The 259,738-nt window shown below is 38.8% G+C and overlaps 1 protein-coding gene across 1 annotated transcript; it reads left to right on the top strand.

The window, feature by feature from the left end:
- The first annotated feature begins 40,326 nt into the window (after positions 1-40,326).
- Positions 40,327-254,362, top strand: RTN1 (reticulon 1). Its single transcript, XM_063090009.1, has 9 exons — positions 40,327-40,700; positions 150,592-151,365; positions 156,985-157,734; positions 242,207-242,414; positions 245,015-245,153; positions 247,302-247,371; positions 247,968-248,014; positions 248,100-248,158; positions 253,636-254,362. The coding sequence occupies exons 1-9, from the start codon at positions 40,460-40,462 to the stop codon at positions 253,676-253,678; spliced, it is 2,331 nt and encodes a 776-aa protein (XP_062946079.1). The 5' UTR covers positions 40,327-40,459; the 3' UTR covers positions 253,679-254,362.
- The last annotated feature ends 5,376 nt before the right edge of the window (positions 254,363-259,738 follow it).

The following is a 259,738-nucleotide window of genomic DNA, read 5'->3' as shown; positions in this document are numbered from 1 at the left end:
CATAGGTGGCTGTGGGCTACGCGCCCCTTCCACCTCCTAAGGTTCGCTCCGGTCACCCTGACAGCCTCAATAAAGCCACGTCACTGTCTCTCATTATTATTATCATTCCCATTGCACCATTATGGGGGAGGTGGGGTGCTTGACTTCTACTTTGCTTCACTGGCATCTTCTTCCCGGTGCAGTGGAGGAGACAGGCAAAGGGATGTACGCCTGAAGGCCACCGGGTGACGGCTACTCACCTTATCTCGGAGGATGGACTCCGGGGCAATCCGAGACAGGTCAGAGTCCACTCCGACCTCTCAATCCCTGCCTTGCAGCAGCAAGCACAGCACGCTCTCTAGCCCCGGGCCTGGTGTGTACACACTGCCCGCTGCGGTTGCCTAGGAAACCCGCTCTCCGCCTCCGACGACCTCCGGCTGCGGAGGGGAACGAAGGGGGCGGGGCAAGCAGCGGCGCCGAGTCTGGCACGTGGCGGCAGCCTCCAGCCAATCAGCAGAGGCAGCGGTCCGCCCCGGAAGGCCCCGCTGGTGCTCCTGGGAAGCGGTGGGGGCTTCGCGCTAGGCTGGCTCTCCGCACCTGCGCGCGTCTCTTCACCCACCTTCCCCGGCTCGGAGGACTGGAGCGGAAGCAACGCGCGTGGGCGAGGTGGCCGGGACCTAGTGGTTGCCTCCTCCAGTCCCGGCTCTCTCCCGTTGAAAATCTTTGACCTTCGGGACCTGGAAGCCCGGAGCTCCGTTGGACTTGAACCCCAAACGCATGGCGTGTGATGTCACAAGGCGGCCCACCGGCCTGGACGGGCCCTGCCTGATTCCCCGGCGCGGCCTCCCTCCGGCGACCATCGCCTTCCAGAAATGCAGCGGACGCCGCCCGAAGCCTCTGTGCGCCCAGCGGCCGAGTGCAAGACGGGGCTGGCCGACGAACGGCCCGGGGCCCTGCAGAAGAGCGCTCCTGTGGTTCGCGGGCAGGCTTTTGAGTGCCTTTGAAGTAGTCCAGTATTTTCAGGAAGCACAAATCAAGCAGAATTTAAAGGGTCTGGAGAAGAGACAGACTTTTCAGAGTGGGCAGGCGGCCTGAGGATTGAATGAATTTAGAAGGCAAAGGACCCGCAGCTCTCATTTCATTCTCTAGATCTGCGCTGTCCACTGAGCGCCCGAAATGTGACTAGTCCGAATTGAGATGTGTTGTAAAATATACATCGTGTTTTGAAGGCTTGATATGAGAAAAGTAATGTAAACTATTTCGCTAATAAAGTTAACATTGATTACATGTTGAAATGGTAATATTTTTGAAACGTCGAGTTAAGTAAAATATATTATTTAAATTGTTTCTACTTTGAAAATGTAGCTATTAGAAAAATTTTTAATTGCGTATGTGACTTGTATTATGTTTCTTTTGGACAGTGCTGCTCTGTTTTTTGTGGTTCAATTGGTTTATGTAGAATATTTATGACGTTCAGCTCATGCAAAAGTCTGTGTAGTGCTCTTTTTCGTCACCAGATGGCCGCCTCATTCAACAGACTGTCGTTTAAACTGCTTTCTCAAGAAAAAGTTATTTTAGAAATATTTCCATTTATCTAACAATTATCAACAATTCCATGTATTGCTGGGATTCAATTAACTTTATTTGTAATCTTGACTGTTTGTAACATACATAAACATATAGAAAGAAGTAAGTTAGTTTTCCCTCTGCATTTTTATTTCACAGAAATTTATTTCCATTGGTCATTAATAGGTTAATTAAAATAAGGTAATTAAAATATTTGTGGCTTAGAGGGTTTTGAACCAATGTCAGAAAAATCTGATTCATAGTGTTTACTTTTACTGTTATCCTTTCTGAATATCTAGCTGAACAAGATGACCTGTCTTTGGGGAAATTTTTTTCTTAGAATGTAAAGATTAATTAGGAGATAATAGTTTAGATTTCTAAACTTTAAGATAAAGATATTGAATCAGAAATCAATTAGGTGAATTATCTACATCAAGTTTCTCATTTTGAGGGATGCAACTCTTTTGGATGAACATATAGAGATTATCAACATATATTGCTAGAAGTATGTTGTGATTTTCCCAAGCAGTAAAAGATTGGGAGCGAGCTAACACAGTTTTCTTTCTATTATATAAACAAATAATTTTAGGAATGTTATTTCTAGGAAAGCTCAAGGATTTGACCAGTCAGCAATTGAGTCAGAGTTCTTGTAGAGCTGTAGACTAATAACTCTTGGTGACTCGCCACATTAAAGCCTTTGCCACAGTAATTCTTAAAAGAATCGCCTACTCACATTTTCCGGATGTTATTTGAAACAGAAGATGCTTATAGTTAGGAATACAAGAAAGTGACCATTTTTGTCAATCTCCTTTTCTCACTTTAAGGTTGCTTTATAGTGTGGTTTTATGTGTCTCAAAAACAACAACAAAAAAATGGAAATTAAACCACCAAAAGTCAAGCAAACTTAGTAATCATTTAAAGTGAAATAAGACTTCATTTCATTCATCTCTGTTCACACTCCAAGACAAAGGCCAAACCATATTAATTTGAGTCTATGGGTAAATGTATCTTGAATTTAAAAACAATTGGGAAGATATATTATCACTAATTATAGAAAACTTATTTTATCACCTCCTGAATTAAAGAGTCACTTGTTTTAATGAAATAGGGGTGACTTTGCAGACTCAAATAAGAAAATCTTGAATCACATAATAATTTGTTAATTAAAACCTTTTGAATCAGTTGTTAATTTTATTTCTCAGAAAAGTCCTATCTTTACTGGTAGAGAACTGTGGAGATAACTAATTACAATTCTGCTTTGTAATTCCTTTAAGTTTAATTCCAGAGAACCAAGAGTCTGGAGATTATAAATGCTAATTTGATTTTTATATTCTTGTAGACATTTGATCCTTATGCAAATGAGTGCTTTTCAACTAATGATTTTATGGATTGTCTAAAAATTCACTATCATGTGTGAATTTGATATATAAAAAATCATAAATGCAGCACGACTGCAGGTTTATTTTGGAAGTGGAAAAAATAATTATGTGGTGCTTATAAAATCATCAATAGAGGCCCTTTTATTCTTGTCTTGCAATGAGTTTATATTAAGATCCAGTTGAAAAGAGTTGTTTTGAAGTAAAATTAATTTGTAAAATTCTGAAGTAATTTAAGTAGACCAACAGAATGCTACTTATGATGAGTTTATCCAAAAGTTAGTCTTTGTCCCTGATTTGTTGATATGTAATTAAGGGACAAGCTTTCCTTCAAAGGCAGCCAGCATGGACTTGTAAAAAGGTGCTTCCTCTATCTCAGACAACTTAGCTTCCTCATTTTACTATCCCGGTCATATTGGTATTTAGCTCTAAAGTAGCAATTTGAGGGACAGTGAATGTAAGCAGGGTGGTAGTCAATTCACTAGAGAGCTGACCATTTCTTTGTGTGGGAGAATTCTTTCCTCCCTTCCCCTTTTCCTTTCTGTTTTTTATTTAGAACTTAGGCTTAAAAAGTTGATTGTATTGCTCAGGTCAAAGCACATTATCATCATGGGTCCATACAAGTCCCTTCTCTTGTTTTATTTTATATCTAATTTTTTTCCATCCCCCACCATCATCCCAACCATAGGCACAAACCTGTTTCTCATAGACCTTTAATTGTACATTTATTTTAAAAAAATAGGCAGTGTTGTGTTGTGTGTCAGTATTTTTAATTTATGAAAATGGTATCGTGCGATAAGGTTTATTTTGATTCTTTTAAATTCAGTGCTGTTTTAAGATCTATGTTTCTATATATACATCTAGCTCATTATTTCTGTATTCTGTACACTATTCCATAATGTACATCAATCATGTTTTATCTATTTGTTTGTTTCCCGAATAATGGGAACCAAGGTTAATAAACAATATCACAATGAACAGTCTGTAATTGTTTTCCTAATGACAATTTCTCTGGGTTATATACAAGGAATAGAGTTATTGGGCAAAAGGCAAACACTTAGTTTCACTAAACGTTCCAGAATGGCTGTCCCGATTTCTCTCCTACAACAGTACTTGAGAATTCTTATTCCCCTTTTGGGGAAAATGTAATTGAAAACAAAATCTCATGTCAACCCAAAAACCCTCTCCCCAAGGGTAGAAGAAAAAGAAAACAGTTCTATTCTTGAATAAGCATTAAACCAGAATGTGATGCATATCACAAGCAATCCCCTAAGGAGATTGCAAGGACAAAAAGAAACCTTACCCTTTTCTATAGCCAACGGGAGAGGGGAGTGCACCCTTTCTGTACCAGGGAAAATTAATTTCTTTTCATTTTTGATTGGTATTTACCCTTACACCCCTATCTTTGCTAAATATTTACTTAATGTTTGCCTCCACCACTAGACTTTGAGCTCTGTGTGGGCAGAGATCACATCTCCCTCATTCACAGCAAGTGCTCAAGAAAGATTTTTTGAATGTATGAATACAAGCATTGTACTTAGTACGTTATGTAAATTATCTCATACTTTGATCATTTTGTTGTTCTGGGCCTCTGGAATGCCCATAGCATTCGGTCTCCATTTTCTTTAGGAAACCAAGAAGTAGCAGATAATTTTTCTCTCTGCCAACTTAGAGAAAATTCCGTTTCCTCCACTTTAAGCAAACTAAATGCTATAAGAAGACTGGGTTTTATACAACTCAAATTGGCAATGATGGTTTATTCTAAATATCCAATTCTTCTCTCTCTGGAAGACAGCAGGGCTCAGCTGGACAAAGCATTAGTGGGTAATCTGTATGAGGACAGTGTTTTGGGGGGCCAGAATTAGGGCAGATATTTACCTGAAGTATTTCAGAGTCAGAAAATTTGAAGCAGTAATTACAAATTAAAATTCACGGAGAAAGAGCTCACTGTTGTGCCTTAAGAATAAACATCATGTCCTAGAATTTGGAGTCAGATGGGGATGAAGGCTGGTAATGAAAGTCTAGTGCAATGCCGTTAATGTGTAAGGGTGAGTAACTCATCTCTGTCAGTAAAACAGGTGATGCCATATGCATATGTTAGAACAGCCTAAGGGACCAGACATAGACCATTCTCTACCCCAGCCCACATTTTCTTTGACAGTGTGGGGGCCAACAGAAAGACAATCCCTTCACTCGAATAATTGTGGGGGCCAAGGGGAAAATTTCTCCTTTGCCCCTGAAGGTTTACTAAAAATCAGCTGACAGAATTCAGGGTAATAGGAAGAAAAGGCATAATAAATTTTAACGTGCTATGGGGGAATGAGGATTTCAATTTTATTTTAACCTGTATAGCATGGGAGAATCACAGGAGAGTGATTGTCCAATAACCCAATGGGGTACAGAAGCTTATATACCAATCTTTGAAAGGGAGAGGGGAGATCGGGTACATGGGGGTCACAGGTGAAAGACAGAAAGCATGGCAGGCAAAGGCTGTCTTGTTCAGTGGATGAAAATATCTCAGGTAACCTTGAAGCTGCCCTCAGAAAGGCAAAGAAGGTGCCTAGAGAAGTCTAGCTGTTTGTTTTACAGATGCAAATTTCCTCTACAAAAGGCAGACTTCTAGCCTTCTGTTTTTGCACTCTCCCTGAATTAACTATTTTGAAATATGAAAAAGAAGTATATTTTGGGCTGAAATATTTTGCTTTCCTTCAACAAGAATGGTGAGGAGAATGGCTTCTGCAAATATTTATATAAGGACCTCTCACACCCTGCAATATTCTTGAAGTGAGAAGCTGGTTCCCAAGCTTACCTTTTTGTACCCTTCTTATTGTCTCTGAGAGCTAGCTGTGGTGTCAGTAGGAAAATAGTGCCTTTTCCATTGTGTACTCTAGGTCCCTGTCTCTGCTGGGGCTGGAGGTAAAGGGTGGGGCCAAATAAATGGGAATAAGTGGAAGCAGAATGCCGCAGGTGTAATTACCTCTGGATGGCTCTAGAAAGTAATCTTCAGGATTTTTTTTGGCAAAGGATTGAATGTTTAAAAGTTGTCAGATCATTAGCATCTGTTGAAAAGCAGACAGGATTAGACTTGTAGGAGATCTACTGGAGGAAAAAGGAGGAAAAGACAGGGAGAGTCTTCAGACCACAGTGCAGTTCTTATACCTGTGGAAGGAGAAAAGGAAGAAAGGATTAAATAGGAAGAACTTCAGGCTGTGGTTATACCACTTCAGTGGGGAGTTCTCAAGCCAAAGTCACCTGTTAGAGGAATCCTAAATCCAACTTGTATTGTCCTAGCCTGGTGCCCATTATCAGTCACTGAATGGTTTGTTCTGCTCTGACATATTGGATGCTACCCCAGAGATTTTTCCATGTGAGGACCAGAGCTAAGATTTTGGTGATGCTCACTGATTCACAGAAGCAATATATGTAGTAACTATGTTTTCTGTGCAATGCTTTGTTTTAATGGCAGGAATGAGTAAAATAATATGAAGTGGATGGATTAGAAGGTTGTCCTTAGGAAATGGAAAATGTAGCAACAGAAATATATATATAAATATATATATATATATTTGAACAGGTGCTTCTTGAAATTAAAAACAAAATTAAAGGCCATAATTAGAAAAAAAAAAGTTACTTGTAGAGGAAAAATACATTTTTGAGAGAGGCAGTAGTTGGGATAGATTGGGTCTGGTGTAGGGATAAAATGCACTATATCATGGAGTCCAACAGTTTAACAACATGATGGCATCTTGGGAGGGGACTGGGAGCATTATAGAGTTAGTGGTGATTATTTCAAAAGAGCATTTGGGAAATGAAAAACAGCATGTCTTAATCCATTTGGGCAGCTATAACAAAATACCATAGACTGGGTAGCTTATAAATAACAGAAATTTATTTCTCACAGCTCTGGAGGCTAGGAAGTCCAAGATCAGGGTGCCTAATGGTTGGGATCTAGTGAGGGCCCTCTCCTGGGTTGCAGACTGCCAAATTCTTACTGTGTCCTCACTGAGGGGAGGGATGAATGAACTCCCTTGGGACTCTTTTATGAGGGCACTAATCCCATTCATGAGGGCTCTGCCCTTATGATCTAATCACCTCCCCCAAAGCCCCACTTCCTAATCATCTAGGGGATTAGGATTTCAACATATGAATTTTGGGGAGACACAAATATTCTGACCATAGCATTCCATCCCTGGTCCCCCCGAGTTCATGTCCTTCTCACATGCAAAATACATTAATTCCATACCAATAACCCCCCAAATCTTAACTCACTCCAGCATCAACTCAAGTCTGAAGTCCAGAGTCCCATCTAAATATCATCTAAATTAGATATGGGTGAGGACGAAGGTATGATTCATCCTAAGGCAAATTTCTAGCTGTGAGCCCATGAAATCAAACAATTTATGTGCTTCCAAAATACAATGGTAGGACAGGCATAAGATAGACATTCCCATTCCAAAAGGGAGAAATAGAAAAAAAGAAAGAGGTAACAGGTCCCAAGTAAGTCTAAAACCCAACAGGGAAAACAACATTAAATCTTAAGGCTCAAGAATAATATTCTTTAACTTGCTGTCCCACCTTCTGGACACACTGGGGTGGCGGTTGGGCCCCCAACACTTTGGGTGGCCCAGCCTCTATGACTTTGCTGGGTGCAGTTCATGCTGTAGCTCTCATGGATTGGAGCTGCATGCCTGCAGCTATCCCAGGCTGGAGATGCACAGCACTGGTGGTACAAATCTGGGGCTTCAGGGGCAACCCTGCTCCTACATCTCCTCTAGTCATTGACCTATTGGGGCACTTTGTATATTTTCGAGGCCTTCAGTCTATGGCTCTTGAGAAGTAACCCATCCATTCATTAACTGTCAAATTGTATTCCCAGGGTAGCTCTGTGCACCTTTGTCAGGGAAAGGTGGCATCCTTAGTGAGGTTCTGGGGATTTGGGTGGGGGTAGAAAGGGCAGGGAATAATAGTAAGAGAAACATAAAGAATACTATTTGTCTAGAGCAGGGGTTGGCAAACTATGGCTCTCGGAACCAAACCAGCCTGCCTTCTGTTTTTGCAACATCAAGTTTCTGTTGGAATACAGCCACACCCACTTGTTTGCACAAAGTTGATAGCTGTGCAACAGAAACTGTATTGCCTGCAAAGCCTAATGTTTACTTTTTGGACCTTTACAGAAAGTTTGCAACTCTTGGTGTAGAGCAGCATAGAACATAGAAAACCAGTGGCCAATTTATGAGTTTTAGCCAGTGGTTCCATGGCTAAACGTTTAAAGGGTCTGCATTCACAGTGGTCCCTACAGTATTTTATTCAATCTGTTCAACAAATACTTGCGACTTACTATTTTAGATTATGGGAATACAGCAGTGAACAAACAAAAATCTCCTCTTTTTTGGAGACTTCTTTCTATTGAGGGATCTGACTTCAATTCCAAACACTTTTTTTCTAACCCTGTATCACTAGCTTCCAGATTAAAGGCCCTCAGAGAGTCTGCTTGGCTGAGGTTAAGTCACATGCTTGATCATGCTGGGTGAAGAGAGGAAAGATGTGGTGGAAAGAACCTTTAGGCTTCCCCTGTGCAAGAGCAGCAAAGGGGGCAGATAATTCCCCAAAGGAAATTGTGTTCTATCCTGGGTTGAATGGTGTCTCCCAAAAACTCATGTCCACCCATAACTTCAGAATGTTACCTCTTTTGGAAATAAGGTCTTTAAAGATGAAATTAGTTAAAATGAGGTGATACTAGATTAGGGTGGGCCACAAATTCAATGACTGGTGTCCTTATAAGAAGGTGATGTAAAGACACAGACACACAACAGGGAGAAGGTCACATGAAGACAAAGGCAGAGACTGGGCTGATGCAGCTGCAAGCCAAGCCACACCAAGGATTGCCAGCACCGCCAGAAGCTAGGAAAAGGCAAAGAAGGCTTCTTCCTGAGAGCCTTAGAGGGAGCAGGGCCCTGCTGACACCTTGATTCAGACTTCTAGCCTCCAGAACTGTGAGAGAATAAATTTCTGTTGTTTAAAGCCACCCCCTCATGGGAATTTGTTATACCAGCCCTAGGAAATTACTACAGGTACTGTCAGGAAGAGGAAAGTATTCTACACAAAGTTATATATGTGGGAAGTGATCCAGAGCAGGACTTGAGCAAGTAGCTAGAGATCAGATTAGAGGTGAGGGGCAGAGCTGAGAATTTGGAGTCAGGCAGAGACAAGAAGGCTGTAGCTCAGGTCAGAAACAGTGAGAAGGGTGTCAGCAACTGCCACAAACAGCCATTGGCAGGTGGGTGTGAAGAATTCAGGCTGAATAAGCAGAATAGAGGCAGGGCGCAGGTCAAAAAAAAAAAAAAAAAAAGGGTTCTTGAGTGGTACTACACATTTTCATGCCTTATCTCATTTACACCTAAAGTATATGTCATCATTCCCACTTTACAAACAGGGAAGCTGAGTAACTTGCACAAGGTCATGCCGATAGTGGCAGAGCCAGGGACCTGGCCTTCTATATCCAGAGCCAGACTCTCAATCAGAAAATGCCAAAAAACTTCTAATGAACAGGTCTTTTGCCACCTTCTGACCTCAGGACATTGTAAGGTCTCCCCTGTAAGACTCTCCTAATTTAATGAAAAGTAGCAACTGTTTAACAATTGTTGGTAAAAATCAAGTAATAGGAGTCATAGATTTTTAGCGTAAGGAAAGTTTGCAGAATTAAGATGCGGACAGTACCAGAGACTCTGTGGCATTAAAAATAACAACAACAACAACAAATTGATCCAGAGCAATTCCAATTTACGCCCTCCAAGTGAGGGCCCTGATAACCTGTAAGACCCCTTTGTGGAAACTAGAAAGGTCATCCCTTCTCAGAAGGTACAGCTTAAGGACAACACTCTGAGAGAAGGAAACAGAGACCCTTTCTCCTGGCAAATATCAGGATGTACAGAGAGGGGGTGGGTGGTACAGTTTAACTGTGCCCCTCTGCCAGTGCCCCTGTACAGTGGGCAGACTGCCCTCCATGGGCTTTAGCCTGTCCCGGGTAAGAGAGGAGGAGGTGACTACTGCTGACTGTCCCAGGGCTCATATGGGTTTCTGACAACCTAAGAAGACTTTGTATGGGAAAGCCCTTGGGTGATACAGTTTAGACCAGAGGTGACGCGAGAAATCACAGGGTTCCCTGCACTGGACTCTTTAGTCAGGATTTAAGAGGGAGTAAATTTTAGGAATCTGGCATCCCCAACAACAAAGCAGACCAGTGATGGAGACTTCTTTGGGCTCTAATGGTGCCTTTTGCACTTTCTCTTTCCATAAATGTAATAAGTTTTAATTCATGAATTTATATACCATATATGAGGGGTCTTCAAAAAGTTCATGGAAAGAATCATATTATCTTTCAACTCCGTGCTTCCACAAACTTTTCGAAGTACCTGCACATGTACTTTGATATGCATGCTATTCTTTAATAAAATAGTCCAAAGTAATTTGAACATTCTCCTACATTAGTCTAGAATTATTTTATCTCACTTCTAGCTTCTAACAGTTAAGTAGCTCCTGTCGCTTCACAGTTATGATCAGCAAGTAATAGAGCACACATAATCTGGAACCATTTTTAAAGTGATATGTGGATCTCAGATACTCTCTTGTTAGTCTGTGATGGCATTTACCCAGAGGGAATGAGATGGTGGTGGTCACAACAGCCATAGGGGTTGAAATCCCACTTCTAAGTTCCCCTTTCTATTCTTTTTAGGTTCCCGTTTCTATTCTTTAGCTGGCCAAACACCTCTGCCCACCTCTGGCATGAGGCAGGTTAAGTAGTATTAACACACACTCCCAACCTCCAACCCCACCCCATTGTCTTTCCTAGTCCCTATCCCGGCAGGTCCAGCCCATCCACTCTCTTACCACCACTGCCTGAGTTTGGCGTGCAACATCTTTTACCAGCAACCTCTAAACTAGTCTCCCAGCCACTAATCTCTTCCCATTAGCCTATCCTCCTCATTACCTCCAGAGCTATTGTCCTAAAAGCCAGATCAGATAAAGTCGTGCTTTAATATACCTCCATTGCATTGTTTACATGTTCATTCATTTGTGCATTCCTTCCTTCATTCATTCAACAAATATTTAGTGAACTTCTACTGTGTGCCAAGCACTCTTCTGGGGACTAGGGATACAGCAGTGAGCAAAACGGGCAAAAATATCTGCCTTTATGTAGCTTGCATCCTAATGGAGAGAAGATAATAAATAAATAAAATTTATAGCAGCAAGATAGCGGTAAGTGCTAAGAAGAAAAGTAAAACAGCAAAGGAAGATAGGAAGTGTGTGTGTGTGTGTGTGTGTGTGTGTGTGTGTGTGTGTGTGTGTGTGTGTGTGTGTGTGTGTGTAATTTTAAAGTGGATGTCCGGGGAGACCACAATTAGAAGATGATACTTGAGTAATGACTGGAAATAGGTAAGGCATAAGTCATAATGCTATCTGGGGAAAGAGCATACAGGAAGAAGAAAAAGCAAGTGCAAATGCTCTGTAACAGAAATGTGCTGGACATTTTCCAGGTACAGTAAAGACAGTGTAGCTGGAGCAGAGTAGCAAGTGGTCAAGTCATAGGATGGTGGGTCAAAGTAGAAATGGAAGGCCAGATCATGCAGGTCTTGTAGGCTATTATATGGCTCTTATACGGACATTAGCTTTTACTAATAAATGAGTGCAATATGGAGCTATTGGAGGATTTTGAGCATAGGAGTGACTTGATCTGACTTAGCTCTCAAACGATCACTCTGACTTCTGTGTGAACAGTCTTAAGTGGGGCAATGGCTGAAGCAGAGTAATAAGTAGGGTGACTGTATAATGTATAATTCAACTGGGACAGCTTTAAAAAAGAAGGAAAAGCATTAATTATGCCAGTACAAAAAGCAAAACCTAGGGCTGTTTACAGGAAAATCTAGATGTGTGGACATCCTAGTCGTTAGGCTATTGCAATACTCAAGACAAGAGTTCTTGGTGGCTTGGACCAAGATGGTAACAGTAGAGGGGGTGAGAGGTGGTTGAATTCTGTGTATATTTTGAAGATGATATCAGCAGGTTTATGAGGAATTTGATGTGAGATACGAAAAAAAGAGAGGATGGTTTCAAGGATTTGGCCTGAGCAATTGGAAAAAGAAGTTGGCATTTTCTGAAATGGGAAAGCTGTAAAGGAAGCAGATTTTAGGGGATAGGGGAAGGGAATATTAGAGCTTAGTCTTGGATATGTTAGGTTTGAGATACCAATTAGAAATGCAAGTAAAGATGCTAGGAAGTTGGACTTCTGAGTCTGGAGTTCAGGGGAGAGGTTCAGTTGGGGGCGGGGGGCCTCAGCCTAGGCCCACCTTGGGTTGGGAGCCCAGGGAGCTTCTAGTCCTTCTAGGTTTTATAGGTGTTCTTTGGCGGTATTAGACTGGTTAACATCAAAATTTTTCTCTGATCTATGGGTTTTTTGTTTTTTCTTTCAGTTCTGTGTTGGATTATTAGCTATCCCCACCGCTTAAACTCTACACTGGAACTAATTTGTTGTCTTTTGCTTACTTCTAAAATGTAGGAACTTCCTGTGGGAACCAGCACTTGAGTCCTGTGGTTGAGCTAAATTGCTGCTTTGCTGCCGATTCTCTGGGGAAGGCTTTTTCTGTAGCTCGGGTTTTTATTGTTGATCTTGTAAGCACTTCCAGTTCTTGTGAGGTCCCATACACCTGGGTTGTGTGGGAACACTGTTCTGGGCCTGTGCCTTTTCAGCAAACTGCACCCCCTGCAGTTCTATACTCCTGACCAGTCTCCACTGAGTGGGTCTGTGCTGATCAGAGGGCAGATCAGCTGTCCATGCTATGCCCTAGTGTTCCCCCAATTGGCTAGTCTCCCCCACCTCCCATACTCCAAACACTTCCCATGGGAATGGCTGTGCTCTGGTCCCTAGTGATGACTCACCAGCCTCTGAGTGGCTCATTTTTTTAGTTGTCTGTGGCCCTTCACTCCTATATGGGTACCCGGGGACCCTGTCAGTGATCTTGCTGGCCTGGGGGGCCACCAAGGTCCTCTTCTCCCCTGCAGCCTCGAAGTAAATTCATATGAAGGGCACAGCAGTGGCTTTTGCCAGCTCTTGCTCCGTGTACTCAACAGGGCCAGCCTTGAAGTGGCTGGGGCTTGACATGGTCAGAGCAGTCCTTTCTTTCTCTCACATTGCAGCTTCTGCCACCTTCATGAACTCTGTAGGTCTCTCCTCCTCTTTCCCTGAGCTCTAAGCCCCAGCTTGGCAGTTTGTTGCTTTTTAATAGTTGTAAATTGGTTGATTGTGGGAGAGAGTGATGCTGGGGACCGTCTACTCTGCCACTGTGACTGGAAGCCCCAAAGTTGTGATTTAACCAAATGCATGCAGCAAAGTGAAAGAGGGGCAGAAGTGTTGAGGGTGTATTCGTGGGAAGATCAATAGTAATTGACCTTGGAGTTTAAGCTGGAAAGGAATGTGACTTCATGAGGGAAGTAAAAGGGTAAGCCTGGGTTGATCACTGTATTATACATACCAGTGGGGGCACACAAGAAAAAAATCCCCAATTCTTAGCATTTCATAAAATCGAAGGCCAAATTACCTCTGTTGCTTTCTCATCCCCCACATTCCACTTTTCAGAAATTCCTCCATTTGCACTGAATTCATTATTTCCAGAACATTCCAAGGCCTTTCACCACTTTACCCTTGTGTATCCACTAGTTCCTAGGCCTCAATGCTATTTTCTCTTTTCTGCCTGCCTGTCCCTAGAACTCCTTTTCAACTGTCCCCTCCTTTTCAAAACCTTCTCTCAGTACCCCAGAAGAGTAAGCCTCTTTCCCTTCCCAACTTGCCCACCCAGATCTTGATTCATGTTTCCATAGAGCTTATAGGGTCAGTCACTCGAACCAGGCTGTGAGTTCTTTATAAGCCAGGCCTACATGTCATTCATCTTTGCATTTTCATGCCTACAGAAAAATAGAAACTCGAAAATAATGCCTGAATTAATGAATGAATAAGTGAATTGATACTATCAGGGAGAATCACCACCACCTCAGTCTAGACCAACACTTTGCAAACCTGTCTGATTATTAAAATCACTTGAAACTTGTAGAAATTTTAAAGATTCTAAGGATATATCCCAGAGACTATCATTTAGTAGATTTAGAGGGGGGTTCATAAGTGTATGTCTTTAAAAGTTCCCTAGATGCTTTTATTACAAAGTGCTTTTTGAGATACCCTGGCTAATTATCAAACTCTAACCAGAAGTTGATTCACTCTTTATCCTTTAATTTTCCTTAGAAAATTACAAGTATCCTTGATAAAAATGTTCACTTTCCCACTGTTTTTCCCCGCAAAACTGGTAAATTACTTGACAGTTAAGATGTTCTAATTGACAATATATTACTTTTAGGAGAAGATTCCTCTTGTGGCACAATTTTAAGTGATGTGACAAATTTCTGGAAGAAAAATTTTGGTGCCTGTTGTAAAGGGGCAAGCTTTCTTGATTTCTCTTTCTGCATGTTCACTATTGGAGAATAGAAGTGCTACTGATTTTTGTGTGTTGATTTTGTATCCTGCTACTGTGCTGAAATCATTTATCAACTCCAAGAGTTTTTTTTGTAGAGGATTTAGGCTGTTCAATATATAGGATCATGTCATCTGCAAACAGGGACACCTTGAATTCATCTTTTCCAATCTGGATGCCCTTTATTTCCTTCTCCTCTCTGATTGCTCTGGCTAGTACTTCCAACACTATGTTGAATAGGAGTGGTGAGAGTGGGCATCCTTGTCTAGTTCCTGTTCTTAAAGGAAAAGCTTTCAGCAAAGCTGATATTTTAATCTCTATTTATCTGTCTCATGTTTTATTCCCAGTTGGGTCCAAGTTTGGAGGTAAAGAAAGGAGGTATTATTTGCTTCCTAAAGCCCAACTCTGTAGTTTGGGTTAAGCAAATTTTTATATAATCCAAATGTTGAAATTTAAAAACCAGAATATTCCATTAGTCAGAATAAAGAACTCCCTTTCCATTTTGGGAAAGTGAAAGTTAGCTATACTGTTGCTACACACTTTGCTCTTAATCACATCTACACAATGATAACAATATCTATAGAAATTAGAACCAGCTTAGCCAGAAACACTTGCGAACTTTACAAACCATAGCTAATGCGTATATCAGTGCACTTGACAAGAGGTCTTAAGAGATGCAGCACAGTTATTAAATAGAGAGAGCTCTGACACAATTCCTAGTTGTGGCCAGACACATTTTGCTAGCTATGCCAGAATGATCATTACATGAGCCAATCTACAAATCCAGCACCTGAGAAGATTCAGAATTCAGTTTTACAAATACAAGATGAACTCCACCAAGAGCACTAGATCATAATTAACTTTAGATTACCCTCTTAAATTAGACCCACAACGTCAAAAATAAATCCGTTTTATGCTCTTGCTGATATTAGTAACATACAATAAAAACTAATACATATATAGTGTGAATGTCTTATATGTTCCACTTGTATTTATGTATTTATATATACACAGATGAATTTTAAGATAGTGTGTTTTGTATCAGAGTTATCAGAGTTTTAAAATTATTGTGCTTCAGAGACCTTGAGCATTCATTTAATTCATTTTTTGTCTTAAAACAGAATCGCACCTAGAATCATCCAAGATAATCTGAAAGACAGATAAATAATCTTCCACTATCACCTAAAAAAATCCCTACTGGAAGGACATTCACCCCCTACCTGACCTAAATCTGAAATGCTATAGTCTCTGCCTTCTTTGTCTTTTTTGATCTTCGGGAAAGATAGCTACTGATCTCCATATTATAAATTTATATTCTAGATCAGTGCAATTTAACAGAAATACAATGTGGACGATGTATGAATTTTATTTTTTTTATTTTTTATTTTTTATTTTTTTTTCAAGGGTAGCATTTTTTTTTTAATCTATTTATTTTTATTGAATCAAAATTGATTATACGTATTTGGGGTTCAACATTGAGATATGTTGATCAAATCAATATTACTAGTATATATATTGTTACAAATTGTAATTATTCTTTATGCCCCTTGCCAATCTTTTTTTTTTTTTAATTTTATTTTGTCGATATACATTGTAGCTGATTATTGCTCCCCATCTCCCTCCCTTCTCCCTCCCCCCCTCCCCCCCAACAATGTCCTTTCTGTTTGCTTGTTGTATCAACTTCAAATAATTGTGGTTGTTATATCTTCTTCCCCCCCCCCCCCGGTTTGTGTGTGTGTGTGTGTGTGTGTGTGTCTGAATTTATATATTAATTTTTAGCTCCCTCCAATAAGTGAGAACATGTGGTATTTCTCTTTCTGTGCCTGACTTGTTTCACTTAATATAATTCTCTCAAGGTCCATCCATGTTGTTGCAAATGGCAGTATTTCATTCGTTTTTATAGCTGAGTAGTATTCCATTGTGTAGATGTACCACATTTTCCGTATCCACTCATCTGATGATGGGCATTTGGGCTGGTTCCAACTCTTGGCTATTGTAAAGAGTGCTGCGATGAACATTGGGGAACAGGTATACCTTCGACTTGATGATTTCCATTCCTCTGGGTATATTCCCAACAGTGGGATGGCTGGGTCGTATGGTAGATCTATCTGCAATAGTTTGAGGAACCTCCATACCATTTTCCATAGAGGCTGCACCATTTTGCAGTCCCACCAACAATGTATGAGAGTTCCTTTTTCTCCGCAGCCTCGCCAGCATTTATCGTTCATAGTCTTTTGGATTTTAGCCATCCTAACTGGGGTTAGATGGTATCTCAATGTGGTTTTGATTTGCATTTCCCGGATGCTGAGTGATGTTGAGCATTTTTTCATATGTCTGTTGGCCATTTGTATATCTTCCTTAGAGAAATGCCTACTTAGCTCTTTTGCCCATTTTTTTTGCTCAGCATTGCTTTGGCTATGCGTGGTCTTTTATTGTTCCATATAAATGTCTGGATAGTTTTTTCCATTTCTGAGAAAAATGTCTTTGGAATTTTGATGGGGATTGCATTGAATTTGTATATCACTTTGGGTAGTATGGACATTTTCACTATGTTGATTCTTCCAATCCAAGAGCATGGGATATCTTTCCATCTTCTTGTATCCTCTCTAATTTCTCTCAGCAGTGGTTTGTAGTTCTCATTATAGAGATTTTTCACCTCCTTGGTTAACTCAATTCCTAAGTATTTTATTTTTTTGGTGGCTATTGTAAATGGGCAGGCTTTCTTGATTTCTCCTTCTGCATGTTCACTATTGGAGAAAAGAAATGCTACTGATTTTTGTGTGTTGATTTTGTATCCTGCTACTGTGCTGAAATCATTTATCAATTCCAACAGTTTTTTTGTAGAGGTTTTAGGCTGTTCGATATATAGGATCATGTCATCTGCAAACAGGGACAGTTTGACTTCATCTTTTCCAAACAGGATGCCCTTTATTTCCTTCTCTTCTCTGATTGCTCTGGCTAGTACTTCCAACACTATGTTGAATAGGAGTGGTGAGAGTGGGCATCCTTGTCTAGTTCCTGTTCTTAAAGGAAAAGCTTTCAGCTTTTCCCCATTCCGGATGATATTGGCAGTGGGTTTGGCATATATGGCTCTAATTATGTTGAGATACTTTCCCTCTATACCTAACTTATAGAGGGTCTTTGTCATGAATGAGTGCTGAACTTTATCAAATGCTTTTTCAGCATCTATAGAGATGATCATATGGTCCTTGTGTTTGAGTTTATTAATATGGTGTATCACATTTATTGATTTGCATATGTTGAACCAACCTTGCATCACTGGGATGAATCCCACTTGATCGTGATGAATAATTTTTCATATGTGTTGCTGTATTCTATTTGCTAGTATTTTAGTGAGGATTTTTGCATCTATATTCATCAAGGATATCGGCCTGTAGTTTTCTTTTTTGGTTATATCTTTACCTGGTTTTGGTATCAGGATGATGTTTGCTTCATAGAATGAGTTTGGGAGATTTGCGTCCGTTTCAATCTTTTGGAATAGTTTGTAAAGAATCGGTGTCAATTCCTGTTTGAATGTTTGGTAAAATTCTGCTGTGAATCCATCTGGTCCTGGGCTTTTCTTTGTTGGGAGCCTTCTGATAACAGCTTCAATCTCCTTTATTGTTATTGGTCTGTTCAAATTTTCTACGTCTTCACGGTTCAGTTTTGGGAGCTTGTGTGTGTCCAGAAATTTATCCATTTCCTCCAGATTTTCAAATTTGTTGGCGTATAGTTGTTTATAGTAGTCTCGAATGATTCCTTGTATTTCAGATGAATCAGTTGTAATATCGCCTTTTTCATTTCTAATTTTTGTTATTTGAGTCTTCTCTCTTCTTTTTTTTGTTAGCCATGCTAATGGTTTGTCAATTTTATTTATCTTTTCAAAAAACCAACTTTTTGATTCGTTGATCTTTTGAATTGTTTTTTGGTTTTCGATTTCATTCAGTTCTGCTCTGATCTTAATGATTTCTTTCCGTCTGCTAACTTTAGGTTTGGATTGTTCTTGTTTTTCTAGTTCTTTAAGGTGAAGTGTTAGGTTGTTCACTTGCCATCTTTCCATTCTTCTGAAGTGAGCGTTTAATGCGATAAATTTCCCCCTCAATACTACTTTTGCAGTATCCCACAGGTTTTGGTATGATGTATCATTGTTTTCATTAGTTTCAAGAAATTTTTTGATTTCCTGCTTGATTTCTTCTTGGACCCATATGTCATTAAGTAGAATGCTGTTTAATTTCCATGTGTTTGTATAGTTTCCAGAGTTTCGTTTGTTATTAATTTCTAGTTTTAATCCATTGTGGTCTGAGAAGATACATGGGATAATTCCAATTTTTTTGAATTTATTGAGACTTGATTTGTGACCTAATATGTGATCTATCCTGGAGAATGATCCATGTGCTGATGAGAAGAATGAATATTCTGAGGTTGTTGGGTGGAATGTTCTGTAGATATCTGCCAATTCCAATTGGTCTAGAGTCTTGTTTAGATCTTGTGTTTCTCTACTGATTCTTTGCCTAGATGATCTGTCTAATATTGACAGTGGGGTGTTCAGGTCCCCTGCTATTATGGTATTAGTGTCTATTTCCTTCTTTAGGTCTAATAGAGTTTGTTTTATAAATCTGGCTGCTCCAACATTGGGTGCGTACATATTTATGATTGTTATGTCTTCTTGATGGATCAGTCATTTTATCATTAAGTAGTGTCCCTCATTGTCTCTTTTTATGGTTTTTAGTTTAAAGTCTATTTTGTCAGATATAAGAATAGCTACTCCAGCTCGTTTTTCTTTTCTGTTTGCATGGTAAATCTTTTTCCATCCTTTCACTCTTAGTCTGTGTGAATCTTTATGGGTAAGGTGGGTCTCTTGTAGGCAGCATATAGTTGGGTCCTGCTTTTTGATCCAGTCAGCGAGTCTGTGTCTTTTGATTGGGGAATTTAAGCCTTTTACATTGAGTTGTTATTGAAAGGTGTTGGTTTATTCCTAGCATTCTATTGGTTGTTTGGTTGTCTTAGGTGTCTTTTGTTCCTTGCTTTCTGATTTACTGTTTGGTTTCTTTGTTTGTTGGTTCCTTAGGTTGTAGATAGTGTTTTTGTTTTCTTGTTTTCTCTTCATGGATGCCATTTTTATTGTACTAGTGGGTATTGATTTTTCTTGGGTTTTTATGGCAATGGTAGTTATTTTTCAGGAACCAAACCCAGTACTCCCTTGAGGATTTCTTGTAAGGGTGGTCGTGTGGTAGTGAACTCCCACAGTTTTTGTTTGTCTGAGAAATATACTATTTGCCCTTCATTTCGGAAGGATAGCCTTGCAGGGTAGAGTATTCTTGGCTGGCAATCTTTGTCTTTTAGTATTTTGAAAATATCATCCCATTCCTTTCTAGCTTTTAGGGTTTGTGATGAGAAGTCTGATGTTAGCCTGATTGGGGCTCCCTTATAGGTGATTTGACGCTTCTCTCTTGCAGCTTTTAAGATTCTCTCTTTGTGTCTGAGTTTTGCCAATTTGACTATGACATGTCTTGGAGAAGGCCTTTTTGGGTTGAATACGTTTGGAGATCGTTGAGCTTCCTGGATCTGAAGATCTGTGACTTTTCCTATACCTGGGAAGTTTTCTGCCACTATTTTGTTGAATATGGTTTCAATGGAATCTCCATTTTCCTCCCCTTCTGGAATACCCTTGACTCGGATATTCGAGCGCTTAAGGTTGTCTGATATCTCTCTCAGATTTTCTTCAATGTCCTTGATTCTTTTTTCTTTCTTTTTGTCTGCTTGTGTTATTTCAAACAGCCCATCTTCAAGTTCAGAGGTTCTCTCTTCAACTTCGAAAAGCCTGCTGGTTAAACTCTCCGTTGTGTTTTTTATTTCGCTGAATAACTTCTTCAGTTCAGCAAGTTCTGCTACACTTTTTTTCAGGACATTGATTTCCTTGTACATTTCCTCTTTCAGATCCTGTATACTTTTCCTCGTTTCTTCATGATGTCTAGCTGAGTTTTCTTGTATCTCATTCAGTTTCCTTAGAATTATCACTCGAAATTCCTTGTCAGTTATTTCAGTGGCTTCTTGTTCTATAGGATCTAGAGTTTGAAATTTATTAACTTTTGGTGGTGTACTTTCTTGATTTTTTGTATTTCTGGTATCTTTTTTTTGGTGTTTATTCATTGTGGCAGGGGGTTTCACAGACCACCGGTTTGAGACTAATGACTAACTAGGATGTTGCTGTGGTTGCCAATTTTGTATGGCTCCCTCCGTGACTGCTCAGTTGGCCTCTAGTGCCTTGTGTGTGTGGTTGCCTCGGGTCTTGGGCTTCTCCGGGGAGCCACCTTTCTGGTCAGCTTGGACTCTGCTGGGCTGGTGGATCACGTACCACAGGGTGTGTGATCTCTGTTGAGCTTTCACTTCCTGTGCAGGACTTCTCCCTGTTCCGTGTGCTCTGGCCCAGGCTGTTGCATCGTACAGTGGCGACCCCACCGGGTGTGTGGTTTCTGTCGAGTCTCCGCCTCCCAGGTTGCACATCTCCCCACTCTGTGCGCACTGTGCTGGGCTGGGGCGTGTCTTCTGTGCCCCTCTTCTATCAGCTGGGCCTTTAAGACCCTGCTCGGCACCACCTCGCCCAGGAAGTCTACCAGGTTTCTGCTAGGCACAGACAACCGGTCTCTCTGGGTGCCTTTGTAGCACTGTGTAGATCTTTCTCGGGTCTTGTTCACCTTTGTATCCCCCCGGCATAGAACGAATCTAGCGCCCACCTGCAGCCTGCTCTCCGGCAGGTTCAAGCGGACCTGGGAACTCTCCTACCACACTATTCCCAACCAGAAATTGGTTAGGCTTTTTTCTGAACTGGTGGCTGCAGAGATGGTATCTGCCTCCCAGTAACAGGAAGTTTACCGGGGGCCAGAGTCCAGGGTGTGGTGGAGTGACAGTCGGCCCGCCCGTACTTCCTTGCCCTCCCGACACTGGCCAGGGACACCCCCTGCCACCAGCCCTGCCAGAGAACCGCGGAGGGAGTGGGAGGGGAGGCCATCCCGAAGGCTCCGGAAAGCCCCGGGCCGGGCCAAGCAAGTGGGAGAGCTCAGTGATGACCGAGCCGGGCGGAGCTGCCTGCACCTGGGAAAATGGAGGCAGCCCCGGGGCGGTGAGTGGCCTGGTGATGCAGGTGGGAGCCAGGTGGGCGTAATACCCCTGAACAGAGCTGGGCCAGGGGTCACTCACAGGGTTGTGCCAGGTTGGGTGCTCACTCTCTGCCTCTGGTTTGCGCCTTCCCTGTTCTCGGCCGCTGCCGCCTTGGGCTGTTCAGTCGCGGCGCAGCTCGGGCGCTCCCAGGAATCTTCTTTAATGCCGGCCTGAAACCTCGAATCCTGAATAGGGCAGCTGGCCACCTTCAGCGCGGCCCCGGCCTCCGGGATCCTGGCTGCATCCACAGCAGCCCTGGCACCGTGTTCCCTGTTTCGAGACTCGCTTTTGCAGCTAAGAAACAGTTCTTTTCCTGCTCCGCACTTCAAAGCTGTTGCCTGTAAATGAGGCAGCCTCTCCTGCCGGGGGCAAAGTCTTTAATGTTAATTTAAAGTAGCCCCATGTCCATCTTAAAACTGTAGGGGGGACATTACAATATAAGAAAGGAAAATGGATAATGAGGGGAAACTAGCTGACTTTATTTCAAGAGTCTTTGAAAACAATAGATTTTCAAGGATATTGCCTTAAAAACACTTACCACTGTTTGGAAGTGAAATGAGACATTTCTAGGGTTATACCTACATTAATAGAATCAACCCATGGATTTGTCAGTTTCTTGTATTTAACATCCCAGAAACTAGAAACTAGAAACTGCCATGGTGACCTGAACTATGGCAGTAAGGATAACTGGAACTATGCTTGTGTAATATTCAGAGGGGTTTTGGCCACAGTAGAAAGATCTCCGCAATCTTGGTTTATAACTAGATCATCTGGTACAACTTTTCTTATTTCAGCTTCCTAATTTTGTGTTCATACATGCACACATTTAAATGCCTAGTTATTAAATTTGTGATGTCATGGGTGCAAGAAATGTTACCCTACTGAGTTGAGAGTTTCTCTGAATGTGGAGCTGTCTTCTGTAGAGAAAATGGGCTAAATGCAGGTAGACTGCACTCTCCTCTTTTTGACAGATTGCCTTGCTAGTGTTTAACGACTTGTTAGATATCTTTTTTCTTTCCTAAATATCTGTAAATATCAGAAGGCAAGGGCCTATATTTTATTGCTTTTGTGTTTTACAGATACAACTTTAGTAGTATATTTGAATAAAGAGATACTTGATATTTCTAATTAAACTTACTGCTCCTTTAAAGCTATGATATCTAAGGCAAATATCCAAGTGTTGCTATTACAGATAGTACAAAAAACTCAAAGTTGTACTCTTCCTGCTTCTCTTCAAAGCTGGTTTTGCCTACGCTCTCAAGATATATCCTAACAGTTGAAATCAAACTTCTCTCATTCTCCTTCCCTCAATCAATATTTTTAATTTCTGGTCCAACAAAAAGCATCACTGTACCTGGAAAATTATTAAATTGTGTGGAGACTTGAAGACTGGTGATAAATAAATGGGTTTCCAGCTCAGGCTTTATGGCACCTTAGAGTAACTTCAGTAATTTAAGTAGGTACAGTTAAATTTTCAAAATGAATTCTTTTTTTATTTGTTTTAATTTAGTAAGTGAAAGCATTAGTGCACAGTGGGCTTTTTGGTTTGTTTGAAAATGTGAGGGAGAGAAGACCCAACAAGGGGAAGCAAAATGTTGTACAATCAAATCAGTGGGAAGGAGTCACCTTACTGTTATCTTCTTCACTAGACTGGGTCACTCCCCAGGGACAGGGCCCCTCTCTCAGTCTCCTCCTCTCCTCAGGTCTCAGGAGTGCTCCTGCTACTGAGGGTTATTCAACAAGCCTGTGTTGTGAAATGACTGAGCAGTCATGACCCTTATTCATTACAGTGACCACTAGAAATAACCTCTGAAATACTGCCAATTACTTTTTACTAACCAAAGTTGGTTGAGTTAAAAAGATACTGAACAAAAGTGATGATTTAAAAGCTATTACTATTATAATTATTATTTAAAAGCCCCTCCCATATCAGATTCTTTTTAACAAGTTTATAATAATGGTTGCAATGATCATTTAGAACTATTTCAGCAGCCTGTTGATTGGGTTCAAAGGGGAGAGTAAATTTGATAAGATTTTAGCCCCTTCTAAAGTTGTAGCTCAGAGAATGGAAAAGGGAAAATAAATGAGATGATTGCATTTGGGTTCTTTGTGTTCTTTAGTTGTAGACATTTCTCCTTCCCCAGATGCACTTTACATCTTTAATTCTTCACTTATCACTTTTACTTCTTCCTAGCTCAACTGAAGTGATTATTTAATTCATCTATGATCCTTGTTTTTGAAAGCCTCAATTCTTTAGATTGTTGTTAAGAATTTTCTGACCAGGTGTTCCATTTAGTGAAATAAAAGCTAATTTCTTTTAGGCTGTTTTTCATATTCTTTGACATTGTCACTAATTCTCTTTGCATTGGTTATTTCTACCTTTAATTTAAATGAGTTGCTAAGCATTAGGAGTGTTATTTGAGCCATAAATACAGGGATTCAAGTGTCAGCTATGATATACCTTGATGAACAGCCATATGAGTGACTGATGGGTGTTTCAAATTACAAGTTTTTTTTGTAATAATAACATAAACTTTTATTTCCTAATTTGTAGAATGTCCCCATCTTTCCCAATTTTCTAAAATATAAAAGGATATTTACTAGGAGCTTTTAATTTAAATTTTCACCACAAAAATCTTTTCATTAGAAAAGCTATTCTCAAAGTTTTTGATATCCTTCATACTCTTAAAACTTAAAGAGGACCCCAAAGAGCCTTTGTTTACATGACTTATCAATTGATATTTATCGTATTAAAAGTTAAAATTCAGAAATTTGAAACAAACCTATTAATTATTTAAAAAGCAGTAAACTTATTACATGTAGACACAAATAACAAATATTTTTATAAAAAATAACTATAATTTCTGAAACAAAATGTTGGTGAGGAACATGACATAGTTTTACATTTTAAAAAAATTCTTTAATGTCTGAAGATAAAAGACATCTTGGATTCTCATATTGCTTTTGCAATCACCGTAAGTGAATCATCATGCAGTATATGCATGTATTGAAGCAACACACTGTACCTACAAATTGAACAAACAAATGTTAAAATTTAAAAAAATATTTTAAAAAGAAGTTTTCACTTGTGACCTTACTGCTTTAACTAGTTATCACAGTCGTATTACCTGATAGAGTCATTATGGTGCAGTAGAAGCAGTTCAAGGGTTTTGCGAATTTGGGCGCATGACGTCTCTCCTATAAAACGCAGCATCCTCATTTTTGACATGAGAATAAAAGAACCTGAATCGCATAATCGTAAGAATGAGAGAGAAAGAGTGTGTGTGTGTGAAGTCAGAGAACTCATAGCTGTGACTATAAGGGTTAAGCCCCCACCCTGAAGTTTCGCACAGATTTGGATGGACAGAGACTTTGAATTCCACCTGGAGATGGGTGGGGGCAGTGGTGAACTGCAGGAGTAGGGAGGCTTTGGCAAATCTCAGCTGCAGATGGCTGCAACGACCCTAGTGAGAAAACATCAGGCCAAATCCAAGCATGATGCAGCATCAGCGTCAGAGGAGCGAATAGATCAGAGCAACTAGGAGGAAGAGACACAGAAGCCAGAAACCAGGGTGAACACAGGAATGAAAGCCAAAGAGCAAGCTGCCAAGTTACAGAGGGCAGAATCAGATGAAGGCCAGGAACTAGGAACGGCTCTGGGCCTGGGGAGGGTGCAAAGGTTCCTGAGAGAGATACCTCAGGCCCTGGTTGAGCTGCATGGGAGATGAAATACCTCAAGGTGGCAGCCTGGGCCAGTCACATAGGCCCAGCCTGCTCTGAAAGACAATCTGCCCCATTGTGGCCACACAGAAGGGGGCAGGACGGGGGCTTTTACCATGCTTCTACTTGGGCACCAGATGGAACTGGCCTGGGCGAAGTGAATATCTGCCCCCTCAGCCCCTCTTACCTCTTTATCTTGTAACAGCAGTGCCCTTCCTGTGGAGAACTCATTCCGTAAAGAAAAACTTAGGCTGATCTCATCTAGGGTGACCAAGTTTTCTGGTTTGCTTAGAACTGAGAGGGTTCCCTGGGACATATGACTTTCAGTTTTAAAACTGGAAAAATCACAAGCAAACTGGGATGAGTTGGTCGCCCTGCCTCACACTGTAACCACCCCCCACCCTAGAGGAACATATGTATTACCCCAAGTTGGGCTGATGGAAGTCCTCCCCAAACATAATTCTTGGAGCTATCTGCAAAAACGGTTATATTACTTCTGGCTGGACTAAGTTGGTGGGATGGATGTTACGATTTGCCAATGGTCGTTCCACCCATTACAGGTAGAACATCTGTTGCAAAGATAAAGATAAATCTTGATCCCTGATGAACATCTTGACCTAGCTGAGTATGAAGCAAGCATACCAGGAAACTTTCAGTGATGTGAGCTTATAAATTTTCTCTTCTGCATAAGTTTGGATTTGGTTTCTGGCCTGGTTTAATACTTTGAAAAGAAGGCAGGTATAAGTTGTGGCATAAACTAACAGGCATTTTAGCTACCGGAAATCTCTCTCCCTTCATGAGACATTAGAGCCGTCTGGGTTAAAAGCTATAATATAGGACTGCCTAAACGGCAAACTCCTCTGCTCTGACCAATGTCATACAATTGTCTGTCTTATATTATCTTGATGTGTCTGTTAATATGGCTCTCTTTACTAGGTTAGCCTGATCCTTGAATTCTTCTTGTGGGCGTTGTCAGAGCCCTCTTTCTGCACTACCTGTCCTCAGTCTCCTCCCGCTCTGTCTCAGCTCTTCCAGCTGTCTGCCTTGCTCTAAATATCCAATCACATTTCCTCCAGCTGCCTGCTAGTATTAAATGCTCCCAGGTTGGCCAGTCTTTCTGGGTTCCTAGCTACAAACAGTTCTCTCCGCCCTACCTGACTACACCTTGACCATGGCTAGCTGTTCTCTGCTGTCCCTGCTTGGCCTAGCCTGCCCTGCCCTTGACACCAAGAGGGAATTAGAATCAATAAATAGAGATTTGGCTTAATCTTTTGGTGATTGGATGTTGTTCTTTGCTGCAATGGCATGTTTTTGTCATTACTGGAAACATGGCCCTTTTCCAAATCATGCTTTCAGGCTTTATGCTGCATTAGCGATCAAGAACTTTCTCTCACATATCATAGAACTTTGCCTGGGTGGTTGGGTGGGGTAGGGAATAGGGAGTGGTGAATTTGCAGAATAGGTTTGTAAAGATGCTGAGTCAGGGCTGAGTTAGGAAAGATGCTGCCACAACTATAGTTTTCAAATTTTAGTGCATAAAAGAGTAACTTGAGGTGCTTATTTAAATTGCATGTTTACCTCCAGTGAATCTGATTCAGTATGTCTGGAGTGGGGCTTTGGTATAAGCATGTGAAGCAAGAACCTCAAGTGGTTCTGATGTAGTTGGCCTCTAGACCATACTAGGAGAGAAACTCCTCCATGGCGTGTTCTGGTCATATACTTGAGGGAGAAAAGACCCAGAAGGTCTGGGTATGCTAGAATAAATGCAGGGTAGACCATCTTTTTGGTTTTCAAATGCTTTTGCGGCATTATGATGTTTGGCTTGTTTTCCTGAAGCAGTTTGGTAAGCCTGAAAGTCAGGATGGAGAAATATGACACTAACTACATATATATCCTTTGTCTTTCCCATAGTATTCCACAAACTCCAAAAGTGTTAGAAACTATCGGAACTCTGTAGCCTGCCCCAATCACGCACATCGTGAGATGTCTTGAGGGGTGATTATTCTGGAGAATTGACATTTAAGGTCTCATATTTGGATTGATTCAACTCAGCAAAGAGCCAGTATTGCTAGCAGCAATTTAGGGTTGTATGGGAGAGTGGGCCAGATCCCTGAAGTTGAGAGAAAATCATCCAGAATATGATTGCACTCCAATCCAACATGTATCAAAAGATGTTGTTCCTCAGTTGGGGCTCTGTCATAGACTGGTTGGGAGGCAGTCTCGGGGTACCTGGATCTGGGAAACATCCCAGCAGAAATGGGGCTTCTAGCATGAGGATGATTGCATCTATGGTACTACAATTGTACTGGAAGTCTTGATACTTCCAGCATATCTCAGGAAGGCTTTGCTTGGCTGCTGGTTTTTAGACAGAGTCCAGGAAACCTACAGGCCTTGCTAGGGGAACAAAATGCCAGCTTTGAGGCAGACTACAAATTCTGTGACCTACAAGAAAAAAGTGAGATATATGTTACACCCAGGGTGACAGTCTTTTGGTGAAATTACATATGTATCATTAGGAGCTAGTTCTCAAGGTTGGCCACCGATGGTTCCAATGCCAGGAGAAAATGGAGGCTGCTGCAGAGATTGACTCCTGGAGATGTCATTCACTTAGAATGCAATGGCCATGGAGTTCCATGGAATATTTTTAATATGATAACATTGAGAGAAACATTGGGTAGAAATAGATATGGTCAGTAGTTATCAGCCCAAATTTATAGTTCTTGAGGCTACTTAGGTTGGTAGAACTGCAGCGTGATAGATGCAGGTGCTGGCTGGCTCCATGTTGAGACTTACCCTTTGGTAGGTACCTCAAAGTCGACCAGACCTGATTTCTTCCATTCCCTCTCTCCAATTGGTGCTTGCAAATGGCACAGCGATTGGCTGCCCAAATGCAAAGAGAAGAAGAAGGCTGGAGTCAGCCCAGCCTAAGTGCATCAGTTTAAAATGGTCCCTAAGGAGGCCAAATCTGAGAATAATTATGCAGACTCCTGAGCTTGTATTTAAGGGGTGTTGAATCAGCTTCAATCAGTAGGCACAATGATCTAGACAGAATCAGAGCTATCTCCACTTAGGTGGCCCAAATGGACTGACTGTTCAGAACTTCCTGAAACTCATTATCTGGATGGCTTGCTTCCAGTCCAAATTGAGTGAGCTAAATGAAATGAGCAATCTAGGCCAAGACTAAGCTGTGGCTATAGTATTGCCACTGAAGCTTCCAGACCCATACACCACCCCTGGGGTATCCTTCAAAATTTGCCCCAATTTAGCTGTGGAGGATTCCCTGTAGCAGCCAAGCAGGAGAGTATATTTATTAGGAATATATTTAAACCACTGGAGAGGTGATTTATGAAGGAGCCCAAATTTCAAGTCCCTTGTGTTAAAGTCACTTGAAGTGCAGGCCAAAGATTTTAGCTAAAGCTAAGAGCCATGCCAAATAGTTGAACAAAGCCTTTTGTTTCTTTCAAATTTCTTTGGAAGGCTGAGGGGGAAAATTACAGGAGAATCAACAAAAGAAAGTGATACATCCTGGTCTTAAAATATTTGAGAATGCTGTGACCTCTCTCCTACATCACCTTGGGCAGGGGGTCAAGTTTCTCTGTGCAATTGAGGATTAATGGACAGAGATGACATGGACTGACAGTTTGGGAAGTTGATCTCAGAGTATGCAGTTGCCACAGCTGCACAAAAGCCTCCATCTCGTGGGAGATGGACATAGATAACAGAAAGCCAGAGAGTGGAGAGCTAGTGACTCAGGTTTATCTGGGAAGCAAGGAACAGAAGGAAGACTTGCAAGGTGAAAGGAAACTGAAGTGGAAGTAGGCAATGCCAAGTCACCAGAAGTGAAGCCATACCCGCCCCATTTTTGGAAGGAAAATATGGGTCAAAGTCAGGACTCATGTTATCACATGGCCCAGAAGTACTTGGTAGAAACCCTGGGCTGATATCTCAGAGCTTGCAAGGAGGAGCAGCATCCCTGGGAGGAGGTTGGCTGAGGATCCTGATGTGACCCTCCTTAGTCTAAAATATACCCGATGTGTCTTCTTGTGGAGCTCCTTGTACTTCATTGAGCCATCATGTATTAAGTGGTCTACTATATGCCAGTAACTTTTATAAAATGCTCATGCAAATTAGTGAGAAAAAGGACATCTGAGAACTCAATGATAACCTGTTTAACACAACATATTGGAAGAAGTTCATTTTTATAGGACCAAAATAACTCTTAGTCATCACAATGCTCTTTCACAACAGTGCTCCTGGCAGCAGGCCCAGCTGTTCTGCCCAGCACTGCTGTTTCTTACTATTTTGTAGCCACACTAGGGCATCATTGCCTGTGGCCATGTGTCCATTGATTTTTATGGTATTTCTTCAGCTTGCTATTACTTGGTTTTTTGGTTCATGACAGAGTAGCTACTTAAAATCCTGCAGCCGTTTGTGCTTTGTATGTATCCTGCTTAGGTGCAGTGTTAAACGCACTTTATTTCTAAGATAATTTAGTTCTCAGAAGCCCAGCTTTCTGCAACTGTGTAAAAATGCCTTCCATTAATGGTAGTCGGAAGGCTGGCATTGTCAGCTAGGCTTTACCTTCAGGATAATTTAGAGCCATTAATTGAGAGTTCCAAGTATGTATCAGGCATTGTGCCGAATACTTTATGTAATAATAATGGTATTTATTAAACACTTATTGTATGTAAGATACTGTGTTAAGTGCTTTACATGATCATTTCACTCAATCTTCACAAAAGTTCTGTGAAAAAATGCTATTATTTACTATTATTTCAATTTTGCAGATGTGAAAACTGAGGCACAGAGAGTAGTTTACCGAAGGTCTCACAACTATGTTGTCACAGAGCTGGTATCCAAATCCAAGAAGCCTAATTGCCCAGCTCATGCTCTTAATCCTAAATATATGACCCATCTCATGTAACCTTCAAAACAGTCTTATGAGGTCTGCATTATGAACATCCTTCAACAGGCTATATGAGTGTACTTCAAAAAGTTGGTGGACAAAAAGGATTAAAAGATAATACAAATCTTTCCGTAAAATTTTTGAAGTAACCTCATGTTATTATTATACATATTGTCAAAAACTGAGGCTTTGGAAGATTTAAGTTATTTGCCCACGTTGAGTAGGTTGGATAATCACAATCTGAACTCAGGAAGTCTGATGCCACAATTCTCTCCTGCTCTTTACTGCTATACTATTCTCTAGTAAGCGGTGTGACAACTTTTCGAATCCTGCCTGATTTCAGAATCCCTAACCACTCTAATACTGGTCCATGTGGAAAGTCAATGTCACATGCTTTTCTTTGCCAATTTGCTTTGGTGAATTATTTGTACTAAGATCTAGAAGTAGTGGGATAACTACCATGGTCACCTAAGCATTAAACTGCACTGGAGTCACTGAAACTTTTAGAAATAGAATATCTTAAAATGCTCTGTGTATGAAAGTTCAAGTTCATTATTCACTTCACTATTATTTCCTTCCATAGAGAGGATACTAGAATGCCTCTGATAAAGAGCAGTCAAAAAAGCTCTTTGATAATATTGGACTTCTCCATTTGAACAATTGGTGTCTAGCAGATCTGAATAAGAGCATACTGTAAAATTATAATGGAAGTCAACTGGAAAAAATAATACAAATTACAAATATTAGACTTACATGCAACCTTTCTTGTTCTCCTAAAACCCTGCCCTTGCCAACGTCATGCTTTGCTCATGACTCTTCCTTATACTTCACTGAAAAGTTACAGGCCATCTGATATGAACCTGCTTCACCTTCAGCTCAAACTTTTCCTCAGTCTTTATCTCCCTATGTTCTCTTTTCTTTCTATCGCTGAAAAAGGATTAAATTTTCTACATTCAGAATTTACTCCTTGCCCTCTGGTATGGGGTCCTATGTACCAGGTGTGAGAGACAAGATGGGGGTGGGTATTTTTGTAGTGTAAATGGGACCTGGCAAAATTCAAAGGGTTAGTGTGAGCTGTGGACCAGGAGGGAGAACAAAGTCATTATCAAAGGCAATTATCAAGTATCCACTGCAAGGAGAGCGTTCAAGGCCACAGGGAAGCAGTCAGGATCCAGGATCCAGCAGCAGCAGGAAGATGTCAGAAAGTGGAGTTCTGGTGGGTCCTGATGAAATGGTTTAGGACATAGGACAAAGGGAGTGAGTTGGAAGTTGCTTCTTTTTGGGCAAAGGGTATGACAGATGAGGAGGACCAGGTGCTGATTCCATCCTTATCCACTGGCTTCATCAATTATCTCCTTTCTTGAAGCTACAGTTCTTCCCTCACCATTACATCTCCCCCATCCCCTATACACTGTTCATCTCCCTTTCCAAAAAGCCACACTTTCCCCTATTCCCTTTACTTCTTCAAGCAAGTGTTACCTTTTCCCCTGTTCTCTCCCAGTGGCCAAATTCAATGGTTTTAATCAGTCATCACGCTCATCAGGCTTTGTGGCATTAGACATTATTGAACATGCCCACACTAAAACTCTTCCTTTGGTTGTGCTCTCCTCCTACGTCTCTGGCTGTTTTTTTCTTCTTCTCCTTCTTTGGGCTCTTAAATATGTATTTCCTAAGGATGTGCTCTTGGCCTGCTTCCCAGTTCTCTCTACTGTCTTCCCTGGCAGACTCATCCAATATTATGACTTGAAGTATTCTCTCTACCCAGGTGACCCCTAAGTTTGAGCTACCAGCTTTAACCTTGACTTCCTTGTCACATTTCTAGTGGCCAGCTAGTTACCTTCACCTAAGCATCTTATCTACACAGTAAATTCTGCATGGCCAAACACAAACTCATTATTTTTCTAAAACAAGTTTCTCTTCCTGTGTTTTTAAATTTGTGCTAATGACATTTATAAACTCTCAATCTTCCAAATTCTATACCTCTGGGTCAAATTTTATTCTTCCCACATTCAATCAAGTTCTGTTGGTTGACATATTCCTAATATTTGTTCCCACCCCTGTTTCTATTATTATTTCCTCTTTCTAAGTGCTCTTCATCAAAAATAACTTTATAGCCTGCTAGCAGGCCCTCCTACCATTAGTTTTTTTCCCACCAATTCTTTTCAATTGCTATCTTTTCCTGAATAACATCTGTTGTCTCTCATTGAAACTCTTCTCTACACACACACAGACATGCACGCACACATGCAAATTGGAACAGTCTAGGTACTTCACATGTGATCCCAACCAGTTTTTCCATTTTTATTTCCCACTTTATCCTTTGTTCTAGAAAAATGGACTTAATCACTTTTCTCTGTGTGCCCTATAACTTCTCTCTCCCATGCCCTTGCTGTTCATGTAGACCAGAAAGATCTCCATTCATCAGTTCTTCATGTAGAAATTCTGCATCATTCAAAACCTGCCTCAAGTACCTCTCTTCTCATGTAGCTTTTCTTGATCTCTCCAGATGGCAGTAATCTTTATATCTTCTGATCTGCTGTTGTACATTATCTGTGGCTTTTTCCTAGTGCTTAAGACTTTCTAATTTGGATTTTGATTATTTACATGTACATTTTATCTCCATGATTTGGTTGCAAACATCTTGAAAAATGGTTCAATGTTTGGTTCATCTTTACATTCCCAGAGTTCCTGGTACAAATATTTGAACAAATAGGACTCACCAAGTATTCCATACACTTCTTTATATTTCCCAGTATCCTTTGACATTACACTCAGGCATATGACTAATTCTGTCCAATAGTCTATCAGAACTGATGTGTAACACTTCCAGTTTGACGTATTTTGGAAGAGATGAGAATTCTCCAGTCTTTCTTCTCTTTTCCACTTCTGTGACAATGTACAAGGCTGTATCCCTGATTAACCACGTGGATCAAATCTCCTCCTGAACTGTACTAGGTGTGACTCTAAGTGAGAAATTCTGTTGTGTTAAGCCTCTGAAATTTCCATGTTAATATGTTACTGCTGCATAGCCTATCCTAGCCTAACAGAGCAGGTATTCAATACATTTATGAATTATAAAATGAGCTGTACTGAGTAAAAATAAAACTCTTTACACTAAAGACTTTTGTTTGGAAACTTCTACTATCTTCAGGACTTTTATTTAGGTTGCTTTTCCAGTTGTTATAGGCTTATCCTGATATATCATTGTCTCAACACTTGTACACAAATAGTGTCACTGTGGGATAGATGACTAACTATGGAATACATCTCATAAGTGCACATACGTCACAGAGTTTGTGTGCTTCTATCTGTTCTGTGACACCAGTGGTCAAATTATAATACATTAGTGCATATAGAATTATAAATACAACCTGATTCTGAGCTCTTTTATATCAGTATTTCCCTGAGCTCTCCTTGGCACTCTAAACTTAAGCTTCAGCCCAGAATTGTTTCAGGTCCCCACTTACAGTTCAGTCCTGCCTGGATGGAAAGGCAGCTTTATGGATAAAGAGCTCCAAGAAAAGAAAGAAAGAAACAATTCCTCCTTGGATCAGGCTAACTTTAAAGAAGCCCCAGGGACTTCCTAACATATGGGTATTTGTTAGGCCTGAAGATGAGGCCATGACACTTGACATAGACTACAGACTCTTGGAAGATGGTATGACAATTTTCCCCAGGAGAGGTTGGGGCCATATAAATAAGGCTCAAGCCTTTTAAATTGAAATTAACCCCAAAAAGTAAGAGCTTTTTACCACCAATCTGGGGTTTCAGTGATTGCAGTTTGAAGTTAGAAGAAAATGCTGGTTTTCAAGTCTAACGCTCTCTGAGCTGTCCGGGGTTCTGACTTCCACATAGAGCATTGCTGTCTTTCCTACCTTTGGTCTTGATGCTGGTGTTTTTGCTTTAAATTCTGAATACTTTGGATATAGTTCTGTGATCACTAATCTTGACTACCTTTGTGATTTACCTTGAGCTTTGCTGAGCCAGTCTTTTGCTAATGGCAAACTACATACAAACTGAAAAATTGATTATGCTGTTTTGCAACTTTAAAATTGGGGACCATTAGGCTTAGAATAGGAAGACTTAGACTTTAGTAACAGCTGTATTAGAAATGTGACTTTGAAGAAGTCCCCAAGTTTTTTCAGAACCTTGGTCTTCTCATCATCCCTAAGCAATAAAATGTGAAAAATATTTGCAACACAAATGACAAAAATATAAGACAAAAAGCATTTAAAAATACACGAGAAAAAATACGTGATTGGAAAAGTAAGCACAGGACATAAAAGGCAATTCACAAAATAAGAAAGACAAGTTACCAACATGACATATACAAATTAACTCAAAATAGATCTAATACCTAAATGTAAGACCTAAAACTGTAAAATTCTTAGAAAGGATAGGTGTAAATCCTTGTGAAAGAAAGGATAGGTGTAAATCCTTGTGACCTGAGATTAGGCAATGGTTTCTTAGATATGACACCAAACCTATGAGCAACAAAAGAGAAAAAGAATAAATTGGATTTCATAAAAAATCGAACACTTCTGTGTTGCAAGGGGCACCATTGAGAAAACGAAAAGACAATCCACACAATCGGAGAATAAAATGCAAATCCATATCTGATAAGGGACTGGTATCCAGAATATATATATATAAAACCTCTTACAACTCAGTAATATAATTAATTTATAAATGGGCAAATTATCTGAATAGACATTTCTCCAAAGAAAATAAACAAATGGCCAATAAGCACATGAAAAGATACTCAACAACAAAGAAATGCAAATCAAAACCACGATATGATACCACTTCACACCTTGTAAAAAAAGACAAATAATTACAAGCGTTGGCAAGGAGGCAAAGAAAATGAAAGCCTCATACACTACCAGTGGGATTTCTAAATGGTGCAGTTAAAATGCATCATTGGAAAACAATGAAAAATAGTCTGGAAGTTCCTCAAATGGTTAAACACAGAGTCTCTGCATGACCCAGTAATTCCAATCCTAGTTTTATACCCAAGAGAAATGAAAACAGGCCCACAATAAAACATGTATGCAAATATATGTTTGTTTATGTTGCTTATAACAGAATACCGGAAACTGAGTAATTTATTTAAAAAATGAAATTTATTTCTACAGTTTTGGAGGCTGGGAAGTCCATGGTCCAGGGGGCATATCTGGTGAGGGCCTTCTTCTGGATGGGAACTCTACATGGTCCTGTGGCAAGGCTGAGTATCATGTGATGAGAATGGGTGCAGCAAGAGAGCTAACCTCACTTGCTCTTTTATAAAGTCCAGAATTACACCCACTACACCATGAATGGATCAATCCATTCATGATGGCATAGTCCTCACAATCTAATCACCTCTTAGAGACCCCACCTTTCAAATAACATAATTGGATTTCCCATTAACACTGTTACAATGGAGATCAGGTTTCCAATATATGAACTTTTGGGGGACACATTTGACACATAGAAACAAACATTCATAGCAGCATTACATGTAATAGCCAAAAAGTGGAAACAACCTAAATGCCCATCAGATGAAGAACAAGTAAAGAAATTGTGTTATATCTATATAATGGAGTGTTACTCATCAATAAAAAGGAATGGAATACTGATACATGCTACAGTATGAATTAGCCTTAAAAACATTACAATAAGTGAAAGAAAGGAGTCACAAAAGGTCACATATTGTATGATTCCAGTTATATTAATGGAACAGAAGTTATATTAGTGATTGTCTAGGACTGATCTTGGGGTTGTGAGGGTGGGGAGTGACTGCTAATGTTAATGGGGTTTCTTTTTCGAGTGCTGAAAATATTTTAAAATTGATTGTGGTGATGGTTGCACAGCTCCGTGAATATACCAAAAACCACAGAATTATACATTTTAAATTGTATAGTATATGAGCTAAATCTCAATAAAAATGTTATTTAAAAAAGAAATACACATTACGAAGAAGCTTATGAAAAAGCTCCTAATTCATTGGTCATCAAATAAGTAAAAATTTAAAATACTTTGATATACCATATAGTTCATTAAACTGGGAATTTAAAGCATGTGTATGTGTGTGTATTAAATGAGATCTGTATGTGTATACACTTCATTGACTGCAAAGAACTATTAAAAGGCAATTTACCTCTATCACGCATATTTTGGTTTGCTTCTCAGTCTCAGAAGAGCTTAAAAGATGTGTTTATTGTGAGTCCAAAGCATGGAGAATTCAAGTTACGGATCTCCTCATTCATGTTTTTGCCCAAAGAAATAAAGAATCTTTTAAGTTTTTCTCAAATGTACAAATTAAGAAAAAGGAAACAAGATTCAATTAAAAGTGATCAACTCTCCTCTTCCCACCCCTCCTGGAGGACATTAGAGTCATCTATACTTTATTCCCGCAGATGGCAGATTAAGTAACAGCAGACACTCTCCATGGACAGAAGGTGCCTGATGTGCTCCAAGTGTGTTGTGTGGCATTTGTGAATGCTGTAGTGGTCTCTTGCAGAAAACACAGCTGTCTTGTGCACCAGGCTGCAGCCTCTAAGCATTAGTTTCTATCTAAATATTCTTTCACTGTAGTAGGAAATGGAGAACTCTTTCCATGTTAAATTTAAAAGCTTCCACACATTGTAGAAGTGAAAATCATGTTGTAAAATGATCTGTATGCTACATAGACAAATTAGGTCACAAACCAATCCCACATACGTGATTTCAGAGAAATCTGAGGCACCAGAGTTAGTCTCATCTTGAGTCAATAACTTCTCTTGCTAAGTCAATGAGAATGATTCCACAGTTGCATTCTCCTAAAAAGTAAAAAATAGGACCTTGGTATGGGTGCTGATAAGCTTAAAAAGCAAATATGCAGCAGGTCTTGCCTGCCCCCTTTACTTGCCTGAATATTGCTTATCCTTCTAGGCACTCTTTCCTACAAAATCTAAATATGGCCCAAGGCTCTTTCTCAACATAGCACTCCAAGCATTCATTATTAATCAGTCAATGAATCTTATTTGCCATTCCTGATACAGGCTATTCCAAACTGAAATATGTGTATGTATTTTTGACACAATTATTTAAAAGAACTTTTGAAGTATATTTATCTTTATATAAAGTTTAACTTTTTACAATACAGGAATTACAAATAGAAACAGCCCAATATTCACTCAATATAGGGAAACATTCTCCATTTAATTTGTTTTTAATGCCTGAAGTACTTACCATTGACTCTTTGGTTTGTACAAACATAAATACCCAGGCAGAGCTTTTAGCATTATAAGGCCTTTCCTGGAAATAATTTGGCATGTTTTATTATCATCTTAATTAATAATATACTTCCCATATGTCAACTCATTTAGTGCTCCTCTAAATCCTATGCAGAGGTACCATTTAAAATTCCAGGGTTCGGCTGAGGATCCTGAGATGCAGAGATATTAAATAACTTTAATACTGAGACTGGAAAGGATTTTTTATTGGTTAAAATTTGTTACTTGTGTTCTTCTTGCATATCCGCACATCCCCTTTTCTCATGATATAAGGTCTGGTCTAAGTTAAAAAGCTAGTGTCAAATAAATGCTCCTCACCAGATTTCTTCTTTTGATACAATGAACAAAACTTCTTTTCCAAAAAAAATAAATAAATAAAAGCGGAAGACAAAACCTGACAGTTCTTTTGTTTAAGCTCTTCTTGCTAAGAATTCTTTAAAAGTGCCAATGCTATATTCTTTCTTTCGAAAGCATTTTAGACCAATTCATAATTTAGAACAACTGTGCAAACCCAGGAATTCCATCACTGACTGTGTGTTATGCCCTTAAATCTTCAAATTAGTGAAGTTAGTCAGTTCAGAAGGGTGCAAATGTAAAATAAGTAATACTAGTAAACATTGGTCATTTCAAACCATAGCATAAACCTGAAAATTTCTTCCCTTATATAGATAATTTGCATACATCAAAAGGGGAAACAGTAAATATAGTTGTGAAAATTGCTAACACTGAAGCACTGTGTACACTTCTTTTCAACAGAGCAAAGTAGAATAATTTATCAAAATGTAATTGTCAATTTCCTCTAACAAGTAAAATCTAAATATACTTTACTGTTTCCTCCATCCATTCTCAATGAGAGTATTGATCAGTATTTGATAAAATATGGAAAATAACTAAAATCACATCCTCAAATCCCATATCTATTTAATAACAAGGAAGCTAAGAGACTTGCATAGGGAATCCAGTTTTTAAATGGTGACTTTCATTAGTGTTTCTCAGAGAAACAAAATAACATATTCTATATTATTTTGTATGTAACTCCCTTACCGTGACAATTCTCAAATATTCAGTGCCCATCAATAACTACTTAATGTTATATCGTTAAGTTTTCTGTGTTCTTGGCATGTTATCAATAATGAAACTGTGAGAAATGCCCATTTGGCATTTCTGATGCTTTAGGACATCCTAAACAATACATTTGAAAAAAGCTCACAAGTGCCCACTGATTAAATGACTATGGAAAGACAGCACTGCAATATAATCCTAAAGATTTCTTAGACAGATTCTTGTTTTCCCACAGAGAGATTTCAAAAACCGTGATGATTCATGATAATCAGGAATTTTGTTGTTGTTGGAGGGGATAATTTTTTATACCTTTATTGAAGTATAATTGACATACATTAAATTTCATGTATTTACAGTGAACAATTTGATGAGTTTTGAGTATGTATTTTTAATGAGCATGTCCATCACAGGAGATACTTTTTGCATATATCTATAAGGTAAAGTTTTCTAGGGGCATCTGGCATTAGGAGGCCGTATTTATTGTCTATTTAGTCAACACATTTTCTCTGATTTATTGTCATCTTTTGTACTAGCAGAACAGAAGATTGGGCAGAATCTGGGATTTTTGGTTTTGGCATTTTTGAGGAGCAACTGAATGGTGTTGAAGTTGGCCTGTGAATATACAAGTGGACAGGTATGAAATCCTCAGTATGCATATGGTGGTTCAGAGTCCCACACAGCCTCAAGGTGTGCTGTACCAACCATGTTTACCTTTTCTAAGAAGGAGCAGCAGATAAGCCTATTCCTCCTCCCTGCATGGTGTACTGAACCATCGTTTTTTCAAGGCACATCATTTTATAAACAATTTAGAACCAATAAAGCACGAGGCTTGTTTGAAAAGGTGGCTCTAAATATGGAAATAATACATTATAATGCAAGTCACTTCTCTCCTCTGAGTTTCAGTTTATCCGTTAAATATCTTCCATCTTATCAGAGAGAACCGTAAAGAGAAAAAGAAGCAACAATCTTCCTGGAATGTCCACCTTCTCAAATAAAATAGACTTTGCACAGGCAGCTTAGGATTTGTACGATTTTCTGAAAGGAGACCTAACTGCTTTTGTCCTGCCTATTGACATCCTATTTGCCCTCGGGGCTGGTCGGGATGAGGTCTGGTAAGCTTTTGTCGGAGGCTTTCCTGATAGCTCATTCCTGCACTCCAGGATTTTCAGCCCCATTCTGGAAACAACAGTTTAAAGATGCTGGTTTTAACCTCGGGGTTGCAGGTTCCCTTATCTCCGTCTGCAAAAACACCCAAATCCACCCCCACCCCGCTCAGACAGACCTATGTTCTCTCCACAGCTGTTACTGGTCACTTTCAGGACTGTGACCCTGAGGTCTCCAGCTTCCCTTCTTTGCCTCGTGTCCCAGGATGCCAGGCTCGGTTTAACTTCTTGAGTTGGGAGGGCGGCTTGCCTCATCGGTCATGCTGCAGCTGGGGGCTGCTTCTACCTGCTGATGCTCCACTCCCATTCCTCCCCAGACAAGGGCAAGATTCAAGTGGATTTGGCACGACCCCTCATCGGGGCCTGCCATTAGCAGGTCGGGGGCTGACGTGTGCCTAGGAGGCCTCGGACGAAGCAGGCCATTTTCACCTGCGTAATAACAGGCTTGGGAGTAGCGGAGCAGCAGCAGCAGCAGCAGCAGCAGCGACTGGAGTAGGGGGCGGAGCGCAGGCCGCGGCCGCGGCGGGGCCTGGAGGAGGAGGAGGGGGAGGAGGAGGAGCTGGAGCGGGAAGAGCGGCAGGCGGCGGCTCGGCCCGACTTGCAGCAGCGGCGGCGGCGGCGGCGGCGGCGCGGAGATACCGCAGCCTCCCCGAGCCTCGAGTCCCGCCTGGGACAGCAGCAGGCAGCGCCCGGCCACCTGGCCACCGCACCTCGGCCCCGCCAAGCCGCCGTCGCCGCGCCGGGGGCACCGCCAGCCATGGCCGCGCCGCTGGATCCGCAAGATGAGCTGCTGCCGCTGGCTAGCCCCGGGTCCCAGTGGTTCGGGGACCGGGGAGAGGGGGAGGACGAAGCGGTGACGCCGAATGGGGCCAAGCCGGCGCCTCCGGCGGGGGAGCCCGGCGGGGGGTTGGGCGCCGGGGCCGGGGCAGCGCCGCCGCGGGAACTGGGCTCGGGCCCCGCCCGGCCGCCGCCCGTTGCCGTGGAAACCGCCTCCACAGGTAAGGCGGGCGCGCGGGCGCCGCGGCCCCGCAAATGGCGTCGGGTCCCCGGGGTCCCCTGCTCCACAGCGCTGCTCTGCACCTTCCTCGAGCTCTCTACCTTGGGCACCATCCCCAGCCCCGCGTCGCCACCGGCGGCTGTAGATAGTGGCGGACTGGTAGACAACAGCAATTTTATTTTTCCAGAGGTTCGGAAGAAGGCAAACTGCTATTGATCCCTTCCTGTCATTGTCATTATCATTTCGGCTCTTAAAATCGTCCTGCTCGGCAGACCGTGCCATCCTGGCTGCTGGCGCGCCCGGGGACAAGTTTCTCCCGCTGTCAGGGGCCCGGGGCTGCAGGGCCGTCTGGCAGGTTGTGGCGGCGTGGGGCGTGTTTGCGCGCAGCGTGCGCGCCGCCCCTGGAGACGCTGACAGCGGAGTCCCGCAGGCCCGCGGCCCAGGACCCCGCTCGGTCCAGGGCAGAGATGTGGCTTTCGCTCCCCACGATCCTTCCTTCCACCCATCGCCACACCCCGCTGCCTCCCGGGTCCTCCTCTCACCCTCCGTCTCTCCACTCCCCGCGCAGAAAACAAACCCCGAGGAACGTGTGCCGAATTCAGAAGGGACCGCGTCGCCAGCGGGTTGTGGCAGCTCCCGCCCAGAACCTTTCTTTCCCAGCTACCCGGAGGCCCCCATCTTGCAGGGAGCATTGCAACTTGAAGCCCCGAAGTGCGGCGGGCCTGGCTGCGGGTTGGAGGGCTTGGGTGGTGGCGAGTGGCCGAGGCACAGTTTACCAGCAGTCTGGACCCGCGCGGGCATTTGGAGATGGCCCTGGGTCCGGCCTTCCTTCGCCCGACTCCCCCTGCGGAGTTAGAGCGCGCGGTCCCCGGCGAGAGCCCGGGGCCCTGGCGCATCCCGGCCGAAGGATGCAAGAGCGCGCTTTGGGGAGGGGCTGCCGGCCTGGCCAGCGCTGTTTCCGGGGAGAGGGGTAGGGGGTGCTGTGTTGTGCTATTCCGTGAGAAAGCTTCGCTATGGTGGAGTGGGAGTTGTGTGGTTCGGGCAACGTAGCTGTAGAAGGCCTGGGGTGGTGGGTGCTTCCAGAGGAGGAAGGTGGGCGGCACTGGCATGGGTACTGTTGGCAGCTGATTTAGGGGAACCCTTTCGTAATCCACCGCCTCTCTTAAGAGTTATGTAAAGTACCCGAAGTAGCCTTAGCTCTGCTCTAGTACAAAAGATATGAGCTGAGGAAAAGAGGTTTGGGGAATGCGTTGAATAAAACTAGTTAATATTCTGAAGGGAAGGGGAAAAGTGAGGATCATATACAAGCAAGGAAAAGAAAGAGTAAGAAAGAAAGAAAAGTGGAAAGAAAAAAAAAAAAAAAAAAGGAAAGAGACTAAAAAGCCCCAACCCCCATTTGTCATATGTTGTTATATTTCTTGGGGCAGGGGAGAGGATTTAAGTTTAAGAATGGCTGCCCAGCCTCTCTTCCAACTTCTGCATCTGAATGAAATTTTTAAAAAAAGAAAGAAAAAGAAAAAACTCTGTAATTGCAAAATTAGATGGCAAATGATAATAGATAAAGGGAGGTAGTTTTTGTCATTGTCATTCTTTGTTGAGGGTAGCTCAGTGCAGAACTTTTGTCCACTGTAATCAAAGTAAATTATTTCTTTATAAACATTGCCTGCCTCATTATTGTCACCAAGGTTAGGTGAACTAGGGAAAGGAAGCTAAGTGCCCTGTGTTTAGTAACATACTATCCACTAAAATGAGTTGCTATATAGAAAACGTTTAGAATGTACATTTATGGGATACAATGTGATGTTTTCATATACATCTGCGTTGTTGAATGATTAAATCAAGCTAATTAACAAATCTATTGCATCGCATACTGTGTTTTTGTAGTGAAAACGTTTATGATCTATTCTTTTAACAATTTTGAAATATACAATGCATTGTTATTGAATGGTGACTGTAGTAAATAACAATGCATTTGCCACTATTAACATTATTATTATTAAAAAGATATTTTGCTTTGCTGAATGTGTTAGGGATTTGCTATCCTAGGCAACAAGTGCACTAATAAAATCAAACATGATACTAAGTTTGGGTGGGAGGAGAATGAAGGAAGGTGGAAGGAATACATATTTTGCGTATTTATATGGGAATTTTTTAGTTTGTTATTGTTGCTTGAAGGAATTTCTTGTATAGTTGTTCATTGGTTAATGTTTTAAATTTGTATTTTCTTATTAAGTAGACTGGATGGGCTGCTATAAGAGACTCAGATGCCAAAAATGATATCTAAATAAATAACTAGATCTTGAAAAAATCCAAATAAAATCTGGGCCAGCTTTCTTGTTTGTTATTTTGGCAATTCCATTACTATAAGCTAAGTCTAGCAGGTGAATCCTTAACTGTTCCAGAGATGAAATCCAGAGGACTGCTTTCCTTCATTTTTTTTTTCACTTTTCTTTTTTCTGATTTATGAACAGAAATTTATTTTCTTATAGTACTGGAGAGTGGGAAGTCTACGATCAAGGTGCTGGCAGATTCAGTATCTGGTGAGGGCCTACTTCTTGGTTCTTAGATAGACGTCTTTTCATTGTGTCCTCTTATGACAGAAAGTTGCTTTATTTTTTTTAAAGCATGGTCCTCTCTGGGACTCCCCTCAAACTAAGAAGTAACTTAGACTTTGAGTGTAATACACTGCAAACAGATTTTGTTTCATTTTCAGATGGAATATTAAAATGTAAGACAGATATTGATGTTTTAAAAAGTATTTTTCTGAAAAACACCACCAATCATGCCATCTGGACAAATTCTGTTATTTATTTTTATAGATTGATGGTAATTAAAGTTTTCAAAGAAACATTTAAAAAAAACATCCCTCAGTAATGCCCTGGATAAATATGTGTTTAAACATTATTAAAGCTGCACTATAAAATTCTCTCAGTACTGTATTTTCAGTATTCTCGTTGTTTCTGTCCCTTTTGTGGCATAAAAATATTCTCAACAAGAAGTAACACTATCTTCTAAAGCCAAAATTTTTCATGTCTAAAATTGATAATGGGCATGTGAAATGATGTCTATTGCCAGAGGAACATTTAATATACCATGTGTAGGCTACAGCATGTTAAATTTGTTAATCATGAAACAGTGCCTTCATTTAATAACTTTATACAAAGGATGTTAAGAGCAACTGTTTTGTTTTTTCATAATCAGTTATTTTATTCCTGGAAACTATTCAAAAGGAGCATACAATAACACAAGAATAGAAGAATGTCTCTTTGTTTAAAGAAAGAATTTAGAATAGAACATTAGAACAAATGAAATGGTAAGAAGTTAACTCATTGCTCACTTTGGAAATTAACTCACTGACTACTTCATGCATGGAAGACAAAATGAAGAACAGAGTGGTGAATGATCAGGGTAAATCAGGACAATATAATTTGGCTTAAATTTTTAGATAATTGAAAAAAAAGAGAGAGAGAGAGAAAGAAACATTTTCCCAGTTTACTTTACTTGGACCATAGTGCTCATAAATTTGCAGTTTTTCAATGCTAAATATAATGCTCTATTGGAAAAACTATTCTCAATCTATCATGATTTAAATAACTTTCAGAATGTTTTATTTATTCTGTGTTAATTGTGTTTAATATAATAAATCTCCGAAAGTGTAACATATTATCAGTCATCTTCTAAAGGCCATTTGCAGGTTGGATTGACTGACTACATTTTTGGATGTGTTTGATACATTGTAGATACTTTTTATTTGGAGTCATTTTCAGTAACCCTCTTCAGAAGATGTAAATTTCAATTTCTGTTTTCTTTCATCTTTTGAGAAAGCTACAGTTCTACTGAAATGGTAAGGAATGGTGCATTTTGCTTTTACAATATTTTAAAGAACAAGTAAGATAAATAAAAAAGTTTGGAAACCAAATGCCATTTGTTTCTCTGGACACAGCCTTTGGATACAATGAATAACATTTCTGACAGTAAGTACAGTATATGTCCTTTAATTTAGGAAATTCAAATTAGGTTAAATTAAAATTTAGAAACACATACCTTGCCTATTTTACTGTCTTGCCTATTTTACTGTCTATCCTGGATAGCATGAATTGCAGAAAGTGTTTATTACCTGTAAAGTGAGAAACCATTGCAGTTCAATTCAACTTAGTAAACATTTATTGAATGCCTGCTTTGTGTGAGGACCTGTGCTAAATACAGGTCATAGTTTCCTAGAACATGTGCACCTTTGTGTTTCACATTAGTGTTCATTTTAGCCAAACAGTTCCTTTTGTGTCATTTTTCATTTCCTCATTCCCAAATCATTGCTGGAAGCTTGATAAGAAAGGTATTATAATAATCTAACCCCATGGGCACAGGGCATGAGTTAGTTTTCTGAAGTCAACACGGGATAAAGAAATATGAGCACAGTTGCTCAGACTATATAGCTATGGAAAATAAAATCTCTCTCTCTCTCTCTCTGTCTCTCTGTCTCTCTGTCTCTCTCTCTCTCTCTCTCTCTCTCTCTCTGTCTTTCTCTCTGACTCCCTCTCTCATTTGTCTCATTCTTTGTATCATCATAGAAATAAGTGTGGCCGAACATTACTCCACGATCTTTGGATTAGTTAGTCGTAATTTTATTAGAAAATTAGATTATTTCAGTGGTGAATAAGGGAGCTTTGAAAAAGAAAAAGACACTGGTAAATTTAGAGGGCAGTGAAAATAGATAAATCCACACAGTAATGCTCTCCACTAAAGTCATTGTAAAGAACATGGTCAAAAAATAAAAGACAAACAATCAGTTTTGTTTGTTTAAATAATACTTGAAATCAAAGAGATAAGTGAGAAGAGCGTGAACTAGAGAGGCCCACTGTTTGTGGAAGATGCTGTAGTGATAGTATATGAGAAAAGAGAGGCGAGAGCTTCTCAGTTCAAATTTGAACTGTGCGATTTAAAACGGACAGTGATTCTTAAGTTGGAAAATCAAAAACATGCAGAAAGATAGACTGGAAGTCCAGGATAAGTAAAGAGAAGGTAAAATCCTGTGTTACTGCTTTGATGAGATCTATTCTTCAGCCCCAACTATTGTATTGAATGAGTGCGCTGAGCATTCCCACTATAGTTGAGAATAACGCTTATGCTAGAAAAGTTGAAATGGGTAAGTGATTTTCAAAAAGGGGAAAAATGGTGGATTCCTAAAACTTATAAGCCAATATATTTAATGCAATTGCTAGTAGAATGAATTTATATGGCAAATATCTATAAATCCTTCAAAAAGAATGAATGTGTTGATCCCCAGAAATTCCCATTGGCTCCCTAAAAAATAATTTCCACATAACATAATTTTCTGTTTTTCAGATTCTGAATCACCAGCATATGTACAGCACTTACTATGCCCAGGAACTCTATAAAGTACTCAACTTACATAAAGATGTAGAAAGCATGCTCTTAAGTTTTGCAAATGGTACAACATTTCAGAAGATGATTGACATGCTAGAGGGTAGTGCTACTATGAAAAGAATCTTGATTTTAATGTTTACCCAGAGCAACAAGATAATTTGTATCATTAAAATCATTTTTGCCCCAATGTTAAAATTCCTTTTGGGGGCAGGAAATACATGCACATGGTATTAAAATTTTAAAGGTACAAGAGGGAGTCTTCTTCACACTTTGTCTTCCAACCAACCATTGCCCCTCTCCAGAGGCAACTATTGTTAATAGTTTTAGCAAGATAGCATTATTTAATCCATTCATGATTAAATTATTATTTGTTGAGCCTTTGCTATATGTCAGCCAGGAATTGTTCTAAGCATTGGGGATACAGTAGAGAAAAGGACAGACAGAAGTCTGTCTCGCATAAAGTGTATTTTTGTTTGTTTGTTTGAGGGGAAGAGGAAAGGAGAGGAGGAGACAGGGAACAAAAAATATATGTCAAGGGATAATAAGTACTATGGTGAAAGTTAAAACAGTAGTGTGAACTAGGGGGATAGTCAAAGAAGGCCTCTTTGGTAGGTGGCATTAAAACAGATACTTGAAAGGAGAGACAGAACAAGTCATGCAGATGCCTGGGAGAAGATCACTTTGGGCAGAGGCAACAGCCTGGGCAAAGGCCCTGGGTGTGAGTGTGCCTAGCACATTCAAGGAACAGCAGGAAGCACAGTGAGGTGGAGTAGGCAAGGAGAGAAAAATAGGAGATGAGCAGAGGGTAAAAGGTGAAGGATAATGAGTAGATTAGTTGTGTAGACCCTTGTAACAGCTTTTGATATTACACTGAGTATGATGAGACCCTCTGGGTGGGGAGGGGGTTAGTAGAAGATCATGTTTAGCATTAAAAGTTTTAAGTTAAGTTTAATGGATCACTCTGGTTACTGCGTCAAGGATCTAACAATGGGGGGTGGGCGTGGAGCAAGAATAACCAACTCATAGGCCATTGCAATAATCTGAGCAAGAGATCATGGTGGCTTGAACCACAGTGATAGCTTTGGAGAAGGTGAAAAGTGGTTGGATTCCAGGTACATTCTGAATGTAAAGCTAACAGTATATCCTAATGGATTGTGTATGGGGTATGAGAGAGAGGACTCAAGGATCACTCCATGATTTTTGGCCCCAGGAAACATAAGAGTGGAGTTACTATTAGCTGAGATTGGAAAGACTTTAGGAAAATCAGAATTTAGGGAAAAACTAGGAATATGGTTTTGCAAATGTTAGTTTTGAAATGCCCATTAGATGTTCAAGTGAAGATGTCAAGCAAGCAGTGTAGAGTAGTCTGGTCTGGGTATATACATTTGGGAGTTTAGCATAGAGATGGGGTCACCAAGGGAGTGAGTGTTGACAGTGAAGAGGCCAAGAGTCCTGGGACACTTGAATATTCAGAGGTCTGGCAAAAGAAACTGAGTAGAAGTAGCTAACAAAGTAGGAGAATTGAAAGAGTGTGGCTGCAGAAGGCAGGAGAAATATTCGGTCAAGAGGAATGGGATGATTGGCTCTGTCAAATGCTGCTTGCAGGTTGGGTAAGATGGGGACTAAAAATCAGCCATGGGATTTGACAGCGAGGAAGTCATTATGACTTTGATGAGACTGCATTTCACGAGTGATGGGGAAAAAACCTTGGTTGGAATGGATTTTATAGAAAATGGGAGGGGAGAAAATAAGAAATGGCATCTATAGACATGACTCTTGAATTTTGCTATAAAGGCAACTGAAAAAATGAGAGGTAACTATGGGGATGGGGATAAAGAGAAGAAAAAGTTTTATTTATTTATATTTTTACTGTGGGGATGTTAAAGTGTATTTGTAAGATGATGCTAATGATTCAGTAGGCAAGGAAAGATTGATGGTGCAGGAAAGATAGGGGACATTTCCTGCAACTATGTCCCTGAGTAGTAAATGGATCCAGTGTGCAGTAGAGGGTTGACGTTGCGTAGTTGTATGGACAGTTCATGGATATAACTAGAAGAAAGAGAACAGGGCACACGTGCAGGGAGAGGGTGGATGTGGGGCTGAAAACAGGTGGATGTTCTCTGGTGACTGCTTCTATTTTATCAGTGAAATAGGAAGCAAGCTGAACAGCACAGGGAGTGGAATTGTTGGAAGTTTGAGAAGAGGGGAAAAGGTATAAAATTGTCAAGAAAAATGGGAGAGTGAAAGGACTAGGGTAAAGTAGGAATTCTGAGCAGCCTCGGGGCTCACTTGGAGTTGGTGGTCATGAACTTAAAGTGAGACTAGTCACCATATGTTATCTTTTTTTTTCAGTCACATTCAGCTGCCTGAGTATTGGTTTGGAGTAGGTGGCTGGTTGGATTGGCTTTTGTTTTTGTTTTTGTTTTCTGGTGAGTATAGCAGGAAGAGAGGGGCAGTGGATTTGAGGACATATGCAAGGCAGTGTATACATGACAGGTCATGGAATCTGGTGAGGAGGGATGAAGCACAGTAAAAGGATGACAAACAGTGGATTGTACACTCTGGCAGGATTGCTGGAATAAGAGTACTACAGTAAGGGAGCTGAAAGGATAAGAGGTGGTGATTCAAGAGTTGGGGTGTTTGAGAGAGAGATTAGGAGGGCTACAGTTATGAGAGGCATGGGAGACTGAGGAGGAGTGGAGGACAAGGCCTTTAGAGGAGTACAGTCCAGAAGGATGGTGAAGGCAAGGGTGAAATAATCACATAAGTGATTACTGACATCATAAAGAACCATGACAGATACTGCAGAGTGACAGTGAGCCAGGTACTAATTGATATCTTTAGGAAAGAACATACTGGCCTGGGCTTCAAATCTGTGGGTTTTTAGGGGGAGGGAAGAACAGCGACCTGTAAAATTATAAATGCAAAATCCTGACTATAGGTTCTGCAAACTCTATTTAATATGTATTGAACGTAGGAGACACAACTTAAAATAGTTCATGGTGGGGATTGGGAACTTTGAGGGTTGTAATTAACTAAATATGAACAAGTGTTCTGGTGAAATTACTAAAATATCTATGTAATTTTAAGTAGTATTAATAGAAAGTCTCAGATATACATTATATGAGGTAATAGTTCCCCTAGATTCTGTTCTAGGCAGGCCAGATTTGGCATCTTATACTAAAGGGGTGTGACATGCTTTGGGAAACATTGATGTACTATAATAAGGTGAGTGGAGGGCACCTAGATTGGTGAGGCTTTTGGAAAAACATGCCATTTGATAAATAATTAAAAGGACTTAAGGATTTTTAGTCAGAAGAAAATAATTAAAGGAGATCTGAAAGTCAAATTTAAATACTAGAAGAACTTTCAGTAAGCAAAGAAAGAAGACTTGATCCACATGATTTCACAGGGCAGAATTGGGACTAGTAATTTGGACAAGCAGATTTCTGCTTAATGAAGGAGAATGTTCTAATACTTAGAACCAACCAGAAAAAAGATTTTGTCCCAGTTACTGATGTTCAAGCAGAAGCAAGGTTGCCGTTTTAATGAGGGAAACTTAGAAAGGAAAGTGTTAGTTATACCAAGATCTTTATACCTTCCTAAAGGAGAACAAGCACCCCTAACTTTACGTGTGGTTATTATGTTATTACACATATCTCAAAAGTGAGCAGCACAGTAATGAGCCCGGAAACAGTATCTATCACAAAACCCACAGGTAACCTCAAATTGGCTACTTATAATGCACTCTCTACAAAATCATGGCCTTCTTTAAATTTTTCTCTAGTTCTCCATTGTCAAGAAAACTTCATAAGGTAACATACTCACTTCTTAAGAACTACACAATTTTATCCAACTTTGGGTTAGTAACCTAAATATGAAACATGTCGTCTGCAAGTATCTCTTTTATTTATTCTTTTAACAGAACTATCTTCATTTTTTACTACTGGATCTTGTTCCATAAGTATTTAACATATTCTAAAATGTTTTGGGAATTCATTAAATAATTCCGTAGTGCTAAAAGCATCATATGATTCTCTCCTTATTTCTCTGCTTCACTATTTGAATATTTATGTCAGATTATTCATTGTAAAACCATGTTTTCTAGGTTGCCTAATGAATTACATTTTTAGCTGTAACTGTTCTGCATTATAATTTCCGTGTTCAATTTCCAAAAGGATTTTTTAAAATTCATCTACTGTATGAGATTATTATAGAACCAGTTACAGACCAAATTCTTGCTTTCTGAATGTGGAGAATTTGTTGAATATCTCACATCCTTCAAAATACCCAGAATTTTGTTTTATGCATAGCAAAGATTCATTTTTAAGGAATAACTCTTGGACAACAGAAAATTGTGTGTATTTGAGTTATTGCCGATCTAGTTGACAGGTATAAAAATAAAAGCCAATGTTATGTCTACCTTTGGCAAGAATTTTTCAACTGATCCTAAAAAATCAGGGCTTCTCAAAATGTGTTCCATAGACTACCTTCTCCAAGATCACATAGGGTGATCCATGGACCTCAATCCAGGGAAAAAAGCCTACCAAATACATGTTAAATCTTTAAGAAGCACCAAAATTTATTGAGTTGCCTCCTTATGCTTGGCATTTTGCTAGGAACTGTGGGGGAATAGAGGAGCATGAGCTATGTCCCCTTTCCTCATTTCCTCCTGTTCTTATTTATTACTGTCTAGTTGGAAGGTGTGGCTGACTCACACAAAACAAAGGTAAACAATTCAGGTCAGAGGGCAGCCTGGTGCTTGGATGGATGGTACAAGCTGTATGTGTGGCAGGGATTTTATGATTTTATGTGTTTCAAAGTACCTGGTCTCTTGGAAGAGGTGGAATGCAACTTGCATCTAAAGGATAGTTAGAATAGGAACAGGCAGAAGCGAGCAGAAAGGCAACAGAGGTGAGGGGAGAAACATGGATGATAACACGGGATGAGCAGTGACTGGGCTGGCTTAACCTGCCCCGCCAGGTGGGCAGAAGACAGGTTCTGGGACCTTGGAAGCTACTCACAGGACTCTAGTCTCCTTTTATGTGGATTCTGGGATCTTTGCATATTTATATGTGGGGCAAGTAATATTATAGAACTGTGTTAAGAAATATTAGTCTGACAGTGGCATGGAAGTTAACACCCCTCATTGGGGATAATCCTGAAAACTGTGTGTTTTGCTGAAAGAAGGCTGACCCCATAACATCAGTTTTAGGTCCTTAAATAAGTAACCATGGGAATAAACAGGGAGGTAAGAAAGATGAGCGGCTTCACAGGAACACTCCGTAGGTCTCTGTGACTGTCAGGTGGGATACGAATCAAAGATGACTCTACAGTCTTGTGTTCTATGGCTGGAAGAATGTTAGTGCTGTAGAAGGGGGCTGGGCACTGGTTAGGGAGGTGAGGATAATGAATTCATTTTTAGTCATATAGGACTTGAAATCATAACAAACCATTTGAATAGAAATCTCTGCTTGACAACTAGAGGCAAAGGAATGAACTTTGGAGATGAAAACAGGATTGTTGATATGAATTTAGAAAATTAGAAAAGAAGCCGTAGAATAAATTAGCTTTTTGAAAAAGGGATTATGTAGAATGGAGTGAACAGGCCAAGGACAGAACAAGAACTCCTTTCCTCTTACTAGTTGAGTGGCTTTCATTACTTAAGCTCCCTGAGCTTCAGATTCTACAGTATGGCATTAGGTCTTGTAGAATGCCCGGCAATCAAAGGGTACGTACTCTCATTATTATAGTGCCATTGGAAGCCAAGATGTCGTGGTATAGTATGAGCCTGACTGAGAAATCAGATTTACCTAGTTTTGGTTTGGGCACCTAATACCATGTCAATGTGGGCAAGTCATATGACTGCTTTATGTTTCAGTTTCTTATATAATATGAGCACAATACTGCATTCTGGTATCTTACAGGGCTGCTGTGATGATAAAATGAGATAACATGAGGAGGTACATGCAAATGGAAAATAGCTATAAATCCATAAGTTACTATTAATAGGAAGTCTGTTCAGCAGTGTCAGATGCAGGAGAACAAAGATCAAAAGTCAGGCTACCTCAGCCCTAGATGTTTTAATATAAAGTGCTTGCTGTGCTTAGCTGGACCTCAGCCAAACAGCAATGGGGAATGACAGGAAGGCAAGGAAGAATGGGGGAAAGGAGAAGTCGGTTCTGGCAATCCACACTGGAAGACATTTTGGCTTGGAGGAGTGCAGTAGGAGTGAAGACTGGCTCCATTTCCCATGTCCTAATGAATGATCTGTGACTGGAGCAGGGCTGAAGTGTGCCCCTGGGGGCAGCTGGACTGAGGGAGTACAGCAGATGGGATCTATTCTGATTCTCCTGCTCAGTGGAAGAGCAATAAGTGTAAGAAGCTTTCTCAGGTAGTTGTGGGAGTCAGTCTGGAAGAGACTGCTTCTCTTACTGGGGGGGGGGGGGCATCACAGTGAAAGCCAGCCCCTGCTACCCCCAGTGCAGGGCTAACTCAACTGGCGCTGTGGGCTGGTGGGAATCTGCAGGCTAGTCTTATAGCTCAGTAGATTAAAGTCTTACATAACTAGTCTAATTCTCTGGAAAGATGAAGTAGACATAACTTTCCCTATCTCTTCTGCTAAATACAACTAAAAACCTTGGGCATTATATATAAAATTAATATAAAAAGATTCTGAAAGGTAGAAAGAAGAAAGCAGACTTACTAGGGACCTTCAGACCTGAGGAAGGACATGGCAGTGAGTTCTCTGGGTTTCCTTGTTCCTCATATATCTCAGACTGGATATTGGAGAACTCAGCAACCAGGAAACATAAATGGGACAGACAAAAACAAACAAACAAACAACAAACAGACAAAAAACAGACACAAAAAAGCCTGGTCTCTCTAGCCAAAGGATCAGGAAAGGGTCAACCTAGCAAAACAGAAATAAACTGAGGTCCCACCCCCTCCCCACCACAAAAACCAAGTGAGGAACCTAGACTTCCACCTTTCTGAAGCTGTAAGCTGTAAGAGGCATCCACTAAGGCTTTGACATTTAATATCACCACAAGCTAGCATGGTGTCAGAAGAAGCCTAGGAGAGTCAGGAGTTTCACCATCGCCCAATGGTAATGGCTGAGTAAAGAACCTGGACTTCTATCTCCATCTGGCAGAAACAAGGCAGCACACTTCTTCCTCAAGTAGTATGGCATTTAAATAAGATCCATAGTCTCAGAACATAATACCCAAAATGCCCAGGTTTCAATTGAGAATCACTTGTCATGCCAAGAGCCAGAAAGATATGAACTTGAGTGACAAAAGAAAATCAACACCAAAATAATACAGATGTTAGAATGATTTGACAAGGATTTTAAAGCAGCCATCATAAAAACGCTTCAACAAGCAATAACAAATACACTTGAAACAAACAGTAAAATACAAAGTCCCAGCAAAGAAACAGAAAGTTTCACCAAAGAATTAAAAGCTATAAAAAAGAATTAAATGGAAATGTTAGAATTAACAAATATAATAACTGAAAGAATTTAAAAAAAAACACTCAGTAGATGAGCTCAACAGCAGAGGACAGAAGAGTTAGTGAACTTGAAGATGAACAATGGAAATGATCAATGTCAATAAGAGAGAAAAGAAACTGAAAATAAAAGTGGATAAATAATAAAATCCTTCTACTCTGCAGCACATGAATATTTATGTGACGTTTCCTTTTTCAAATGTTCATTGAGTGTTCATATTAACAGAGTAAATGAAAACAGACTGAAAAATGTTTGCTAAATGGATAAAATCTAAGCTGCATTGGTCTAGATATGGGCTTTGAGGAAAATAACTAAATAGTACTTTTTTAAGTCCTTGAGATATTTTCCACATTTACCTTATTCACTGATTTCTGACCCTGTACTTATATGCACACTAAATATATTCACACATAAGCTAAATTATTTATGTAACAACCACTTATTTAGCATTTACAATGTGTCCGGGGCATTTTACATTTAATCCTTGTAACCGTCCAATGAAGTAGGTATGGTTATTTATCCCATTTTATAGGTGAGGAAACTGAGATAGAGAGAGGTTAAATGACTTGCCTAACGTCACATAGCATCAAGATTTGAACCTCAGCAGTCTGGATCTACGGTCTGTACTCTTAATTACCTCACTCTATTGACTATTTTAGACTTTTCTTGTGCAACAACTATTTTTTGATTTGTACAGTAAAAGTTGCATATTAAATAAGGCATTAACCTGCATGAAAATGTTTCTGAACTAAAATGAATGTGAAACTGGGTAGGGGTACTGTGGCTAAAATTGGGGTTGATAGAACTTGAGAATTCTTAAGAACCTTGGACAAAAGCAACAGCCAATTAGTTACATTTTAAAATTAGAAATTTAATAGGGATATTTGCAAAATCCTGCCATAGGATCCCCAAACTAACTGCATCAATACAATAAGAGGACCATGGATAGTGGAACTGCAGCACAAATAGAGAAATTAATAGAGATTTTAGTTAACTGTAAGTTCGCTCTAAATTAGTGGGGTGAGGCAGCTGACCCAAGACAATGAACTGTTAGTCTTCTTAACTCAAGATGCCCAAAACAAGTGCAAGAGAGCCGTGCTTGGCTCTGGAAGGGCTGGAACATGCGCAGGTCTGGGTAGGGTCCTAGGTGTGCTGAGTGCCAGGGTAGAAAAGGGAATAGAAACCTTGACTCTGGTTGAAAGAGCTGAGGACTCATAACCTTCACAAAAGAAGATGGAATGGGTTACAATAGCTGTCTAAAAATACATGAAGGGTTGTCAAGTGGCATAGGGACTAGGCATGTTTGTGTGACTCTGGAGGCTACAGCTGCAGTCCATCAGAAGTTACAGGGAAAGGATTAGCGTTCAGTATTCATCAGAGCTGTGAAGTATGAAAAGAGCCGACTGCCTCATGTGGTAGTGAGTTTCTTGTCACCAGAGGAATGTAAGCAGATTGGGTTGGTCATTTCTATGACAAAGGGGTTATAATAGCAAAGATACATTGGATTAGTAATTTTTAAAAAAATCTTTTCAGGATCACATACCCTCACCGGAAAATCTGATGAAAGCTTTGGAATCTCTTCCCAGGAAAATACACTTACAAACACCACTTTGCACACAAATTCTGTGATTTTTCAGAGGACTTTCATGGATGGAAGAATGAAATAACTTTCTAACTCTTATAAATCAATAATTCCAGATACTCTCCTATAGAACACTGTTTACACAGGGGCAATAGTTTCATGGTTCAATAATATCTCACTGAATCATCCATTTATTTATTCAACAAATATTTGTTAAGCACTTACTATACACACACACACACATACAAACTAGGTATGAAGTTAAGTAGGTGACACTTAAACACATAATAAGAATATAAAAATAAATGCAGCAAAATAACAATATAGTCACAATATGAGAAAGGGCAGTCTAAATTAGGGAAAAGGTCTGTATTCCACCAATTACATTTTATTGATTTCAAGAATATACTATAATTGAATGTATGGCTCCCAAAGGGTTATAAGATATGCTTATTCCAAATTGTCTATGATGATCTAGGAGAAAGAGAAGGGACTTGGAGATGCCATACTGGATTCTAGTCCAGCTCTTCCCATGGCCAGTAGCTAGAAGGGCTAGAAGGGCTGTGATGTGTCTATGTGAATCTTCAGTGTCCAGATAAGTGATGTATCATTTGTCTATTCACTGCTTCTGTGTACACTATGTACACTTCTGTGTACACTGTGGTCACTGCTAAGTTTTTGGAACCAGTTGTTATATTAAGTTAGGCAACATCCCTTACTATTATTATCAGGAAATGCTTAGAGTGGGAGTAGGAGATGTTAATTCTCTCTCTAATAATCCCCATCAACCATCTAAAGCCACCCTAAATAAATACATATTCTTCGATGTGGACAATCAATATTTTCTTAGTTTTATGTAAAGCGTGCATATGATATTTTACAAAATCTGTACTACTTTTGTTTATGTATGAACATACTGTCGCTTAAAAACAGGTGCTTCCTGTGCAATTGCAGCTTCAAAATAAGTCAGCTGGCTTCTTCAACCAAACTGCAGCCCCTCAGTATCATTATATATAGAAATTTTGGTGTTCCAGTCACTGGTCATACTATTAATATGTTTAGCAAACCTTTTATTAGAGATAATACAAGGGTATATTGCAATCAGCATTTCTGAATTACCAGACTTAAACCTATGAAGTTTATTTTTTAAATGGAATCCATAGTGTTAGAGAAGTGTTTTTTATTTTATTTTATCAGAAGTGTGAGAAAGAACAAATGCCTAATATTGCTTCCCAGAAACTGTACACTCTTTTAAAACCAAGTAGTTCCTTTTTATAAATTGGATGTTTGTATATCAAGAGTCTCAGAAATAAGAATTGGTTTATTTCTATGAATAACATGAAGGAATTAAAAATACACATTTTCAAGAAGAGACGTGATATACTTTCTAGAGAAATAAGCCCCAGAAATAACCTGTCTTAGAAGTAAACATGCATTAGGAATAGAAAACCATTTGTGGTGGGCCATCGAGGCCATTTGTGTTACATTTTTTTTTTTTAAGTGTAGTAATGTGCTCTGTGCTCAGTACTTATTTAATCACTTATAATAACCCCCAGGAACACTGGTTCCTGAAAGGAATCTATCAATCTGTTCAAAACAGAAAATCTCTGCCATTGTGCCAGACAGGGGACATCATGGTCAACCTTTAACTATATTAAATAACACATAAAGATTGCTTCTTAACAGTAATGATTATGTTTCTACGGTAATCATTTGTGTGAAAATGTCTTTTGGATGTTGAATAATATGCTTCATTGTATAATCACATTATTATAAATGTTGGGAATTTCTGTTCGTAAAAGGGAAGGTTGGTGCATAGTTTGATCACAGGAGCCTGGAACTTTTTTTTTTTTTTTTTCTGTGAAGGACTCAGTACTACAAGGAAAAAAAAATGAGTAAGTAATTGTGTATAAGTAAAATGGAACTTAATTTAGTTGACTTTCCTAGTGAAATAGAAATGTTTGCAAGAAAAAACTTACCCATGACCCCACCCTCTTTGCACAACTCAGTGTCAACTTTGTATGGTGGTTCAAGGATTCAGGCAGCTAATATTTGTAAAGTGCTTAAAACAGTGCTTGAGACATTGTAAGGACTATATAAATATTTGCTGTTTTCGTTATTGTTATTAATTCCCTATCAATTTTTGTCCATTTTCATAATAATCACTAACATTTTAAAGTGCTTTGGAATGGATGTAGCACTGATGTCATGTATTGAGTGGTCCTCATCTTACAAATGTGGACTTTGAGCAAGACCAAAGACACATCTCTGATTCCCAAGTGTCCTGCTCTCTCTATTGTACCAAGCTGCCTTCCTGTCTTTGAAATACAACATAAGGAAAAATAGAACTGTCTTACAAGACATGGATTTCAGCTTTACTTTGCAAAGAGGGAAGGAAGTAACAGGGGGAGTCTCAGCTGGGGAGAAAGGAGGAAAGACCCAAGAGGAGAGGTGAAGGTGCAGAAGAGAGAGATGGCAATGGGTGGAGGGAGATGGGGTTGGAAGGAAAAGCTTGACCCTTTCTAATGGACACAAAAGGACAAAAGGGGAGGGCAGGTGGAGGAAGACATAGAAAAGGGGGAAAGAGAGTTAAGGATGAGAAAAGTGCACAGAGGGAGGGAAGCCCTTTGAGGAAGCAAAAGAATTTTAAAAAGGAATGATTTTGTAAAGAGGAAAGTAAGAAGGCTTTCCTAAATTCTATCATCTAAATAAAGTAAGTGAGAGTGGGAGTTCTCGGCTTTACTTCCCTCAGAATTGTAATCCACATGTTTACAATTGCTTAGATCCTTATACCTGAAGAGACTTTTCTAAATGGGGTGACTGCAGCAGGCCCCTGGGGCTCAGGGGTAGGAGCCGTTCTGGGGTTCTATGCAGGGCTGCCCAGAGCTTTCTCACCCCCAGGTTGAATGAAATCAAGCAGTCAGCTGAGTCAGAACTGTGGGCTGAAATGTTCCTTCCTCGGTCTGGGGAGTTTCCAAAAGACTCACATTAACTTTATCTAAATGAAGAAGAATTTAGCTCAGGGTTTTCCCTCAGATAGAAGAGATTATTTATATACTTTTTTTCCTTCTGCCCAACTAGCCCTGGGATATGCAAAAGCAGTGTTTGGATAGCAGTATCAGGGAGCTGATTGGTTTTTCTTTTACCATTCTCAAATATAAAAGTGTACTCTGTATCTTGATTGGGAAAAAAGGGAGTAGTTAAGGAAAAGAGAGAAAATAGGTATAAGTGAAAGAAGTTAGCATTTATTTAGCACCTAGAGCTAGGCAGGCAGGCACTGTGTTAAACACTTTATATACCTTCTTAGATTAGCTAAGATCCAGTGGCTTATTGGATTGATCAGATGGCCTATTGAATATGTAGTAGAGGACTGAACTGTCATTTGGTTAATGTGAGTAGGACTGACAATTAATATGCATAATTCTCTCTATTTGCTTCCAGCCAAGGCCATAAACTATACATAGAAAAGGAGTCTTGTGGTGAAGCCCCCCCTAGGTTTATCAGAATGGGGGACCAGATATTGGGTTCGAGTTCTAGCTGGTAACAAGCATGCATTTTCTGAAATGTTTATTTAAACTACGTTTCTCCTGGAGGGCCTAGCTAAAAGTCTTCACATGGGATTTGGAAACAAATTCAGTTCCTGGGCCCACTTCCTGACTGCTGGTCTGGGTAATCTTTGCCAGTTTCCCCATTTCTACTTGGCTCTGCCTGTATATGTTGCTGTCTCTTCATATAACAAGAAAAATCTGTGGATTCAGAGTTAGAGCTGTTCACAAAGCATGAAGTAGGGCATTGTTTTGTTTTTTAACTCTATATACACAGCACTTAGCATCATCCCTGGGCATATAAGTGTATAATAATGAATAATTAGTCCCTATGAGCACTACTTTATAAAATATTTTCGCCTACCAATAGCAATTTTAAAGTTCCTAATGGGTAATCAGTGTTTCCACTTTATTTATCAAAGACATTTTATCTGAGCATGCCCATAAATATAATAAATAAAAATTGTTTTTAAGTATTAAAATTACTTGTTAATTTATATTGTTGCTGTCTTGGTTTGCTCCTACAAGGCTCATATAAGTTTTAGCTAAAGGTGTTAAAACCCCAATATTAAAAATGTTTAAGTGTCATTTCAAAATCATTCACAGAACTTAATGCATAACAATTCTCTTCTTTTATTATAAAATTGTGAAATCCTGGCAAAAGGAATATAAGAATATTTAAAGTAATTGAGTTCAACTTCCCACTTAAAAAGTAAGCCACTTTTTAAACATCCCTGATAAATGATCATGCAGTCTCTGCTTGAGCCCTTCCAGTGATGGAGAATGCCCAAGGATTTGGGGTCCTTCCTTTCCTTTTCAATGGTGATTTGCATACATGCACTTGCTCATAATGTATCAAGTGAATGAATGTTTCTCCTTGTCTAGACTGAAAGTCCCTTGAACTAGAGGTTATGTCTCTAATAGTCTCTATAATCCCTAGCACAGGGTCAAGTATATAAGTGTCAGAATTTCCTAATTTGATGATTTATTTGTTTTTTTACTTTGGGTACGTAAAGTGGTCTTAATACCATATTGGGATTGTAGCACACTTTCAAAGGCTTTCAAAGTTCACAGAATCAATGGCTATTCAAAGACTTTAGGAGCAGGATTTGGATCTTTTATGTAAAATTCATGTGACCAATCTTAAATCAATTGCAGTGTAAATTCTTGCTCCTATTTATATGAATTATAAGAATAATCAGCAAAAAGTTTCATATGTCATACCACTTTAAATTTCTTTTTTTAATTGAAATATAATTGATTATATGTATTTGTGGGGTACAGAGTTGACTGTCGGTATTTGTGTACAATATGTAATGATCAAATCACTATAATTAGCATATTCATCATTGCAAAATATAATTGTTCTTTTTGTCCATTAACCAATTTCTCCCTAGCCCCCCTCGCACTCCCCCTTTCCCACCTCTAGTAATCGCAGTTCTGTTCTCTCCTTCTGAAAGTTCAACGTTTTATTGTGATCTTTCTTTTTCATTCGTTCATTCATTCTTTCTCCTTCTTCTTCCTTTGTTCCTTTTTTCTTCTTTTATTTCTTTTTCTTTCTTGACTTTGAATTTCTTTAAAAACTCTAGAGTGCTAACATAAAAAATAAAACAATTCTTGGCAGATTAAAACTATCTAATGATAAATGAATTCTGTTAATATTTTTAAAAATTAATTGGATGGATGTCCTTAATACTGTGTTCAATTATCCTGAAAATTTGCATAATAAAATGCATTCCTTTGTGCTGAGACTAGTTTGACACAATTGCCATTAACAGCTCCTCCTTCTTAGCACCTGGCAGCTCACCTGATGGCTTTGCCCTCAAAAAGGGGATGCTGCATTGAGGTGTGGACCATTACAAGTTAGGTACTCATTTTCTCTTAATCATAGGAGTAGTGGTGAGTTAATCTTTCATTAGTTTGTGGAGAGTAAGTCATTGTGGTCTTTTCAATTCAATTCTAGTCCTTTGGAATCTGAGCAGTTGCTTAAGGTGAAAGAGGCTCCGATGAAGTGGGGCTTAAAAGCAGGTTTAGGCCTGGTGAAAAAAAATTATTTCAGGTGCCCTTGCAAAGATGGCCTGTCTAAAAATCTTCACATGGGATTTGTAAACAAATTCAGGTCCTGGGCACACTTCCTGACTGCTGGTCTGGGTAATCTGTGCCAGTTTCCTCCATTTCTACTTGGCCCTGCCTGTATATGTTGCTGTCTCTTCATATAACAAGAAAAGTCTGTGGGTTCAGAGTTAGAGCTGTTCACAAAGCATGAAGTAGGACGTTCTCCATCACTGGAAGGGCTCAAGCAGAGACTGCATGATCATTTATCAGGGATGTTTAAAAAGTGGCTTACTTTTTAAGTGGGAAGTTGAACTCAATTACTTTAAATATTCTTATATTCCTTTTGCCAGGATTTCACAATTTTATAATAAAAGAAGAGAATTGTTATGCATTAAGTTCTGTGAATGACTTTAAAATGACACTTAAACATTTTTGATATTGGGGTTTTAACACTGTTAGCTAAAACTTATATGAGCCTTGTAGGAGCAAACCAAGACAGCAACAATATAAATTAACAAGTAATTTTAATACTTAAAAACAATTTTTATTTATTATATTTATGGGCATGCTCAGATAAAATGTCTTTGATAAATAAAGTGGAAACACTGATTACCCATTAGGAACTTTAAAATTGCTATTGGTGGGCGAAATATTTTATAAAGTAGTGCTCATAGGGAACAATACTAAAAAGATAGGGACTAATTATTCATTATTATAGACTTACATTCCCAGGCATTATGCTAAGTGTTGTGTATATGGAGTTAAAAAACAAAAACTCCTACCTGAAGAAACTTATAGTGTGATAAAGGAGATAAATAAAGCGACAACTATATTTTAATATGGAGAAATACGATAGAAGTATGTATGTAATGCTATGTCAAGCATCTCAACAGAAGGGCAAGTCATAAAAAGCTTTTTACTGAAAGTGGTTCTCGAACTGAGTTTTAAAAGATGAGAAATTAGCAACATAAGGCATAGGAAAGACTATTCAGAGAGAATAGCACTGTTTAAAACCATATTTATCCCTTTCTGGCTTTTCCATAGAAGAATTTTTTTTTCTCCTTCTCAGACTCTGGGTTTCTAGAATGACGATGATGGGGTACAGAGCGCTTTATTTGCATTTGTCTTTAAACCTCTAGATTATTCTTGATTCATAAGCAAAATCAGTCCCCTCAAAGTGGCTACTTCTCTGAGAGTGCATATGGCTTTCAGAATTGGATTGACCATGCATCTCAAACAAGTATGCAGACACCTGGCTAAGGACCAGGGCACTCAGAGTCAGACTAGACAAAGTTGATTTTCTCCAATACTAAGCCAATCAAAATAGTATTTTTTTTGCAAAAAAGTGAATGCTTTAAGGAGTGAAATCACATGTAGTTTTTAAATGTGAGTCTTTAAATAAGCTCCACAGGCAGGCCTTTGGGATACACACTTACTCTTCTTTTTCCATTACGTTAACTTAATTGTAAACTATTGAAAAACAGTGGGCAGAAAGATGTCTGTGTAAGGGCTCTGGGACGAGTACTGAGACCTCAGGAACAAGGTGACAGATGAGAGTGTGTGTGTGTGTGTTCATGTGTGTGGTGTGCACATGTGTGTGTGCATGCATACATGCATAAACAACTCTGATTGATGGATCATGGCAGCATACATGTGGGTGCTAGGATGGGAAGAGTGCTGTGGAAAAGAATGCTGGGATTAGTGAGTGACGCCTCCCATGTGTGAAAAATGAGAAGGGAGAGAAGCAGCAGTTGGGCCAGGACTTATCATCTCTGATTGTTCTGTTTCTTCTTCCTCACAAAAGCACCAGTGAACCTGTAGCCAGGAAGGGTTAAAGAAGATGTCATGGTTCTGGTCCTGGTTCTCCTCTTGCATCGTCTTCATTTTGTGACATCACTTCTCTTGTATCCCAACCTGGTTTGCATCCCATAATAACCCACCCCTGGCTAGTTGCTTGCAGACATCAGGGCTGTTATTACAGAGAGTTCTGTTTTCTGCAATTGTTTCAAGTTCAACGTTTTAAATGTAGAGACTTCGTCAACTGCATGCTTATAGTTCCAGTTATTGTTGTTTCTAATCTACTGTAGTGCAGATGTGTATGTTGCTGGAATTTGGGAGATTATTTCTTCTCTAGCATATCTATAGAATTGTCCATGGCAGCTGCCTGAAATAGCTTCTTTTTCTGGGCTTTGAACAATGTTGTGTGCTGGAAAATTGAGGCAGGGGGTGGAGGGAACTTCTAGGGAGAAGGTTCAATGAGTACAAATGAGTCAGGCTGTAAAGCTGGCATGATCAGATATTGACAAGCAGTTCTACATGTGACTAGGTCCTCCTGGGGAGAGGGAAGATGAGAATGCAATGGTGGACAGGCCATACTAAGAACTTTAGATTTTATTCTCTGTTGACAATGGAGAGTCATCTGAGGTGTTTTCATCCATACAGGAGCTTTCTCAGATTTTTGTTAAGAAAGCACTCGGGCAGTAAGGAAGGTTGGAGGGGAGCCTGGGGAGGCCTGGGAGGCTACTTCAGAGGCTTCCGCGTAGTCCAAATGAGACACGGTGAGGCCAGAACTGCAGCAGTGGACAGCAAGACGGCTGAGGGTTTTCACAAAATGCAGTGAACGGAACTCGGAGATGAAAAAGACGTAAGAAGTATTTCAGTTTCTGGCTCAGACGTGGGTGGATGGTGATGCTCTTAAGTGAGATGTGGATACAGGAAGAGAAAAATCAATGTAAAAATGCTTTCAAAGATAATAGCACTCCACTGCAAATGTAACGTATTAATATTAAAATCATATTTCACTGAACTTACCTTTTAGGTAATGGTCATCAATAGTATTGATTTTACGGATGTAGAGAATCCATTAAGAATAGCAAAGTTAATGCTTTTATATCACTGTACAAAAGATGCTATGAACCCTTTTCATTTTTAATTGATGCAGGGAATCTACAATGTCCAATTAATTTATAAGGTGATTAAAGTTTACTTTGGGCATAGATTTTACTTTGCTAGTGCTTTCTGATATGAAGAAATTTAACTAGTTCTATCGATTGCATATAGGTTGCACAATGGCATTCTTATAATTTCATCATTTATTGTCTATAAATATTAACTGAAATTTTTGTCTTAACTAGAGAGGAAAATAAAGTTTTCCAAAAGCTAATATGATGTATCAAAAAAAATTCTTGGTTATGTATTAACTCATTTGATTATTGAATAAGACAAGAGGATTTATTATTTCCCCCAAGTGGTTATCTTTTTTTAAATATTATTTTTCATTGTGGTAAAATGCACACAACGTAGTATTTACCATCTTAACCACTTTTAAGTGTGCAGTCTGTGGTGTTTGGTACATTCAGACTGTTATGCAGGCACCACCACCATCAATCTTCAGAACTCACTCTGTAACTGCTAAACACTAACTCTCCATCTCCCTCCCCCCAGCTCCTGACAACCCAGCCACCATTGTACTTTCTGTCTCTATGAATTTGACTACTCTAGGAGAACTGATTATTTTCTAAGCAAAAGAAAATAATATAGTTTCTCTAGAACCTCTTGTTGCTTCTCTTTGTTGGCTTGCATGTAGCCAACTACATTGTTAGGATTACCTTTCAAAGGTTTTAAAGCAGCACAGTGCATTGGGCTTGGTGCGGAAGTAGCACACTGGTGATCCTGGGACAAATCCATCAGATGTATCTCAGTCTTTCAGAGCTAAGGAGGAGTCAGCAGTCTCATGACAGCTGATGTTAAGTGAGAACAGTGTTTTGAGAATTGAGTATCTGGGGTAGCTTTGTCTGCCACCATTTTCTATTGTGCAAACTTGGGCAAATTGGAGAGTCTCAGTTTCTTCCTCAGTTAATCAGTATAACCTGTCCCATAGTGTTATTGTACGGCTTCAGTGAGTTACTATATATAAAAGTGCGTATTTAGAACAGAGCCTGGCATACCATAAGCCTTAAGTAATGTTAACTACTGTTATTCCTCAGGCGAGCTATTGCCCCTGATATCTCATATGACAGTCTGAGCTGACCAGGGAGCTGGCCAGGTTGAACCATGGCTGAACCATAGTTATAGATTATTTTAAGAACTTGTCAGTGTTTTAAAAAATCAGCTAGAACTAGAATGTGAAATATGGTCATAGTAAAGTTTCTGGGGTTCTACTTCAGGCCTAATGTGTTTTCTTAATTTTGATAATGGAAATATGAAGCATGGCCTTAATATGGTGACTCACAACCCTAAATACACTGTGCACTACCTAAAAAAAATTGTGAATTAAAGCATCAAGTGGTAGAGGGATTGCTTAGTTTCCTCCATATCACAACAGAATGTGGGCATGAGATAGATTGGGACCTCATATAGGAATTTTTTTTCCCTTTATGTTAGTTGGACCCTCACCCATGAAAAAATTGCTTGCTCTGGGCTGAAAACTCAAAAGGTCCCAGCCCACTCTGTCATAATTTCTTCCTATTCCATATTTACAGATTAAAACAGGGTTGTTCTCTCTTCAAGAATGGAGGTTTTGACCTTCACTTACTCCTAATCTTTTCTGACGGACATGGTAAGACAAGGAAGTATTATATCAGAAACTCTGTGTTCAGAAACTTGAGTTAACAACTCACCTGTGAAGACCCAATTCATTTTTTCATGTCTGGAGACTTTATTTTCCCTGAAGCCTTTGTCTTAATTCTCATTCTTGTATCTCTTGTGCCTAGAACAATGCTCAGCATGTAAGGGTGTTCAAAACATGTTTATTGAATGAATGAATGGATGGATGGATGAACGAATGAATCAGTGGCTAGTTTTCTTTCTCTCAGGTGAGATGCTGGAGAGACTACAGGAAGATGTTTAGAAGCAGAACATTTTAAGTCCCCCAAGTACTCCATATAATTCTTCCACATTCAGAAGGTATCACATGCTTCTTCACTGCATCTTGCCCACTTTTCTTTCTCAGTTTTCCATTTTAAAGTACTTTTTCTACTTAATAACCTCACAGTCTTCTTTTTCTTTTCATATGAATGGCGAGGCAACCATTATAATCTTGTTTTTGTCCTCCTTCCATCCCCAAAGTTGCGTTTATAAGACCTGTGTAATGTGCCTGTGAGAATACCAAGCTTTTCTCATTCTTTTGCCCAGGGAAGGACTCACTCCTCCATTGCTAAACCAGCCTGTCTTCTTGCAGAGACAGGGAGCAAGGGAGTCCCAAGAGGATGCTGAGATTCTCAAGGCAGGCTTTTTCATGGAGCAAATTAAGGACAAACAGAAGTAATTTTGGGATTTTGACCTAAATATTAACCCATTTATTTTCTTAAAATAAATCTCTTTTTTTTCTAGTGCCTTTAAAATATTTGTAAAAAAGCACTACACAATAATAGTTGCTTTCTAAACTGAAGGATTTGAAAACAAATGACACTAGTGACAAAACTCCAATGGCTATGTAATTTATGAACATTTTGTGAAGTTCATGTAACTATTTATAGGACATAGGCTCTATGAGTTTTGTGTTTCTGCCAGTGTCTTACTTTAGGGAAATTGTGTTCACATGTTCTCCCACTCTTTCACAAAATGCCCTTCTCAAAACACATGTGCCTTCCTTTTTCAATTTGTTTTAGCTTATCTCTCCAAGTGTGATAGTTACATTTGCTTAGCAGATGTTGGTAACAGGTATTTAAGCTGAATAACAATAATAGTTATAATTTATTAAACATCAACCATGTGTCAGGCTGATTCGGTGACTTATGTCATTTAATCTTTTTAAAATGCTGAGATGTAATTTGCATACAGAAAAATGAACAAATCTTATTTGTACAGTTTGGTGGATATACACTCATGTAACCATCACCCAGATCAAGGAAGAGAATTTTCATCACTAGGAAGGCTCTTTCATAGCATTTCTCCCTGTCAATACCCATTCCCCCAAAGCAGCCATTATTCTGGCTTCTATCACTACACCTAGTCTTGCCTGTTTTTGAGCATAATATGAAGAGAATAATTTTGTGTCTGGCTTCTTTTGCTCAATATGATGCTTTTGAGAATCACTCAGGTTATTCTGTGTATTGAGAGTTTGTTATTTTTTGTATTACTGTGTAATATTTACAGTACGAATATATCACAATTTGTTTATCCATTCTCTTCTTGATAGACATTTGAGTAATATTTTTGGCTGTTGTGAATAAAGCTATTATGAACATTCTTGAACATATTATTTTGTGGTTCTCCAGAAATATTTCTCTTGCTTATGTACCTAGTAGTATGACTTGAAGGGCATAGGGTAGGCCAATGTTTAGTTTTATCAGAAATTCCTAAACAGTTTTCCAAAGTAACTATACCATTTTGTATTCCTATCCACAATAATATATGAAAGTTTGAATTGTTCCCCATCCTCACTAGCACTTGTTACCAGACTCTTCCATGTCAGACATTCTAGTAGATGTGTAGGGAATCTCACGTGGAAATTGAGGCACAGAGGGGATAAGATTGTGCCCAAGATCATACAAGCGGAAAAAGATAGAGGTAGTCAAGCTAACTGGAAAGCCTGTGCTCTTAACCACTATGCACACTGAAGGTGGAGAGGAGAAATTGGTTTTCAGTTTATGGCTCTTCTGGTCTCTATTTTAAGTAAGACTCTCACAGCCACTTTCTGAATGGACAAATGTTATTCCCATTTTAACTGACGGGCAATGGTGACAGTGGTTAGGTGAGCTCACCAACATCCAACATTGCTGTCAATAAAGATCTGCTGAGTCCACGTCTACTCCCAGGATGGGTCATGCTGGAGTGGGACAGAGTCAGAAGCAGAACCATGTTGAATGAGGAGCAAAGCGTACAGTGGATTCCAAAGGCTGAAAGTGGGAGAATTTGAAAATGATTCTGGAAACCTATTTTGAAATGTTTGGGACAAGAAGAAAAAAAGAAAAATGTAAAAAGAAAATTTAATTACGGAACACCAAGAATTGAGATGGTCTTAGAACTGAGAGAAAAAGTTAGGTTTATGAGGCAGCAAAGAACCAATTTAAATGTTTTTTTTTTTTTTCCCCTGCATGTTTAACACCAAAAACAGGTTCTTAATTTCTCTTTGTATAAATGATAATTCTGCAAAGGAAACTCATTGTCTGAAATGGATGAGATACATTAGACAGAGAAAAAAACTGAGTTTTCCCTGTTGGTCAATCTGTTTCTTAAATATCTAACCTTAATTTATGGAAAAGATATCCTGCTTCAGAATTAGAATTGGTAAAGGTTTTGAATCACTTTTTGTCTATTTTGACTGATTTTTTATATGTAGATTGATACTTTGCAAAACCACAATAAATTTTGCTAATGGGCTGAACTTTTGCTTTTTCAAGCTTGTTTGAGAGGGTGCAAAGGATAACAACCAAAGAGTTAGCCTCGGTTCCTCAGGAGAGTGGGATTTGGGCTGGGGGAGGAAGATTATCAGTTCTTTATATTGTTCTGAGTTGTTTGACATGTTCCCATAAGCAGAAATTACTTTGAAATAACAATGATTATAGTAACAATAAATGAAAGTCATAATGTATTTTATGAGCTGAAGCTAAAGACAAGCTAATGAGTGTTTTGGACATTTTAAAAGGAAGAACAGAGTTTCTGTAATCAGAAAGTATTTTTGTTGTAATAGATGCACAGAGCTTTGACTTCTAGTGTAAACTGAGTAACATTTATATCAGCATATATTTGTTAGGATCATAAAGAAATAGTAGAAAGAAAAAAATATCTATTCAAATGAATTCACTTGAAAATCTAATTCTATTGATCATTTTCAGTCTTTCTGATTCATAATGAGGAATTTCAATTTAAGAAATCTGGAAGATTTTGACAGTAACATAGTCTGGAAAAAGCTTCTCTTTATTTTGGTCTGATGCTGTTTCCTTATTAAACTTTAGTGATGTATACTACACTAGAGTTGGCAGAAAGGGCTAAGTAAATAAAACTGGACCATTCTAGAGGGAAATAAAAATATTTGAGACGAGCAAAGACAGATTAATAGGAGATTTTCTAGGTCAGAAACACAACCATATTTTGATAATCTTAATCTCCTCTGTTAAATGTGTTTATCATGACCAAAATGTTATGTATGGTTTTCTTATACCCTCTCAACTTTCACATGGAGCTAGATCTTATGGTTTTGGTACCTGCAGTTATGTACCCTGAAGAACTTCAGTAGATGAAATAAATGAATATTTTGTTGTATATATATCCTTTAAGTTTATATACACACATATGTACACACATACCAAAAACATTTGGGATCACCTTGTACATACTCTTCAGTGACTTTTTCACGTTAGTGGATATTTTCAACATCTTCTAACATAATTAACTATTTTTAATCAACATATTTTAAAAGTCTGCCTAGCATTCCATTCTGTAGATATACTGTGATCATCAAGTTCCTATTATTGCACCTTTAAGTTTTTCCCATTCTTTTCCTATTAAAATACCCCCCGATACTGAACATCCTTGCATATGGATCTTTGTAAACTTTTCTGGTTAATTCCTTTGGATGAAGTCCTGGAAGGGGAAGTGTTGGGTCAAAAATGTGAATGTTTATTAGGCTTTTGATACAGATTGTCAAATTTCCTTTCAGAAAGGTTATATTTCCAACAGCGCTGTATGAGATTGCCTGTTTATTCTAAAAAAAATTGGCTGTCACCACTAAAATAATTTTTATCAATTTTATAGGCAAAAATATAATTTTTACTTAATTTTCTGATTACTAATGAAGCCAGATTTTTTTTGTTGTGTTTGTTGCCATCAAATTTACTTATGAATTCCTAGCTCAGATCATTTACTTGTATTTCTTTTTTTAAAATTTAATTTTATTTTGTCAATATACAATGTGGTTGATTATTGTGACCCATCACCGAAACCTCCCTTCCTCCTCCCTCTCCCCGCCTCCCTACCAACAACCTCCTTTCTGTTCACTTGTCCTGTCAACTTCAAGGAATTGTAATTGTTGTGTCTTCTTCCCTCCCCCCCCCAGTTTATTTGTGTATTTATTTATTTATTTTTAGCTCCCACAGATAAGTAAGAACATGTGATACTTCTCTTTCTGTGCCTGACTCGTTTCATTTGATGTAATTCTAGGTCCATCCATGTTGTTGCAAATGGCAGTATTTCATTCTTTTTTATAGCAGAGTAGTATTCCATTGTGCAGACGTACCACATTTTCTGTATCTACTCATCTGATGATGGACATTTGGGCTGGTTCCAACTCTTAGCTACTGTAAATAGTGCTGCAATGAACATTGGAGAACAGGTATACCTTCAACTTGATGATTTCCTTTCCTCTGGGTATATTCTCAGCAGTGGGATAGCTGGGTCATATGGTAGATCTATCTGCAATTGTTTGAGGAAACTCCATACCATTTTCCATAGAGGCTGCACTATTTTACAGTCCCACCAACAGTGTATGAGAGTCCCTTTTTCTCCGCAACCTCGCAAGCATTTATCATTCACAGTCTTTTGGATATTAGCCATCCTAACTGGGGTGAGATGGTATCTGAGTGTGGTTTTGATTTGCATTTCCCAAATGCTGAGTGATGTTGAGCATTTTTTCATGTGTCTGTTGGTCATTCGTATATCTTCCTTAGAGAAATGCCTATTTAGCTCTTTTGCCCATTTTTTAATTGGGGTACTTGTTTTTTTGTTGTAAAGTTGTTTGAGTTCCTTGTATATTCTGTATATTAGTCCTTTGTCAGGTGTACATTTTGCAAATATTTTCTCCCACTCTGTTAGTTGTCTTTTCACTCTGTTGATTGTTTCTTTTGCTGTGCAGAAGTTTTTAGTTTGATATAATCCCATCTGTTTATTTTTCTTTTGGTTGCCCATGCTTTAGGGGTCGTATTCATGAAGTCTGTGCCCAGTCCTATTTCCTGAAGTGTTTCTCCTATGTTTTCTTTAAGAAGTTTTATTGCTTCAGGGTGTATATTTAAATCCTTAATCCATTTTGAGTTGATTTTAGTATATGGTGAGAGGTATGGGTCTAGTTTCATTCTCCTGCATATGGATATCCAGTTTTCCCAGCACCATTTGCTGAAGAGGCAGTCCCTTCCCCAGTGTATAGGCTTGGTGCCTTTGTCAAAGATCAGATGGCTGTAGGTTTGTGGGTTGATTTCTGGATTCTCTATTCTATTCCATTGATCAGTGTGTCTGTTTTTATGCCAGTACCATGCTGTTTTGGTTATTATAGCTTTGTAGTACAGTTTAAATTCAGGTAGTGTTATGCCTCCAACTTTATTTATTTATTTATTTTTTGCTCAGAATTGCTTTGACTATGTGTGGTCTTTTGTTATTCCATATAAATGTCTGGAAAGTTTTTTTCCATTTCTGAGAAAAATGTCATTGGAATTTTGATGGGGATTGCATTGAATCTGTATATCACTTTGGGTAGTATAGACATTTTTACAATGTTGATTCTTCCAATCCAAGAGCATGGGATATCTTTCTATCTTCTTGTGTCCTCTTTAATTTCTCTCAGCAGTGGTTTGTAGTTCTCATTATAGAGATATTTCACATGCTTGGTTAACTCTATTCCTAAGTATTTTATTTTTTTTTTGGTGGCTATTGTAAATGGGCAGGCTTTCTTGATTTCTCTTTTGGCATGTTCACTATTGGAGAATAGAAATGCTACTGATTTTTGTGTGTTGATTTTGTACCCTGTGACTTTGCTGAAATCATTTATCAACTCCAAGAGTTTTTTTGTAGAGGCTTTAGGATGTTTGATATATAGGATCATGTCATCTGCAAATAGGGACTGTTTGACTTTATCTTTTCCAATCTGGATGTCCTTTATTTCCTTCTCTTCTCTGATTGCTCTGGCTAGTACTTCCAACACTATATTGAATAGGAGTGGTGAGAGTGGGCATTCTTGTCTAGTTCCTGTTCTTAAAGGAAAAGCTTTCAGCTTTTCCCCATTTAGGATGATATTGGCAGTGGGTTTATCATATATGGATTTAATTATGTTGAGATACATTCCATCTTTACCTAACTTGTAGAGGGTCTTTATCATGAATGAGTGTTGAATTTTATCAAATGCTTTTTCAGCATCTATAGAGATGATCATATGGTCCTTGTGTTTGATTTTATTGATACAGTGTATCACATTTATTTATTTGTGTATGTAGAATCAACCTTATGCCACTGGGATGAATCCCAGGGAATCATGATGTATAATTTTGCATATGTGTTGCTGTATTCTGTTAGCTAGTATTTTATTGAGGATTTTTGTGTCTATAATCACCAAGGATATGGGCCTGTAGTTTTCTTTTTTTGTTGTATCTTTACATGGTTTGGGGATCAGGGTGATGTTTGCTTCATAGAATGAGTTTGGGAGAATGGCCTCTGTTTCAATCTTTTGGAATAGTTTGTGGAGAATTGGTGTCAATTCCTCCTTGAATGTTTGCTAGAATTCTGCTGTGAATCCATCTGGTCCTGGGCTTTTCTTTGTTGGGAGCTTTCTGATAACAGCTTCAATCTCTTTTATTGTTATTGGTCTGTTCAGATTTTCTACATCATCTTGGCTCAGTTTTGGTAGTTTGTGTGTGTCCAGAAATTTATCCATTTCCTCCAGATTTTCAAATTTGTTGGCATATAGTTGTTTATAGTAGTCTGTAATGATTCCTTGTATTTCAGAGGTATCAGTTGTAATATCACCTTTTTCATTTCTAATTTTTGTTATTTGTGTCTTCTCCTTTTTTAGTTCGCCATGCTAATGGCTTGTCAATTTTATTTATCTTTTCAAAAAACCAACTTTTTGATTCATTGATCTTTTGTATCTTTTTGGGGGGTTTCAATTTCTTTAATTTCTGCTCTGATCTTAATGATTTCTTTCCGTCTGCTAACTTTGGGTATGGATTGTTCTTGTTTTTCTAGTTCTCTAGGGTGACGTATTAGGATGTTCACTTGCCATCTTTCCGTTCTTCTGAAATAAGCATTTAATGTGATAAATTTCGCCCTTAGTACTGTTTTTGCAGTATCCCACATGTTTTGGTATGATGTATCATTGTTTTCATTAGTTTCAAGAAATTTTTTGATTTCCTGTTTGATTTCTTCTTGTACCCATATGTTAGTAAGTAGAATGCTGTTTAATTTCCATGTGTTTGTATAGTTTCCAGAATTTTTTTCTTATTCATTTCTAATTTTAATCCATTGTGGTCTGAAAAAATACATGGGATAATTCCAATTTTTTTGAATTTGTTGAGACTTGATTTGTGACCTAACATGTGATCTATCCAGGAGGATGATCCATGTGCTGATGAGAAGAATGAATATTCTAAGGTTGTTGGATGGAATGTTCTGTAGATATCTGCCAAGTCCAATTGGTCTAGAGTGTTGTGTAGATCTCATGTTTCTTTGCTGATTCTTTGCCTAGATGAACTCTCCAATATTGATAGTGGGGTGTTCAGGTCCCCTGCTACAATTAGTATTAGTGTCTATTCCCTTCTTTAGGTCAAATAGAGTTCGCATTACAAATCTGGCTGCTTTGACATTGGGTGCATATACATTTATGATTGTTATGTCTTCTTGATGGATCAATCCTTTTATCATTATGTAGTGGCTCTTTTTATGGTTTTTAGTTTAAAGTCTATTTTATCAGATAAAAGAATAGCTACTCCATCTCGTTTTTCATTTCTGTTTGCATGGTAAATCTTTTTCTATCCTTTCACTCTTAGTCTATGTGAGTCTTTATAGGTGAAGTGGGTCTCTTGAAGGCAGCATATAGTTGAGTTGGGCCCTCCTTTTTAATCCAGTCAGTCAGTCTGTGTCTTTTGATTGGGGAATTTAATCCTTTTACATTAAGAGTTGTTATTGAAAAGTGTTGATTTACTCCTAGCATTTTATTGATTTTTGTTTGGTTGTCTTACGTGTCTTTTGTTCCTTTCTTTCTGATTTACTGTTTGTCTTCTGTATTTGTTGGTTTCTTGGGTTGTAGATAAACTTTTTTTTTTCTCTTCGTTGTTGGCATTTTTATTTTACTAGTGGGTTTTGATTTTTCTTGAGTTTTTATGGCAGTGGCAGTTATTTTTCAGGTACCAAACCCAGTACTCCCTTGAGAATTTCTTGTAAGGGTAGTTGTGTGGTAGTGAACTCCTGCAGTCTTTGTTTGTCTGAGAAATATACTATTTGCCCTTCATTTTGGAAGGATAGCTTTGTGGGGTACAGTATTCTTGGCTGGCAATCTCTGTCTTTTAGTATTTTGAATATATCATCCCATTCCTTTCTGGCTTCTAGGGTTTGTGATAAAAAGTCTGATGTTAGTCTGATTGGGGCTCCCTTAGAGGTGATTTGACACTTCTCTCTTGCAGCTTTTAAGATTCTTTGTTTGTCTTTGAGTTTTGCTGATTTGACTATAACATGTCTTGGAAAAGACCTTTTTGGGTTGAATACATTTGGGGATCTTTGAACTTCCTGCATCTGAAGATCTATGTCTTTTCCTATATCTGGGAAGTTTTCTGCCACTATTTTGTTGAATATGTTTTTTTTTTTTTTTTGAATATGTTTTCAATGCAATCTTCTTTTTCCTCTCCTTCTGGAATACTCATGACTTGGATATTTGAGTGCTTAAGGTTGTCTGATATCTCTCTTAGATTTTCTTCAATGATTTAAATTCTTTTTTCTTTTTTTTTGTCTGCCTGTGGTATTTCAAACAGCCCCTCTTCAAGGTCAGTAGTTCTCTCTTCTCCTTCTGCAAGCCTGCTGGTTAAACTCTCTGTTGTGCTTTTTATTTTGTTGAATGAATTCTTCAGCTTGGCAAGCTCTGCTATGTTTTTTTCAGGGCATTGATTTCCTTGTACATTTCTTCTTTCAGGTCCTGTAGACTTTTCCTCGTTTCATCATGTCTAGCTGAGTCTATCTCATTTAGTTTCCTTAGAATTATCACTCAAAATTCCTTGTCAGATATTTCAAGGGCTTCTTGTTCTATAGGATCTAGTGCTTGAGAGTTATTACCCTTTGGTGGTGTACTTTCTTGATTTTTCATATTTCTCTTATCTTTCCTTTGATGTTTAGTCATTGCGGCAGGGGATTTCATGGTCCACTGGTTCAACACTATTGTCCAGCTAGGATCCTGCCAGGGCTGCCAATTTGGCATGGCTACCTCAGTGTCTGCTCGGTTGCCTGCTCGCTCCTCAGGTGCATGGTCACCATGGGTCTTGGGCCTCTCTGGGGGGTGCCTCTCTGGTCAGTGCATACTTGGCCAGGCTGAGGATGGGTCTGGCAGTGGTGAGGCCTACCTGCTCGGTTGCATGCTGGCGCCACAGGGCGTGTGGTCTCTGTGGGTCTCAGGCCTCTCCATAGAGGTACTTCTCTGGTTGGTGTGCACTTGGCCGGGCTGAGGATGGGGTCATTTACTTGTATTTCTATTGGAGTATTTCTCTTGATAAATGTTCCTAATATTTGAAGGATTTGCTTTTTCTATCGATACATTTTCTGATATTTTTAAGTTTTCTATTTGATGTTTTTAATGGTGTTGGCATGTAGAATTATTGTGTCTGTGTGTGAGTTCAAATTTATTGTTGTTTTCCTTCCAATTTCTTCCTTTACTTTATGTTAAAAAAAGGTTCCCTCACTTTTAGGTTTAAAAAAATTATGATTATTTCTATTTTTTTAACATTTTGTTTTTTTGCATTTCACCATTTAATCAATTTTGTATTTGTTTTGGTTAATGAATGTAGAAATCCAAAATTATTTCCAAGTTAGCCAATCATCTCAGCATCATTTACTGATTATTATCATCCTTTGATTTGAATTACTACCTTTATAATCTATGAAATGCCTGTTCTGCTATGTCTAAGTGCCTACTCTGTTACATGGATCTGTTTATTACTATATCTATTCTATACTATTTTGATTATTGTAGCTTGATAGTATATTTTATAGGTGGTAGTGTTATTTCTCCCTCATTTTTGTTTTCTTTAACATATACTTGGCTGTTCTTAACCCCTTATTCTTCTATATAAACCTTAGCATTTTTAAATTAGGCTATGAATAATTGTCAGTAAAGATTTTGGTTGAAATTTCAGTGGCACAATATGCTCTCAATTTATCTCATTTTCATGTTTTTTTCAGAAGAGTTTGACAGCTTTCTTCATAAATGTTCTGTACATTTCTCCCTCTTCACTCCCCTCCTTTGCCTTTAGAATCTTTTGGATTAATTTGCCTAAGGCACTTCTATGATGTGTCAGACCCAGCTCAGTACTGGCTTTCTCGTTCTCCCTTGACTCATCTTTACCTGCCCAAATCTGGCTTCCAACCCCCCTTTCCCTGCTTATATCACACCACTCCCCAGCATGTGCCTTTTGCCCTAGGCATTCTGGACTCATTGCCTTTCCTCAGAAATGCATTTTAGCTTTCCTGCCCCACCCCTTTGTTCATATTTTCTTTGTCTGGGATATACTCCCTCTCGCTGTCACCAGTTTACCCTAATAGCAACAAGTTGTCCATAGATGAAAATGAGAAAATAAAACCTCTGGAAACAATGAGTTATGAAGAAGAGTTGTAAGACCTGACAAAATTAGCTTTGTAACCTGGGAAGTTCCTTAATGCCTCAGCACCTGAGAGCCCATATCTCTAAAATGCGGACAACCACAGGACCTACCTCATAGGATTGTCAAAATGATTCAGTGGGATGATGCATGTAAAGCACTTGACAGTGTACTTGGCACATAGTGAATGCTAAAAATGTGAACTGCTGTGGTGGGCAGAATAATGACTCCCTGAAGATGTTCACATCCTAATCCCTGGAACCTGTGAATAGGGTATCGTATGTGGCAAAGGGACTTGCAGATGTGACTTGGGAAGATTATTCTAGATTATCCAGGTGAGCCCATGTATCACAAGGGTCCTTATAAGAGGAAGGGAAGAGGGTCAGAGTGAGAGAACAAGATGTAATGATGGAAGTAGAGGTCAGAATGATGGGAGGAATGAATTGAGCCAAGGAGCTAGAAAAAGGCAAAGAAGTAATTGTCCTCTGGAACCTCCAGAAGGAATGCAGCACTGCTGACGCCTTGATTTTAGCCCAGTGAGACCCATGTTAGACTTTGGACCTACACAACTTTAAGATAATAAATTTCTGTTATTTTAAGCCACAACGTTTGTGGTAATTTGTTACAGCAGCATTAGGAAACTGATATACCTGCTGTCATTAATTTTATCACTATCATCATTATAGGTATTATGAAACCCAGAAAAGAGGAGCCTTAGGATATTAACACGGTCTTAACACAAAGAATTTTTATACAGAAGTGATTCTGTTTTGTCCAAGGGATAGCACCAAAGTCAATGGTTACAAGTTACAAGGAAGGACATTTTAAGCATATATGTGTGTGCGAATGTATATATACATATACGTGTGTGTGTGTGTATATATGTATTTAAAGCTATCTGAAAATAGAATAAAATAACGAATTATCAATATATCAGAGGAATTCAAACAGGCAATAAATGATGTCTTATGGGATAAACTTTGCATGCATTCTATAAAGAGACTAAATTTCAGTCTTTAGTTTGGTGAACTTCTCACCACCCTCTGGAACCTAACTTTAATGCCTCTCTTTTCATTGTATTTTTCATTCCCATGGCATTATGATCTCTCACATGATCTTTGCTTTATTCTCATTATTCTTAATCATCCCACTTCTATGATACTTATCACATATGTCCTTGCATTATATATTGAGATTCCAAGTCTCTTGAGGACCAAGGCAATGTCTTGTACTACTTAGTAACTTACCAATGGCTTAGCCTGGTTTCTTGAACTCACCAAGAATATGTTAAAGTAAGGAATAAATTCATCACAGTTCGAAGTGTAAAATATTGAAATTATTATGCATCTTTCCTCGAGTTAGTTCATAGAATTAGAGACTATTTCTGCAATTATTTAAATGTTGGTTCACAATTTTATTTTGATGAAGTTATGAAGCCCAGGATATGGCGTAATACCTGTTGAAAGGAATGACTATATCTCTGACTCACCTTGGACATAGAAATAATTGCTTGCTTCCTATTAGTGGATGCATTCCATTTATCTTTTATATGATTTGCATATAGTATTTTTTCAGTCAATATGGTCTCCTGGAAATCTGAGTTCTATTACTGACCAACGCCATCCATAGGCCCGTGCCAAAGGAAAGGAGATCTGAGTCCTGCTTTTAAGAGGATTCTGCATATCACGAATATCAAAAGACAAAGACCTTGAAAAATTTTTTTCTATATTGTAAAAATTATTTTTTTTTTCAAGTTTGGGAACTAGCTGAGCAAATGACAGGACTACTTGAGCCTATGGGCAAGGATGTTGAGGTGAGAGTACAAGACTCCACCAAGAGGAAGAAGAAAATTCCAGTCTCTGTCCCAGACATCAGAGGGTACCTGTGCATAGTGAGTTCCTCAGATAATTTTACTTCCATCCTCTGCTCTGCTCAGGCAGTAGAGTTTTGGGAGACTCCTGGGAGTACTGAGTCTGAAAAGTAAGGCCTCGGGGAGGCCCAGCTTCTATCCTGGCCTCAAATTTTCATGTTCTGCTTCAGTCTGGTGAATGGCACTGCTGTCCCAGCAAGAGTAACTCCTTAGCTCTGGCTTGTGGGCCCAGGAAGAAATGTGGGCTGGGCAGGAGCACAGCTTCATTGATCACTTTTATATATTATATATGTATTGTGGGCTTCCGTTTGTACTCTTGCTCTGGGACCTGCTCCTGACTACCAATTTCTAGTTTTTTTCTGGCCTTAAGCAAATAATGTTATGTATAAAGATGGAGATATTTTTATTTGGAAAGGATCACAGAAAGTATTTTTGTCTATTTTGATCACTATTAGATCCCAGTGCCTGGCACAGAGTAGATTGTCAACAAATTTTTGTTGAATAAATGAATGAAATTATTATTTTTCTTTTTTCAAAACAATTTTATTGAGGTATAATTGACATACAATAAACTATACATATTTAAAGGATACACTAAGACTTTATATGTGTACAGACCAGTGAATCCATCACCACAATAAAAAAATGAACAAACTCATCACCCAGAAAAGTTTCATTCGGTTCTTTTGTAATCTATCCCTCTTGCCTTGCACCCCCATCTGTTTTCTGTCACTATCCATTGGTTTGCATTTCTTGATTTTTATATAAATGGAATCATACAGTATGTGCTCCTTTTTGTGTCTGGCTTCTTTCTCTCGGCATAATTATTTTGATATTCATCCACGTTGTTGTATGTATCAATATTTCTTTCCTTTTTATTACTGAATTGTAATCCCTTGTATGGCTACAGCACAATTTATTTATCCATTCACCTGCTGATAGCCATTTGGATTGTTACAAATTTTTGGCTATTACTGTACAAACAAAGCTGCTATGAACATTATATACAGGTGTTTGGACATATGCTTTCATTTCTCTTGTATTAATACCTGCAAGTAGGGTGCCTGGATCATAAGGTAGGTGTACATTTAAACTTCCGAGAAACTGCCAAACTGTTTTCTAAAGTGATTGTCCAATTTTACATTCCCACTGGTATGTTAGAGTTCAGTTCTTCCGCATCCTTACCAAGATTTGTTATTGTCAGTCCTTCTGATTTTGGCCTAATAAGCATGTAGTAGAATTTCACTGTAGTTTTAACTTGAATTTTCCTAATGCCTGATGATGCTGAGTGTTTTTTGTTCTTATTTGCCAGCCATATATCTTCATTCATGAAGTTTCTGTTCAGATCTGTTGCCTATTTTATTATTAGATTTTTTTGTTTTCCTATAATTGAGTTTTGAAAGTTCTTTATATATTCTGCACACAAATTCTTCATCAGATATTTGATTTGTAAATATTTTCTCCCAGTCTGTGGCTTGTCTTTTCATTCTCAATAGTCTCTTTTAAAGAGCAGAATTTTTATTTTTCATCAAGTCCAGTTTATCAATTTGCTTTTTTATGGATTGTACTTTTGGTGTTGTATCTAAGAAATCTTTGCCTACCCCAAGGTGACAAAGACTTTCTTCTATGTTTTCTTCTAAAAGTTTTATAATTTCAGGTTTTACATATAACTCTATAATCTATTTTGAGTTAATTTTTGTATATGATGTGAGATAGGAATAGAAGTTCATCTTTTTTTCTTTTTCTTTTCTTTTGCATGTCGATATTCATTTTTTTCCAGTATCATTTCTTGAAAGACTATCCTTTCTCCACTGAATTACCTTTGTTAAAAATCAGTTGTTTATTTAGGTGTGAGTCCAGTTATGGAGTCTATTCTGTTTCACTGATCTGTCTATTGTTAAGCCAATACCACATTCTCTTGATAACTATATCTCTATATGCTTTGAAATTAGGTAGTGTTAGTCCTCCAACTTGGTTCTTCTTAATAAAGTGATTTTAAATCAAGTGAAAATTCTGAATTATTGATTATTTAGAAGAATCTTGCAATGTTTCAGAGATGGCATTTGCTTTGGGGAACTTTCTTATTACTTGTGCTCTGAATAAATAGAAGTTACCATTATCACTTCCTAGCCCTTGCACAGTCTCTAAAATCAGTATATAAATCATGTCATTAACTTTTTCGCTATTACTGAATATTTCCCTATAATTCAGTTTTTTACAATACTACCTTGGATATTTGTCAATCACCATGAGACAGTAAATGTTTATTATATTGTTTGTCATTCTTTCTGTCCCTCTTAGACATATCTCCCATATGAATCCATGTGGATATGAATGTCCCATTTTTGGATAAATCTGTGAGTTATGAGCTGTTTCTCTGGGTTTGTAAGCTCTGCTTCTTGAAAAATATTTGTTCAAGCTTCAGTTTGACAGTTACCTAGATGTGTCTTATATATCATTTATTTTTTCTCCTGAGGCCCCTCGTCATATTCTCTTCCAGACACGCTGGTGTACCTCAATTATTAAGATGCTTCCTGATGTGTAATCTTTTCAGAGTGCAGTCTTGGTTGGCTATGCATAGTTCTTTTCTTGACTTCCTACACTCTAAGGGAAATGAGGAGAAAAATGAGGAAGTGGATTCAATGACAATTTATGGGCTCTGGGAATTCATAGATAAATAAAGCACAAGCTTCAACCTGGAAGAACACATGAACTCCATGGGGAGGGAACAAATAATGATTATAATACAGGGCATTATGCGATGATAGAGGTGTTTGCAACATTCTGGAAGCAGTGAAGAGGGAGTTCCTATGACCAATCACTCAATGGTAAAACTTGAGAACCTGCCTAAAGCAGGTCATTGTAGGGACTGCACAGAATAGGGACACATTAAGGGTTTGTTAAAGTAACAACATCACTGCATATCTATTTCCATTTGCACAAGAGGTTAATGTAAATGGAAAAATGATCTCCTGCCCCCAATCTACATGAGGGGAGGAGGCCCTTGCAGAGCTGTTCTGTCACTGACTCGTGTAGTTGTGAGACACCTCCACAGTGCATTCTGGGAAATGTCCTCAAGCCATTTCCTCCAAAAATGGAATTAGGAAGATGCTGGTTTCTCTCTCTATAAATGACAAGGGAAATAAATAAATGGATTGTCCTCTGGATGTATCAGACCTCTGGCTTGGTCTGTGGCAGAAGAGCTGGTGGGTGTGAGTGAAGCCACTTCCTGAGGAACACTCCCTTGCATCCTGGCCCTTCATGAATGGGTAGGAGGGAGCCACTTGGGCTTGGACCACGGGTCCTGTGCCACAACCATATTCTAGGACTGCAAGGAGAGCAACAGAGATAATGAAAAAGATATGTAGGGAATTTTCTTTTTTCTTAAAATCTTGGAGGTTATGTAACCAAATTGTTCTTCCGTATGGGGGAGGGGCTTATTTGTTTATTACACTTTATGGCATTCCCATAGTTGGTAGGATTTGAAGATGATGTGTACTCTTTTACAAACGGCTTTCATCTTTTCTCATCCATATGTATTTAATTTTGACAGTATAGCATCTCAGGGATTTCATAGCCAAACCCAGAGTAGGGGGGGGGTAGTGCTTAATGACCTTGTGACCCTAGCTTTAGATTATAATGTTTCCTGTCTCTGTTCTTCAGGTGCTTAGCATGTATTGGCTCTCAGAAGCACATGGTCTTGAGACTAAGTCAGATTTAGCAGAGTGTACAGAGATCATCAGTGTGAACATAAGAAAATGTTGTCTTAAGATGCCTCGACTTGGGGTTCCAGCTGTGCCACAGAGGATGAGGGGGGAACAAGACAGAGTCTTGGCTGGTGTACTGGTCAGGGTTCTCCAGAGAGACAGAACAAATAAGATATATATATATGGAGAAAGATTTGTTACAAGAAAATAGCTCACATAATTACAGAGGCTGACAAGTCCCAAGATATGCGGGCCAAGTCAGCAAGCTGGAGACCTGGGAGAGTTGATTGATGGTGTAGCTTCACTCTGAAGACTGGCAGTCTTGAGATCCAAGAAGAACTGATGTTTTAGTTTGAGTCTGCAGACAGGAAAAAGCCAATGTCTCAGATTGAAGGCAGTCAGACAGATGGAATTCTCTCTTACTTGAGGGACAGTCAGCCTTTTCGTTCTACTCAGGCCTTCTACTAATTGGTAGGGTCCACGCACATTAGGGAGGGCAATCTGCTGTAGTCAGTCTGCTGATTCAAATGCTGATCTCATCCCCAGACACCCTCACATAAACAACTAAGTAATGTCTGAGCAAATATATCTGGGCACTGGTGGTCTAGTCAAGTTGACACATAAAATTAACCATGACAGGTGGGTTGAGGCAGTATAACCCTCAAGTGTGGATGAAGAGAATTGTTTTGCTCTAATGTCCAGAAGCTAGCAAAGTCATAATTTAACAATTTTTCTTTTGATTTATAACTGATTCCTTATCTTTTACCTTTAAATCCATACTTATTGGGAAACTGATCTAAGACATACTTGTATCTTTTTGTGAATTGGTCAAGGACACAGAGCTGAGAGTCCTGAGTGTTGCTTCTGTATCTTCCACTTTGATTAATAATAGTAATAATGATAATAATAGATAATAAGTACTTAGCCTTTATTACAAGCTAGGCACTCTTCTAAAGGCTTTATGTATGTTAACTCATTTGTTCATTACAGCCACCCTATGAGCTAGGTCTACTACACTCATTTTACAGCTCAGAATTATAAGGCACAGAAATGTTAAGTACTTTCTGAAGGTCACATTGCTAGTTAGGGACAGAGCTGTTATTCAAACACAAGTGATCTGGCTCTTAACTAGGAAGGGGCTCAGAGATAATCTAGTGCAATCCCCTGATTTTAAAGATGTAGAAAAGGAGACTTGGAGAGGGTAGATTATTTACTCAGGGTCATGCAACCTCAAAGAGGCAGAGCTGAGATTTGTCTTCAGGCACCTGTCACCCTATCTAGGTTCTTTCCCACAATACTACCCTGATTATAGTCACCTTTCTCTTGGGCTCTTCAGTCCTCATTCGGCACTTTCCCTTATTGCTGCCTTGGATGGAGAGCTCCCTAAGTTTCTTTGACTTTATGAAAGAATGCTAATGTTGCAGATTTGTGGGTAAGAGTGTCGGGTTGGTTTCATTGTGGCTTGCTGTTTGATGATCTTCTTACAGAATGCACTTAAGGAGTCAGCACAAAACATCTTTAATGTTGGCACTGAAAATGTATGGCCACTTTAAAATTCAGACTCATATCCGATGTATCTGAAATTGCTTTCTAACCAGCATTACCCACAACGATCCATAGTCTGTGGAAGGCCTTCCTATAGGTATTGAAACAGCTGCGTGCTGCTAGTGAGCACAGGGCTGAATGTTGGGGAGAGGACCACACAAGTATTCTGCAGCTAACCAGCCTGGGTGACCGTGTTCTAGTTAAATACATTTCAAAGTTTACTCTGTTGTTATAAGAGAATCACACAAGACTAAATATATGCCCCAAATATCTGCTATTAGTTTTCATAAAAAATCCTTCAAAAACCAATGCCCGAGCATACAGTTTGTGTGTCATGTTTTGACTAATAGAGGTGTTTTTCAAGTGCATACCTTAATTTCAGGGACGTGAAACTCTTCCAAACTCTTATCACATTTCGATTGCCCCCTCTTTTGTTAAGTAGCATATTTTGCCTTGTATTGTAGTTACCATGTGTATTTTTATTCTCTTTCTGCCAGATTAGAAGCTCTGTGAACAGAGCATGTCTTACTCACCTTTAAATCCCTCCCAACACATGGTGGTAGAAGGCACTCCAAAATGTTTGTTAATGAATGAGTGGTGGATTGATGTGTAGTTGCTAATCTCTTAGGTAGAAAGGATGGGAAATAAGAAGCTCATCTGGGGACTTAAAGGGGTTAAATATCCTAAAGCTCATCATTATCCAGCTGCTTTAATATTGAGCTATGAGATCAACCAGGGATATGGTGAAAGCCTGAGAGGTTGAATAATAAAACATCTGGCAGAAGTGAGGCCAGCAGAGATGAAGCACTTACACGGTTTTACTCCATGAAGCATAGAATTCTACCTTGCACCATTTTTAGGCCACCTTGCTTCCTTATTTGCTAGGACTATTGATTTTCACTGCCTTAAAAATTTATCTATGAGTCTGGGTCTCTTTAGAGTCAAGATTTTTATTCCAAAATCATGGTACTCCCCCCTTTCCCACTACTAGATTTTTGTAACCATCTACCTTTGTGCTATGGGGGAGAAAAATCACATCGTAAGTTGTAGTCCACAGTACATTTTACCCTGCAGCCTAGCAATGAGCAGCTGGCCAGGTGTTTAATGACAGGGACCCTTCTGTAGCTGCATCTGTCGTGGTCTATTGCCTGAGACAAAAATTGAGAAATAATTGGATCAGTGGCATCTGGTTTCAAGGCTGTTTATTGTTCTTGTGCCACTGGTATGCAAATAGACGTTCTGCTGCCTTCCCTCCAGGCCATATAATACCCGTTCATCCTCACCAATCTCTCCTTTCAGGCTTCTGTCATCTTCCCTCTGGTGCTCTAAGACAGTGTTTCCCACAATCCTCTTAAGGGGGGCTTTGTCCAGGCAGGTCAGAAATGAGCACGATCCCTGGCTTCTGTCCAGGGATTACAGCCAGTCCCAGTCTCTCTCCCTCTCTCCATTCTAACGATATACACTTAACCCAATACTTCATTATTGAGATCACAGGGTAGGCATGATCATTTTTGTTTAATTCTTTAGCTTTCCTTTAAGAACAAAAACCAAGGACAAATATTTGAACGTCTTCAAGAAATGTTTTCAATGATACACAGAAAAAATGTCAGTGTTGGGAGAGATGATTCTGAATTACCTCTTAAGAGGTAAGATGGCACTTGCTTAGCCACATTGCAGTGTGAGGTGAACAAAACCTAAACCTCCCCTGAACTCATTTCCTGGGAGATAAATAGGGTGGTAACTTATTTTAGTTCTACATGGCTCATTAAACACGGAAGTATCCTGTTCATCTTGCATGGGAGAACTTAAATTAGATACCACAGCAGAGCAGGAACAAACTGTACACAGTCTGTAACTTCTAGAAGTACATCTCACAGAAATACTTGAAATCAAAAGACTTGTCCAAATGCAGAGATAGCCAGAGTGAAAACAGGAAAGTTTGACTGAAGACAGTAGAGAGGAACACCCTGTAGCGTCAGGGCTATTAGAGGTCACTTGAGTTGACTGACCTGAGCCTTTTGTGGAAAGCAAGGTAGAAACTGGCTTGAGAAGGCTGAGCTAGCTATTTATGAAGGATGGGCTCTGACTGAGGTCATCTCCTGGGACTGGGCTGCCTGATTTATTTTCAGTTACAGCTGAATAGTCCTTGGAGCCGATGCAAAGAGTTATGGAGTCTATTGTTTTCTAAATAATGTTCCCACGACTAGTTGCTAGGATTGGGTATGCGCTGAGTGTGGGCTGATGAGTGACTGGGTGGGCAAAATAGAATGGTCTGCCCAGGTTGCCATGGCAGCCAAGCAGAGGGCAAGTCCAGTGAGAAAATGAACCCATGTGACGGCGAAGAAGAAAACTGCAATAAGAACCACGTGTGCTCATCCTTGCTGGCTCTAGTCTCGGTAGTTCCCCCAAACCTTCACCTGGCTGGATGCTTTTTGTCATCTGGATACCAGCTCAAATGCCAGCTCCTCAGGGGGGGCCCTCCCTGGCTACCTTCTCTAAATACCGTGCCCCAACCTCCCATCTCTCCCTGTCAGCCAAGTCTGTTCTATTTTCTTCTTTGCACTCATCACTGCTGGTATTGTGTTTTAGTTTACTCGTTTATTGTCTTCCCTACACTAGAATTTAATAACCATGAAGGCAGGGCCCTGTCCTTTCTCCATGGTCTCCTCAGAGCCTGGTATGGATCCTAGCACAGAGTAGGTGCTCACTAAACATTTGCTAGATGAAAAGCTGTGCACTATGTGGGGGAACACTATATTTTATTCATTGTTTAATTTTGAATTTCTGGCTCAGAAACATTTATGGAGCAAAAGTAGGCCACTATAAAGCAGGGAGCTTATCCCCGCAACCTTTGTCTTTCTCATGGCTTGTTCACAAGAGCCATTAGCCGACACAAATCAGGGGAAGGAACTCTGGATATTCCAGTGAGCTGCTCAAAATGACAGTTATATAGCCAGACTGGGAATGGAAATATGGCATTTTGAGTATGGAGGTGAAACAGACATAGCACACTGGAATATGGAAGAATAATCACTAGCTGTTATGAAGTGCTTACTATTGAGTATGTGCCAGGTACTGTGCTGAGTACTTTATATACGTTGTGCCATTTAGTCCCCACAACTATATCATGAGATAAATTCAATTATTATACCCATTTTACACATGAGGAAACTGAGGCACAGAGAGTTTAAATAACTTACCAAGATTACTTAGTTGTTTAGTGGTGGAGCCAGTATTCAAATGTACTTCATAGGATCATGTTGAGAACTAACTGAGATAATGAGTTAAAAGTGTTTAGTTTATGTTCAATAAATGCATTTTCTTTTTCTATCTTACTCATTCTCTCTCCTTGTTGGTGCTTTTCCGAAGTCCTGGTATTGTGGTTTCCTGCTTTCCCACGAACTTCTCTTTTTTTCTATCTGTTGGGGAAATGTGAGTATTCTGTGATATGCTTAGTAGTGCAAAATGTGCAGGTGCAAATAGAAAAGCCAATGCTAAAGACTGCAATGTATGAACTAGGATACTGGGAGTGGGTGTCATAAACTGTTAGGTGCTTGCCTCCACCATGCCTGGGCTGGGGGGCCTGTGATAAGGTTACTGGCTCCTAGTCTGAGTTCAGTTGATAAATACCATTGAGACCTTGCATATGCTTCTACAGGCCTCTGCTTTATCTTCTCTAAAACTGAGAGTAAGATGGGGCACTGAGGCAGGTAAATGCTAACATCCTTTGTAACTCTAAGAGCACACAGTGACACTATTCGTTGGCCATCTGTGCTTTGTGTGACCTCTCAGTTTGTGGCTTCATGGAGCTGGCATTGCAGCAGGGTGCAACTGGAGACCTGGATGTGGCACAGCTCCATTTTCTTCTCACACTGCTGGCTGTAGAGCATGTGGCTTCCCAACAGGAAGATACAACTTTGCAGAAACAGAAAACGAATTTTAACTATTTTATTATTGTTTTACAGCATCTTGCTCTGAGTTAGAGCATTTTTCTGGATACCCAGGACTTTTGACAGCAGGGGAGGGCAAGGGCTGGGAGGAGAAGAAGTGTTTGCCTGAAACATATTAGGGCTGGCAAGCAAGGGCCATATACCAGCGTAACCTGGAGGTCGGATTCAAGAGGGTTAGCTAAGGTTCTCAGCTGGGTGTGGAGAAATTTTTCTCCCTAGGGGACATTTGGCAATGTCTGGAGACATTTTTGATTGATATAACTCAGGGGTGTTATTGGCTTCTAGTGGGTAGAGGCTGGGGATGTTGCTAATCATCCTATAATACACAGGACAGCCCTTTACAATAAACAATTATCTGCCTAAAATGTTAATAGTGTCAAGGTTGAGAAACTCTGAACTAAGGCAGAAGGAACAGACAAAGAGTCACATCTAGAAAATTTGAGATCAGAGACCAGGAACCAGGCAAACATACTGAGCAATAGCAGGTCAGGTAGCCCAAGGTGGGAAATTGAGGCTGCAAAGTTTCAGGACACTAGCCAAGGATTAGGATTTAAGCCAGACATCTAGAAATAAGCACAGGCTACCCACAGCATATAACTTCTAATATTCCATCTGCTTTCTGAAACAGAAGCCTCTTTTTATTTTTTGAGGAGGTTCCTGATGCTAAGTTGCTGCTTGGGTTCAAATTTGGCATCAAGAAATGGGCATAGTTCTAACATCTGATCCTCACTACAGTGATTTGAGATAGATAGGTATGACCATTATTATTATTACCGTCTTATTGCTGAGCCCTCCAAAGCTGAGAGGGGTTAAATGATTGCCACCTACGAGTATTATATAGTAAGTGGCAGAGTCTTGCACTTATTGCACTCAACTGGGGTGGGGGAGCTTCAAAGTTGAATTGTGTGGCTGGAGCAGGGGAGGCAGAGAGTTAGATGGAGCAGTTCTCCAGAGCTCTTCCCATCAACACTGAAAGACAGGAAGGAAGTGGCCATAGAAGAGGTGTGTGGTTTATGCTCAGAGTTTAACACAGGAATTTTGGAGAATTTGGTCACTTTTTATTGAACCAGTCTCATTAATTAAATCAGGAATTTCACACATTGTGACATTACCTCTTTTTTTAATGGGATATTTTATTTTCCCAGTTTTATTGTGATATAATTGACAAATAAAATTGTATGTATTTAAAGTGTACAACATAATGCTTTGGTATACTTATATATTGTGAAATGATTACCACAATGAAGGTAGTTAACACATTCATCACCTCACATGGTTACCTTGTGTGCGTGTGCGTGCATGTGTGTGTGTGTGTGTGTGTGTGTGTGTGTTGAGAACATTTAAGATCTACTCTCTTAGCGAATTTGAAATATTCAATACAGTATTATTAACTAGAGTCGCCATGCTGTACCTGGGGAGGTCCTTCAAGGGAAGATCTAGAAGGCAGGTAGTATACTGAAGAGGCTGACCCAGGATCGTGGTTGGGAAGGGAGGAGTATGAAATCTGTATGGGACTGGAGAAGGGCTGAAGGAGGAACTGAGATGAGCATGGACAGCCCGCTGTGGGACACAGGAGTGTTCCTGTGAGGGAACAGAGAAGGTGGGTTTCCCTGGAGACCTTCTGTGGAAGTGCCTGGCTCAGTAGGTGTTGGTGATGGGCAGTGAGCTTGTGGTGAGTCGCCAGTGGGAGTTGAGGAGGAGACGGTGTAGATTACCATCTAAGTTTCTTAGTGTGAATGGAAAGAATGTAATAGAGAGACCATGGCAACTGTAGGGGCGTTCAGGATTCAGGAGGGGATTTTTAAAGTCAGTGGAGAGATTTAAGTATGAGAGGGAGAGGGGATGAACAATGGAGTGATATCTCCAAATAAGTGACCGAGGGAGGGCCGCTGTGGGCTTGGGGCGGGGTGAGACGTACACCCTGAATTGCAGGGGCCACAAACACTCCACTTCAGTTCATCCAGAGTTATCACCTTCAGAGTGTAAAACCCAAGAAGGAAAATTCTATTTCTGTTTCAAGTTATAGAATGGAGCTTTGCACAGTGCAGTGTGCAGGAGGCTAAAGAATAAACATTGGTGGGAGAGTCGGCAGTGCCATGACAGTAATCCGAAAGAAAAAATCTCTCTGAGAAGAACCATTTTTCAGAGTAAATATGAGCTGTCTTTTGCCAAGGGATTGCATCTCAGAAGTAATTTATTACATGCAGTGTTGAAATGAATGAATAATGCACAAAACTTCGCATCTTGAGCAGTGTAAAATAGCCTGAGCACACTGTTGTGAGCCATATATAATCTTGGCCTTAAATTTTACTGTTTCTGCTATTTTAACAAAGTAGCTGATTCTAACTATTGCAGAGGACAAATTCCAATCATACTATATGTGAGAAAATAAGGCAGAACATAGAACAGGGTAACTTTCAATTATCAGGATAAAATTATCCCAGAGGGAACTTGAATGTCCTAAGCTGTGAACATTCTGTATTTATTTCTTTGTTTGGGTCACCTATAGAGGCCTAAAATTATTAAGGTTGCTTTACATGAGTGAATGAATTTTCAGCATTTCTAATCAGGGCTTTCTCAAAGAGTATTTTGAAATAGGCACCAGTCTGGTTTGTTAAAACCATAGATGACCAAACATACTATCATTTGCCAAAATGAGTTAATGGATTAAAAAATGTAGAGTGAGTACCACTTGTAAGAAGTTCATTTAGCTTTTCCTTTCATAGTCTTCCTTTCCAGAGAAGCTGTTGACTTGATCTCTTTAGAGCCTGTGCTTTCAGACATAGAGAAGTCTCCAGGCCGCAGTGTGGTGAGGACCTTTGCTCCAGCCTAGGACAAGGTTTTCCGCAGCCCCTCACTGCCCATATGCAGCCAGCGAGCAGTCAGGTTTCCTGCTCACTTCACTACAGTGACTGTTGCTGATGCCCAACTTTCAGCCTCTGCCTCTGTTGTCTGCCTTGATATATATACAATAAGAGCCTTAGGTGATCATACTGGGTTTTATCCCCTGGGTGTCTAGCCCTGGGGTATCTGTATGAACCTTCAGCTAGTGTGTGTGCTCTGCCTTCTTTCCTTCACTTTCCCCTCTTCTTCCTTCCTGGAATGTGGACATGATGTCTCAGGGTACAGCAGCCATCCTGTGGTCATGAGGGAAAATCCATATGTTAGATAAGGCTTTGTGGAAAGAAAGAAGGAGTACCAGCCTGGGGCTGGCTATGTCTAGGCATCTTTTACTCAAGAAAATTAAGCTCTCTGAAGTTTTTCTGATAACATACAGTTGAACGCAATCCCAGCTGTTTCATCTCTCCATCAACTATTGCAGTGGTCTCCAAAACTTTCATGATCATGACGTTTATCAGTACAAAATTTTGAACACATAATATTGATATATATCCATTTCTATTTTTATTTATTTATAAATTTATCCACACATACTACTAATAAGAGGGTACTTCAAAAAGTTTGTGGACCAGTGATGACCACTGAGCTGCCACAGGAAGCTCTCCAGGCTCTCCCAAGCCTGGGTGGTGGAGGGCTGAGGGCCTCAGCCACGCCCCCCCGCCAAGCAGAATGAACCCGTGATGACCACCGAGCCACCACAGGAAGCACCCCAGGCTCTCCCGAGCTGGGGCAGTGGGGGGCCTCGGGCCTCAGGCATGCCTCCTCAACACCTGCAGCCAGCCTAGTGATGACCACCATGCCACAGCAAGAAGGGCCCCGGATTTGCAGTCTGGGATAGTGGGGGGCAAGGGCTTTTACCTCACCCCCTGACATCTGCACCCAGCCTGGCAATGACCAAGCCACCGCTGGAAGCCCCCCAGTCTCCCCTGTGGGAATGAGGAGGTGCCACAGGCCTCAATCCTATCCCTCCTCCTTCCTCCTTCTTCCATCACATTTCCTTTCCCTTTCCCCCCGCCCCCTCCTTTCCAACTGCTCTGCAACAATATCTTAGAATGTAAAAAAAAAAAATTAATAAAATTACATTTTCTTTAAAAAAATTGTTTGTGGAAAAATGGAATTAAAACATAATCTGAATTTTTCCATGAACTTTTTGAAGTACCCTTGGGTGTTAAACATAGAGAAAATAGGATAAGGTAAAAATAAAAAACATTTAAAAATAATTTTGTACTTTATTGTATTTATTACTGATATGAATTTTTTTTTTACTCTCAATACTTAGCAAAACAGAGCAATGTGAACGTGATTTAATATTCTTCCCAATTTTTTTTTCAAGTTTTTTGAAAATCTTAGCCTAACACTTTGTGATGGAATGATCTGAAGGTCTGTCCCAAGCTTAGTTTAGCTCTATGCTTGGTTTTATTGGCTGTCTAATCTGAAAAAGATATCTCACAAAGATACATATATCCAAAGAGAACAAGTAGATCATTGGTTGAACTTATTAAATTTAGATAGCCATTTTTCAACCGTTCATCAATAACGCAAAGGTTTTAGATTTAATTTGGCCTGTAAACCTTGATCTTTCCTGATGACTTTCCTTGCAAACTAATTGGGAGCAATGCTTTTTATACTTTCAACAATTGGTTTCAAAACCCACAGAAACTCTTCATATGAAAGATTTTTAGATGGATTGGCAAATTCAGTTTCCAATTTAATGTATGCAGATATGAGAGTTTTTATATATAATACACATCAATTTCTGCAAAAAATTACCTAATAATGGAATCATTTCCAATTATTTTCAGAATGCTTCTGTAGCTTGAGTCTCTTTTTAAAAGCCTTTACTTTCTCCCTCTTGGTTAGAATGCCACCTTTTCAATGAAGGGAGTATTTGCGTGTGTTTATTCTTGTTAAAATATCTACTCAGTACCATATTACAGAAGGCATTTGTTATCCCAGGAGAGGTCAGCAAATTTAGATTACTTGTCTTTTTATGTAAAAGAAAAATGGATAACTCAAAGTTCAGCAATTCTGTTTTCTTCGCAGTGAGATAACCAACAAACCTTGATGTGATGCAAAAGATTTTCTTGGCCACTTTCCATCTCACTGCAAATTCCTTAAAGATTCTACTATATTTCAATGTGTTGTTTTTGGAATTTTAAGTACAATAAGTTCTGTTATAAAGCTTGTTTGAAAATGCAAGTTCATTCCAATGCAATTGGTATATTAGGGAGCACTTTGAGCATAACGCAAATTTCATGTTTGCTTATGCACAATTTCATCCATGAGAAACACTTAAGTGAACCCAGGTAAATGCTGAAAACAGCTGACTTGAGCCACCTAAGAATACATAAGCACACACACCACTCAAACATCTACCAATTACTTCAATTTACCGTGTTATATTTGCATATGTTATGAGCCATACTAATTCACATCTGGTGTACTTTCCATCCAATTTTAGGTAACCTTCATTTCACAATAACCCACAGGCTGCAACACTTTTAACAGCTATTTCCATAAGCCTTCAGGCCTTTTTCAAGGTACGGTGCCATATTTATTATATAGTGATGTATTTCTTAACCATTTAACACATGTAAAACTGTGTTTCTGTTTTTATTACATTTCTGTCTTTTTAGGACAATGTCACTGATGAAGTTTTTTTAAGTGTTATGCTCCTTACTCCATTTTCCCCATAAGCCTGTGGTTTTTATTGCAATTTTGCATAGCATGGTGTGGTGATTTTTCTGAATGCATATGTCATGTTATAGCAGAACTGATGTGCATTGATGGCCTCCAGTGACAGTTTGCGTAAACCTGGCTTTAACTTCTTTGCTTGTGAATGATTCAGTGAATGGGCTTCACAGTGAGGTGTGATCGCTGCAATCTTCTTTCCTTTTCTCCTTACTAATTAAAGAAGTATTTGCAGTGATTCTGATTTAATTGATCTGGGAAGGGAACTGGCTAAGAGCATTTTTTGAACATGCCTAGTTAATTCTATGTGCAGTTAGGGTTGAGAATCATTGCTTTGGTCATTCACCAAAAGTAGCTCTTTGTGTATTATATCACTAAAACTGATATTAGCAAATACCATAAGCTGAGACACATTAAAACCTCAGTGCTTTCATCCAACTGTGTGGCAAACCTCCCACACGGTATTCTTTGTACTAATATGTATTTTTTTCAAATATGCAGCAGTATTTTAATGCATCTTCCAACAATATTTGTTGTACTGATGCACATATAAATTTCAGCAACACTGAAAAATCATAATGGTTGACTCTGCATATAGGATGCTCAGTTTTTAAATGCCTTGCCAATTGTGATGACTTGACACCAACATTAGCTAATATTTCAAGAATCAACATATACTTACAATGTGATTCATCTTTTCATTACTGGATATAGGTCCATATTTCAATTAACAGGAAAACTAATGCTTGTGGTCAGATCTGATTAAATTGTCATTGATTTTAACTTGTGATGTGTCTAGAGAAGAGATCAGACTAGAAGTGTCATTCCATTTTGGGGTCATTTGCTTGTGTTTGCATTTTTACTGCTATTGTCAATCTGTGGTTTCTTTGCAGGAATCTTTTTAAATTGTGTGCCCATTTTGCGAGGGTTAGATTAATAAAACTAGGCAATATAATCTGTAATTATTCCTGAGTGTGCATAGACTGCAGTGTCACAATATGCTAAAAGCTCACCAGTGACTGGGGAGCTTCGCACCCTTCCCTGGGGAATCCCACAAGCATTGTGCAACACATGAGCATCAGAAATACAGATCAAGTGAGGGAGTCCATGACAATCCATATAAATATTAGATATTAATATAGTTAAATTATTTTTTCAATGAAACTTAGGCTTATATAGAAGTTTCAGTATATTTCTTCCAGCACTACGGTGGATTGCTTGTGTGCCTCTCTTTGGAAATCACTGGGCTCTTGTAGTGAGATGCGAGGGTCTCTATCATCAGGCCTCTACCTACTATTCCAGCCATACTTGGGCCAATCGGGGTTCAAACCCAATGCTGCAGCTTCAGTGAGTCCTTTAATTCTCTGCACACACTGTGCTGTTTTGCTGCTGTGGCTGTGCTTTGCTTGCCCCCTTCTTCACCTGGATGACTCGTATAAATACTTAAGGATTCTGTTCAGATATCATCACCCCCCAGCAGCCCTCTGGAGTGTCCCTCCCCGCTGACTTCACAGTGTTCCCATACACCTTAAGCATATTTTTATTACTTCAGGTACAACATCTTTTTATAATTTTTAAAATTTACTTTGATTTCCCCCAAAAGACCATGAGCTCTTTGATGTGGGGCAATGAATGCCAAGAACTGTAGGTGTGAGATTTCACCCTGCTTGTGAGCTAACAAGTTAGCCTGCCACAGTTTTATGGATGCAGGCAGAAGACACGAGACAAACTTTATTACTCACAGCACAGCAGGCAGCATGAACTCCATGTTTGCATCAGTTCCCCTTAACCCCCAAATCCTACAGGGGTGATGCAGAGGCCCCCAGTGGATGCTGAACACACAGTGGGTTTGTGTCACAGGCAAGGAACCCAGGGCTTGGAAAAACTTACCATCTTCTAAGAGGCTGCTGGCAAACCTGACCAACCATTGCCTCAGCGGAAGACATCATATCCTGATTGTGAAACAATTCTGTCTTCTGCCAAGAGGGAGAAATTCTCTCTGTCTTCCAAGACTGTTTGCTATACAAACATTATCGAAAAGATAGTCTGAACAAAGCTGTCAATACTTCATCATAAGATGTGTAGAAATGCAAAAGACCAATGGAGAATCCCCTCCCAACATTAACCCTTTTTCTCTCTGGTAGCTAGCACAGGGCTGGGAACTTAGTGGGTACTCAGTAAATATTTGTTGAAGAATGATTGAAAGCAACTGGAAAATAAAAAAAAAACTTTTTTGAGAGGAAATTTAAAAATGCTTATATCAGGTTTTTCTTTCAAAATCCTTGAACAAAAACCACTTGATTTCAATATAAGAAAAACCCTGAAAATCAGCTTGAAACACTCTTACTACCTTATTAGGGCATCTGGGGGCTCTGTTGTGCCCTCTGCACTTAGGAAGTCCTCAGCCTTTATTCAGCTGCTTTGGGTCCCAAGGTAGGAGACGTTCACAGTGAAAACCTCTGAGCACACTTCTAGGCATCCTATGGATATGTCAAAGCTAAATATTAAATGTTGATGCTTACAGCAAGGAAGGACAATAGCAGATTCATTAATTAGGCTTCTGCTTACCCTTATATCCAACTAAGACATTAATTTGTATAATTATGGCCTTTTGCTTTGGGTCAGTGATATTAGCATAAGAAAGTATTTGCTGAATCTGACTCCCTGGTGTGAAATGTTGGGAAATTCCAACATACTTATAGAGATAGAGACACTTATTTATTATAAGAAAGAACCAATTAGTAATGTACTTTAGAGTATATTGAAGGAGCATACAGAAACTACTTTACTCTTACACCCCAACCCTTTCAGATCTGCTTTGTGGGACTGGTTCTTCCTTCTTTCTGGATGAATGCTAGAGTGGGTTCCATAACTTGTCTGCTTATTCTTGGAAAACAAAACATCCTCCAGCTACTTCAAGTAGCAAAAGCATAGTACCATGTCACCATTAAAATGTCATGTCTTTTGTAAACTTCATCCCAGTTTCGTTTAAAGTTAAAGCTTTCCCCTACCACAGCTCAGGGCTATTCCATGTGGGAGAATGCAGTAGAAAAGAGAAGCCAATCAGCTTATCCATTAATTCTTCCAGTCCTGCTGGCAGCATGTGATCTTACAGAGTTGAGGTGGAGTGGGGAGAGGAGAGGTCTGGAAAGGTTTCACTTGAATGGCACTGATGTAAAGGCTATTGACTTCCTCTGAGTGTGGCAGTTTTAAAGCTTTTATGAGGTTTTATGGATTCTTTGTAGATTGCTCCCATCTCTAAAGATCTCTAATCAGCAGCTGCTTTTCAGATGAGTCTCTAGCAGTGTTAGGCTGACCTGTGGTGCTAGATCTAAGACAACCCCTGGTCAGCTTTCATTCGGCCATAGTACGTAGAATGCACTTCTCAAACTCAGCTCTCTACTCTGCAGCCACAAACCACCTCACTGGCCAGCAGCCCACAGTGCTTCCAGGCACTAGAGCATCTGTCAAGCTTGGATAGGTTTTCCTGGAAGGCCCTCTAATTTGACTTGAAGTTATACCGACATCTTCCTTGACTGAGAAATTCCTTTCAGTTGTCAATTCTCTCAGCCTCTCCAACTTTAACACTTTTATCACTTTGTATGAGTTAGGGGCAAAGAGTTACAAAATTGGTATTCCTGTTTCCTTTGGAATATAGGAGTACTGGCCACCTATTCTTTTGTTCTCAGCCTTTTGGGGCCTCAACCAAATCTGAGATAAAGAATCCCATTTGAAAAATTCAGCTTTGAAAGGTAAAATATTAAAATATATTGCAATTTATGTTTAATTTATATTTTTCTGCTGGATTATAGCCAGACTTTTTACAAATAAAGATAAAAAAAAACCCCAAACCAATGATATCTCCATAGATTCAGATTGAGAAGAAACATATATTATAATGAGAAAAGAAAGAAATATAGTTTTATGGGCTGTGAGTAATAATTTTATCAAATCAAACATATATTGTTATTTATGTTTGTAATTCATATCATCCATAACAGACATCCTCTGGTCCCAATTTTATAAAAGTCCCTCAAGTAGGATTAAGTTCAATAAACAAAATGAAAGCCATTCTTTATCTTTGATTTATGCCTTTTTCTTTTTTGGGTCTTCTTTGATGTAATTTGGGAAAGTACCTAATAATGTAGAATTTATAATGTATCCTTTAATTGCAAAAATCAGGAGTTATCATCTAGGAAACCTAACTGATGAGAAAGACTTTCATGGAAGAAACTTTTTATCAGTATTTTTAGGCCAAACTTCTGTGGAACTATCGAAGACACTGTATAAAACTTCCAGGAAAAGATCTGTTTATGTGTATGATTGACTTGAGCATCTGTGGTTTTAGTTTTTAAGCTGTAACACGTTCCTAATGTTGCATTATTTGATATATATTAGGGCATTGGGGGGAAGACAGGTGGGCTGCCATGTCAGTGGTTCAGTCCCCAATCATGATGTTCACAGGCAGAGGCCTGGCCAGACATCGATTGTCAGGTGAGCCTGAATTCTATGCCAGAAACATTTGGAATTGGGGATAGAGCAGTGCTGAAGAAGTCCCTGCTCTTATGGAGTTAACCTTCTAGTGGGGATGGGAGTGTACAATAAACAGACAACGTCAGAGTGTGATAAGTATCAAAAAGAAAAAACAACCAGAATAAAGAGATAGAGACTAGGGCTTGGGGGTGCTATATTAGATAGGGGGATCAAGGAAGGCCTCCTGATGGAAGGGACCTTTGAATAGAGACAGGAAGGAAGGAAGGTGTTGAGCCACACCAATAATTTGGTGAAGAACATTTCAGGTAGCAGGAAGAAGTGCAAAGTCCTTGAGACAGAAATGTGCCTGGTGTGTTTGAAGATCACCTCATGCAAATAAATCCTTTGGCCTCCCTTTCTGAAGGCAGTACTTGTGATCTGTGACCTGCTTGGGGATGGGGCAGTCACTGAGAAAGTCACCGTTTGCAAAATCCTTTCTTTCACCTAAATGTCTTTGATTTCAACATTGAGCACTAAACTAAATAAGCTAATTCCTGCTTAAATACTAGTCACTTGCCAAATTAACCTTTCCTCATGATCAGGGACACTAGAACATCTTACACTGCCTTGCTACCTGAAAAACTACTAAATTTCTAGGAGGAAATTCATCTCTCATGCAATTTTGCCAGGGGCTGGCTTTCTAGTTCCTAATTGCTTTTTTAATAATTCTGATGACCTCTGCTTATACCAAACATTTATCAACATACTTTTTGAACCTGGGCCATGAACAATCTTTCACATCCTCAGTGAATTTCTCAGCCTCTAGGATTCAGTAAGCATATGAGCATTCTATAATTCTTTTAATATTAAATTACTTTAAAGCCGAGTATTTTTAAAATTATATTTTATATAGATTGGTGATATAAATATGAATATAGATTTATACTCAGGGTGGCAATTAAGGGTTTCTATCAGTAACTTCATGATGGAGAAACCTGGCAAACATTAACTACGTCAGGTGACTGAGAGTTAACATTGCCAGTGATGAATCATGCCAGTCCCGTGTACTCCTGATTGATATTATGAGAATGGCACTGTGTTCTATGGTATTCATCCCCCAAATTCATAACCCCAGTCCAATCATGAGAAAAACATGAGGCAAATCCTAATTGAGGGACATTCTGCAATATGCCTGACCAGTTCTCCTCAAAACTGTCAAGTCAAGAAGAAAAATAAGGAAAGTCTGAGAAACTGTCACAGCCGAGAGGAGCCTAAGGTAACATCATGACTAAATGTAATGTGGTATTCTGGGTGGATCCTGAAACAGAAAAAAGACATTGGGTAACAACTACAGAAATATGAGTAAAGTGTGGACTTCTGTTCATAATAATGTGTCAATATTGATTCATTAATTGTAACAAATGTACCATACTAATGTAAGATGTATTGGAGGAAACTGGATGTGGGGCCTATGGGAGCTCTTCGTATTATCTTCACAACTTTTCTGCAAACCCAAAACTGTTCTAAAATAAAAAGTTTAAATAAAAATACATAAATAAATGAATAACCCCTAAATGTAAAAATGAGTCTCTATCACATATAGACAATAAAACATGGGATAGTGGGGCCTCAGATTTCTGAATGTCCAAGGCAAAAGTCAAAACCACCGACCTGCTTACTGCCTCATTCACTATTTATTACTGCTTCTCCCGCGGGTCCCAGGAAGTGCAGCTCAGGAAAGGGAAGTGCCATTTAGAAAGGAAAGCAAAGTGTGATGTATCCAGGCAGAAAGAGCTGGAGGACATGTATAAGTGTGTCATGTAAATACTTTTATCTCTTAGCTTGTCTGAGACAGTAAATGATGTTGGTTTTCCAAGTAAGAAAATGCTGGGGGATCTTGATTCACCTGAATTATATGGGAGACCAGATCTTGCAAAGAAGGTTGTTTTTTAATGAATAATTCAGGCCGGAGTAGATTTGGGTGGCCTGAATTGTCTGGATAGTTGCCCTAATTCTTTGCTTTGACTGTGGAGACCTGGCCTTTGAGGAAAGTAGGCCATTCATTCCCCGAGATACTAGTTTCCTTCCTGAAAGATGAAAACTTACTTAAAGGTCTGGAAACTTTTCACATCTGGATTGAATTTTTAGCCTGTGGAAGCATTTACTCAGTTGTAAACTCCTTGAGAGAAGAGGCAAGTCATACACAGCTCAGCATCTTTACAGAACAGGTTCTCCCTATCTCTTCGACACATTATCTGGTGAGCCAGCCAGAGTCACAGCTCTAGAGACTCCGATCACAGGTATCCTCTCTCCAATTGTGTTTAGTCAAATAAGAATAGGAGGCATCTTGTCCTTGTGATTTCATTTAGATAGATAGCTATTTTCTGCATGGCCTGTGTGTTCATCCCAGAGCAGATGACATGTTTTCTTTATCGTTTTCAACAAAGGGATGGTGGATTGTTGTATAGACGCTTTTTTCTGAGCAGTGAAAGCTGAGAGAATTAAATGTCACCTATAAATTCCCTAATGTATTTCTCCTCTTTGTAAGGGTGATCTTTGGTAAAGAACTATTTACATTTTATTATTTATTTTAAACAGGCAAAATGATGGCACTTGGCGTAGATCTGGCTTGGCAAGGTTATGACATCATTCTGGTTAAAGGAAAAAGGGTTGTTAATACAATTAAAATTGGTCGTCATATCAGGAAGTAAGATTTTGGTTTAAGTTATGATCAGATTTTGGGAGAGCAAAACCTGCGAAGCTTCCGAAGTGGTAAAATTCTTAGTCCAGAGGCCTCCTGGTTTGCTGTGATTGCTTGGATATTGTAAATGGTACCTAAAGAAAATCTTAAGTGCTTAATATACAAATTTTAAATGCATTACTAAATTTCAAATGCTGCTTCACATGAAATCACATACAAGTAGTCTCTAAAAAGTTCGTGGAAGGATTCGTATTATCTTTCAAGTATGTTTTTCCATGAATTTCTTGAAGGATACTTGTAGAAACAATCAGTGTGAATAGTGTATTAACAACCAAAATTTGGATTAAGGGTTGTTTGTAACAAGTGCCAACTCAGATACTCTTATAGCTCAGATTCAGATGCACAATAGATTTAGATTACATCCACCAGTGTTTAACCACATATGAAAAGTCGTATTGCTCTCTACTAAAGCCTAGTACCATGCATTTTTCTAGCCCAGTACAGATTATGATTCAGGAGATCTTTGGCTTACCCTACAATTCTGCACTTCAAACAAGTTCCCTGGTGATGCTGATGCTGCTAGACCATGGACTACACTTTGAACAGCAATGTTCTAGCCCCTTCCTCTGAAAAAGTCACAATACTGTTTATCTAGGTTTTAATTAATCAATTCTCAAGTTTTTCATGACTTCATTTTTACTAGTAAGTGAATGTAGCCAAAAAGGAAAATTAGCTCTTTTTATGCAGATTTTATTCAAACTTTACTAGTTGTTTCAAAAACTTCAGTTGTCCACAAAGGGTCCAGGTGCCACTCACCAAATCGCATTCCTTGAGTGAGTTATGAGATATTTCCATACTTGAATGGGGAATGCTTCATAAGATGGGACAGCATGTTAATGGGTCTAGAAGTTTGCTAAATGCTGTTTGGCCCCAAAAGCATTTGATTGTGGGATACCTTTTTTCATGTGTTACCCGTGAATAACTGAGTTCTGCCATTGAACAGTATGGGAAGAACTGAAAATTGTGGAATTTTCTCTAATATCTAAGTATCGAAGACTTTAATTTATCATAATCTATCTTCTAATAATATTGTATTTCTTCATGTATAGTGTCATAACCTTATGAGTGCATTTCCAGTCCTCCTTCATGTCTTTTGTGCTTTTGATGAGTAAGAATACAGTCTTGCTATTGTTGCTTCAGCCAATTATCCTTTAAAATGGTTTTTTAGATCTTTTATATTTAGTCTCATTTTTACCATAGATCTAGTGGTCTGTATTCTGTATGTTGAGTTTGTATATGTCTGAATTATTATAATTTATCTTCTTCCTGAAGAGCTTTCTATAACTTTTCATTGCTTGTCTGCTGGTAATGAATTCTCCTAACTATAGTTTGTATTAAAAAGGCTTTATCTTGCCTTCATTTTTGAAAGATATTTTTGCTGAGTGTAGAATTTTGGATTGACATCTATTTTTTCTTCCAGTACTTTAAAGATGCTGCTCTATTTTCATCTGACTTATATAGTTTCTGGCAAGAAGTCTACTGTTATTCTTGTTTTCTCTGTCTGAAATAATTCTTTTTTCCCTCTGTTTTTAAGACTTTTTTTTATCTTTAGTACTCAGCAGTTTGACTGTGGTGTAACTAGGTGTATTGATTTTTTAAAAAATTATTTATTTTGTTCTGCTTAGAGTTTCCTGGAATTCTTAAATCTGTGATTTGTTGTCTTTAATAATTTTGAAAAATTCTCAGCCATTATTTTTTCAAATATTTTTCTGCCTTATACTCACTCTCTTTTCTTTCTGAGATTCTAATTATATGTATGTTAGTTATTTGATGGTGTCCCATAGATTTTGGATGCTCTGTTTTGTTTTTTTCTTGCACTTTTTTACTATATGTGTTTCATCTTGGATAAGCTCTGTCTACTTATCTTTTAATTCACTATTTTTTTCTTCAGTTGTGTCTAGTAAGCTGATGGGCTCACTGAAGGATTCTTTTTTTTTTTTTTTACATCTTTTAATTGATTTTTAGTATTTACATTAGAATAATGAAAATTTTTTCCATCTCTCTAGTGAAATTTTCTCTGTTCATTTTAAAAAATCTTTTCTACTAGATCTTTTATTATATTAATCACAATTATTTTAAAGTCTCTGCATAATATTTCTGACATCTGTGTCAGCTTTGAGTCTGGTTCTGTTGATTGCCCTATCTCTTGACAATGTTTTTTTAAAAAATATTTTAAATTGTGTTTTTTCCTGTACGTTTTGAATAAATGCCTAACATCATGTTTAAAAGAACATTGGAGAAAGAGACAAATAGCATTTGTGACAGAAATGAGTATGCTTCTTCTGTAAAGCTGTTAGTGTGGGGGGTTGAGTCAATTATTAGTGGATGAACTAATCTTGGGTTTTGTTGTTTTTACCTTCAGTAATTTACAAGCTTCAAATTCTCCTTTCAGTGGGTTGTTGTCACCTTCTGCTTACCGTGGTCATATCGTGCCAAAGGATTTTTCTGTTTTCCTGCCTCACTTTCAGCTTCTGGCAGGCCCTGCATACTGTGCCTCAGAGAGAGAGGGTCTCTTTCCTTTACCCTCCCCCACCAGTACAATTCTTTTGCTTATCATTTTGTGCAAGTCTTGTGGGGGTGGAGGTAGGGATTTTCCTGGTTTGGCTTTAGCTCTGGGCAGGTTCTCTGTGCCTAGAGCTTAAAGGAAAGTCTTTCTCCATGTCCCTGCCCCACAATCCCTTCGGCTGTCAAACTCTGCCTTGTACCTCTGGCAACTCTTGGGAAATATAGAGTTCTCTCCCCCAGCCACCCCCATCCCTTGCCCAGTGAGAGCATACCTGTGTTTTGTATTGATGCAGGATTCTGGTCCCAAAAGGTTTTCCTGCCCTTCCTCTGGGAGTAGAGGGCTCTTATCTCCATACTTCTTTCAAGTGCAGTAGATTTTTGCTTGAGTCCTGGTGGGGAGGTTTCTTATCCCCTTTCCCAGTGGTTTAAGGCATTTTCTTTCTAGAGAGAAGAATCTGTTAATTGGGCAATATTTTATGTCCTCCACTGGCAGACAATTCCTATCTGCATACCTCTGCCACCAACCATGGCTTTCTCTGGTCTCCTGCCCTTTTTCAAATCTTTCTAGTGAGCACCCACTGAGAAGAATGTGAACTCTCCATGTGTCTGGGGCTTCCAGTTATTCTAAAATTTTGCACTTGCCCACATTCAAATTTGTTAAAACTTTAGCTGATTTATTCTTTTATGGTGGCCATCTTTTCCTCCCATGTTCTGTCAAAGCTGAAAGAGCTCATGTAGGTTGCTTTAAAATTCATTTCCTTGGTTGCTTTATAACCTCAATGCTATAATGGTCTTGAGAAAAATGATAATTTTGTAGTTTATTCAAATTTGTCTCATTGTTAAAATTGGAATGATGTTCTCTATCTTAAGGGAAGGAGAAGCTTTCCACTTCTTAAGAAGCAGAATTCTGTCCTTCCTAGTAATTATGATGAGTGAAATTTGATGAGCGTGGCTTGCCAGCTCACTCTCATCCCATAAGGTGTTTTGTTTTTATTCACATGAGTGTACCACCCTTGCCCTCTTCTCTGAATGCCATTTTGAATGCCTTTTCTTTTATCTCAAATCATGGGGTAATACTCCAACTTGTATAAAGAAAATCATATGTTTAGAGTAATACTACATCTCTTCATGCAGCCAAATAATAATTCACTTGATCTCATTGAAGAGAAATGAATTAATGTAATTTTAGAAATATTCAGACACGTAAATTGCTTGAAAAATCTGGGAATTGTTTTTCAGGTGACTTTGACATATCACTGACTCATATTGGGGAGCTAAGAATCCTTTGCTGTTATCATTTTAATAATTTGAGACACCTTTTAAGTCATCAGTATTTGAAAACTTTTATCTGTAAATTTATTAACTTTAACACTGTGGTAGACAGAATAATGCCCCCACCAAAGATATCCATGTCCTACCCCTGAAACCTGTGAATAAGTTACTTCATATGACCAAAAGGACTTTAAAGATATGATTAAATTAAGGACATTAAAATGTAAAGATTATCCAGGTGGACCCAATAATATCACAAGAGTCCTTACAAGAGGGAGGCAGTAGTGTCAGAGTCAGGGAAGGAGATGTGATAATGGAAGCAGGGACCCTAATGAGAGAGAGGGATTAGAAGATGCTCTGATGCTGGCTTCCAAGATGGAGGGACGATGGGGCCACTAGCCTAGGAATGTAGGCAGCCACCTCTAGAAGGCAGAAAAGGCAAGGAAACTGATTCTGTCCTATGGCTTCCAGAAAGAACCCATTCCTGCTGACAGCTTGATTTTAGAACTTCTGACCCCTATAACTGTAAGGTAATAAATTTATGTTGATTAAGCCACTAAATTTATGGTAATTTGTTGTAGTAGCAATAGAAAATTAATATAAATTTTGAAAGGCTAAAATTCAATTTGCCTTCATAGTGTAAGAAAAGGAATTACACAGTGGATGTCACCATTTTAAAAAACTGTCAATCAAGTGAGCATTTAGTTGGTAATCCTGACATTGGCTCTTTATTTACATCACTTGTGCAGCTTCATGGATTTTGTTCATGATTTTAGCAGATATAAATTCATAATAAGTTATGCATTTCAACAGAAGAAGCAGAGGCATGATTTTTAGTGGCTTCTTATCCTGTGCAAATGGATATAACACCCTTTATTCGAGAGATATACCGGGTTGCCCAATTTTATTATGGATAGTAACAGATGACATCCTGTCCTCATACGAAGAATGTATTTTCTGTTTTTTTCTGGCTTAATATTTAGTTCGTTGTCTTTCACTGTAGACTTTGTGGCTGGGATGAGTTAATGCCCCTCTCAAAGCTGAGCCATTATTATTTATATCAGTAACAATTACACTAATAACTTTCCATTTATTATGAGCCATATAGTAGTTAAGTACTTAAATTTATCTCATACAATACTCATAACTTTTAGACAAAAGTATTCTTATCCCTATTATCCATGTAACTGAAGCTCAGAGAGCTGATATAAGTTGCCCAAATTCATGCAACTAATCATTGGAGAGCTACATTTAAACTCCAGAGACATATACCTCCAAATCTTGTGTTCTTCTTCACTATGAAACAGTACTCCTCAATAGTGTAAAAGGAATGGCACTAGGCAAAAATAATGAAACCAGAAGAATTTTATCTTTAATATGACTCCGGTGCTTCTACTTCTATGTAAGAAGGTAGTAAACTTAATGCCTTAAACCAAAGTGCTATGGTCTGAATGTTTGTCCCCTCCAAAGCTCATGTCGAAGCTTGATCCCCAGGGTAGCAGTGTTGAGAGGTGGGGCCTTTGGGAGGTGATTGGATCTTGAGGGTTTTGCTCTCACAAATGGATTAATCCATTCATGGATTAATGGATTGGTGGGTTAATGGATGAGTAGGTTATCATGCAAGGGGCACTGGTGGCTTTATAAAGAGTGAAATTGAGCACATTAACACATGCTCTTAAACCGCTTGCCATGTGATATCCTGTGCTGCGTTGGGAACCTGTAGAGAGTCCCCAGCAAGAAGGTGGCCTTTGTCGGATGCACCCATCAATCTTGGACTTCCCAGCCTTCAAAACTGTGAGATATAAATTTCGTTTCATTATAAATGACCCAGTTTCAGGTATTCTGTTATAGGAAAAAGAAAACTGACTGTTGCACAAGAATTACTCTAATAATGGAAATTTCAGACCCCGAGTCAGGGTAGCAGGGTGGTATTCAGTGGCATTCAGACATTTTGGTATATCTCCAGTGTCTTACCATGTAGGTAAGGTGCATTTTTGGCTATGCTAAGAAGCATCCCTGGAGAATTCCTCATACCAAGTAGTAGGTTCTGGTTACTGGTTACACAATATACTTTGAATATATAAAGAGAAAGATCTCGCTGTATAGCCTCACAGGACAGAAGACTGCTGGATATTTCACTATCTTTTCTGGATCAGAATCCACCAGTTCCCTACTGTGACTCATTTCAATGCTGATTTTTATTTTATTTTTAAATTTAAAAAATTTTTTGTTTGTTTTTTCTTTTTTATTTACTTTTTATTAATTGGCCTATGGTAGTCATATATATTTATGGAGTACAATGTGACATCTGGGTATATTTACACAATGTGCAATGATCATATCAGGGTATTTAGCATATCCATCACCTCAAACACTTGTCACCTCTTTGTATTGGGAACATTGAACATCCTCTCAACTACCTACCCGAAGTTATACAGTAATTTGTTGTTGACCGTATTCTCCCTATATTGCTATAGAACACCAGATCTCATTCATCCTGTCTCCTGCAATTTTGTGTCCATTGACCACCCTCTCCCCATCCTCGCTCTCCCATCCCCTTACCAGACTCTAGTAACTACTATTCTACTCTCTACTTCTACGAGATCAACTTTTTTATCATTACTGATTTTTAGATGTCATAGGAGGTTGTATTACCAATACAATTTGCCCGCTGGAATTAGGAAACCCAAAACGGTGTCCTTTGTGGACAAAGGAATTTTTCCCACAGTACATCACTATCTCATACTCTCTGGGCTTATACAAGTTCCTCAGAAAATGGTGGAGAGTGACAGTGACGAAGATTTATTGTGCATTTGGCAATAGTTTGTTACATAGAATAAGAAGTTTAAACTGCTTCATAGACAATAAGTAAATCTTCAAATCCTCTTTTGAAGCCAAAAGCTTGTATTAGTCCAAACAACGATGAGAAATGTTCAGAGAATTCAAGTGACTCCTTTAGAATTTGAAGAAGTTATTCATAGATTGCAATAATTTGTACTGAGTTCATATAAAACCTTAACACACCTGATACTTTATTCATTAACTCAACAAACATTTATTGGACCCCTCCATTGCACAAGACACTATTATAGGCACTGTGGATATGAAGATAGACAGAATAAAATTACTGCCCCCAAGGAGCCCACAGAATAGTGAGTGAAAGAGGTCAGTAAGTTAACAGGTAGAAATAATGAGATGGATGTAAGCAGCGATGGATTCCTTTGGAGAGAATTAGAAGGAGTCACTAATACTGTTTACAGAGGCTGGGGAAAACTTTCTTCACCATGGAGGTGAAACCTGAGCTGAATTTTAAGGAATGAGTAAGAGTTCATTAGACTAGGTGAGACAAACAATTCCAGGCTGAGGTAGGAGTTTATGTAAAGCCAGGGAAGTGTGAGACAGCATAGAATGTCCGTGCAACTACAAGCACTGATGTAATAGAGTATAGAGTGTTACAGGAAGTGCTAAGTAAACAAGCGCCCGTATATGATTAAAAAGCCTGATATGTCCCGTCAAGAAGTAGAGGAATTTTCCCGCAGGCAATGGGATCATTGAAGGTTTTAAATAACAGAAAAACAAATAAACAAGAAGATATGAGCAGTGCTATATTGATACAGTGTTGCCTATTATACCAGACTAAATATATCATAGGGGCAGGGACCTTGTCTCATTCTTCTTTATCTGCCCTAGTACTTCCCACAGTTCCTGGGACATAGCAGGTGATTAATATATAATTTTTGGATTGATGTAGATTATTTTAGTGATCATATTTATTATAAAGCCAATTCTTGTCTTTTTCTCATCCCCAAAACATTATATTCTTGAGTAGAGCTCCCACTGGGGCATTGGAATGAGAACAAATTCATCTTTTGTGACCTGAATCAGCAACAATTCCATGCATATACATCTAAATCTGTCTGTCCAGGTACTGCACATGTATCAGATATCAGCACCATGGTTTGGCCGTTTATCTTTTTGTGAACACCTTAGTGGATATTTGTTTTAAAACTCTAGAAGTGAATGCAGCTTCCTGGGCATTGGGAACTTGTTCACAATAAACTATGTAGATGAACACTAACAGATAAGACAGATACATTTTATGTATTAGAAAAGGTTCTCAATTCTGGCTGGCATTGCCGTTGTGCACAACATTTACCATTAACCTAGTTATTTTTAAATGGCTTCAAAAAACAAAGCATCTTCCTATTAACTGGCCTTACAGAGTGATTGTGCACATTTGTTATGCTACTATTTTAAAAATTCTTTAATGTCATCAAGTGAAAACAATTTGGGCTGATTCCAGTTTGTTCTACCAAAGATTAAAATTAGTCACAGAATATTGAAATTAGCCAGAGTTTGAAATTTAGCTGGTATGCACACAAACATACACACAATATGGAATTATTTTCATGCAGAACAAAGCAGATGGGATTGAGATTCTGTTAAATTGAGTTAGATATTAAATAGGTATAAAAGAACAAAAAGAAATGATTTGATAGATCACAGGAGTTAGATCATAGGTGCATAGATTATTACACACATAAGGAACAATCTACGTTAAAGGTCAGGGTGCAGAAGCTGCTAGTTTTCCTCCAATATCCATGCTTTTCTTCTCCCATACTGGAAGATTTCTTAGCTGGACATATGGCTGCCCAGATAAAGACAACATATCTCAGCCTCCCTTGTAGTTCAATATGGCCATACAACCATCCTCTGATCAGTAGATTATGACTACAAGTGACATGTGTTACTTCTGAATTGTGCCCTTAAAACAAAAAAGGTGTGTCCTTTCTGTTCTCTTTTTTTCCTTCCTAATGAGGAGCAAGCCAAGAATAAGGACTTGGTGATGAACCCCCTTCCACCACACAGATGACAACCCATTCTAGGTGTGTCAGGGCAACAAGATAGAAAGAAACTGGGTTCCAGCACCATGGAGCTGAAATATTGGCCGTGGAACAAGTCATTGTTATTTTGAATGTTTATTACAGTTACTAAAACTTTATTTTAATCCAGTTGGGAAGCAGGAGGAAGTTGTGTCAGTCAAGTGTCCTTGTGTTGCAAATGATAGAAACTCAACTCAGAACGGTCAAAACAATAAGGAAGTCTATTGGCTGATGAAACTGGAAAGTTGAGAGGTAGACAGGCTTCAGGGGTGATTAGATCCAGTGGCTTTCAATCCCTTCAGGTGTGTAATGCTTTTTGTCCGTAATTCTTTCCAACAAGATACTGCTAGAAACTCCTGGGACTTCATACATTTTTGTTAGCATTTGGGTGGACAGAAAGCTTCTTGTTCCTCAATCATCAAGCAGAAAAAGTGAGTTTCATTTTGATTGGAACAATTTTAGGTCACATGTCTATATCTGAGTTATCACTATGGCCAAGATAATGTCATATACATACTGACTTATCCTTGGCTTATCACTAATTGTGGTAAAGGGGATGGTACCATCCTGATTGGCTTAAGCCAGTCAGCATCCCTGGTACTGGAGGTGGGGTCAGTGTAACTCAAGATTCACGTCTGCTGCTGCATGGGCATGGAGTGTAACTAATGCTGGGGAGGCATCTAGACAATGTCCATGACTCAAGGGGAGCAGATCTAGGAGAGAGAGCAGCTTACATGGCGCAGGAGTGAAGCACACACAATGTGGTGTAGGAGCAATGTGTCTAGGGTCATGTGGGGCTGCTACTGAAAATGTTTGAAAGTCATAATCAAGATTTTGTATATATGATTTTTGGGAATTTGGCTGAGGCTAGAGCAGGCCTTGATGAAGGTGATTTTTAATAGTGTAAATTAGTATAATAACCCCTAAAAGAGTCTAAGGGAATGTGTGTCTTGGTAGCTTTTTGTTCTCATTACTGTGTGTGTGTGTGTGTGTGTGTGTGTGTGTGTGTGTGTGTGTAAAATCCTGAGAGGGTGTGTGTGTGTGTGTGTGTGTGTGTGTGTGTGTGTGTAAAATCCTGAGAAGGTAATAGAATTTTTTTGAATTCCCTCATAAAAGGCCCTGGGCACAGGGAATGAAATATACATGATTAACCCCCTCCCTCCCATACACATACTTAATTATAGTCTAGTCTTTTACTACTAGATTTCTAAGATTATGAAGTGGTTGTTTTTGTTGTTATTGTGGCTCTTGTTTTGGTTTTGCCTTGGAATGGAGCCTGGTGCTTCTGTACTTAAGAGAAAAAGGGATGCGTTTAGAGTTTAGCCCCACCTTTGACCCTAAGGACAGCTGAAAGTAAAGGTGGAGAACATCATTTACATATCTTTAATCATCTGTTTGTGCCTGACATAGAGCCCTGCTTCTGTCACCGAGCAGGGTAAATAACACTGAGCAGGGTAATCAGTTTCTGTAGGAAAAAATCTTAGTTTTGTCTAGAACAAGGTAAAATGCTACATATTGGGTTTAAAATGTCCTCTACTAAAGGCAGCTGTGTTAATGCTAAGTTTTTGCTTCTCAGTAGAATTACTATGATGTGTGTTCTTCAGATTTTGCCAGATTCAATAATTTGTTCCTAGGATTATTATAGTTTGACCTTGGGGCCAGAGGGAATCAATTGCTTGAAACAGTATTTTTAGAGCATTTAAAAAAATAACAAGCTAAGTTTGTCACATGATTTCAGGGAAGTTTTTATTGTCTTATTTACCTTGCTGTTGGCACATGAAATAATACAGATCATTTCAATCCAGCGTGACACAGATTGAAAAAGAAGATTTTGTGTTTATTCTGGGAGCCACAAAAGAAAATATTCTTTTAACAATTCTCTTCACTGATAGAAAAATATTACTAAAACTCCCAGGAAATCTGGAACGTATTGTTGACCGTATCTTGCTTTCTGATAGTACTTTCTAAAGCACTATGTTTTTAAAATCTGCTTTTGTGGTTTTTGAGGTTATAATCTTCACCTTTAAGTATGGAGGTGTTAAAAATCCGTTTGACTTGACATTTCTGATGAAATTGGAATGACAGTAAATACAAAGAAAGCATGAAATGGAGGATTTTGACCTTTTCAGAATTGAGCCATAAAGAGTATTGTTGGTCCTGATTTAAATTCCTGGTGATATTAAGGCAGCTGTTATCTTGTCGTTTTTTAATGTGCACTTTTATTTTATTTTATTTTATTATTGTTACTTTTTTGTGGCTGGCCAGTACAAGGATCTGAAACCTTGACCTTGGTGTTATCCACACCATGCTCTAACCAACAGAGCTAACTGGTCATTTTTTATAAACAACTGAAGCTTACACAGTTGAATGTGTCTGGTTTGCTATTTGGCTTTCTCATTTACTTACACACACATACATCCATGAGGTCTGTAACCTCAGAACCTTCTGTGTGTGTGTCTTTTCTCTCAGGCTGAATTGATATTCTCTTATGTTTTCACTATTGATGAATAAAACTTACTTAGAGGTACTTTTGGGAGGACAATCCCTGATATGTATTACCTTAAATCTACTTCCAGGGTAAGAGGGCAGAATGAAGCCAAATCACAGAATCTTCCCCTACCAAAGCCAATGCATGCCCAAAGCAGGGTAAATTTTTAAACCAGCAAAAAATATGCCTGCAGCCATCGAATAATGGCAGAGGTACAGCCTCATGCTATGTAACAACAGGGAAAGAAAGAGTCACAAGACCCCAGAAATCTTCATGACTCCTAATTGCATTCCCTTATATCCTTCTCCTTGAGGTAGTTGGTGGAGTGGGGAGGGAAATGTAAGTAGACAAAATCCTAAGAAGTCTCCCCATTACTCCTTAATTTAGATAGAGGCAATCTGTTGGGTGTGCAGGCCGTCTTGGGGAAGGATTTGGAAAGCTCTCCCTATGCCCTCAGTGTCTCACCAGAGGAAGAAAATGCATTCAGACTAACCTTTATAAAACTGACCAGGTGGAAAGAAAGCAAGAAGGAATAGAAAGTGACTGTAATTATCCAGAGTGAATTATCTCCAGCACTAATTAGTGATTTAGCGATCTGGAGGACAAAGGATAGATTAAAGTAAATGAGGGAGTCAAGGGTCCAGTAGGTTCATGGAAAGTCCACTTGTTAGACCAGATAGTAGGATAATGAGGTGGCCAAATGCATATCTTTGGCCTCTGCTGGCTGGAAAGAGAGTGGGAGCCACTACTGGACAAAGGCAGAAGAATCAGAGACAGTAGAGACCTTGGTCTTTCTAACTGCAGCTTCCTTGGCTTTGCTGGAATTGGGAAAATGAGGCTAACATCCCTTGGCAGGGGGCAAATTAGATGGTGTACACCCAGATGCAGGATCTTTTTTTATCTGGAGCACAGATGGGAGAGCAGCAACCAAGTCTGCTAGCCATAGCTGACTGTAGTCCCAGCTGAACTCACCCCTGGATAGAACCTGAAATTCTCAAGCCTCAGAATGAAAGAAGAGGAAGAGGTGTCAGATCATATGGAGGAGAGCCAAGGAGTAATTATGTGTTCTTGACAGAGCTGTTCAGGTTAACCATGAGCAAGGAAAAGAAAACATATTGAAACTAGGAAAGAGTAAAGGAGCAAAAAAGAAAAAGGAGAGGAGAACAGAATGCTAAGAAGAGATGAAAAATTTATTTTGGAAGAAAACTAGCTATGAAATGGATGTATATTACCTCGATGGTTACTTTTTACTATGAAAAACTTTAAAAAGACATGAAGAAGGGAAAACAAAGACAAGATGCTAAAACTATAGAATCAGATAAAAAAGGAAATATCAGAGCCAGGGAATGAATTAAGAGCCAAAACAATATTATCACCCAAGTGAAAAATTAGAAATAGGAATAAGGGGACAGACATGGAGAAAATTTGAAATAATAACTTAGAAGAGAGGTTTGAAATAATCGGTGAATGTAAAAGGAAAATATAGTGAGTTAAACATTAGGAGATAATAGATTTGGAACACAAAGATGATATAGCAAAAGAAAACTTGGTACACTGAAGTGGAAAATAGAACAAATGGTACAGAAAAAATATTACAAGAAATTAAAAAAAAAAAATACTGAAATAAGTGATTTTCCAGATCAAGAGTATACGATGTTCCAGAAAAATTTGATGCAAAAGCTTCAATGCCAAGACACATTATCTGGTTAAGCTTTGAAGCTAGAGAATGAATTCTTCAGGCACCTTTCACACACAAAAAACAAATCACCTGTAAGAAGGAAAAATCAGGCTCGCCTCAGAATTTTACAAGGCAGTGATCAAAGCCAAAAGACAATAGGGCAAAATGTACAAAAATTATGAAGTAAAAGAGTGACTCAAGAATTTCATATTATCATTAGTTTTTAATTTAAATATTTAAAATGGCAAAAATGAACACAAACCTCCATTACTACCATTCGGAAATAACCATTATTGCTGTGTTGTCAAATTTCCCACCATGTTTTTTCCTAGGTGTGCGTGTGTGATACATAATGAAAGACTACATTGTTACCATTTTAAAAGGTCCAAGATTCCAGAAGTGTTAAAATCTCCCAGGACACACATCTAGATGCTATTACAAGTTTAGTATGTATATCGTTACAATCTTCATTTTTATGCTTTTATATGATATGCAACTATAAATATCATACAAAAGTTTTGTGTTTTCTTTAATCTATTAAATGGTATCATTCTGTATGCATTATTTTGCAACCTGCTTTATTTTTTTAATAAAAAGTTTTAGATCTGTTCTCACTGATACTTATCAATGTTCTTTATCTTTTTTAACTTATGTATTTTACTACATTGTATATAGATATTTAGATTGTTTCTAATTTTGTTAGTTTCACAAATAAAGCTGTAATGGACATCTTTAGGTGTCTGCTTGTGCATAAATATAAATGTTCCTCTAAGGTAAATGTTAGATATAGAATTTTTGAATTGCAGGATTTGTGCTTTTTTTTTTTTTTTTTAGTCCCAAGCATGTTATACCTAGCCAAATTGTTGCTGATATCTAAGGACAACAGAATATTTTCAAACATGCAAGATCCCCAAGCATATAGTTAGAAACATGCATTTCAACCAGGCTTTCAAACTTGTTTGCGTAAAAGTTTACAAAGTGTTCTTTAATAATTCATTTTGCTTTCCTTTGTCACATTTTCTTTAAAAATGAAGAAGCATATGATCATTTTAATAAATGCCAAATAGGCATCTGATTAAAATTCAATCCTGGAAAAAAAAGAAAAAAGTAACTTTTAGCAAAATAGAAATGGCTAAATATTCTCTTAACATTAGTCTAAAAATACCCATAAAATATACAACATTAAATGTTTTCCCATTAAAATAATTAACAAATGCAATTTATTCTTATTATTTAGCATTTTCCTATTCTGGAAAATGCGTTTAGACCAAAGAAAGAAATAAACAGTGCTAGAAAGGGGGAGGCAAAGTACAGTGTATCAAGAAAACCTGAGAGAATGAAACTAAAAAAAACTTTCAAAATGGAAAAAGAACATGGGAAGGTGGCTGGTTGCATAATTAAGTTAAAGACATAAATAATAGAAAATATGAAGGGAGAAGAGATCTCATTTATAATAATAATCAAATAGTAAAAATATGTAGGTAAATTAACAGTAATACATAATATACAAAAAGCTTTTGTAAAAGTAAAAACCTACCAAAGGACATAAAAGCAAATATATATATTTGTACCTTATTCTTGACTAGGAAAACGTTAAAGATGTTAGTTTTCTTTAAATTGATCTCCAAATAAATAGCAACTAGAAATCAAGGTATCTTTTTGGGAACCTGACCAATTGACAATCAATTTCATCTGGAAAAATAAACTGATAAGAACAGCCGAAGATTCAGAGAGAGGGGAATGAGAACTAGTCAAGATAAGAAAATATATTACAAAGCTATAATTACTAAAGCTGCTTAGAGCTGAAAAAGAAAGATTAGTTGAAAAGAATAGAGAGTCTTATAAATTCAAATTCATATAAATGCTTGGTATTAAAAAATGAAGGATTTCAAATTAGTATTAAAAAGATATGACAAATGGCCAGTTGACTGAACTGACCAAAAGAAAGAACAAAATCTTTAAAAATAAACTGAACAAAGAATATGAACAGGAATTACATAGGAAAATAAATACAAATGGCAAACATGAAAAACAAACAAATATTATGATGATCTCATTCATAATCAAAGAAATGCCAAATAAGATGAAATGTTACCTTTTTCATATCAGATGGCAACATTTCCAGTGTTCTCTAATTCTCGGTGTTGGGCAGGGTAAATGCACAGGAATTCTCATGCTATTGGCAGGAGTGCAAATTGGTGCATTTTTTTCCTAAGGGAAAATTTAGTAGTGTTTCTCAAAAGAAAAAAAAAAAAAAGCACATTCTCTTTAGCAGTCCCATTGCTGGAAATGTACCTTATTTATAAACTTACAGAATGCCAACTTATGTATACAAGGATAGTTATTGAAGTAGTGTTATAAAATTCTGAGAAAAAGTTAAATGTCCACTGGTAGGAGTCTGGTTAAAAAATTAAAGTACATTAATGTAATGGAATATGTATGACTCATTACAGAGCATGCAGCAGATCTAAAATTGCACGTGTGAACGAGCTCTAAGATATATTTAGTGGAAAAAAAGGTCATATATAGCATAATCCCTTTGTATAAATGATGAGTAAGAGGTTTAGACACAGGTACAGGGACAGAGAAAGGTATAGAGACCAATTTAGGCTAATGTGTACATCAAAGAATTTCTTGATGACACACAAGAATGAACAATGGGGTCAGAAGGGGAAGGAAGCATCTTTCTTTTCATCCTTTATGCCTTTTGTCTTATTTGCATTTTTAACCTTTTGTATGTGTAAGGGTTATATGAATCATCCAGTCTACATGGGACCCCAGATGCACCAGCCGTGTCACCAGCCTCTTCCTCACCTCCCATCCCTGTAGTTCTTGCCACTTTTGCCACAAGGTCCCCAACTATTTTCTCCCTATTGGAGAAGGACATTTCTACCACGTGCATGGCTTTTTCTTTGGTTCTGACTTCACACTGGCAGGTAAAAGCTGCACAGAAGAAAGATAGAGAAGTTGAGTCCTGTGCTTCTGCTACTAATACCAGTAGTCACTGCCATCCACTAAGTGCTGATGGGGGAGAAGGGGTCGGCCCTGTGCTGGCACTTCTGTCATCTCAGTTACTCCTCACACGGACCTATGAGACTGGTGCTATTTTCACGACCATTATAGAGATGTGGTTGCTGTCCAGGACCCTAGTCTAATACAAGGCAGGTCAAAGTCTCAAACTCTGGTATGCCTGACTGCAGCTGCAGAGCTTTTGACAACTGTTATGCCTCTGTAGCACTCGCATAGGACAGCTCAGCTCCATGGTGAGTCTAATAAGGTTTCCTAGGCCAAAGCAAATCATCATTTACGACTACTTCTTCCAAATACTGACTGAAAATGGTCTTGGTGGAATGCACCCCCTCTATAGGCTGAGGACCATCAGAACTTAATGTTCATTTCTCTTCAGTAGCACATGTACAGCAGGAGTTCCTCATGTACTTCTCTGTCCCTTGATTGCTTTTCCCAAATAATTTCTGGTTGCTCAATTTTATCATAATTAGGATTATTTTGGGTACTTCAAAGGTGTATTTTTGGTATTACTCACTTTGTTGCAGTTCAGTTACTAAGTTCTGACATGACGACTCTGAGCAAAACACAGTCACAGGGGAGTTGCTATTTTTTCTCACAATGGTTATGTTGCTCAGACAGCAAAGGTGAAATCATTGGCCCCAAGTTTATACTGATAATGAGGGTTAGCCTACATATTCATCAGACTCTTTGAATAGAAACTAAAGCTGAATTTTCCACTATACATTTTTGCCTTTTTGTCTTTTTTCTTCTGTCCCCTCCTTCCTCTTTATTCTATACTCCTTACCCTTTCTCATAACTCTTCCTGCCTTTCCCCAAAATCCAAAATCTGAAAAGGACCTTGCCAAGGCAGGTTGTAATCTTCTCTACTAATATTAATAATAATAATGGCTATAGCTTATTGGGTGTCCATGAGCCAGGCATTGTTGTAGGTACTGTATATTCAGTATCACTTATTTCTTTGCATAAAAGAAAGATAGAAAAGCTCAGACCTGCACTTCTGCTAGTAGTAATGCTAATATTGACTGCCCTTTACTGAGTTATGTGAGATGGTTCTAGTCATTCCAATTTACAAATGAGTAAAGGCTCTAAGATGTTGTCCCCAAAGTCACATAATAGTAAACCAGTGCCACTTGAATTTAAACCTAGGTCTGTCTGACTGCAAAACCTCTGCTTTTTCAGTGGACTTGTGTTTGATACAGGATTTCAACTGGACCATCTCAGACAGACAGGTAGGGTTAGTAACATCAGCAAGGTGCTGGTCCCTTTTTCTACTCTATATCACCTGTGGTCCTCATTAGAACATTGATTTCTGTGGGATACTGATGGGCTTTTCTACCTTCTAAGCGATGAGGTAAAGAGCTTCTTTTTATGCCCTCCTGTTTTCTGATTGGAAGGGAAAATTTCTATAGCTTTGTGGGAAAAAAGAGAAGGCACAAGGAAGACTTTTGGGGAAAAGAAGAAAGAAATGCCTCCACGAATGGCCCAAACCTCCCTGAGATATACTCTCTCTGAAAAGAGAACATTGAGGGTTCTAATCCTGGAGTCAGAGTCAAGTAACAACACCATATTAACCTTCACGGATGAGTGGGCGATGTGTCATATTTCGGATGGAGCAGGGGCTATACAGCTACGCAAGCCTAGTGTACCCAGGCTCTTGAGGAATGCAATTCCAGCTATACCACTTAAGAGCTTTATGACTTCAAGCAAGTTACCTTACCATTTGCAGTCTCAGTTTCTTTATATTTATAATAGGAATAACAAGAGTTATAGCACAGAGGAGGCGGTGGGGACTAAACAACAGAGTATGCAAAGTTTCTTCAAATAAAGATATTTGCCATTTGATATGCAAGCCAGATTAATTCTGGGAGAAATGTTAATTTGCTTAAATAAGTTTCCTAACAGATGGGAAAGAGACAAATGTAGTTAGGTAGAGACAAAGTACCAGATGAGAAAATTTATGTTGGCATTCAGATCTGAATAGTTTCAGGTTTGTTATAATTTTTCTTATGGGTTTTAGCAATTACTTATATCATTAGGCACTAAAATTAACTCACATAATGCAAAATGAGACTTTTTTAAGAAGAAAAAAATGAAATCAATGTTGCAGAAAGAATTCAGATGAAACAGCTTTAGCATTGTTGAGTTTCATGAATTAGATTATCATGTATGTTTGGAAAACATATTATTTTGTGAATGGAAAAAGTGTCCAAGGCAATACCTGCAGCATTAGGATCAGTAAAAACTCAGCTGTTTGGAACATAAGCCAGGATCCTGACAGTTGTAAGACACACACCCCTCTCTGTTTGAAGCAGTTACTGCCAGGATTCATCCAGTGAGGTAGATTCTGGATCAATCTTTGCAGTGCTGTAGGACTTATGAAAACGGGTCAAACTGGAAATAAAAGGTGATAATCAAAAATAGATCAAAAGCTATCAAGGAGTTTAGGAAGACTTTCTGTTATTAAAATATATTGATTCAAAATGGAACCATACGGCTTAACAAATAGATTCTAGAAACTCACTAGTTTCCCTTCTTATTTTCCATCCTGTCTTCCTTGAAGTGGATGCCCTGGTAGTTATGGAAGCAAAAGTATCATTAATTAATTACTCCTCGCTACCAAGAGTCACTTAATTATAGCAGGAATATGAATTTGCATGTGGCATATAGTTTCCTTCTACTAAAATAATCAAAGAGAGAATAACATTTTTCACAAAGTGAATTTTCAGTCTGAAAAAGAAACACTGCTAAATTGCCCTTCCCAAAGACTATACTAACACATACTTCCAGAGTATACTCCAACAGTATTAGAGTAATATTTTCCCAACAATACACAAAACCCAAATACAGCAAAGATCTACAGATTTGACCACATTCAACCCAAAACTTCTGTATGGCAAAAGATACCATAATTAAAGTTGAAAAAAGTGGTAATGGAGAAGACTTTTTAAAACATAACAAAAATAATATTACTAATTATAATACATAATGAGTTCCAACAAAGTAATATAAGAAAGATAAATGACCACATAGAAAATGTACAAAGGAAATGATAAACAGCGAAGAAGTATTTATAAAGATCCACGCCCCTGCCTTGACACCAGGAAAGTGCACTTTCAAACCATGAAATACCATTTTATGGCCCTCAGATTGGAAAATTTTAAGATTATAAGATTTCATTACCTAATTATTTTTGTTTGTCTATACTACACTTTTAATTCCTAGAGGTCTATATTGCGTTTTGCTAGCTGGTGAGGAAAATACCTTCACTGACTGTTTTTTCTTGTGCGATGCTTCAAGGAACAACATCCTCGACATCCTTGGGGATGGCCCTCAGTGCTTGATACCCCTGTGCTGTTTAGGTGCCCCTGGCCCCACTCACTTCCCCCTTTTCTACAGGGAAAAGCTGAGGGTTTGGCCTTACTGTTTCCATTGCATCTCTGAGTCCAGAGGCTGCTCCTTCTCTGCTCTCCACAAGAAATCCCAACACACAGAGCAGTTTGTGAGTTTAATCTCTGCTGAAAATCAGAGGATCTGAGGCGGAGGAATCATATTCCACAACACAAAGCTCTGACCACCTCACCTACTCTTCCTTTCTCCCCCTTTTCCACCTTCCCAGCCATTTCATCCTCCTCCTCTTCCAAAATTCAGCTGCTGTCTGTCATTCCTTCATGTGCCCAGCCTTGTGGGGCATTACGTGTAATCCAGGCCCCACTCTGACTGCTTCTCCTATGGGTGTGGCCCCGTATAGGCAGCTTTCTTACCTGGCTACCTCTCCACTCCCCACCTCACCCAAAATTTCCGTGCTTATATTTTTCTCCATTTTATTGCATGTACAATATAAACTTGAAGATGTTTGTGTCTGACTGATCAAAAAACCATATACACAGGCATGTAAGGGAGTAGCACAGTGTAAATGAAGATCAAGAGGAAGATCTGGATTAGAAACTTAGCTCCGCCACTAACTGTGTCCTTGCTCAACTTTCTTTCCTTTTTTTTTTTTGGATCAGCATTTTTGTTCTTTTATTTGTAATTTGTTAAAGAATGACCAAGATTTATAAAATCGGCAAAAAGCAGGCAAACTTGTGAGTATAGAAATCCAAGATAATTAATGTAAAAATGTGTTGAAACAATAAGAGAATTCAGCAAGAAGCAATGCCAGTGTGTAAAAATCAATAGCTTTTCTCTCCATGTGAATACCTGCACCACCAGACTTGGCCTGCTTTAGAACCCCCATGCCGGGCTTTGGAGATGTCAGGATGGGGCTCAGGGCTGGGTGGGTTGGAAAACTTTCTGAAACTCTCTCTGTCTTGACTCCTTTATCTGGAAACTCAGATCAACAGCGCCTTTCTTGTGAGATGGTTTGGGAAGTAAACAGGATGAAATATGCAAAGTGTGCAGAATGCTTGGCCCAGTGTGGGGAGTCACAGTAGTCATCCACAGAATGATCCCTCAACATAGACTGCAGGGTCGCCTTTGCCCTAAGTATCCCCAGATCCCCCTTGTAGCACTTACATTAATCATTCTCCTCAAGAAAAAAGGGAAACTCGTCACTGAGACAGGAAGAAGAATCACGTTGACACGTGACTGCTACTACTTGGTAACTTATACTTCTGTAGCAGCTTCCTAAAAAGGTGTTGGTGAAGTGCATTATTTATAGGAAAAGGGCAGCTTTAAATCAGGGACTAGTCCAGAAAGCCAAAACATTATAGCCTCTTAGAAAATCATTACCGAGTATTATTCTACCTTATCCATTTGATTACACTTTGGCTCTTTATTGGCTCTCAATAATTAATTTAGGTAAGAGACTTGGGACAAAAAGCCAACAACTTCTTTCCATTCCTGCAACTGTGTGCTGTGAAGTTTTATCGGTGCTTTAAAATGTTTCTAGCTTTGTAGAAACATTTTAAATTGCAGGGGAAAAGTGCACTGTCTAGACTGATTATTTAATTATTTATTTAAATAAATAAGTTATTTAATCTTTAACTTTAATTTTTGCTCCCAGCTACTTTTCATTGTAAAAGAAAAGTCCAAAACCAGAGGATTAAAATGCAAATCTACTTTCTCCTTCCCTGACAGATTTTGTTGAATAGTGTTGCTGGGTGGCTATTTCCAATAACAATATTTTCACGACCCTCATTTCTTTCCTGTGGGTCTGTTACACTCCTTTTTCCTATGTCTAAGTCCATTCAGGCATCTATAACAAAATACCATAAACTGCGTAGCTTATAAACAATAGAAAATGATATCTCACAATTCCCGAGACTGGGAGGTCCAAGATCAAGGCAGATTAGGTATTTGTTTTGGTGAGGGCCTGTTTCCTGGTTCATATGGTGACTTCTCGATGTGTCCTCACATGGTAGAAGAGTCTAGCTAGCTCTCTGCAGTCTCTTTTATAAGGGCATTAATCCCATTCATGAGGGCTCTGCTCTCCTGATCTAATCACCTAGTCCCATCACCTTGGGGGTTAGAATTTCAATATATGAATTTGGGGGGGGGCAGGGACACAAACATTTAGACCATAGCGTCATATCTTCACAAAGTGTTTATCTTTCATTCCAGGTATATTTTAAAAACTATCTGTTATTATATATCTTTAGGAAATTCTTATCTAACCTACTCACTTCAACATTTTTACAACTTTAATAAATCACTTACCCAAGGAACTCAATGTACAAGAAAATTTTAAGTTGTAAAAGTGTTGTGAACCAAGTCAGAATGTGGGGCTGGTTGTAAAATAACATTGAGTAGAAAAAACAGAAACTCAAAATTATATCCCAATTAGAGCTAAGTAAAGCATCAGTATGTACAGCAACAACAATCGGAACAGAACAGTAGCAGGAACATAAACAATGATTAACATTTTGGAGATTTTTGTTTCTATAAAGATTTGAAAGTCTGTAATAAGTTATTTTTTTAAAAAAGAAAATGGACCAAGAGTTCTGCTCTGATCTTCCATTCAGTGAACAAATAGAAGGGAGGCAGCCACGTGATGGGAAGAATGGGCTCTGGCATCAGGGAGACCTGGGTTCAGATCCCAGCCTCCATCCTGTCCATGTGACCTCGGTCCAGACACTTCTGTTTCCTAATGTGCAAAATGTGGGTAAGACGCCAGCTCCACAGGGTCATTGGGGCACTAAATGAAATGGCAGAAGTAAAAGATCTGTTCATTATTATGATGTAATTAGCATGTACTATTACATACTAGTAAACCTGCCTTCCATGCAGTTACTATGCCCTGGAGGAACGGGAAATGGTAATATAAGGAAAAGGGAGCCGGAATCAGAATTTGAGAGGCTTTCACTCTACTTCCAAGACAAGTGCCTCCACCCCTAACTTCGTATCTATTGCTGTTACAACATGTAGGTTCAGTGAATAAATATTTGTGGAACTAATGATATTGCAACACCTTCCTGTATCTACCTTGCTCTTTATGATAAAACTGGATCCACTGCTACCAAGCAAGTTTATGTTGTGGCAATCCACAGTCTCTTCAGTCCTTTATTTGTGAGAAGCAACAAGAAGAAACAAATAGAAATAGTTTGCCCTTAAACGGGGAAAAAAAAAAAAAATTGAAGTGTGTGAGATCTGAGATCTGCTGTGAATCTTGACTCTCACTTTTCATAGCTTCTGCATTCACTGAAAATGGTTCTGCTTCATACTTTCTGTTGACTTTGATAACCAGCAGTTTTGATTTCCTTCTGGGTGGTTGGCACCATTAGATAATGCTTCCTTCTGTTAAGTGGTTTTTCTTCCCCCTTAGCTTTCTCTCAGCTTCATGACAATTGGATATAAATCCAAGATGATGTTAAGTTTTGTTAATATTGGCCATATATTCTCTTTCATTAGTTTGGATTTCTTTGTTTTTATGGCTATTTATACACTAAGAAAATTAGGTTTCCATACAAGCAATGTGTCTTCTGAGAACCCTCTCCAGACCTCAGGAAGGAATTTGGCACTCCCTCTTTCCCTTTTGTGTTACCCAAAAGACCTCTTTCATGGCACAAATCACAGTGTCTTCTAACTGTCTATCAGTCCAGCTTCCCACCAGCCTGGGATTTCCTTGAGGACAAAGACCTGCCTTTTCCTCTTTCATCCTCAGTGCTTATGCAGTGTCTGGCACACAGTGAGAATGAAGGATCAAGGCCAGAATATGCAGGAAAATACCAATTAGTGCAGAGTTATCTATGCATTTTTCTTTCAAGTTCTGATATAACTTAAGTGTAGGAAGAAAAACTCGGTGGTTCTGGGTTTAAATTTCTGCCCTGCTATTGACTAGTGATGCAATTCTTGCTAGCTCACTTAACATCTTTGTCTAATGGTCTCCTCTGAGACTGCAGGGTGAAGGTAGGTGGAAGAAGAAAAGCAATGAGGTTAGTTATGAGCAACAATTAAAGAACTGAGCAACATATAGACAGTTTAAATGTGTATGCACAGAGCCGGCCCAGGTTCTCTAAAAAAGGTTGGGGAAATTCTCATAATCACTAAGCGGCCTGGTAAGAATGTGCGAAAACCCCATGCAACTGCTCAGAAATGGAATGTAATGTATCAGAAGAGTATGATTTTCCTTATATATTAGAAATAGCTTTTCATTCTCTATTGTTTAGAATAAAAATGTTAGGAATCAGTGTCTCCTTTGCTGGCTCCAGCTCCTTAGTCTACCCCTGAAAGGTGGTTTCTTGGGATTCCTTCTTCCTCCCCTCAGCATTTCCCCATCACCTCGTTCACAGCTGTGGTTCCACCTACCAACATTACACTGAAGTTTCCCATATTTGTTTCTCTAGTCCAATGGGCAGCTCCACTCTTAAGCAGCTCAAATGCAATGGACCTCAAATAGAATTTACTCGCCATGTTCCCAAACCCCTGTCTTTGTATAAAGAAAGTTACGTTACCATTCACCCTATTGGCCATACCCAGGGATCACTCCAGACACCTCTCTCATCCTCAGCTTTCACACCCAATGGGTATAAATTTCTTTAACATCTCCCAGATCTATTTCTTTCCATCTCCACTGCTATTGTCCTAGTTCTGGTCCTTATAACTGGGATTCAGAGCCCAGCATTAAAACTTCAGCTGAACTTAAGAAGTCATCAAAGACTTCTGTTTTGTTCCAGAAGGAGATTGTTTGAAAGGAGACCCACTAAGATAATGGCCAAAGGGAAGAAAGAGCCAGCAGTAGGCATCAGTCGTAATAGAATGGCATTTAGAAAACAAAGCCACAGGGTTGTCACAAATGTAAAAGGAGATATTGCTAAAATGGTATTTGGGCTCACTGTTACAGCTCTAGTAAGTATAGTGTGGTCTATTTCAAATTGGTGAATTACTATTACTGGGAGAAGAGAAAGTACTGAGGGGTGAAAAGTCTGTGGGACAAGATGAAAGATATAAACCAGCAAACACGAAAAGTGAACAGACTCGCAAGGATTTTAGAGTGTGCTTCTAACCCACGAGAAGCTGACGAACCACCACGCCTGCAATGATGATGTGCAGCGTTTGCTCTCCTCCAGTCACGCAGTATCAGACAAAGCAGTGAGCAAGGTGGAGTCTGCATGCTCTTCTGCTACGTGGGCAGAACCCCCTTACTGAGCTTTCATGCCTGAAGGACCAGGTTTGCCCGGGCTGACATGTTCAGCCTTCCTGGGTGAAGGGCATGTCACCCCATGATGAACTTACTGTAGCCCATTGGCAATGGCAGGTGGATTATTCTTAGTGCAGGAGGTACATATAACCCCATAAATAATTTAGGATATCTTGGGTGTTTCAGAGTGCCAATTAGGCCTTTCCCTCTGAGTTCTGAACCGGTCCAGTTGGATTTGAGCCTACATTGCTGCTTTCTTTCTGGTAAGCTTGGGTTGGAGGGCACAGCCTGGATTTGTGGTGGTAAATGGGCTTCTTACTCCTCCTCTTGAAATGAATTCTCTGGCCAGTCCCAGCAGAGCCTCCTAATGGATGAAGGGAAGGAGTGGTGTGCAGTTCCAAAGGAGTGTCAGAGAGGGTGAGAGGCAGGCCACGGGGAGGGCAGACTGAAGCTCCTCAGCCCAGCCAGCAGGGAAAGAAAAGCTCAGCCTCTTCTCCTAGGCCAGAGTAAACGAGGGGGAGACAAAGGCTAACGTCCCCCTCCCCCCCACCCCTCCTCACACTTCCAAGATGAAGGAAATTCCTGTTTTATGGACCTTGTCAGAAACAAGGAGAGGAGAGAACTATGGCTAGCAACATCCTGATGTGTTTCCATGAGTGTGGACACAAGGTATTTATTCTCTTTTATTTATTTATTATTTTTTTAAATTTTAATTTAACAATATACAATGTAGTTTATTTTCATGTTCCTTTATCAATTCCTCCTTTTCCTCCCTCCCTCTTCCCCCTCCCCCCCAAGGGTATTTATTCTCAAAGACACAATAATCTTTTGACTGAAGAATAAAAAGGAAAGTGATAGAAATGGCCTAAACTCGATTATAATATGGCATCTTATTAAATCAGATTTATTTTATTTTTATATTATTGGATATTACTTATATTGATTGATCTCTGCTATTCCCAATTTAAAACTTCTTGTTCCTGGTTGTGAGAGGAACAGTTTAGACTTCAAATGGTCTCTCTTCTTTATTTCAGCTATTAGAGACAACTTGTTGTTCTATGAATGAGTGGTCTTTTTAATAAACCTGACTACCAGCCCATAATTTTTATTCCCTATCTGTAGAATGTATTCAAATATACATTGAAATAGAGAAACTTGGTATTTGTCATATAAAATACACAGTTCAAAGTGTCTTATTTTTGGTCTGCAGATGCACATCTTGTATTTCAATTCAATTTTTATAACTGTGTGATCCTAATCTCATTGTGCCTCAATTTTCTCATCCATAAAATGGCAATAATGAGCTCCTACCTCATGGGATTGTTATACAGACTGAGTTGATACCAGTAGAGGACTTAGAACAGTGTTTGGCACAGTAAGCAGTTCATAAGTATTAGCTATCATCACCATCATTATCTAGTGAAGAAAGCCTCCAAGAGAGATGCATAATGTTTGAAATGCTGGGAAAGGATTTGTCTATGTTAGAATAATTCTAGCTATTAAAAAGTGCAGTGCAATAAAACAAAGCAAAAATTTATAATTGCTCAAACACAGTAGAGGTGTTTTTCTCACTCACGTAAGGTCTAAAATGTGTGTTCTAAAATGTGTGTGTGTGCAGGCAGCTACCCTCAAATGGTGATTCAAGGACCGAGGCTCCTACCATCCTTAATATGAGGTTTGCACAGTTACATGGGACAGAGACATTCAGCCAGTAGACAGAAGATGAGAAATGACTGATGTACTCTTCTCTTAGCCACCTCATCCTAGTGGTGACACACATCACTTCTGCCAGAACTAGTCACATGCCCCACCTAGGAAGGGAGCTGGGAAAGGTAGTCGCTGGCTATACAACTACATCCAGCAACACCTTACAATATGGAAGGGTAGCCTGAATAGATGGACAGCAAGCCGTCTCTGCCATAGATTTGAAGGTGGTTTATGTTATAGAAGTGGTTACTTGTCTGTCTTTGCCTCTTTAATTAAGAGAAAAAGATGGTACTTTGATTATCAAGAAAATATCTCAGAGCAGTGACTTCCGATAATGTGGTCTCCATGTGGAGATGTTTGCAGATGCTTTGTAAGTTGACTCTTGGCTGATTTTATCAGAACACTCCTCAAATCTCAACTATGGTGCTGGTGAACTACCATGACCAGATTTATCCATGTTGATCGTGGTTTATTCAGAAAGGTATGTTAAGAGTACAAATATAAATATGAGATTCCAAATGGAAATTACTTGACTTTCATTGACTTCACAGGTTTTTGTTAGAGGCCTTTGGGGAAAAAACACAAAGAATTGGTCTGTTATGAACTGACATTGATCAGAGTAGAGCGAGACTGCCAAATAGCTTTTCTCAGTCATATTTTTGGCCTGAATTATTTGCCTAATTACTTCAGCTCTCAATTTTGCCCATGTTGACACAGCTAAAACAGCAGGCCACACAACTAAAACTGCAGAGGTTGAAAGAAACCAACCCTTCAGAGCCTAATTATAATAATCTGTAGAGTGTTTTATGAATTATAAATCACTTTTGCACACTTTTAAATTCAGAGTTGATTCCACACTCTACCAAGTGCGATGCAGAATGTTTTGGGGGGGGAAAATCCAGCAATTTTAAAAGACAATTTAGTAAGAAACTCACCTTTTTTGCCATAGAAAATTAAAGAGCTGTGCCATCAATAACTCAGCAGTTGCATTATCTATAAATGTTGCTGCTTATGTATTTAAAACATCTCATTCATTTAAGTGGAACTGGCAGTTCACTATAGATACTCTTTTACCATAGTGTGGATACATCCCAAGATTTGTAAATTTGACATCTATTTAGCAAGCATGGATACAGGATTATCCTAATATTTCAATAATAGAGAAATAACAGTAAACTCTTTTTTACTCAGACAAAAGGGAGGAAAGCAGACATGTATAAATGAAATGTTCAGATAAGCTAAAATTGTCATTTCAGTCACTACATTCTATCATCCTATCGTGGTATCCCTTTCTAAAAGTGCCAAAGGTGAAGAGCCAGAGGATGGGCTGAATATTCATTTCTTTTCCGATCTCTTGTCTTTTTCCTTCATCTTCTCTAGGGTAAGATAATTAATGAGCTGGTCAAAAGCAGGATAGAAGGGAGAAGAAAGACAGTAAGTGAAAAGCCAAGATAAATCAGCCCTTGTGTAATTGAGAAATGACCGCGCACTGACACACTTTTAACTGTATGTTCTTGACCCCATTAAATCTTAGACATAGAGGTGTGAGTTGGTAACTCAGGTGGGGACAGTCTTCAGGAGACTCTTGGTGGAAAAACTACATATGATACTCAATTATGAAAATACAGCTTCCACAAGATATTTAAAGGCTTAATTCAAAAATGCGAATATTCATAATCTGTAAATGAATGTTATTGGTTTCAAGTGGGCTCTCTTTTTTGTGTTGATTTATTTATCAGAAATTAGCTTTTGCCATCAGAATATACATAATAGATATGTGATACTTCCTCATTTATTCTTGAAACCAAAATAGTAAATTACATGATATAGTATTATTTTTATTTTTTTAAATTAGACTTAATAGGATAGTGTTTTCACCATAATAAGAAATAAATGATGAGAACAGTTTTTCTAATATAACTAACTAGGCATGATAATAGTTTATAGCTAATGATATCCTTTGAAATGTCTCCTAGATTTAGACTTTACTGTCTTGGGGGTCTTACAGGAGAAGCCACTTTAAATAAAACGCTTAAGGAAATGATAATGCATTTAAGGGCTAATTTATGAAATACTTTAAGGTAAGGAATTATATCCTTATTTAACAGATTTGCCATTATATTAGTTTATAGCAAACCATCTGAAATTAATTGCTCTGTAATTTTGCTATAACATTATTCATTAGAGACAGAATGCAATATAAGTTGGGCATAACTTGAACCTCATCTACGGGAGTGCAATGAATGAAGCACAGAAGAGCTCCATTACCAGGCTAGGCCATTATCCTGGAGTTTATTCACAGGGACCCCAGAGATATAGCCACAGGGTTTCATATGTGTTACATCATTTAATTTTTTCTATAAGCCCCCAATTCCCGTTTCTAAAATGGCAAAAATAGAGTTCTTTTATTGACTAATAAGGATATTATTAATGGATTGGCCAAGTTGTTTGAGAACCATAGATGCTAAATAATGAAGGACAAGGACTGTGTCTGAGCCTCATTCATCTTGGGGGCTGAATATTTCCCACAGTCCAGGCGCTCCCTAGAGCAGAGAGTACCCTAAAAGATACACAGTCATCTCTATAGATGTAAACTGTTATTTTGACCTTCTTTTGCTTCTTCCTTAGCACTCAAATTACCTAATAGAGAGCTGAGCACACTGGAGACAGTTAAATATACTTATACCGAGTATGTTGGTAAAGGAAAGTGACTAGAAGTGAAACAAACAAAAAATCTACAAGGGATAACATAACTCATTCAGATTTAAAATCATCTCAGGATCTTTCTAACAGATGTATAAGTAACAGGTTGATTTACACAGTTTAATTTTTAAAAAGCCAATTGCATGATATAAAAACAAACAGATTTTTTTAATGTTCTGTAGACAAAACACCAGTTGACTGACTAAAAATTTTATTTTTCAGTAGCATGTTTTCTCAGCCTTCAGATATAAAAAGTAATTTTGGTGCTGTTGTCTTCAAATGTTCTATTTGTTCAGCTTTTATGAATTTTTTTTTACTATTTTATTCTCAGAAGTAATTACAAGAGGCAATAGGAATAAACAATGAATAGTATAATGGAGTCTAAAATAAAATGGGTTTTTGACAATTTAAATGTAGACATTCCTTCCTACTGTGCAGCTAATTGTCTCATAATTTTAAAAAGCACAGTGCAAGATGACATGAATCCATACATGAGTAATTCTGGGAATGTCTTGTCATATCCACAAGAAGCATAATTGGAATTGCATATAAGCCTTTTATTTACTGATAAAGGATAATTGAATGTGAAGAACTTCAGATAAGACTCCACCATATGGGAGAAGTTACCCCATTACACGGTTTATTTAAAATTTATGGTGGGTATATTTGCAGTGAAAGAATGTCTTTATGACCTCCAGCAGCCATTTGGCATTTTATTATGAAGGATTTTCATAGCTAAAGTATTCAGTTACTAATATGCTTCACATATAGGATGTGGGTGTTTAATAAATACTGTTTGATGATAAGGCTTAAATTAGGCGTGACATTTTATGAATGCTTATGATTCACATACCTCCATGGCGCTCACAGATGCATTTGGGCTTTGATTTTGTAAAAGTTAAGGAGTCAGCTTGGCACCTTCCAAAGCAATGCTTGCACTTCTTTCTTGCACATAATTTAGACTGATGGGTTTACCAGCAACTCTTGCTTATTCTCAGTCAACCCACTTGGTGAGAAGTCTGCTGGTGACCCCTGTTGAGGCCTGAGGTTTTGATTGATTCCACAGCCACAGGTGGCTCACTGCTCTCACCCAACTATTTTCACAAATATGGAACCAAAATGTCAGCTGGGGAATGAGAATGTTAAGGGGTCATCACAAATCCATCACAGCTATTAGAGAAATATTCAAAATACAGATTGTATTGATGATGGATGACTTCAGTATAGGAAGGAAAGCTCATGTCATTATACAATTCTTAAATAAAATATTCAAGGCTAGCAAAGCCTTCAGGGAAATGAGACTGGTTTGAAAATTTAAGTCTTTATTTTCATTTTTGAATACCTGTAGTTGTTCTTATCGATATTAATTACAATAAATTTCTGGGTTATGAAAATAAACAATGCAAAGACACATACAGTATACACATACCTAGCTACATACCTAAAGGTTGGCCATACCATTGAGGTTCTCAATGATAAATGATAAATTCTGGAAAAGAACTACAGAAATGAGTAGAGTTCTAAGAATATTGAACTTGCCTATTACACATCTGATGCATTCCAAAGCCCATATTTCTAAAAAAAATGAAATCATGCATTAATCTCTGAAATACCAGTTCTATGTTATTTTCAGCTTTTGGTTTGTTAATTTATTTTGTGTTCCTATATGTAGCGTCAATCACACCAGAGTCTTCTTTTTGTTAAGACGCAGACTTTCCCATGGCTTTGCTCATTACTTGTTCTCTTCCTGGGAAGGGTGGGTCTCCTTATCTCCTCCTTTTGCCATTCTGCCCATCCACAGAAACTCTGACTCCTCTGGGAAACTCCTCTGTGTCCCACAAGTCAGAAAGGATGCTCCCTTCCCTCTATTCCCACAGCCCTTTCTCCTCCCTGAATTTTCTGTTTATTAACTTTCATCACAGCTGTTGCCAATGTCCTGTAAACTCCTGGAGGGCAGCAGACTGTATTTCACTCACCTTGGAATCATGAGAAGTGTTTACTAATGCAATGTCCTTTGCAGATGGGCTCCCAGTGACCATATGATGATTTCAAGTGGATTTTATCTCTGACCCAGCCAAAATGCATGGAGGCTACTGATGTTGTAGAGATTATGTACACTATTGTATGATAAAGGCAAAGTGAAATAACCCTATTTATCTCTCAATTCTGTTTCAGTTTAATCTTAATGCAAAACAAAATCTGCATGGCAGATCTTCTAACACTGCATTTCAGCATCTACTTTCTTAGCTTCTTCCTCAGTTTTTTCCACAGCTTCTTCCTCTGTGGCCCCAGTTCTGCAAGGAGCAGGGCTTGCTCCTTCAGAATTCCCAGCACAGTTCTCATCAATTATTCTGGAATTCTAGAGCCAAAATAATTAATTGCTGGAGAAAGTGTCCACAAAAAATGTATTTCACTTATAATGAGGCTTAGTAGTGATTTTTTTCATATTCATGTTCGTATTATACAGCAAGTGCTTTAAGGCCTGAGCCAAATGCTTGCTATGCGTTAATACTGACTTTATTCAGGCACCAGATCAAAAAGTATCTTTCCTAAAGTGCATATACTAACAGTATTTTGAAAAACACCCTGATGGAAATTGCCATGCAAAATGGCATGACCTCATGTAGAAGATTTCCTGGCTATCACTGTTTTCATTTAACATTTGCTAGATACCCTAGAGAGAACTTGCATTCTTTTTAGTAATGAACACTTACAGAAAATCAAACAGTATATATAACATAATGGTTAAGAGCATCTGCGTTAGAATTTAATGACCTAGCCTCAAATTCTTCTTCAGCTACTTAGTGGATGACTAACTCATCCCAGTTTGTCCAGACACTCCCAGTTTTGGCACTGAAATTCCTACATCATGGAAAACCTCTTGGTCCTGGGAAAACTGAGATGATCGGTCACCCTAAATATGTACTACCTTGTTCAAGTCACCTACTTTCTTTAATTCTCAGTTTTCTTGTCTGTAAAATGGGAATCATAATAGTGCCTACCTCACAGGATTGTTATAGAGCTTAAATGAGTTAATGCATATACAACTATTAGCAGAGTGTTTAGCACAAAGGAAAGTTAAATAAATCCAGCTATTGTCATTCTATTATTAGCTGGTATGATTTTTTTTAAACAAACACCTGGATTTAAGTGAACGGGGGAACAGAAACATAATACCATGTTAGTAACAACACTCCAGACCTTAATACACTCATCACATGGCTAAACTCCCCTCCTTTCATCCCCGAGTCATTGATAGGCTAGAAACTGGGGTGTGGAGTGAGGGTGTTGGGAATGTTTGGTCCTTTAAACAGAATCCAGGGCTCTGTGGCAACAACAGACCAAATCAATAACTATGATGCATACAACATACTAGGAGTAGGGCCACTCCTCACTTACCTGTAGTCATCTGGCCCAAGCAAGGCAGGACAGATGATCCAAATCCTAATTTCAGTCACTGGACCATTACCACATTTTTAGAAGAGGTGTCTTGAAAGATAGAACTGCTACGAGGTTCTATCTTTGTGTTGCCAAAGAAAGTCTGTAGCAAGATAAAGTCATTAGTAGGGGAATTTTTTCAAGCATTTGGCAAGTTCTACTTTGTAAACTTATTCAATAAAATGACAGGAGCCAAGGGCATCTCCCTCCACTCAGAAGCAGGCAAGAGGGTGTGCCAAGGGTCCTGGAGAGTAGCTGAAGGTGGCCCCCTCCACCCAGAAGCAGGCAAGACAGCATGCCTGGAGTCCTGGGAAGGAGTTGAGGGCATCACCCCCTGCCTGGAAGCAAGCAAAAGAGCATGCTGAAAACACCACTTCTGTGCAGGTAGCCCACCATAACCACTGCCACAGCCATGGCTGCTACAAAAGCGGCTCAGTGCTGCAGCAATAGCCACAGCCACCATGCAGGCAGCCTGCCAGACACTTGACTGCATTGACGTAAGGAAAGTCACCAGTGGAGACCAGAGAAAGAAGAGGATGTCTCTCTCATCAAAGCCCACTCCAGAGTAATAGAAGAAGCAAGTGCTCTATCCAATGACCAGACATCAATGTACAGATACTAGAAACATGAAAACCCAAGAAAATATGACACCACCAAAAGAATACAGTAATTTTCAAAGACCAGACCCCATAGAGTAGGAAAACCTTGAAATGAATGAAAAGGAATTCTGAGCAACTGTCTTAAGGAAACTCACTGAGGTAGGAGAAGACTCAGTTAGACAACATAATGAAATGAGAAAAAAAATCCAGGACATGAAGGAGGAAATTTGCAAAAAGATTAATACCTTAAAAAAATGTAGCAGAACTCATGGAACTGAAAGATTCACTCAATGAAATAAAAAGCACAGTGGAGAGTTTAGCAGCAGTCTAGAGAAAGCAGAAGAAAGAATTTCTGGTCTCGAAGATAGTCTTTTCGAAATAACCCAGGTAGACAAAAGAAGGAAAAAAGAATTTAGAAAAATGAAGAAAATCTAAGAGAACTAGCAGACAACCTTAAGTGCACAAACATTCAAGTAGTGGGTGTTCCAGAAAGGGAGAAGAAAGGAAAAGGCATGGAAAACTTATTCAATGAAATAGTGATGGAAGACTTCTCAGGTATAAGGAAAGACATGGACTGTTAGATTCAGGAGACCCAAAGATCCCTAAACAGATTCAACCCAAAGAGATCTTCTCCAAGACTCATTATAGTCAAATTAGCAAAGTGCAAACACAAAGAGAGAATCATAAAAGAAGCAAGAGGAAAGTGTCAAATCACCTGTAAGGGAGCCCCTATCAGACTAACAGCAGACTTCTTAATGAGAGCTCTACAGACCAGAAGGAAATGGATAATATATTCAAAATACTAAAAGAAAAAAACTGCCAGCCAAGAATACTATACCCAGCAAGGCTATTCTTCAGAACTGAGGGAAAAATAGAGTATTTTTCAGACAAATGAAAACTGTGGGATCTCACCACCACACAACCAGCCCTACAAGAAATTCTCAAGAAAGTTGTGCATCTAGAATCCAAAAAACAATAATCACTACCACAAATACACAAAAAATGACAATACCCACTAGTAGAGCAAAAATGCAAATGAGAAAGAGAAACTAAATCTCACCACTACAAAAAACCATAATGACAGTGTAATAATGCCCCTGCTTTATTTCTGATTTTAGTAATTTCAGTCTTCTCTCTTTTTTTCTTGGTCAGTCTAGATAAAGGTTTGCAAATTTTGTTGATCTTTTTAAAGAGTCAACTTTTGGTTTTGTTGATTTTCTCTATTGTCTTTTAATTCCCTGTTTCATATATTTCTGTTGTAATCTTTGTTATTTCCTACTTATATTTACTTTCAGTTTAGTTTGCTCTTCTTTTTCTATTTTCTTCAGTAGACGTTTACATTACTGAGTTGAGATTTTTCTTATTTTTAATATAGGTGTTTATAAGCATAAATTTTCCTCTAAGCACTGCATGAGCCCTGCATCCTATAAATTTTGATATGTTTCACTTTGATTTTTATCTCAAAGTACTGTCTAATTTCTCTGTGATTTCTTTTTTTACACATTGTTTATTTAGGGAAATGTTTAATTTCCCCACATTTGTGAATTTTCTAAATTTTCTTCTGTAATTGTGGTCAGAGAACATATTTTGTATGATGTTAGTCTTTTTAAATGTATTAAGCCTTGTTTTTTGTGGCCAAAAATAAATACATAAATAAATAAATAATAAAACCATGAAGAAAAGAGAAATGTATGTTTAATTTAAATATATATGCAGCCAGGGGGGCCCGAATACTTTAGCCATACCCCCCCCTGACATCTGCATCTAACCCAACAATGATCCAGCTGCTGCCAGAAACTTCCCAGGCTCTCGAGCTGGGGCATGGGCGTGGTGCCAAGGGCCTCAGCCATGTCCCCCCAGTGCTCGTATCCAACCCAGTGATGACAACTGAGCTGCAGCCACATGAACTAGAATTGGGGGGCATTGTGGGCCTCAGCCATGCCTCCCCCACTCTCTGCAACCAGGCCAGTGAAGAAGCCAGCTGTGGGCCATACCCTCCCTCCCTCTTCCCTATCCCCTCCCCCCACTCCCTTTCCCTCCCATTTCTTTCTCCCCTTCCCCCCAACTGCTCTACAACATTTTAGAATGCTACAAAAAATAATAAATTAATTTTTAAAAAATCTATTACCTAAAAACATAAATATATATGCAACCTTTCATTTCAAGAAAAAAATAAAAATAAAATAAAATAAAATGTATTGAACTCTTATTAAGTGCTAAGTACTGTGCTAGGGATACAGAGATAGGACCATTCTTGCCCTCAGTATCTCCCAGTCTACTGTGACTACAGTGCAAGATAGACAACTGTTCAATAAAGTTTGTCACTCACTGGTTAACTGATGATGTAGCTTTTCATATAAGGCAATGACCATGGCATAATCAGAGAGATCAAATACTCCAGTAATGGGCCTGTCCCAGGGATTTTATACAGGTATATAGTATTTGCAAACTGGCCCATACATAGCAGGGGTATGAAGAACAAAGCAACCAAAACATAAGGAGAGAGAAAGAACTAAAGAAAGGCACTATAGGGAAATTAAAGAGTTGCATATTGCCTCTTTTCATCCTGTAGGTCTCAGCAGTTAAGCCCCCTTAGAGAGGCCTGAGCATCTCACCTAAAGTAACCCACCCCTTCCCACTGATAACCTTTTATTCTTTCTCTTATCCACTTGTTTATTTCCTTCAGAGCACCTATTATAATTGTCAATTGTTTTATCTGTGTGTTGTATTGTTTATGGTGTAGGCTAAGCTGCCATAACAAAGAAATACCAAAATAGAGTGACTCAAGCAAGTTAGAAGTTTGTCTCTTAGTCTGTAGGTAGGTGAGTAGTCAGGTAAGCTCTGTCCCACGAGCTCATCCAGGGCTCCAGATTTCTTCTGTCTCATTGCTTATCACCCCCTTGGGTGTTGCCTTCATCTGCCTTGTTAAATCTGGTTCAGCATGACCATGTCCAGGGTCTAGCTCATGGGAAGGGCTAAGAAAGAGTGGAGGGCAACCAGTTTTTTCTTTAAGGATGTGATCCAGAAGCAGCACACACCATTTATGTTCAGATCTCGGTCATGTGTCCACACCTAGGGGGAGGTTGGGAAGTGTAGTCTTTAGCTGGGCAGCTACATGCTCAAATTCCTTGGCAGGGATGGGGGGGCTATTGCAAGGAGAAGAAGGGCAGAATGAAGACTGGGGGACAATTAGCAGTCTCTGTCATGCCTGCACAGTTGTGTTTTGTTTGTTTGCTGTATGTTTCTGTCCTTCATAGGGTCAGAGACTGTATATCTGTCTCATTTACTGTTATAAGAAACCAGGATAAATACCAACACATAGTAGGCAATTAGTGCCTACTGACATATTGGAAGAATGAAGTTAAATAATTAAACACTGAAAACCATCAAGTTTACTATATCGCTATTAGGTTTAGCTTGTCTTCATAATTCTTATGGTGTTACCAAATACCTATTTCACAGTCTTCTCTTATTTACTGATTGGCATGACTGAGACTTCAAGCACCTAGCATGATGACTGGAACATCCCGAGTGATCAATGAATGCTGTTTCCTTCCATTTCTTCTAGCCAAGAAGAAAAGATTCATATTTAGGATATAAAAATATGTTAAGAAATAATATTGAAACTATTATCTTGCCATTTGGAGAAAAATTCTGAGGCATTTACAGTTGAAGAATTCCCTCAACCTATCCTTTTCAAAAATCAGATCTCTCTGGGTCACCTGACAAACAATGACTGGCAGCTGACAGGCATCTGAATAGCTCTGTTTTAACCCTTGGTTTCTTCCCAAAACATAAGAGCATCTGGAATCCAAAAAACATTAATCACTACCACAAATACACAAAAAAGGACAAAGCCCACTGGTAGAACAAAAACAAAAAAATAATAATAGTAATATGTTAAATAATATATGTGAGTATGGAGCAAAAATAATAAGAACAAAGATAAAACAGAACATTTACATCGACTCTGGACTGTTTCTAAACACTTAGGAAAAATTGATTCTCCATTTTCTTTCTAACTGCTCTTTTCAAGAAGCATTTATTTTGAAAACCACTTTGTGCTGAGGGACATGAAATTCCAGCTAATTGTTAACCAGATTTTTAAAAAGTGGAATTGACCTTTGTGGTTCACTCTGTTCACTCTGTCTTCAGCTAGAACAAAGCACAATCTTTAGGAGTCAAGATTAGATCAGAGGCCGGAGATAATGTCCTGCAGATTATTTTTAGGAGTTTTTAAAAAAAACATGAGAATTTAATGCTCATACTGAATTATTGACATAGTAATTGGTTTCTGGTTCCTTTCCAGAACACATTTGGTTTTGGCTTCTGCTCACATTTTATGAAAAGTTATAGAACAAAGAAATGCAGTATTCTTTGCAAGTTATATATTCATGGTTTTACCCAGACCATTTAAACTATTCTCATACTAGCTAGTTTATGACATCTATTTTGTCCTCATACATGACAGATTCATTTCAGACTACTCAAAAAGGATGATTGTGAGATGGTGTCCAAAGTTTTGAGGTAATATATAGAAATTCAAATATCTGAATTTGTTTGGCTGAACATCAAAGCATCAACATTTCCAAAACTTGGAAATTCATTACCTAAACTTTTGCCTATATAAATTCTCCACATCCTTCAAGATTGAGCTCAAAGCTCTCCAATTCTGTGCAACTTTCCTAACCAGACACTTCTGCAGTAAAAGGACTTTCATTTGAACAGATCTTCTCCAGTTTCTTTGAAAGTTGTCCTATTTGTGGAGCCTAGAGCTCCAGGCTATACTTAAATGCAAGTCATGGTGGATGTTCACTAGTTTTTTATAGCATCTACTTGAATCACTCTTTTTCTTAGCTTCTGTACTGTTGAATCCTGCTGCAGCTGTGCTATGTTTTCTCCTAGTTTTTCCAGTTTGACATATAGGTTTGACACAAAGAGTATTTTACTAGGCCATTTTAAAATATATGTAGTAAAGTAAAAAGACACTTTAAAATATTAACATCTTTGAGCCTCAAGGGTCTCATTAAAAACTTATGTACTCCGAGGATGTTCATTGCTGCATTATTTATAATAGCAAAAGAATTGGTAACAGCATAGATGTCCAACAGAAAGGGGATGCTTAAATGAATTTTACAATATGCATTTTATGGAAAACTGACTTTTAAAAATATAAGGTACACCTCTACATAAATAATTGGAAGTATGACTCTGGCATAGTATTGGAGGTAAAAAGCAAAATTTAAAGATAATGATCCCATTCATATAGGAAATAATAAAATGTCTACAACTTCCCAGATAGTATCTGTTTTATTTCTGAGGAATGGGGGTAAGTATAGGGACTTTTACTTTTTTACTTCTATTTTAAAAACAATTACACTAATAATTCATAATTTTAAAAAACCCACAAATTCATTTGGCCTGGCCCCCAAACCTGAACGCTACCATTATGAGAAGTTATTATTAAACTAATCGTTCAAGTCACTTCTATGCTCCAAAGCAATCACTTTCTAATACCTTCATACTGGCTTTATAATCCTAGCCGCTCCTGTGGCCTGGGTTTCCATTGCTTCCCAAGCTCTCCTGTTGGAGTCAGGGATTCCTTCCTACCCATATCTTTGCCTTCACCTTTTCTAAGTTCTGCCCCTAAAATGACTTCCTGCTGCTTCCCTCTGCCTGTCTAAAATCATACGTATTTTTAAAGCCCCAGTGCTAGTCTCATTTTCCTCACAATAGCAACCCTTCTCCAAATTCCTAAAACACAATGTATTTTTATTGATCATTATGTAGGTAGGTTACAGTAGGAGAATGCAATATTTTAATTACCCCTTAAATGTGCAGTTAATTGGAATTTTGCATTAATGTCAGAAATTGTGCCTGTATTAAATTTATTGTTTTTAAGTGATTACCCCCTTTTTCCCCCTGGGGATAAAAGAAAAGAAAATAGGAAGAAAAAAAATCTTGATGTAGTGTCTTGACTGAGTACTCAGAGCCACTTGGATTAATGTTCCCAAACTCTGTCACATCAATGGCTATGGCTGAGTTATTGTCCTGCTTTAAACACACAGTTTACAGTTTACCTCAGCCCATAGATCAGATAGCTTGGAAGAGCAAAACAAATGCAGTGTTGATAAAGGGCATTAATCTTTCTTGTAACTTTCCTTGATTAGTATGGCTGCCTCTGGAGCTCATTTTCTGTATACCGAGTAGAATGAATTTGCTACCTATATTTTGATCTTGAGTGCATGTAAGTGAGTGTGTGTGTGTGTGTGTGTTGCTTAAAGGCAAAGGGTTTGCCTTTGAGTCTACCAAGTGATGTGTCCTGAATTCCAGGTTCATGCTAATTTGTCCCAAGATGTCATTCATCTGTTTGTATTTTAATATCCTGCATTCCAACATGAGGTTACATTTGAAATTAGGAATGCTCAAAACACATAATTAAATTTCAAATATTTCGTGAATAGCAGATCATGAGATACAGTGAGTTAGATCTGGAAAACTTGAGGACAAAGGCATATACTGTATAATGGCAAAATGGTAGCTAACAATAATTACATTCCAGAATAAAAGCATTCTTCTTTACACAGGTACCTCAGAAAGGTATTCAGCCCATGAGTTTTTGAAATTCACTTTGGTGTACTCTCAGAAAAACATAAGTCCTATGTACACACTTTCTTGCCACAACCACTTATATGAGGATGCTTCAAAAAGTTCATGGAAAAATAGAATTAAAAGATAAAACAAATCTTTACCTGAACTTTTTGAGGTACCCTAAATAACAAAATGTCTATATCTCCCCAAATAGTGTCTGTTATTTTTGAGGAATGGGGGTAGGGATAGGACTTTCACTTTTTAACTTATGTACTTCTATTTTTTTAAAAAAAATTATAGTGATTTTCTGTAATTAAAAGACTCCACAAATTCATCTGACATAACCCCAAACCCGAATACAACCATTGTGGGAAGCTATTTATATAAACAATTTATGTAAAAAATGAACATTGATCAGCTATTGAGCCCACTTTTTGCAGAATTTTGCAGAGATGATTTCTTCTTTATTGTCTCATTATCTGTGATGTGACTCCAAACTCAAATTCATCTAACTTTCCTTAAGAAGCCTGCCACAGACCATTTAGTCTCCTTTAATTCTCATAATGATTTCAAGAATAGTGCTAATAGCATCAGCTTTGGAGTCAGATAGGCCTAAATCCGAGTTCTGATTCTACCATTTCTGGCAGTGTTCCTAATAGCAAATTTCTTAACCTCTCTGTTTCAGTTTTCAGTTTCTTCATCAAAAGCATGGATGTAGTTATGAAAAAAAAAGGGCGGGGGAGGGCAATAGACTGTTTAACAGTGAAATGAGATAATCCACTTAATTGTCTCATTTAGCACACAGTAAACATGTGTTTCAAATGTCAACTGTTGTTATCTTCCTTCTGGAAATAAGGAAACTAGGGTTTCCTGAGAGTTCAATGACTTATTGAAGGCAATTTGTTGGGAATGTCCAACCCAAGTCCTCTGATGCCTATGATTTTTCTGCAACAGAGTGCCACACCCAAAGCACACTACACCACACCCCACACTATGTCCTGCTGCACCGTACCACCTGCCTTGTCATATGCCACAACACAGCACAGTGCAGCGCACACACCACATACACGTCGTGCCATACTGCAGCATGCCATACCATGCTAATACCACATCATGCCACATTGCCTGCCATGTCACCTCTCTAACAGCATTATCCCCCAGTCATCATCCTCATTTGTCCTTTCTAGGTGCCTCCCAAAGCATGCCACTTTTTATGACATTGTTTTCAATCATAGAGACCCATGTTCAATTCCCAACACTGCCCAAAATTCAAGGCTTTCAGTAGAGGATGGATGCCTCTGGCACAGGTCTGTGTCCACCAGAGGAAGGGCACTTTTTTTGTGAAGACATGGTATAGGCTGGTGGCAGCCCTACAAGAGATGGCCCTGTGTTGTGTGGCCTTAGATTTGCCTTTATAAAACACATTCCAATGAGAGATCCTAACTCCAGGGAAAGTCTTCCTTCCACTTCTGTTACTCTCTATCCTGTCTCATCCCCCATAATAACTAGTTTCTGGTGTATTCTCTCAGTGTTTCTTTACACAGATACAAACATATATTCTTATTTCTCCTTTTCTTATATGAGAGTTAGCTGGGTTTTTTTTTATTGAAATGTAATTGACTATACGTATTTGTGGGGTACAGAGCTGAATATCTATACCTGTGTATGATGTGTGATGATTGAATCAAGGTAATTAGCATATGCATCATCACAAAATATAATCATTCCTTGTGTCCATTAAGCCATTTCTCCTTTACCCCTCCGTCCCCTTTCCCACCTCCAGTCACCACAGTTCTGTTCTCATTCTGAAAGTTTAATGTATTATTGTCTGTCTTTCTTTCTTTTCTTTCTTTTCCTTCCTTCCTTCTTTCCTTTCTTTCTTTATCTCTTTCCTTTCTTTGCTCCCACTTATTAAGTGAGTACATGTGGTGTTTCTTTTTCTGTGTCTGGCCTTAAAATTATTATTATTGAAGCATAATTGATTGTACATATCTGTGGGGTACAGCATTGAATATTGATACCTGTATGCATTATGTGATCCTCAAATCAGGATAATTAGTATATTCAACATTATACAATGTAATCATTTTTTGTGGCCCTTTATCAATTTTTTGCTAATCCCTCCTCCCTTTCTCACCTCTGACAGCCTCAGTTCTGTTCTCTTCTTCCGAAAGTGCAATGAATTATTGTGATTGTTGTATCTTTCTTTCTTTTTTTATTTACTTGTTTATTTTTTTACCTCCCACTTATGAGTGAGGACATGCGGTATTTCTCTTTCTGTGCCTAGCTTATTTCACTTAACATAATCTTCTCTAAGTTCATTTGTACTGCTGTGAATGGCAGAATTTCATTCTTTTTCATGGCAGAGTAGTATTCCACTGTGTATATATCCTACATTTTCCTTATCCAGTTGTTCATTGATGGGCATTTAGGTTGGTTCTAAGAGAGTCAGCGTTCTATATATCTCTCTCTATGTAACTATTTCTATATCTATACAACTTAAATTTATCTGGAAATCTTTGCATATCAGTACATGGAGATTGTCTTCATTCTTTTATACAGCTATGCAATATTCTATGTGTAGAAATATGTAGTTTGTTTAGCCAGGTCTTGATGATGGATATTTGAGTCAATTCCATTTTTTTCTTCACACTATGCTTCAATGAATAACTTTGTGCATATTAATTGTGTACATACGCAATTATCTCTGTAGAATAATTCCTGTAAGTAAGATTGCTGATTCCAAGAGCATATGCATTTGTAGTTTGAGTAGGAATAGCCAAATTGCCTTCCATAAGGGTGATACCATCTTACATTCTTCTCAACCTCCTCCTGCTATGAGAATGCCTATTTCCCCCCAACCTCACCAAAGAATGTATTGCCAAACATTTAAAAATTTTCCTCAGTCTAATAAGGGAGAAATATCTTTTTAGGGTCTTTTTAATTTGCATTTTTATGTTCCAGGATTTTTTATATTGCTTTCTCTATGTTTATTTATGTCCTCTGTACATTTTTAAAAAAATGAGTTGATTTCTTTTTTCTTCTTGATTTCTAAGCGCTCTTTATATATTAGGGAGATTAGCACTTTATGTGCTGTATTTTTTAAAAAATTATTTGTTGAGGTGTTTGTTTCTGCTAATAGATAGTGAAGACAAACTGGGACTTAAAGCATGGAAGCAACAGTGAGGTATATTTAAGTTCAATTTTAAAAATAATAATGAGCTCTTAATATATAACAGGCATGATTCTTAGTGCTTTGATTCCATTTTATCATTTAGTCTTCACAACAATTTTATGAGGTGGCAATTATTATTAACAGATTAAAATGAAGCACAAAGATATTAGTTAATCTGCCCAAGGTCATACAGCTAGTAAATGGTGGAGCCAGTATTCAAAGCCATATATTTGATCCCAGGGCCTAACTATATAGGCCCTTAACTATAACACTTTTTAATAATTGGTTGTGCATACCAAGCAGTAATGGTTGGGACATGGCTGGTCCTAAATGTTGTAGGTGAGAATCTGGGATCAGAAGAGGGTTGCATTAGATGACCTCAAAGAACCCTTCTGATCTTTACTTTTTTCTGATAATGCCATGCCTGACCAGAAAGATGAATCAGATACATGATGTGCCATATGGAACCTTCCTGCTCCTGTAATGATTCTCCAGCAGACACTGCTACCCATCCAGCATCACTGCCACTGCAGCCAGGGGGACCCGAACTTCCAGTTATAAGCAATGACTTCGTAGTAACTTTTTGTGACACACTAGTTTCTTAAGTCTACATATATAAGGGTACCTCAATAAGTTCATGGAAAAATGGAATTAAAAAATAATACAAATCTTTCCATGAACTTTTGAAGTACCCTCTTATATGGGAATGTCCTTCATTTTGATGCCTTACACATAGTAAGTGTTCAGTAAATCTTTTTGACTAACTTAATACATGATTAATGGTAAAGGTTATTCTAAAAGCTCTTGAATGTGACTCAATAAGGAAATAACATAGAGGTAATTTTCCAGTAGGTAATAGCTGAACACATACTGTATGCAAAGCACAGTGCCAGGGATGCAGGGATTTGAAGTATAAGATATGGTTCTCAACAAGCACACAGATAATGATAACTGACAAAAAACGCAGCAAAGCCAACAAGTGCCACATGAAAGGTCATGGCCTTGGAGTGGAGTAGAGAAAGAACGTATCGAGGAGTGGGGTAGTAGGGGAAAACTTCCTAGAGGAGGTGGGACTTCATGGAGACTTCATTTGGATTTAGGAAGGAGCAAATTAGGCTTTCAGTAGAGGGGAAGGGCTTGAGCAAAGGCACTGAAGTAGAAAATCTCATGGTATGTTTGTGAGCTTCAGCAAGTGTGTTTCGTGAGCAGTCTCAGAAATAAAACTATAATGGTAGGCTGGGACCCCATTGGAGAGGATCCTGAATTCTAAGTCAAGGGATGGGCAAACATGCCGCCAAAGCCTTTGGAATAGGAAACTGACATGGTAAAAGTGGTGTTTTAGAGAGATGAACATGTCAGCCATGTGCAGGGGTGTACAGAGTGAGGGAAGAGGTGAGGCTGGGAGCTGGAGAACACTCAGGAAACTCTCACAATAATCCCAGCAAAAGGTGATAAGGATCTAGCTGGGGAGGTAACCATGGAGTGGGAAGGAAGAGAGAAAAGTCATGTAAAAAGAATTATGGGTAATTCTGCTATCTGATATTCTAGAATAGGCAAAACTGCAGAGACAGTAAGATCAGTGGTTGCCAGGGGTTGGGGAGAGCACAATGAGTTTTTAGGGCACTGAAAATACTCTGAATGATACTATAATGGTGGATACATGTCATTACACCTTTGTTCAAACCCATAGAATGTAAGATAATAACAGTGAACCCTAATGTAAACTATGGACATTGGTTGATAAGGTGCCATTGTAGGTTCACCAATTGTAATAAATGTACCACTCCGGATGTTGATAATGGGGAGGCTATGCATGCGTCTGGTCAGCTCAGGCTGCTATAACAACATACCATAAACTGTGTGCTTATAAACAGCAGACATTAATTTCTCACAGTTCTGGAGGCTGAGAAGTCCAAGATCAAGGCACTGACAGATTCAGTGTCTGGTGAGGACCTACTTTCTTGTTTGTAAATGGCACTTTCTCTCTGTATCCTCACATGGTGGAAGGGGTGAATGAGCTCCCCTGTACCTCATTCATAAAGGCACCAATACCATTCATGAGGGTTTCTTCCTCATTATCTAATCACCCTCCAAAGGTCCCACCTCCAAATACCTTGGGTGTTAGGGTTTCAACACATGAATTTGTGAGGACACAAATATTCAAACCATAGCAGTGTGTGTGGTGGCAGGGAGTATTTGGGAAATCTCTGATACCTTCCTTTCAATTTTGCTCTGAATCTAAATCTGCTCTAAAAAAATAGTGTCTTTTTTAAAAAAAGAGTTATGGGAATTAGCAAGATAATTCTATGTAGGGGGAGGGAGCAAAGGAACTATTAAAGTGCAAATAAATTTATAGTGCAAATCTTTTTTGCTACTATTCATTGAGGAAATGTGACCAAGAACAATTAGTTTTCTCTTTTGAAATCAGAGACCAAAATTTTATTACCAAATGGTAAATAGAAGGATGTTTGGAAATAGCCCTTATTTTTGTTCCAAAGGTAATTCTTTGCATGGTGGTTGTAGCTTAGAGCTTTCTCTGTATTGAAAGTATTAAGAGTAGAATGCATCTAAATTAGGTGGGTGAATTGGAAGATGGTGATGATTGCATAACTCCCTGAATATACAAAAATGCTGGATTGCATGCTTTAAACGACTGAATTTTATGGTATGTGAATTATATCAATAAAGCTGTTATTTAAGAAAAGCAATGAAAAGTCTAGGATTTTAAGGACCTTAAGATCTAAGTAAATTATAAACAAATATTTGCTCTTCACTCCCCACAAAAAGATTGTCCCCTGAAGAAAGTGATAGAATCACATTTTCATCTTTAGACAGTGGGCCAAAAAAATCCCATACTTCCAAGTTGATCAGAACTGCTCTCACTTCATCTCAGTGCTCTGCAGCTTTATGCTTTCCAAGGCACTGCTGAGAACTCCAAATCTGTCTGGTAGGCCAGGTTTTTTCCTCTAACAGAATTTTTTGCTAAAGTGAAAACTCCCCAGGCGGTGCAAACCCTGGCTCTTCACAGGAAAAACTTGCTGAATAATTTTTTATGAAACATTAATTTTGTAATTCCAAAAGCTAAATTATTCTGGCAGACAAGGTTTCCACAAGGCAGCAAGTTGGGGAAAGAAAAAGTAATTATTTATATTCTTAACCCCCCAAGCATGTCATCAGCTTCTGCTTAGAATCTTTTGCTAGAGAAAGTAGGTTCATTATTTTTACTCTATTAGCTAATCAATAGATACAGCTAGTAAAGAATGGGCGTACCTGGATTTCTTAGCACCCACTTGTCATGTTAAATCACAGGCCTCTTGATTTCAGGAGAGTGTTTCCTAGGTGACACAGAGGCTCCTGGAGTCTTCCTGGCATCTCCATCCCTTGTAGAGGACTCTGTTGTCACAGCTTCCATACTGTGGGCCTGCTGACTTCCTATCACTCAGAAAAGATGAGTGGGAGCTTCAGGGAAGTGCCTTACAGCCTAACCTGCATGCAGGCTGCTGCTGTCCATCACCGGGCAGCCTCAAGGCAACGGAGGCTGGGAAAGGTGAAGGCAGATTAATTTCCTGGTATTGATTCTGGCCTTTAGTTCTTGAGTTTTAATATGTACCTCTCTCCCGACTGTCATTACAACAATAATTGATGCTTTTTGTTTTTGTAATTCCAAAACAAGAAGGGTAAGCCAGATGTTTCTCTAATAGAGCATTTCTACCTCTGTGCTCAGAAAACCTTTTGGTATCATCAGCATTTCTTTTCTGGCATTCTTTGTTTCTTTTTAAGAGCACCAAGGGCCGAGCCCGTGGCGCACTCGGGAGAGTGCAGCGCTGGGGGCGCGGCGACGCTCCTGCTTTGGGTTCGGATCCTATATAGGAATGGCCGGTGCACTCACTGGCTGAGTGCTGGTCACGAAAAAGACAAAAAAAAAAAAAAAAAAAGAGCACCAAGAGGGGACTTAGGGAATTATAGAGGTATCCTCTTAAACCTTACGCCCCTTATTTCAACCCTAATGTGTCTGAATGGGCTCTACCCATGAGGAAGAAAGCTCATCTGTGGACACTGAACCCTCTCCTTCCTTTGCTGTCTATTGTCTTGGTAAATTTCAACTTTTTGTGCTCAGGTTAGTCATCATCATGTTCATGGCAGGATCTATGTCAGGTGCATTACTAGAAAGTACTTAATGAACAACCACCTGCTCATGGAGCTATGCAGACAGCCATGGCTTTGTACTCTGGGAACTTTAGCATCTAGGCAGACTCCAGAGAGCAACATGAGTGTGGATTGGCTATATTAAACTCATTTTTGCCAAAACTACTCTGATAGCATGTCACTAGAGATAAAGGAATAAACTAATGGGCAGATGGTAATATGTTGCAAATGACTAGTGTCCTCACTGCAAAATAGAGCTAATAATAAAATCAACAGCTCTCATTTATTGAGTGTGTACTATGTGCCAGGCAAAGACCTAAATGTATTATCTTATTTAATTTTCCTAATAGCCCAAAAAGGTGGGAACTATTATTCCCCCTATTTTAAAGATGAATAAACCGACGCTCTAAGAGGCTAACTTGCCCATGGTCTCGCAAATGATAGTTAGTGGTAGAGCCAGAATACAAACTGCCTAAGCTGTAGGCCACCAGCTTAATGAGCTCCATTCTGTGAGGTGAGTCCGTATTAAGAACTAGAATTTTAGGACTGAAGATTCCCTTGGGAAAAGTAAAACCATCCTTAGCAAGTCATCTCTGTTATCCCATTCCTTAGTATTTCTAGAGAATTAAAAATAAAATAGAATAAAATAAAGAAAACACCTGCCCTTTTATGAGATTACTGAATTTTTCTGCCTCATGATTAATATTTCTAATTTATGACATTGGCTGATACAAAAACCTGATTTTATCAGTAAATACTGTGATTTAATGGCAATAGCTTCAGCTCATTTTCATCCTGCTTCTACTTAGCTTTTGGCTAGAAATAGTGACTTACGGATCCTTCAGTTTTTCCTAAAAATTTACATGTAAATTGAAATTTTGAAAGTCAATATGATTTTAAATGCATCCAGGTAACTGAATTTGCTGTGTTCTCCCCATGCGGTCATCTCCTGAGAGCGTATCTGTGGGTCCACATGTTGACTCTCGATGTATATCTGCCTCTGCATGAATCAGACTTCTCGATGGCCCGGGAAACACTAGACAGAATGAGAAAATCAGATATTCCAAGAAATCCTTTTGTATTTCTTTAAAAAGCAGTAATTTTTAGTCTAGACAAGGAAAGCACTTTTATTTAGTGGATTTGTATTTAACAATATAGCAATATTGGATCCTGCCCAGGGCAACTGGCTTGTGCTGTCTGCCTCAGCTCCCACATCTGCCAGCTCTGCAGGAAGCGCTGACAAAAATTAATTGGCCTTCCTGGGACTTAAGACTCAGTTCCACTTCTTAGTTCCCACAATCCCACGGGACTCTGCTCTCACATAATTCACTGTCTAGAAGGACTTTCTGTTTATAAGAGCTCTATCTGGTAGGCACCATAGAATGTATATATATATATATTTTTCAAATTCAGTAAGTTAGAACTTTGAGAATCTTTCAGGGTATTTAGCCCAATTTAAGAAAATGGGACATGACCATATTTAAGGTTTTTTTTTATTATTTAATATTTTTATGATGATTCTAACATGGTCTCATCTAAACTGTGTGGAAAAAACTTAAAAAATAAAATGTGTGATTTACACAAATGACTTTGTTCCTCTTCCTCTAGTTGGCAGAGTATGTGTAGAGTGTGGCAAAGGGGTCATTCCACTTTCATGCTGGGCTCTCTGAGCAAGACAGCGCTTGATAGAAAAAGAATTTCAAGGGTGAGAGTTCTTCCTGATTGTTGATTCTATCTGTAGTTTCTCAAATACTGCAATCTAGATTCTGTACCCTCAATTGTGACCATATATCTGGGAAGCCCCTGCTCTCTGAGGTATCACCTTGGGGAAAATTATACTGATTCTGTTTTACAAGAAAAAAAGAAGTAAAGGAAGTCTGTGAGACTACAGTGGAAGCCAGTCAACGCAAACATCATGGAAAGTTGAAAAGGACTTCTGTGGTTGTCCCATCCAACTTTCCACAAAGTGCTAGGTCCTGCCTAGAAAGATGGTGAGGCTCTCTTTCTTGTTTGAGATGCAGATCTATTCTTGTTAGATAACTCAAATTCTTAGACTGTTTTTCACATGACAGATTAAAAATATCCTCTTTGTAACTTGCATTAATTAGTGCTAATTTGTTCTCAGTAGCTGCATAGAATAAGTCCACTCATTGATTGATTGTCCCTTCATTTATATACTCGTTTTGTATTGGATGCCTACTATGTACAATATAGTGTGCCAGACATGAGCCTCAAACTCCAGGAGCTTATAGGTTAGGAGGAGATAACATGGACATATGTATATAAGTCGTACATCATACACGCCACATGAGCAGTATAAATTCAGTGCTGTAAGGAGGGAGAACAATAGGACTGAAAACTGTCGGGTTTTAAATCCTGGCTCTGCCACTTAGTGCCTTTGAGATCTTGGTGAGTTTTTTAACCTCTCTGTTCCTCAGATTCCTCATTTGTAAAATGAGGCTAATAATAGTACTGACCTTTTAGGACTGCTTTGATGATTAAATGAGTCAACATTAATGAAAAGCTTGGAACTATGTCTGATGCATAGCAACTGCTCAAATGTTAGCTACTGATACTTTTATTTTTCTGCTGCTACTTTAGTTATTTTTATATGAGTTGGCACCCTAGTCTGGAATATTCTTCTCTGTGTCTTGTTTTTATATTGTACATGCTGTGCGTGTGTTTGTGTATGTAGATGTGTATGTGATGAGTTTGTGTGCATATGTTGAGAATGTGGGATTTAATTTACAAAATTTTTGTAAGAGATAGGTAAAATCCCACTGCCCCCCCCCCCCCCCCGGCAGCATTTCAGAGCGGAGGAAAACAATGGAGGGCTGCTTTTCTGCTCACTATTAATGAATTATTTGGCTGGTTTATTAGAGAATGAAGGCCAGGTGAAAACATTCCATGGATTCAAACTTGAAAACTTGTTTTGCCCTTGGCACCACCAGTGGAAGGAAGGAATTCCCAGTGGATCACTTTGAATATCACTGGAAGGCAAAGAATGGGCAGTAGAGGAGTGAAAGATGAGGGAGACAAAATCAGGGGAGAACTGAAGAAATAAGATAGCGCACCATTAAGGTGATAGCACTTGGGGATGAGGCCCAAAACTAGGAGTACCTTTCTCTGAGGATCTGAAAAAAGAGAATGGCTGGAGCAGGAGTCCATGAAAGGGGTGACAGAAAATTTCTGTGGCCTCTCCCAGTTCTGTGAGTGTCCAAGAGCAGTTATCCCCCAGTCAGCTATCCTATTGCTGCGTTTACAAGCCCAAATTAGCCTACATTTTTTTACCTCCCCTTATAAGAGCCATGAATACTGTATATACAAAGAGGGTTTCTTTTGAAAAATACTGGGTCAGATCAAGTCACTGGGTGTTGAGGTAGTAGATGTTGAAAATCCATATTCTAGTCCTCTGGGATCTGTTCCCAACTCCCCTGGGCCTGGCCACGTCTGGGGTCTGCTGCCAGGAAAATACTAGTGCCCTAGACTATCAGGAAGAAAAGCAAAATTAACATGCCTGTGCTTCAGGGGAGGTGTCTCCACAGGCAGGGGTGGATGCTGGGTTCGGCAGGAGAGAGACCTTAAGCCAGATGCCCACTCACTGTCTGCTGCTGTTTTGATTCATAGGTGTGGCAGATGTCTCTGGCGCCATGGATCACACCTTCTCAGCAACACCAAGAGATAGGGAAAGAACGTGTTACACATCTCTGATTTCTGACATCTGTTACCCACCTCGGGAGGATTCTACATATTTCACTGGAATTCTTCAGAAGGAAAATGGCCACATCACCACCTCAGAGAGCCCTGAGGAGTTGGGTAGCCCTGGACACTCCTTACCAAATGTGCCTGCAATGGAGCCTCGTGGCTTATTTAGTTCTGATTCTGGAATAGAGATGACCCCTGCAGAATCCATTGAAGTCAACAAGATCTTAGCAGACCCCCTGGACCAGATGAAAGCAGAAGCCTATAAATACATTGACATAACCAGGCCAGAGGAGATGAACCATCAGGAACAACGTCACCCCAGGTTGGAAGATAAAGACTTGGACTGTAAGAATAAGGACATTGAAATCTCAGCAAAACCTCAAGGGGTCCCTGAACCTGACAAACCAGTTCCTGTGGAGGGAAACATCATCAAGGACCATTTATCTGAAGAGTCCACATTTGCTCCTTACATAGATGATCTCTCTGCAGAACAGCACAGCCCTCCTCTGATCAGTGCCCCTGTCAAAATCACGCTGACGGAGATTGAGCCTTCTGTTGAAACTGCTACCCAAGAGAAGACCCCCGAGAAGCAAGACATCTGTCTGAAGCCAAGTCCTGACACTGTCCCCACAGTCACCGTCTCAGAGCCTGAAGATGACAGCCCCGAATCTGTTACCCCTCCATCTTCTGGAACAGGTAAAGGCACTGCATTTCCTGCCTTGGGAAAACCCAGCATATGGAATCTGAATTCCTCAAACACTTATTAAGGAATGAAGATGTGCATTCAAAATACTTTATATATATATAGTCCCCTTAAATATTATTTAGCTTAACTGATTTAATTAACATGCAACTTTTTCAGTCTTGTGCCCTTTGTACAAAGATTGAGATCCAGGATTTCCCTTAAAGCCCTATCAGATTTGCTTTGTAAAATGTTTCTTGCTTCATTTGAGGGGGGAGGTATGGATGACATGCTGGAAACGTTTGCCTGACTGTTCACAGCACAGAGAGAGGGGCTGCCTGCTTCTAGGTTAGCTTTCCTCCCAGATATCCAGTTCTCCTGGAGGCATCTGGGAGAGCACTTTGGCTGATCTCCCCACACCAGCCGGGCCACCTTGGTCAGGGCATTAAACATTCTTGGCCCTGGCTCTAAGTCTGTACAATGAAGGGGAAGGGAGAAGGTGGGCTTCAGAATCTTCTAGGGGTGGCATAGGCAGAGAGAGGAAACCTGAACAAGGGGCACCCTTCCCTTCCCCAATCTCTGCACTGTTATTTTTATCTCTTTAGTTTATTGAAGTTCAGCATACAGTTTATTGTAGATCGGCATATAATTTTATTTTTGAAACTAAAAGATGTATTTGGTTAGAATTTTAAAAGTTTAGAGTTCATTAGTCTGTGATCTTTTTCAATTTGAACATTCTCCTACTCTGATTCAAAGCAAGATGTTAAACCACGCTTGGGCATATTCTCTCAAACACAAAGGGGGCCTCCCATGCCCTGGGTGAAAAGCCAGGTGGTAGCAGGAGCTTCATCACCCCACCCTGTCTCACCCTATCTCATGAGGAAGAAGCAGAGACAATATGTCCCTCATCTTCTCTCTAATGCCCAGGAGACATTGGGAGGAAGAGGACAGTGAGAGGTCCTTGAAGCTTCCCCTGCTTCTGGTGAAAGAGCTTCCACTGAACTTTTAAAAAGGACCTGAATCCTCAAGAGAAGTGATGGCTCTGAACCCTGATGCTGCAGTACAGGCCCAAGCGTTAGGACAGAGCAGACCCAATAAAGTCTCTCCTATTCTGTTTCCCTTAAGATTTTAGCATCAGTTATTTCCCTTCCCTGAAGTTGCCTCAGACTCATTCAGCTATAGAGCCCCAGGGGTCTTAAAGATCCACTGTACCAAGTCCCTGATTTTCAGATTCACTCATTTACTCAACAAATGCTTTTTTACACACTTTCTTTTGGTCAGTACTCTGTGAGGCACTGGTGATGCAGAAATTTAAAAAACAAAAACAAACAAATGAACAAAACAAACATCAGTCCCTGCCCTCCAGTGGGCCAGACAAGTGAGGAAACAGTCCCACTCCAGTGTGATTTGTGTTCTGAGAAAAGGAACCATAGAGTGCTGAGGAGCATCGGAGTCCAAGAGCTCCCCGGTAGAACTGAGACCAGAGGGGATTCTGATAGGAGCAGAAGGAAATAAAGAGGTGAAGGGGAGGGGTGGATTTCCAGTCGTCCCAGGAGGTGCAAGGACATGGAGGTGAGGGCACAGTGAACGTCACATAAGATGTGAAGTGAGAGTTAGGTAGTGATGACAAATAAAGACACTGAGGCTCCAGGTGGATTAGATGTGACCTGCCCCAGCTTGCAACATGAGGTAGGGACATACCTGTATCTCAAAGCCTCCTTTACTCTTTCCAGCAGTGTGCAGGAGAACCCTTCCATTATTCCATAGCATAAAGATACTTGATGCTGTACCCTTTTTTGTCACCCCCAAATCTTCCCCTTCCCCACAACCTTTAATCTACTTTTTGTCTCTATGGATTTGCTTTTTCTGGACATTTTATATCAATGGAATCATATAATATGTGGTCCTTTGTGCCTGGCTTATTTACTTAGCATAGTGTTTTCAAGGTTTAGACATGTTGTATCATGTGTTAGTATTCCTTTTTATAGCCAAATAATATTCCTTTGTAAGAATATACCACATTTTATTTCTCCATTCATCAGCTGATGGACATTGGATTGTTTCCACCTATTTTTTTTTTTTTTTTGCTATAATGAGTATTGATTTTATGAACATTCATGTATAAGATTTTGTGTGGATATATGTTTTCATTCCTTTTAGGTAGATAGATACCAAGAAGTGGAATAGCTGGGTCATATGGTTACTCTATGTTTAAACATTTGAGGAACTGCCAGACTTTTTCCAAAACAATTACACCATTTTTCATTCCCACGAGCAGTGAATGAGGGTTCCAATTTCTCCACATCCTTGTCAACACTTATTACTATCTGGCTTTTTGATTCTAGTCATCCTAGTCAGGGGGAAGTGTTATTGTGGTTTTGATTTGTATTTTTCTGATGAATAATGATTTTGAGCATATTTTCACTTGATTTTTGGCCATTGGTAAATCGTCTTTGGATAACTGTCTATTCATGTCTTTTGCCCATTTTTTAAGTTGGGTTATTTGTTTTTTTATTATTGAGTTGTAATAGTTTTTTACATGTTCTAGATACAGCCTCCTTATCAAGTTATATGATTTGCAAATATTTTCTCCTATTCTGTGCATTGTGCTTGTACTTTCTTGGTAGTGTCCTCTGAAGCAAAAAGTGTTTAATTTTGATGAAATCCTATTTGTCAATTTTTCTTTTGTTGCCTCTGTTTTTGGTGTCATCTCTAAGAAACCGTTATCTAATCCAAGGTCATGGAGATTCATTCCTATGTTTTCTTCTAGAGTTTATGGTTTTAAGCTGTTGATTGACCCACTTGAAGTAAATTTTTTATATGACATGAGGTAGGGGTCCAACTTCATACTTCTGTACGTGGTTATCCAGTTCAGTTTTTTTTCTTCTTCTTATCCTCCAAAATATAATTTGCCCATCTAATTCCCCACCTTGTTTTTAAACAATTGTAGCATGAAATACACGAAAAACACATGAAACAGCAAGATGTGTCCAAATTCAAGCCAAGTCATTTCTAGCTATTTAGGATCTGGGCAGGAAACAAGTGACACACTCAAAGGTTGTAACTGAAGAGAGTATAAAGAAGGGGCTATTTACAGTTATGTAAATGTGGTTAAGAGAACCAGCAAAGATGGTGAAGCCTGAACGTTCGGAGCCATTACCACCCCTGGACCTAAAGGAGCAAGGAGAGGGAACAGTGTTTCTGAAGCCTGCCAAGAGCTAGAGCTTCAGAAATAGCAGCAGGTATAACTATCTCAACATCTCCCTCCTCCCAGCCCTTCAGTGCTTCCTATTGGCCAAAAACAACCAGAAACCAGAGGGGAAGGGATGCTGGATAATGCCTTCTATGTAGGTCAGAGCATACATAGAACAGGGCACTGAAAAATGGGGGCAGATGGATCCAAGGGGGCAAAGAGAGAAAAACCAGTACAGTGACCTTGGCCAAGCCACTTAACCTACTATCACTGGACTCTAAGCTTCATATGTAAAGTGCCTGGCACCTAGCAGTTGCTCCACAAACGGAACTATGACTACGCTGCTACTGATAGTGCTCTGGAGGTGTAGTCCATTCCTTAATCTCCACCAGCTTCTGCTCCTTAACTACTTCTTCCTTGCTGTAGCCTACCATCCAGGAGTAAGCTGATATAACTTTTATATCTTCACACTGGTTAAAATCATATCCAAGAACTATATACACAACTTAATAAGGAACTGACTGCTATAAAAATAGAGTTTGGGATCATATAATAAATTTTTTAAACACAAATCATGTGAGAGATAATAAAGTGGTTGTTAAGTTAATAAAAACAAACAAACCCCATAGATCATATCTTCTCTGCTCAAAACCTTCCAATGACTTGTCATTTCATTCAGGATAAAAGCCCCATGAGCTCCTACATGATCTGACCCACCCCTCTCCACAAGTCTCTGACCTCTTCTCTTACTCTTCCCTGTATTCACTTCACTTAGACATAATGACCTCCTTGCAATACCTAGAAAGCATTGCTGCTCCCACCACTGGGTCTTTGCATTATCTGCACCCTCTGCTTCGCATTCTTTTCCTCCAGATATCTTCATGAATAACTTTCTCACCTCCTTCATGTTTTAAATATAGATTACCTTTTAAGTGAGTCCTGTCCTGACTCCTGTACTCAAAATTGTGAGCTCCTTCCCACCCTGTCTCAACACTAACGATTCCCTCACCCTACTTTACTTTTACCCATAGCACTTAACATCTTCTAACAAACTGTAGACTTTACTTATTTATAATGTGAGGGCACTTCAAAAAGTTCACGCAAAAATATAATTAAAAGATAATATGAATCTTTCCGTGAACTTTTTGAGGTACCCTCATATATATTTTTTATGTATTGTGTTCTTTTCCCACTAGACTATAAGCAGGGATTTTGTTACCTGTTTCCTTCACTGATATATGCAAGTGCCTATAAGAGTGCCTAAACACATAGTAGATTCTCAATAAATAACAGAAGGGGGAATGATGTATGGATAAAGAATAAAATCAATTCTTATTTAAAGAGAATTAGGAAAATCTAAAATGTTTTATCTGTTGGGGTTCTCTCACAATCCTAAAACAACAAATGACCTAGCCATAGATAGTCCACTCCTCTCACTCCCCAGTGACCTCAAAGCTTTGGAGAAATGACAACGAATTTTGCTCACAAAAGCACCAGAGATAACTGTCTAAGATATTCTGAAATAAGGCTTTGCTGTATGGCAAGGGAGAACCAAGCCCCTAAACAGTGTTGTCATGGTGATCCCAGGCCTCTCATCTAAGAAAGAAAGTTCAGCAAGATTGCCAGTGTGGCCTTCAGGCCATCTGGATAAACATGAGGCAGAAGGCAGGATGTACTCAGGGCCTGAGGGTGACTCGTTTTGTTCTTCCCAAGAGGAGGTGAAGAGAGGAAAAGGAACGGCAGTTCTTTGGAAGCCTTGTGAGATTGTGCGTTATGTATGTGCACAGACTGCTTGGTGGAACTGGCAAAAACTCTCCCTTACATTGCTCCACCTAGTTGCATTTTCCACTAAAAAAGAGTGAACATACCGATTCTTATGGGAAATGTAAAGCTCAGAAGTCACGTTGTATCCAAGGCTCCAAATGACCTATCTTTGTTTTATTAAAAGAGAAAAGACGAAGAGCAGTGGACAGGGAATAATGGACGATTTTTAGATTTGTGGGTGTTGATGGGCCCAATTAGCGAGTTATATACATCAGATCATCTGAGGAAATCTGTGAAACTGAAAAACTTCCCTGAGAGAATGAATCAGAAATTAAAACCTCTAGAATTTTTGCCTCATTGAAACAGAAAAACCATCTGAGGTTCTGTTGCTAAGAAATTGCTGGGTCATTTTTAAAATTAGCTGGATGAAGATAGATAGGTGTGCAAAACACTGATTAATTGGGCCATAGCAGTAATTAGCCTTTTCTTTCAGGTGGCCTGTCTTTCCAGCATAGCCCTGGAAACAGACTATTTTTGTGCTAATGAGATGTGTGTTTCTCAAGCAACAACAGAACATCTCCCCTAACGGAATTTTGTTTTATTTCTTCCTCTTTCTGTCCATCTGTCTGTCTCTGTGTGTGCCTCTCTGGCTCTTCTTCGTTCTGTGGGACGACAGAACCATCTGCTGCAGAATCCCAGGGGAAATGCAGCATCTCTGAGGATGAGCTGATCACCGCCATCAAAGAAGCAAAGGGCTTATCGTATGAAACCTCGGAGAGCCCACGGCCGGCGGCCCAGGCGGCCGACAGACCCGAGGCCAAGGCCCGCTGTGGGCTGCCGACCCTCCCCAGTCCCCTGGACCATGAGGCCAGCAGCGCGGAGTCGGGGGACTCCGAGATCGAGCTGGTGTCGGAGGAGCCGATGGCCGCCGAGGACGCGCTGCCCTCGGGCTACGCGAGCTTCGGCCACGTGGGCGGCCCCCCGCCTTCGCCCGCCTCGCCGTGCGTCCAGTACAGCATCCTGCGGGAGGAGCGCGAGGCCGAGCTGGACAGCGAGCTTATCATCGAGTCGTGCGACGCCTCCTCCGCCTCGGAGGAGAGCCCCAAGCGGGAGCACGACTCGCCCCCAATGAAGCCGAGCGCCCTGGACGCCATCCGGGAGGAGACGGGCGCCCGGGCCGAGGAGCGCGCGCCCTGCCGGCGGGGCCTGGCCGAGCCGGGTCGCTTCCGGCAGGAGCCCCCGGCCGCCCCCCGCGCCGGCCCCCAGCCGCTCTGTGGAGACGGAGCCCTGGCGCCCCAGGAGCCCGCCTCGCATGGGAAACCTGTGGAAGCTGCAAGCTGCGACCGAGGTCCCGAGGCCACAGAGCGCCCTGGGCCGCGAGCTCCAGGCGCCGCGCCCCCGCTGCTGTTTCTCAATAAGCAGAAAGGTAACGTGAAGGCTGCTCTGATGGAAGCAGGGTCGTCCAGTTAGTGCTGTCCCCTCGCTCCGAGGTATTCGGTACACGGGCGGTTCTGGCGCAGCCCTGGAGTCATCCCCATGCTGCTCAGACAACAGACTGGAGAACAATTCTAAGGGGGATGGGAGGAGATGAGAGAATTCAGACTCGCAGCTGGGAGGGCTGTCGGCGGCCCAAACCACGTGCTCTGGGCAGCGAGGCGCTGGCTGAACCCCAGCGTCCCCAACAATGAGCACTTTTGTGTACACTCCACCATCTCCTGAATGGAGTTCATGTGGCCCTCCTTTCATTCCAGAGCTGGGTACCCTCCCCTGGAAAGCGATGCTTTTCTTGTTACTGTCCAGCTCGCTTCCAGTTTCCCACCCCCTCGGTGATGGGGAGTGGCTACCCTCCCTCCAGGTGCTGGAACCCACCATGAGCACGGTCCATTTTGCCAGCCAAACGAGTTTCTTAAATGGGCCTAGTGGAGCTCAGCTCCGACCTTCCTCTTACCCAAGGAGCAAGGAATTTGGATTTTGATAAGGTTTTTGTGTCCCAGCTAATTAGGAAATACAGGAACCGAAGTTGGTTTTAGAGTTTCTCTTGTCTCTAAGCAAGAGCTAAGGACTTAATTTTTAAAGTCGATTATAACTTAGAATGATTTTAATTTCGTCATTATGTTGTCTCTATGAAAAATCTTGAGGTGAGGTCTTCAAATGCAAGAAAAATGGAAGTCATTTTTCTATTATCCAGGCACTATTTGAGGGCACTTCAAAAAGTCTGTGGAAAAATAGAATTAAAAGGTAATCGAATCTTTCCATCAACTTTTTTTTTTTTTTTTTTTTTTTGTCTTTTTCGTGACCGGCACTCAGCCAGTGAGTGCACCGGCCAGTCCTATATAGGATCTGAACCCGGCAGGAGCGTAGCTGCACTCCCAGCGCCACACTCTCCCGAGTGCGTCACGGGCTCGGCCCTTTCCATCAACTTTTTGAAGTACACTTGTGTGCGTAGAGGAGATTCTTACTCCCAAGTCATCTACCATACCTGACTGCAGTTGCATTATGGAATTCAGGAAAGGAATCAGAGTCATAGGAGTAAAGGAGGCCCTGTTCATTCTATTTTTGTTAATGCATTACATAGTGTGGAGATAGAGGACATATTTTACCCAGCTCCTGGGAACACCCAGGTAGAACTTTAAACATACCCTGAAAGCACAACTTTATTCAAGATCCCCTCTAGCCCATTCCTTCTGCTTTTTGTTTCTCTAGAAATGTTTTACCTTTGGGGGATAAATGATTTCAAGGGTACACCCTCTTTCTGGTGTCTATGCTATATTCAGTGATGTTTGCTGCAGTTAAAGTGCTTCATGTACAAATAGAGGACAAAAACTTTCTCATTTATAGATTGGAAGCTAACTTCCAAATTCTTTAAAATTAACATATTGGAATGGGGGAACCTAGAGGACTGAAATAAAAAGGCAAACTTGCTGCATAGCTGTTGGTGGCTTGAAGATGTGGCATCATGGAGGGGCTGATATAATTGATTCTTGATTTCCAAAAAAACTCTCCAGAGAGTTTAAAGTGTATTCAGTGTGTGTGACAGGGAGGATATTTGAAGACTAATTTAACATCGGGAACGTGTATTTGTTAGGTGAATGTTAAAACTGTTTTGTATTTTGCAAACATTCTGAATATGGTGGGAAAGGGTCCTGCACCTTGCAGGAGCCATGGGAAACAGCATTAACATCATCAACCTTCATTCCCCTGAGGCCCGCGCTGCAGTCAAGCTTGACTTTACTGGGCGAGTGTTCATATCAGTGTACCGTAACAGCTATGTGTCTCTATTTTATCCCCTAACTAATGCTTCTGAGATAGTTACCATAGCACAGTGCTGTTCAAATATGTGTATTCTCAAAAGTAAACACATCTGAGGGCTAAAGAGAAAAGGGAATTTTGTAGGCCCATTTCCCTCCCTAGTAAATTTGAGAGACAAGTACAACAGCTGGGACTGACTGACCAGACATCTAATGAAGAGCTGAGGGGATGCAAAACTGCATCTGTGAATGCAAAACCTTCAGAGCATCTTTTATGCCCAATTCGGTGTCATTTGAATCTCTGTACAAGTTGCCCCATATGGTTTGGACCCTCTGCTGCCAGGTTTAGAAGTTAGAGAGGAGAGAGTGGCAGTCTTTTCAAAAGACTAAGGCCTGCTGGGGTGAGTAACCTCTGCCCTCCTCTGCACCAAGAGGTCCTTTGAAACTCAGTCTCCCACTGAAACTCACTCCTCAGCTGCACTATCTATGAAGAGAGTCTAGAAGGCCATTCTGGGGCAGCCACACAATGGGGGTCCTGGACGGATGACTCAGTGCTGCCAGCAGATTATTTGAGCTCTGAGGTTTCTTCTGGTCTCACCTGCTCCATCTCAGCAGGTAAGAAAGGGTCAGTGATGCCCAGCCTGCCCCAGGCTGTTCTTAATTACTGTCAGTGGACAGTAGGTTTGTGCTCATGCCAAGCGTGACTCTCCCCAGCAGTGAAGTCAAGTCACCTTCTGTGGTTTCCTGCTCCTGTCCGCTGAAGCCTCAGGCGGTATAAATACATTCAAGTTTATGCTTTCACATGTATGCTCATTCCACTGGCTTTAAAGCCATCTTGCTTATGCTGGGCTAAATTTCAGAAGAGTCCAGAAATATTTAGAATAAGGTTTGGCAGATATCCGATGACATCATAGCATGTACTACCAAGGAGCATTAGGCTTACTGGTATATGTGCCCTGACAAGGTCTATTTTGGGAGCTTTCTTGCCTTTTGGAGACCTCTGTTGTTGCACCAGAGACAAAATGCAGTTTTTTCTTCATGTTTCAGTTTTCATCCTGTACACCCCTGAGCTCCTGCTACCCGGTATTTCTGCTCCCCCACACCTTCTAGGACAGCCTGTTGTGAACATTAGACTCTGAAGGGGTAGATACTTTTTCATTTCTACAAGGTTGGCCCTAACTGTTAGGAATGTCTCAGCGAAAATCCCATTAAAAAATTCTCAATAAAACACAAGTACCTAATATGACTCATCAGGATGGGTTGTGATATTTAACAAAGCTATTTGATTATAGAATCTTTTTTATTAGAGTGTGCCTCAGAGCTCACCTTGCAGGGGACAGCTTTGGAAAATAGTGATCTTTTTGCCTTCATGTTCATTTCCTGCATTCTGATTACTTTATTGTGCAGCTCAACTGTATGGTGCTTGGGCCAGCCCCATGGATATCATGTGGGAGGCTGTTAGAAATGGAGACTCTCAGACTCCTTCCAAGACCTACTGAATCAGAATCTGCATGTTAACAAGATCTCCTTCTGATTCCTGTGCATGTGCGCTCACGTTAAAGCTCAAGCGGATGTGTTTGAGGTTATGGAGTCAGCTTTCACATTCATACCTGAAACCACTCTGCTAAAGGTCACCAGCGACTCCCTTCTTGCCAAACAAATGGTCGCTTTTCAGTCTTATCTTTCTTGTTCACTGTGGTAATTTACTATTATACTGCTGTTCAGTGCTTAAAACATTAGAAAGAAAGTAATGTATGTTCACGATAATAAATTCAGACAGTACAAAATAGTTCGCAATGAAAAGCTAAAGTTCCCTTTCTCTACCCTCCCATTCCTAATTCTCAGAGATAACCACAGGCTTTTGTTTGGTTTCGTTTTTATTGTTATTCTCATTCCTTTCAGGAATTTTCTGTAAATATTTGGACATATGTAATTTTTATTGCACAAGTGATATCATACTGAACACACTGTTTTGTAACTTATTTCATTTAACAGGAAAATCGGGGACGATGTCAGCTCACGTGGAGATGATTCATTCCTCAGAACTTTTTCTTCCCTGATGGCACTGAAGTTTCTCCTTCCTTGTTCTCTTATGCTCTGACCTCTTTCCCAGTTCCCTTTGCCGCCTCCCTTACCATTCCTGTGTTTTGACCCTGAGCTCCGTCCTTGTCTTTCTTCCTCCTTCATCTACTTGCTATCAGGGCTGCTCTCAAAGGAAGCAGTTTTTAGCCACTTCCTTAAATGTGGCACCTCCCGGATATCTCATTTCGGAGAAGTCCCCTCTTCTGAGCTCTAAGCCCTTTTCCCCATAGACCTCCCAAATTCAATATGTCCATGTTACTTGTCATAGGCTGTTCTTTTCTCTCTTCCCTTCCTGAGCAAATGGAGTGATGTCATTCAAGTGTCCCTTTGGTGTGAACCATCAAATCAGGTCTGAATCTGAGTGAAGCTTCATTAGCCCGAAACAAAGTTAAAATATTTGGTGCCAACTGATTATAAACACTTCAATGGAAGTCTTGCAGTAGTGTTTGGTTATAAAAATTATCATTCAAATGATCCAGAATATGCTTAATATTTGAAAAATTATTATCAAAATAAAAATAGAAAATGTGAAAATTCTCTTTGTGAGAACCCTCAAGGATGCCAATCCAGTGACCAAGTCTGAGAAATATTGCTTTAAGCCAGTGGTTCCCTAAATGTTGCCTGGGCACCAGGTACCTCAGAATCTCCTGGAGTGCTTGTTAAAAATTCAGGTTCCCACTCTACCCCCACCCCAAAACTATAGAATGAGAGTGGGCCGGTGTATAAATCTGCACTTTTAATAAGCACACTGAGGCTTGAGAATTTCTGTTGTAAGCAGATGAGCTAAGTAGCCCAGACCTGTAGTGAAAAAATAGCACCTTGGTGAGCATACCTTAGGTATATCATGTTTTTTAATTAGAGAAACCAAGGGGGAGCTTGATGTTTCCATCTCTTCTGGTTAGAGAGGTGCCTATCCCGTGCCTTGGGAGGCAGGCCTCTGCAGCCTCCTCACTGTGGCCACCTCTCTAAATGTGGCAGGGAAAAGCCTATCTCTTCTTTGGGAGAGTGATTTGCAGGAAGACTGCCAGGTGGAGGTCTTCTTAAATAGAATAGATTCTTATCTGCCTAGCATTTATGATGTTTGTTATTACTTTTCATTCCTGTACTCGATACTGCTTGTGTCCTAAAATATTTGGGGGAGAGTCAAAATAAGTGTGATCTATTTACTTTTCTTCCTGTAATTCTAACAAAAGTCATTATAATCTAGTCCTATGTTTACTTGCTTCCTTGAGACTGAATTCATAAATCAGGCTGTAAAGATTCTTAGAAACTCTCTTCCTTTCATGGTACAGATTTCTGAATCAGCCTGAGGACTCATGCCCTTATGCTATAGATTTCCACAAGATGGACCAGGAGCTGCTGGATAAACTCTGGCTCCTGTGTTGGTGTATGCCATGGAGACATCGAGTTTTCCACCTTAGACCATGCAAAGCAACTAAGCAACTTTTGTGAGACTTCACTCAGTGAAAGAAGGTGCTCTCCTGGTCTAGGCATCCCTGGAATGAGGCTGCCAGTAGCCAGCTCAGTTCACTGGCTTTTCCTTCTGAAGCAGTCACAAGGTTAGAATTGTTCCAATTGCATATTGACCTATGCTTTTTTTAATGGTGGCTTCAGGACACTGGGAGGTTTCCTTCTCAGCCTTGGATAGAGTTGCTCCAAGAGTTGCTCCAAATCTTGGTGGGCCCCAGCACTTGTTATTTCTAGGGAGAGAGATTCTTGACACTTCACCTCGAGGGTGTGTATAAAGATCTGAAATGGTTATTGTACCTCTGTAATATTTTGATGCCAATTCCTTGGGACACAGTAAACACTCTCTAATAAATTTGGCTGGAGCACGGAGTGGGGCATAGATTAGCTCCTAAGATGGATTCAAGTCAATCTTGAACTTGCCTGTAGAGAGAGATTGACAGATGGCAAACATTTTGGTGCCTCCAAGAAGTAACCTTATTTAGATAGTGATTGTGATTCTTTATCCGTTCCCTTTATCCCTTACATAAATCACCCTCGCTTATAATAACAGGGCTTGGAGAATGTACTTCATGTACTTCTAATTCTCAGAGCTAAGACAGGCTCCAGGGGAATCTCTACCCCTTTCAGATGGTACCCTTACTTTCCTTTAAAATCTGGATGGGACACTTACAGATATGATCTCTGCACTTCTAGATTCTATCTGTGTGATCCCACAAAACACTCCTGCAATACAGACAACGTAAATTTCACTCAAAGTTATGCCAGCCCTGCCTAAGCAAGACCTTACCTATTCATCCATTCATCTTTCCTTTGATTCAACCAATATGGCGTACTGTTTGCCTGATATAGTGGTGACCAAGGCAGATGTGAATCCATCCCTTGTGAAATTTACATTTGGATGCAGCAGGGGACAGACATTAAAGGAAGGGAATGAGGAATTTCCTTCTTTAAGTAGCTCCCCAGTGAATTGTAGGCACATCAGAATTTGAGAATTACTGTTCTAGGGACTGTGTCAAGACTGACCTCTCAAAGTCCTCAGAGTAATCTTTGGTGGGTTTTTCTTCTAGTGCTCCAACTTTGCCCAGGGCGTAAGCCAGACTCTTGAAAGTTGGGTTTTCTGTTTAGGCTTAGATGTTAGTTAAAACAGTTCATGTGTGGGGTTTAGAATGAAATGTACACTGTCCTGAGACTTGCACCTGTGCGTGGGAGAAGGGGGCGGCAGATCACAGAAGCACGCCCTAGCCTTGGAGGATGCTACCTAACATCTCACCCCACAGTGCCTCCAGAGCAAAGGCCCTGAAAGGATGTGGTGGGGACACAGAGGTGCTAACCATTCACTGCCTTAGTAGTTTGGGGCTTCCAGTGTCAGAAGAGTCCTCTGGGTGGCCTCTGTCTATAGCTTGGAAAACTCATGGGAGAGGGAGAAGGCCTGAGGGTGGCATTGAGCCATAGACTTCCTGTCACAAATAGGGAGAAGCAAGCATGATTTTATTACACAAGATCAAAAATTTCACTACTACTTATAAATAATTCAGCTCAAAGTTGCGTGTCCTGGTAAATATAGCATTCTGGCTTAACTCTTCCCTTCTGGCAGGCACCTCATTTCTTTACAATTCTTGGCTAAACACTGAAATCTTGGAGGGTTTATCATACATAAAGCACTTGCAATAGCAGAATATGTCTTCCAAAGCCTAATTCTTTTACTTCCAAATTTATTCTTGTTTACCTCTCCCAACATCTCTGGGAGATTTGTTTGATTTTACATCTAAAAATGCAGAGGAAATCAAGTAAACCAGAAAAGTGGCTGTTGTATTGATTATCTCCCTTCACGTTAATGTCTATTGCCATCCAGTGGTTGTGATGAAAATATTCAAACTCTACTTTTTCACCTCATCTCAAACCACCAGGATTTGAAATTTACAATTAGATCTCTTAGATTATAATGTAAGAAAATATGTCTTTAAATGATTTTACAGTGTTCACATGGCTGACTGTTTATGTGGTGCTTGATCATTTAAATCATCATTCACATTTTTCTTGGGACAAGCACAAAGACAGAGTTTCAAAAAGTATTTCTAAATGAGTAACTTAGTTGTTATCCAAATTAATAGTAAGCTAGACCATTGGGACTCTACCAAAACATAAAATATAATACCATGTAGAATTTATGAACTATAGTATCCTATTGGAGTTTTTTGCTTGTTTGTTTGTTTAATTTATATTGAATCAAAATTGATTATACATATTTTGGGGGTTCAACATTGAGATATGTTGATCAAATCAACATTCCTAGTGTATATATTGCTACAAATTGTAATTATTCTTTATGCCCCTTGTCCATTCTCTCCCCACCCCCCTCTCTCTCCCCACTTCCCCCTCTAATTACCCTAGATTTCTTCCCTCCTTCTGAAAGAATAATGGTTACTCTGTTGATTTGTTGCCTAGATGATCTGTCCAATGCTGAGAGGTGTGGTCAGGTCCCGTGATATTATCGGGAGCTAATTGGAGTTTTCGGATCAGCACCTCATTTCAAATTGAGGTCAAGGGTTGAGGTACAGTCAAGGTCTAGGCGATCTCACAGGGATAGAAGAACCAGCATTTGAAATAAGATCTCCTGATTGTTATCCAGTGCTCTTTTTCAACTCAATTGATTTCCAGGTAGTTGACTTGTTTGTAAGCAAACCTGAATGCTTTTCTATGGCAAGTTGCTTCAGAATTTAGAGATTTAAGATTTAATACCATGAATGTATATTGATGTAGGGAGTTTTGTAACAGTACAGAATATATGCAGCTAGTTCAGGTGTTAGCATGGTTAGTCAGCTGGAAATTCAGGCCAATCACCTGGGAAGGATTTAATTTTTTCTCATTTAGCCCAGCCAATTAATAGCTGAATCCATTTTACATAGAATCATAGTTTTCTCAAATGTTGTAAATAAAGAAAATCATAAATAGATTGGTTCTAGATAATTTTGTTATAAGTAAAATAGTCTCGTTGTCAATTTGTTCCTTTTATTTTCTTTTCCTCTCTTTGTTGAGGTCCACATTCTCAGGCCCTTTCTTATTCCTTGGAAAACAGAATCCTGAAATTTTGGGTAGATTTTATATATTCCACTATGATGTGCTATAATTCTAAAGCCAAAAATCTTGGCTTCGACCTTGATTTATAAAGTCTCTCATGATTTACATTCTGGTTCCTGTAGAGACCACATCTTCCTCTGCTAGCCTAGTGCCCCTGAGCTCTTTCTGCTTCCTTTTCAAAACCCACATTCCCTGTATCATGTTTCCTTGGGGTCCTTCACGCTGTCCATTTTTTAGAGTGCACTCTACAGGTTTCCTTGGATAAGCCTTGATGGGGAAGGCTCTGAGCCCAACCTTAGAGCCCGAGGGCAAAGTCCTCTGTGAAAGAGACACCTTTCTGGTTTTAGCCTTACTGTTCATCTGTCAGATCTGGACTGGTTTGCCTCTAGGGTGAGACATAAAATCATTCACATGAACTGTAAGTTTGATCTTTCCTGCTGTAGATAATATTTGCCCCTATAATTTATATGATGCCCATTTTGTAATGGGTAAAGATGAGTGACTTTCCTCCAAATTGATACTTGCTCTTCCATAGTAGGATGGAGTCATTGCTGAAGAGGCTGCTCAGTCAGGGACGGCGTTTCCCAGCTCTCCATGCATCTAGGTGAAGCTTTGAGCCTAATTTGTATCAATCAGTAGAATGTGAGTGGTAGTGATGTGGGTCACATCTGGGGCAAGGTGGGTGAGAAGCAGTTGTGCCTTTTCCTCTGTCAAGGCTCTAGACCTAGAGGATGGCAAAAGGGAAGGAAATGGGGTCCCTGAATGACTACCTGGTAGAAAGCTGCCTGCTGATGAACACTCACACTGATCTGTTAAGTTAGCCAAAATAAATTTCTCCCATGTTAAGCCATTGATATTTTGGTGTTATTTGTTCCTGTAGCCAGCATCATACTGACTGACAGGATAACCATCATATGAGGTTGAGTAAGATCTGTAGTTGGCACTTATACTGGAGCATACATCCCATAGTGGCATAACTTAATAGGTCTTACTTTTATTTTTCTATACCTCTCTCCTTTTTACTCTCCTTTGCTGATCAAACCAGCCCTGCTGCTAGAATTACTATTATGGTAATTCTGAGTAAATTTTAAAGATAATCCTGTCCTCAAGACATTTTACTGATACTTTCTGAAATAGCCTGAATTTTCTGAAATGTTGTCAAAAGAACTGTACAAATCCCTTGATAACCACAATGTGAGTAGCTGGTGCCCTCTGGAGATGTGCAAAGTAAAAAGCAGCCCTGGTGACTAAAAAGCCCACCAGAGAAGAGGCACAAAATGTTGCCGTGAGGGAGACCCCTAGGAGAACTGGAGAAGCCCCTCTGTCTAGGGCTAGCCCAAGACAAAATTGGGAAATAAGCACAGTATCTTGGGGTCCCCTGCCTCCCATCACCAATGTATCCCCAGCCTCCATGTTGTCCCTTAGCTACTCAAGGCCCCTGCTTTGGAGCACAGTGCCCCTGAGCTCTCCCTGCTTCCCTTTCGAAACACACATTCTCTGTATCCTGTTTCCTTAGGGTCCTTCATGCTCTCCATACTTTAGAGTGCACTGTACAGGTTTCCTTGGATAAGCCAGTTCTTTTTTATGTGTAGTTAGCTAGTGTATGATTCTTCCTGTATGACAAACAGGCTCTGAACTTAGATGAAGTCCTCAGATCTCCAGAAGTCTGAAGGAGTGAGGGTAAGGTTGGCCCACTGCTTTACACAAAACTTTGCTCAGTCCAAGACCCCATTCTCAGCATTAAGTGTTTTGAAACTTATCTGAATCTGTCCTGAACCAGAATGTCCAGTTATTAATTTACACTGCCAATGAACGAAGGGAACTCCATCCTCATCGGGAGATCAGCTCATTGTTGCCTGGTGAACATAGAATTGGAGCAGGCAGAGTGGATTGTTCTCATCAGAAATTTCTGTCATGCTTTGGTGGCCTGTGAACTATTCTTCTCATAGGACTGGGGTCATCAACTACACAATCAGAGCAGCTGCTCCCTGAGTCCATGCCTTAGGTCCTTTCCCCCACCGGTGGTCCCTTGTCTAGATTCCTTTCCTCTAGACTCTGTCAACTCAAACTCCTTTTGGTTATGCACTCCCTTCTTCACTGGTATAAAGAACTGGGATTTGGGTCATACCTCCACATCTTATTACTAGCTGTATGACTTGGGACAAGTTAACCTGCATGTGATTCAATCTTTTGTCTGTTCAAAGAGGATAATGGTACCTACATTGCAGGAATTTTGTGAAGATTAATTGAGACAATTTAGGGTAAGTGCTTACCCTCTCATTTTATTACTATTTAAATGTTTATGTTAATAACAATTACACAATGAGGCAAGGCTTGGAAGAATCTAGTCTAGCTATTCATTCCCTCTGCAGCATATTATTTTACAAAATTTCAATTAATAAGTTTCTAGGTTTTCTTTATATGTCACAGTTTGGCTGCTTTCCAATAATTTATAGGAAGTTGACTTGATCTCACTTATAAGCTCTTTCACAAGCATATTGTGGGATAGGTTGCCTCTGGGAGGTTTCCTAAAGCCATTGACTGAATTTGTCATTTTCTGTTGAGTGTTGTTTTCAGTATATAGATGCTTAGGCCCTATATCCTCAAATATAATCTCTGGGCATAACATCTGTATATCAGTATTTTTTAGTATCCTCCGGGTGATTGAAAACATCCAACAAGGGTTTGTGACCACTGAGTTAACCCCATCTGTTTTGTATGGGTTCTTGTTGTCTTCAGTCCCGTTTGTTGTCCCTCCCCAGGCTCAGGTATTTCATACTCTTTGACTATGTTAGTCAGGTCATACTGCAGTAACAAATCCTAAAATCTTAATGGCTTAGCTCAACAAACATTTATTTCTAGCTTGCACAAACTCCAGTGCTAGTTGGTGGCGGCTCTCCTGTATCCAGTTACAAGGGATCCAAGCTCCCTCCCTCCTATGCCACTGAATATGCACATATGGCTTCTTAGATTGCCATGCTAGGGGAATAGTAGGCATTCACTAGCTCTTAGAAGCCTCCTCCTGGAAATGACACATGCCACTATTGCTTATGGTCCTTTGGCCAGGATTAGTAGCACGATTCTACCCATCATGATTCTTGGGACACACAAAATTTGATGATCATCAGGTCTTTACTCTTTCACAAGGATCTCTTCTTTTAGGCCTTTATATCACCCTTATTGTTACTGACAGGTCAGGCTCGGCTTGCCCTCTCACCTTAAACAAATGACCTGAAAGTCCAAAAGTTGATGCAAGGATTGGGAGGTTTATTCAGATTACCGGTACTCAACTAAATGTCTAACCAAGGAAACAAACAAAGAGAAAAGAGGAACAGTGGGGTCCAGTTTAGCCGAGTACTAGTCAGTGGGGCCAACCTATTCCATTAACAGTAATTGATAAAAGCAGTTCTCCCCACTGTTTTCAGCATAAAGAATAAAAGTATCGACTAGATTTAAATCAGAAAAACAAAGCATAGCCAGGAGCCCTCCAGGGTGCACCTATACAGACGTGGACACAATCCAACCAAACAGAAGAGAGCTCAGAAAATCAGAGAAAAGTAAAGAGAACAAAGCATTGCCTCGTCAGAATTTAGGCCAGGGACTCCAGGCGCGATCTACCAGCAGCAGAGACATGGGAGCAAAATAGTCCCAGTGGCCACTTGCCTCTTGCAACTAGAGTCCTCTCCGGAGCCCAAAGCTTTCCAGTTTTTGCCAGTGATTAAATTAGGCTCTCGATTCCAAAGTCATAGAAATGAACAGTGTACCCAACAGTAAAGCAAGCAATGCTTTATTAAAAGAGGAGGTAGACTTATGCATAAAGGGGGTAGCGACAGTAAAGCTAGCCCCCCAGGGGAGCTGTTCAGGGTCTTTTATAGGGAAAGGAGTTAAGGGGTGGCAGGCCAGCGTCACTGGAGGTGGTCCGTTCTGTTCTTCCTGGTTGCTTCATGGGTGCATGCTCAGTAGGCACGTTCATCATTGTCACCCTAGGAAGGTCATTGTAGCAGTCTCTTTGATGTGTTGCGCACAGGTGGGAATTCCTAAAGGGGTCTTAAAGTTAATCTGTAACTTTTACAATTATAGTAAACAAGGCTTAGGGAGGGGTTTTGCAACTCTGTAAATGTCTGTTTCCTCTCTTATCTCAGTCTGTTTTGTCTGGGCAGCCCATGGGGTAATCATTTGCCCTGAGGGGTCTCATGACTGTGGAGTGGAAAACTAACAAAAGTATCCTCTGCAGGGAAAATGGAGTCAGTTTGGTTCACAGACCTAGCCTTACTCTCTTTCATTATCACCCCCCAAATATATGATATGTGCATTTCTTTATTTCTTTATTGCCTGACTCTCCTAACCAGACTTTAAGTTCTTTGACATCACAGCCTTTTGTTCACTGCTGTATATCTAGTGCCTACAATGATGCCTAGTAGGTAGTGAGGACTCAATAAACATTTGATGAATACATGAATGATGACTCCAGACACTGCCAAAGTATATTATAGGTTTTTTTTGTATGTCAGCATGTTTTATAGCTTGTGCTCTTTTCTAAAATCTCATTTAAATGTTATTGAGTCCAGGAAAAGGTTAAAGAATAGGCCAATTATGAAGAGAACATTGTGTGTGGATCTCCTACTGTTACTCATGAAGAGCATTTACCTCTTGATTGTGCACTCCTGGAGTGATCAGCCCAGGAAAGGGCAAGTGTGGTCAGCAGAGGAAGATGTTTTCTGAAGTTCAGCTGACATAGTCAACAATAGATTTGAGTTGACAAAGCAGAAGATGACATCACTGTAGGCCTGTGTTCAGCTTTTCCTTTGCTGAGCTGAGCCTATCAAATTTGCACAAGACAAGTCTATTGAAACTTTATAACTCAGTATAAAATGGAAAGCTTTCTGCAGTGAATTCTTCTTATTTTGAATATAGCAGAACCCAATTAAAAACAGGTTTTGTTATTAGGTTGGTGTAGAGATAGGCAGTATTATGTAGTGATTGTCAGAGCTCTGGAATAAGAAGACTTGAGTTTGAACCTGGGCCCACAACCTACCTACTGGCCTAAAACTTCCCAGGCCTCATCTGTACAATGTAGCTAATAATTCTTACTCCCTAGAATTGTAATGAGACTTAAATTGAATGATGTTTTTAAGGTGCTTCAGTTGATAGAACTGGCATGTTGTAAATGACAGCAATTGTTATCACATTCTATAATTGGATTGTGCTTTCTGTACTAGATAAGGCTATATACCCAGCTTACAGTCAGTAATCGGGGTTACTCAAGACCACAGGAGAGTGGAGGCAGCACGGATGGCTGTCCTCAGTGGATCAGCCCCCTGGCCAGGTGCTTCCAGGCCTGGCTCTGTGATGGGCCATGGCAGCCCTGCCCTGCACCAGAGCTTGGTCAGCAGCCACTCTCCTTTGGTACACTCAGTGTGTCTGTTCCTCAGGATGGGGACGATCTGAGTGGGCTGCTTCATCAACATCTGGTGTGGAGCTCGCCTGCCACAGCCCACCTCAGGGACATTTTACCCTCATGCTCAACATTTAGCTCAAACCCCCAACTCTGGTCTTGTCTTTTATGGGCAGGCTAAGGATTGATTTCTCCCAACACAGAAGAATTCCCAGGGCAGTAGAAAGTTTAGCAAAAAGAGCCATCAGGACCACTTCCCTTTAAAAAGGACTGAATTCATGCCAAGCTTGGAGTGTCACAGACTCCTCTCCCCTGTTTCTCAAAGCGAAACTTTATACACAAAGAAGATTCATCGCTGTGATTCTTTTTTATAGACAGCTACCCTATGAGCAATCAGATTCTTTAGGAATATTTGAAGTAATATTTGGGGGTAAGGTTTAGTTACGTTCTCACAGTGATAAACATGCAATTGTCCCTTTAGAGCGGATAAACAAATCTTTGAGGGTTTATCTGTTTCTTACATAAAATGCTTCAGATGACCACTGTTTCTCTCAAAAAGCTCTCCCAATTCTATCCTATACCTTCAGTTACCCTAGGTGGGAAGTAAGCTTTGGTATGCTTCCAGTTCAGGGCAGTCTTCTGTCTGCCTGGACTCCTACAGGCAGGCAGACTGGCATCAGGCAGGGGGAAGGATTGATGCAGAATTTCTCTCTTCATATAGGGAGGTTTCTTTTAACAATTTGCTTGTTTGGTGTGTTTTGCTTCATCTTTTTTGATCACCACTTACATAATATCAAAAATAGTTGTGCATCAACTCACTCCAAAAATCCATACAAGGTATTTCACAAGCATTGACAAAGAATTATCATCCATAAAATAGTAGGTATTTTAATCATCCTTTAAAGAAGATGAGGTAAGGGTTGGCCCTTTAAATGCTTAACTCTTATCTGTGATTTAAAATGAGTACTCATGGTTCTATTTTTTTTCAAGATATGTTAAAGATTATTATGCAAAATTGCATACATAAAGTAGAAAGAATAGTATAATGACCTTCCATATATAGATCACCCAAATTTAACAGTTATTATCATCTTGTATTTGTTTTGTCTTTTGGGGAAAGCATTTTAGAATTAAGTCACAGCCACCCAGATATTTCACCCCAAATGCTTCAGTGTATATCTCTAAAAATATGAACATTTTCTTACATAACTACAGGACCATTATTACATCTAGTAAGAGAAACACCTTAACATCATCTAATGCCCAGTTCATATTCAAATTCTTCCAAAAATCCTCCAAATGTTTGTTTTGTTTCCTTCAGTTGGTCAGTTTTAATTAGCCAGTGAGCAAATATCTCCTAACTTCTATTTTTCTTCTACATCAACTATAATAAGAACATGGAGCAGTAGAAAGGTTTCTCAGTCTATGTTATATGATGATCAGAAGTATTTTTTTATTTTCAATATTTTATTATGGAATTTCTCAAGTATACAGAATAGTTTATAGTATTCTTCAGTGCATGCCTGTTTACATGGTTCTACATTTTAATTCTCTTCCTGACTTCTTGGTGACTGGGACTTGATAGTCTCTACATCTCAGATTCAGTGAGAAAGTAAATTAGTATTCTGTGGCTCTTTTTAAGTGGAAGCCCTAAATAATATGTGCAAAGCAGATGGATAATATGACTATTACTTTGCACGGTTTATAAATCTTGAGAGTATCTTCTCCTCCAACTGGGTAGCTTACGCCAGCCTATAAATATTATTGAGCCTGACTTTCAGTTGACAGTACTTTTTTAGGGCATCCCCAGAGAGCCAGGTGCTGCCCCGTTGCCAGTGGAATCACCACTGTGGGTTAAATGAGAAAATGATGAGCCACTGAGTCTAATACTGAAGCAGTTGGAACCGGCAATGTGTTTACACCTTATGCAATGTCAGTTGTATTTCAACATTATCCAAAAATATCATGCAAAGGTATCGGGAAAGGAGAAAAACAAATCTGGTCTTTAAAGTGTCTGTCTGAGGGTTGCTGCTGTTGCTATGGAAATCAGAGAAGCAGATTTTCACGGCTTTACCACACTGAGTTTATTTTTGAACTGATTTCTGAGACTGGGGGCTTTTCCCCCCACTTCCTGTTCTGGGTGGGTTTTGTCAGACATAACCTTGCCTGAACAACATTAACATATCACTGTGTGAAAGCGCATTAGGTCCTAATGCTTCGAGTTGTTTTTAGCAGAATGGTTTAATAATGCAGAATTCATTTTTCCTCTGCATGTTTTTAAATAGACCGGCTCCCATCATCAGCGTTCACATAGAGCTCATCTTGGAGCATAAGGAAATGTTAGTTTAATATTTTAGTGCCATCTGCTGTAAGTTTCATGGCATTCTACCCCATCTGGCTTACTTGCAGCAATTTTTTTTTTTTTTTTGCTAGTCTTAGTAGAATGCAGCAAATCTTTTTCCAAGTCTTGCATACTGATTGGCCCTGTTTTTTCCTACTGATCACTGGATGAGGCTGTTTTGTCAGAGTAATATGTTCCCTTGGCTCTGTGTTCACTTCCTGAAGACTTATATTTCAGCTTAGTGGGGTGTGTGTGTATGTGTGTGATAATTACCAAGCAGTTAACTCACTCCTAGACCTCTCTCTCTGCTTTATCTCAAATGGCAGTCTGAGTCTGAGTGAGTGAACATTTGTAAATTCAGCAACATTACTGTGTAAATAATTATTGAGAACCTACTGAACACCAGTCTCTTTCGTAGGCACTGGAGGAGAGTGTGGAGAACTAAGCAGACTCCCTAATCTTGTGAAGTCCCGTTAGTGGAGGAGACTAATAGTGTACAAATAAACACACATTATGTAGTATCGGATATTGGTAAGTTCTGTGAATTCAAAAAATAAAGCAGGTGAAGGATGGTTATTTTAAATTGGATGGTCAAAGAAAGCCTGATAGATGATAGAATTAGAATATTGGAACGGACATCTCGGACATGTTAAGGTTGCTAACAAGGACAATAAATGTGCTCTCCAACTCTGTGCCTTGAGGCTCTTGTTAAAGAGAGACTCATTTTGTTGTAGTTAATTAATTACATTAACCAGAAATATTATACAGATGAAAAATAAATCTTTTCTTTGAACACCATCAAAGAGTTTCTGCTGTCACTTTGGAACTGGATGGACCTTCGGCTTGCCTCAGCTTGACACTTCAGTTCAGCACATAGTTAGAGCACCAATATGTGTCTAATTCTTTGCTGGGTTCACTGGGGTGTACCAAAGAACTTGTTTTCCAGGAGTTGCTTTTAACTGAATGCTTCACCAACCCTCAGCCTATCAAGGAGATAGGATAAATGCATGTGGAACATTTAAATAGTAACAGCAGGTATTGTTATGATTAACTCTCACTAAGAATGCTGTCAGTCTTAAGTGCTCAGATTGCAGATGAGTGAGAAGTATTAAGGTGTTTCTCTTTACCTACCCTCTTTAAGGAACAGTTTGAGTGAGCTGAACATTGAGCACCATGGCGAATACAAATATTTCTGTCGGTAGAAACAAAAAAGATTCTGAAGTCAGGAAATTAAAAGCATGCATGACCCATGTGTATTCTTCAGTGTGTCTGCATCTGTGTGTGTTTGCTCACATGTGCACATGTGCACATGCCCATTCATTCATTCAAGAATCAAGTTACTGCGCTGTGGCTGAGGAAGCTGTGATGAATAAGACACAGTCCTTGTTCACAGGACATTTGTGAGGACATACATATAAACAAATTAGTGCAATAAAGTATTAGAGAAGCAATGAAAGCAATAAGTATCCCAGCCCTGGCTATATTATTGATTTACATTGCGACAGTTGAGATGTATGATATTCTGATCTTTCTGTGCCTATTTTCCCATATCTTCAAAAAATCTGTGATAAGGTGAAATGTGAGCAGAATAATGATTCCTATCCCTTTCTTACCTTAGGGAAAAAGGTTGGATTGCCCTGAAGTAATAATGATATCTATTTTGCTTACTGGGAAGTGAGACACATAAAAAGAATCATTGCTTTAATAGCTTGAGTACCACTATCAGATGCTGTAGAGATAGTACACCAGTGGGAAAGAAGCAAATGGTTAAGAATGCATTTTTCTCCCTGTTTTCCTGTTTATACAATGTACTTGGAGTTCCTGGATAACTTTAGAGACTCATTAGCCCTCTGTACAATTAAATGTAAATGCTCTCCTTAGTTGAAGCTGATCACAGGGTAACTGCAAAGTTGTAGGGTAGGGTAGGGGATGGTAACTGTACTCACTCCTAAGTATGCTTAGACTCCCCTGCCCCTGTTCCTGGGAGCCTCTGGTAGCCTGCATGGGAACATTGGTAAAACTGAGTTTCTGAACAGGGGAGACTGTTTAATGTCTTATTTCTCCTCTACTCTCAGGAGTGCTTTTAATAAGATGCTTCTGGCACAAAGGATAGACTTAAGTCCATCATATTTCCCTTACTGTATATAAAATTTTCATCCAGTAGAGTACCACTTTTCAGAAAAGTATTTGTTGGGCTAACTAAAAGCTGTAAAAGCTGCTTTTTGCCGAGTGTTTACATTGATGATCCAGCTCTCTGATGACCCACTTCTCCCTTCCCCCAACCCAATATGTTCAGTTGGCATCAAAATGGCACGTCTGTGGTCTGTGGTGCAGCCTTTGTGAGAGGTGGATTTTCCTCCTGATCACAGTGCTGGGTAAAATCATCATCATCAGCAGCAGCAAGTTAAACTCTAGGACCAGCACTGGCTCTCCCGCTATGTTCTCACACCATTTCCATATCCTTCCCTCTTCTCCTTTCTCTCAGTGGCTGGCTGTTTGATTGTTTCTCCAATTACCTTTATTTCTGTACTGCACAGGATAATGCAGAATTCAGAAAGGAAGAACCCGGCTATCATTTCGTTCTATTGCAAGGACACCCTGTCAATGGAAACATGGATTAGCATGTGGGTTCTAGTGACCCCAGGCCTTTGAAACTCTGACAGCTCACTCTTTGAGGTGCTAGCAGGTTTTCAAGGCTCTGAGCATTTTTATTTCTCTTCTCCTGATTGTGCCTACAGCTCTTTCTTTCCACCCTCACAAAGACATGAGGAAGAGTTTGCCAAGAGGGAACGTTGTTAAATATTGGATGGGATTTTTGAGTAATGTTGCATAATCTTCTCAGTAGACCTCTGAATCTATCAGAGATTTGACTATTCTGCAGGATTTTCCTAAAGGGCTTAGAATTCAGGAATTCTTATACTGGGATCATGAGTTCCTGGAAGGCCCAAAATTGTGCAAAAAATTTGCAAGAGCATTTTGCCAGGCAAGGATCCATAGTTTTCATCAGATTCTCTTTGGGATCTATGAAAAAAGAAAAGTTTTAAATTTAAAAAAAGAGAGAGAAAACACTGAACTAGATAATTTCACTGTAGCTCCATGCTATTGAAAACCTGAATCTGTGATTTCCTGCACTATTATTCTCCTTCCCCTCAGAGGGGAGAAGAGTACAATATAATCTTCTGTTTTTCTAGGAGCTTCAAACTTTACGAAATCAAATCCCTGATGACAAGGTCCCAGCCTATATCACTAGTGGTTTCAGTACACTACCAAGCAGTGTGCCATTTTAAATAATGGTCTCATGAGTGTTGGTTAACAACAGAAATTTTAGTTAAATCATTACACACAGGTGGTTGGCTGATTTACTTGTACAACTAATATTCATTGTTGTATCTCATATGTCAGGCACTGTTTGAGGCACTTGAGATACTTCAGTGGACAAAACAAAGGTTTCTGCCCTCATGGAATTTATGTTCTTATAAGGGGGGAGAAAGACAAAAAACTATAAACATAATATATATGTAAATTTTCTAATATGCTAGAAAGTGATATGACTCTGGAGATAAAAAAAAAAAAGGAGAGAAGGTTAAAGGGATCAGGAATGTGGTTGGAGGGAGGGCAGGTCACAGTATCAAATAGGGTGGTCAGGGGAGAGCAGATTGGTTGAAAAGGTGAGAGTGGAACACAGATTTAAGAAGGGAAGAATTTAGGCAAGCAGATATCTGGTGAAAGAGTGGTGCAGGCAGAAGGAACAGCTGCAGCAAGGCACTACAACAAAGGTTGTCTGATGTGTTCAGGGAACCGCAAGGAGACTCAGGTGGCTCAGGGGGAGAGTCACAGGAAAGGAGATCAGCAAGGAAAGAAGGAGACAAACCACAGGGTCTCAGGGTCTCCAGGACCATCATAAGCTCTTGACTCTTACTGTGCATTGTTGCTTTGCCCCCCACAGATTTGTCACCCCGCTTCCCCTGGGTGACAGAGCCATAAAGGATTACTCAAAGCCCATCTCTTCTGAGCAATGAGAGGTCCTGAAGTGGTTAACTTCCCTTGGGAATGCTCAAGCAAGAGGCATCCCATCCTTGGGAAATTAACCCCGAATTGGGGCTCTCTTCCTGCATTTATTCTCCAGATCAGGAAGTTATAGGAAGAGAACATAGGTGGGGTTATAGTTTAACAATATAGGCTGGTAACTTTCAGTGAAACAAGCCAGATGACATTCCAGTAAGGCAATTAAGTGGTCCTATCAACAAAAGCTTGATCTTAGCAAGCATTCCTTCTCCATCCAGCAATTTCTCAGTATCTTTGCATAACAATCGGTAACTAGTCTGTCCTTGAGCCAGCAACCTTGATGTGCCACAAATCTTTATCTTACAACAGAGACTTTATAGCCTGAGGAAAATTTCCAGTCCTCTGCAAGATCAATATTTGAAACTGCAAGGCTTTGGAAACCCAGGCCTTGTGAAGTACATTTGCTTTAAGAATCCTCTACAGTGCATGTAGTGGGAACCCCCTGCAGGGATCTAAGTAGAGGAGTGACATGATCTGAGGCACTCGAGTTCACTGTATAGTGAGTAGACTGTAGCAGGACAAGGGCAGAGGTAGGGAGACCTATTAGGAGGCTCCTGCTTGAACCCAGGTGGGAGATGATGGTGGGACAGGGTGGTAGTGGAGGTGGTGAAAAATGGTCAGATTTTGGAAACATTTTGAAGGTAGAACCAACAAGATTTTCTGACTAACTGCATGTGCAGCAGAAGAGACAGAGATGAGTCCATTGTTTTCAGTTTGGACAGCTCTGAAGATGATAGTTAAAGCATTGAAATGGAATGAAATCACAAGGGAGTGAGTGTAGATAGAGTAGGAAAGAGAACCAAGGATTGGTAGTGATGAAATTTTATACATCAAAACGTGTTAAAATGAACTTAAAAATTTTAGCCCAATACAGATGCCTCAGATGAGTAGCTCAGGAAAATATTTATCTTCAGTTATTTACAATAGGTACAGATCATCAATAGGTTTTGGAGAGGAAGCAACCTTACCATGCTATAAAATGTAGACATGGAGTCCTTTCTTCTTGCACATGCTCTCCTGGGCAATGCAGTGCTCTGGGGAAAAAGGCTCTGATTTTCTTACTAATTAATTAATGCTTTATCAAAAAGCATTATTTATAACTTCCATTATTAATTATTTTCTAAAATACATTAATGTTTTTATCTATCTTAGCAAAACTGTTAAAATAAATTGTATGGTTAGTGAGAGAAGGTTTTCTAGAACTTTAGGATCTCAATTCTGAATGTAATTTTTTTTTTTTTAAAAAGGAGACTTTTATTTTTACCTGAAAGCAATATTGGAGAACATTTGGTCAAATTCCATAATTTTACAGGTGGGGTAATTGAGGCACAGATGACCATGTAAGAATCTGGAACAGTGATTAGCCTGTTGGTATTTGTTTTCTGAGATATATGTATCTTTATTGAGATACATTCAAGTACCACAAAATTCACCTTTTTAAAGTGTTCAATTCAGTGATTTTAGTACCTTTGCAGAGTTGTGCAATCATCACCACTATCTAACTTAGGATCATTTTCATCACCCCAAAAAGAAATCCCATGCCCATTAGCATTCATTCCCCGTTCTTTCTCCTTCTTTCTCAGCCTGTAGCAACCACTAATCTTCTAATCTATATCTATTCTATATATTTGCCTATCACAGACACATTTTACATTTCATGTAAGTATCTAGCTTCTTTTTCTTTGCATAACGTTTTCAAGGTTCATCCATATTGTAGCAAGTATTAGTATTTCATTTCTTTTTATGGCCAAATAATATGTATGTATTACACCCCATTTTATTTATCCATTCATCAGTTGATGGACACTTGAGTTGTTTTCATTTTTTGAGTATTATAAATAATGCTGCTATAAACATTCATGTGCAGGTTTTTGTGAGGACTCATGCTTTTAATTCTTGTGGGTATACACCTAAGAGTGAACTTGCTGGTTATGAGGTAACTCTATGTTTAACATTTTCAGGAACTACCAAACTGTTTTCCAGAACTGCTGCACCATTTTACAATTCTAATACCGGTATATGAAGATTCCAGTTTCTCCACATCCTTCCAAATACTTTTTCATTTTAGCCATTCTAGTAGTTTTGACTTGTGTTTTCCTGATGATTAATGGTGTTGAGCATCTTTTCATGTGCTTATTAGCTATTTGTATATCTTGTTTGTAGAAATGTTTATTCAGATCACCTTGTCCATTATTAAGCTGGGTTGATTGTCTTTTTACTGTTGAGTTGTAAGTGTTCTTTATGTGTTCTGGATACATGTTCCTTATCAGATATATGACTTGCAAATGTTTCGTTTTTTTAAATTAGATTATGTTTTCACTTTCTTGATCACGTCCTTTGAGACACAAAGGTTTTTAATTTTGACGAAATCCAGTTTATCTATTTTTCATTCATTGCTTGTCTTTGGGTGTTATATCTAAGAAACCATTGACTAATGTAGGGTATCAAAGATTCATTCCTATGTTTTCTTTTAAGAGTTTTATAGTTTTAGCTCTTACATCTAGGTCTTTGATCCATTTTGAGTTAATTTTGTATATGGCATGAGATAGGAGTCCAACTTCATTCTTTTGCATGTGGATATTCAGTTGTCCCACCACTATATGTTAAAAAAGACTATTCTTTTCCTATTGAATTGTCTTGTCACCCTGGTCAAAAATCAACTGACCATAAATGTAAAGGTTTATTTCTAGACTCTCAATTCTATTCTATAGATTTATATGTCTAGCCTTATACTAGTACCATACAATCTTGATTACTATAGCTTTGTAGTAATTGACATCTGGAAGTGTGTGTCCTCCAACTTTATTCTTCTTTTTGGGGATTTTTTGGCTATTCTGGGCCCCTTACATTTCCAAATGAATTTTAGGATCAGCTTGTTAATTCTGAAAAGCAGCTAGCTTGGATCTTGATAGGGATTGCATTGAATCTGTAGTTTGGGGAGTGTTGCTGTCTTAACAATGTTTAATCTCTCAATTCATGAACATGGGATATTTTTCCATACATTTAGGTTCTAGTTAATTTTTTTCAATAATTTTTGTATTTGTCATTGTACAAACCTTACTCTTCTTATATTAAATTTATTCCTGATTATTTTATTCTTTTTGATGCTGTCACACCACCCCCTGTTTTTAAAAATACAGTTTTATTGGAATCCAGCCACACTCATTTGCTTATGTATTGCCTTTAGCTGCTTTTGTGCTATAAGGGCAGAGTTGAGTAGTTGCAATGAGACTATATGGCCCACAGAGCCTAAATATTTTTACAGTCTGGCCCTTTACAGAAAGAATTTGCTGATCTCTGTTTTAGAACATAATTTGCAGAAAGTGCTTATTCTGTTCTTTTTCTCTCTCAGAGATGCTGTGTGGTAAGATAGAAGAGGAATTAAAGTTATTTTATTTGATGTTGAGAGGTACATATAAGATTAGACAGGATAAGTTTTGGAGTTAGTGAGGCCCAGTTTCAAATCCTGGACCATCGTTTTCTGTCTATTTGACCTCTCTGAAATTCTGTTTCTCCTTGAAATTTTAGTTTCCTTTTCTTATGAGGAAAGAAAGTGACTAGCTTATGTCATGTGTAAAAGCCAATGGCAAAACTGGCCCAGAACTCAAAACTTCTACCTTTGTGTCCATTGTTATTTCCACTACTTGGAGGTTAAATCTCTGACCAAGAGATACCGTCTAAAAGTTACTCTTTCCCCATCCCTCACACTAAATTCTTAACAACTGCTTGTTACATGTGCCTTTATTATTTATTATACCATTTGCTTCTTTTTCATAAAAATTTAAGTGCAGAAAAATATGTTGGTTACTCAGTATCAGGGGATACTGGAACAAGTTTTGTCCTGTTTTCTTTTTCCCATAAGAAAAAGATAAGTTATCTCCATTTCTTACCAAAGATGTTCAGGTTTGGTTCATAAACTTGCAGGACACATTTACAGTAGCAATGATGAGACAGGAAGATGCAGCAATTTGAGCCACCAGCAGTATGTCTCCAGCAGCATCTCTTTTGTTGATGTAGATGACAACAGGCTTCCAACTGGAACAGATTCAAATAGGTTTCCTCTTGTTTCATATTTGACTCTACTCCAGGAGAATGGTGGATAGACCAAAAAGAATCAAAATTTGACTCAGCAACTCCAGTTGTATAGGTAGAATGCAGACTTCCAATTATAACTAAAAGTTCAGAAGTGCTTACAGCAAGTTAGAGGCCTTATCAGTCACTTTTTTTTTTTAGCTTGACTCTTAATACTTTACCAAAAATTAGATATTGTCATATGTTAATAAAATTGCAGGCTATTGTGACTATGCATTTTTTCCAATGGGACATAATACTAGGAAAGATCAAGTGTTGAGATGATGTTGCCTGTTTCTAGAAATCTAGGAACTTTTGTTTATTTTTAACCCGGCCAATCAAAAAGCTCAAAATCAGAGAATTTCTGGGTTGGAAGGAACCATTATTGAAAGACCTTATGAAAATTATTAGTGACAGAGAACTCACCACTTTCCAGACTGACTTTCCATCCTTGTTCAATTCTGACTATAAGAAATTTATCTCATATATTAATGCTACTTATCTGCCTCCTATATCATGTAGATTCATAAGATAAAAAGATAACTGTCATGCTAACCTTGAATCTTCACTTTTCCAGACCCTGAATTACCATAGCTATCAACCAACACAGAGTGGTTTCAAGTCTATATGCCATTTATCCCTTTTTGTATGCTCTCTAGTTCCTCTAAGCCCCTTTTCTAAGTGTTTTGCCTCCCAGAAGAATGTCTTTCTGAGGAATAGTGCATTTTACAGCAAGACCATGATTTCCTCACTATGAACACCCTATTTCTACCAATTCTACCTATGGGCACATCACCTGTTTGTCAACCACGTCGCACTGATGAGCTTACATCATCTAATACCCACAAGTCTTTACTTATTTGTGCTGGTAATAAGCTGTATTTCTTATGTCACATATTATTATGGTTGGCACTTAGGGTGAAAGTACTAGACTTTGCATTTGATCTCTATTAAACTTTTTTTTTTTTTTTTTTTTTTTTTGCATCTGGCTAGTACAGGGATTGATCCCTGGATTTTGATGTTATCAGCACCATGCTCTAACCAACTGAGCTAACTGGCCAGCCCTATTTCTATTAAACTTTATCTTCTTAGACTCTCCCCTTTTTTCTAGTCTGTCAAGATGCAGGAGGATCCTGTCACTCAATGCACTTGCTGTCCCTGCCAACTTTGCAATTATCTGTAAGTATGATCACTTGCTTTCTACATATCATTGATGAAAGGGTTGAGAGCTCAAATCCTGTGATAGGCTATTAGAAGCTTCTCTCCAGACTTAAATTCAGTTCTGTAAACATATATTCAGCTTGTACTTCGTAACAGATTGCACTCAGAGTTAGAAATTCGGTGATGAACAAGATAGTAATCTCAAGCACAGCATCACTCTAGAGGGAGAAAGATACCCAAACAAACAGACATAGCATAAAATAATAAGTGCTGTAACAGGAGTGTGATCAAGAACACAGAAGAGGGACGAGTAATTACATGGGAGGAAGTGTGAGAAGAGCAGGAGGAGAATCTGATTGCCATAATCTAATTAGCATTTATTTATAGGAAAACAAAATGTTGTTTTCCTGATAGTTCTTCCTTTGAGGAACAAGTGGATCAAAACTTGAGACTCTACCACAGTGAATAATGTTAGCCAATCAAACCTAAACTAGGGAGTATCCAGTGGCTACTTCACAGTGTTATAGCAGTCTCATTCCTTCAGAAAGGGCAGTTCCATTAAAATTTTTTCTGGATATTATGCTTTCTTGTTCTTTTTCCAAACTTTGGGAGTGATAAGGAAGCTCTTACTAAATAATATTCCTTGGGTTGAGAGTTTAGGGGCCAAGAATAGGAAATCCTGAAAACTTGTTTCTTGATGACTTATCCTTGTTGACCTTGCTATCTGCTTTGTGAGGGATTCATTCATCTTGGAGGAATAACTCTTGTGCAGATGAGCTCTTCCAACAGCTCAGTTACAGCAGCTTTCAGCTTCTTCAACCAGTATGTGGGACCTGGGAGTCACAGTGGACTCCACATCTTGGTAGAAATTTAGAAATTTGTTGCTGACAATGAAGGGATTTGTCACCAGACCTGCTAGCCCTGCCTTCAGGGTCAGCTTGTGCTGCTGTAGTGCATGGCATTTTTCCATTTAGCATCTCTGCAAAGACAGTCCATTCAGCAAAGGATTTTCTCCTATAAAAAATGAAAACAAAAAATAATTAAAGCAGTTTCTTCTCATGACAGAGACTTGACAATATAAAAATACCTGCTTATTTATTAAGCGATGCTGCTGTCCTTTTAAGCAGCGTCTTGGCCCTGGAAATGATGAATGATTTGGGCAGTAAGCCATCTGAAGACACTAAGGTAATATGCTGTGGGCCAAGTCATTCATTTAGTTGGGAATGTCCATGCCATTTAGCAATGATCCTGCAGCTTTTAAAAGCAAAGTCATTCTACCCGCTGCCTCAGCATAGAGGCACATGACCTTGTCTGCTGCCAGGCAGGTAAATGCAGGTATTAAATTGCCGTTGACAGCAGAAAAGTTTAAAACTTAGCTGAATTGTTGGAAACTCAGCTGTATACTTGTCTGATTTTAACCTAGTCAACCTGCTAAAAATGTCTAAATCTCCAGGGAAGCCAAGAATGTAATGAGGCGCTCCAAAGTGTAAAATTTTCAAAACTATGTATCTTATATATATATACACACAAGATTTGGAGCCAAATTGACATATCATTTGAGTATTTTTCTATGGACTCTACAGCCTATAATCTATAAAGTGCTGGGATTTTTCTGATATACATATTTATGTATATCATGTGTGTATGTATATGTGTGTATATATATATTATATGTATAGATATATAATACCAATATATATCAAAACAGTGCTGATATAATCAAAGGTAGATTTAGGGATCAATAGTTAAAGTCAGATAATATCCCCCAGAAGGAATAAATAAGGGATTATCTTTAATTTATATGGATATAGATGGTAAATATTTTTGTTACCCAGTAAGTGACACCCAGCTAGTGAATTATTCAGATTTTTCTAGTTTATAGCAAATAAGCCCTAGATCTCAGTGGCTTACAACAAGAATAGTTTTTCTCGTGAACATTACATCAGGGTTTGGCTCTGTGAAGTCTCCTGGGCTCTGCTCAGCTTGGCTCAGCTCCACACGTGTTTTTATTTTGGAGCCCAGGATAAAAGAGCAGCCCCTACATAGGACATGCTGTTTTCCTGATGCAAGGGTGGAGTGAAAGGGCCCCAGCCACACCACACAGTTACATTTAAGTTTCTGTTCACATGTAGTACATGTGATGTTCCCTTATGTCCCATTAGCAAAAGCAAGTGACATAGGCAAGCCCATAGTCAAAGGATGGCTAAGCAGGGTGAAGGAAGGGAGGAAGCATAACTATCACGCTGACTGTGATAGAGTGTGTAATTGTTTGTTCACATTGCTGTAAAAAATTATGTTCTCTGTTGAAAATGACCTAACTGAAAATAAAACCCTTTTGTTCAACGTACATTGAGGAGATTTGTGAGGCTTTAATTTATATGGTATTATACTTGAAACCTTAAAGAAACAACGTTATTGTAATCAGATTCTTCTGATCCGCTCAGCAAAACGTGTAGATTATTTAGGTTCCGCCACGGTTACTGGGATTTGTCATCTTGTTACAAAGCAGAGTCCTTCTGAGGAGCATCTAGGGAAAAACTAGGACAACCATCTGTGAACCATTCCAAGATATAAAATGCAGTTTAAGTAAAGAACCAAGCTGGATAATGTCAGTGCAGCCCAAAATGGGTAAAAATGGAAATAACCCAAGAAACCATTTGATATAGCATTATTGGAATAATGGCTATATCACTGAGTAATGTTGACATTAGGGTTAAGTACTTTCTCGAAATGTGTAATTTGGGAATTAATAAGTTTAAGTTATCATTAATCGAAGTATCTTTCTGACCATGATGAATGTTATCCAGGAAATGCAGAAATGTCCCATTTCAGACTAAACTTTTTTTTTTTTTTTGTCTTTTTGTGACCGGTAAGGGGATCGCAACCCTTGCCTTGGTGACGCCCGCACCGTGCTCAGCCAGTGAGCGCACTGGCCATCCCTATATAGGATCCCAACCCGCGGCGGGAGCGCCGGTGTGCTCTCAAGCTCTGCACTGCGCCACGGGGCCGGCCCTCAGACTAAACTTTGATCTTGCAGAGAAGTCAGTTGCAGGTCACTGCAACAAATAAATGCATCAATAATATAGTTATTTCAAATGAAAGATTTAATTCAAGATCTGAGAAAATATATTGCCAATCAGAGTATTCTGTATTAATTAAGACATTTTTAATATGCTATTGCTATGTCAAGGTGATCAGTCAAAAGAGATTAATCTGATCTTGTCAAGAGACACTTTCTTATCAACAGTGGTAAAGGTCAATTAAGCCTAACGGTGTATAAAGAAGAATAAAAAATGGATTTGATTATGTCTATAACTGAAGAAGCTAAATCTTCTTTTAATCTAGAAGCTCAATTTCTGCTTAGGCACACAGATAAAATGTTTGGCTGTGGGTATGTGGCAGTAGTTTTTTGTTGATGGTGGGTGGAAGAGGTGCAGAGATACAAGTTAATCATATGCTTTATTAGGATGATATGTATCATTATCAGTCAGTGAAAGACCCTTCTCTTATCTTACGTTATTTTATTTCACTCCTTCTTACTTTACTCACTCCCTTTCCCCATCCCTTTGAAGCAACCCACTCTAATGGGATATCTCCAATATGTCTTTGGATTTGTGTGTATACACTATATGTTTGGTGTAAATGTTTTCAATTTTAAAAGGTGATGTTGTGCTGCAATTCTCATTTTGTTTCTCACATTTTCTACTTCAACTATGTTACTAAGACAGTGATATATTTGCATCTAGTTCATTGCTTTCAACTACTACATAGTATTTCATTGTGTGTTTCCATCAGACTTCACTTCCCCGTTCCCTGGTCCCCAGTGGTGGCTTCTAGCTCCCCAGTACCATCCAACACTGTCATGAATATCCTACATATATCTTCTTATAAACCTATGGAAGAATTTCTATAATCTGTATGTCATAAAATGGGTTTGCTACCTCATCAGGTATTTGCATTTATGATTTAATTAAATACTTCCAGATTTTTCTACAGATTGCCTGATTCAGTTTATATTCTGACCAGCAAAATGTGGAAAGGTTTTATTCTTTCTTTCCCTCCCACTCCTTGCCATTCTCGTCAGCACTTGGTATTATCTGAATTTCTAATTTTGGTCAATCTGACAGAAGTAAAGCAATCTCTCTCTCTCTCTCTTTCTGTCTTTCTCTCTCGTCAGTTGCTCCTAAATAACACTGGAATTTTTATTGGAATTGCATTGAATTTATTTATTTACCTGGAGAGAATTGTCATTGTTACAATGTTAAGTTTCTCATTTATGCATGAAGTATATATCTCCATGTGAGTCTTTTTTTTTTCCTCATTCAATAGAGTTTGAAATTTTTTTACATGAATATCCTGTGCCTTTTAGGTTAATTCCAATAGTTTCCATTGCTGTTGTAAATGTAAGATATTCTTGTTGCTTATTGCTGGTATGGAGGAATGCCGTGTGTGTGTGTGTTTGTGTGTGTGTGTGTGTGTGTGTGGCATTTTAATATCTGTTGGTTAGCTAATATTTATTTATAACTTTGCTATTCATGTCAATATTAATTACTAAGACTTATAGAACATTTGCTCCATACCAGACCCTGGCCAAGAACTTTACATATATTAACTCATTTAATCCTTACAACACCTTTGACATATAGACTAAGAGTTGTCATTCTCATTTTAATGATGAGAAAACTGAGGCACTGACAAGTGAAGTAGCATTCCTAACATCACACTAGTAAATGATGAAGCTGCTATTTGAATCCAGATATCCTGGCTCTGGAACTTGTGTTTCTACATACCATGCTTTACTGCCTCTCATAAATGAATGGAACCTGTAATCATTTTTTCTTGGTACTGCCCTCATCTCATTTTGGAACAGAGGTACTACTTACAGAATAAATAGACATGGGTAGCTTTCCCTCTTTGTTTGTTTCTGGAATGACTGTATAAAATAGGCAACATCTGGTCTGAAAGTATGATAGAACTAGAATGTAAAACTATCAATCCATGGGTTTCTTTTGTGGAGGAAGCCTTTGAATGCCATTTCTATTTCTTTGAAGTTTATTGTTTATAGTGTAAGATTTCAATTCCTTTTTGTACTAATTTTGATGTTTTATATGTTTCTCAAAATATGCCCATTTTATCCTAGTTTTCAAATTATTGGTGTATAGTTGCTCATGGTATTCCTTTGTAATCTTTGTTGTATCTGTAGCTATTTCCTCTTTGTCCTGCTGCATTTTGTAGATTTGCTTCTTCTCCTTTTCTTGATCAGTTGTCTGTCTTATTAATCTTTTTGGAGATAGAAGTTTTGGTTTTTAATCTTCCCCGTTTTTGTTGTTGTCTTCTCTATTTCATTGATTTCTTCTCGTGCTGACATTTCTTTCTTGTTTCTCTAGATTGACTCTGTTGCTCTTCTAACACTTGAGTTGAAAATATAGCTCCTTTGCTTGTACTTTATCATTTTCGGACAAATGCATTTAAAACTCTCACAAATTTTGCTGTGTTTTTTCACTGTCATTCAGATCTAGGTTTTTATAATTTCTCTTGTGATTTTTAATTTTTTTTACATTTGAGTTAGTTGACTATAATAATGCTGATTGGGATTTCTTAAGGTTTTGATTGTGCCCTAGCAAGTGGTCGATTTTTTGTGAATGTTTCATCTGTCCTGAAAGAAAATAACACACGCATACTCTGTTGGGTATAAAGTTATTTATTAGGTGGAGCTTATTAATTATGATATTTAAATCTTGTATAACTTTTCTAATGTTTGTGTGTTTGATTTATGCATTTCTGTGCATGGTTTGTTAAACTTTTCAATTTCAATTTTTGATTAATCTATTTCTCCCCGTAGTTTGATTAGCTGTGCTTTACATATTTTGAGATTCTAGCTATGGCCCTTCATGGTGAGTCTAGGGAGCAGAAAGCCCCTGGTGTTATGATCCAAACTTGACTTTCCCTTCTCCCCACCACCTCACTACCTACCACCCTCACCCCATCACTCAACCATGGCACCACCATGTGCCCCTGCCTCTGGGAGCCTCTCTCTTTTCACCCTAAAGGAGGAGTGAATGCTCTGGTGCCACCCCGAGAAGCTGGTATTGCTGTTTTTCTGCCTCCAGTGACTACTTCAGGGCAGTAGAGGAAAAGAAAGCCAGGAGGCTCCATGCCAGCCATTCCCCTGTCTGTGGGTGTCCACCCTTTCGCTCTGGACTGCTGTTTGCTGTTCACACCGGAACCCAACCACTCTCCCCTGAAGGGTTTCCCAGATTATACATGAGTTTCTGAGATCCATCAGCCTCCTTTTCCTTTCTGTGGCATCCCCAGGGTTGGATTTGGAGGAGGGAACAAGCAGCTGGTGTAAGTTCACAATCATGTCAGGCTACTTTGAGTTGTACAACCAGTCATTTGCACATCCCAACTATAAATTGATCAATAGTGTTGGAAGCTTAGCAATCAGTTTTGAATAGCATAGAAGGAATAAGATTATAATAGAAAAGTTTTTTTAACCTGAAGCTTTGAGGTTACAAGACACCATAGAGCATTTTCTTAGTTTTGTAAGTGATGTACTTTAATGTTTTGTACCATGTGAATTTTAAGTTTCAGAAGCCTGCAATTAGTGTGTATTGAAAAAGTTATTTAATTATCTGTTGTCATATGAAATATATTGTGACAAGACTCTGGCTCTCAAGAGAAGGGAGTTATGTATACGTAAGTACATACATACATTCTTCCTTCTGTTCTTATGGTGTTTTTCAATTATTTATGCTCGTTGGGAGCAACTTCCCCTTCCTCGCACCTGTCTAGAACTCTTATTCTCCTTATTTTCACATAGGTGATCTGCTTCTTTTAATTGTTATACTCACGTTCCTTTCACTACGAGTTGACTATGACCAATATTTTATTGAGGTAAAAAAAAAATGCTGATTTCAAAAACAAAATAGTGAATAGCCAACTGAGAAATAAGAGCTGAGTAACAGAACACCTGGCTATAGAAGAAGACAGAGAAGACACTATGCTGAAAGGAGGTGGTACAATATTTAGAATTAAAGTAAGGTTTCAGAACCCAAATGGACCATTTTCTTTGAGATGCATCTCCTTTATATCAAATCAAGGTGTGGACAAAAGTGAAGAGAACTGAAAAAGTCAGTCTGGTTCTGAGCAGATTTTGAGTCAGGAGAAATCATCTTTGGAGGCATTGCCATGAACCAGGCTGACTTCTTTTTTTGGCTAAGCTCACTCACCTGCTATGAAATAGACAAGCCATTGTTAGATTCTCAGGGATTCTTTTGTTATGTACGTTTTTCTATGCTAGTGTTGCCTGAAAGCATTATAGGCAAAAGTAGGCCACAGGGAGAAAAATGACTTTTTTTTTTTGGAGAGCAGCATTTGTATTGAATTGGACATGAAGTCCAGAATTATAACATACTTTGTACAGAAAAGTAAAAACCAGGAGCTATATTCGATTAAATGAACATAAAAATGTTCACTAATATTCCAGTAAATACTGCAAAAGGTAAGTTGTACAAAAACTGATCTTTTTTTTTTAACTATACTGTCTTAATTTGGGCTACTGTAACCAAGTATCATGGACTAGGTGGCTTAAACAACAGAAATTTATGTCTCACAGCTCTGGAGGCTGAGAAGTCCGAGGTTAAGAGCAGAGAGAGAGAAAGCAAGTTCTGATGTGTCTTTTAGAAGGGCCCGAATCCCTTTCATGAGGCCCCCACCCTCCTGACCTAATTACATCCTGATGGAGTTTGGATGTGTTGTCCCCCGAAGAACTCATGTGGAAATTTGATCTCTAATGTGGCAGTGTTGGAAGCTGTTTGAGTCATGGGGGCAGATCCCTCATGAATGGATTAATGCTCTCCCTAGCTGGCGGGAGTAATGAGTGAGTTCTCGCTCTTTTAGTTCCTGCGAGAACTGATTGTTTATAGGACCCTGGCGCCTCCCCTCCTTCCCTCCCTCCCTCCCTCTACCCGCTCTCTTACTCTCACCATGTGATCTGCTTGTACCTGCCAGCTGCCTGCCACTTTTCACCATGAGTAGAAGCAGCCTGAGGCCCACACCAGATGCAGCTGTCCCAGAATCGTATACCAAATAAACCTCTCTTCTTTATAAATTACCCAGTCTCAGGTAAAAATGGACTAATACATATCCCAAAGGCCCACTTCTTCATATCATCACAATGGGGGTTAAGATTTCAACATATGAATTTTTGAGGGGAAACAAATATTCCATCAAAAGCAAATACCTAATTATTAAGGGGGGTTGCTCATTATTTCTTAGTGGTCTTCCGCTTCCACTCCTGTGCTCTACAGGATGTTCTCCACATGGTGCCTTCAAAAATGGGATTCAGACAACATCAGCAACAAGTTAAAAACCAGTCATTGTCTTCCCATTGCTCTCAGAACAAAATCTGAGCCTCCTTACGGTGGCCCTGCTTTACTCTCTGACCTCATTTCCTACCACTTTCCTCCTCATACGCCGTTTTCCAACCACGCTGACCGTCTTCATGTTTCTCTCACACACCATGTTTGTCCTGCCCCCGGGCATTTGCACTAGCTGTTCTCTTTGCCCTCATTCAATCCTTCCCTGGTCTTTTTATGGCTGCCTCTGTCTCGGTATTCTGTCCTCAGCCTACATGTCACCTCCTCAGACTTGACTAAAGAATGGCAAAGGCTGTCACTTTACTAATGTTTTTCTTTTCCCCACAAAAATTTTGTGTGAGAATAAAGGTGGGAAGCCAGTGGGGTTCTAGTTAGATAGTCCATGTAAGTTCTGCTTCTCCTTGTTAAAGAGGTATTTGGACATTGTATGCAGGACACTCTAATTTTTAAGTAGTGGCAGAATCTTATGATATTAAAGAATCCTTAAATCTTAATGCTGATAAAAAAATTTCAAAAATCACTGTCGGCCTTCTTTGCTTTAAAAATGAAAGAAATGGACACAAAGTTGTTAAGTGACCTGCCCAATATTACAATTAATTTAGAGCAGAGCCAGGAGCAGATATGTATTAATAAAACCATGCTTCATATTCAGAGGCTTGTGGGGCTTTTAGTTCAAGATGACAAAGCAAGCTATTGCATCTACCTTTCCTCCCTCCCATTTTCCCATTGAGATGACAGAAAATAGTTTTCAGATAAATTTATGTAAATACTGGAGCAGATGAAGTAGTGAAGTCAATGGATAAAAAGTTTAAAAGAATCTGAAAAATGAAAAGCAGATTGGACTGGATTGGCAGAAAAAAATGCAGGGGAAACCATAGTCCAAGGCACAGCTGCTGGTACAGTTCATCCCAAGAGAGCCCAGAGAGGCTCCCAGCTTAGCAAAGACTACGGGCAAAGTGGGCTGGGGACCGCTCCATGTGCACTGGTAAAAGTGAGCTGAGGGGGCTCACTCTCACCTCTAAGTATGACTGGCAATGCAGCCTGAGCCCTTTGGCCGAAGCCAGAGAAGTCTTTCAGAACTCCACAAATCCCTTTGTTGTCAGCAACAAATTTCTACATTTCTACCAAAGTGTGGAGTCCACTGTGACTCCCAGGTCCCAAATACTGGCTGAAGAAGCCAAAAGTTGCTATAACTGAGCTGTTGGAGGAGCTTATCTGGACAAGAGTTATTCCTCTGAGATGAATGAGTCCCTCACGAAGCAGAGATTCGGGTCAATAAGGATAGGTCATCAGAAACAAGTTTTCAGGATTTCCTGTTCTTGGCACTTAGTAAGGGATTTTCGGTTTTAGGTAAACAGAGCGGAGTCTAAGGAAACGCTTGACCTACACAAGAAATGTGGGAGGGAAGAGAAAAAATGGAATAGGCACTTCTCACCAGGAAAAGAATCTTCTAAACACTTCCATTCCCAAAGTACAGCCCTCTTTACTCTAATAATTTAGAGTCCTGTTCCCTGTATGCATACCAAATAGCTGTTCTTCTCAACCTGTGGAGCTAAAAAAAAAATACTGATGGCTCCACCCCTGATTTAATTGGCCTAGGGTGGGTTCTGGGCATCTGCATTGTTAAAAAATATACTGATGATGCTATGATGTAATCAAGGTTGAAAACTACTTTGTTACTGGAGAAGATTACCTGTTACAAAAACATACCTATAAAACACCTATAAAAACATACCTAAAATAGTATACAAGCTATCTTATCAATGGTATCCTTCATTCATATGTAAGAATCACCATTCAAGATTACCAGATTTTGGTAAATTTTATTTCATGTAAATTACACTCCAATAAAGCTGATTTTTAAAAAAAGAAAAGAGAAGAAATCACCACATTTTGAGTTAAACCAACAATACAAAAGAAAAACAAGATGGAGAACAACTAATTTTAAAAGGACAAGTGAATAATTGGCCAAAAGGAAATAGAAGTCAGTTGGAGAAAATGAGCAGAAGGAGAATTTTTTTAAAGCTATAATTAGTATCCTCATGTGAAAAAGAAAGGTGTTTCAACTACGAAATGAAAACAGGCTGCTGTGAATGAGGGTCAAAAGAGAATGTGTTCCTAGAAATTATAAATATGATTTTTTAAAATCCCATGGATTGGACTGAATAATAGAATGATAAGATAAAGCTAGAGACCAAGCTGATGATCGGAATTTAAAATTGAGAAACTCTCCCAGAAGGGTAAAAGACTTAAAATACGAAAAATGACAAAAATGGTAGGAGGCATGGAGGGTACACTGGAGGTCCATCATCTAATCATAGTTTGTGAGTCATATATGTAAAGAAGTGATAGTAACCAAAATACTCATAATAACAGAAAATGCACTTGAGCTTTAGCAAGACATGAGTCTTTGGGCTGAAAATATCTATCAAGTGTTGAGGTAGATGGAAGGGGACACACAGCCAGACGTGATGTGGTGAAATTTCAGAACTGTAAGGATGAAGATATTTTTAAAGCTTCCAGAGTGGGGAGAATAAAGTACAGTGAAGAACGAAAAGATGAGAATCTCAGGTATTGTATTTCTCATCAGCAGCACTGTACAGAAGACAGCACAAACCACGATTTCAGATTTATGTGGAGAAATGATTTTGAACCTAGACTTCTATACCCACCCAAACTGTTATTCAGATGAAAGAGCAAAATCAAGATATTTTCTGACATGCTGACTGAAACTTTAGCCACTCGAATATCCCATGTGGGAAAAAAAAAAAACTCATGAAGATAATCTCAGCAGAAGTAAATTGAAGGAACAGGATGGAATAAAATATAAGAAAGTGGTAGTTGACTATGATGTATGAAAAGCAAAGAAAGTTGAAAAGAAGTTACTAGAGAATTTATTGTATCTTAATGATTAAGGCTTTTTTCTGTTGAGTGGTGATGGGGGGCTGTAGTGATATGAGATTATACCTCCCTTTTTTTGAGCCTAAACGTACCACTTATATTCTGTAGTAAGTAATATTTAAGTAATATTGAAATATCTATAATACTGTAATTCTATAAATGATATAAATACCATAAATTTTAGAATCGCCCTATGGATAAAGTAGAGAAGTCCTAATTATAGCTATTGAAAAGAATGTAAATTTTATAAATGTTGGCACTAAAAATAATATGAAAAATCAGTAACTGGGAAAAAAAATGGTAGTGAAAGTGCACTAAAGTTTTAATTTTTATATAGCAGGTACTACTTAAAACTAATAAATCTAGAAATGGGGGCAAAATAGATAGTTTAAATATATCATAGTAACCACCGTTAAGTGAAAAACAGAAACTAAGGAAGAAGAGTGGGGTGAAGTGAGGGAGATTTTTTAAAAAATGCCTTATTCTAATTAAAACTCACAATCTTTCTCAGCTGTATGATTACAGCATTGCAAACTAAATGTGCACTGTATATATTTTGCTTGATGATTATAAAACTTTAAATGCAGAAGCTCTCTGAGCCTGTGAAAGTCAATCACTAAAATTATTACTTTTAATAAACTAACTCAAAGCACAATCCTTGATAATAAGAATCACTCAAAGGCTACCAAAACACTAGAGTACTCTTCATAGTGAAGGGAGTTGGCTTTGGCAAGAATAGAAAACCAAAGAAGAGCAAATTAGGTGGGTCATCAGTTTTCTTTCACAGCAGACAAAAGCCAAAAACACTTTTCTGACTAATAAGGGCAACTACCTGAAACCAAAGAGATTAAGAAAATAAGGGAGTAATTCTAATGCAGGAGAAAGGAGCCCTTCAATGGGCCTGCTATTGAGCTAGGGTATCTAACCTTTCAGGAAGTGGAAATGAACAAACAGATTTGTAACTTGGTTCACCTGGTTTGAGGAACAAAGAAAGTTTTCAGAAGTTGTGGTAAATAGCCATCATTTGTGACATTTAATTCTACAACGAATGTGTCTTTGGAAAGCATATTGTAAAGTGTTTTGGGACTGGCCAGAGAATACTAAGCTTCCTTCAATTTTCTAAAACAAAGTTAAAATTAAAAAAAAAGAAGTCTTAGTCTTAAATGCAAATGTTTACTAAATTGTTAAAGATTTATATTGAATCCATATCATTTTGAATCTGCAAAATATATTTTTCATGTCATACATTTTTTTATTTCCCCTATCCTTGGATGATTTGGAAATATTTAGATCAGAAAATAAGTCATAGTGTTAATTCATTAATACATTTATTCAGTGAAAAAGAGTTAAAGGTGGATGCCAATGAGTGATTTTCAGTAGAAATAGAGCATGAGATTGAGTTTGGAATAAACCTCAATATAGAACTAAAAGAGTGTCTTAGTAAGGGAGAATGGGGTTGGCAAATTCATACATCAACCACAGAGTGAATGCCACCAAATATTTTGTGTCAGTTGACTTTTTAATATTAACCAAGAACCAAAATGTCACTCCCCTAGTTATAAATCAAGTTACTACTTCTTTCTCTTGGCTGAACCCTTAAATGCTGAATAACCCTACAGGTAAGATTTCTGTCAGGCAAAGCAGTGCAGTGTGGATTAGAAATCAGTTTCTGGAGTGGACTACAGTGGGACTAAATATATTCCCTATAATCAGTCACTTTAATCATAGGACTATCAGGGAACTGAGAAAGTATTCATTTATATCACCCAAAGGATTTTATGGACTGCTGAACCATGTGCCCTATAAGTACATTTGATCTTACTCCATAGAATTGTGTTTCTGTCTTATGAAGTATCAAATACTACTCATTGGAAATTCTGAGTTACTTTTATACTTGTAAAGCTTCATCATTCTGCTGGTGTAGCTAAAACATTTGTTTGCTTCAGTTGGTTCAACACACATTTATTAAGTGCCTACTTTTGCCAGAAGTTGAGGATACAAAGGTGATTATGAGCCAGTCCCTGTGCTCTAGTAGTTCAGAGGAGACAGAAGTGTAAATAATCCATCAAGTGAAGGTGAAGGAAATCTCTCTATGGGAGCAAAGATAGTCTGTATACCCAGCAGCCAGCACAATGCATGGATGCTTAGTAAGTTTTGGTTGAATAAGTAAAATATCGTGAGAATATATACAAGAAGTAGTGATGCCACGAAGGAAGGAATCTTGAGCTAACTCTTGAAATATGTATGGCTTGCTTAGAGATGAAGCGGGTGAGGTGGTTTCAGTTGAAGATAAGACTATTCATAAAGTCCCAAAAGAGTGAGGTAGCACATGGGCTCAGGGAACTAAGATAGTACCATTTTCCTGGAAGGTAAGATGTGAGTGGTGAAGCCATGGGAGATGAAGCTGGGGAGAAGGGAAGGAACCAGATCAGGTAGAACATGCTAAGGAGTCTTCTAGCTTCTTTAAGAGGAGTGTCATGCTCAGATTTACATTTAGGAAGATTCCTCCTTGTGAAGGATAGATTGGCAACCAAGAGGATAGTTAGAAGATCATAACAAGAATCTAGTGAGTGGTGATTAGTGTTTAAACTAAAGGAGTAGCAGCTGAGAGGATGAATGTATGAGAGATTTGGGAAGTTGAAATCAAGGTGTAGGGGTGGGCACAAAAGGGACAGCGAGAAAGAACAAGGAATCTGGGATGATCCTTTGTTCTGATTTGATTGGCTGTATGAGAGGGAGGGCTACTTAGCAGAACACAGTCTGAGGAGAAGATGATGTAGGAAAGATGAGTTTACAGATGCCGATGAGATGTTCAGGAAGATATGAGCAGTTTGTGACCTGAGTCTGGAATTCAAGAGTTAAATCCAGGCTGGAAATACAGAGTTAGTGGTGCCCAGGTCTGGTGGTAGCCATTAGCATGGGTGAGAGAGCCCGGGGAAAGAATACGAGAGTGAGTGACCCAGCGTCATTACTGCCCAATGCCTCCTGTAGTGTATGGTTATCATTTGGTGATGGGATTGATATGACACTTACGGTTGCTAATCATTATTGGAACTAGAAAAAGCTGTTGGAAGAAAGTAGGATGGAGAAAATTTTGGTATTATCAAATTACCATTTTGAGGGTTTAGGATTTTTTTTTTTATTAGGGGATAGTAACTCATACAGGGGAAAAAAAAAAAAACCAAGAACCAAGTAAATTAAAGGCAAAGTACATAACTGATTTTTGTTACAGAAAATATCTGTTCATATGGCCAAATTAAGAATTGTTCCTAGATGATAATGCTCAATAAGTATTTGATAGATGGGTGCATGTAGAATTCTAAATTGTGTTTAATAAATATGCAGATAATAAAATAGATTTTATTTTTATTTTATGGGCACATGTGGTGAAAGGAAAGATAGGCAGAGAAAAAAGGATAAAAATGAGAAAGACAGTGATGAATATACACATAGTATTAATACAGAAATGTATAAAGGGCAAAATAGCTGTCTTGCACAATGCGGCCACCGAAGGGTAACCACCGCCAAAATTTCAGCATATCTTTTTGTACATATTTTTACGTACTTGTTATCATGTTGGATATATACATTTATATACTTCTTTTTTTACTCAACATCATATGAAAAACATTTTCCTAAGTTATCAAAAACTCTTCATAAATATGGTTTTAATGACGGCATAAAGATGTCCATCACTTTCCGATTATTTACTTACAAATTATTGTTCAGTATATAGGTTTTAGCTTTTTTTATATTAAATACATTCCATTGAGTATCTTTGTTTATAAGGCTTTGTGTCTATTTCAAATCGTTTTCTTAGGAGAGATTCCTTGAAATGGAATTACCATACTAAAAAGTATGAACATTTTAAGGCCCCTAATGCAAAATTGGTTTTTAGAAAGACGATACCAATTTATATGTCCATCAGCTTTATATGACAACGCCGAGAGACTCTAAGTACGAAGCAGGTCATAAAGCCTGTATTTTGGTTCATTAGGAAATTGGGAATTGGCATTAATTTTGTATTTTATTGTTCAATGAATACAATGATTAGTTTAAATTAATGTAGAGGTGGCCATATCATAAACAATGACTACAACATCTTTTCTTATTTAACCTTTATGCAAAAGAACCTTAAAGTGGAGTTCAAAGCATGATGTATTTCTGTATGTTGTATGTGGTTTCCCTGGGAAATGCTTCTTTAACTGGTATGGAAGAGGAAAGGGTTTGTTATCTTGTTTTTAGCACGATTAACCAGTATTTAGCAGCAATTAGCTATTTTGGAGGGAGTTTATGACTTCTTTTCCAAAACAAACAGAAAGTGTCCCATTTATTCTAGAGCAAAGAGCTTTGAGGAGGCAGCAGCCAAGCACTATATTACTAACCTGATTGTTCCAGGAGGAGTGTTGCTTGGCTACCATGGTGACAAGTACCATGGAAATAGACACACTTTGCCAGATGTATTGTAAATGCTTTTGGGTATGAGGGCAGGCAGCAGTTGCAGCAAAATGCCATTGCTGCTACATTGTAGAGGTTGTACAACATATCAAGCCTTATTTAGATTCTGTTCATAGGTTTGACATTGATTATAAAGAAAGGTTCTATTTATTTTTTAAAAAAATAACAAAAACAACCTCTAACCTAGGTTGGATAATTTTATCTAGGATAAAATTAGATAATTAGAACAATTAGAACAATAGAAAATAAAATTAGAACAATTTCAAAGATTCACAGTCATATTAAGCAGGCCTAGGTCTGTGTGGAAGCTCTAGAAAATTATATATTCCAGAGAACTGTGAACTCTGAGGTGTCTGTGGCAGCAACAGGTACTAGGCAGAGTGTGAGTAATTTAAATCCATAATTAATCCCCAGACTTTACTTTAGCTAAGCAGTTCAGCTTCTCCTCATCAGTCAAATCAGTGTTAATTTTCACAGTGACAATGTGCAATTATTGAATGATTACTAATGTTAATACTTATTTTGTGCACCTTTTCACTGCTCAACCCTCTTTAACAACTGTAAAAGATATATGTGACTGGTAATAAGTACACTCGTTCCATAACAGGGAAATTAAGGCACAGAGAAAAAATAAAGACCTCATGGTCTCGCTGGAAATCGAGATCCCCAACCTTATTTTACAAATATTGATAAAATAGCAAAGATGAAACCTAAGTCAAAGTTTGTCATCAATGGTTCTATTTAATAGATAATGCAGTTTAACAGAGAGGGCAGTACTGTTGTTTAATTTTGGAGCACCTATGCAATTCGTGGCACTTAAGAGGGAAATCCAGAATACTTCTCCAACTCCTGTCCAAGCCACCCTAACAATTACAATAAAACATGACAATACTCGACACAATCAAGTTGCCCTTTTTCTACTAGATTCCTGTCTGTTCCCAGTCTTTTTCAAATACTGTTATTCCTCACAATCCAATCTCTCACTTTGCAAACCCCAGTAGCCAGCAGGATTCAGATGCTATCTCTTGCTTTTTAAATTCACCATTGAACTCAAGAAGCAAATAGATTTAGATACTAAGACCTTGCACCTATGTCTATGTCTCTTAAACTTATGTGCAGAAGAATTACCTGGAGAGCCTCTTAAAAATGCAGATTCCCATCTCTCCATTCTGACTTAGTAAGCCTGGGGTAAGGCCCAGAAGCTGCATTTTTAACAAGCTCCTCTGATGCTTCTAGAGCAGGTGGTTTGTGGGCCATACTCTGAGAAACCCAAGGAGCATCACGTCCATCTGTTAGTCACTTCCACACCTGTGGTCCTAAGCATAATGGGGACAGTAGGGCTGAAGAGAAGGCAGTAATGTGAGTGAAGGCCTGTACCTCTGTGCCTGGGAGCCCAGCAAAGAGCTTTCAGCTTCTGAGGTCCAAGCACATACTGTGGCCCAGACTTGACCTCTCTACATGGCAAAAAGCAACACACCTTTAGTATTCACAAAGAATGAGGCACAAGGTAGGAAAACAGGGATGCACCAGTCTTCAGTCTGAATATATTGGCCCCTGACTCAGTGAGAATTATCTGTAATTGTCAAAGTGTTTAAGTCAATTTTCTTCTCTCAGATAGTGAAAATCAGAACATACATTAATCAAAGACCATCCCCACTCTTTGGGAGAATGAAAAGTTTTATAACTTGTTGATGGCTTCTTGCTTGCTGTTAGGAAGGCCAGGCCAGAGGAGCTAAAATAATTGAGCTGGGCTACACTGACATTAGCGTTCAATCTTTAAGTGAAACTTTGGAGAAAATACCCCTTTTCACATTCTTCATGGACTCCTACCATTGCTGCCTTGGCTCTGGCAGACTTCCAAATCCTCCCAGAGCCCAAAGCAGGACTTGTCTCCTGGGCTTGATTTACAGGGCTTATATGATGTTCTTGTTCCCTTCTTTGCTATTTAAGCAAATCTCTCTATCTCAGGACACAGCATGGTAGTCATTGTTGTAAATAGCTTTGACTAATTTATCCTTTCTAAAATGCTTAGAATAGCATTTAGATGCCAAGATACTTGGAGTGGGAAAAGAATGTTATTTTTGTAAGAAATACTATTTTAGAGAATTGTTATAACATTAAAAGACAAAAATGGGCCATATGTTTGCTTGGAAATTTCCTTACAAGGCTAAATCCATGTGACTGCCATCCATGAGTAGGGTAGTCACTTTCCCACTTTCTCTTAAATGAGGTCAGGATTGCAAAGTAATGGCCACTTCTCAAAACTAGAAGGAAGGTAAGCGGAGCAAAGTACTTTGAATTGACTCAACAGAGAGCCAACATAGGTGTCATCTTTTTCCATTTACCTGTACAAGTCAGCTCATATCTTCTTTGACAGAGTAATCATGTCTGTTCCTTGTGGACAGGGCCAGGTTTTTTGTTTGTTAGTTTTATTTAGTGATTAAAAATCTTCAGTATCACTGCCTGGCAGAAGACAGGAGCATGCATGGGGGGTCCTAGGCAGGAGCTGTGGGCAGTACTCCACCACCTAGCAAAAAGCAGGAGCATGCCAAAAACACCCATTTGGCATGGGTAGTCCACTACAGCCACTTGCGCTGCAAGGGTAGCTCGCTGTCACAGTAGCAAGTGGCCTCCCACCCAGTTGGCTGCATTGACACAAGGAGAGTCACTTGCAAAGACTGGAAAAAGAAGAGAAGATCTCTCTCCTCAAAGCCCACTCCAGAGTAATAGAAGACACAACTGCTCTACCAAATAACCTGACATCAATGTAGACATACTAGAAATATGACAAACTAAGAAAATATGACACCACCAAAAGAATACAGTAATTCTCAAATGCCAGAACCTTGACAGCAGAAAAACTTTGAAATGACTGAAAAGGAATTCCAAGCAATAATCTGAAGGAAACTCAATGAGATACAAGAAGACTCAGACTACCTAATGAAATGAGAAAAAAAAATTCAGGTTATGAAAGAGGAAATTTACAGAGAGATTAATACCTGTAAAAAGAATGTAGCAGAACCCATGGAACTGAAAGATTCATTCAACAAAATAACACAACTGAAAGCTTAAGCAGCAGGCTAGAGCAAGCAGAAGAAAGAATTTCTGATTTCAAAGGTAGTCTTTTTGAAATAACTCCGCTGGGGAAAAAAAGGGAAAAAAGAATTTTGAAAGATGGGGAAAATCTAAGAGAGCTAGCAGACAACCTTAAGAACACAAAAATTCAAATCATAGGTGTTCCAGAGGAAAGGAGAAATGAAATGGCATTCAATGAAATAATAATGGAAGACTTCCCAGGTATAGGGAGAGACACAGACCTTCAGATCTAGAAGGCTCAAAGATCTCCAAACAGATTCAAACCAAAAAGATCCTCTCCAACACACTATAGTCAAACTGGCAAAGCTCAATGACAAAGAGAGAAACCTAAAATCAGTAAGAGAAAAGTATCAAGTCACCTATAAGGGAGCCCCTACCAGATTAACAGCAGACTTCTCAACAGAAACTCTATAGGCCAGAAGAAAATGGGATGATATATTCAAAATACTAAAAGAGAAAGACTGCTGGCCAAGAATACTATATCTAGCAAGGCTATCCTTCAGAAATGAGGAAGACATAGTGTATTTTCTAAACCAACAAAAATTGTGAGAGTTCACCACCACATGGCCAGCCCTACAAGAAATCATCAATGGAGTCCTTCATTTGAAATCCAAAAAATGATAATCATTACCATGAATACATTAGAAAGAACAAAACCTGCTGGTAGAAGAAAAATGCAAATAAGAAAGAAAAAGAAACCAAATCTTACCACCTCAGAAAACCAACAAACATCAAAGGCAAACAATAAAAGGGGAAGAAAGGAACAAAAGATATTTAAAACATACAAATGAAAATCAGTGAAGTTCCAGGAGTAAGACAATACCATTCAACAACAACCCTAAATGTAAATGGGTTAACTCCCGATTCAAAAGACAAACACTGACTGATTAGATTAGAAAGCTAGGACCAACTATATGCTGTCTTCAGGAAACTCTTCTCACCTGCAAAGACACACACAGACTAATAGTGAAGGGATTGAGAAAGATATACCACGTGAATGGAAACCCAAAACAAGCAAGAGTAGCTGTTCTTATATTGGATAAAATAGACTTTAAGCCAAAAACCATAAAAAGAGACAAAGACCATTATATAGTGATAAATGGATCTATCCAGCAAGAAGACATAACAATCATAAATATATATACACCCAACACCAGAACACCCAGTTGTATGAAACAAACACTATTAGGCCTTAAGAAAGACACAGACTCCAATATGATAATAGTAGGGGACTTGAACTCCCCCTCTCAGCATTGGACAGATCATCTAGGCAACAAATCAGTAGAGAAACACAGAATTTAAAGTACACTGTAGACCTATTGACTTTGGCATTTATCTACGGAACATATCATCCAAAAACTATAGAATACACATTCTTCTCATGAGTACATGGAACATTCTACAGGATAGACCACATGTTAGGTCACAAATCAAGACTCAACAAATTTAAAAATTTGAAATCATTGCAAGCATCTTCTCAGACCACAATGGGTTAAAACTAGAAATCAATAATAAGTGAAACTCTGGAAACATACAAATACATGGAAATTAGACAACATGCTCCTGAATGACCTATGCATGCAAGAAGAAATTAAACAGGAAATCAAAAAATTTCTTGAATCCAACAAAAATAAAGACATGACATACCAAAACTTGTGGGATACTGCAAAAGCAGTACTAAGAGGGAAGTGTATAGCAATAAATGCTTATATTAAAAGAATAGGAAGATTGCAAATAAACAACCTAAAGTTCACTTCAAAGAACTAGAAAAACAAGAACAATCTGATCCCAAAATTAGTAGACAGAAAGAAATAATTAAGATCAGAACAGAACTAAATGAAATAGAGACCAAAAAAATGATACAAAGGATCAATGAAACAAAAAGTTGTTTTCTTGAGAAGATAAACAAAATAGACAAGCCATTAGCTAAGCTAACTAAAAAAAAAAAGAAGACCTAGATAACAAAAATTGGGAATGAAAAAGGAGACATTACAACCAATGCCACAGAAATACAAAGAATCATTACAGACTATTTATAAACAACTATATGACAACAAATTTGAAAACTTGAAGGAAATGGATGAATTTGGGGGCATATACAAACTACCAAGACTGAACCAAGGAGAAATAGAAAACCTGAACAGACCAATAACAAGCAGTGAGATTGAAGCAATAATCAGCAGTTTCCCAACAAAAATAACCCCAGGACCAGATGACTTTACTTCTGAATCCTACCAAACCTTTAATAAGGAATTAATACTAATTCTCTTCAAACTATTCCAAAAAATTGAGAAAAGGCCATTCTCCCAAACTCATTCTATGAGGCTAGCATTACCCTGATACCAAAACCAGACAAAGATACAACAAGAAAATAAAAGTTCAGGCCAATGTCTTTGATGAACACAGATGGAAAAATCCTCAAAAACTATTAGGAAACAATTCAGGAGCACATTAAAAAAATTATACACCACAATCAAGTGGGATTCATCCCAGGGATGCAAGGATGATTCGACATATAGCGCAGTCAATAAATGTGATACACCACATTAACAAAATCAGGGACCAAAACCATATGATTATTTCAATGGCCACAGAAAAAGCATTTGACAAAATTCAGTATCCCTTCATGATAAAGTCTCTCAGCAAATTAGGTGTAGAAGGAAAGTACCTCAATACAATACAAGCCATATACAACAAACCCACAACGAATATCATCCTGAATGGGGAAAAGCTTTCAAGAACAGGAACAAGACAAGAATGCCCAGTCTTACCACTCCTATTTAACATAGTATTGGAAGTACTAGCCAGAGCAATCAGACAAGAGAAAGAAAGAGCACCCAGACTGGAAAAGATGAAGTCAAACTCTTCCTGTTTGCAGATGACATGAACCTATATATAGAAAAACCTATAGACTTTACCAAAAAACTCTTAGAGCTGATAAATAATTTCAGTAAAGTTGCAGGATACAAAATCAACATGCAAAAATCAGTAATGTTTTTATACTCCAACAATGAATTAGCAGAAAACAAATCAAGAAAGCAAGCCCATTTACAATAGTCAGCATAAATAAGTAAGTAAGTAAGTAAGTAAGTAAGTAAGTAAGTAAGTAAGTAAATAAGTAAGTAAATAGATAAATAAATAAAATAGTTGGGAATCAATCTAACCAAGGACATGAAAAATCTATAATGAGCACTACAAATCACTATTGCGAGAAATTAAAGAGGACACAAGAAGATGGAAAGACATTCCTTGCTTTTGGATTGGAAGAATTAACAGTGTGAAAGTGTTCATACTACCCAAAGCAATCTGCAGATTCAATGCAATTCCCATCAAAATACCAATGACATTTCCTCACAGAAATTTTAAAAAATCCTAACATTCATATGGGACCACCAAAGACCCCAAATAGCCAAAGCGATCCTGAGCAGAAGATAATAAATAAATAAATAAAGCCAGAGACATTACACTACCTAACTTCAAATTATGCTATAAAGCTGTAGTAACCAAAACAGCATGGTACTTGCATAAAAATACACTCAGACCAATGGGACAGAATAGAGAACTCAGAAATCAACCCACATGCTTACAGCCAACTTACATTTGACAAGGGCAACAGGAGCGTACATTGGAGTAGGACTGCCTCTTCAATAAATCGTGCTGGGAAAACTAGACATCCATATGCAAAAGAATGAAACTAGACCTGTACATCTCACCATATTCCAAAATCAACTCAAAATGGATTAAAGACATATATAAAACCTGAAACTATAAAACTACTAAAAGAAAATATAGGGAAAACACTTCAGGAAGTAGGACTGGGCAAAGACTTTATTAACAAGACCCTAAAAGCACTGGCAACAAAAGAAAAAATAAACAAATGAGATTATGTCAAACTAAAAAGCTTCAGCAGAACAAAATAATAGAGTGAAAAGACAACCTACAGAATGGGAGAAAATATTCTCAAACTATGCATCCAACAAAGGATTAATATCCAGAATATATAAGGAACTCAAACAACTTAGCAGTAAAAAAACCCAAGTAATCCAATTAAAAAAATGGGCAAAAGTGCTAAATAGGAATTTCTCAAAGGAATTTATAAAAATGGACAAGAGACACATGAAAAAATGCTCATCAGTCAGCATTAGGGAAATTCAAATCAAAACCACATTGAGTTATCATCTCACGCCAGTTACATTGGCCATCATCAAAAAGGCAGAGAATAACAAATGTTGGTGAGGATGCAGAGAAAGAGAAACCCTCCTAAGTTGTTTGTGGGACTGTACATTTGCGCAGCCATTATGGAAAACAGTATGGAGTTTCCTTGAACAACTACAGCTAGAACTACCATATGATCCTGGAATTCTGCTACTGGGTATATACTCAAAGGGATGGAAATCATCATGTGGAAAGGATACCTGTACTCCCATGTTTCTTGCTGCTTGCCTTTGGTAAGTAGGGTGAGATATGTTCTCCCACTGCTTGGAAAGGCCCCATATTGGTAGCTCTCTGGCCAAGTTAGATGACATGGCCAATAGGCCCCATATTGGTAGCTCTCTGGCCAAGTTAGATGACATGGCCAATAGGGCTGTGGTGGAGGTATAACTTTGTTTTAGAATATTTATTCATTTCTATTTATCGCCTGTGGACTTCCAAGACATATAGGAAATAGAGCTGTTGAAAATAGAAACAAAGAGAAGGATGGTGAGAGATGGGTGTGGTTACACAGGGCAACACAAGGGATTTTTGTGGTGATGGAACTGTTTAGTGTCTACAGGAGCCCATACAGGTGATAAAATCATAGAGAACTTAAAACACACACACACACAAGTACAAGTAAAATGAGGGATATCTGAATAAGACTGGGAGATTGAACCAATGTCCATACCCGGGCTATGATATTGATATTACAGTTTTGCAGAATATGACCATTGGAAGTGTAGTGGACTGAATTATGTCCCCCCAAAACTCACTGAAGCTTGAATTGTGTCCCCCAAGTTTATGTATTAGAATCTTAACCCCACTGTGACTGTTAAGAGGGTGGGAAATCCTATTATGGTAATTGAAAGGTGGAACCTTGAAGAGATGATTAAATTGTAGGACCATGCAGTTAGTGAATAGATTAAAAATGATGGTCAGGGGTGTGGTTCTGAGGGCTTTAAAAGAATAGGAGAGTCTTTTTTTCTTGCTCTCTCTGCTTCCACCATCTTGCAATGTGGAATCCCTGGGTCACTGTCACCACCACCAGATGGACCTTGGACTTCCCAGCCTTAGAAACTGTAAGCGATAAATTTTGTTTTTCTTTATAATTACCCAGTTCCCTGTATTTTGTTATAAGCAACACAAAACGGACTAATAGAAGAGGAAACTGCTCAAAGTGTACAGGAAATCTCTTTGTATTATTTCTTACAAATACAAGTGAATCTATATGTATCTCAAAAAAGTTCAATTTAAAAAATGAAAGTTAAAAAAGAAAGAAAGAAACAGGAAACCAAAGCCTTAAAGTAAAAAGGGAAAAGTAAATGTGCTATGATGAATGTTAGGATAGTTCCTCTGACTAATATTAAATTTTGCTTTGAGCTTCCTGATTGAGCAAAATGTCAAAGCAAAAAAGAAATGTTTTGTATTCGTTCATTCAACAAATCATTTATTAATTCAGTAAATAATGAATACAACAAATAACTGTCATTATCTAATAAAACATAGTTATTTGAGAAAGGCAACACCTTCCTTGATATTAATTTAGGAAATAATTTGCCACGTGTCGTGTCCTTTGTGTGGATTATATGAAATTCAAAGCACCATAGTAGAAAGATAATTCTCCTTGGAATATAATAATGTTTTAAAGTAATATCCTTTGAGGTCCTGCACTCACTCTGTTCAGGCTAAGGGAAATTAGCAACACTTTACTGGCTACTGTGGCTACTGTGGAATGGCCTTTTATGCTGAGATGCACTGTCTAATTTTGCCTCAGCTGCTATTTATTGAACACCATGAATGCTGGCCTATTTACATATGTGTGGTGAGCAGTATCTCCTTTTTCCTGGTGATAAACCTGGGCTCAGAGAAGTCAGTGGCTAAAGAAGTAAGGTCAGTAAGTGGCAGAGCCAGGGCTTCCCTGCTCATTGCTGCCCTTAGCAACCATACTAGATTCCCATCCCAAAGCCCAGACAGAAAGCAAGGCTGGCTTTAGAGCCTTCCAGCATTTGTGCTTCCAACTAATCATTTCCTAATCACTGCAGCATTGGGTTGTATAGTGTCCCTTTCAGGAAAGAGAAAAGCAGGAACTAGATAGTTGAAATATAATATCTAAGCTTCCTCGTTTTCATTTGGGGACAGTAGTCTGTGATTAAACAAATCATGAAACACACAATACCCTCTCTTCACGTTGAATTCTGAGCCCAGGTCCGGCTCCAGCTCCATAGAGTAAACACACTGGAGAGGCTTAGAGTTGTTCCTTACCTCGGCACTGGTCTTTTCAGGTTCAGAAACTTTAGACCCTTTGTTTGCCCAGGTCCTGGCTTCTCTGATACAGATGGGGGGTAGTTGTTAGGAAATGTCAATAGGCAGTAAAATACCCTAGGTCATAGCTGGAGCTCTGAATCCAGGCAAACCTGCGTCTGAATCCTGACTCTGCACTAAGGGTTTTGGGGAGTATAGTCAAGTGACCCAGTCTGAGCCTCAGTTCTCCCCTTAGTAAATGGGAGTAATTAGCAGCCCTTCCTTATAACTCTGTTGTGAGGATTAAATAAGATAATCCACGTGAAACACTTAGCCCAGTGCCTGTCACTTGGTGTATGTTAATAAATGTGTGCTATTGGTATTGCTCTTGTTTTTTTTTAGTGTGGAATGTTTTTCTCTGCTCTTTGACTTATGTATAAGTTATGAGTAATTTTCATTCCATGTTATCTGACAGTTGGAAAAGGAGGAATGAGGGGGGCATTTTTTCGGAAACTTCTGATGATTGGTCCTTAACTAACAGAGGTTAAAAATAGGAAGTAAGAATCCTCCTCCACAGATACGGTAAAACTTTAATATAGGATGTTCGAAAAGGGAAGATGTTGACTTGACAGTTTCTCCTTTTCTTTTCAGAAGTGTGACTTTTTGATGTGTGTCTTTGGAAGACACACATGTCTCAGAAACCTTGAGTAACAACACTTTCTCCTTCCCATGTGCATTTCCATAGGTATCCACATGCAGACTGGGCCAGTATATACTGCAGTAGAGTGCACCACGTAGAAAGTGATAAGATGGAGTAATGAATACTCGTACGGTACCACTGAGGACACTGCTGTTAGCTAGGTGTGGTAACTGAATGAGAAAGTCCTCAAAGAAATAGTGTACATGCATAAATTTCCCAATTTGCCTGTATTTTCATGGAAATTGCTTAAGGCTTGGTTAATAACCACGTTGATATTATAGGAGCATTCCAAGGAAACCACTTTTTGATTGTAGTAAACACCTTTTGAAATAGCTCAAAATACACATGCAAAAATATACTAACCATTATGACAATTGGATGTCATCTACCTTCTCTGAGCATAGTCAGTTAGCACATAAACACTAACTTAGCCTATACAGAACATAGTGTTCATCTTCAAGATAATGAACAGGCTCAAAGACCGCTGTATCCTCCGGAGGTACTGAAACATACAGTTGAAGCAGATTGGTCAAAACATGTGCCAGAGCTCTTTTCACTTCAAGTTTAACATCAGATGTGTGTTTTGCTGAATACTTTTAGGTCAGTGTTTCCTACTTTTAAAACTTTTTTAAGCCGTCTTCACCTAGAATTAGGTTAAATTAAAGGAAAAATAATATATTTGGAGTGGATGTCTATCTTTATACCACAAGAGTAAATCTGTATGTGCTATCTTTTTTTTTTTTTATTGAGATGATCATATGGTTTTTATTTTTCAGTCTGTCAGTACAGTGATTACAATTATTGATTTTGGAGTTATTATTATTATCATTATTATTATTATCTGTATTTGTGTTTTATCAATATACAATGTAGTTGATTTTCATGTGGAATCTTTAAAAAAAAAAGTGGTTGTCATAGAAATAGAGGGTAGAACAATGGTTACCAGAGGCTGGGAGGGGAGGGGTTTGTGGGAGGAGAAATGGTAGACTAACAGGTACAAAACTATGCTATCTACTCTAATTGATTCATTGTGCAGTATATGCATGTATTGAAACAGCACATTGTACCCCACAAATATGTACAAGTAAATGTTAAAAAATTTTTTTAATTTTTAAAAAATATAAAAGAGTAAATATATACTGAGAACACTGATGCTTGAATCAAGAAGTGACCAGAACTCTATTGTTGAAATCAACAGACTTATGGAGTACACTTACCAGTTTAGATCTCCAGTTAATGAATTTCTAAAGAATTCCTACAGGGCTACTGGACAATAACAGAGTCTTTGTAAGCATCTTTTTAGACTCATCTCACATGAACTTTTAGCATTGCTATAACTATAGCCATTATTATGAAAGGAAGAATACCTTTCTGTTACTGGCAGACCAGGTTCAGATTGCCCTTTGCACTAAACAAAATACTTGAAAGTCCAAAAGTTGGTGCAAGGATTGGAAGCTTTATTCAGATAACCGCTGCTCAACTAAATGTCTAACCAAGTAAGCAAACAAAGAGAAAAGAGGAACAGTGGGGTTTACTTTATCCTAGTCCCGGTTGGTGGGGCCAACCTCTTTCTCATTCTTATTCCACTGACATGGTAATTGATAAAAATGGTTCCCCCACTGTTATCAGAGAAACAAAGCATTTCTGGAAGTCCTCCAGAGTGCACCTATACAGAACAGCAGAAGAGGGCTCAGAAAATCAGAAACAAAGCATAGCTGGAAGCCCTCCAGGGTGCATCTGTGTAGTAGTGGGTGCAATCCAACCAAACAGCAGGAGAGGGCTCAGAAAATCAGATAAAGGTAAAGAGAATTTTAGTGATTTACAGACTTTCAGTCATTGCGGTCACTGCATGGCATGGGAATGAATCCCCACCACTCTCATGGATCCCCTATCAGGGGAAACTGCTCAAGCAAGATCTTCATGGTGTAGGTCTGGCCTTCTCACCTCTGCTAGTTACCCGTCAGGGCAAGCCAGAGAGAGCATGCTTCTCACAGGTAGAGAGGAGTTTAAGCTGTAGTTGTCCAGCAGTCACTTTAAAGAGGAAGAAAGGAGAAAGAAAAAGGGAGAGTAAAAGAGAATAAAGCATTGTCTTGTCAGAATTTAGGCAAGGGCTCCAGGAGAGACTTACTAGCAGCAGAGACACAGGAGCAAAATAGTCCTAGTGGCCACTTGCCTCTTGCTAGGGTCTTCTCTGTTGCCTGAGGTTTTCCATTTTCTGCTGGTGTAGATATTAGAGCAGCACATGTGCCCCATGGTGAAAATCCCAGGGCCATCCCCATCACCTAGAGTTCCATTACCTCCTGGCTTGGCTAGCTAAAGAAATGTTACTGAGATAGGTTCTTGGGTCTCAAAGTCATAGAAATGATCAATGCACTCAGCAGTAAAGCAGGCAACGCTTTATTAAAAGAGGAGATAGACTTATACATAAGGGGATTAGTTACAGGAAAACTAGCTCCCCAAGGGGAACTTTTCAGGGTCTTTTATAGGGAAAGGAGTTAAGGGGTGCAGGCCAGCATCACTGGAGGAGGTCCATTCTGTTCTTCCTGGTGTGTCATGGGCACATGCTCATTTAAGGCTTTGGTACTTGCACTTGCTCAGTAGGTCCGAGATGGTGGTGGTGTTCATTATTGTCACCCCAGGAGAGTCATTGTAGTGGTCACCTTGAAGCTTTGAGCACATGCAGGAATTCCTAAAGGGGTCTTAAGTTTAGTCTGTAATTTAATTTTTACAATTACAGTAAACAAGCCTTGGGGAGGGGTTTTGTAACTCAGTGAATATCTGTTCCCCTCTTATCTTAGTTTATTGGGGCAGGCCATGGGGTAATCATGTGCCCTGGGGGGCATCTCATGACCCAGGAGTGGAAAAGTAACAGTGTCCTCTGCAGGGAAAATGGAGTCAGTTTGGTTCACAGGCCTAGCCTTATTCTGTCTCATTTCTGGTTCCTAAAACTTCTAGATTCACTGCAGCACAGATACCATCCTGTGCATTTTTTAAAAAAGAGGTTAAATGATTGTTAACTAAGAGTGGAGAGATGTTCATATTCTAGGAAGCGTATTGATTCAATCTTAGTGGTTTTGTTTTGTTCCTTCTGTGGTTGTATGCTACGGAATTTTAGAGTGCGTTTGTCCTAGAACGTTTCCTCCACAGTAATTGACTGTTCTTGTCCTTTATCTGCTTATATTTTTTCCTAACACAAAATACCTCCACTGAAATTCTAAACCTTAAATAATGAGACTCTGGTTTTGTGGATTCAGGTTGCCTCTTGCTTAGAAAAAAAATTCAGTGCTGCTTCAGCAGCTTCCTGGGCATTCAGATTAGTATTTTTAAAATTTTCGTTCCAGATATGTTAGGAGTATCTTTCAAAATTGCAACTGTTTGCAAAAATTTACTGCTGTGCTGTAAATGTTTAATGAGATCATTATTTTAAGTCTAATTTCTGGTTCTTGTTCATTAATGCACACTCAGCAAAGGAAACTTTTTTGGTGACTTTATACTAATGCAGCACTATTGCAAAATCGTTAGTACTTCCTTGCTGTGATACTTACTGAGAATGTTTATTTTACATTGTTTACAAGGAAGATTTTTGCAATAGCAACCCATTCATTTAGTTATTCTATTTACTTTTGCATTCTGTCAAAGTGGACAATGATAACCTTCAAAGAAAATGGCTGAAAATATCAACTCATTCATGGTGAGAGGAATGAGCAGAAAATAGAGAAAGAAGATAGTCAATGGAACAAGGAGTTTGTATAATGAAGAAGGGACCAAGAAAAAGATGCAAAAGTGCTAATCCTGCTACTGAACCTCAGACAGAGATTTTACAAGTAGGAGTGCTTTGGCTGCAAGTGACAGAAAATCCAGCCAGTGTTAATGTGAACCATATAAGGTCAATCACTATCTACTTAACTAGAAGTTTAGAGGTAGGGGATTCCAGAGATATAGGTAACTCAGCAGATCCACAGGTCACTCAGCAGATCCACAGTGGTAGGACACTAGACTCACATAGTAATCATGGCCTTCTCCTCATGATCACAACATGGTTGCAACAGTTCCAAGCATCACATCCTTATAGAAAGCTGGGGTCAGCCAGGGTGACAAAAGAGTTCTCCCTACTTTTCATCAGGAAAAAAGTCTTTTCTAGAAGCCCTCCAGAATACTTTCCTTCATTTCTCATTGGCAAAACTCTGGCTCCATTGGTTCCGCTACCTGCATAGCATTTTGGAAAAGCAACTACATATTTTTTTTTACACATTTCATAGTGGGAGGAGGACATGGAAGAAGAGGGTTTGAAATGACTGTGGCATCTGCTACAATTGGTCAGCCAAGTTTTGAGGTACTTAATACATGCATTTTTGCTCCTCAAAAAAATATAATTTATTTTTATTTCTATTTTCATTCTAAATAAATATACCCATTCATACCGAGAGAGAGAGAGAGAGAGAGAGAGAGAGAGAGAGAGAGAGAGAGAGATGTACACCGTGACCAAGACAGAACTTCCAATACTATGTTGAATAAGAGTCGTGAGAGCAGACATCTTTGCTTTGTTGCTGGTCTTAGAGGCCAACACTCAGGAAAGCACTCTTTTACCATGAAGAATGTTGTCAGCTGTATTATTTTTCATACTTTTTTTTTTTTTATCATATTGAGGGAGTTACCCTCTATTCCTACTATTCTGAGAGATTTTATCATGAAAGAGTGCTGGATTTTGTCAAACACTTTTCCTGTATCAGTAGGTATGATTATATAATTTTTCTCCTTTAACTTATTTATACAGTAGATTACATTGATTTTTGAATGTTGAATCAGGCTTGCATACCTGGAATAATTTAAAAGTTTTGCTTTATGAAATGCCATATGAATAGGATGAGAGACTAAGTTACAGACTGGAAGAAAATATTTGTAAACCGTGTATCTGACAAAGGATTAGCGTCTAAAATGTATAAAAAACTCTCAAAACTCAACAGTAAAAACTAAAAATAATTCAATTAGAAAATGGGCAAAAGACATGAGCAGACATTTCATCAAAGAGGATAAACAGATGTTAAATAAGCATATGAAATAACATCTTTAGCCATCAGAGAAATGTAAATTTAAACCATAATGAGATATCACTACACTAAAAGAATGGCTAAAATAATAAGTAAGGACAGCACCAAATGCTGGCGAGAATGTGGAGACACTGGATCACTCACACATTGCTAGTGGGATGTAAAATTGTACAGCCATTCTGCAGAAAAGTTTGTAGTTTTTATAATATTAAACAAGCAATTATCATATGACCCAGCAACTGCACTCATTGGCATTTGTCCCAGAGAAATAAAACCTAACGCTTGCACAAAAATTTGTACACAAATGTTCATAGCACTTTTATTTCTAACAGTATAAAGCTGTCCTTCAACAGGTGAATAATAAAACAATCTGTAACATATCCATACCATGGAATGTTACTCAATATAAGTAAATAAAAAAAGAACAAATTATTGATCCATGCAACAACTTGAATGAATTTCCAGGAATTTTTTTGAGTGCAAAAACCAATCCCAAAAGATTACAAATTATATGATTCACTAACCTAACATTCTGAAATGACAAAATTTTAGAAATGGAGAACACATTAGTGGTGCCAGAGATTAGGTATGATGGCGGGGGGAATTGGCAGAAGGGAGGTGGGTGTGGTTATCAAAGGGCAGCAAGAGAGATGTTTGTGGTGTTAGCACTGCTCGGTATCTTCACTGTGGTTGTAGATACAGGAACCTACATGGGATAAACTCATATAAAAATAAATATGCACACACAAATAAGTACACATAAAACCGTGAAAATCTGAAAAAGTTCTTCTAATCTTATTAACCAATGTGAATATGTTGGTTGTGATATTGCACTATAGTTTTGCAAAATATTACCTTGGGGAAAAACCAGGCAAACTATACACAGGATCTCTCTGTGTATTATTTCTTGCAACTTCATATGAATCTACAATTATCTCAAGAAAAAATTTTAACTAATAAAAGCAATTAATGGAATAATAAAACAAATTCTTAATGGTGATTATTGATGTGATTATAATTAATTTTTATTATTTTATTTTTGTGTCTTCTAATATGTATCACTTTTTCTTTTGATGGAATATTACTTAAGTGTTTGGAATTTTGATTGAAATCATATTGCTCATATTTCATTTCATTGAAAAATTAAATAGTACTAAAATACTAATAGTGAAAAAGCAAGAGATGCCCTGCCCAAGTGCTCTCTGCGACCTCACTGAGGTTTCCCACTGGCAACCCCTGTGGACTCTTAAGGTTCTTCTAGTTGCTATCTTTCATTCCTAAAAAGAATGCATATATTCTTATTTCTTCTTTTTAATTAAAAAGTGCTATTAAAAAGTGTAACATCCATATAGTGACATGCACAAACCTTAAGCACCCAGCTTGATCAATTTTTATAAGGAATACCCCTGAGTAATCCCACCCATATTCAAGACACAGAACTCTCCCATATTCATCACCCCAGAACTCTCAGCATGGGACTTTTCAAATTAAACTTTTTTATCTTGAAAAAATCAAAACTCTACAAATTGCAAGAGTATAGCAGTGAATTCAGCAAGGATATTTCTAAAAATCTTCCTTATTGATTCTAACAGACAGACAGAATTGATTAAACAAAATTGTTCTTTTTGTCACACTTATGGCCTTAGACACCCTTCAATAAAGCATGATGTTTTATTTGTGCCCGAGGGATTTAAATTTATGGAGGTGACTGAGTGATGACACAAAGTGGGCAATGCCATTGAAAGAAGAGTTTATTACTAACATTTCCCAAGAGGAGGGGGTGTGCCTCACTACGCAGGGCCCAGAAGAAGCATCAGGTTTTGTTCAGGAGCCAGGAGCCAAGGGAAAGCCTAGGCCAGAGCCATTATTGGGGTTTCTTCAGGAAAGACAAAACAGGGCAGGGTAAGCAGCTTAGGACTGGCTAGTTTGAATAATTCCAGTGGACTTTGGGCTGTAGGGGTCGTCTCTAGTTTCCTGATACCTGGCCCTGGGATGATTTAGGCCAGGGGAAATATTGGCTTAGCATGTGACAGTTATGTAGCGACGTGGTTGGCTTGCATATGAGAGGTGTGCTCCCGAGTAAGTAGTTTACTGTCCTGAGGAATTAGCTAGCTATTGGGAGGAGCATTCTCTCCCCAGGTCTATAAGGCCTCTGAAGATATCCAAATATCATAAGATACAGAAAATAAAAAACATGATTAATAAACATGGGCATAAGGTTCTAATACTCTGTGCTACTTATTTTAATTAGGTTATTTCTCAAGACTCTCCATTAACATAAAAATAAGCTTTAGCCTCCTTAGATGCACTTAATTTTATTGTATTGTAGTTGATTTGTGACTTTTCATGCATTATTTATTTTTCCCAGCCTTCCCTCTTTTCCACTACTTGTGCATTAAGTATCTTCCTTTTTGCTATAAGCATGAAATGTTTTATGTGCTTAAAAAAACAAAAGTGGAGATCATGCTCATTCCTGTGAGTCAGGCACTGACTGATGGTTGGTGAGACAAGAAGCAGAAAGTCTAGAAATATTCATGGGTAGAGGGCAGGGATATGTGACAAGAAAAAGTTTGAGGAATTAATACCTAGAGAGTAAACGAACCCACAAATACCATCATGCCCAGGTTTGGTGGAAAAGCACAGACAACAGAAACCAATCCTAGTTATATGTTGAGAATCCCAGAAGGGGAAATTCTGAGAGACGTTTGGGAAGAGTGGACCAGGAAAGGGATGGCAATACATTCAGGTTGCCAAGGAGCTCCAGACAGGAATCGTGGCCTGAGCCAAGGAGTTGTGCTGTTATCACAGGCTAAGACAGAGAACAAGGCTGGCCTAGAGGGTGGGCTAAGAAGCAATCCAAGTTGCCATTCAAAGTTGCCAGGCAGTACCCTTTACAAGAGTGGGCGGCCTAGAGGGCAAGTGAAGCATGAGTCCAGCTCACGCTCTGTTCCCCAAGCCTCATGCTGAGAGACAGCACCGCAGCCACCTGCAAGGGGAATCTTATTCTAATTTTTTTCTTTCATGTTTCTTGTTTAAATTGAGATATAATTCACGTACCATAAACCACACCCTTTTAAAAGTGTACACTTAAGTTTTTAGTATGTTCACAAAGTTGTGCTACCATCTAATTTCAAAACATTTTCAAAACTATCTAATTTTTAGAACTGTCTAATTTCAAAACGTTTTTATTACCCCCTCCCCAAAATACCCTGTACCCATTAGCAGTCACTCCCTATTCTACCTTCCTCCCAGCTTCTAGTCTGCTGTCTGTCTCTATAAACTTGCCTCATCTGAACATTTCATATAAATGGAATGCAATATGTGACCTTCATGTCTGGCTTTTTTCTCTTAGCAATAATGTTTTCATGCTCATCCATGTAGTAGCATGTATCAGCTACATGTTGTAGCATGTATCAGCTATTCCATTCCTTTCTATGGCTGAAAGATATTCCGTTGTGTGGATATACCACATTTTGTTTGTCCATGCCTTGATTGATGGATATTTTAGTTTCCACTTTTTGACTGTTATGAATAATACTGCTATAAATATTTGTGAACATGTTTTTATGTGGGCCTATGTTTTCAGTTCTCTTGGGTATAAACGTAGGAGTAGAAATGCTGGGTCAAATTGTACCTATATTTAACTTTTTGAGGCACTGCCAAACTTCTCCAAAGTGGATGTACCACTCTACATTCTCATCTGTAATGCATGAGAGTTCCAATTTCTCCATATCCTTGTCAATACTTATTCTTTCCATCTTTTTGATTATATATATTGTAATGGGGGTGAAGTGTTATCACATTGTAGTTTAATTTGCATTTGTCTAATAATTATCTGCATCTTTTCATGTGATGATTAGTCATCTGTGTATCTTCCTTGGAGAAGTGTCTATTTAAATCCATTGCTCATTTTTGAGTTGGGTTGTCTTTTAATTGTTGAGTTGTAACAGTCCTTTGTATAATCTTATGTGTGAGGAGGGGGTTAGAGTATAATACCCTCTGAACTAGGGAGCAACTTTCAGACCAGAGAATGAAGTAGGTAAATCCGTACAGTTTACAAGTTTTGTTAAAGGTTAACTTATATACAGGGAAGTTTGCACGCAGTAAAGAGACATCTTCAGTAGATGAGAGCTCTCTCTCTCTCTCTCTCTGGCTTTTAGGCAAGGCTTATATAGCAAAAGTAGTATTACTAGACAAAACTTCAAAGAAATTGGTTAAGAAAAAATGTTTCCTGTGATCTATGAAGCAGGGGTCTTGTGCTACTTGTGTACTGATCAGCTGACATGAAGAGTTGTGTTAAGTCATCTACTCCCTAAACCCTATGTTTCTGTTATGCTTGCCCTACCTAACATTAATCTATAACTGGTCAGTGAAACAAAGGAATGTTAGTATGTGTTGACGTGGCAGGTGGGACACAAGATGGCATTAGTCCTGTTCATCCTCTAACATCTAATACATGTCCCTTATTAGATATATGATCTACAGATATTTTCTCCCAATTTATGGGTTGCCTTTTAACTTCTTAATAGTATCCTTTGGTGAACAACTATTTTTAATTTTGAAGTCTAATTTATCTATTTTTCTCTTTTGTTCTGCTTGTCATATCTAGGAAACCTTTGATAATCCAAGATCATGAAGATTTATGCCTATATTTCTTTACAAGTTTTCAGCTTTATCTCTTACATTTGGTCTTTGACTATTTTGATTAATTTTTATGTATTGTGTAAAGTAGGGGTCCAACTTTGTTCTTTTGTATATTCAGTTTTCCCAGCACCATTGTTGAAAATACTGCTCTTTCCCCTGTTGAATGTTCTTGTCACACTTGTCAAAAATCAATTGACCATGTATGGAAGGGTTTAGTTCTGGACTGTTGATTCTGTTCCATTGATCTATATGCCTAGCCTTATGTAAGTGCTACACTCCTGGTCATTGTAGCTTTGTAGTAAATTTTGAAACCAAGAAATATGAGGCCTACAACTTTGTTCTTTCTCAAGATTGTTTGGTCTATTCTGGGTTTCTTACATCTCCATGTGAATTTTAGGATTGGGTTGTCAGTTTCTGAAAAATAAACAAAAAAACTACATGGGATTTTGACAGGGATTGAGTTGAATCTATAGATTAATTTGAGTAGTATTGCCCTCTTAACAATATTAAGTCTTTCAATCAATGAACAAAAAAGTCCTTCCATTTAATTAGTTCTTTAATTTATTTGAACAATGTTTTGTAGTTTCAAAATATGTTTTGCACATTGTTAAATTTATTCCTAAGTATTTTGTTCTTTTTTATGCTATCATAAATGGAATTATTTTCTTAATTTTATTTTTCAATTGTTCACCTCTAGTGTGTTTTGTATATTGATCATGTATCCTGCAAACTGCTGGACTTGCTTATTACCTCTGAATTGTTTTGTGTGAATTCCTTAGAATAGTCTATATATAAGGTCATTTTTTCTGTAGATAAAGATAGTTTTATTTCTTCATTTTTGATGTTAATGACTTTTATTTATTTTCATCATTTCTTGTCCTTTCTAGAACCTCCAATACAATATTTACAGAAGTTGTGAAAACAATCCTTGTCTTGTTCCAGATCTTAGGGAAAAAACTTCCATTCTTTCTTCAAGTATTATGTTAGCTGTGAGTTTTTTGGAAATTCCCTTTATCAGGTTAAAGAAGTTACCTTCTATTCCTAGTTTTTTGAGTTTTGTTTTGTTTTTTAATCATGAAAGGGTGTTGAATTTCTCAAATGTTTTTCCTGCATTAATTGAGATGATTGTATGGTTTTTTCTTTATTCTATTAATATGGTATATTACATTGGTTGTTGTATTGCATTGGTTATTTACCCTGGGATAAATCACTGTTAGTCATGATATATCCTTTTTATATGTTGCTGGATTCAGTTTACTAGTATTTTGTTGAACATTTTTGCATCTGCATTCATAAGAGATATTGGTCTGTAGTTTTCTTTTATTGTAATACCTTTGTCTGGTTTTGGCATCAGGACAATAAATCACCTTATAGAGTGAGATGGAAAGTTTTCCCTTCATTTCTTTTTGGAAGAATTTGTGAAGCATTGATGTTAATTTTTCTTTAAACATTTGACAGAATTCACCTGTGAAACCATCTGGAGCTGGGTTTTTCTTGGTGGGAAGTTCTAAAATTGTTAATTCTATCTCTCCTAATCCCAATCAGTTCAAATTTCTATTTTTTCTAGAATCAGCTTTGATAGTTTATGTCTTCCTAAAATCTTTTCCCATTTCAACTAAGTTATCTAATTTGTTGGTCTACAGTTGTTCTTAGTATTTCCCTATAATAATTTTAACTTCTGTAAGGTCAGTAGTAATGCCCTCTCTTCTTTCCTGATTTTAGTGATTTAAATCTCCTCTGGTTTTTTCTTGGTCATTCTAGATAAAAGTTTGACAATTTTTGTTGCTTTGTGTTGCTTCACCCCCCATGGATTTGTCACCCCACTTCCCCTGGGTGATGGAGATGCAAAGGATTACTCAAAGCCCATCTCTTCTGAGCAGTGAGAGGCCCCAAAGTAGTTAACTTCCCTGGGAATGCTCCCTCCAGCAAGAGGCAACCCTTCCTTGGGAAATTAACACCGAATTGGGGTTCTCTTCCTGCATTTATTTTCCAGACCAGGAAGTTACAGGAAGAGAACATAGGTGGAGTTGTAGTTTAATAATATAGGCTGGTAACTTTCAGTGAAACAGGCCAGATGACATTCCAGTAAGGCAATTAACAAAAGCTTGATCTTAGCAAACATTCCTTCTTACAGCAATTTTTCAGTATCTTTACATAACAGTCAGTAACTAGTCTGTCCTTGAGCCAGCAACCTTGCTGTGCCACAAATCTTTATCTTACACCAGAGACTTATAGCCTGAGGAAAATTTCCAGTCCTCCACAAGGTCAATATTTGAAATGTCAAGACTTTGGTAAACCAGGCCCTGTGAAGTACATATGCTTTTCAGTATATGCCACAAATTTTATTGATCCTTTCACAAAACCAACTTTTTCTCTATTTCACTAATTTCTACTTTCATCTTTATTACTTCGTTAATCTTTATTGCTTGCTTTGGGTTTAATAGGTTCTTTTCTAGTTTCTTAAAGCAGAAGATGAGGTTTTTGATTTCTTCTTGTTTAACATAGGCTCTTCAAGAGTGATGGCCTGATTAGAACTGGAGGGTGAAAAACCCACTGCATTAGTCCATTTCTGTTGCTTAAAATAGAATACCTGTATTCTTATATTTTTCTAAAAGTTTTATTTTCATTCTTAGTCTTTAAATTATTCCTTATTAATTTTTTATTTTATTTTTTTCTTTATATTCTTTACTCAGCTTCCCATAATATTAACATCTTACATAACCATGGTACGTTTCGATACCAAGAAATTTATATTTTTTTCTCCCCTCCCTCTCTCCCACCCCCCCATCATATCTGTTCACTTGTCTTAACAGGTTCAAGGAATTGTTGTGATTGTTGTGTCTTCTTCCCCCCCACCCTTTGTTTGTGTGTTTATTTATTTATTTATTTTTAGCTCCCACAAATAAGTGAGAATGTGGTATTTCTCTTTCTGTGCCTGACTTGTTTCACTTAATATAATTTTCTCTCAGTCCATCCATGTTATTGAGAATGGTAGTATTTCATTCTTTTTTATAGCAGAGTAGTATTCCATTGTGTAGATATACCACAGTTACCTTATCCTCTCATCTGATGATGGACATTTGGGCTGGTTCCAACTCTTGGCTATTGTAAAGAGTGCTGCAATAAAAATTGCAGTACAAGTATCCCTTTGGCATGATGATTTCCAATCTGGAAAAAGATATACCATGCAAACACTAACCAAAAGAATGCTGTTGTGGTTATAGCAACATAAGCCAAATTAGAATTTAAGTCAAGAAGTATTACTAGATATAAAAGGGGACATTTCGTGTTAATAAAAGGATCGATTCAGCACTAAGACATGATAATCCTAAATTTATAAGTTCCCAATAACATAGTTTCAAAATATTTCAAAAGCAAAAGTTGACAGAATTAAAAAGAATATGGACCAATCAATATCAAAGTTAGAAGTTGTAATATGCTTCTTTTAATGTCTGATGGACACACAGATATTAAAATTAGTTGGGAGATAAATTATTTGAATCATACTATTAATCAATGTGACTTAACTGATATTTATGGAACCCTTCCACTTAGAACTGCAGATTATACATTCTTTTCAAGTTCATTTGACACATATGTCAAAATCAATCATATTCAAGGCTATAAGGCAAGTCTCAACAAATTTCAGTGGATTAAAGTTATACAGAGTTTGTTCTTTGACTATGGAGGAATTAGACTAAAAATAAACATGGGTAGTTAGAACAATCCCCCAAAATTTACAATTCTATATGGACCAAAGAAAAAAATCACAGTGAATACTGGCACATATTTTGAACTGAACAATAACATTAATTCAATGCATCAAAACTTGTGGGATGCAGCTAAAAGAGTGCTTAGGAGAAATTCACAATTTTAAATTTTATAATTTTAAACTAAAGTATTAGAAAAGAAGAAAACTTGAAAATAATCTAAGCTTCCATTTGAAGGAGCTAGTAAAACAATAGCAAATTAAAGCAAAAAGAAAATAAAGGAAAATAAATCGTAATAATGGTAGAATTAGGTAGAAAGCAGATATACAATGGAGAAAAACAATGGAGTAAAAATTTTATTCTTTAAAACAAATTCATAATATTGAAAAACCTCCAACAAGATGATCAGGAAATGGAAAGAAAAAAATAAAATGTACCGTATTAGAAATGAAAGAGGACATGGCTATGGTTCCTCCAGATTACTAAAGACATAAGAAGTTGATGTTATGAATAATTTATGCTGATAAACTTGACAACATATTTAAAATAGGAAAATTCATTTGGAAAAAACCTAACCAAAATAAATAAACGAATAAAACGGTTCTTGGTCTAACAGTTTTTGTTTTATTTATGTCTGCTTTTTTCCTTGTCTTTGATGCCTTGCAGTTTTGCTATGATGTTGGCAGGAGTATTGATTTCTTCTTATTTGTCTTGCTAAGTAGGCTGACTGACTGTCATGACACCTAGAAAGTTTGTCTTTTACCAATTCTGGAAAATTCCAAATTTGGATAAATCATTCCACTTCTATGTAGATCACTTCTTGAAACCCTTCAGTGTCTCCCTCATTTACTGACAGTATCACTACTTAGGCCTGTCGTGATCTAGTCCCCACCCATGTCTATAATTAAGTTTCCCATTCCATATTTGTTTGCCAGGAAACTGATGCTATTTCTTGTTCATAACTCAGCTCAATTACCACTTACTTTCTGAAGCCTTCCCGGAAATCTCTTCTCCCTAACCGCTCTCTGTTTGGTGTATCCCCTTTTTCCTGCTCATGTGTCTTATCAGTTGACTGCATTTATCTATTTATAGGTAAATGTCCCCCTACTAGTCTCAAGTTTCCATTGGACAGCTCCCTTTGTATTTACAGAAACAGGTTCTTAGCATGGGCTCTATATATGTTTGTAGATTAAACAAATGAATTGAGAAATGATTCCTATCTACCTCATAGGGATCTTGTAACAACTAAATGAATACCACATGAGAAAATACCTGTCAAATAGCAAGTGCTACTCCGTTGTTTGAATCTCCACAATTCATGCATTATTTTGGTACCTTGGGTTATATACCAAGTTGGTTGTCTCTTTAAATTTCCTTATTTCATATGGCATAAAGCAGAGTTCTTAATCTTCTTTGATAATAATGAAGTATATTTTTGGTTCTGTACCTTTTCTTCCAATTGCTATACTTCTCAGAGCATTAAAAAAAAAAATCAAGGATTTCTAGCTTGGTATAGTTTCCCAGTTATTACACTTTGTCGTGAAAACTCAGTATATCTGTGAATGCTCTTCTCCCATATATCGCAACAGTCCTCTCCTGCTCTTCCTTTGGGTGTCTACTCCAATTTTACGTTGTGAGTTAGCTTTTCCTGACTCTCCTTATAAAATAGCAAACTCCACCTTTATTCTTTATTCCCCCTTTACCTGCTTTATTTTTCCTATACAGATGTCCACAAATGAAATACTATATATTTACCTTTTTTTATTGTCTGCTTCCCCCACAAGCACACTAGCATATAAACTTCTTAAAGTAAGGAACTTTGCTTCATGCCTAAAACAGTGTCTAGCACACAGTAGGTGCTCAATAAATATTTGGTGAATAAGTGTATCGATAAATGTATCAATTAGCACTGATTGACTCTTTTCGGTAAAATCCTGCTGCTACGGGAGACAGACAAGATATAGCCACTCTAAGCATGCTAGCCTTCAACATTCATCTTGATCTGGGATGAGGTTACAAAACTTGACTATTTTGTTTTTCTTTAGAACAGACTGCCTAATGCATGATTTCATCCCGAAAACTAAAGAAATTACTTCCTCTCCTGGCAGGCACCTAAACCAACTTCTAAGCTGGCCGCGTACAAAGCCCGTCTGTTCTGTGCTGGTTAAAGATAGTGGCAGTTCCTGCCTGCTTTTAGCAAGCTTTATTTTGCTTTCTGTTTTCTTTCACTACTTGAGGAAAATTTACATATCTTTTCTACCCATTTTATCGTTTCAATCTTGGCAAGAACTTTCAATCAATTCTGTGCAGGCACTTGCCAAAGAAAGCACTCATTTACAATGTTTATGGGAAATAAATTCTTATTATTTCATAGAAACAAACATGTAAAGCCACACTTATTTGTATGGGAGAGGTCCAGAGATGATAAATGACTTGCTGAAGACCACATAACTAACTTTTGCAATACTGGGGGGTATAATACCCACATCCTGTTATTTACAGTCACGTAATCTTCACACTCTGCTGCCTGATTGTCCTTTAGTAAGTTCATTTATGTTTCTTACCACCTATGCGTGAATCTAAAGCCCCTCAGTTCTTATCTCACTACTGTGAATCTGTCATTGATTGTGTTTCTTCATCAACCTTCAACTGACAAACTGCTATATTGGTTTTTTATGTGCCATCAAGCTTCTCTCTCCAGACTTAGCAAGACTGAAATAATGTGGTCTTTCAGCTAAGCTGACATTCCAAGGTCGGCTTTGTGGTTGATGAAACTGCACAGTCAAAGAAGTCTGACGTAATCTGTCCTCCACGTTAGGGAGAGCTTGCTTCCGCCTGCTGGTCCTTGGTAGGGATGTGCTACTCTCAGCTTGCTACTCAGATTAGCAATATATACTATACAGACTGTAAGATTAGCAATACACACTGTTTCCAGTAATGTGGTGGGTGATACCACTAAAAGTACCTGCCGGCACCTTTTAGACTTAGGACTGATGACTGGGACTATCATTGGACTGGCAGTGCCTCCTGGTGGCCAAGGCTCCAAAGATTTCCAACTGCAAAGTGGCCAGGGCAGCAACTGCCCAGCAGGCAACCCTTGCCCTGTCCTTCCTTCTGAGTCTTGTCCCCACATCATGCAGTGAGAATTTGGTGCTGATCAGGTCTTCATCAAGTACTAGCCTTTTCAGTATTTTGCTGACTGAATTCCCCCAAAATGACCATGATAATGAAAAAAAATTGGGGTGGAACGTGGGGAATACAAATAGAAAAAAGTCACTAATGTCTCTAGAGCAGGTCAGTTTGAAAAGTGCTTTGTAATAATGTGGTCACTGCTTTTCCTCCCTATCAACCCCCTATTTTAGTCCATTTTGTGTTGCTATAACAGAATACAACAGACTGGGTAGTTTATAAAAAAGAGAAGTTTATTTGGCTCATGGTTCTGGAAGCTGGCAAGTCCAAGATCAAGGGACCACATCTGGTGCGGGCCTTTGTGCTGCATCATCCCACGGTGGAAGGCGGAAGAGCAAGCGGGATGAGAACACAAAAGGGGGGGGTCCAACTCATTTTATTTAAAAGATCCCACGTTTCAATGCTGTTGCATTGGGGATTGTTTCCAACACATGAACTTTGGAGGACACATTCAAATCATAGCACCCCTCTTTTGTAGGAGATTCCAGCTGCTCAGAAGTGCCAAATCATCCTCCTGAAGTGATACTTAAAGTTTCTTCAAGAATAATTTTAGATACATTACAATGAAATACAGAGAGGCTCAGCTGGTTTTTCTGGACGCTTGTATTCTGGAAAGAATATGCATGATCCCAAAGATCATATTTTAAACTCTGTACTCTTCATAAAAATGAAGCTAAATCATGTCTACGAGCATCACCTTGAGATTACTGTCCTTACGCCCTTGCTGGTTTAGGATGTGCTAATGTAGATTTGGGTCTGGGAAAGAGTAACTCTTGAGAACTGTGGAGGAATTGTGAAGGCTCCACTTCTCTATGAGGGAGAGAGAATTCCTGTGTAATGCATAAGGCCATGCCACAACAAAATGAAGTGGGAAGTTTGTTTTCAGTTCTTCCTTCTACCTGCCTCTGTTGTCCCCAAAGCATCTTTTGTCCTCATGCTGTCTTGTCTCCTGAAGGAACCTCTTCCACCAGGTCTTTCTTTTCCAGACAATACCCACATTCCAGTCCCTTCATCCTTGCTATTTCTACCTTTTCCTCATCAAAACACACCTATCCCCGGTCCCTTCTCTCAAGGTCTTGGTCTATATTCTGATAAAGTATTTTATGCCATGATTTAAATAGTAGGTCACCACTCATTGTTCTGTTCCTTCTTTTCATATTTGCATTTTAGCTGGGGACTCCTGAAATCCTTGACTAACTGGGCTTGGAAATCAACCTTATCTCTCAAATTATACACATCACACACCTCCGCCATCCCCCAATGCTCAATTCCAAAGATGATGTTGTTGAGAATGCTCTTTGCTTCCCTGACTTCTGTATGAATGTCCTCACAGCTGACTATCCTTGGGCTGTCACTGCAGTGACCAACGACTCCATGTGCCAGAGTCCACCGGTTTTGATCTTGGGCCTGCAGATCAAATTCTGATATTTATTTATTCAACCCACAAACAGAGAGGGAATAGAGGCAACAGGAGAAAGACACAAGTCCTCAGAAGCTGAGTAGAAGGATTTCTCTCCAGTGATTGTTGCTTACTTGCCAGCAAAGGTTTTGGTTAGCTGTGGAATATTCCAACAGAGGGAGAGAGAATCTGGCAATTCTTTGGAGGATTCCATCTCATTAAAATTGATCGTGGCCAAATTTTGAGAATTAGGGAAGGGAGAGGTGAGTGATCGGTGGCAACAATTGGGGGACATTATGCTGCAAGCCTGACACTTGTCCTGTCATCGCCTGTGTCTTGTCCAACAAGTTTCTTGGGTTTTTAAGAAATTTCTAGAATGTACACCCCGTCAATCAGGAACAGCCCAAGTCCCTCTACTCTCACCCCCACCCTTGGCCCTCTATCCCCTTCCCTTCTCCCAAACCTCCCACACCCACCCGGCGTAGGTGCCTTTCCCGTCGGCGTAGGTGCCTTTCCCGTCGGAACCGCTTTAACCGTGCCCAGGGCAGCACCCCTCTGGCGGCCGGACCCGTGCCTTCGAGCGGCGCCCGCGTCCCGGTGCGCGCAGACGGCTCCGGGGCCGCGCCGCGCTGATTCGCTGCCGCGCGGACTGCGGCGCCCGCCCCTCGCCGCGCGCCGGCTGCGGCAGCCTCAGTCGGTCTGCAGCCGCACGGCCACCGAGAGCCAGCCGCCGCAGCCCGGCCACCAACGCCTGCGTGCAAGCTCAGCGCCCCCGGGAGAGCAACGCGAGCCCCCAGAGCCCGCACGATGCAGGCCACTGCGGATTCCACCAAGATGGACTGTGTGTGGAGCAACTGGAGAAGTCAGGGTATTCTCTTTATTTCAGTAGTGCATGCCTGCGGCGCACGGGAAACCCGGGATCCGGACTCGTCCATTGTGCATCGTTTCACCTGTGGGACCTATGCATGCTTTATGCCCAAAAGCTTTCTGTTGGGGGGAGTAAACCTGTTATTTCAAAAATCAAAATGGATGGTGTTTGAATTTTTTTCCCTTTTTTTTTTTTTTGGTTTACACCCCCTCCCCTCCACCCCTTTGTTTTCTTGTAATGCTGGTACAGTATTTTAAATAATGCATCACTTGCCTCCTCTGGGATCTTTTTAGGGATCCGTTGATCAATATTTGTTTAATCTTTTCTCATCCCTGGAGTTAAAGTGCTTCCTTATTGTTCCGTGCATCCCAGTGCATTTATTTCTGCCGAAAGGTTGAAATCTCCTGGCAGAACCATTAACTCAGAGGGCTCTAGAACATCTTTTAAGAAGGACACACCCTTTTCAGGGCTGTTATTTGTGGTCACACAAAGGAGACTGGAAATGCAGACTGGCTCTCAAAATTCTGGAAATATGATGGCGTAGCCACATATTAGGATGGTTTACTTTGAATGTTCCAGTGTTTCTGTCTCTCATCGAAGTAACTTGTAACTATTACTTATTAAGGATGGGTATCTGTGGAATAGGTGGAGGGAAATAAGAAAACAGTGCCGGTTGCCTGCTGGTACAACAGATTTATTTTGAAACAGTCCATAGCAGCACTGGGTGTGGCCACCCTCCAGCCTCGCTTGGGTTGCTTTTCAGCCATTTTTATTCAGCCTCATACTTCACACATCCATCTCTCCTTTGTTACTGAAACATTCTCTCCTTCACCTTGCTCAGTTAGAGATGGCGAGGAGAGGGAGATAATTGGCAAGAATGAATTACAGGTAGTAAACTTAGGTGTTTGTTAGATAAAGTGTTTTTTCGTATTTAACAAATATGGTTCTGAAGAAGGAACGTTTGATTTAACCTGCAGTGTTTTGCAGCATCCCTCAGGGGACCAAGAATACTCTGGAGCAGCAGCTGATTTTTTAAAAACCTAGCATTTTCCCCTTGTAATTTTATATCACAAAGAATAGAAAGCCTTTTCATCTTTCATTCCTCTGTGGGGTTTTTCTTTGGTATATTGCTTAAGAGAAAGTAAACAAATCTCAGAATTAAAAGCACACATACTTTGCCTGTTGTCTGTTGGATGGGGTGGCAATGACATAAAATGCAATAATTTACTTAAAATTATGTGGGTCTGTTGGAAATACAGTTGTCAAAAGTAAATAGATGGACCTGATACATTTAAAAGCCAGTAAATAATAAATGTGTGGCAACTGAGAGGCGTGATTTTAGAGAATGGTGACAACTACGTAGAATGGCATAGGTTTAATATAGACGGCAGTTGTGAAAATTCTTTGTAACATTCATTTTTGTTGTGTTTAGATCCATCCAGTTTATTGGATATACACACTCAACAACCAACTATGGCTTGATATAATATCAAGTTTAGTTGGAAATAAAGATTGGTTTTTAGACCATGATTATGGGTTTCTTCTTAACAAAAGTAGTTACCAAAACATGGCAGGTTTTCTTTTTTATTTGTATGTGCTTAAGATATTGGACACTATTTCATTACAATCCTGTGTATTTTACCTCAGTGACTTCAGTTGACCTCTATGGGGTTTTAAAAAATGCACGGACATTTATGATCAGAAATTAACACAAAATGCTATAATTTGTCCACTGAAGACAATCATTTTAATTTCCAATGTATAGCTACTTGTAGAGATTAATAGAAGATAGCTGAGGATCTTTTACACGCGGTGACCTTTGGTAGTCTTCACTACCATTGATTTCCTTTTGTCAGATAGAACAAAGCCATTATCTTGAAAATTGACTAATAACTAACTGGGAGGGTGGGTTTATAGGCACAAGAGAGAAATGGTAAGGAGTGAATTATTCCTTCGGTTTCTCCCCAGTATGAGAACTTTTCATCTCTAAATTAAATCTACAATAAGATTTTTTGTTGTTGTTTAGCATTTTCATTGTATCTTCTTCACTTTAGTTCCTATATTATCAACAACAGTTGTTCTTCACCGTGGCTGCACATTAGAATCACCTGGGAAGCTTTCACAAACACAAAGGATGCCTGGGCCCCACCCCTAGAGATTTTGATTGAATTAAGCCAAGCATTAGTAGTTTAAAAATTCTCCTTAGGTGAGTTTAATATGTAAGTCGGGTTGAAACCACTGCTGTGGAGTAATTGTTAGTAAGCCCAATCCATAGGACAGCAGAGGTCCAGTGTACAAATGATGAAATGGGTGTGACTGAGGAGCAGCTGTGAATGCAGTTGGAAAGAACATTGTTGATAATGTCCTCTGGAGGTATTAAGAGGTGAAAGTTTTACTTAGAAAGGAAATAGATAATGTGTTTCAAGTTTCCTCCATGTTAATAAATATTCCATGGAGAAATTGCAGCAGATTGACTATTTTGTGAAGACTCCACTGAAATTAATTAAAACTGTAGTGCACATGCAAAAGGAAACTTACATGTATCTTATTACCATATATGATTTTGGCAATAGACAAGAACGTTTAAAGAAAAAGAGGCTAAGGTCCACATTACACTATATTACACAAATTCTGCTTCCAGTTAAAAAAAATTACGTGAACCAAAGGACATTTTACTCAGTGAAAATGAAATGAGAATGAGACAGGTTACAGGTTACTACCTAGTAAAACACCTATATAGATGATAATCTTACAGGTCAGTGCAATACTGCTGTTTATGGGGCACTTTCACTGAGCACTTCACTTGCATTACTACATTTCACCCTCACAGATCCTGTGCAAGTAAGTTTTATTACTATCCCTGTTTCGCAGGTGATAAACTGAAGCTTCTGTCAGGGCACACAGCTAGTCATACCAGAGGCTGGATGTAGCCTGGGCTGACTCCAGAGGCCCTCACTTCTTACCACCTCACTATCTGCCTCAGAGTGATGTCTTTTTCCTCAATGACTTTTCTAAAGATATGAACTATCTATATATAATGGTAATTGTATGGGATTGATAACCTCCCACATTTGCAACTTTTCATTTTGCAAAACGTCTTCTCATTTGAGCTTTTCAATTTACTCTTAAGAGTAAATAATGAGCCTTGAAGTTAAGTGGCATGCCCATGGTCTTGTGGTAAGTGGTGAACTGGGTAGTAGAAATGACTCTCCTGGCTTCACATCCAGGACTCTTCCCAGCTCAGTGTTCACTGCCTCTCTTACCAATGCTAAGTTATACAAGGTGAGCTCACTTACCTCTTCTGAGATATTTTCACATAGCTCCTCTCTTTACAGACAAAGCAAAATTTAACAGCAAGGCAGTGATCTTGCCCAGTTTATGCCATTGCTGTCATCAACACCATCATCATCAATTCGTCATCCTAAATTCTCCGTAAATATCAGCTCTGTGCCAGTTGCTGCCTTAAGCTCTTGTTACATACCTTGTCTTAATTAAGTCTCCATGAGATTATTGTGTTACTCTCAGTTTATAGAGGAGGAAACTGAGGGTTTTAAATAATTGTCAGTAATTTGCCCTAGGGCATAACTGGGTCCTGACCTCAGGGTGTTTTGATCATGAAGCCTATACTTTTAACTATTCTATCGTACAACCCAAATCCAGATGGTATTGTGCCAGGGTAACAAAATGTGATCAGAGCCATCCATCTACATGAATCTGTCTGTAGATCATTTTTTTCCAGGTTTTACTGTACTCAACAAATTCACCTGGCAGGACGCTTGGTAATACGTTGGATTGATTCATGTCGTGTGCTTGGGGATAATGGTCAGCTCCCTCTTTACTCTGTGTGGCAGCATTCTGTAGTTACAGCTTTCTCAGTATGTAAGTTGTTGATGGAGGACTAATCACTTTCCAGACAGCATAACCTAAAGGCATTTGTTTTTTTATGAAATGAAATATTTTGAAAATTCTATGCTGACCTACAGCACTCTGTGGAAATACTTCGAGGTAGTCTGTTATGAAAGGTGCTAGTTCAAAACATGTATTAAAGAGCCAAGCATCCCAGAACCCACAGAGGAAATATGTTTTAGCCACGGTAATTGGAACAAATGCTTGTCTTTTGAAAATGGCATTTGATAAAGACAATTTTACCATATACATAAAGGCAGACCTTTTATCAAAATCAGCATTTTATTTAGATTTATTATTATTAGAATATTGTACAAATATTACAACATAAACATTACATGTGGCAACTCCCACTGGGTGGATTCTAATGAGATTCAATGGGCTTAGCTGGAGAGCTAGGGATTTTTTTTATTAGTGAAAGAAAACTCTCATCATGTGCATAATATACCAAATGTAGGTAGTCAGTTACTCCATTGAAAAATAAAGGTCTCTGCCCCATAAATATGTACATAATATGTCTTATTATGTGTCAGTTAAAATAATAATAAAGAAAAAAGATAAATGTCAAGAAAAGAAAAAGAGGACGGTCTCTCATAAATATGTGCAATTATTGTGTGTCAATTAGAAATAATAATAAAGAAAAAGAAAGGTCTTCTTTTTCACGATGTCTTATCATTTTCAAGAGAATCTTTATAAGACAGTATTTCAAAATTTTGGGAGAGAATAATGGCTGTATCATTTTTCTAAAAATGATACATGTACATTATGATAATTTTCATTTGTACAAAGAGAAGTTCAAATGAAAGCCACAAATCATCCCAAATCCTCCTGCCCAGAGCTAATCAATGTTAGTATTTGCTGAATATGGTCTAATATATCTATATATACCATAAAGATGTACGTGAAGGGCTAGTTAGGCAACAAAAACAGTTTTTATAAAATAAGATTTATACATATAAAAAAGCATTTAATTTAATTTAATGGAAAGAGATGACATGAAACTGAAAGAAATGTGGAACTTCAGGTATGTTTCTTTACTATATGAGCAATTTCTTCTTAAAATTAAGAAAAAGACTATGATAATCATCAATAGCTTACAATCATTTTTTAATTACATGTTTCAGTTTTAAACTGTACAGATGGGCAATCTGCAGTCTTTTTTAAAAAAAGAAGATCCACCGTGAGTAAAAAAGGTTGACAAAATACTGATCTAAATTCACATATTCAAATTTCTGATTTTTCTCAGATATCCATGAATTAATACTTATTTTATTAAAAATAATAATAATCCTGATATTCTATGACTAAAGCATTGTGATTACTATATATCAACAGGGATTGTGGATGGAATCTCCCAGCATAGTCAACAGGCCCTTCCTTCATCATTTTAAAAAAGTTTCTCTTCTTCTCCCCACTTTCTCCCTCCCTCTCCTTATATTTGAAATGATATTCTGTACTCAGTTTCATGTTTAGAGTGCTTTATACATTCTGTAACAGAATCTGTGAAGTAATTGATAAATTTTAAATTACCTTATAATAGAATTAAATTCTAAAAGCCATTGACTCCAACAAAACAAAATCGAATATTAGTTAGACCTTGAGTGGACAGCTTTCAGATTATTGCCTTTCTCTTTGAAAATAATTAAATGAATGTCAAAACCAAATTTTCCATTCTTTTCAACTTGATCTCCTAAATTGTGTGCATATTTGGCCCATGTATTATTTATATATGGTCACCTTTCCAGTTCTAATGAAAGTACACGCAGCCATCCAAAGAAACATGGCTGCCTTATAATTAACTGGAGAATTTGAAAGCTAAGAATTTGACATTAGTCATTCTTTAAAAGCCATCTTCTGCTTAGATGACAATAATAATAACTGCTTTAAAACCCTAGTAATTATCACTGTATTCTAAACTTATAACATATGTTGCAAAGAAGATAAGAAAATTGTTAGGAGTTTTGAACTTAGAAGTAGAGTTCTCTTTCCCCAAAATATGTTTGAGCTATATCTTTAAGTTAAATCCAAGCAAAGTTGCCTTGTTGTTTCACAAAATAAAATTCTTAAATTCTCCCTTATTTCCTGTATTGGTAAAGGGGGACAAAACAATTCCAACATTACTTACAAGTTGTTTGCCAAAATTGGTGTTAATTCTGAACAAATGAAAAGTAGAAATGTAACGGGTTTTACTTTTTAGAATTTATTGCAGTTCCATCCATTTTACCCATGAGTATGTATCAAATATGGCCATATTTTATCTCCTTCCTTTATAAACAGTTCACCAAACTGCAGACTGGCTAGCCTCAAATCCAGGGGTAATTGGCATCATGAAGGACTTATCTTATTTAATGGAACAAAGGTACCAAGAGATATCATTCCTTTTCTTATATCTTTTTAGTTCAATAAATATTTTTGCCATTATGGTCTTGGTCAAAATTTTTAAAAAAGAACCAACAGCCGTCTACCTCCGTGGTTCTTTTCTATTCCAATACAGTGATGGATTTTAAGGTGTGTCACAGACTTGAGTTTTGTAGCTGGTTATGATTGATGACCAACAGACTGAATGAACAGTGTGTATTTTGATCTGGTCAAAAAGCTTAAAGAAAGAAAAAGTGCATGAAGGCACTCCTGATTCAGTGCCTCAAAAATTTTTCTTCGTGCTGTAACTAACATGGTCCCAAAGCCTGTCTCTCCTTCCATGTGACCACCTCTTCCTTGAATCCCAGTTTGCCTGGTGAAAACCCCTCCAAATGAGCCCCCTGGCTTTGCTACAGGTTTAGAAAAAGAAAAAGCTGACCATCCTGTCTTAATTACATGGACCTTGCTGTTAAACTTCCTGGACAGGCCCACCCATCATAGAGACAAAGGGCCTAGGCGTCACCGTGTTAACTTACAGCAGGGAGGGAATGGGGATATGTTAGTCCTAGTGGTTAGAACCAGCAGACAGGAATCACATTCACTTCAAACTCAGGAAAAAGGGGAGCCCTTCATAAGCATAACGCAGGTTTTGACTTCGTTCCGACCTGAGGAGTCGCTGCTAGGGAATAGTGTGTTTGCTGTGTCTCTCATGGAAGACGAGTTCCAGACTTAATGTCTCCTGTCACTTTGACAATCAAATTCTTCATTTTTCTTTGTTCCACCAAAGCTCAATTAGAGAGTAGTGGATTGAATGCTGTGCTCTTTTACTATCCATAGGAAGCACCGGGCTTAACGTGTCTTCCCTTTGAGAACATCCACGGAATTATTTAAATATCTAGAAATAGTGTTGGCATTTTTTCTCTTGACAGTCATATTGGTTGTATTTAGGAGGTGTGAGGAGAGGGCCTGCAAAGTGGAATCACTGTGGGTGTCTTATGGGCAAAGTCCTCCTAGCAGTTTCCCCTCTGGGCTCAGGGCTTCTGGATTGCCATTTCAACTTTGTACCTACGTGGGAAACTCTTAGTAAATGAAACCCATGGATTCGTTGACCAGAAGAGGTCATTGTTGAAGGTCTCTGTGAATGTTTAAAGTATTTTACTGCATCTACTTCCGTTATGTTTCTCCAGTTTAATGTAAAATGAGGGAAAATTAAAGTAAGGAGTTACTTCCGTTTCTTCTTGTTAACATTGTGTGGTGATATTTTGTTTGCCTCACAAAAATGTCAGAGAACATGGCTTTCTATCACTGTTTTGGACACTGGATTAAAAAGAACTGAGGTCTGTCTAGCTTTCTAATCCTGTTCACAAAGTAGTCAACTATTTTAGTCAAATCATTGGAAGCTTGCCAAAAAGTAAATAAAAGTCAACAGCATGTCATCTTTCACCAATTCTTTTGCTGAAACGCTGATATTTTTATGAGCAGGAATTTCTTACATTTTCTCACTTGACCTTTTAAAAAGTAGCATTAAGTTGTCATACAGCAAATGGTGCAATGCTGCCTGAAATGAAGTCTTTTTTGGGCCACAATGAAATATAAATATACATTTAAGAATATGATGCAATAATGCAGGTAATTGTACACAATTTATTGCCATTTTATATTATCCACTTATACCACATTCAACCTTATAAATAAAATATGAGTATCTGTACCAGTGTCTTTTCAGTTCATACATGTTTAATAAACTTTCTGAATACTTCAGCTACTATTGGGTCATATCACTGAAGCATTTATAATAGTTTCCCAAACCAGTAAATTAGGACTGCAGCAAAGAGCTTTTTTTCTAGAAATTACTCATAGGATTTAATTTCCACTTAGCTATTAATTCAAACCTTGGATCACTTCTCTTATTTTTCTTTTCTGTTATTGATTGGATTCTGGAAATGAAGGAGCACTGGTTTCAGCATTTGATATTAGGATTCTTCAAATGTGCCAGTTTACCCTTGACTGAATTAGTTCTAAAACAGTCCCCAGCAGGCTGTAGTATGTGCTTATGCCTATGGTTTTGTAACTAAGGTGAGATCACCAAGCCCAGTCCACTTACCAAATCGATAGGAAGCATTGATCTCTCATTTCAAAGCCAATGTGTTACTCTTTGTTTTTTTTGCAAAGTAGCTTTAATTTTTATAACAGGCAAAGCAATACAGTGATATACCTGTCTTAGTGAGTATGCTTCATGAATGTGTGCTCAGATGCTTAAACTCTCATCTGGTGTTTCTGCATTATGATGATATTAAAAAAGAAAGCTATCTATACTTTGTTGTACCCTAAGATCATTTGGAGTAATCTGTTGCAGTTACAGAGTTATTTATATCTTTCTTACTTGGGTTCTAAGGAAACTTTATTCAAATACTACCCACTTTTCTGGATCGGGTACTATAAAGCTTCCTACATAAGTTTACATTAAGCGAAATTAAAATGTGAAAAATCAGCATTTACACAGCAGATTTGGAACACAGAAATTCTCTTCTCTGTTCACAACTTTGTCACCTCCTACCCTTCCCACTGAATCATCAGAGCTTTGGGCCATTTGCTGGCACTCTGACCACACATAGCCACCGCCATTCTCCCAGCCCGTCAGTCCCCAGCTGTCTCGACTGTCTGTCACTGCCAGCCTGAGCTCTAGTGTTGTTCATTTCAACTCTGTCCTCTTGGGTCTTACAGTGCTCTGACCATGCTCCTTGTGACAATTCACAGTCCTGGGTCAGCCCCACCTTTTATTCATCAGAACGCCCAGTATCTAACCCTGCTGACTGGATCCACTAGAAATCCTGGACTTTAACCAAACCTTCTTTACTTTTGGGCAATCCTTTTATTTATTCCTTTTTGAATCCTTACCTTATTTTTCTAGATCAGCACTGTCCAATAGATTATAATGTGAGCCACATATATAACTTTAAATGCTCTAGTAGCCACATTAAAAAAGTCAATTTTATTTAATCAAATATAACCAAAAGTATTGGCCTTTCAACATATAATCAACATAAAAAGCATTGAGATATTTTACATCCTTTTTTGTACCGAGTCTGAAATCCAGTATGTAGTTTACACTTACAGGACCTCTCATTTGGGACTAACCACATTCCAGGTGCTCAGCAGCCATATGTGATTTGTCACTACTGTATTGGACAACACAGGCCTTGACTTTTCCTACTCTCTTCAAACCCTACCTAACGGCCTCAGTTTCAGGAAGACCTCATGATTTATTTTCCAGGGAAAATTCAAGTTAATTTACTTCATGCCACTTTATGTTAGTTCTTTTCTACCTCAACACATATCTGTGGCTGCACCCATACCTTCCCAAAATGTCTGTCCAACTTTATCCATTCTTTTTTCTCCCTTCTTTCAAAAGAGAACGCTATGGCCAGTCCCATTCTTTCCTGCCTTGGCTGAGACTTTGCTTAATCAAATATCTCCTCTTTCGAGAATCTTCACCGCTCACTTTCCACTAACATTCCCAGGTTTTGCTCAACCTAAAGGTTTACTGGTTACTGCTGTTTCCCAAAGTACCGTCTTCTGTATTACTTTGAACTTCCCACCACCTACCCAGCCCCTTCCAATAGGGCTTGCATCCCCACTACTGCCAACACTGCTGTCTCCTAAGTTATCAATAACCTTCCAGTCTCCAAATCCAGTGGTCCTTTCTCAGCTCTCATTTCTTTTGCTGTGTCCATAACATTCCAGACTATAGCTTATTCCTTTCTTCTTGGAAGTTTCCTTCTCCTTGACTGCCTTAACCTACACTATTGTAGCGCCCTACCTCACACTCAGGACTGTTTTTTACAGCTCCACTTTTTCTTTTCAGTCTCAAATTATGGCTTCATCTTAAACCTTAGCCTCCCCTCCCTTGGAGATTTCCTCCACTGTCACAGCTTCAATCCTCATTTCCACTCAGAATACACCCAAATGTAAATATTCCACCCTCTGTACTAAATTTCAGTCCTGCATTTTCATTTGCCTCCTGTACATAGTCCTCTGAATATCATTGGATATATGATATTAAGGACCATTTTAACTCAGGGCTACTGTAACAAAGCCTAAGAAAATGTCATTTCACTTCCAAACTTCTAAAAAATTCGTAAGTATTGTGTGTAATTGTCAACCTCACCTCATCTGTGATCCCTACCCCATCTCTGCCCCAGGCTGTGTCCTACTGCCCTGCTATGAGGTCATTATGAGGGTACTTCAAAAAGTTAGTGGAAAAATAGAATTAAAGGAGTACCCTCGAGTGTCAAAATCTAGAGGTTTAAAAACAAGTATCAGTTTTCCCCAAGCCAGTTCACCCTGAGATTTCCTATTTTTGTCAGTGGCACTAATCACTCAGTCACCCAGCTTTGAAATGTTGTTTTCATCCTTAATTATATCTTCCTCCTTTCTCCCACAGCTCATTAGTCACTGTTCTTGCCAACTAATCCTTCATAGTATTTCCTTTTATCCACCCCATCTCCTTAACAAATTGTTTGCACCATTCACATAACATCCCACGTTCTCTTTCTCAATTCCCGTCCTATCCCTTCCTCAAACTCAACTTTTGCAACCTCCCACAATACAAAATATGTTGGCATTGGTTCAGTATTTGCTTAAGTGAATGCCTATTCTTCCCAGCTAGACCTTAAGTTCCTTAAAAGCAGGAACAAAATTTTATGATTTCTTCATCTCTGTGCTTACTAGATAATAGATCAATAACCATTTAGTATTGATAGTACTTGTTTTCATTCAAAGACAAAATTTCTCTTAAGTATCTGAAAAGCAGTTTTAAATATAATCAGGTTGTCCCTAGTTAATTACATAACTTTGGGAGACATTTAACGTATGATGTGAGAGAGATGACAACTTTATTTTGGAAAAAGCATCACATTTACGATTTGATCCTTGTTTTTCCTGTTAGCTAGTCAAGATACAAGTTCCTTAACTCTTAGCTTCCTTGCCTGTTATGTACCTATCTAATGGAAGTAATTGTGAGGTTTAAATTAGGTAATATATGAAAATGCTTTGAACATTTCAGAATCTATGTAATAGATAATCTTGCCACAAAGTGTCCAGAATCAACAGCTTATTCTTTTAAGATAATTCTTTTTTTTTTTATTGACCTCCTAAGTAGAAACCTCAGGCGATCTTAGCAAGTTGATTGGAAGATCTTCTGGGAGATGGCTTTACACCAAACAAACATTAGTTAACATTCTGCCTACAATTTCTTCAAGGAGAGCCTGGATTTGGTGCCTGCCATTCTCAGGCTTTTTGAATGGGTGGCTGGAGATTTAGAAAGCTTTTCTAGAAAGCATACCATTTTTAACAGATGTAAAACAATTCATTCCATGGGGATTCACTTGAAAATAGCAAATTCTATGTCCTCTTTGAAAACTATTTGCAGGTTCTCCTGTGTCCCTGCACACCTCACAGGTGGGTAAGCCACTTTCCTTAGCACTAAGGAGGACACCCCCCTTTAGTACAAATCACCCTGTCTCATGATGTATTTATTTCCAAATCTGTCTGCTATGTGAGTCTGTGAGCATCATAAAACAGATTATTATTTATTTCATATTTATTTGTATGTGTGTTTGTTTTTTTTACAATTCTTTTATTTTTATATTCCTGCCACCTCCAACAAAGTCTGGCACTTAGTTCTTGCTCAATGAATACTGAATAACTGAATGAATGTGGAAGAGGTAATGCTTCAGACAATGGTGATGTTTTAGTCTCTTTTGTATTCCCCTTTACTACCCCTGCACGAAACAGTAAAGACTACAGGCTGCAGACCCCCAAATACCTTTAGCCCATCTGGCGTAGACCTAGTCCTAGGCTTCTGTCGATCTGTTGTCTCCAGATCCAGTGAACCTCTGGAGAAGCCAGGCTTCTGTGGAGATCCTTTCTTCTCCCACCTCTGTCATCTACTCTCAGGGTCCCAGTGGTTTACTGCAGGTCATGTCTTCCAAAAGACCCCTCTTCTCCACCTGAAAGGGATTATTATTTTGGTGCTTTGTTCCCAACAAACTCTCCTAAAAAGAAAATTATTTGGTGAAATCTTTCGAATTTTTTTAAGTACATGCAAATCTTTGATGCATTATCCTATTCTGGCATCTTTGCATTAAAAAAAAAAAAGATGATGATGATGATAATGATAACACCTACTCTGAGGATAGAAAAGGGCTCATCCAAAGGAATGAATTTCTAATGGTCAGTCAGTGTGACTAGAGATTGGAGCAGGGAGAAGAGAGAGGCTTTAGATCAGCAGTGCTTCTCCTTTGCCCCTGGAAACCTACTTGTAGAGCCAGCCCTTCTCAAAAGAGAGAAAAAAAAAATCTTTGACTCACCCCAAAACATGATTGTGAGCCTCTCCTCTACTTTCTACATTACAGAAGTGTTATAGAGGAAAGGGAGCAAATTTTTGCCCAACAAAATGCCTGCCTACTGGAACCTTTTCTGAGTTAACGTCATTGGTGGACCAGGTGGTGGGGAGTAGGAGGGGAGGAAATTCTCCCAGCTTCAGATTGCTGGGGTATCCTCAGCCTGCTATAAAAGAGCCTCTTCATCTTAAAGCCCTGATTTACTCTCCAGCCAGCCTGAGGTAAGTCTGTTGCCAAGGAAGAGGTTAGCACTTTGATCCATGGCATTACCTGTGTCACCTGCAGAGCCTTTGGTTATTGCTAGGGTATGTGACTTTTTCAGCTAATTACACACCCAAGAATGATAGGAGCAGCTCCCTGCTCTCTTTAACCTGGTCACCTCCATTTTCCTTTGAGCAGATGACTGAAATCTAATTCTGTGAGCTAAGTGTCTCCGGGTACACTGCACAAGAAGCTGGCAGTATATATAAGCCACTGCCACTTACATTTGGTTGTAAGATGGGAATTTTGCATCTTATTTTCTCTTCTTGAAAATTGATGGAACATCATTCTATAAAAACCATTTGTTACTTGCCTAATTTGAGAATGAATTTGCATAGATTCTTCAGCAAAGCTTCTATGCTTTTTTCATATGCTGATGACCAGAATATTCAGAATATTTCCATTTTGTGTCACATTTGAAGCACCATGGCTTTTTTCTTTTGAACCTAATTTTCTGTTTCTAAGTTGAAAGAGGGTGATAACCGAATGATAAATGTGATGTGGATATGAAAGCTAACATTCCAGATTTTTAAATCACAGAGTGTAAGCCAATAAATCATGTACAACATGGCTTTATCCAAATATCAGCTCCAGGGTTTATTGACACAGCGGCTAGCCCCTCAGTTTTGGTCTTGTTTTGGAGGCAGGCCATATCTTTGTCCAGATGCACGTGGTATTCTCCCAGACCTTCCTCCATGCTTCCCAAGGCACCACTTCTCCAAAACCTCTATTTTCATTGTCACTGCCTCTTCTCAACAGCAGGGGCATTTGTATGACTAATGTCCACATCTACAGGCTACCACTGAAACATAAAATTATCGGCAGGGCTTCAAGATGCCCACATAATCAATGCCGTCCAAAAGAGGAGAGCAGGTTCTTCTCAGAGTCCTCTGTATTTTCAAGTTGGTTTCAAAGCCACCTAATTCAGGCCACTGTAGAGATAGCATGACCCACAGAGATACACCCATAGAAGTATATGTTCACTGGAGATTCAGCAATCTTTTCTTATCTGCGAATTTGTGAACTATCCTCAAGGATGGAAAAGACTCTTCCAAACCAGAGTGGAAAGTGCCCTTGGCATAGCCATATGTCTACTGGCTCTTGTTTAGGAATCCAAGTGCCAGGGGAGTACCCGCAGCAGCCGCAGCTTTGCAATTGAGCCACAGCTGCTCACGTCGTGGCACTGCAGAGTTCAATGGTGTGTGTGCTCTGTGTCCTCCCCACAGCTATTGACCTGCTGTACTGGCGGGACATCAAGCAGACGGGCATAGTGTTCGGGAGTTTCCTGCTGCTGCTCTTCTCCCTGACCCAGTTCAGCGTGGTGAGCGTCGTGGCCTACCTGGCCCTTGCTGCACTCTCGGCCACCATCAGCTTCCGCATCTACAAGTCTGTCTTACAAGCTGTGCAGAAAACCGACGAGGGCCACCCTTTCAAGTGAGTGCCCCAGCCTGACGAGCCCTCGCCTCCGTTTCGGCTCACAGATGCAATCGGCCATGTTTCTCTGAGACCTGAGGGACCTCTCGGGGTCTCCCTACCACCCTGTCTGTTAATATCTAACATTTCTGGTGAATTTCTGAAACAAATTTATTATCCATGTTCTAACACTTATTGCTTTATTGAATTTTTATAGTTTAATTACTCCTCGTAGTAATCATTATCCTTATTCTATCATGTATTGCTTTATTGGGTTTTTATAGTTTAATTACTACTAATGGTAATCATAATCCATTATACGTATACAGTGTTTTATAATTTTAAGTGTCTCAACAATTACTTAAGCCTCCTATCTCTATGAGGAAGGCAAGACAGCCATTATAATCCCTATTTACAGGTGGAAAAACTGAGGTTCTTGGAAGTAAATTGACATGCCCAGGGCCATGTGGCCAGTGCATAGCACAGAGCCAAGACTAGGGTGTTTGGATTTTTATTTCCAGGCTCTATCTGGAAGTTTAACACCAAAGGGCCAACCTTCTGAGGGGTGCAAGTTTCACGAACAGTCTTATTATGTGCCCTCTTCTGTGTTTTTATACTGGGGAAGTCTGATGAGGATGAACATTGAAGAGGAGGAAATTTAAAAAAAAGAAGAAAAGGGCAGTCTGCTAAATAAGAGGATACATGAAAGCTGACGGAGGGAGGCGTTAGCCCTGCCAGCTGCATCCACCCACCTCCACCACGGTTCAGCCTCCAACTCTAGATTGTGGGCCTGGCTACTTGTAGCACTGACTGTCCCTGTCACTCCCTCCTCTGGTGTCTGGCCCCAAAGTGCAGGCACCACAGCAGTTGTCCTCATCTCCTATAACCCAGGGACAGTTCCAAGTTCTGGATGACATGTAGATGATGCTGCAGAATGACTTCTGGGCCCTGCCACAGTAATTCACCAATGACACCTCTGCATCTGCCCCGCTCTCACCTGGGAGCTGAATCAAGGCCCAGTGGCACCAGGCTCTTAAAAGGAAATGAGATGCTGTTTATGGGGCTTTGTGGACAGAAAGGAAAAGGCTACATATTCAACCTTCCTTCCCAGCCTCTGGTCCTGACAGTAGTGTCAGAGTTACAGCCTGGGCATTTCTGCCATCAGGATGTTTGTCCCTCCTCTAATGCCGAGTTCATGGATCCTCTGGACTATAACTTGGCTACACAAGTTCCCGATTCCCAAAAGTGCAAAGAGTGGAGAAGTGGACTGTCATCTCTACTTCTACCAGGCCATATGCAGTGCCCGCTTCAGTGGCCCCAGCCTGTGACCAGAATCCACATCTTCACAGTTCTCCTGTCCCAGCCTCTGCCCTTAGCCGTCCAAGCAAGGCTTGTTTCTACCATGAGTCTAACTACAATTAGCCCAACTATGTGATCTTCCTTTAGGAGACAAATTGAAAATGTAAAACTTTCCTTTGGCTGAGTTATTTTTATCAGTAAAAGGGATATATATCTGACTCAGAGTACATTTTTAATCAGAACACACAATCTAGACAAATCAGTATTTTTCTACTTTTCCTAAAGAGGAAAGCCATATCCTCACAAGGCAGAAGAAGGCGAGAGACTGTCTGGGGTCTCTTTCATAAAGACACTAATCCCATCTATAAGGGCTCCACCCTCATGTTCTAATCACCTCCCAAAGGCCCCACCTTCTAACACCATCACTTTCAGGGTTAGGATTCCAACATATGAATTTTGGGGGGACACAAACACTCAGTCCATTGTACTCCCTAAAACTCAAGCCAATACTGCCTTATTCTTCTCATCTAAATTCCCAGTTAGGTAAGCACTGCAAGAACTTCGAGTATCCTCTAGGTAGACAATAGGTGCTGTCTTAAAACAGGAGAGCCAGGAGAGGAGAGAGGAAGGATGGACCTCTGTAGAGCACCTAGGCCAAGCAAGAAGAAGCTTAAGCTGCGTTGTTTTTTATAAATTTGTATTTCATATACAAACATATTGTATTCTATTATTTCACTCACCCAGAAGTTAAATTTAACCATTTTGAGCAAACGATAAATGCCACTTCTAACAATATCACTCAACAAAACCAGTGACTGTTGTAATATGTCTGAGGTTACTTGAGTTTTCAGTGCTCTCTAGATAAACCTGGAAGTAAATCCCAGAATTTAAACATGAAGTCTTAGAGTTTTGATAAGGAACAATGATCAGTAGGTAGGATTTCCAGATATCTGAACTACCTAAAAAAGACAATTCATCTCCATGTAGTCATGCATGGACAATTCAGCAAATGAGCTGATTTTGCACTGATTTTTCTCTGGTCCCAGCTGGCTGCTCTGAATTATCATCTTACACTATACTGCTGTGTCTTTGGTAGACAGAAACAGTCACAACACCCCTGATAGTCATGATTCCTACGTACTTCAGTGCACTGGAAGCAGGGGTGTATGGTGCCCTGCAGCCCACTGGCTGGCATAACCCCCGCAAGAGGTCCCGGCTGTTGTCCTCAGAGGGGGGAAGGAACACTTAACTGTGACCACGGGCAGTGGCCTGTCTTGTGATTCCCTCTGATGGAATTCTCTATGGGGATGGTTTGTTGACAGGGCCTACCTGGAGCTCGAGATCACCCTTTCTCAGGAGCAGATCCAGAAGTACACAGACTGCCTGCAGTTCTACGTGAACAGCACTCTTAAGGAACTGAGGAGGCTCTTCCTCGTCCAGGACCTGGTGGATTCCTTAAAAGTATGATTGCTTAAGCCATTCACTTTACAGTCTGGAGTTCTGTTTTCTGTAAAGGTGTAATACTATAAACCACCACATCATGCAGAATGAAAAGCAAGTACTAATTATATTCTAATATCAGAAGACCTCCATTTGGATGGTACCATGGAGCTCATCCAATCTAATTCTTTCATTTTACAGGTTATGAAACTGGCTCAGAGAGGTTAAGACACTTGTCCAACGTTGCCCAGGGAGTCACTAGCAGAGCTGGGATCAAACCCAGGTCACACAGCTCCTATATATGTACTTTTTACAACACACCAGATTTTTTCTCCTTAAACAATTTTCAATTCCTCAACCAACTTCCTAAAATTAATTTTAAAATAAAGATCTGGTTTAGGGAAAGTAAAAAATATACATGCTTTTTCACTGAAAGAAACGCTGGACTCTGCTAACAGTAAGACCTCCAAGTGTCCTTACACAGTTTTGGCCTGAGGCTGAGCCATCTGAAGGGCAGTGGTATGCCCAGCCCAACGCTTGGTGAGAATCTGGGGCACCTGGGTTTTATTCCTGGTGCTCCTGCTGAATTCACTGGTTTCATTGAACAAGGTGCTTTGGCCTCCCTGTGACTTACTTGTAAAATCAAAGTTAGTTAATTGTGATTCAGCAAGGCCATAAGCAGAGTTTGGGGAGGTCCGGCTGGGGCACTTGTGAATTTTCTGTTCTTCCAGAGCACTTTGTACACACCCTAGCAGGGTTCTTTTACCAGGGGCTGCCTGGTAACTGAGGAAGGGCAGAAGGAAAAGCGAGAGACGTGGTCTTGACCCTCAATGAGCTTTACTGGAATGATGACTTGCCACGTAATAACTAAGAGAGATACCAGGGAGATTTTAATTACTTTAGTGCTTTTAATGTAATGTTTGAATTTGTCATGTAAAAATTGTGGACTAGAGTAAGGGTCCACTAACCTTGTCTGTAAAGGGTCAGATAGTAAGAATTTAGGCATTGCGGGCCACACTATCTGTCACCCCTACTTAACTCTGCCAGTGTAGCACAGAAGCAGCAAAAGACAATACACAAAGGACTGTGACCGTGCCGGTAAGATTTTATTTATGAACACTGAAAATTGAATTTAATATCAGTTCATATATTCCAGAATATTATTCTTGTTTTCATTTTATTTAACCATTTAAAAATGTAAAAACCATTCTTAACTCATGGGCCTGTACAAAAACAGGGCAAGGGCCACAATTTGCCAATCCCTGGCCTAGACTATTATTTCATTGAGTCCATCAAATCTTATAGTAAAGTGACCCAAAGGGTTCCCAGAGACCTAAAGGCTGTATGCTCTTTCAGTGATTCTGTGATGGGCTTTAAATGCCTCATTGCTCTTTCATTTCCTGTTGAAATCGTGGTGTATTTTGCCTCAAAAACCCAGATCCTCAGTTTATACCAGAAGAGATCACAGGTGATATAAATCTGGAATGTTTGGTGTCCCCTCACTATCTAAAAAAGTATAAGAACAAGCAGCCAAACTATATAAGAAATTCAATAACAGCAAGAATCTTGGAGGCGCATCAGAATGTAGTTCAGATGAGTCTAATTAAAGCCACAATGAGATTTATTCAATCTTCATAGTCGCTACCCAAATTCAGCATTACACACTTCATTGCAAGGTCCCATGGGGGCGAAAGAGAAGAACTTACTGGAATTGCATACAACAGACTAATTAGGATGGATGCCAGTACAGGAGATGCAATTGAAAGATGGCATTTCAGCAACATGAAACAGTGGAATGTAAACTGGGAAACCAGAATGGTCACAGTAGAGTCTGCAGATGAAGTAAGATTATCCTTCATTTGTAGTGAAGTACATTGCAAAGTAGTTCATGAATTCATTGGTGGCTACATATTTCTCTCAACACATGCAAAAAACCCAAAAGGACAGTTTAGATGAAGAGATATTCTACAAACTTACCAGTGGTTGGGTGTGAACAGAAATATTGTGTAATGAAACTCCATGGCCACAACAAAATTAACTTTAAAAACTGTAGCTTGTTATACACTGCTTAAGAAACTAAGCTTGAAATTGGGAAAAAAAAAAAAAAAAAAAAAAGACTTATCTGTCAGGAAGGGTTTTAGAAGCTCTGATGATTCTTTCATTCTTCAGTTTGCAGTCCTGATGTGGCTCTTGACTTACGTTGGAGCTCTCTTCAATGGCCTGACCCTGCTGCTCATGGGTAAGAACAGACGAGAGTGTACTCGTATTGGGTCTCCTTCACACTGTTAACACAATGCTTCCAAAGCTCTTAGCTCTTGGCTTGTTCTGATAGATTCCTAGGAATGAATGTCAGCTATCCCTGAGTGCAGAGCATTTCCCTTACCAGTTAAAGAGTATTATATATTATATATTAATAGTATATAGTACATACTGTATATTATTTATATTATATACTTATATTAAGTATAATATATATGTTAAGAATACAATATATATAATATATTAATAATGAATTTTTAAGTCTGAAGGTTTTTCTTCTTCAGCCACAATGGTTTTATTTGGCTTCTTTTAGGTATCTGTTTACAGTGGCAGCTATGGATAGAGATTCGTTTTCATCTTGGGAGGGCACAGTCTGTCCTCATTCTAGGAATAATAACATAATATCTGTAAGGGCTCAGCATCCTTTTGTTTTGCTTGTAAACTGATTCTTTTATCTAGAATATTGATTATTCCAAAAAATGCTGTAATAGCACATAACTATATATAAATGTGTCTATAAGCTTAGTCTTATTGATAACTCTCAGATTTTTTAATACTGTTTTTTCTTCATCCCAGCTGTGGTTTCAATGTTTACTCTACCTGTAGTGTATGTTAAGCACCAGGTAAGTTCTAATTGATGTCAAACATTCACATTAAATTTTGACCTCATGATCTTTGGACGTGCTCATGATTTCTTTCTCTTTGCAGGCACAGATTGACCAATATCTGGGACTTGTGAGGACTCATATAAATGCTGTTGTGGCAAAGTAAGTTATACAGTGCATTTCGTAAAAAGCAGAGACTTTCTTAAGCAGGCATTTGATTGAATTAGGTAGGGGCAAAAAAAGATAGTAAGATAATAGGTTGACTTATAGTTATTCACTTATTTGAGTCATGTTTCCATTCCATTCCCTATTATATTATTTCAGAAAATAAGTATCAGTTGTAAAACAATTAAATAAAATCTTCAGTGGTTTATTTCAGATATCATAATGAATGAGTTTTAATGAATGAATGATATTAAGCTGTATCTGAGGACTGGCCCATGTCCAAGAACAGGATGGTTTGAAGGAAAGAATGAAGCCTAATTCAGAAAATTAAAATTAACAGTTTAGTTGAAATAAAAACAATTAAGTTAACAAACATTTTCAATCTTTTAAGCAATGAACAGAAATTATGTTTAAAAATTTAAATTATTTTTTAATAACTTTAAAATATGTGAAAATTTTTGTTACCTAACTTTTATATTATACCATCTTAACAAGAGTGTGTGTGTGTTTGTTTAATTAACACCATTGCTTTTTAAGTCTACTTCATGGGCTACCTTATGTATTAAAGATTTCAGTTTTACATATCCACAGCTAACATGATCATTAAACTGAGTAGTTTTCCCTGATTTTTGTATTAGTATTTTCATGTAGGTGGTCATCTAAAATGATAGGTTTTATGTTGTCATTATTATTCAAGATTTTGTTTTAATCAAATGCTGACCAAGTCCTCAACTACAAATACATGTTGCCAATGGACTAGACTTTGTCAACATAAATTCCATCTAGTAGTTTGATAATCATGTGGCTGGACCTAGATGACGGTCGTATTTAAAGGGAGGCATTTTAGACAGTTGAAAATGTATAATAAAATAAATAGGAAAGGACAACCACCGTAACGTTCCTCTGCTATTAAATTACATGTCATCAGCTATAGTTCTCTCCTGAAGTATATAAATTTTTTTTTTTACTATGTACACTTTCCATTCTTCATCTTAGAGTTGTTAGGAACTCATGGTGTTCTACGCTGAATTTGGATTCATGACAGTTCTACAACACATTTCAAAATGCCTGCAATTATCAGCTTGGACCCAAGTATAACCAATACCTAATGAAAATAAACAAATGAAGGATAAAATAGTCGTTATTTTGTATTAAGAAACGGCAGCATGGCATAGTCTGAAACTTGGTGGTACTCAAACCTGGGCAACCTGTTTAAAAATACTAATTTCAAGACTACATGACAGACCTATAGAATTCAAATTTCTAGGATGGGTGACCTTGAATTTATATTTTAGTGACTTTTTGGCAGCTAGAACTGTGTTCAGGAACTACAGCAAATAACACCAGAATAGGAATTTGGAAAGTGCAAGAAAGGTGTTCTAGACCTAAGTTTTCCAATACTTAGTTTGGGCATCTTGAGCAAATCACATCTATTCATTTTTTATTTGGCTGACTGGTTGATTGGTTCCAAAAAAAGGAATACTTATTATGTTCTGGATACTTCATGTAATAGGCACAGAGGGTATAAAGTGAATGAAAGGATTCCAACCCTAGAAGAGCCAACTGGTGCAGATGAAATTGTAAAGAAATAACTATAAGACAGATATAAGAACTACAGCAGAGTTGTGTAAAATACTGAAGTCAGGGAAATGAGGAAATAATTGTTCCTTCCTGGAGAGGACAATGGAAAGCCACTACGACAAGGGTGCATTTGACCCGGGCCCTGAAGGTGAGATAACTATTCATCAGGTGGATGATGAGGGGAAGACATCACAAGAAGAAATAATATGAGCAAAGTCAGAGAAGCATGAAGGTGTAGGTCATTTTCAGGAAGCAGCGAGTCTGCCAGTGTGACTAAAGCTTAAGTGAGTGGAAAGATCACCTAGAAGAAGGAATTTAGAAAGAGAGACTGCGGCCAGATGGTGAGTGCTTTAAAGAGTTTCAACTCTGACCCAACAGGAAATGTTCAGCCCTTGATGCTTTTAAGCAGGAGATTTATGTCATTATTCTTGTGCTTTGTTAAGATCACTGTGACAGTCTAGTGAGAGGCACTGGAGAGGGGAGAGACTGGAGATGTGGCAGTCAGCTAGGAGGCTATCATAATTCAAACAAAAGTGATAAGGGCATATGTTGGTTAAAACGGAGGGAAAAGAGGGACGGCAGAGAATATAACACACATGCAATGCAGTTGTTAAATCACAATCAGAAATCAAGGTTGTGAAAAGAAATAGAAAGGAGACATGTTAACCGTGAGGACTAATAGGTTTCTGTACTGAGTTTTATTCAGAGTTGACTGAGCTTCTTGGTAGCTAGGACAAAAGGAGAAACTGGGTAAGGTACATAGTCCCTGTTATCAGAAAGGAGGAAACAGCAGTTCTTCAAGAGAACCCATTTTGCCTGGCACTAAATTTTGAAGGACATTTCTATATGTGATCTTACCTCAAAGGCCTCTTTGACCTCTGAAATTCTGATCCCACGTTAGAATAATTCCAGCAAAAGAACTTACCTCATTTTAGTGGAAGAGTTAAGAACATGATTATCGGAAATCAGACAGAATCATTTTGTCTACTTCTGGCATTTTTAGCTATATGAGCTCCTCATAAATGTTATTTGACTCTATGAACCTATATTCTTATCTGTAAATTGGGAATATTAATACTTAACCTCATAGGGTTGTTGTTGGTCATTAAATGAGATTATGTTTGTAAATATTCTTACTCAGGCACAGGAAGCACTCAACAAATATTAGATATCATCGTCATCGTTATCATCACTGTCCTACTACTGCTAAAGATCAGTTCAGAAGGGTGTGGAGGACAGTCCCAGACAGGTCAGGAGATCCCAGGGCCACCTCCGCCTCATTATTGAGGGGATGGATCACCCTGTTTCTCAGTTTTCTAGCTCTAAAATGGTGGTAATAACACCTAATAACACTTCTTAGAGTTTTGAAAATAAGGGAAAACATCCTCAAATTAGAAAAGACAAAATAAATATTGTAGAGGGGACTGAAGCTTTAAGTAAGTGAGAGCATAATAAGAAATCCCCCCTGAAGTGAATACAACTACCTATGTTCATGTAAGTTATATTCTAGGTGATAAAATAGCTTGAAATTTTACCTAGAAGATCTCTTAGAGAAATCTGAGAGTGAAGGACGTCCTTGAAAACTAAAATTGGACAGCAGCTGTCCTGTATTTCAAATAAGAAGAAAGAATAGATTCTAGAAATTATCTTTTGATGAATTGAATGCCTAATTTCAAGCAAAATTCTAGAATGAATGAGTGAAAATGTAGATACTCAGAACAAACTGTAATATGTTCACTAAACCGAGGGGTCATAGGGACTGCGCTGGCCAGTGAGTATTTTGATTTCAGTGGGTTCCTCAACAGGTGCTCTTGGTGTCCTTATGAAGAAAAATTGAGATATATAGTTCAGATGATAGCACAGTTAGTTGGTAGAGTTTTAGAAGGTTGAAATAGTAGACCCTAATGTTCGTTAATCCATCAAATATCTGTCTGGCGCAAAATGTGTGTTAAGGTAACACAGGACCTTGTCTTTGATCCCATTACTTTCAACCCTATTACTTCTCATGACTATGTGAAAACAAATCAAATATACTTGTCAAAGTTCTAGGTGACACATGGCTTGGAGCAAAAGCAAATTCAGAAGATGACAAGCTCAAGATTCAAAATGAATCAAGGAATTTTGAATAAGCTAGAATGCTGATTAAAATCAATAAAATGAAGTTAACAGGGAAAGTAAAGTCCTATATTTAGGTTTTTCAAAAGTCAACTTTACAAGTATAGAATGGGAAGGGTTAGATGAAATAGGGTGTATTTATATATTTATATATTATATATATACATTTATCTATATAAAACATGCAAAAAAATACCTGGGTTTTTAACATTCATTACAGCCAAATATGAGTCAACGATGTGCTGAGGCATCTTTAAAATAATCGGTGAAAGTTTAGATGTCATTAATAGAGCATAAAGTCTAAATCAAAAGAGGCCACAGTCATCTTCCGTATTGGTCATTCCATATCTGTCTTTAATTTCAGGGTTGGACATTTTAAGAGATGCATTAATACACTGGAGTAATGCCACAAAGATGACCAGGGTATTGAGGTATTGGAAATCTGACAGTAATGGGAAGTGAGGACCAAACTTCTCTGGGGATGATTACCCTGGAAAATAAATGACTTTAAAAGAACACAATAGCCATCCTCAAATATTTGGAGATCTAACATGAGTCAGATCATATCGCTCCCCTGCCTAAAGTGTGTCAATGGCTTCCCATCCCACAGAATAGAATCTAAACTCCTTACCACAGCCCACGAGTTCCAGCACCATCTGGTTGCTGCTAGCTTCTCAGTCCTCCCCTCTCCACGCCCCAGGCACACTGGTCTCTACTCTCCTTGACACCTAAGCTTGTCCTCACCTTAGGGCCTTTGCACATGGCTACTTCCACTGCTTGGAACACTTCACATCCACATCTTTGCCTCGTGGCCCCTTCCTGTCCTCCAGGCATCTGTTTCTCAGATCACTGGATTTTAAGTAGGCACTACTCACTTTACTGTCATGCTCCCTCACTTCCTGTCATACATACTACCTTGTTTTGTTTTGTTTTGTAGTATTTATCACCATCTGAACTTCACCATCTAAACTTCTCATCTACTTGTTTATTTCTGTCTCCTCAATCCCTACAGGAATGAAAACTCCGTGAGAACAGGCATCTTCTCGCTTTTCTTGGCTACATTCTTCCATCAAATGGAAGGGTGCCTGGCACAGAGGAAGGTCTCAGTCAAAATCTGCATGATGAGCTCATAAAGCTTCAAATTAACAAACACTTCCCGTGTAAACCTGTCCTAAAATCATGCTGCCATACTGTGGAGATCACAGAATTTTAGGGGCCTTGGAGATGTGTCATCTATACCTACATTTTAAAAATCAGTCTTTAGGAACAAAACAACTCATTAGCTGGCCTGTCTCACACAGCTAATTAATAACATAGCTGGGACTAGGACCTAGGTTTCTTAATTCCCATTTTGGGTAGTTTGACTACACAGAGGATGAACAGAGGTTCTTTTACCTGGAACCATCACTGTTTATGCATAGTTAGTAATAGCACCCTCTTCCTCTTTCAAAAGTGTCCCTAAATTGGATGAGAAATGGTCACCCTGACTATATCACAGTTTCTGTAATCCTGAAATAAATCGGCATGTTCATCTACCTAAAAAATTATAATCTAAAGAATGTGGCTTTCTTGGGTCGTTGCTTATTCAATTCTTACTTCCTTCTTATTGCTTTACAGAAGAGTGTTTGTAACCACACGTATGTAAAAACTGTACTATCTTCTGGAATATTAAGCTATTTGGTCACTTGGCTAATTAAACCAACAACAAATAGTGAATACATTAAATGATTTTATTAATAACACCTGTGATTTACTACCTCTTGATATTGTCTTTTTAGGATTCAGGCTAAAATCCCAGGCGCTAAAAGGCACACTGAGTAGATCGATCTCCCATCGGGGACTGGACACAAACAGGAATGTCTGGAGTGGTAACAGCTCTCTTCTTACTCGTTACTGCAAATTGATTGTTTTTCCCCCAGTACCATAATCTTAGAGACAAACTTTAAAACAGCTGTTTTCAGGCTGTTTCTGTATTCATAGGATATTTGAGTCACTTGTGTCAAGCACTGAAGTATAGAGAAAAGTGTATTAGATGTGGTTTTTCATTTCGTGTTGCTAAAAAAAGTGCATGATGGTGAGAGCCCCAGTTATCTGTCCTTCAGTATCCTCCTCCTCCTCTCTGCAGCGCTTCTGTAGCTTCTGACATTCCCCGCGGCTGGGCCTTTCCCGCCGAGTGCACGGATACAATAGTGGAAATCGCTTATATGTCCTTAGGTTGCTGGTTGGGTTAATCTTTAATAACAATATATAGAATTGTAGACTGATGTTTTAGCAGTTTTCCAACACACACAACGTAAAAATAAAAACAGCCGACCGTACTTATGATCATCAGTTTTGTATAACTTAAAATAATTAAATAAATGAATAAACCCCAAATGAACACGCGGTACTTTTGTTGTATGGGATTGATGGGCTGATTTACATGTGTGGTAACTAAAAAGTACCAGCATGTTAACTTTATTACAATTTGTATTACTTTCTCTGTAGTTCTTCATGGACTTAATTATGGACTCTAGATATTTGCACTTATGTACTTGATACTGAATGCATAAATAAATGTTACTAAATGTAGAAAGTTCTCCCTCTGTTCTCATAGTCTTTCCAGAAAACACAAAAGGTCTAAGAGACCAAGTCACTTAATGACATGCTGGGAGGATGAGACCAGATGCTCACCTTACTCCTTCCTGCAGGATCCAGGGTCAAACCCCAACCTGGTTTATGACTTCTTTGGGTTATCAGTAGAAATCACTGAAGAGTAACAAACTGGGAAACACTCTTCATGTTGTACACTGTGGGGTCAATGCATATATTTTAAATGTTTTTAAAAATCTTGAAAGTGATATAAAAGCCTTACATAAAGTTTTTTATAGCAATATGCAACACAACACCAGCATAAAATAATTGTAATTGCTATGAACTTCCTCTTTAGGTAATTGTTTACTGAGCACCTACTGTGTGCCAAGCACTAAGAATAGGGCTGTGAATAAGAGAGATGACAGTTCCTGCCCTGACCATGCTAAGTATTCTAACATTTGCTCACTGCTTTTCATAAAAGTCCAATTGCATATTTTATTTCATTGTTAGAATTGTAAGTCAAAGACAAAGAGGTAGAAGTAAATGAAAGGAGTAGCAGTGGAAGAAGTAAAAGTAGTGAAAGAAAAAAGAATTCATCATAAAAAGCTGCCTTTGACCAGTTTTGTGCTTAGATTCAATAGTATTTATGGAGCAATCCTTCTGCACAAAGTGGTGTGAGGGTTACAAGGGCAACTCCACTCTGTGCCAACTGCCAAGAAACTCCCATCTGGTGCTGGGGGGAGAGGGCAAGTAGCTACATGGAAATGTAACTACGAAAAAGGTAGCATCAAGTAAGAGCTGGGATACGAGGCTCAAGCAGCAGAGAAGGATTCGCAGGGGGTGTGATCTTCGGGGCTGGGTCCTGGTCTGGTTTTTGCCAGATGAAGTGTGTTCACCCCAGAATGAAAAAGGACATAAGCTAAGGTGCTAAGACATGAAAGTATGTGGTGTGTGCAGAGAATGAGTAATAAGGAGTAATAAGTTCAGGTGCTTGGGGAAGGAATGGTAGTGCCAGGTCAGGCTGGAAAGGTGGGTTGAGATTACACTGGGAAGAAACTCGAACGCCTGTGCAAAGGAGTTTCGGGCTTTATTCTGTAGGTCTCAGAGAGAGACATAAATACAATGAAGGTATAAGATATTGAAGATTAAAAGAATATAGGAGACAACTGTAACATAACTCTAAAGCAAACAGGTGACAAATGACTAGGTCTCTACGAGAACAGCCACAGGAGGAATAGAAAGGAGATAGTTGCCTGTCCCTGATCTTCTATATTAGCCCAACATGACGAGCCCCCACCATAGGCAGAGGCACAGCTAAGGTCTGATGTGGAGGGAGGTTGGACTGGAGTTGCTGATTGACTAGCAGTGGGCTTTCAGAGCTGGCCTTGAGTGAGTGAGTGCTTCCCTAAATCTTGTACCCTGGGCCACCTCCCCCGAGCTCCAGCACTTTCTAAGACTACCTGATCAGGAGAACACAATACCATTTTCTAGGATAAGACAACCCAGAAGCTGGTTTAGGGAAGAAAAATAATAAGCTTTGTTTGGTGCCTGATATTTTTTATGGCTACTAAATACAGAAGATGATTTCTTTTTTCCTGTATGTTTTTCAGTCTCCAACCTTAGAGATCAAGTTTTTCTACATGGCTTTAGTGTGTAGAATTAATCTTGTCAATACCCACATTGGCAGCATTTTTCTTTCTCCTTTCAGCCCAGAATTCCTTTCACAAGCAGCTGTTCCTTAGGAGGATCTGATTAGGAATTCTATTTACTGACAATGGTGGAGGAGATTCCTGAGGAGACTTCAGGCTTACAAAATGATAGGTGTGGGCATAGATTTTTAATAAACGGAACATGGGGCATCTAACATCCTGCTTCTGTGGGAAGTATCAGCCAAGGTAGTATTGGAGATGGTGGAAATAACGTGAGGACCCAGTGAACATGTAAGAACAGGACCAGGAGCAGAACCCCCCGGGGAACCAGAGTGAGTGAGATGAGTCTGAGAGCTGTGAACAGTAGGAATCCTTACAGCCTTGGATGAGTTAAGAAAGCAGGAATTGGGTAAAGAGGCTGCGGTCTTCTGGGTTATTTCAGGAATAAAGGAGGTAGGATATTTCATACATCCTCTGCCCTTTCCCCACCCATGTTAGTTTCCTAGAGTTGCTCTAACAAAGTACAAAAAACTGGGTGATTTAAACAGCAGAAATGTATCGTCTCTCAGTTCTGGAGGCTAGAAATCCAAAGTCAAGGTGTTGGCAGAGCTGTGCTCTCTCTGATGGCTCTGGGAGAAAATGCTTCCCTGCCCCGTCTAGTTCTGGTGTCACCAGCAGTCCTTGGTGTTCCTTGGCTCATAGATGCATCACGCTACTCACATGGCCATCTTCCCTCTGTGTCTTCCTATTGTCTTCCCTGTGTTTAAATTTCCCCCTTTAATAAGGACAACAGTCATGTTGGATTGGGGTCCACCCTAATGCCCTCACTTTAACTTAATTACCTCTGTAAAGACCGTTTCCAAGAAGGGTCACATTCTGAGGTAACGGGGCTTGGGACTTCAACGTATCTATTGGGGGGTGCACAGTTCAACCCATAACACCACCACAGGCCTCAGACTGGCCCTAGCACTGCTGTGAAGACTTTTCCCTGCAGTGTAGATCGCAGATGTGTTTCTCACTCTCAGAAGTCCCTGCTGAGAAGTCGTGGGACAGATCTCTGCCTCACCCAAATGCACTTGGACGATGGCTGGTTGTGCGCTTGCTTCACGGCTGTGGGGTTCCAGCAGTCACCACACTGTCCTTGGGTAGGGCAGCTCCGAGCCTCTGAACATCAGTACTCCCCTCTGCATGTAGAGAAGACAGTGGGGGAGATGTGGGGTCAACCCTGGCATTTAGGTATCAGCAAATGTGGCAACAGTTTGAGGGGAAGTAACCTCTGCTGATCCAGGCAAAAGTGCCATTCGCCTTCAGACTCTGACATGCTTCTGCAGTGCTTCATACTGGCACCCGCCTCAAGCTCCTCGACGTGATTTTTATTTTAAGATTTTATTTTTTGTGATTTTTAAAATTTTAATTCTTCTTTTGTTCAATACATTCAACATTAAATTCAATATTACAAAATCAGTCTGGCCGGCCACATTTTCTTTGATGGCTAAATTGAAATGAATTATCTTTATCCTAGGTCATAGTTGTTTTTTTAAAGAATTCTGCTGGAATTAGCTCTCTCCGGTTTCTCCTGAAAATGATAAAGTGGCCCTTATGAAATAACACTTCATTCTTGCCTACTTTCTCTAAACATACTGCTGCTCTGGTGTTTGCCTTTTTGAAAGTAAAACATTTTATATGTTTATGTCTTTATGAAACAAGGGAAATCATCACTAAATTGTAACATAAGTCAAATTCTTAAGTGACTAATGGCATGTTATGTCAAAATAATACTCTTAAATTAAAGAGTTCATATTAAGGATGATTTTTTTAAAAAATCTCTGTTCATTTCTAGTCATCTCTAAATGAAATGGTGTAGCCAAGTATAACAGGTGAGACATTAACCTTTTTGAAAATATCCAAACATTTAAAATAATTATCATTGTTTATAACAAAAATATCACATTGAATTGTATCTTCCCAGAAAATGATTTTTATGATAAAATATACATGTTATAATCAAGATAGTTACGACTGCTTCTCTTGTTTTTTTAATTCATTATTAAAATTATATTGAACTCTGTTTTTGAGTAAAACATGGTTTTAATATTTCCCAACTAGTTTAAAAGTACTAATGGAGAAAATGTTTATGTTTGGATTATGAATCAAGGTGATGGTAAAACTAATTTTCTCAGAATTCAAGTAGTGCATAGGTAATTCTCTTTCTTGTCAACTTTAAACCTTTGTCCCCTTACTTCGTACATCCAGGGCCAGTCAGGAAAAAAAGGGGGGAATGTGGGATACAAAGAAGAAACATCACCTGCCTGAACAGGGGGAGCATACAGAGTGGGGTACACAGATTTGCCTCCGGCTTTCTGGAACACTGCCTCATCCTTTCCCGTTTCTCGGAAAGCACTTCCATAGGACATGTTTCTATAATGCATTCTCATGTCTCATTGGTTTAAGAAGCACCTGCCACCACGTGGAAGCCCACTGCACTCCCAGTCTCCACTTCTCCCTCATCAGGGAAGCCCCCCAGTGGGAGTAGAGTGTGGATGTGCGCCACCTACAGGTGGGGGCAGCTCAGAGGGCACCTCTGCAAACAATGGATTGCATGAACCATGTTTCTCTTCTTAGAAGTTAACGTGAACATAACTGCTACTGCATGATACATTTGCAATTACCTTCACTTAGAAATTCTTCCCCATATTTCTGCATTAAATTGACTCAAGAAAGGAGGACCATGTTTCTCTTTTCATGCCAAGTAGCCCCAGTTTTAGATAAATGGCCTGCAGTACTTCCTAGATGCCACAAAGGGAATTTTGGATGGGAGGTGAAATAGGTTTTGACCCATAAAGAGGGGGCTGCCCCTTGACAGCAGACTGGGTAAGCCATGCTGGATCTTAGCCAAGGTTGCCTTTCACCCTCTCGGAACCCTTGCTAGTGTCCATCCTGCAGGAAAGCAGGCAAGGCCTCTACTCCCAAATAACTAACAATAAAGAATGGTGTTGTTATAAAATCTTCAAAGAAGTATTAGAGCTATTCCCAAAGGTATATGTACAAGATTTCTTACAATAGCAAATGCTGAAAACAAACTTAAAATGTCAAGTATCAAGCAAATGATCAAGTAAATTACAGACCATCAAATGAAATGAAAGACCCTAAGCCACTGAAATCATCTTATGGAAAACTGTTCATGATATAGCACTGAGTAAAGAAAGGAAGCTACAAGATACTACAAAATGCACAAGGATACTAATATACATGAGTAGTAATTAGGAAGTCAACACAGTTAAAAAATATGAGAGCACACAACAAAATATTAAATGTAATTATCTTTCCTTGGGGTGATTTCAAAAGATCTTCGTGTGTGTGTGTGTGTGTGTGTGTGTGTGTGTGTGTGTGTGTGTGTGTGTGTGTGTGTGTGTGTGTATTTTTTTAAGGTCTCTATATTGCTTACCTTATGATGTTTTTTCCTCACATTTTTTGAAATATTGTCCCAACTTGGTATCCATCAAAACCAAAGCTACAACGAGTGAAAAATCACCACAGGAAATATTATTCTCTCATGGTCCAACTTCTTTTTCAAATCAAAATTTAGATTTTTATAATCTGCACCTCTGATTTACACCTGCAGCCGTTCACCTTCTCTCTTCTGCTGATGGGTAAACTA

Source organism: Cynocephalus volans, chromosome 3 (assembly GCF_027409185.1).
Source record: "Cynocephalus volans isolate mCynVol1 chromosome 3, mCynVol1.pri, whole genome shotgun sequence".
Lineage (NCBI taxonomy): Eukaryota > Metazoa > Chordata > Mammalia > Dermoptera > Cynocephalidae > Cynocephalus > Cynocephalus volans.
Note: the sequence above shows the minus strand (reverse complement) of the source record. Positions and strands in the feature narration are given on the sequence as shown.

Excerpts from the sequence above, each read along its gene's own strand:
- RTN1 (XM_063090009.1), top strand. The coding sequence starts at position 40,460 with ATGGCCGCGCCGCTGGATCCGCAAGATGAGCTGCTGCCGCTGGCTAGC. Across the intron at positions 157,735-242,206 it reads GTTTCTCAATAAGCAGAAAG|CTATTGACCTGCTGTACTGG; the intron begins GTAACGTGAAGG and ends TCCTCCCCACAG. Across the intron at positions 248,015-248,099 it reads TAGTGTATGTTAAGCACCAG|GCACAGATTGACCAATATCT; the intron begins GTAAGTTCTAAT and ends TTCTCTTTGCAG.